We start from the raw sequence: 207,378 nt of genomic DNA on the forward strand, positions 1-207,378 counted from the left end.
AATTTCGGCATTTGTGACTCCAGATGTCTTTACCAATATAAAGTAATACCGTTTGGGATGAAAGGGTCGCCGAGTATATTTCAACGCCTCATGAATATGATCACCTCTGGTCTAGACAATTGTGATGTTTACATCGATGATGTCATCATCTACAACGACTCCTGGAAAGAACATTTGGCAACAATTCGGAAATTCTTTGACAGACTTACAGATACATGTTTGACAATTAATTTATCTAAAAGCGAGTTCTGCCATGCTAGTTTAACTTTTCTAGGACACATCGTGGGACATAGACAAGTTAAACCTATAGATGCTAAGGTCAAGGCTATCTCTAAATTTCCCGTGCCTGTTAATAAAAAGCAACTGATGCGAATTTTAGGTATGGCCGGATACTATCGAAAATTTTGTTCCAATTTTTCTATAATTGCTGAAACCCTGACAAATTTATTGAGTAAGAAAAATATGTTCCTTTGGACTGAAAAATGTCAGGAGGCTTTTGACAAGTTAAAAGCCATACTTAAAAGCGCGCCAGTTTTTATGGCTCCCAATTTCAGCCAATCATTTAAACTGTCTGTTGATGCAAGTGATGTTGGGGTTGGAGCAGTTAAGATTCAAGAAGATGAAAATGATATTGATCATCCAGTGTGCTATTTTTCTAAGAAATTAAATAAGCACCAAATAAATTATTCAACAATCGAGAAGGAATGTTTGGCGTTGATATTGGCATTACAACATTTTTAAGTTTACCTTAGTTCAGCTCCTTCCTAGATTATTGTATTTAGTGACCACAACCCCACTTACTTTCATCGGCAAGATAAAAAATAAAAATCAAAGACTACTAAGGTGCATTTTGTTGTTACAGGAATATAATCTTGACATCAGGCACATCAAGGAAAAGATAAATTTAATAGCAGACGCACTTTCCCGTGTATAACAATGTATTATTTCGTGTACATTGTGTAATCTTTCTTTTTCTTTATGGGGGAAAGTGTTATTTATATTAGATATTATATCTGATTTAATATATATTAATTTCAATTGTTTGTCAGTTTTATTTTTTAATATTTTTCATTACATGTTATTGTAATGTAACTTTATTCACTAGAGATGATACTTACTTTCAGAAAATAGTTTGACCTTGACTGTTAGTTTATAAACACCAGGTGTTGATCTAAATCCTGACCTTGTTTCAGAATTTGTGGCAATCACGTAAATAAGTTCTATCTTTATTTAAAAATGATTGATTGTTTTCAAGGTCATGATGGGAATTTATGCTTAAGATGTAAACAATCTTTCTTATTTTTTATTTCTTAGAGTAAATTGATTGGTTTTCGTCAGGGTCACACTGGGTAAACGTGATCTTTAACAAGTACTTGTCTTCCATACCCTTCGAAAAAATGATCACGTGACCCCTTGTTTACGTTAAGACGATATAACTCACGTTTTGGAGACTTAATTTCAGTAGAGCTGGGTTGTTAAGCTGTTGTATGTTGTGCTGTTCGGAGTTATTTCAAATTACTTTTTTTGGATTTATTTCAAATTACTTGGATTCAAAAGGATTAATTGTTATTTTTCTGGAAAATATGGGTGCTCATGTAACATTGGGGAACAAGGACAGTTTGTATCAAAATTTATTCAGCTATCAGAAACCGGAGTGATAATTCTTGTTTCTACAAGGAACTGTAGACTTCAACACGACTGATTTCACCATACATCATCGTCTTCCATCTTGGATTCTTTGTCAGGATTCGAACGTGAAATCAGTAGAACGTTTTGTTTTTAGGACTGCTAAAATGATTATTCTTGGATTAATGTTGGATTTGATTCTATAAAACCGTAAGTTCATAGTTTTTTCAGTTTTACAGAATTTTTCCAGGGAAATAGATTATTGTATTTTTTCAAAGCTTGTTATTTTAACTTTCTTGTGTTACTATTTATTCAAGCCTAAACACGTGACATAAGAAAGGTAACTTGAAATGAAGGTCACAGTGACCTTCTTTTGTTGTGTGGGTATGGTACTAATAATGATGCGGGTCCAATTTCCCTTTGATATCCACACAAGGGACGCTCTCGAATCAAGGTCAAGGGGCTCGAGTGGGAAAGCAGACGAATGCACCTTGTGCTCAACACTGACACTAGGTTCCAATGGGACAAACTGCTGTCTGGATGTCTCTTGGCCGGGTCTGAAATTTCTTGGCAATGCCCTTCACCGTGGGAAAGCAGCAGTATTTATTCTGAGCACATTAAAGCCTCACCAAATTGGAGAGGATCATGTTGTCCGAAGACCTGGAAGGCTCGTCTGACGGGGCGAGACAATACTACCGTTTCATTCTCTCTTGTTACAGAACGATATGAGTGGCGATCCTTTCCCACTTCTTTCGATAACGAAGCCGAAAGGGCTGGGCTGGGTGGGAGTGGCCCAGGCCCAATGCCTGTCCATGCCAGAGACCAATATGTATGTTGGGGGTGGGGTGAGTAAAAGGAGACATTCCAGACAACAAGCCTCATAGGGATTGAATCGAAACAGGGAAAGAGGCTCTCCATCCGGTTTCGTTCATTACTCCATAGACAGATGATCTGTAACAAGTATTTCCAACTGGTGCCCTGTGATCTTCCCTGTGACTGGTACTATGTGACTGGTAACAGGCATTCATCACATTGCCCAGTGATCAATGCCCACAGAAAGACACTAAGTTATCAATATTCATTGCTGTGCCTTTGCCTGGTGTCTAAACCCACTGCCTTGTTAATGGTGTATACTGACTGATGCCCATGCTGCCAGGTGATAGATGCCTCTTAACCAGTTTTTATCACCCTGCCCAGTGCCTGATTAGTGCATATAGCCAGTGCCAGCTCACTGATCGACAGGTCATGCAATGGAGACTTGCTCAAGTAGTCCCTATCCAGAAAACTCGACATATTTTAATAATATAGATTGCCTTAACTTCGCTGCAGAGCTAAAATGGCTACCAGAATTGTAGGACTCTTGCAGATGCTGATGACTTTCTTGATGCGATAAGTGCTATGGATTCCTCCCGAGATCTGACATCGTTAATCAGAAGAAGAAAAAAAGGTCTTCCTGGCAAAACAGGAGCTTCGGCTTTCTGCCAAATCCTACACCTCATCTGGCCCTATCACACGGAAAGGACATTTACCCATGCAAGTACATGCAAAGTAGGCAAGGTGAGACTCCCAATAAGCCTTTTTGTGGTTGCATTTGCCAACATCTTGCGGAATGCTTAAAGGCCAACTTAAAAGTACAACAAATTTGTATGGGGTAATACCTACGCTAATATAGATACCCACAAGGGGTTAAAAGTTATACAAACAACACTTAGCTTGCAGATGCACAGAAACCTTCAAAATAGCTAAATGGGGTATACATGTAAAAAATACAAGGACTTGGGGGAATGTCCAATGCAGAACGCAGATGGCTTGAAGGGGAAGGAAAATATGCAAAAGACACTAGAAATAACGAAAATCTTAATGTGCCTGGAGACATTTGTCAACCACATAAGCAAAAACGACAGACAGGACTCGGGTATCAGACTGGGTCTATGCTTAATTTTGTTCTAGACCTTCATAACTAACTGGAGGATGGAATTCACCTTATACATGTACTGTTGACTTGTACCAGGAAATTAAAGCAATATAGTAACAGCAGGTAATGTATCACTGCTATCTAAACATTTTTCTTTGGGGTAAAATGACTTGAAATTTTGACATTTTGACTCTAAAACTAAACTAGTTGCAGAAACATCATTTTTTTCACATAAAAAATCTGTCAGTGACCTTGAACTTTGACCTCCAAATTGATAGGCTTTTTCCTTATATCAGGTACAAGTTACTCACAAATTTGGTCCTGGCACATGATGTAGAAAAGTTATTGTATGGAAAACATTTTTTTTATTCAGTGGCTGTGATGTTCAACCTTTCAAAACCATGAATACCATTTAAAACAGACTTCAACACGTTGGATATTATTAGGTGTAATGTGTGGATGTGCAGGATGGTTTTACAATTTTGACACAGCCCCTTGGAATGGCCTTGTTTTGCAAAAAATATAAATAACTCACAAAACTGGAGACTACCAACATTTCAGAAAATTACTATCTCTGACACCAATTCAAGTGTCAACATGTCAGACTGGAGGGTGGTTTTTCATGTGACCCCTGGGTCATGACTTAAAAACTACAGAGTTCCCACCTTATTAATTACTATACTTTTACACATTTTTGAGCAACAGCAAGCATTAAAAGACAAACTAACATATACAGTTGACTTTGGCTCTTTGTTAGCCCTAGTGATCTTACCATAGGGACAGCAATTGTGGTGGGGGGGGGGAGGTAGAGAGAAAAATGTGGGTGTGCAAGTGATGTGTATTTTAAAAATGCCCATGTTCACAAATGAATAAATGTTATTAGGTTTAAACATGCGATCTGCTGATTCACAGTCCTGCACATTACCTACAAAAAATAAAGAAAAGAAACGCTTTGTTTCCCATTTTTATTAGTCATTTATATAGTCACTGTAAATTTTTTCTTCAATCGTTACAATATTATTTTGACCTGATTTACTGTAAGCACAGACCTTGTTACATATACAAGTACAGTTTTCTGTTTTCCATTCAAAATTGTATGTAACAATTTCAAATTTAACCTGTAATTAAAAATAGGTATTTATTTCATGTTTAACCTGTAATTAGAATGAAATTATATTAAATATACATTTGTCCAAAGTATTCATATTTTTGAGACATGTACTGTTATAGTAACTAATACAATGTAAGATAATTTATGGTACAAAAAAGCAGTTCATTTGGAATGAGGTAAAGTTGCTTTGTTTACCTGGATATCAAACAGACCTAACTGTCAGTGCTATAGACCAATGTTTAAAAAGAAAAACTACCTGCATTTAACACTGGATTTGTACATAAAACCTGTACCTAAATTCATGTGCTTAGCTGAATAAGCTGTACCCTTTGGAATCTATTAACCATTTGACACCTGATTTCAACAATGCTGATGTTCTTGCAAATGTGATCCATCTCTGTCTAGTGACTTCACACATGGAGACTGATTCTGTATGGTAATTAATATTCTGTCACTATGGACAATGGGGTTTTTTTTCTATGGTTTTTAGGGCGCAGACTGGTTTCCTGTACATGCAACATCTGTTGGCATTTTGAAAATGTTTGTTCTACATCGAAAAGTATTCAAATTCATGTTTTGTAAAGCATTTTATTTCTTAAGTTCAAGAGACTACATTTGACCCAGTGCATCACATGGCCTCTAAACACCAAATCATATTTATTTAACTCTATTTGACTTCATGATCTCACTAAAGAAGCTGCAACTGGCAACCAAACCGATCCACTGAGCAAGTGAGAATAACAGGAAATTTTTCAGATTACAAACAACCCGCTTTTTAAATATCTTCAAAACAGTATACAAGCAGCAGACATCTTATTAAAGTTACCATGGTTACCAAAATGGTTCAGTGTCAAGGACTGCAAACAAAATTATATGTTCATACCAAAAGCTATGAAGAGAGACCAGAAAAATACAATACATTTACCATGACTTTTTTGAGACTGCCATTATAAAGAATATGTAATTTTACTATCTAACCTATGAAGCTGTCACTGCATCCCTATTAACACAGGACTAAACACTTCTAGTCACCTTAACCTTTAAACCACCCAAGTCTGCTTATAATATGTAACATAGAAAAAAAAAATACATGTATGGCTGCAGAAAACATAGCCTTTTCATAAAGCTCATAACAATTACATGTAATTGCAAAAACTAAACAATTTACAAGTGATCTTGACTTTTAATGCCTAGATCAAGAATCCCCAACAATGCATGGTGTACAATGGTGAATCTGGTTAAAAATCTAATGCCTATATAGAGATACATGATACAAATGCCCCCCCCCCATGGGAAATGTTGACCATTGATGTTTTGACTTCTACACCATATCCGTATTTATATACCAAGGTGAAACAGTTTTACTATGTCTGTACATATCTCCATGACAACAAAAGTACTATCATGACCAAAAATCTTAACCATTAATCACCAACCAAAAATTTAAATAAGTACTCCATATGACCTTGACCTTCCAGTCAATTGACCTTTAATTTCTAGGGACAGCCTTCCCCTCTCATGCATTTGCTGGCAAAGTCTGATGATGCTCCCCTGAATAAAACAAAAGATATTGCCCTAAAAATAAGTTTATGCTGGACAGACTAAAAGATAAATGAACTGCTATAAAGGTCCCTAAGTTTTGTCCCACCTGCAATGAATGTCACAAAAGGGAAGACAATAAGGTCCTGGCTAATAAGCTGTGAGAAAATATTTCTTCATAAAGAAGGAAAGAGTCCAGTGCCCTGGTACGTTACTTCTCACATCTTCTACCCTCACAATTGAAAGGACAAATGTAGAAGGCACAAATAACTTGTAGCTCCTTGCATAAAATGCACATTATCTTGAATAAATGGCTTTAAAATAGTCTCAATATACACCTAGGATACTTACCCTTTCATTTTTACCTGTATCTGAGCTATATAAAACAGATTCAAGCTGTTGTGTATGATAGATGTTACAATTAGGAAGAAGCGTGACAACCATGAAGACTGCATAAACACCATTTTGGAACTCAACTCAGCATTTAGAAATGTACATTTTTCAAGTACTTTTGTCACCCTTAGACCACTAGTCAGTGCATGGTGCTTCCTGAATGTCCAAACATAAAAAACATGGTAAAGTCTCTTATGAGGGAGATTTACAATAGAGTATTTAAGATAATATTTGCATTACAAATGAAACACAAGTAAATGATGCCAGGTTGATGATGATATTGCACCTTTAGAATGTCAACTCATGCAATGTATTAAAACTTGAAGAGTTTAGGGGCAGCCCCAAAACTCATCATGCACTCTTAAGAGTACAGGGTTCCAGCTAGGGAGGGCAGACTCCAGAGTCCTCTTACACTAGGGAAGGAACCACCATGGTGTATGTAAATAAGGGATACATTAATACTAGAAACCAGTATGACAAGAATTTAAAACAATTTAGAGAACTGGAAAATTCTATCTATGATTATAATTAGCCAAGCATATTGTCTATTGTTGTAAAGCTGACCTTTTACATCCGATTTATTATAATGTGCAGTGGCCCCTCACTATAATACACCTTAGTTTATCGAGGATTTGGTCAAGGATTCCATGAAAAACTTTACTTTTGATTATTATATACCTCAGTATATGGTGAACTCTACTACATAACTGTACACTTTATGGCTCCACTAAATGGCTTTATTGTGAGGGATTAGTGTATCAGTATAGACCAAGATATGTTCTTTATTGTGAGGGACCAGTATATCAGAATAAACAAAGATATGTCATGGCATAATGCAATGTTCATTAATAATAATAATAAACAGTGAAGACCCCAATCTGCTACCCTGAACAGTGTTATGACGAGGGATCAATGTAAATGTGTATCGACACATCGAAATATGGCATAATACACTGTTTGCTTGCATTAAACCCTGATATGCTTCCCTGAACATCACTTTAGCAAGGGACCAAATGGACCAATGGACCCATGAAGCAGCATAGTTGTTTCCTTGGTCGGTTGGTTTAAAATGCACTTTGAAAACATGAATGGCTACATCACACCAGGGAAATGGGAACAAAATGACATCTTCAAGGACACAATGTAGCTGCCCCTGGCTGGCCAGGGTAAGTATCAGCATACACCCAGATCTGATATGGCATAATGCACTATTCACTAATAATTCTAAGCATAATGTACAGTGCTGATCCCCAAAACAGAATGTACAGTGCTGTTCCTATAAGCATCATAGAACAGCAATACAATGGGGAAGCAATAAGCATCAGGACAGACTTAGATCTGTCATGATATCAAACACTGTTCAATCTTAATTCTAAGAATAATGAACAGTGAAAATCATGTTCTTATGGTGCTTTATGCCAAGACAGGTTCTTGGTCTTCACTGTTTGCAGATGGGTGCACACTGCTCTTCAACCAAATTAGGTACTGTTTTAAGATGAAACAAAACCGAAACAATTTAACAGAGGTAAATTTAAACCTAACAAATTGCCAGAAATGAGATACCCACATTTACTCATTAGTACAGTACATCCTATTAAAAGTCCTTATCATCCTATGAAAATGTTATCCCTGTTTTAAAGAGACATTTTTTGAATGGTAGTTAAACTTTAAAACAATTTGAATAAATAATAAAGTTATTTCATACAAACTGTAGACATATTGTACAGTAAGTACAAACTGCTCAGGTTTATAACCATAAGGGCAGACAATATAAGCAAAACAGATGTCATTGAATAATGCATAAGACATTACCTGGGACAATACCAGCATAAGCCAATTAGAATATAAAATAAACAACAATAGGATAGGTGAAGTTTGGGGATTCATCAATTCCCTAAATCAATAGCAACTTTTATCTTATGCTTTGAAAGGGACATGATTTGCAATAGATTTATGAAAACAAGTTGTATTATTAGCTTGCAAAACAAAATATTATACAGGTAATTGGAAAAACAAAGTCAGCCTATTTCTTTTTCAGTCATGGGTATCCCAATTATTTTATGTTCAAGAATACATGCATATATTTAACAGAAACCTTTAAATGTTAGAATTTTTTCATAAAAAAGAATTCCTCTCACTTATTTTCTAAACCTCGACATGTTATAGTGATGCTGTGCCATTTGATAATGAGTGGAAGGCACTAAATGTAATGGTACATAAGCAAAAATATTGCATAAAAGCCAAATGCCCAAGAAGTTGACAAAAAGTTTAAGGTCCGTAATTTACTTTTTAAGGAAATTTCTTCCAGTGCTGTTGACTACATACATTATAAAACAATTGTTTCAAGTTTTGTATTTTCATCCATATTTGATGCTAATCAACAGCATTTTACCAACACTGAATTACCTCTATGAAAAGACTTCTTTCAAAGTCTGTCGGAGTTTCATAGGCATTTTTTTGTTTAGAAACAGCTGCGTCTGCTAATAATCCTGAAGGTGGATCACCATCATTTCCATAAACGTGAAACGTCTTTGAGCCAGGATGCCTTCTGTCAAACTCGGTAAAATTCTTTCAAGTAGCCTTTTAGAAGTTATTTAAAAGTATTTTTGTTTTTAGTAGCAGCTGTCATATTAGATGCAGATTGGCATCATTTTTACAAAATTAAAAACCCTTCCTGCCAATATTGTTCTGTCCAATTTGGTCAAATTCGGTGTAGTTTTTCAGAACCAGTTAAGAAACTTCTATTTTAAGTAATGGCAGCCATATTTGAATGCAAAAATTAGCATCATTTCTATAAACTTGAAAGAGCTCAATGCCAAAATGTTTTGTCAAATTTCTGTATAGCAGTTTGTGTGCAGAAAAAAAAAGCAGTATAAAAATTTCTATTTAGTAACAGCAACCATTTCTGATTGTAGATTAGCCTCATTTTGTATAAACACACCAACAATCTATCCCAGGATGCTTTCTGTCAAATCTGGTCCAATTAAGTGGATTTTTTTTAAAGAAGTAATTTAAAAGTTGATCTGTTTTTAGTAAAGGTGGCCATATTTGATGGCTGAAGTCATCATCTGAACCAGACTGTAAGACTTGACTTTATGTCAAACACTGTAAAATTATGAAGAGCAGTTTGAAGAAGTTGTTGAAAGGTTTTTCTATTTTTAGCAAAGGTGGCCATACTGAATAATGCATCAGCATCCATCTCAAAGGGACCTGATGACTGCATGCTCTGTTTTTATTTGCAGACCAGTCAAGCATTTTTTCATAAGTTGTAAATTGCGAATAGATGATGGATGAAGGATCCATTATGGCTAGGTGAGTCAAAATTGACTCCTCAATGAACTTCACGTAAAGAAATTTGGAGATAAAAATTACTGTCATCTACCTGTCTTATCAGTATTAAGTACATTTCATATATATATATATATATATAGAGATATACACACAGTTCGATGGATTTGACCACAGATTATATATATCAATACACAGATATTGATGCCATTTCATCTCATACTTCTTTCAGCTGATGGTATAAGAAAGCTATTAGCTACATATCGTACACTGACAAGTATATAAAAATACAGATTTAGATATATTTCCCCCCCTTAGTCTACTTGTTTTCATGTAAAAGTAGCAAAATCTGTCAAGAAGCTTGCTTTATTAGTATACACATACACATGTAACCCTATCACATCACCATCATCATTACCATCATCATCAATATCAATGAACAATCTTTTCTCATTTGCAGAAGCTTGCATATCTTTTTCCCTCTACTCGACAAGAAAATGTGTGCACCAAATGTCCAGCATGTCTATTAGAGAAATATATAAAATGGAATTGTATAGTGTCTAGATGAAACATGGTGGCTCTATGACATTGTTCCAAACACAGGGTTGTGACGACATATACTAGGTCCATGTTCATCATAGTCTGCTTTTGTATGACATACTTGGTAAAATTCAGGCTGGAATGAAAAATAAATAAGGCTCAAAACAAATGCACCAACTACCATTAAGGTGACTACAGTCAAAAAAAAAACAAAAAAACTAAACTTCATAGATATCTTATTTTAAAACCCTGTATACAGAAATTACTCTAAAATGAAATATCACCTTTCACCTCCAAGACAAGTCACTTTCAAAATTTTTAGACTAGCACCATTTTAATTCTAAATCGAGCAGACATCATTAAAAATCTTTTGGTGAAAATCCCATGTCAATATGACTATCCATGCAGGAGAAGTTGTAATGAAGTATCCAAGATGGGAATCATGGCAGCCATATCAAATGTAAGATTGGCACAAATTTTGTTTAGGACGAACTATATATTGCAAGTCTTTCGGTAAAAATTCCATTTCAATATGAGTATCAATTCAGGTGGAGTAGCGATAACAAGACTTTCAAGATGGTCACCATAGTGGACATAATGTATGTCAGTTTGGCATTATTTTCATTCAGAACCAACTAGACACAGTAAGAAGTCTTCTAGTGAAGGCATATTGACCTTACTAGATGTCAGATCAGCACTATTTTCATTTTGGTGTCCACTATAATCACTATATTGGATGCCAGATCAGCACTATTTTCATTTTGGTGTCCACTATAATCACTATATTGGATGCCAGATTAGTACTATTTTCATTTTGGTGTCCACCATAGTCACTATATTGGATGCCAGATCAGCACTATTTTCATTTTTGGTGTCCACCATAGTCACTATATTGGATGCCAGATCAGCACTATTTTCATTTTGGTGTCCACCATAGTCACTATATTGGATGCCAGATCAGCACTATTTTCATTTTTGGTGTCCACCATAGTCAATATATTGGATGCCAGATTAGTACTATTTTCATTTTGGTGTCCACCATAGTCACTATATTGGATGCCAGATCAGCACTATTTTCATTTTTGGTGTCCACCATAGTCAATATATTGGATGCCAGATTAGTACTATTTTCATTTTGGTGTCCACCATAGTCACTATATTGGATGCCAGATCAGCACTATTTTCATTTTTGGTGTCCACTATAATCACTATATTGGATGCCAGATTAGTACTATTTTCATTTTGGTGTCCACCATAGTCACTATATTGGATGCCAGATCAGCACTATTTTCATTTTTGGTGTCCACTATAATCACTATATTGGATGCCAGATCAGCACTATTTTCATTTTTGGTGTCCACTATAATCACTATATTGGATGCCAGATCAGCACTATTTTCATTTTTGGTGTCCACTATAATCACTATATTGGATGCCAGATCAGCACTATTTTCATTTTTGGTGTCCACTATAATCACTATATTGGATGCCAGATCAGCACTATTTTCATTTTTGGTGTCCACTATAATCACTATATTGGATGCCAGATTAGTACTATTTTCATTTTGGTGTCCACCATAGTCACTATATTGGATGCCAGATCAGCACTATTTTCATTTTGGTGTCCACCATAGTCACTATATTGGATGCCAGATTAGCACTATTTTCATTCTGGTGTCCACCATAGTCAATATATTGGATGCCAGATCAGCACTATTTTCATTTTGGTGTCCACCATAGTCACTATATTGGATGCCAGATCAGCACTATTTTCATTTTGGTGTCCACCATAGTCACTATATTGGATGCCAGATTAGCACTATTTTCATTTTGGTGTCCACCATAGTCAATATATTGGATGCCAGATCAGCACTATTTTCATTTTGGTGTCCGCCATAGTCACTATATTGGATGCCAGATCAGCACTATTTTCATTTTGGTGTCCACCATAGTCAATATATTGGATGCCAGATTAGCACTATTTTCATTCTGGTGTCCACCATAGTCACTATATTGGATGCCAGATCAGCACTATTTTCATTTTGGTGTCCACCATAGTCACTATATTGGATGCCAGATCAGCACTATTTTCATTTTGGTGTCCACCATAGTCAATATATTGGATGCCAGATCAGCACTATTTTCATTTTGGTGTCCACCATAGTCAATATATTGGATGCCAGATCAGCACTATTTTCATTTTGGTGTCCACCATAGTCAATATATTGGATGCCAGATCAGCACTATTTTCATTTTGGTGGCCACCATAGTCACTATATTGGATGTCAGATCAGCATTATTTTCATTTAGTACCAACTAGACACCAGGATAAGTCTTCTGGTGAAAACCTATGACAATGTGACTTTCTGTTTTAGAGGATAATCAACAGAAAGATTTCCATGATGGCATCTATGGTGGACATACCGGATGTCCATAAAAAGTATTTTCATTAAGGACTAACTAAATATCGTAGGACTAACTGAATATCGTAAGCCTATTTGAGTGAAAACCCTATGTCAATATGTCCAACCATCTAAGAGTGGCAATAACAAAATTTTCAAGATCAGCACAATTTTCATTTAGGTCCAAGTAGACATAATAACTAAGTCTCCTGGTGAAAACCTGATGTCAAAATGACTTTGCATTCAGAAGGAGCAAAAATAACTAGATTGTCATGCTGGATGCCTTGGCAGACATATTGGATATCACATCATCACTTTTTTCATTAGGACCAACTAAACATACAAAAGTCATTTAGTGAAAATTCCATGCAGATATCATGATCTATTCAGCTTTACCACAATTTATGCGAAAATGTTTGCTGTCCAAAAGACATTCTTTTCATTTAGGACCAACTAGACCCTGGAGGAAAGTGTGTTTGTAAAGTTTCATGGCAATCCTCCTGCTAGTTTCAGATGAGTAGAAATAACAAACTTGTGCTATAGGATTAATGATCAATGACCAACAGGCCATCCCTTATGATTATTTGATCCATGACCAGTCAAGCTAACAACTGTATTTTATATTAGTCATTTCACAGGTCTCCATTGGTCAAATCTGCTTTCGTCGAGTTGTTTAGGCACTCACTATTGTCTCAGGTGAATAAAACCAGACTTTGGGCCATTAAAACTGACCTTGGACCTATATAGAACATCAATAGGAAAACAAAAATTCATAACAAAATAAAACTTACCGTTGATGCCAGCATGCTGCCTCCAAACCATACTGCATATCTTTGCATGTGATGCGTGACCACCTGCACATCTATAGGCTTGGGCTGTGCAAAAAGAAAAGTAATGCAGTCAATTCACTTATACTGTATCTGTAACAACAGAATATTTATCATGAAGTCGGTAAGCAAAGTCTCCTCAATACTGTGGCTTGAGACCAAGGAAAACTCACTTAACTACAGTGACAATGAATTAACAGTTATCCAATATGATACACTTCAAATCAGTTCTTCATATCATCAATATTTGAATCCATTATACAAATCTGAAAGATAATGCCCCAAGTGGGCCTGATATTGCTCACGTGGCTGATATCTGCCCATTAGCCAAATGGAATACCACTAGACCTAGAAACTTGGGTCAGTTGGAAGCCTTCTGTAGAAATTTCTTCCAATTCTATTGATTGCATATAATGTGAAAAATAATGTTTTAAAGTTACTGACAAACTTCTTCAACCTTTTGTTACGGCGTATCAGGACTTTATTTATAGACCTTACTGCTCTCTTTAAATTTTTAAAAAATCTGTTGAGCAGTTTTTTTTATTATAAAAAGTCCTTTTAAAATGGGGTTTTGCTACTGTACCATAATAACATAATTAGCACAAATCTGAAAATCCATTAAGGTAGAATGTATTTGATAAAATTTTGTCTATTGGCTTTTTTATGTGTGTTTTAGATTTTAATGTAGCTTTACAAATTTTAGTCATGCCACTACAATGTCCGCAGCTTGACAGTTTATAGTGATATCTAGCACTGGGGCATCATGCCGCAGACATGTAGCATGATGTCCTACCCAATCATATTATCCTGACACCAGGCCGACACGTACTAACACTAACCTCTTAACGCTGAGTGCCAAGTGAGGCAGTTGCTATAACCATTTTTAAAAGTCATTAGTATGACTCAGCTGGTGTTCAAACTTGTGACCTCCCACATCTGAGGCAGTCACTTGAACCACTTAGGCCACCAGAGCAGCATTTATCAACTGCTGTCATATTTGACAATGGATCAACATTTGTACAAACCTGAAAGGCCTTCATGCCAGGGTTCTTTAAGTTTAATTTAAACAAATTCTCCACAGAAGTTTTTGAAAAGGCATTTAAAGATTTTGCTACTTCTAGTAACAGTGGCCATTAATCTGGTGGTGGATTGACAATATTTAACGACCTTTATGCTTGGAGGCCTTCGTCAAATTTTGTTAACATCTGTGAGATGAGTAGATGACATTGACATTTTTGAATCCTGGATGCATCTGCCTGTAGTAGGAGTTGGGGTGGGTGGGTGATAGGTCAGAAGCTCACATTTCCTTGTTTTCTGATTGCTATCTACACTCCTGATCAGATAATGCATTATGAAAAGTACAAGTCATAATGACCATGTAGGTGTCCTGTACTGACTATTTCTGCAACAAGTGTCATTTTTGAGAAACTGATTATGTGTCTTACATGGTAATTATTCACCATCATTTGCTCCTTTCTGCTCCTCAAAATCCCTTGAAAGATCATTATAATAATAGCTCAGAGAAATCAACAAATAAATCTTGTGCTGAAAAATGGTGTTAAACTCTACAACAACAACAAACATCTCTCCCACCATGACACACTCAAGTGATATTCAAGAAATGATATTCAATAAACGTAACTGCTGCCTTTTCTACTTTATCTCAACATTCTGAATATTCCTTTTTAAACTTGTGAGCTGATTGTTCAAACTTCGTAAGAGGAATACTGTTTCTTTGTCTCCATCATGTTTTCTTTCACTGGACACCCATTTTACAAAATACTATATAAACAACTGCTTGATCATGCAAGCATTTTGCACGAAAAACATATGAACAATTTAAAATGTCTGTGGTACTACTGTAAATTTAGACTGGTTTCCTGAATAGTTGACTGAATCTCACATGAAAGCCAAATCTAGATCAACAAGCACAAACCTGAATTTGACTGTAACAATCATATTTTCCGAATTTTTTCTATTACTTTTCAATTCCATAATTTAGAGGTAATTTTAGTAAGACTTATGGTCGATTCATATGGGTTGGCAGGTTTGCTTTAGCTGGGGGTAAAATTTAGTTTTCATGCGCACAATGAATTCTGAGGATGACAAGATGACAGCATGAGCATGACATGTTCATCCTTGTAATATCAAAATAATAGAGAATGATCCATGTTTTACAACGATTAATATACAGCAGCAAAGATTTTCCACCATGGGCTGGGAAGTAAGATTGGGGCTAGAGTAAAAAATGGAAAGGCTCATATTTGTAACGACTTCCATCTCTATATTCTTTTAGATAATTAAAGTTTGAACAAAGACATCGTAAACTATAGGTCCTAGCAGTGCAAGGCAACTTTTAGCAGCATCATGCTGAGAAGAGTTACATACCTTGAGTTGCCCTCCACTCAACTCTTCACTGATTTTCAATCTCTGATCTACCATTCGCTTCACATCCCTCTGCAATTTCCTGCCAAAGTCTTTGAACATGGTTGAACCTCCAGACAGCACAATGTTCTGAAACAGACACATTTCATATAGAAATTAGTTTTCTACAAATTTCCCTTCGGCATGCAAGCACATACTCATATAAATAAAAAATAAAATCGGAGCAAAATGACTGAAACCCTTATGTGCACCAGTGAGTTATCCCAAAGCCATCATTGCTGTGGTTTCTTACGGAAATTAAAATAAAAAAGCCCTTAAGTGATATATAAAGCATGTACGTATCTTTACATGCAAACTTCAGGAGTGGACTACGTTAGGGTCGGGATACTACATTTCTGCCAGCCAAGATTCTGATATGTTAACCATATCTACACCTCTGCGAACTGAGCAGATATTACTGTGCTTCAGGTCTGTGAATTTCACTGGATGTTGCAGCAAGCCACCACATCAAATCAAAATTAAGTTGTTCAAATTTGAACATTGTTCCTATATGATCGAGGCAAGGGGAGCACACAACCATAATGGACTCATAAATAAACAATTTTCCACTGCCAGTCCATGTTTGTACAAATGCCTTTCACTCAAATACACCTGTAATGGCTTCTATCTTGTATTTAGTCATACTTTTGATGTTAAACTTACAGAGTATCCTTCTGAAGTAAATTGCCTCCATTTTCAGCTGATGTACAATGCACTGCAGTTACATGCTGTTTTTAGTTGGCATTACATGCTTAAAAAAAATCCAACAGATGTCCCTAGAACAAAGCACTAAAATATCGTCTTGATCTGCCAAAGTATAGATAGGTTAACATATCAGAACCTTGGCTAGCAAAGATGGGGATCCTAAGGAAAAATTTTTGTTCGCATTTTTAAATTTTGTTCTAATTTACTGTAAAAGCAATACCTATGCCCTGAAATGTGCAAAACCTTGTTAAAAAAAAACATTATCACATAAATCAATGCACTCAACTGCCACTGAATTTAAGAATGTACAGATTTGTTTTTGTCAGATTTTTTATGATAATTGGCCAAGTGCCCTAGTAAACAGTGTTGCTTACATATGATTAAATCCAATTAATTGAAACAAAGCATAAACTCCGAGCATATCTCTGCCTTGAGACACTTAAGTGTTTTCTTGGTATGTCCTTTGGAAAGGCATTTAGCTCCCACATCCTTGCAGCAATAATCTGTTAAAACAAAACCCAATAAACAGGAAATTCTTCTGCAAAAATCTCCCAGCCGAAACCTGTGGGTTTGATCAGGTAAACCCTCAAATTCACTTAAAATGGAAAATAATACTTTTAATAACAGAAAACATACATTTATTTCTACTTAAGTGATAAGGTTCGTCATGGCTTGAATGATGCAAGGGCAAATTCCAAGGTTCTCCCATTTATGTCATGTTGGGAAAAGTGACTTCTACTTTTTTTGAAACCTACGCTGGTGTTTGATAGTAAAGTGATTAGGCCTGGTCACATTAGTTTGTAGTCTTTTTCAATTAGACCTCTTGCAAGACAAGAAGGTATTCATAATGATAATCCAAAACTGGTCAGTTTTGGCGGACAAATAACCAGAGATATGACATGAAAAGATTCTCCTGAAAATAACGTTCAACAACATTTCAACAATCAATGTTGTACAAGCAAGTGTAGACTGCTATTCCTTAACTTTTGAATGAAAAAAAAAATCATTTAGTTTCCACAGCCCTAAGCTATTGCTTCTGTTGCTAGAACTATTAATGTCATAGTTTTATTGTTGCATCAATATGGTTATAAAGACATAATAAATAGTAAAAAGAGGGCAGATCATAATGGGCACACAGTATTTTTCAAGGATTCAATGAGAATGGTAGAGGATATTCTGACTGTAATGTAGTTATACCAAAGCACCTTCTGCTGGAAACAGATCTTATGGAAAGAAGGTAATTTACCCTATGCCTGTACAGCAAGAACTCACTGTGGCATGCGAGAGGTATGGATGAACAAGACTAATCAATCTAGGGAGAAAAAAAAATCATCTGTGGAGCTCTCAACAGAACTTCTGTTTAAAAAGCCATGGACTCGAGACTCCCAGAAATCAATAAATAAGGTGGAACTGCATAAAGGTGATTTACCACCAAAAAAGATGAAACCTAGAATTTTAATATTAATAACTGAGAGTGACATTTTAAACATTTGATCATGTGCCATAATCAAGGGTTAACTTAATGACCATCGGACATTTGAGCAATTCAAAATGAGCAGTTGTTGTCTACTTTAAGTTCATTTCCCTTGTAGCTGCTCAAATCCATCCCTCTGAGATAACCCAGTTTACATCCAGTAGCACCTATACAGCGACAGTGATAAAAGAAAAAAAAGTTTTACGCTGAAGCCTAAATTTTAACCATACGCAGGCTTCATCTAAAAAATTAATTTTTTTCTGTAATCATTTTCTGCCTTCCACAGCTTTTATACTTTTGAAGACAATATTTATATATCACCATACACAGACTGGCTCATAAAATAATCAGGTGCCTGTGAATACATAACAGTGCAATTAATTTGCTAATACTGTCTTAATTACCTCTCTTCCTAAATCTGGCCCCGAGTGGCTGAGTGGTCCCAGGTGCTTGTGGGTTCAAGCCTTGGGCTGGACTAACATGGATATGTCAGAAAACTTGCCAGTAGCTTCCTATGGGTTGGTGGTTCTTCCCAGGGTTTTCCTGGGTTCTTCCTCCAACAAATACGCTGGCTGCCATGAATAGCCTATCAATATGCTGAAAATGGTGTTAAACCCATAAAAACAACAACTCTTCCTAAACCACTGGTGAAAATTTGCCAAACGTGGTATCATATATGCTCACTTGTAAAGTAAGCTGAGTCAAACTGCAAAAACCATAATGTTCTGGCAGATTAGGGTCTATGTTGTTTCTTCAACTGACCACTCCTAACAAAATGCATAGACTGAGATCTGCCAGTGTTGAGTGTGTGATTTGGATTTTTAACATAGCTTAAACGTTTTTCAGTCATATTGCTACAATGTCTGCAGTGTGGCAGTTTATAGTGATGTCTAGCACTGGGGCATCATGTCCCACCCAGTCACATTATCCTGACATCAGGTCGACCAGTCCTAACACTAACCTCTTAATGCTGAGTGCCAAGTGAGGCAGCTGCAAGTACCATTTTTTAAATAAGTCTTTGGTATTACTTGGCTGGGGTTCAAACATGCGACCTCCAGCATCCGAGGTGGATGTTCTAGCCACTAAGGCCACCGGAGTGATTACCAAGATCTGACAGCATGTTATGGGATAGCAGATCTGGATCTATGCAGTTAGCAGTTGGCTTTGACAAGAGTATATATGGTAGATACATAAATTACAATTACAGTGTGATTTCTGTCTGAATATTTTCTGGAATAACATACATGCAGTCCAAGCAATGAGAGTGTATAATATATGTAATGGATTTTGAGCTATAGTCCCTGGATTTAATCCTTGATTATGCCATATTATTTGAATTCTCTGTTCCCTTGGGTTTAGAATAATGCAGTTGTAAAGGCTGCAAAAGTTTTGGGGTTTACCTTATAGAGTCCTCTCCTGCAATCAATTGGGGAGTTCTGTATCACAGCATCAACTACATCGGATATTGGTGTTGTGAAGTCCGGGTTGGAGAACTGAAAAGAGTTAAAAAATACATTAGTAATTCACATGATATTAAGAAACAAAATTCAATGGTTGTAACTTTAGCACTACAGAAGAATACAAGTATGGTTGATTCTATTCAGAACTGAAATTATTCTGCATACAAAAATGCACTTTTTAGGTCTTCACTCATTCTTTAAGTTCAGTACAACAAGCAGAGCAGGACTATTATATCCTTAATTAATTAGCAACAAACTGCTGACAATGCATTTTACAAGTACATACACTAAATCATAAACATAGCCCAGGAAATAGTAACAACAAGACTGTCATGGCAGCCATCATGGCAATCATAGACATGTACCATTTTAATTCATGACCAATTAAATATCATCTTAATTCCACCCCCAAGTTGATATACAATCCATTTTGGAGTAAAGATAACAATATTTTCAAGATAGCCACATTGCTGGCCATATTGAGGGCTAGTCTTTTTCATTTGGAAAAGTAGACACCAGATGAACTCCTTCTGATGAAAACCCATGTCAAAATGATTTTTCCATTAAAAAGAGATTTTCAAGCTGGCCACTGTGGCAGTTATATTACACTCCAGATCAGCTCTAGTTTTATTTAGGACCATGTAGACATCTTAAGACTTTTTGTGAAAACCCCATATCAATATGACTTTCTATTCAGGAGTAGCGATAACAAGATTTTCTAGATGGTTACTGTCGTGGCCATACTGGACATCAGATTGGCACCATTTTCATTTAGGAGCAATGGGTTTTAAACTTCATTCGCAAGTGGATGAAATATCGGATTTTTCTTCACCGACAAAGAATCCAAAGCAAAGAAAAAGTAATTCATCAGATTTCATGCCTTGATATAACAGATAAATAAACTGGAGCTATCTGAACCTGGTTCAGGTAGTTCTCATGGTCCTGAAGGTGGCTCAGATCACACCAGGACTCCATCCGCATATTTCGTGAAGACTTAGGGACTGATATTCAGATCCAAAGGGTATGTCTTAAACCAGTATAATGTACATACCTGTGAAATTAATCAACCAACTCATGGAATAGGTTATCAGTTTACTCACAGGATGGCTTATCATTAACATTTTTTGCATCAAAGGAGACTGATTTATTTAGAACATCTAATTAACCGTATCATAATCATATGATAGTTTAGCACATATAATGAAAATATATAACCATTTACCCACTAATCACATAGAAATAAAATAATACCAATGTTAAAAATTTACCTTACAGTAATACAAGTTTTAAAAGCATTAGGAAAACTTCCACACACATACTGGATACAGTTTTACATCTACATAATCATTACTACCATCTGTGGCGATGCTGAATTCCTTTTATAATCTAAAACGTCTGGCTAGCACCAATATTTCCCAGAGAATGGATGATATTAGTTGTTTTGGTTATGGCAGATCCACACTTTCTTGCAATCTGATCATCTGAGAACATTTTTCAGACAAGTGTCCCGGCATGAACTCCATGTTCCACATACATCCTACCATCTTGTTTATGGCATGTCCATGAAAGTTTGCAAGGAAACTATTATTAGATATACATAATGTGTTCTTGGCATTTCAGAGAAACATTCGACACTTGTGTTGCAAAACTAATACATATCAAACACAACCTTTAAGCTTTGTATATACCTCAGGATGGAAGAAAATTTCAGGACCTAGAAATCTCTCATATCCCACATCTACTGTAAAAGGCTGCTTTGTAACAGTGTTTACTCCATCAAACTGCTTCATCCACTTCGAAGGATCTTGGTCATATTTTGCAAATTCTTTTGCAATGTCAGGACACACATAGCTGTATCGTTCCTGTAAGAAAAGATAATTAATTTTTGTATGAAATGATTCCAAATTTACCAAGAAAAAAAATACAACACTTCAACCTTAATTTAAGAATAATCACATAATTTGGATAAGAATGTAAAATATTTAACAAAGGTAAAGCCTTGCTGTACCGAGCTTCAGACTGATAATGCAAATACACTTCCCACATAATTTTTTCATTATGCAAACCTGTCTGTATGGTCTGGAGACCGCTTGGTGCAGAATGGAATCCCACTCATTAAGTTTCAAAGTAAAATCCCTATTTTAACAAAATAACCCAGCACTTTGATGTGTGTGAATTGGATTTTTCACGTAGCTTTAACAATTTTTAAATCATAGTGCTACGAAGTCTGCAGTGTGGCAGTTTATAGTGATGTCTAGCACCTAAGCATCGTGCCACAGACATATAACATCACATACAACCGAGTCACATTATACTGACAGCAGGCTGACCAGTCCTAACACTATCCTCTTAATGCTGAGTGCCTAGTGAGACCGCTGTTAGTACCATTTTTGTAAGACTTTGGTATGACTTGGCCAGGGTTAGAATCCACGAACTCTCGCTTCCGAGGTGGACATTCTAACCACTTGGCCACAGCTGCTGTGGTGAACATACTGGATGTCAACTTGGCGTCATTTTCATTTAGGACGATCAAGGCATTTTAAAAGTCTTCTGATGAAAACCCGATGTTGATATAACTTTCTATACTGGAGGAATGACAATAACATGATTTTAAAGATGGATGCTATGATGGCCATATTTGATATCAGAATGGCAATGTTTCTATTTAATATACACTAGACATCACAATACATGTATATATGACCAGTAAGGCCAGCCATCTAGGAAAAAGTGGTACAAATGTTTTTTTCCCTCTCCATATGGCCATTGTGGCAGTCATTTTAAAAGTCAGATTGGCACCATTTCTATTTACACCCAACTAAACATCATAAAAAGTCTTTCAGTGAAAACCCTATGTTGTTTACAAACATTCATTCAGGACAAATGGTGATAGACATTCAAGATGACCACCATGGCAAGCACATACATGCCAACCCCTGACGAGGAAAAAGTGTAATCCAAGTGGACAAAAAGAATCCAAGCAGAAGAGGAATCCATATATAACATGCTAAAAATTCAAGGAACAATGATTTTTTTTGCCCCTCTTGTCTTTTAACATCCTTTACTGCTTCAAGTTTTCATATGTTGCACTTTTAGCTTTAGAGAGCAACAGATTTTCATGTTTCATTTTAAAACACTTTGTACCAGCTTAGACCATAAATGTTTTGCACACCAGCTGAGCACAAAGTACTGGGTTACTGAGCCTGGATCTGATTTCGCTTTTATGTTTATTAACAATACTGAACAATCTCTCACAGTCAGCATTAGAATGGTCAAGAACCAATATTCCTTTCATAACCTGACAAAGAAGAGGAAATTTATATCTTCCAGTGATTGTGTCTTTTAGCTGGGAAATAAGGTGTCACTGCACACCAACTCTATCTGCATTAAGTATATTGTCAGGTAGAATCCCAACTTTATACTTCAAGAATTCTCCTTTCAAGGTAGACAAGGATGGTAATAGAAAGGGATATCTCTTGACAAAGAATCTAACACTTTTAAAGCTTTTTGACTGTCTCTCATTTACATCAGCAACTGATGCATTTAAAAGCACTTCATCTCCATAGGGGAATTTCTGGAGCATGTAATCACAGGCTGTAGCATAATAATCTCTAACATTATCATAAAACACCTTCACAGCTAGAGTAGAACTGTGTTCTATGAATTCTCTTGCTTCTGCACCAATAGCAAGATCTTCATTATCTTTCTATTAAGAACTTGGTAAAGAACACCTCTTCATTTATATCATTCATGTCCGCACTTTGGTTCTGCTGTAGATAAGAAGTTACCTTAGTATTGGAGTTCGTAAGACAAGCTAATTCGATGCATTTCTTTGTTTTCAAGTGTTTCTCCACATAAAATTTACCAACATGCCCAATATTAAAATCGTTTCCGCACAGACTGCAATGAGCATGATGCTGCCATAGAATATAGGGACTCATATTGTTGCTTAAAACTGACCTGTCATACATGTACTATATAGTCCATGTATGACAGGTCAATTTTAAGCAATGATACGAGCCCCTGTGCCCGAGAATGGAACGCTGTATTATGCCATTCATGTATTCATCTTTGAAGGATTCTGGGTTTTTGTGTGGTCTTTTTCTGATCCACCTGTGAAATTCTTTGAAAAAATATATGTGCTCTAGCACAAACATCGACCAGAATACGTCTGAAGACTTTTAGCGCCAAATAGTAAAATTATTTCCACACGGCCTGCAATAGATGTCACATGATGCTGCCCTCGTGTCCTCATCTTTGGAGGATTCTGTTATTTTTTGTTTTGTTTATTTTTGGCCATTTTCTAATCCATCTGTTAAATTATTTGAAAGGAAATATTTTTGCTCTTGTACACACATCAACTAAAATAAATTATACTTTTTAGCACCAAATACCTATAGACTGGTTCTGTACTAAATATAAATTAGATAAAAGAATCTGCGAATAAAGATAAAAAATTAGAAAACCAGTCTGTTCTCTCCTCACTAAGCCATACAGCTGCTATAAATAGAATACGAGGTCAAAAGTTTGAAAGTAGAACCAGCATGTTTCTGGGTAATAGGATAGTTGCTATAAATAGAAAATAATACTGTTGGAAAAGTGCATGGACAAGTGTACTCTTATACTGTAGTTACGCAGAAGCCGTCTTTTCTAAAATACAGTCTGTGGGATTAATGGAATGTTAATGTTGTTATTGTTGTTGTAGGGTTTAATGCCATTTTTCAGCACACGATAGGCTATACATGGCGGCCAGTATTAATGGGATGTTAATAAAAACGAGAAAACAAACAATTTTTTTTTTTTTTTGGGAAGGTGGATATACCGAAAAAGCATAATCCATATATGTTTACGCATAAGGCATAATTTAGTGTAAAAAGCGTAATGATTACACCAAAAGCGTAATGGTTGGCATGTATGCAAGCATACTTTGACCAACTAAGCATCATATGAAACTGTTTTGTAAAAATCCCCTTACGAGATGACGACCATCCATTCAGGAGGTTGTTGTTGTTGTAGGGTTTAACGCCATTTTTCAGCACACAATAGGCTATGCATGGTGGCCAGTATTAATGATGGAGGAAGAACCCGGGAAAACCCAGGGAAGAACCACTGACCCACCAGAAGCTACTGGCAAGCTTTCTCACATACCCACATTGGCCAAATCCTAGACTCAAACCCACGCAGACAGGTGTGAGATGGCAGTGATCAAAAACGAAGATTGCTTTAGACCATTTGGCCACTCAAAGGCCCCATTCAGGAGGTATAGTGATAACAATGCCTTCAAGATCACCACAGTAGTCATATTGGACACCAGGGAAACATCATTTTCATTTTGGACCATCTACAAATCATAAGAAGTCATCTGTTATTTTTCATTCAGGACTAGCAACAATACTATATTCAAGATATCAGACTGGGCACCATTTCATTTAGAACCAACTAGACATAAGACATCTTCTGGTGAAAACCCCATGTCAATATGGCCATCCATTCAGAAGGTATAGTTATAACAATATTTTCAAGATGGCCACTGAATTAGCCACAATGAATGTCTGAGCAACACCATCTCCATTTAGGACCAACCATTACATGCAAATAGCATTGAGGTGTGCCAACATTCTCTCCACTGTACATGTTGCAAATGCAAACAACTTCTCCTTACACCCATCACTCTCGTCACAAGTATGTTATATCTGTAGAGCACCATTGCTCCTGAAACACTTTATACCATGTTTTCTAAGGCTTAGGCAAAAAAGGTGTGTCCTACTGCACTTGTTTTAAAATTAGGGTAGGCAAGTGTTTTATTTTTTTACCATGGAGGGGTGCATAGGTCAGCAATGAGAAACAGGGACAGTCGGCCAACCAGACACACACATATTTTGTTCTTGCCTTATATACTGGTGTCCCTGTGGTAGAAGAAACTAGAGAATCTAGTGGATACAACTAACCTTGGATGGATAACCACATATGCTGATAAGATACTAGAAATCTGAATTCAACTTGCGACTTGAGAGGTCTCAAACTAAGCACTACAGCTGTGAAGAGAACCCATAACACAAAGCTGAGCTTGGATGGGGGAACAACACACCTTTACACCTGCAGGAACATGGAACTGCTTAAGTCTAAAGCATCTGCCTGAATTACGTGCTTAACAGAAGATCAACATACGGAAGGTTATTTCATGCAGAGGCAACTGGAATAAAGTAGTCTTCACCCGAGATGCATAATGGCTGCTCACTCAGACTGGTCTGCCCATGATTCGAACCCAAACTGCTCTGGTCAAAAGACTGTCATGCTAACCATGACTTTTTAGGTACAAAGCAAGTGTGTTAATGGTGTACTATTTTTGTGTGAAGGGAAATGTATCAAAAAGGTTGCAGATTTACTTTTTATGCTTTGGAATTACATTAGGTAGTGAAGTACTACATCCTGTTCTTTATGCAGCAATATGAAGTTTTTGAAATGTTTAGTGAATAAAGAGTTGGAAACAGTCATGCAAGAATGACATTTTCACTAACATGGTTTGATACTAACCTTTATTGCTTTTGCAGTTTCTAGTGATTGTTCTGGTGGTATTCCTACTTCTCGTTCTCGAAGAAGCTGCTGAATGAAATATGTGATATCTCTTCCGGCAATTGGGATATGTTTTATACAGCTACCAATCACATAACCTTCAGCCTGAAAAAGAAATAATGGGTTTTGGATCAATGTTTATTTGATATAAAAATGCAACAAGTTGAACATCAGGCCTCCAGAGATGCTGCCAAAGGTTTTCTTACATGGGGGGACAGCCCCCACATCTAACTGCTGAGGTGGGAAGACAGTAGGGGTAGCCAGTGAAGGAGAGGTGTAAATGTTGGTGAAATACTTTCTTCTAGTCACTGTTGTTCCTACTGCATACTGAGATGCCAGATAAATTCAGCATAACTGCATCTGATCCTTTTTCTATGTGTCATCATGAGCAGATAATCTTTGCTTTGTCGTCCGTACTTTCCCTAAGTACTCACTTTAACATTCAACAAGGACTCACAGCTATTTACCTTTGGAGTTCAAGAAATATCTTCCATGGTAGATCAATGCATCACTTTGCTATAGACCACTCCAGTGGCCTAGTGGTTAGAGTGTCCACCTCGGATGCGGGAGGTCGTGGTTTGATCCTGGCTGAGTCATACCAAAGACTTACAAAAATATTACTAATAGCTGCCTCGCTGGGCATTCAACATTAAGAGGTTAGTGTTAGGACTGGTCAGCCTGGTGTCAGGATAATGTGACTAGGTGGGACATCATGCTACATGTCTGCTGCATAATGCCCCAGTGCTAGACATCACTATAAACTGCCACATTGCAGACATTGTAGCAACATGACTGAAAAATTGTTAGAGCTACGTTAAAAATCCAAATCATTTCACAACACAACACCTTGCAATACCTTTCTAGGAAGTGATTTGATCAGAAGGTCCTGATAGTTTCTGCATAACCAAATTTTATCTCAATCATATAAGTGCTAACATGTAAACACATCCACCTAATCGACTGAGATCATGGAAAAAGGAGTTAAACAAGAAAATTTCATAAATGATTATTTGTAAAAAAAAAATTAAAAACATTTGCTGCTAGTGTTGTTATTGATGCATCTGCAGCTAGGTTTTTAAAGTTGCATAAAATTCTCAATTGTATCTGTAAGTATCCCACGATCTCATCGTCTGGAAGTATCTCTGTAAGCCAAAAGTTGTTTGGAAAGCGAAAATAATTTATCCACGTGTGAATTTCATACAATTCATGCATGTGAGATTCTATTTAACTCATAACAAACAAGATTTTGCATTACTCTTCAACATTTCTGTTGGAAGCTATTTGATGAATGACAATGTAATAATGCCCAAACCAGAATATCTGCCCATTTAAATTTATAATGGTCCTTAAAAGTCCACAGAATGAATATACAGACATATCATAACTTTTCACTCTTTTCTTCGTTCAGAACATTGTATTCAGCCAAAATTTCATACAGGTGTAATCAAATCAGTTGCAGACAGGAAACGAAAGAAACTATTACCAGTACTTTTTCTGTTATTTTGCTGACCTATAAACAAGAATTCCCGATTTTTTCCATAAAATTAATGTACCTTTATGTCAGTTTGATACATCGCATTTATGAGGTTTTCCAATAAAGAAGAACGTCATTTACTGGATGAACAAAACAAATCCAAGAATTCAGAGTTTCATTATGAAAGGTGTGTGTGATTTGGATTTTTAATGTAGCTTTAACAATTTTTCAGTCATATCGCTATGATGTCTGCAGTGTGGCAGTTTACAGTGATGTCTAGCAATGGGGCATCATGTCTCACACATGTAGCATCATGTCCCACCCAGTCAGTCCAATCCAAATGCCTAACCTCTTGATAATAAGCACCCAATAAGGCAGCTTTTAGTACCATTTTGATAGGTCTTTGGTATGACTTGGCTGGGGTTCGAACCTGTGACCTCCTGCATCCGAGGCAGATGCTCTAACCACCAGGCTGGTCACACAATGAAATAACAGCTGTTTTCTGTCAATTATGCAGAAATGCAAATATTTTGTCATGATGTATACAGTGTACTGATCAAGTAGAACAATACTTGTACAACAGGAAAAGTACAGATTTGAATTTCTGAACTTGACAACTCTTTTCTTGATTGCATAAGCAGAAAAATCAGACACTTCTCTAAAGGCTCAATAATCAATAAAAATCCAGGCAAGTACTAAAATGTTGAACTCAACCTGTCAGGCAATAATGACAAAGTTTTACTCACTATGTCAGTCAAGTTTTATCAAGTTTTAACTCACCCTGTCAGGCAAGTATGATCCAGTTTTACACAACCAATAAAAACTCTTATAAATGAAGTATGAAAGTTGACAGTGTTAATGACCTAAATTTGTCTGCTGGAAAGGTAATTTTCCATAACCAATTCTGTGACCATCTGAACATGGCTGTAAGTATTCACAAACTGAGATCAGTCTGCTCTAATTCAGGTAAATGTTTATTAGTACTAAAGTGTGACACCAAAGTACTTGTATGATCAAACAAATGGGAAACAAACTTCCAGTATAATGAATGGATTTTCAATGAACAAAGCTGGCAAGAATCTCATCTGAACAGCCTTTTCATTAAAGAGAAAAACATTCGTTAGCCTTCAATTGCACTTGAGCTATCAGAGGGAAACACTGGCAAAATTCACTCTACTAGAAAATTTTCACTGGCCATTTTGAGGTTGTCGAGTGAATTTATCCCTCCTGCTATGACATTTCCTTACACCAAGCACAAATAATATTGCGTACTTACCACTGGAATGACATGAGTGACACCATCTCCAGAGTCTATCACAGTTCCAGTAAGAGTTCTCTCCCCTACCTGCTTCGATGTCCAGGAAGCAGCAAGAGCTAGTACAGCCTGAAGAAAACAAAATGCAATTACTACATGGCAAAATATCATAACAACAAGAATGGTGTTTTAGAAAACGCTTGGCATGCACTCTAAAACTATGTCCATACTGCAGCATTGCTAATTATTGCGGGGTATCAATTCTGAGGGATCTTTCTCAGGCCTGAAACATGAATTCAAGGGTGTTCTGGAAAACCACATATGATGAAGTTACCCCATCCACCCATTTTCGTACTGTTTCATTCCTAGAAATCAAAGCAATTTGATAAATAAATGTCATTTATGTAATCTGGTCATATAATATTAACTTTTACATGTTTATTTTAAGCTATCAAAAATAAGAATTAGAAAATTTATACCATTTTAATCTATATGTATCTATACAGTATCAGGTAACAGTAGGTGTCTAAAATGGATAGATATATGGATGAATGGACAATGCAATAACATAATACACCATGCATAAGACAGGCATATAGATTTTTTTTATTAAAAAGAGTCTTTCCTCTTGGCTCTATGGTCCTACCAGGACACATTCCAGGGACAAAGGAATCATTGGAAGAATGGGTAGTGTGGGATCATATAATATTCCACATGATTTAAGTCATTAAATATCATAATAACGGTAAAGGTGTCCTATCTTATGATGTCATGGCCCCATCTAGGGATGTAACCTACATGACAACATAGTATAGGGAGGAAGTGGAATTTGGGATCATAAAAAAATCCAATTCCATCGTTAACTGGATAGAAAGTTTATTAAAATTAAGATAGGGAGTCAACATGTTAATAAGATGGTGTCCTATCTGTTGACCCCATCCAGGAGTAGTAGTAGTAAAATCCATAACACCAGTATTCGATGTTATATTCCAAACAATGGTTATGGAAATATAAATGAAGAAAAAACTTTAACCAAAATGTGACCCCATTATATTCTTGTCCCCAGCAGGTTTTTGACAGGAAGGAAGGAAGACAAAATTGCAAGAAATGCAGATACTGGAAATTATTGAAGTGCAAAATATCAAAATCAAACAAGCAATAGGTATTCTTAAACTGTTTTAACAGAATGAATCTTCTGTCATGTGATATACTAAATCTATTAGTTGTCTTTCTTACGAACTGTTCTGCTGTAGTGTTGTCTAGTGGGGTATGGTGCCTGCAATTTCTAATGCAGACTTTACATCCATCAGATAATAATAAAGTAGAACTGGTCTACACTCCTCTCTGGAGCTGACTTTATTTTCCACCAGATAGTAACATAGGAGAAAAGTTCTCTCCAGTTATGGTGATGGTTTTGGATAATGTACCTGTACTGCAATATACAATCCAGGAACATTGAAGGATTCAAACATAATTTCTGCTGTGTATTCTCTGTTCTCTGGTGTGTTGAGAGGTGGCTCTGTCTGAAAAGGGAAATGAACACCACAATGTTTATTTTACAATGAATGACCAAGATGTATTGATTAAACAATATGCAACAATGCCTAATGATCATGACAAATACACCAATATCTGCAAGTCATTTTCTGAAGGCTAAGTTATACAGATGTAGAACAATCAATTAACAGAATACATACATACATACATACATACATACATACATACATATATATATATATATATATATATATATATATATATATATATATATATATATATATATATATACTTTCTACATTTTTAAATATATAAAAATGAACACTGACTGTAGTGTACAAGTGTAAAGGTTGTTAAAGTTAAATTAAATCTTAAACTTGACAAGTTCAAGTATGTCCAGGATATATAATGCAAAGTGTGTACCTGAAATTCTTTAAAATGGACAAGCAAATAATCATCTGTGAACATGTACTTTTGCTAATAATTTCTGTTCAAATAAAGTCTGACCTGGTACCAGAAAATGTGTTCCATGTGTATGCTCTTTATCTTGGTTACAGATCACTAACACAGGTTAACTGACAGTAGTAACATAAGAAATTTAAATGAAGACAAACATCAACAAGCATGGGTGAACAAGCTTTTCAACAACTTCGGTAGATACAGTTCCACAAGAAATACATCAACAGAGGAACAACATTACTTGCTCATCCATATTAAAACAAACAGTGGCAACTTCAACTGAATCATTGACCAACTGTCACAACCACTCTAAACGACAATGGAATCTACATTCCTTTCAACTTTTATCCATAGAGTCTTTAATGTTTTTTTTAAACCACTACCCACTGGGCCAGCAAACTTTCAAAATGCAATGGCCCAAAATAAATTTCAACGACCCACAGAAAATCAAAATATTAAGCTTACCGTGGTAGTTTCTGATATTAACCTTAAACTGACTTTAACCATACTTATATATATTTTATTAAAAATGAGAAAACGTGGCTCATGAGAACCACTCGTTCTGACATGGTAAAAACTGGTCAGACCAAGTAATACTACATACTTGTCCCTGGGCCAAGCCAATTAAGATCCACACCTTGAGAATAAATCCAAGTGCATTTTCAACCCTTAACAATCGCCTATGTTCAATATTGTTTAACACTTGGCATTTCTCAATTATGAATAACCTTTACCTAATTGACATACTTGATGACAGTCAAGAACCGGTCACAATGGAATGACTTTCCTTGTTTAACCAGATGTAAGTTTGATACTTCAGTGGGTAATTATGATGAACATATATGTTTCAGTTTCACACTAGTCCATTATTTCTTAATGGTGTTTGCATTTTACAGTGACACTTTTCAGTCATTTTGACAAGCTATCAAACATCTTTATGAATTCAACCTCAAGGAAGTTAAGAAATAGAGAATATCAAAATTTGTTTGAGTTTCACCTGGCCAGGCAATGTTACAGTTGTCATGCCAAAGTAAAGATGCTGGCAGATATTACTACAAAAATGTAATTACTTGTCCCCAAAAAAATTGCCAACTTACAAAGTATAATTTTACATGTCTCATTCAATTCCCATGTCTTTACTTTGGCACGACAATGTATTAAAAATGCTGAAGTCTTAAAACAGTTATATCAACTGACAAAGCTGATAATGTGGTAATAGCCGATTGGTAGAAATCCGTTGGGGCAATGACACAGCAATGTTCCAATTCTTTTGGGCAATCAGCAATCTTCCTTTTTATGGCACCCACTGGTAACTCTCTGACTGGAGGTTTTACGCAAATGCTTTTGCGACAGTTGTAATTCTTCATTTAAATGCAAGTTACTGACAGTTTTCTTGTAAAAGGTAATTACATACTTACATAAATATTTGCTTGCATCTTTAATTTGGGGTGGAAATATATTAAAAATATTGCGGCGTGAAAATACTGGTGATGTGAGGGGCAAACATAACAATGTGTAACCAAGAAAATCATAAAATTTTGACATTATCTATCTCTCAACTTCTTCCATATCTAATAAGTAAAGATGTGTGATGGCTTGTTGAAAATATTATGAAACCCATGTTACTGAAAGGTTTCACTTTCAATGCAAAATGGTAAAAGGTATGTAATACATGACTAAATGGTTGAAGCGAGATGCAGAGAACATGCTAGTGACTGTATTAATTGGACAAAAATACTCTACCATGAATAGGGGCCCCCGAGTGGTCTAAAGCACTCACCATTCCAGATCACTGCCATCTGACCTCTGTCTGCGTGGGTTTGAGTCTCAGGCTTGGCTAATGTGGGTATGTGAGAAAGCTTGCCAGTAGCTTCTCGTGGGTTGGTTCTTCCCAGGGTTTTCCAGGGTTCTTCCTCCACCAGTTATACTGGCCGCCATGTATAGCCTATTTTGTGCTGAAAAATGGCGTTAAACCCTACAACAACAACAACTACCACGAATAAATTTATTGTTGTTGGTATCAATTTTTGAAGGTTTGGCAAACTAGTAAAATTCATTGCAGTATTCAGTATTTATATAAATGTCTCTAACAGATATGTCGGCATTTATTGTGAAGATACTTTACATAAGGTATTTAAATGTTTGTAGCAACCACAAAATTTATATAAATTAGTACCCACCAAAAACGTATTTCTTACCAATAAGAAGTAGTGATCTTCTGGTTCTGCCCTGAGGTATTTGAAGATAGCTTGCTCCATGAATCTCTCCATTAGATCCCAGTCTTCTACTATGCCATGGCGGATTGGCCACTGTTATAAACAAGAGAAGTTACAGAATCTACATCACGGCCATGACAAACACTGGATTTTTAAAACCTGTCCTCTGCAACAGCCAAAAAAATGCTGATATTTAAAGAGAAAAGAGTTTTCAAAACCAGATCTTTTGATTGGATTAAACACTGAATTCTTAAACTGCTGTAACACAAAGAAAACTGAATGGACCTGAGGTAGGTTATCTGGCTGACATATGTCTAGCAGCCAAGTGCAAGAGAAGTTTGCCATGTGAATTTTAACCCCTTCATGCCTTGGTGCTTTTACCATATTTGGTGAAATTCTGTTAAGCAGTTTTGAGAGGAAGTCGTTATAGGATTTGCTATTTTTAGAAATGGTATGTACATATTTGGATTTTTAACGTAACTTTAAAAAAATTTCAGTCATATCGCTAAGATGTCTGCAATGTGGCAGTTTATAGTGATGTCTAACACTGGGGCATCATGCCACAGACATGTAGCATGATGTTACACCCAGTCACATTATCCTGACACCAGGCTGACCAGTCCTAACACTAACCTCTTAATGCTGAGCGCCAAGTGAGGCAGCTGTTAGCACCATTTTTGTAAGTCTTTGATATGACTCGGCCGGGGATCGAACCCACAACCTCCTGCATCCAAGGCAGACGCTCTAACCACTAGGCCACCGAAGCATCTGTACTGAATAATCTGTAATCACCGTACAGCGATCAATAAGTTCATTTTTTAAAAAAGGCACTAATGATAAATCTGCCCAATTACCAGTACATGTGCTGCTGATGAAGTAAAACAACGTTCCAATTTTAAATGATTATTCATCAAAGGGTTTTTCTTGCCTTCTATGCTATGGCACACATTTCAAATTTGAGCACAAAGAAATCAAGGACTAATGCCAAGAAATTAAGAAACAAGTAGTTTCCATTTTAACAGGCAACTACATATTTCAATTCCATGCATCAGCGTCGACACAAAATCAGTTGCACTGCGACTTGAAAACCTATCACTGATATTCCCTGAGTTGTGAAATAAATGCTTGAACACCAAGATATTTCTTTGTTATGGAGTTTAATTTGTTGTGTACCATTAGTGCTTTTATTTACACTTGTTCAAACCAAATTAATAACCATGTTTTTGTCTGCTAGGGGACCGATTTGATATAGAGTTTGCTGGTTTCTATATGTAGATGACTGAATGTCATGTGATATAGCCATGCTTTAGTTGAAAGCTTTCACTCACACCAATCCACTAAAATTAAACATTGTAAGCAGCGCATGAGACACTTTAACTATTTATTTTTAAGTGAACTCTGAACCAAAGTTGTCAACTGTGTGTGGATTAAGTTGGTAATTAATAGTGCCGACATTGGAATGGGATTATGGTAGAATTTGTTCCACACAGCATCATGAATTTTATCCTATCTGTAACGGCAAATTTTCAGGTCAGCATCATTAAATGTAGCTAAAAGTAGCTCATTTGTTTCAACTGCTTCATGTGAAATGAATCAAGCACTTTTTGCTACATTTAATGATGCTGACCAAATAATTTACTGAGTTACAGACAGGATAAAATTCCTGATGTTGGGTGTAAAGAACTAGTGTCCCTGTGTTGACTTTTTGTGACACTGTCCATTAAAAATGCAACTCCTTTTAAAGGTCAGAAACACGTTCATTTTTCATTTTCTCAGAGTAAAGTATTCTTTACAACATACTTTTCTCCACTCGAGCAATTATGGTAGAAACTATAATTTGTTCCACACAGCATGGAAAATTTTATCCTATCTGTGGGCCTAATTTGGTAAATTTTCAGGTCAGCATCACTAAATGTAGATATCAGTACCTAATTAGTTTTAAATACTTTGTATGAAACAATTTAGGTACTGTTAGCCACATATAATGACAATGACCTGAGAAACTACTGAGCTACAGAGAGTATAAAATTCGCAATGCTGTGTGGAACAAACTATGACAGAAAACACTGTTGGCACACAGACTATACACATCACTGACTACAAAAACAAAAAATCCGAACTCTCTCAAGAGCTACTGCAAAGACGGCAACAACTAGAAATGTCTGTTCTTCAAACATTGTCTAACACCCCCAAACAGCCCCAGTTGTATCAAACATTGTAAACAAATGAAAATTCCTGTGCTTACTAAACACAGTTGTTCATTCATCAGTCCACATGCTATTCCACAAGATTTTCATTCAAAAGAAATATTATTTTCCAAGAATATCATGAATTAGAAATCTCCTGTCACTGTACAATTAGTCAAAACTGAAAAGCAGTCTATACCCAGTATCATAATATTGCCTACCGTAAAACTTTTTCCAAATGAGAACTGATGAAAGTTAAAAGTCATCCATAAAAAAGATATTAATTACTTATTGTTATTTTCATATCACATCCATAGATTAAATGTGATAATACAGTAATAATATCAAATGGTTTTATGTTTCTATTTTCTCAAGCATAGAACTTGTTTACTTAAGGTCAACAGGTCACACCATTGATCTCATTAACACATTCATATAAATGAGCCATACTGTATTTTGAATAACAACAGCACATGGCTTGAGACACTCGTTGCACAGTATTTCCAACATATAACACAACCTTTTCTTGACTTTTTACTTAGTTTTGAGTCAATACTGCTGAATTGAGAGAGCCCATCCAAAATAGAAAACACATTAATATTAACAAACCCACACAATTAACTGCATCTTCATAAGAGTCTATATGTACTTGTACACAGTCAGAAACAATGAAAGTCTAATGATAAGAAGTGATGAATTGTGAATTTCCTAAAACATTTTGGAGCAAAACAATAACCATAAACATCTGGTTTGACAAGTTATCTCAATCTTTATTTTCTCTTTTTCTCTTCATCTCTATGCCATTTTTCACCTAAAATGCAGTCTAACTGACTGATTTCTTGAAATGGAGATGCTGTTTTTCACATTGAGAAACTACATTCTATGCACCAGTCTATCACACTGGTACTTAAGTATATTTGTCCACATTTTTGTCAAGAAGAAAACTGCTGTTCAAAATTTTATTCCTTAAAATTTGTGTGGAACTTCATCAATATAATTCAGAATGAAGAATTTTCACGAAATCTTCATAATAATTCTGCCAAGTTCAGAATGGTTGGCATCTCTGTACTCTAGGATCTGACCTGCAAAATATTTCTCACAAAACATTCATGATAGCAATGAAGATTATATCACCACTGCCATATTTTAACTTTAAAATTGATACCTATGCCTCACCATGCATATGGCAAGATTTGACTTTTTCCCCTTTTCTTTCTTAACACAATACATGATAAAACGACACAGAATAGATCAGATCTTACAATGGTTCACAACTGACCTTCACAGAATATGAAGTGGCAGTAAGAGCCTCATCGCCAATGTAGAAATCGAGGTCTTCCACTCCCTTACCAAGTCTTCTTATGGACTGATCTCCAACTGATGCCGATTCCTTTATTGCAATACACGATGGAATAATGAACTGGGGCTCGGAGTTGCCTGCATATCCCATTTTTGTATAGCTGTAATAATAAAACAAGGACCTGAATCATAAATATACAATCACGAGTCTTAGTAGCACACATAATACTGACAAGAGAACAAAAAATAATATCGAGCCCACAATCACTCACCTAGATAGCATCTGAATAAAGGTCCAATGCAAGGGCAGTTGGGTCAAGAACCAGGGTCAGTAGAAAGTTTTATGTATAAATTTCTTCTATTGCTGTTGATCACATGTTACAAAAAGAACTATTTTAAGGTTTTCTATTATTCTCTCTATAGCTGATGGAATACCTGCATTAATTGTCCAACAGTAAAAGACCTTTATGCCAGAAAACTTTGTGAGAATTGGTCATATTCTGTTGAGCAGCATTTTGAGATTGGCAGCCATATCTGAAGGTGGATTTACATAACTTTTACACACCACTCTGGTGGCCTAAGTGGTTAGAATGTCTGCCTTGTATGAGGGAGGTCGAAGGTTCGAGCCCCGGCCGAGTTTTATCAAAGACTTATAAAAATTGGTACTGGAAGTTGTCTCACTTGGCACTCAACATTAAGAGGTTAGTGTTAGGACTGGTCAGCCTGTGTCAGGATAATGTGACTGGGTGGGACATGATGCTACAGGTATGCAGCATGATGCCCTAGCACTAGACTTCACTATAAACTGTCACACTGCCAATATTATAACAATAAGGCTAAAATTGTTAAAGCTACGTTAAAAATCCCCAAAACACAAACACAACTTATACACGTACATGTATCAGCTTAAAAGTCATTTATGCCAGAATGCTTCCTATTAAATTTTGTCACATTTTATTGAGTGCTGTTTAAAAAGAAGTTGTAATACAGTGTGTAATTTTCAAAATGGTGGCCACATCTGAATGCAGATATGCACTGTTTATACAAGAATATAAAAGCACCACTGATGCCAAAATGCTCAATGTAAAATCGTGTACAAACTGATTCTGAGAATAAGCTGGCAATAACAATTGTGAATGGACAATGGAGAACACAACATACAAATGACGTAGCCAAGGGGTCACATGGCCTTATGGGACGGTAAGCAAAATATAACCATTATCCAAACTCTATTCAATACAATTAAAAATTCTACCAAAACTACATTATATTGTTTCATTTATAAATATCCAAAAATTATACCTTCCTGCAATTGGGAGTCGGTTGATTGAATATTTAACATTCTACTGGACTAATGACCAATCATGAAAAGCATTATGTTTCAATTTTATAAAATCTTTAAAAATTAATTTTCTTAATCTCATCTCAATGAAATAGACACACCTAAGCAATCTTCACTACACAGCATGAATAAATTAAAAACTTCAGAGTATCTTTTCAAGTTTTTCATTTAATATTTTTCTTATACTGAACTCTATCTGCATGGTTAAAGACAAATCTCTAAGTACCATTTACTTTATAATCATTTTTGAAAATAATTTTACTATTTAATAAACATTTTTCAAGGTACACATGTCAAGAAATTGGGTTTAAGATTGTGAAGATATAGCAGTTCAAAACTGCATGTCATATAAAGATATAGTAAATTAGCCAAGGTGACAAGCCATCCTTTAACAAGGCTTCTTTACAGTCAACCAAGATTAGTAATGTAGATATATAATAAATCACACAACTCATCTTGACAGAGAGATCACTATTTAGTAATGCAGACATTGCATAATACACCATAGCTCCACTTGAGGAATGCTGAGTAAACAAAAACTGTAGTTGGCAGGTGGAGCCTAATGATTTGTAAGTTTTAATATATTTATATCTGAAGTATACTGAAAACATGAATTAATAATACAAAATATCTTAAACTAGGCATGGCTATTTTGATTATGACATGAGGTAATTTATCTTACCAATTTCTGAAAATTACCACTAGTCTAAGGAAGGTCGTTGTGTGTGTGATTTGGATTTTAAATGTAGCTTTAACAATTTTTCAGTCATATCACTACAATGTCTGCAGTGTAAGAGTTTATAGTGATGTCAAGCACTGGGACATCATGCTGCAGACATGTGGCATCATGTCCCACCAAGTCACATTATCCTGACACCAGGCCAACCAGTCCTAACACTAACCTCTTAATGCTGAACGCCCAGCGAGGCAGCTGTTAGTACCATTTTTGTAAGTCTTTGGTATGACTCGGCCGGGGATCAAACCCACTACCTCCTGCATCCAAGGCGGATGCTCTAACCACTAGGCCACCGGAGTGGTTGGAAAGTCAGTGGGATTCTTGTCAGCTAACACTATTAGGTCTACAGATCTACTGGTCCCTCACAAAACACTGAGAAATCTATTTTTACTGCATGGTCAGTAAATATAGCTCCAACATGTTAATGTTAAATTTTCACTTTAATGTCTACTGACAATGATAAAAATGGTTGTCCAAAGTGTGATTTAACAAAAATCTCAGTAAATGACAAAAGGAATGAGACATGCATTTGTTGAGCCTGCCTTTTTTAGGTACAAAGAAATAAACACTGAGCATAATCTAAATACTGTAGCACTACCCTTAATCTATGGAGTCAACAGACATGCACCCTGCATATGTGCATGAATACACATCTTTATAAACAAATATACATGAAATAACTTTATAAACATGTAAAGCAATGTTAAGTTGATGCATTTTGCAAAAACCCTTTGAAAGAAGAGTCAAGATGGAGTAGCCTGGAGTGGTGAAATCTTAAGAAATGTTTTCACCTTTTCTTCCCTTTACTCTTTCCTAAAACTTACAAGAAAACACAAGAAAATGATAACAAATTTAAACCTATGAACGAAAACTCAAAAGGATGCAACATTGTACAAATACTACATATTTTAAAACAAGACACGTCTTTAGAACAAACACTTCCTGAAAGAATACAATTATAACTTACCCAGTGCCATGGTCAATAATTACAGCAGGAGTGTGCCCAGCTAATCGCTGCATGTTAACACGTACTTTTGAAAAAAAGTTTAACAACACAATTTTAAATCTGTTTATCGCTGTGTATATTCCAGCTATTAAAAGTAATAACTGAAACAAGAGGCCATTTCAGTGAACTGTAATGGGCTGGTATACACTCAGCACTAGCACATGTACCTTAACTTCCTGCTCAAGACACTAAAGTATAAGTTATCTGTGGGGCTGAAGAGGGGGTAGATTTAACCCATAGCCATAGGAAATTACATACACAGCAATGAATATCACAGATTTTAAGCTTAAATTGAATACTTCCATTAATAACATGTGGTTTATGACCTACTATTTGCATGACCTAGCATTTAAATAAAACAAAAGTTAAAGAATAATCACACCAATCTGAAAATAAAACTTATTTTACTCTTTATGTTAATCTGCTTGCTTTTTTGTATTATCTACATGTCCTCTTGAATTGCTTTTGCAGAATTCAAAACATTTTTACATGCAAAACATGAATGCATTTATTTTATCCCAGTATGAAAGAAGATACAATAGAACTTCATTTTTGGGGTTAAAATGTGGTAACAAACATTTCCCCTTATAGAGCCTCTGCACACAATACATCAGGAAATTTATCCTTGAATGGTATCAATCTTACACATGAGCAGAAGCATCTACAATTAGGTATGGAATAAACAACAACTGCAGAGAATTACTCGTAATTCTTGTGTTTAGTTCATATGATCTGATTTTAATTAAATTCATTTATATTTTGGGGTAATTTTCTTAGAACTTAGGAGATAATCTTTTATTTAAAAATCTGACTTCTATAATTTTACTGAATAACTTGGCAAAATGTAAGAGTTTCCTGTACATCAAATATCCTGTATGAATGTGAACTGCATAGTCAAAGATAATATGATGATTAAATCCACGTTTTTGTAATACAGTAAATCTGCAAGGCTTTTTAAATATTTTCAACGAATGTTTAAAAATTCTCACAGCAATATGGGTGCCCACAGAATTGGTTTGGGGTCGGGGGAAACATGTGGTGACTATTAAGCTTAATGGATGTAGACCAAACCATATTTTGAGCTGAAATGGGGTGGGGAGCAAATGCACTCCCCACCTTGCTTCTATGTGTGTACACCCATGCACAGCAATGAGGGTAAGCCATGAATGGATCCCAAAATGCAGTCCACACATAACATTTTAATTGTTTTATATGTGGCAGTACTCCTTAAAACCCATGAATACTTTTTTGCAACCCTCACCCCAATTCTGGACTATTCCTAATTTCCTTTTCATTCATTACACGCTGTGGAAATCTTTCTTTAACCTCTATTTGAAAAGTCAGTGGAAACACCAAGTGGTCAATTAATGATAACAAAAAGTGCTGTGAAACTTACACAATGTACAAGATCAAATGACAAAACGTGCTCCAAAGACCTTTTTAGGCTTACTAATTTGCACCCGATTCATAAACGGGTAGACTTTAAGCTGTACCTCACGCGCAGCTTTGTGACTGGTCTTTGCTGTTCCATTTTTATATTTTCGTTCTCCGACTACTAATTATAGCAAAAAGAGAAAACTCGTTTTAATATTGCAATGCTGATTCTGTCGGGGAAATAAAAAACAACAAACCACGAACAAAAAGAATACACCGGTGAGTAACAGACAAACCGGGATGGATGCATCGCTTCCCTTTTCATATATGCTTAAACTGAAAATTATGCAGTCATACCCTGTGCCATTGTCGATTACAACAGCTGGCATTCGCCCAGCCATGGTGACGCTTATTAAATGGAAGACTTATTTGAACTTCCTTTTAATTTCCGAAACCAGGAAATGATTCAGACCCACTTCATGTGCAAGAGTAAGATGGCGCATGGGCGGAGATGACAAAGACTGGTTGTCAAAATGAAATTAGTTTAATAACATTTTCAGAATATATCATATGTAAAAGTATAAACCAGTCTAGACACAACATTACCTGCTACGGTGGTAATTATTAATAAGCATGCCTTCAATTAACTCCTACAACAGCATGATTTTCAAATTGTAACTATATTTTCTCAGTTATAAATCATGCAGATTGCTGGAATATTATCTGTTTAAAAGGAGCCTGTTTCTTCTTCTTTATATTTTTATTTGTAAGAATTCTATAGATTAGTTTGGAGTAACCGTTCATATTATTTTATACCAATACACGGAACTAAACTAAATTCAGTGGCATACGTATCTAGCTCACGTTTATAAGAAATAATAAAATTAAAAGCACTCAAGAGTGATGTGTTACTTAGCGAGCCTCAAATGTCATTCAATACAGACTGTTTTTCGTTAGATGAAGAGATAGTGGTCTCCTTGGTGAGGATCGATTTAATCGGCACGGTGAATGAATCGCTCTTCAACGACATACACACCTCAAGTATGACTGAAATTCAAGTCATTATACCTAAAAATTCTCAACAAGCGTGCTGATTTTTTTTTTTCATTTTTTTTCCCCTTAAGCAAAGTCTTTCAGTGAGATAATTAGGACGTATTCTTATTGCAAAATACGCCGAGGTTAATAAAATACGCCGAGTAATGCAAAGATAACGCCCTAAATTTGATAACTGAAGGATAAAGCCGGAGTTTTTACATCATTTGTACGACGGATTGCTTCAGTAATACCTGGATGCAAAAAAAGTAATATAATTCTGTTTTTAAACTAGATACAGGTAAGAGTGGTACTACTATATTGTGATTGTTGTCAGTCAAATAAAAAAAAAATCTCCAGCACCCCAACGTTTTCTAATTATTTATTATCAGTACAATACTGATGAACTCGTTACGATTAGGCGACGGGGAATTGGGGGATGGGATGTTGAGGATTAGGGGATTGAGAGGTATCGCTTGGAAGAAAATGGTGAATAAAAGAGAAAATAAATATGCAAAAGGTAAATACTGATGTTAAATTAAACATCGAAAAAGTGATTAAAAATAATTTTAAAAAGAGTTTTCATAACGACTGCTTCTTCTGAGACTCTAATTATCTCTGGTGCGGATCCAGGATTCTTTTCTGAAGGAGAACGGTGTGAAGGTGAGGATTGTCAATTCTGACAAGATATGATTCGTTTTGCTTAAACGGATCATGTTTTTGTGATCAAACGTTGACGGAAGCAGGGGTTTGGGGTCTGTCCAAACTTCGTGAATCATGCCAAAAGTCCGCCCCCTGTAGGTCTCCATATTGTCATATATGCAAATAATGCGGTATACACAGCTACTAAACAGGCCCATCTACACGATTAAGACACTTACGACAGTACCATACTGTCTATATGAGTGATCATTTATTTCTTCTAACTGATCGATCATTGATCAGTGAGAGCATACAATGATGATTATACACGTATTTACGACTATATATACTGTATATCACCCTCAGTGTGTGCGCATTACATGTTTTCTAATTATTATAGCGTGTGTTTTAGCTTTAAACTCCTTTAAAGATAAATCGTTATTTTAAATTGTTATTTCTTCCCTATAAAGTCCAAACGTGTTTTTGTAACTGCTTACGCGACTTTTTAAAAGGTTTTTCAGAGTTTGTCATCACTATGATTTATGTCATATGTTTGTGTATCACTGCATGCTTACTAAGTGTAAGGCATATACAAAGTTATCATTAGCGATATAAAAAAAAGGATTCTGTCACAAAACCCAAGTAGACTTCGAACATGAATTCCAGAGAGACGTTTTTATACCTCCTTGTGCAATAAAACTAACGAGAATATGATTTTCAGTACTATACTATGCAGTCAGAACAAAAACAACTACGCTGGAGGTGGGGGGGAGGGAGGTCAAGGCAAAATGCCAAGACCGAATCTAATGACTATTTGTCCCAACAATAGTTGAGTTTTTTTTTGTTTGTTTCTTTTTTAATTTAAAAAAAATTGTTTTTATTAATTGTAATCAAAGTATTTATTAACAGAAGACAAATTATTTTGCAGCGTTTTTGTTGTTTGAAATTTCCAACCAACCCAAGAAAAGTGAGGTTTATTATTTTAATTTGAATTTAAATAAAGGACGAAATAAGTCATTTTGTTCAACGTTTGTTTTAACATAATATTTACCACTTCGCGGAAGTGACAACTCCATAGTTGTTGTTCCGAATGTAAGAATCTTATACATATTTTTATTTTAACGATAAATAACGGAGGTACTGGAATTTATCCGTTGCAAGTTACTTTTTGAAGCAAAATAAAAGAAGGCATTTGAAACCTATAATGATTTTATGATCATTTATTAAAAAAGGTTCACACTGTATAAATGTATGAATTAGATCAACGGAATTTGCTCTGTGTTAGAGCCGGAGCTTTTTCACAATCTTTGAAAACTGTCACAATAAATCTGTTCATGTTTCAAAGAAACAAATAACTACATATATATTTGCTATCAGGATATAAATATATAGATGTTAATGTCATTGTTACAATACTCGTTTGTCTTATTTTTTTAAATATGCAGCCTTACGAAATATTTGTAGGTGATTTCAGACTCAGCTGAACTATACATACAATACAGGAAATGAGATGGCAGCTTTGGTAGTGTTCGACTCGTAACCGGTCGGTCGTAAATTCGAATCTCAATGCCGACAGGCTTTTTCGAGTCTCATTCAGCATGGTACTTTGAATTAGATCTCCTTGTTAAAACTGTTGTTTGTGTAAAAAAAAAAATACTGGATGACAGCTAATTTTATTTGTTGAAATGAAAAGCAACGTTAAATAAAATTCAGCATTGGCGTAATGTATTGGCTAGACTGATATGAGGACCTACAACTCGGACGAATCCTCATTAAACATATGTCATTCTCCTTTAATAAAAAACACCCCACATTTCTAATTATTTTTTTTAAAAGGTGTTTATGCCATGTGCTGGTGAATATTTGTGTATCTCGTTGTCTTTGTATATAATAATTCTGTCCTGGACTGCGGCCTCACGTGCTGTAAGAAACCCCACTGAATTTCTAGAATAATTTAGACAGGAGTAGGAAGACACGATTGAAATTTAAATATTGAGGTTCTCATTCGTAGAATCAATCCAAATTACAAACTTTTCTCTTCTTTTACATGTGGTTATATCAAAGGTGTACAAATTGACCTTGAATAGTAGGTCGCCGGGACCTTAATTTGCTCATGATTAGCTGTACCATCAATGAGATACAATATAGTCCGATGTGTATACGCACCTAAGAATTTCTATCGAAACTGGCCAAAGCAAGTATGGTTTCTTGCTCAAGAAAAGTCCCTAAAATCAATTTGCATTAGTAGAGAAAACGTCCACAAATCTCTGTTTTTGTGTCGACCTCCGACCACGTCCAGTCAAACCAATACAGCGTCCGATGTGCAGGTATTATAAAATCCATGTCTGACTTACGAAGCATGTCCAAGGAAACGATACAAGAGCAATTAATGGAAGAAAATATTTTTTAGTGTTTTAAATCACATAATTTGTTTTACAATTGCCGTTGTACACGATTGCGTATACCTCTACCTCCACCAAACAATGCAAGCACAGGAAGCGGCAAGGAAACATTATATCGTGGTTACAAAAAATTTATTTCCCTGTACATTGTTCTGTTTACATCGTCATGCTGTGTACCGTGTTCTTCTTTTCTTTTGTTTTACCTGAGACAGTTCAATGTTGTCAGGTACATTTTTCTATGTACCATTCTCATAATCAACTCAATATTCCCTGTGAGAATTAGAGCGAGACCGTCAAATAAAGATATATTGTTTTACTCACAGAACCACTAAACAGCTTTCTGTCATTTTCCATGGCGTAAATTTCTAATATATGAGGTATGGATAAGTTATTCAGTAGATTCTTGGTTATTATTTGCAAAGGTGTTATAAATTCAATTTAACAGGTTTCCTTTTAAAACAATAGATCGGGCGATTAGAATGAAAGGTCTTTGGTTTGACAACAAGGATTGCGAAAATGGGGAAAATTCAAGTTATTCTTCCCAAATTTCTCAGATTTTGTCGGGCAAATATTCTGTTGGATGTGATAGAAAAGATCACTATAAAATGACAGGTATTTTAAATAACACTCGACAACGTTTCAGTCATCAATGAACCATACGCACGTTTAATTTTTGATGTTGTTCATGCGACATTTGAATCAAAAACAGTATAGTGAGACGTAATATAACCCACTGTACTACTTGTACATTAAATAAGTCATAACCACCAAATGTGAGGAATTATTCAGATCATATCCTAGCACTCCTGTCGTATGAAAAAGATAGACTCGCCAGCAAATATGGTGGACGTCTCAATAAAGAATAGCTCGTTTGAATTGAAAACCCCAGGCAATAATCAGGTTTGAAACTATAAATTGATGAGTGAAATGGCTAAGTTTTGTACAATGTTTTATATCCTTTATGCTCTTCGTTTTCAAAACCGATATGGGGGCAGTCTGCTGGAAGGGTGGACAAATACTTAAAGTCTTTTGTATAGGGCAAATGCTTCCCGTTTTGCACCAGTGCCAATGTATAGGTGACACTCGGTTTATGCCATAAATGCAGTCTTGAGGTTATGGCATAAATCGAAAGCGGAAGTTATTAAAATGAACGTCGGTGAGCTGCGCGCCAGTCACAGCACATAGCGCCAGCGATGGCGTAAACACGAGTACAGTTGCTCAAATTGAATGTTAATTCTTCATTACCGAAGACGTCAAAATGAAATCACGTAAATCAGATTCGCGAATAGGAACAGCAATGGTATAGAAAAGATTGCAAAAGCGTTGCGAAATAAATTTAGTACGTCACGTTATCGCAGCATACGATTTTCTCCAGGTTGCAATTTACCACCAAATTGACATCACAGGAAGGTAACTCAAAGTGAGAAGTCGACCGAAAAATCATCGGCCTTTTCCGTGAAATCGAAAAAGAAAACGTGGATGTCATTCGTAGCCAGAGAGAACTAGTCTTTTCTCCATTCGTTCACATGGAACGGTATTGAAGCGGAGGGAGAAAACGTTTAGTCAGAATATTGTCGGCATTTGCTGTAGTAACATACTTATTTCGTTATATCACTTATATTTTATTATAACTTATATTTTATTATAACACACTTGCTGGGAGGTTTGAAGACGAACTTAATTATTAAATTGACCATAAATTACTCAGTATTAATCAAGGTGCCTTTTGTACCCTTGTAAAAATTCTTCAATTTATCATTAAAAATGTACCATTCTCTGCAAGAAATCGTTTTTATTTGTGAAGATCGATTATAATTTAATGAAACTTATAGTTTTTATACAAAATTCTGTATATTTTTTCAGTGGCAAATAGCACATAGTTGACCAGGATACACGTTGCTGAGAGAGAGAGAGAGAGAGAGAGAGAGAGAGAAGCATTTATGCAAAGAATGATTTTAAAAAGGAGTTTCAGATTGTTTAATTCCATGAGCATATTTTTTTCTTCACAATCTTCTACAATTCATATCGCACAAAAAGTATAACTATAATAACCATTGCGTACTAATGTTTTACCGATTATCAACTGTCATTTTAAATTAGACTGCCATGAACGATCTAAGTAATTCTTGTTCCGATTTTTCAGCAGTCATTAGGTTTTAAAAGGAATGTATAAACAAATGAACGAACAAAAAGACGCAGGAGTAGAGTGAGAGAACATAGAAGCGAATGAATGAATGAACGAACAAACGACCCAATGAAAGTACACGAAAAGATAACAACAAGATAATTGCGAAATATATGAATGCACAAACAGATGAGAATTATATATATATATATATATATATATATATATATATATATATATATATATATATATATATATATATATATATATATATATATATATATATATATATAAACAACCATGAGTTTGTTTTTGTTTACGGGATTTCTAGCGTAGCGTTAACAATTTCAATAATATCGCTACGATGTCTGCAGTATGGCAGTTTATAGCAGGGGTACACAACCCCCGGTCCGCGGGTCGTGATTCGGACCGCGAACGTGTTCTGTCCGGCTGTAAGGGCAAATTGTTTGCGGCCCTCGAGTGGTCGTAGAAAATGCAATCTGACACTTGACCGAAACAGGTTGTGCACCCCTGGTTTATAGTTATGTCTAGCATTGGGGCATCATGTCGCAGACATGTAACATCATGTCCCGCCCAGTCACGTTATCCTGATACCAGGCTGACCAGTCGTAACACTAATCTGTTAATGCTGAGTGTTAAGCGAGGCAGCTGCTTGTACCATTTTTAATAGCCTCTGGTATGGCTAGGCAAGGGTTTGAACTGGCGACCGCCCGCATCAGAGGCGGATGCTCTAACTACTTAGGCGAACGGAGCGGTCTAAAACAACAGGAGTAAAAGGTAGGATGCAAATGAGTGCCCATATTTTGAAAGTATGTAAAAGTTGACATAGAAAGATATTATTACCTATTTATTTAAGTAGCGGTATTTGCTGAATGAAGAGTCGCACCATGGTATCACACAAAAAATGTCAACTTTACTTGTCTAAACTGAAACTCAGTTATGAACAAGACCTCTCTCGTTCTTGCAGACGGAATCAGACTGTTATGTTCCTTCCGCCATATTTTTGCTGGGCATTGGCATCCACTCAACTATTAAGGTTTCATTGGACGGTGAAAAATAAAAAAAATTCTGCATTAATAATATACAGAAAACTGAAGAGTTTTGCCGAAAGCATGCATTTAAGGTTTTTTTATGAAGGTATTTGAGTTAACATTCCTTGCACAACTGATAGTGTTACCCTGAAACAACACTACTCAAAACACCTCTTTTATATTGTTCATTTCCTATAGTTAGGAGTGGTTATATGAGGCGATTGGGGTGCGTAGGGGAAATAGCATAGGTTTACATGTTGTTTCGGTATGGGTATGTGCGGCGAAATAGTTTTTTTTATAACTGTTCAAGTAGTAAAGTGGAAAATTCACACAACCGTGTATGACATTTTCGAAGTCACGGATCAGCAACGTTTTTACTACACCCCGTCAGACTTTGAGGGATGGGTCTAGGAAGGTCTCTGGCGATCATTGTGGGGGTAGGGGTGACTTTCACCAATACATCAATTATATATGTTAGATGCTATTATAAACCATAAATCCCAAAGGAACTCAGTTATACGCATTGATGCCCTTACGCTGTACAACTTCCTACGGGAAAAAAATGCTTCAGTGCTTACTGCGACGATGACGCCCAGAGATACAGAGAAGGTAGCAAATTCATGACCTTCTGTAAGTATGAAGAAGGCAATCGTTGCCGTCCATCGCATATGCAAACGATGTATAGATGGTCACCAGGTCTACAAGCTGGGATCATAGAACAAAAGGCACGCCGACAGTATAGAAAGGTCCTTAAGCAAACTTGCTGCTCCTGTCGGACGATGAAAATCAACATTAAATATGGATCAAAGACTTTTCCAGGAAGGTGAATAGCAGTAGCATAAAGATAGAAAGCATGTCTATCGATGCCTCTATGTTTTCTCCGGACCCCGCCTTCTCGATAACCAGGTCATAAGACTGCCAGGATGTGGGATCAAAGCCAAAGAGAACCTTTCTACGAGAACTTAAACAGAATAATCTTAACTTTAAGGACTTCTTGTATTAGATGCCAGTACTCGAAGTTATCTATGCTTATCTCGAGGGTCTTAGGGACGAGATTGGTCCAGGCACAGGACACTTATAAGACCTCTAGTCAGCCTCCATCTGGTGTCTGCTAAGTCATTAAGCGATCTGACGTTAGAACCCAAAACCATATAAAGAGGGAAATACTTGGAAGCCCAACTGACCAAAGCCTAGAGAAAGAGACTGTGTACCTCTGAAAGGAATTAGCAACCCTTGCCCTTTGGTGATGACACCCACCAGTACCTCTGGGTTTGAAGCGGCTAATGTCCGTCACATCTTCTAAAATCAACTGGATGATGCCAGGGTAAGAAACCACTGCCACATGACACGACCATACGATGGAGCCGCAAATAATATATGCAACCTCCAGCTACGACTAAGCATAAGTATCTTGATCTTTCCCAACCCGTGGAACGACGCATGACACCTCCTGGTTGCCGTGCTGCGAACAATCTCAAAAGCAAACATTAGTGCCATACATACTAAGAAGACTGTCAGCACGATATACATTTGGCTGCAAGACGACAGGAGACTATGTGCTCCTTCTGGCAGATATCTTTGAAGACCCTCTCCACAACTTTAACACCCTTGGTATGAGCTGGGACGCCCGACTCGAAACCACAGACGCAGAGCTCGAGCTGCAGACAGTGATATGCATCTCTTTGTTAAGCGAGGTCTTCCACTCACCATCACCATGATGAGAAAACAATACGCATAAAGGGCAATAACACCATGTGCCGAGACAGCGTCCCCTTCAAACTGGATCATCTACCTTAAAATATAAAACTTTTCCGGCTTTGACAACATGCAGAGCCTAGCCACGGACGGCCACTACTTAGCAGACCTCGACAATATTGAGTTAAGTAGCATAGCTTCAAAAACTTGTAATGGCTACCTTCTCGAAGTCGACTTGGATTAAGAGTTGGATGACGCTCACACTGACTACCCCATAACTCAGGAATTCATGGCTCTTCCGAAAGAATGGCTATCCTTCTACCAGCACATCCCAGTGAACAATCTTGGAAATAGTTACACCGGATGTATGAAGTTGATACCTAATCTGTTGAAGAACGAGCGTAGAGTCATTAGCTACCGAACTCTCCATCTCTTTAAGTGGCCGAAAAGAGAGACGCTAAGATTTTCCGAGCGCTAGAGTTTGACTAGGGACCGTATGTTACACCTTACCTCCAAAAGAACACGGTCCTGCGTAATAGAGCCACAAACGGAATCGAGCTGGTCGATTAGTTCGTCTTTTTGAAGGCCATGGAAAATCTGAGCAAGCGCATCCGCGATATTTGGTACGGCGTGACAAGCTACGATACCTGATCGATGACCCTGCCTTTCGGACCTTAAGATCTCTGAGATTAATGTAGAAACAAGATGGCTACTATCGCTTAACCGGCTTGAAGCAGCTGTTCCGTTTTTTAGTGCCGTTTTCATGATATTTGTGCTTGTTGCCTGTTTTCATCTACGTTTTTGTGTTCATTATGTATTGGCTGTTTAATTCGTATGTGTTTCTTCATCTCCTTGTTTTGGAAATGAGAAGAATTAGACATTTTCTCAACTGTCTTTCTCCACTGTTTTTGAACAAACTGCCATCACGTGATACTCGCCAGTCAACCCGTTTATGCTATGATGGACCCTCATTAATTGCTTTAAATGATCACTCCTTGGCTCTCCACACAACATTGTGCCCTAGACTAAACGAACTGGGACTACATTTTTCAGTCCTTAACCCCCCACTTTTATCTGCTACTAAGAGAATCCTCCGTATGATAAATAGAACCAAACTAATGCACGACACCCAAGCTAACCTAACAACTTGCTTACCTCCTACCGCAGAACAATTCGATAACTGCCTGCGTTCATTGCTTGACAAACATGCCCCAACTACCAAGTGCAAGTATCAATTCAAAAGTGTTCTCCATGGTATAGCAGTGTTAGGGACCAGCTTCGCACTGCTAAAAGAGACCGCCGTAAAGCTGAGAGGCTTTGGCTTTCCACCAGACTCACCATTCATAGGCAAATCTATGAAGCCGCTAAGAAGAATGTCACAAATATAGTCCATGCAGCGAAATCAGCCCACTACACTACTAAGATCATGGAAAGTTGCAGCTGCAAAGAGCTCTTCGAGATTACTAACCAGCTAATGTCAAGGAAAAAATCTACACCACTTCCAACTACCTTCTCTCCAGTCGACCTTCCGGACATGTTTGCAAATTTCTTCCGTGACAAAGTACAAACCATTAGAGATAAGCTTGACACAACAATTTCAATTGACTCGTCGTCACCATACAGTTGGTATACGGAATTTGAGCGGCAACCATTAGCAGCATTTGAACCTGTCTCTATGGATTTCGTACGTAAAATCCTGATGAAGAGTGCACCAAAGTCATGTGAACTTGATCCAATTCCAACATCACTGCTGCTTGAGTGATTAGATCCAGTAGTGCCTTCACTAACTGATGTTATTAATACCCCTCTCTCATCCGGGGAATTCCCATCATTTTTCAAAACTGCCATTGTAAAGCCTCTGCTGAACAAACCAACACTAGTCCATAACGATTTAAAGAACTACCGCCCAGTTTCTAATCTCCCATTGATATAAAAAATCTTAGAAAAGGTTGTTCTATCCCAGCTTGTATCTCATCCAAATTCAAACAGTCTTTTTAGCAATGTACAATCTACATATCGCCCTTGCCACAGTACTGAAACTACTCTTCTAAAAGTAGTTAATGACATTCTCTCTGCGTTGGAAAGAGGAAAGATTACAGTCTTCACCCTCCTTGATTTGTCTGCAGCATTTGACACAATAGACCATGATATATTACTTCACCGTCTCCAGCATGTATTTGGCATTCATGATACAGCCTTACTGTGGTTCAAGTCCTACTTGGTCAACAGGACACAAATTGTATCTGCAAATGGAATACACTCCAGCCCAGTTGATCTATGTTGCACAGGGGTCTGTTCTTGGACTTGTTCTCTTCATTCTGTACACTCAATCGCTCTCAAGTGTTATAGATCATCATCCAGTGTCTCACCAATTGTACGCTGATGACATCCAAATATACACATCTAGCCACCCAACTGAAGTTGTTGCTACCATCCAAGGTGCATTTCTGATGTGAAATCATGGATGACATGTAACAAGATGCAGATGAATGATGATAAAACTTAGGGTATTCTGATCACAACACAATTACTTTCTCACTCACAGCCTTTACCTCAAACAATAAATATTAGCAACACCAACATTAAATTCGCACAATCAGTACGAAACCTAGGTGTCACTCTGGACAATACTCTCACATTGTAGCAACATGTCATGAACATATGCAAGGCTGCATATCTTGAGCTGAGACGAATCAGCTCAATTCGCAAATAACTTTCAGTTGATGCCACTAAAACACTGGTGTGTTCATTAGTACTTTCAAGACTGGACTATTGTAACTCAATTCTGTCTGGTTCATCTCAATATCTGCTCCAGAAACTTCAAAACGTTCAAAACACAGCTGCTTGGATCATACTTAGAGTAGTACGATCAGAGCACACCTACCCGCTGCTCTATGCCCTATACTGGCTATCAATTCGATCCAGAATCAAACACAAAATCTGTTCTCCGTGCTACGTTTCACTGTCGGACTCTAGTCCAACATACCTTCCGACCTCACCCATGTGTACACACCAGCAAGATACTTGCGCTCCTCTTCTGACAATCGTATACTTATTATTCCCACTATGAAAACAAAGTCTTATGGACAGCTTTCTTGCCCACTGAACTTAGACACAAAGACACAGTGATCACATTCACGAGGGCTCTCAAAACTCACTTATTTCGACTGCAAGAACAAACTTAAAGACCTACTAATGTTTCCTACCTTAAATATTCTCAGCATGTTTTTTAAAAATGTTTTCTAATTTGATGGTGTTTGTTTTTGTAATCATATCATTATCTGTTTTTTATCTTATAGGTATTGTCTAATGTTGTAAAGCGTTTAGAGCTTCTAACGATTAGGCGCTATACAAAGTCCTCATTATTATTATTATTATTATTATTATTAATGTAGTGGAGGTATATTCCACCAAAGCCAGCCGCAGTCTTAACTGCAACATCTACACAGACCAAGCCGTTCTCAATCTATCGAAATCTTGATTACTATAACCACAACTAGGTGTCTTATAATGCCAAGGCCTATCGCCTCTACAACGACACTATCCTACGAGAAGGCAGCGTAGAGTTCCAAAAGGGCAAAGAGTGTAGCGATATAGACAGTTACGGCTGACCTCCAGCATAAGCTATACCTCTGGAGCCTCACGCAAACAAGAGAATTTCACAACACCAACGCATCAGTCGAGCAAAAAAACATCGGATCGGGTATATAGCATGATAAAAACGAGCCTATACGCCCTGGACACGATCAAACGGGTAGGAACACGCCCCAAGCCTATGGTCACGTCCAAAAACATTTTGAGGATGACAAAGAGTTTAAAGATTTTATTAATTCCCTACTATAGACATAAGCATTTGCAGATGAGGTGTCAGAGCCGCAATGAGCAGTAACAAAGATATCGTTGGGGCAAGGTTCTTCTTTATCTTCCTGTGAATGGGAGGCCGGCATATTTGTAGAACGCAGGGTACGATCGTTCTATAGGTTGAAACCACATACTGTGAAGGGAGTCCCGCATCCTGCAGGGTCAGAAATCTCCACAATCTGTTTGTTTACGAAGTATTTGGAAGGCAGGGTCTATTGCGTGAGATCTCCGATTTCACTTAACAAGCTTTTCTCTAGGTGAGAATACTCATTGGAGGTAATTGGGTATCTTCGGGTACGAATTTCAGTAAAGACAGTCAATATTCGAAACTTTTGGAAGATTTCGCAGGTGTTCAGTAAGTACTGACATCGCTGATTTTTCGCCACACTGGGTATTGTAATACCACTGCATAACTAGTCTCTACTGCCTGCACGCGTTCGCGCACTGTTGATCGGTCCCTCAGGCAGTGCCAAGATCTTGCTGTTGCTGCACCTCACGATGAGCTGAATGAAAAATGTACTGCTGCTGTAGGTGGTCGCCCCCACGGCGGACGACCATGTGCGTTACGACGTGTTGTGGCAAATTATCAATGCAGCGGTCTGCGTGAAGGTCACACAGATGTGCGCTGCCAGTGGCGTGCAGCCCTTAAATGACGACTACGTCAATGCCGTATAAGACCGGTAACGTTCTTTTCCGGCATTGACAACGCACAGAGATAGACGATCGAGACCGAGACAAGAACAACGTTATCGTTTACGATGATGTTATGCTGGAGGGATTTACGGCGAGGCTTTTGGCATAGTTACTGTGGAAAAGTTGCAACGCTATTGTACATATTTTCTCTCCAAGAAACCTTAAAAAAATGCAAACCAATAACTGTATTTGAAAAATATGTAATCTTCATGATAGACTTTCGATCACTTAACGTTATTTCGATTTTTGTTTCTGCAAAAGGATGTGGCAGACGGAGGACCACCCTTATGACAGACGTCTTTTTGAAATCACCCATGACTGCGAAGCTGTTGGTATAATTACTATGGGAAAGTTTGAAGGTATGCATACACACATACATACATACATACATACATACATACATACATACATACATACATACATACCTTAGTTTGGTGATTTATGGATAGAAAACTACACTAGGAGTATAGCGAGCCATAGATTATGCCCGAATACCTTCATGTCTGGAATATAGGTTGAGTTCGGGAGTCAGGTGTGGAACAAAGTTTTTAGACGCTACTTACCATGTCTCTTATATAGCATGAAAGACAGAGTCTTGTGTCAGAACGGGTCATACGAGTAATCTGAGGTAATTTGGCACTCGTTATGATTGTTTCCTTCAGGTTATTGCTTTGTTTCAACATTAAGCTCGCGTCTACAACCTGTGTTAGAAGACTTTATCACATGTCTGAATACAGCCTCGGTTCAATCAAAGGTAAATATGCATGCCTGCATACCCATTTAGCATTTTTGTGTGACTGGCACCTTCTGAGCCAATTGTATCGGATGTTCAAAATAAAACAACGCATGCCTCTACCACAACTAATATCATTTGAAACTACTCGCACAATCCATGTTTTCTAAATAGCCGTAGTGGTCCGAATGGCAGCTATCAACATATATTTGAAGTATGATCCGTAGGACTGAATGCAACAAATATAAGACTAATTTAGCCTTGCAATTGCCATTTCGGCAAGCAAGATATGATTTCTCATGTGAATTTTGGAACATTAGCATTAAAATTGCTTAAAAGTAGCAGTGGTGTTTAAGGGCACGAGGGCACAGTAGTGGCTGTATGGTGCATACCAAAGCAAAATGAATTCGAAAATTGAAAAAAATCAATAATTGCACACGAACTAAATGCAAACATGAAGTGAAACAAGACAGAATATAAAGGTAGAAATGTCAAAATTCTGTGAAGGGTATATATAAAATAAAACAGAAAGTTTATATGTAAAATACTTAGAACATGTGGTGAAATTTATTATATAAACCATATTCCCTCAAATATTTCTAGATATCCTAGGCTGTTTACATTATAATATATTGTCGTTATCGAGTTAGCATCAAAATACACGTGTGTCACTGTCAGTGGACACTTGGGTCGAGATTCATTCTTCAGGACGTATACATAAGTCAGGTATGTGTGTCCGATACTGTACTACTTCATCTCTGCGATTTGTTCCATACGAAGGATTCCACTCTCCAATAGTGTGTTTTGATGTTCTGAATTTTCTGCTTGTTGTTATTGTTGTTGTTTTGAGTTTAATTCTATTTCTCTGCGGAAGGTAGGCTTCAGATGGTAGCCATTATAACTGGTGGAGGAAGAACCAAGAAAACCCGGTAAGAACCACCCACCCACGGGCAGCTACTGGAAAGCTTTTTAGCATACCTACATTTGACCGAGCCAGAAGACTCGATTCACGCGGACGGAGGTGAGATGGATGTGATCGGTAAAGGCAAGCACTTCGAGCCACTCGGCCGCCTGGGGCCCCAATTTTTTAATAAAGTTTTAATTCTACATATTTGTCAAGTATGAAGAATATTCTTCTTTTAATTATATTAGCTGTAATGGCTTCAGAAATAATATATTCCACGCATTGAATAGGAGAGGAGCAAAAAGTGATGCATATTCCCATCATGTGATGTTTTGATGTTACTCATCCGTACCTGGATTGTAAGACCTTTTATAATTACATTCATGTAAGTGTATGATCGATGAATATCGTCCTGTTTTCCAGTGTAGAAAACCGGTAAAGAATATATCAAATTTGCATCACGTGGCTATTATATCTCATTACCTGGCTTTCAGATGACAGCACAGAGCACGCCGAATAGCAAAAACACCTTGATTCCCATTGTCACTTAAACATTCTTTCCCAGTAATCAAGATAAAAAGTAACTGGAGTAAGGGACGTTTGCACTGGACGACCTAGCTAATTCAGAACGTCATTTATACGTTTTCGAGCAGAAGAAGCCGTTGTTGTTATTATTGTTATTATTATTATTATTATTATTATTATCAAAATTAATATTTTCATTATTATTTATGAAAGGAAAATCAATTTTAGATCAAATGTTAAACCGAAGACTATATTTATTTTTGTCTGTTTCGTTAAATGTGTCGGTTAGGGATAGACTGTATTTATGTATTGTTGTTGTTGTTGACCTGTTCACTTTTGTATAACTGCGCCAGCTAACTTAGTACACAATTTAAACAGTGTATTGCGATTCCCTAAGCGGTTTCAACCAATGTTCTTCGAACACTGATTGTTTTTAAACAATTTAAAGTAACATAACCTTTCACGCTCAGTCGTAAGGGAAAATACATTTTCAATGAGCGTTTTGCTTCATCTGTATGTACCAATCACCATTTTGACTTCGTTCCGTAACGTGAGAACAGTTATCCTTTATTATGTATTCGTGTCGTATAGGTAAATTCCACCTAAGTATTAGGCTTCTTGCGTCAACCATGAAGCTGATTTTCACTTGAACTATCTAACACAGATGTATATGAAGGATTCTATTAAAACTCGTTGCACAGAGTGCCTGGAAAACAAACCTCTTCAAGGTATCTCAAGGTCGTATGTGCTCAATATATTGTTTGTTTCTGATTCAGTGCCCTCAGAGAACGTGCATAAATCATTGTTTACATTCGTCGTACGTAGAGGCAAATGAAAGTTACTTTTTGGGTCCAAATTTTGCTATGATGCATTTTGTTTTTTTAATTAGTAACAAATTATAACATTATCGGATATAAATATAAAATATCTAGACTTTTGTTTATCGGAATGTCTGTGTGTGTATGTGTGTGTTGGATTTTTAACGTAGCTTTTAATAATTTTTCAGTTATATCGCTACAATGCTGCAGACATGTAGCATGGTGTCCCACCCAGTCGCATTATTGTTACATCTGTTCGATCAGTCCTAACACTAACGTCTTAATGCTGAGCGCCAGTCGAGGCAGATGCTAGTACAATTTTTATGTCTTTATTATGACTCGGCCGGGGTTCGAAACCGCAATCTTCCGGATTGCGAGGCAGTCGTTTTAACCACTTAGGCGACAGTAGAGGTCAATCGGAATGTTAAAAATGTTTATAAATACGTAAAAAGCCCCTTTGTTCGTTTACACAATTACAAAATACACAATATTTGGTAAGGCATGACGTATGTTTATTATAATCTATTGAGATAAAATATTCCTATCTTTTAAAATAAAAATAATTCTCTCCATAAAAAATAATTCTCTCCATTACCTAACTTCAGCTCGTATTAAGTATATATAAAACAAGCGTTATCCTGTCTACGGAGCAATCCGATTGGTCTAACAGTGAAAATACACATACTGTGAAATATGCAAGGAAGGTCTTTGCTGTGCACAGCTAGGACATTACTAAATGTCATCTCATTTAAATAATAAAGTTCCTATGTTAAACGTCAGTTGATGTGGCGATTGTTGGATGTTAGCTTAGCGTGTATTTCACCAACTTTAGGTCACCTGGAGGGGCCCCGAGTGGCCGAGTGGTCTAAAGCGCTGTCCGTTACGGATCACTACCATCTCACCTCTGTCTGTGTGGGTTCGAGTCTCGGATTCAGCCAATGTGGGTATGTGAGAAAGCTTGCCAGTAGCTTCTCGTGGGTCGGTGGTTCTTTCTGGGGTTTTCCTGGGTTATTAATACTGGCCGCCATGTATAGCCTATCGTGTGCTGAAAAATGGCGTTAAAACCAACAAGGTCACCTGGAATGAACATAAAAGTAATTTCTTGTGCAATGACATAACTGCGTGATCTTGAAATATGGATGATGCATACTATTGTATGCAATTTGTATAAGCTGCTACAAGTGCCTATGGGCGATATTTGATTGGTTGCTGCACTAGAAAAATGTGTCACGACATGCATCATGGGTATGCAGTGCTGTCCCGAGGCCAATCATTGTATTTGTATTAATCATAAGGCCATAGCTTGACAGGGACAATATAGTGGTGCAACCACATCCCCACAACCGTGTCATAGACGTATTTGTCATCAATGCATAATCCATCATTTTAACATAACTAGCTACACCAGCTATACCCCTTTTCTGGCAGATGAAAATTTATGGTTTACATGTGGGTATTTCATGATCTTTCCTAAATATTAGCAACTTCTGTTATCAAAATTAAAATTAGAAAATCTTGGGACAAGATTGTCAACACATTATGAGCAATATATATTTAGTTCAAAAACCAAAAACTGCTAATATAGATATACTACAAGAATTTTGTTCATATTACATTCATTATCACTGTAAAAGTCAAAAGATTAACAAATAACAACCGAGAAAATCTCGAAGGAATCAGAGTGCAGATTTTGATTGGTCGAATGCTTTTGTTCAGCATAAAGATTGTGCATGCTTCATGTTCAGTTTGGACATTTTAGTGTTTGGGTTCCTCTGTCTCTCTCACAGACACACACGAACACACTTTGCGATTTTTTGTTTCTTATTATTATCTCTTTATTAAAGTTTGTGATCAAACGCGTATTGGTCGCGAAACACAAATTAAAAAATACATGTGCACGTTTTCCTTGTAAACTCCTAATCCCTTAAAGGGAATACTTGAACCAACAGCCGTAAATATTGAAAATTACGCCATAAAACACGCTGGCTAAGTCATATGTCATGGGTATGCATGGGCTCTCGCACATAGGGCCCAAGGGGTTGGGGTGGAGTCAAGTTTTCACCTCCACATATTTTGGCTGGCTTACATCCGTAAAACTTAATTGCTGACCACTACAGTGTTGCCCCCCCCCCAAAAAAAAAAATTAATAATTCTGCGAGCATCCCTGTGGGTATTTTCTTTTTTTCGTTTTGTTTTGCGAAAGGTTCCTTTACCTCCTTTAAGCGTACAATGCTTTAGCACGAGGCAATCAAATTACAATGGAAGATGTTCCAAATATTTTTGTTGAACAACGATGTCCGGAAGCGGGCGACATTTACACTGCAGAATAACTAAACATTTGTACATGCACATATTTGTCTAAAATGTTTCCGTGACGGTCTACAATCGCAAAGTAATATAAATTTTGTGCATTTACACACGTATACTGAAACGGTTCTCGTTGCCTTCATTTATTACCGTTAGGTAACTACGGCATTTGCCCAGCTTAAGCGAGAGGTATTTAACTCAGTGAGGATTCTCGTATTTGCGGAATGGTGCGGGACAGTTTTATAGTAATGTGATCAGTTAAGTATTCTCAAAGAAACATAATTTTAAAAAAAAAATTGCTTTCTCATTTGAATGTGATCCTCGGTCCAATTAACTTTAGTAGAATAAGTAATATGAAGGGTGAATGCTAGTAGTCCTTCCTCCACCACGGGCATCATTTGAGGAGGGAAGAATGTCTGGATTTCCTATATGGAGTATAAACTGCTCCACTAACAAGAGAGCAGCAAAACCGACGGTCACTTAACCCGTGGCGACAATAATTAATGAATATTTTTCTTAATGACAAAATTTCCTGGCGAATCCATCGAAAGCACATAACCTACGCGCGTGAGGAAGGACGGGCTGCGAAGTTAGATTCCGCAGATCAAACCTCGAGAAGGTTGTTAGACTGTTAATGCCACCCAACATCCTCTGGTTGTTGTTGTTGTTGTTGGGTTTAACGCCATTTTCAGCACACGACAGGCTATGCATGGCGGCCAGTATTAATGGTGGAGGAAGAACCCGGGAAAACCCCGGGAAGAACCACCGACCCACGAGAAGCTACTGACAAGCTTTCTCACAAATCCACATTGGCCACAGCCTCTGGTACAGCTCGGGTCGAAACATTAATTTCGAACGCGAGGATTAAAAAGATCGCTTTTAGCCCAGGAGAAGAAATATTCATGAGGTGATGAGAAAGAGAGAGAGAGAGAACGACCATTCTTGTACTACCAGATGACCGCAACTTATTCTTCGCTATGCACCATGGTTTCGTCATTAGAAGCAAGGAACCATCTGATATTAGCTGAAGATTGTCCGGACCCATTGAATGAGTATGCATCTAATCACACAATGCTGAAGCATGTCTTGTATAATAGCAGAGTCAGCGAGGTACTAGTGACAGGCCTGATCTGATCTGAACCGAACCACGTCAAACCCACGAAAGCCTCCATTTTTGGAAACAGGGTGAGAGATTTGCGGCTAGCCGGTCTGTTAGATATTTCATGGCCAATATCTTCCACGCCATAATACCTGAAAGGGTCAGAAAGCGTGAAGCGGTAGCTTTTGATAGGAATCCATCCTCCTAAAAAATGCCAGAGAAAAAGTCAGTCAAGGAACGATGAAGCTGATCTTGCACAAGCTACTGAAGACATGCATATTGCCCTCGCAATTCTTCAAAATGGAAGGCCGTGTAGCTCGTGAGATTCTCCTGACAACTGGAGGATAAACTTGATTTCGACGCAAGGGTCTTCCGACAAGAAACAAGCGTGAAGAAGAAACCTGTTTAGATAGCGATGCAACAATGTGACCACTGCTCTTCTGAGCAGGTGTGGCCCCGTCAGGATTTTCCTGGTCAATCACTAGACTGAGCAGGTTTGGCCCCGTCAGGATTTTCCTGGTCAATCACTAGACTGAGCAGGTTTGGCCCCGTCAGGATTTTCCTGGTCAATCACTAGACTGAGCAGGTTTGGCCTCGTCAGGATTTTCCGGGGAACGTCAATCACTATATTGAGCATATCGTTCACCTGGGACTTGCCCCACCTGAGAGAAACTGTCAGAAGCACGTTGAATTTCTGACCCATTAATTTTATTATTAATTTCGCTACCAAACCATCTATGGCTCAAGGTTCTGGTTTTGGGACCAAAGAGACAATGTAGCCATTTGTTATTCTACCTTGTCGCAGAATGGTATATCATTGGTAGATCTAACATGAAGATGTTGTGACAATATTATGCACAAGCTTATAGATGGCATACAAAATATTCTTATCTACCTTGTAATAAAGCGGGATCGTCATGTTAACCATCGGAATGTTTCATCTCATTGGTAAATGTGTTCGTTTGTTTCGATACTAGTGTGATCAAAACGTTTCTGGCAGCGGGCCTTCAGAAACACACGGACCTTATCAGACAGAAGGCCTGATAATTTCTTTATCGTCGCTGACTCCAGCAGTAGACGGAAAGAAGGATGTTCGTCGTTATCTTTCAAGTCAACTGAAGCCTTCATCTTATAAGCTTGACTCGCTTTTGGTGGTGGTGGGCTGTCCAAAGTAGGCAATATACAATATATTTCCTTGACACGGCATCAAAGCTAAGCCAAGTCCATTCCATCGGGGGATCGGAGAATGTTAAGTCATCGAGGTTTTCGCATATTCACTCTAGGTGTTGCCCTCATCTACTATCTCAATGTCCACGTAGAACATCCCAAGCGGTACGGGCGATGCGTTGCCACCCTCACTACGTGTCACGACATCTCTCCAAAGGATAATCCGTGCCACAGCTTGTCTTGCCGGAATGTAGAACAGGAGAGTGTGCTGGATGGTCGATTCAGACCTACGCCTGCTTAAATATATGGGGACAACGTCCCATAAGCTCCAAACTATCAATGGACGCTTGCGATGGACTTACGAACAAAAACACTTTAGAAGACAGCAACTGCGTTATCGTCACATGTACCATTAAACGCATCTGCAGTTCTAATGGAGTAGGGGAAGAATATGGGGACGGCAATTCCACAGCCCTTTGTTCCTCCAGGTTTTCAGATGTAATTGTCGCAGTCGGCATCGTTCGTCTACTTTTGGAGGAGGGATTCATTGCCTCCTTACTACATGAACATAACGTCACACTTCACATCTTCTAAGACTTCTCACATCTCTCCTTGCTCTTGATGCTTTTCACCTTCTATCCATACGGCACACACAGATGTTGAGGATGATGAACACTTCGTACAAGATAGAGAGGTCTCGTATATATTAGCTTTCTTTTTCACATACTGTATTTTGTCGCCATTGTTTAACGGACATGTCAAGAATGACATAATTTGGAAAATAGTGTAATTAACATAGGGTATACGCAACTAGTATTTGCATTTCTGTCTCCGCTTATAACTTGAATTATACTTTCCACAAGAGAGACAGGTATCAAGCGTGTATGCGTGTATTTTGGGACATAACGTCGTCATTGTTTAATCTGAAATGATAAGAATGACAAAATGGCGGAAATATCAACCCGAAAGTGTTCCCATAAAGCGCTTACAACAGCGGAAGAACACATTGTGCGGAAAGATATATCAAGTGTGCCTTTGTCGAAGTAAGTTCTTGTACTTAACGCATTTCATCCTTGTTGTTTAATTCAAATAACAATAACGACTAAAAGTCAGAAATGATAATCCGAAAGTGTTCAGATATAGCAATAACCACAGTTATTACTTAAACAAGCGAAATTAAACATTCAGTGCAAGCAAACAAACAAAGACAGGCACGAACAAAACCGTGTTAGAGCACAAGATCAGACATGAAGTCCACAACTGTGAAAATTCCATTAATGTAACAGAACTGTCACCAAAACTGATTGCAAAACATGCTATACATCTTTTAATTTCGAAACTACATTGTCAATAGATGGTCAATAAACCACAAACTATAACTTGACTTTTATTATAGGTACGACAGTTTGCGTAAGAAAAATAACCGTAACCACATCAGGGGGGCTTTACAGTTAGTATGCACTTCTGAGAGAGTGAGATGTGTAAGGTGAAGTTGTCTGCATTGCAACATGTACAATAGAGAGAAGTTTGGCATACCTCTAGGTTACTTTCATGTACTGTGGATGAATTTTCTTTGGATACTGTACTTGTGGAAACTGTACATAATCTAAGCACACAGGTAACCAAGGTTACTGATCCCATGTCCTGAGGTAATCAGCCCGAAATAGTCTAAGTACGCTATCTTTGTCAGTTATAAAGTTTCTTGTACCAATACCTAATATATACACATTTCTTCTTTTTTTTTCTTTTTTTGAAATAGCCGGGATAGCCAGCGAGGAAAACCAGGCAAAATTCTTTTCTTTATAAATCTAACCTTATGCATAATATGAAACTTTGGAGCGCCACCTTAGCTGTAGTAAGGGGACGTAATGGAAAGTTTTGTGATTTCTTCCCTTCGTCTTTATGGTATATAGACTTGAAAGACGAAAGTTTCTGTCTTTCCGCGATTCCTGAATTCAAAAGGCAGCGTAGCTTCTTTCCTAACGTTAATGACATCGGAATATTTATTGAACGGAGAAAACTTTGACCAAAGACATAATATTATCTGATTAATATGTGTGTGTGGAGAAAGAGAGAGAGAGAGAGAGAGAGAGACTACCGTTTATAGAATGCGCCAGTAACATACGAAATTCGTCAGACTAAACTAATTTTCTAACATTTGGGTAATCATAGTCTTTTGCTTTTTCTCGTTGATATCTATCAATTGTTATGGATACACTTAAAAGTGCTGATACCGACGAACCAAACAAATTTAAATCGAAATTGCAAAATGCGCATGATACAGTAGGTGCATATAGTTTAACTAAAAACAGCCTTACAATGTTTAGATTTATCCAGTAAATTTGGTTTTTCAATTTGACTATTTGCCAAAGTGTAGCAAATATACAAGTTGTGTACTTCTTCTGGAGTACACTAACTTGCCAGCAAGGGAATTAATCGTAACCATTCAAAGCAACGAGTCTGTGCCATTTAGCTCCCATGCAATAGTGTTCTTAATTATCGACTTAGTTAGATTCTAGAGTGTCTGTGCAAGGACTAAAAAATGAAGTTTTGTTTGTTTGTATGTTGTAATCAATTGTAGGTTATTGCTACCGGGAACAACACTGCTGAAATGTTCCAAAGAGTTGCATATTCGTCTTCTTCTGGAATAAGTTCCAACATCTATTATAACATACGTGTACATGTCACAAGCCAATGTCAACTCCGTCATCCATGTTCACGGGTGTCTATGTTTGCGACTGCTCTTTTGGGATCCATTTGGGCGTGGAGATATATCCTTTGCTTCGAGATGGATGGTACTTAGAAATGTGCGGCTCTAAACTCTCACACATCACTAGCCGTCAGTATGTTTTGGCACTAAACGTTTCCAAACTCTATTTGTTTGAGGTATAGCTGCAGCAACTAACTTCTCAAGGTCGTCAACCAAAAGTGCCACATCTGCTTGATTGATATGTAAATATAATGTCATATGAACAACTTCCTCCCTGTCGTTTGTAGCCTTCTCTATCATAATTTTTACTCAGATGCTAAATTTTACTCCCTTCTTTCCGATGTATTGTTTTAGGATATTTACCACGTCAGAGGTCATTGCCGGGAGCAGCCTAGATAGGTCGTCTTCAAGAGGATGGCCAGCCAGCATTGTAACATGGTTGTCCACTACAATTTTTTCTGTCGTCGGATTTTCTAATTGGACTCGTCTTTTGTATGAGAGTTGGTGGGTGGGCTTGTATTCTGGAAGATCGTCGTGCTGGGATAGTAGGCGGTGTGGTTTGGCCTCATTAACCATCCTGTCGGATTTACACACTCCCCTCGAATACAGCTCTCTACCCTCTATGTAACCGTCACCCTCCAATACCTCCTCCCACTTCGAGGATTGTTTGGTGGAAGTAACAAGGTGAATCTGAATTTGTGATGCAAGGTGGTGACAAACCACTTGTGGATTTGTCGTCAAACATGGCCTTCTACAATTTACGCGGGGAAAAATGACGCATTGTGTGATCAAATTTTCACTTAATACTACTGATGCAAAAATTCCGATATTTTACACCGGCTGATGTCTCAGCCTCATAACAGTTGGAACTGGTCAATTATGTAAAACAATATTTTAGACTGTGGGACTGAAATTTAATAGTGATATCAATGGGAAATAAAAGTCTATTTTATCACACACACACATACTTAAACAGTTTGCTAAGTCATGTTTTCCGTTTTCTAAATAGTCCATTTGGGTATAAATAGTGAAATAACAACATAAAGCACACTTTTAGGCACAATAAGCAAGTGACGGAACAAATTTTGGGATAGAAGTTTCAAATCCATCGTTGTTATGACGATCCGTCTGAAAAAGTATGCCTCAGGAATTTTTTAAATAAATAATTCGAATATCGTCCTTGTTGCAGGATATATGATGTACATTAAAACTGAGAATAACGAGTCATGGCAGCTTCCGCTAGACGCCAGTCTTATGCGTTAACCATACATACACACCAACCAGACATACACAGCACCCCATTCCTCCTATAATACCACTAATTTTGTTAATTGGAAAATGAGGTCAGAGTTTGGATGGTGCCTGAATGAAACAGGCTTTCATTGATATTTTATTTAATTACTATTAATGAAATGATTTTTTGGGGATTAGGCTCATTTAGGGGAACGGTAGATATGAGTGTTTTGCTGTTTTATTTCATAAGCCCACGTTGGTCAAATTAACAATCCATACGGAAAAATAAGTTATTTATTATTGCAGACATATCATATCCTCGGAAATAATATTAATTTTTTGATAGAAAATAAAATGCAGCGTAATTTCAAATTGACAGTCCAGAACACACGCACGCACGCACGCACACCCCCTCTACACCTCCTTTCATGATTGATAAGCGGATAATTAATTTACAGAGTATATAAATGGCAGAAAAGAGGATTTTCATTTCTAAAATTCTATACATGGACATGTTATGTTGCACCTCATAATCCGATCAAGGATATGCTGCACACGGTCCACAACAAACCTACATAGTAGACAGGAGTTAGGTCAATCAGTCTTTATGTTTATTTGCACCATAACGTCATCAACGTCATTTGCTTCTCAGCGACTCAAAACCCAGAAACGTTGCATAACCATACTGCGTTAAGTTTTGCAATTTGGAGCAGCTCATTGCTATATATGCGCGGGATTATATTTATTCGATCCATTGACTAACACACAATACCACACGTTGAAAATCGGTACGACATATAACAAATTCATATTTTATCTTAAGCTTTACATCCAATCAGAAGCCCCAAACTAAGATGCGCTGGTATGCCTGTATGCACATTTTTACCCCATAATGCATTTAAACACACCAAAAACTTAATCTATTTAGATAAAAAATATGTAAGTGAACCGTTAATAAACAGAAGGATCCTGACTTTGTTCATTATGACTTTGCCAGGTAAAAGGATTGATATTGTCATGATAATTGCCAACTTTACCGCAATTATATAATTCTAGAGAGTATTTGAAACAATTGTCCACTGTAGAATACAATTATGCATTGGATAATACAATGAATGTATTTTATTTATTGTATGCAATCTGAGTATGCAACTGCATTGCAAAACCTACGGTAATGGTAAATTTATGTTACTATGTACACTGTCTTTATAATATGGTTGGGGTGGAATGGTGTTATGTCTAGATTTGAAACATTATCCATTTACTTCAGTACTAAAATTCACAGATTAATTAGTTATTGTTGTTTTTAAAGCAGTAATGATTTTTTATTTTTTAAATTGTAATTTTCTAAATTTTTTGACTATGTCTAAGCATCGACACTTATGACACTCTGAGTCTCACATATTCGATGCATTTCCCAATTGAATTCAACACCATGGCTCCCTAGGAGCGGTAGACATGTATGAAATGTTTCCCTGGATGTCATATTGACTTCAATTACTTAGTTATATCACTTATTTATAGATCCGTTTATGAGTCTAAAACTAAGAATGAAAATTGACTTATGGTAGTTCTCATCTGCTTACGAATACATATATTGTTCAGGCGTTGTTGTACTCTTCTGGAACCATGTATCTATGATATTGTTATGGAACTGTTTCGTATAACAAGTTATGAGTTTTATGTTAATTTCACAACTGTACAGTGAATTATTGCTTTAAGACGATAACTAAATGTGTAGCTACTTGGGGCCTAATCAGAACTATATACACGAATCCACACTGTAATTATGAAAACAAATGATCTTAGCGTTTACTAGCAATCAAACGGATATGAACATCTTTTACAACCTGTAAGAGACTTAACATAAACAGCTACTAAACCGTTTACTGACAACACCTCCGGACCTAGGTCAGGATTTCTGAACTCAAGGAAAAATTCTGCAGTAGACCCTTATGAATTACAAATTGTGACGGCGGTGGGCCCCTGACCGGTGTGGCCCAGGGAAATTTTGTCCTAGTTGTCCTACCCTGTCCGCGACCCAGTAACGGGTCACATTTCTGGCATTTGTCGGAGTTCTTGTTGTTGTTGTGCGGGCTTAACGCCATTTTCAGCACATGATACATGGCATCCGGTATAGCTACTGGGGGAATATTCCAGGGTTTTTCGACCCACGGAAACCTACCGAAAAGCTTTCTCAAATACTCACATACCTAAAACTCGTGCCAAGGCGGACATATGTGAGATGGCAGTAATCGGTGAAGTCGAAAAATTAGGACCACTGGGAGACACGGGGCCCCTGCACGTGAGACCGCAGATAAATAGCTTCTTCCATCTATATTCCTTGCTATGAACTCCGCTATAGATCTAGCAAATCGGGAGATAGAAATTTGAATAGTTAGGCTAATTTTATTGTCTTTTCTTTAGGCCGGGCACCAGCGAAAACGAAACACAGGTGTGCAAAACACAGAAGAGAGTGCCCAGTTTACATTCAGATGCGAAATTCAGTTTGTTTGCAAGGCTATACTTGCGCCATACACGTACGGTTCATTTCATTCCGAGTGCCCTCTGAAATAATATGCATGCTATAAAATTTCAATTCGTTTAAAGTCGAGACAAAACTTGGATACTTTTAAGGTCTTAACAAAAAAATTGTTTGATCTTCTCAGTACCAAATCTTTGAATAGTAGAGCAAGACACTTTAGGTGTATACGGGGGTCCCATACCAAATGGATCAATATATTACAGGCCAGATGGGAATTTAAAATAGGCGCCATCTTGTTTTAAAGTGTGTTTCGTGAAAGGAGAGCATGAAATGATAGTTTGCAGTTAAACGAAAATACCGTATGATGGCATTGGTTGTATGTCTGTTAATGTGTGCGTGTGAAACAGAGAAATAATTTATTTTTTAAAGTACATCAACAGTAGGTTTCAAAATCCAAATAGTTTGCTAAGTTCCCCTTACTTAAATTAGGGTTTTTCCCTTCATTATTCATGTACAAAGGATTACAGATAAACATAATTATAAGGTTGACAACGTTATGGAGTCAGACCAAAATTCTCAAAGATCAGTGAGTGCAGTACCATTTTACCATTGAGCCACACTATATTTCTGGAAATAAAAAAAACATATAGTTCATAATATTTTTCTTTAATTACTATTTGTGCATGATCGTGTTTTCATCTGTACAACACAAGAAAAGGAAAGCTCTAATGGCCCGTTTCGCACTGACTGATCTATCTACGTTATGTACAAAAGTCAGTAGTGACTGAAGTTAAGTGTCCCACAGAACACACCCTTCTGTACTGACTTACCCAGCTACCCTTTTTTTATGAGTTTCTTAAAACAAGGGGACTTAAGACCATATAAAAATCATTATGTTTTCTCCCTCACTTTGAGAACGATATATATATATATATATATATATATATATATATATATATATATATATATATATATATATATATATATATATATATATGGAGAGCGATCAAACTAACATTATTACGTTCTTATGAGAGAGAGAGAGAGAGAAAGAGAGAGAGAGAGAGATGTACTTTAAGACAGTTAACGGCACACCAGAAGCAAAATGGTTGTTCAGCAAACCGATGAATGTCAAATTTATCCTGATCAGACATTCCTGGGGGACAATGTTGATAATACCACTGTACATATTATCGTATACAGCATCATAGGAATGCTGGAGCACTTGAGGACTAATAATGGAAAGGAACTTGTCAACTGCTTGATAATGGTAGTTATTGTAGTGAAAAGATTCAGGATAAAGAGTATGCGAGGGTCTAATATCAGAGATCGGTTATTGATTACCTCAATGCACTGAGCTCAAACTTTGAGTCGTGATTCCAAAAGGATTCTGTGCACATTTAACAGCTGCTGACAGTATCCTTAACCCTGCCTGTATTTTCATTGATCCATCAATAGGCAGTCGGGGAGTAAATGCACCAACAGAACATGGAACACTTTATGTTCGGGAGGCAAGTTTTGTTAAAAGTGAAAGCATGGAGGATAACTTCCCCCAGTTCAAGGTAGTGTTCAAATCACTTGCATGGATGCGTATACAGGAATCATGATTTGCAGCATGCAGGAGATACTCGGACCTGCTTAAAGTCTTTACTGTTTTACTGAAGTCTTACTAGTTTCACCTATAATATCACTGTCTTGTGAGAGAGGATTGCCGTCACATAATCTTGCCAGGATGAAGGACCGCGCAAGAATAAACTTTAACAAAATTTATAAGGGTAATGCAGAAACTTCCAGAACCTAAAGATTTTGACCCTAAATCTGCTGTTTAGAAATCTGTTGAAGTTTGTTTAAGAAATAAGTGACTGTAATGATGAAATGAAAACATTGATTGGAATATAGTTCTGTTTCTTCTGCAGTGTCTTGGCAAATAATGCGACGGTAAAGCCATTAGAGATTGTTATAGTTGAAATGTCACAGACATCACAATTATCAATTGCCTTCTTGCGAACTCGTATGGAGAACCAGGAAAGAGCTCAGGACTGCAACTTCCAAACTTGTATGGAGAACCTTGATAAATTTCATTTTACCGCAGCAAGTGAAAGTGCTCTGAATGCATTTCCCAACATAACAATGGGATGACGCTTTGTTGGAAATCATTCATCTTTTGGGGGAAATCATTCATCGCTTTGTTGGAAATCATTCTTCCTATTAAAGTCTTGAATATCGCTAGAAAAAATTCATCGCAGAAATATTACATGAACAAGCACAATGGATATTGGACAAAGAAGATCCTTGATTTTGCGAAAGAAAATTACCACCTGAAGCCAATGCTCAACTAAATGTGTCAATATGTAAATTTACGAAAACTATTTTATTTAAAGCTACAATAGTTTTTCTTCATATGTTTAGAACTGGCTGAAATCAACATATTCTATTTAACTCGATTGAATCAGTTCTTTCGCAAATAGCCTGTACCACTGGTTAAAAAATACACCAGTTTGAGGCAGGAAATTTTAATATTTCTCTGCTTCTTCTATCTACTCTGGGATGTCCAAATATTCACATAGTCGAACAGAATATTGAAAGACACTCTTCAACACGTTAGTAATAACCATTGGCTGTTTATGACACTAAAGACTTGATTTAAGTTCAAATGTTAGTTTTAGCGTGTTATTTGTTTTCAAGATAGATTTGATGGTGCTGTATGTATACGACGGTGTGTGCGTGTGATTTGAACAAGCAATTTTTCACAGACCTGCCAACCCTTACGATTTTGCCGTAAGTCTTACGAAAATTAACCTTAAAATACGGACTTAAGGCATTAAAGCAAAAACTACGGAAAATGATCATTGCAGAAAAATCCGGAAAATGTATTCATCCGTGTTTGATTTGGATCAGGGTTTCTTATTAGAATTAGTAAAATTAGTCAGGGAACCAGACTAACGTTACAGCAGCACGTCAGACGCGTTAAACTGCACATATTTGTTCATGCGAAGCGTCTGCATGGTCACACTGTTGATTTTATATATATATATATATATATATATATATATATATATATATATATATATATATATATATATATATATATATATATATATATATATATATAAATGGCGTATAGCAAGCGAAGTATGTTGATGTAAGGATGCAAATTTTGTCGATCTATGAAAAGCACATAACTTTGGGCCAGAAAACAATTAATTAAATATATGGGGAGATGTGCTTGTTAAATTGCTATACTGCAATGATTTCTAATGTCTGTGTCGGGAGAGGAAGTGATTCTTAATTAAGCCTTCGTTTACTTAGCCGTTAGAGAACTAGAAAAGGGACGTTTAACTTCGATTTTATATCGGAGCTGTCAGATTTGAAATTTTCTAGATCTGTTGCTTGGAATTCTATAAGTCATGCATAGTTATAAAAGGCGGTAAAAATATTTAACCCTGATTGGTTACGTTAAATAAGGGGCGTTTTCCCCACACGAAATTCATTGGGCTTTAGATATTGCCCCATCGAAAATTCTAGCCAGTCTGCATTTTTCCAGCAAGAGTGAAACTATAAGAAACTCCCAGAGTAAATTTGGAAGAAATTTTCTCGTAAACTAAAACATTTATCAAATGGGTCGGATGTCTGGAAAGTCAACGGACACAGCTCTTGCGGTGTAAGCGAACAAAAGCTTGAAGCACAATGTATTTGCGTTAATTTCATGTAATTTGATGATACCAGTATTATGACTTGCATGAATTTATTTGCTTATATTCATATATCAACTTTCATGATATGAGTATAACTGTTTGAGTTCATCTGAATTCGTACAATAATCCTCTTTATATAAGTTTGACTAATTGGCTGATGTTGTCGTCTTGTTTGTATAGGAATTGAGTATTCTAAGATTTCATGAATTACTTTAGTTGATATGAGTTACCAGAATCCGTTTGTATTCACCGATCTTAGATGATTTCACGTATGATAAAGACTTTAATGTGTGTATTCGCTGAATATAGCTTTGTCAAACATGTAATGAATTTCATTCTTTCATTTGTGTAATTGAGACGAGAACAGAACTGTTATGTCTGTGTACCGTTAATGCGAGTTAGGATCGAATAGCCAATAGGAAGTACATTAATCTTATGAAACTAGGTTTGTTTATGGTCTGTCATGTTTAGCTGACCAGATAGCCTTGTTATCTGTCAGAATTCCGATAGAACGATATCTGACCACAAGGAAAAGGGATTAATGATCGATTCCCAGTACAATAACTGACAGAAAATTTAGGTTGCTTCAATGTTTATTTTAAAAGGGGAAATAGCTTCACTGACGTATACAGTGACGTATCCACGTACCTACTGATAGAAGTATCTATGTATCTACATGCTTATGTATCCACATACCCACACAAAGTTTGAGGGCCGGAAAGAGGCAAGACAGTAGGGATGTTGAAGGGAAAGACACAAAAGAGGAACAACTACCGTGACGTTGGAGTGAACCGGAATGCACAGGTTATGATGTTGTACAAGGCAATGACTTCGAATGTTCACTCAATTCCATGATGAATCAATTCTATCATTTAAACAGATCGGCTATTTATATAAATATATTTGTGTTTGTAATTCTGTGAAAGAATTGGTTAAAAAAGAAGTGTATCTTCCTAATGTAATGTGTTATCACAATTGTTTACGTATTTGATTAAATTGTTGTTTTCATATACAGGGGCTCGTGTCATTCTGTCCAATATATCTGCTCAGATCTCTATTTATTCCACCTATAAATTCCACACTTTATATTAATAGTTACTCAATCCGGGCAATAACACCGAGGGCGATCATCTCCTAGATAACGAGATCAGAATAAAGCGGACATATTGTAAGAACGTACAATTCGCCAATTAACCCAGCCCCACAAGGTGGGCTACAGTTGACGACGAAAGGGAAAATAAGACTCTTGAAAAGTGTTAATAATTAACACAGATGAATATATACTAATATTCAGATTCTTGTGAATAAAAGCTGGAAGCGACATAGTTCGTTCGTTGGACATCACGTGCCAATTTGAGTACAACCGGTGGCGGGAGATATCATTGATTGCCATTGGCACGTGAAATGGAAGAAGAATTTCCAATAATTACGTCAAGTTGAGAGATAGCAACAAGCCATTGAGCTACATCGGGTTTGGAAATAGAGTTTGTTGTTGTTGTTGTTGTTGTAGGGTTTAACGCTATGTTTCAGCACACGATAGGCTATACATGGCGGCCAGTATTAATGGTGGAGGAAGAACCCGGGAAAACCCCGGAAAGAACCACCGAACCTCGAGAAGCTTGTGCAACAGTACTAGTGGTAAATAAAGCCTACGCGTACTTTACAAACTTTTCAGTTGAATATAGTATTTATCTTCGCTGGATGTTTCGAATACCGAACTTTTAATTACGCTTCCAGCTGTACAAATAGCAGTTTATGATATTTGTCTTACACCTTATTGAAAACTGGTCAAACTTACGGAAAAGCAAATCAACTGCCATACCGAGACGGATTAGTCAGGGCTGGCAGGTCTGCAGTCATGTTGCTATAATGTCTGCAGTGTGTCAGTTTATAGTAATGTCTAGCACTGGGGCATCATGCCACTGACATGTAGCATTATGTCCCACCCATTCACATTATCCTGACACCAGGATGACCAGTCTTAACAATAACCTCTAAATGCTGTGCGCATATCGAGAAAACTGTTAGTACACTTTGTATATGCTGGAGATCAGTAAAACATGCAAGACGCTTTGTATGTGGCGGAGATCAGTAAAACACGCAAGACACATAGCGTATGCTCGAGATCAGTCAAACATGCAAGACACTTTGTATGTGGCGGAGATCAGTAAAACATGCAAGACACTGTGTGTGGCGGAGATCAGTAAAACACGCAAGACACTTTGTATATGCTGGAGATCAGTAAAACACGCACGACACATCGTGTATGCTGGAGATCAGTAAAAATGCAAGACACTTTATATATGCTGGAGATAAGTATACATGCAAGACACTTTGTGTATGCTGGAGATCAGTAAAAATGCAAGACACTTTGTATGTGGCGGAGATCAGTAAAACATGCAAGACACTTTGTATATGCTGGAGGTCAGTAAAACATACAAGACACTTCGTCTATGAAGGAGATAAGTAATGCATGCAAGACACTTCCTCTATGAAGGAGATAAGTAATGCATGCAAGACACTTTGTATATGCCGGAGATCAGTAAAACATGACAGAGAAAAAAACACCCAGTAAAACATGAAAGTTGCTTTGTATATGCTGGAAATTCATGCATAACACTTTGACATGAGTTCGATATCTGTAATACATGCAAGACACTTGTATATGCATTTGGTAGAAGTAACAGGTACTTAATGTAAATTTTCGAACTATGCTCTGTATAGTCCTCGAACTAGGCAGAGCTGTCGAAGATATATCGATATTATCACCTGCATAGCTTTCAAACTAGACTGAGCTGTCGCAGATATATCGATATTATCGCCTGCATAGTTTTCAAACTACAGAGAGCTGTCGAAGATATATCGATATTATCGCCTGCATAGCTTTCAAACCAGACAGAGCTGTAGAATATATATCGACATTCGAGTAAAAAGCGAGTATATTAATTCCTCTCGAAACTGTTCAAGTGGACAAAGTTTGTTCGTGGATTTTATGATTTCTTCTTTGCTATGTTTTATGTACACCTTTACATAAGCCATACCTTTACAAGTCCCATACATACGTATATGTGTATATGCGTGCTTATATATAGTACACCATAACAACATATTCACCTCAGAATTTTTATTCACGTTAACTATAAAGTGCATAGTAATAAGCAAAACCTTAAAAGCACGAGTAGATCAGTGAACATCTAAAATATATCTTACCTAAATAAACATTTTTAAGACATCAAAATATACACATTTTCTATGTGGTAAATAAAGCATAACCTTTCGAATTCTCGTAGCCCTATAAAAATTAGTATTCTAGTACATCACTTAGTTATCAAACCTGAACAGTTGATTAATAAATGGACGTATGTATACAGATTTAACGTAGAAAACTGACTAGTCTTGGTTCTGAAATAACAATATCTAAAACGAACATCTAGGTCATTTTAAAACGAGGTAATATGTCAACAGCGCGTGGCAGAGAGCGACCATTTTTCAGGCCCGGCCCTAGGATGTGCTGGGCCCAAGGCAGCAAAAGCGATGAGCGAGGCCCCAAGAATTTTTTATTTATTTATTGCGGAGTTGATTTCCAGAAAGCGAGGGGCCCAAAGCGAATGTTTCGTTCGCCTTGCGCAAGGGCCGGGCCTGACCATTTTTAGCTTCTTGTTTCATTCTCTGGTGACATACAGCTTACTGCATGACTTTTCCTACATAATACTACTTTGGAGACGAAATGAAGAACTTTCCAAATTTCAGGTCAAAAGCAGAGGGCCCATAAATTAATGAGCAGGCAACTCTCCGAGATGTTAATCGGTTCATTAGTCGTAGGTCAAGATTTCATGGGACAGGCACAATGCTGTCTTTAAACTGGCGTAACACGTTTTTGACTGCACTGTCACGTAATATTCACTCAGATGCCATGTGCGGTCGCCTGGCTTCGGGTTTTACAAGTTTCGATGATGAGCAAAGCTTTCTGAAAATTAGTTTAAAAATCCTATAGAATATTCGCGCCACGTAAAGGCAGACAGGACTAATGGGGAAAAGAAATTAGATCTATGATTTGCACTTTTCTTTACAATACCATATTAGACGATCGCTGATGAATAGCTACCGTATATACTCGCTTATAAATCGAGTCCAACTGTAAACAGCACAGACCCCGATTTGCCGTCGCATAATGATCCGACTGACCAGGATCGATTTTTTTTTCTCCTAGGTACTTCAAACAAACTTTAGCCCTCTACGTACCAATAGTCTTCAATGCACGAGTCATAAGGCAGACTGATAACATTCATATATTGATAATGTCACCTTAATAAACCATGGCTATTACGAAATTACGACGCATAAAAAGAAACACCCACAAAACTCGTGTATTATTATCGTTATGAACGGTATCCAAGTAGACCCCAAAGTGTTTCAAACATGTCCGCATCCTTCTCCGCAATTTTTTTTAAGACGATCTGCATTTATAGAAAATTGATAGGGGCCTCTGTAAAAATAACATCCAAAATAAAGAAACTTAAATATTGTTGTTATGTCAGTTTTCCCCCACTAATCACACGGTTTGCAATATTTTCAATTAATACCAAAAATATGGAAAAGAATTTAAGCCGAAAATGTACGTTTGAACAATGCATAAATCTGCACTCATAGTTTGTCAGTCCGATTTTCCGCATCTACAACGCAGAATCAATAAATCCCGCAAAATACGGAAAAATCTGTACATGTGATCAGACTGGATAACAATTTCACATTCACATCAATGTCATGCGGAAGATTTTTGACCTTTGGCAGTGGTGGTATTTATTGTATCATAGACAGTCACAACAATCCATCTAAGTGTTTAAAACATTAGCCGTTCAAGAACGTAAACCAGCTGAGATAAAAGCAGCTACTTCCGTGTCTTAGGCGATTTACATCGATTTCGCGAAATATTATTTACATCAAACTTCGGGGAAAAACTTTCTTCGAATCAGACGACGCAATCTTGAAAAACAGCATGACTTTGGGTTAGTTTCTGCCTGTAATTTTCATGCAGGTTATGTTTTTTGAAAACAATGTATTGCACCAAAGACAATAAATTAGCACCTACTCATCTTTTCTTTTAAATTTAAAAAAAATAATTGTTGCTGTTTTTCTTTTAGAGACGGAGTCTTTGATTTTTATAATATTTCAACCAAGTCTCCAACTAAAGTTTCAATCAACTCAGACATAGCCACCGTCAAGAACACCGAAGTGATCCGTAAAGTTCATAACGTAAAATGGCGGGATTGATAAATATGAATTAAAAACATGGCTGGAAGAGTAGATGTAATGTTAGTCGTAATATCATCTATTGTTTTACAATTAAAACAAAGCTTACCGAATTTTTTTGTTGCTTCAAATACCAGAATATGAACACCCTTAATATGAATAAACATAATTGCATTTCAGATATCATAAGTGACGAAACGTCATTCTGTATATGGAATAAGAAAATTTGTACAAATATCAGGTTCTATCTAATTACAATCACAAATCGGATAACAAACTGTTTGTAATGCACAATCAACAAACTTGTCTGAATTATTATCGTTAGTCATCCATACAGTTAGGTATAACTTGTTTAGTCGCAGGTCGCTTTTTGTGAAGCCCCACCCCACCCCCACCCCGCATAAAACCCAACGCTTACTGCTCGGTTCAAGAGGTATGTGATCATGACAATATTTCGTCATTAAAATGACGGAAGAGAAACTCATCACAAATCAAGGTAGACTATCTACGTTTATTCCAGGCTATATGGGAATTTCCAAAGAATTATTCACAACTTTTCTCATACAGATTCTTTCCATGCACTTCCACTGTCGATCAAGAATTGATAATGTTAAAGATGTATATAAAGTATGCAAATATTTGTCACCAATAAACATCAGTCTTCCAAAATCACCAATATTATCCAGAAAATAAACATACTGCACAGAGAGTAAGTATGCGTTTTTTTTTTAATGGTCCATTCACAAACATTAACTCGATTTGTGTCAAACATAAGTATGATCTAAACTGCAATGGCGATATCCTGGCACAATTGACTAGGAATCAAAGCATTTGAATGAAAATTCACGCCATCTATGAACAATTCCTAATGCCCGCAATCTCCTTGTGCAAACATCCATTTATCATCGGGCCAACTAATAGGAATTCCCACCCCCAGCTCTCCTCATTTTCCTGTTTTTCAGAATTCCTCTCATCATCCACGTCCCAGTGTCCAGGCCATTTTGTTTTTCATTCAGATCGCTCTTTTTGCCGCTGTATTACTACCCACAGTACCATAAAAGTCACTATGCAAACCGTAGTTACAATACTGAAAAGGCTGATTAACACAGAGGCTTTAACTCGGCAGTCCCCTTTCTGTATGAATCCCTCTTTGTACGCCTTCGCAGCCGTCAGCGATAGATACATGGAGACGGCTCCTAGGGGTAAATTGAAACACACTAGCACTAAACACGCAAGTGTAAGATTTGTATCGGTCCCCGAGTAAACGTCCCGTCTGCCATAACCCGCCTTTACTCCAGAACTAGACTGACATATTTTGGAATCCATAATGTTTGAATTTCGTTTTTCTGTCACTTTCGGTGAATTCGTTGTTTCCAAGAGTTGTGAATGCTCAGTACAGGATTCCGGCATGTTTCTGAATCATTGGACTATATTATTTGTTAAGAACTTCTCCTGAAAATGGAAAGAAAATATTGAATTATCGATCTGAGAAAGATGTTATCAATATTACAATGTTATATGATTTACTTCGACTTCATTAATTCGAGACAACTTTACCAACAAACCACTGAAGTCACGAAACATCCTGAGCACATGTTTGTTTGACCTCAGTCTCAAGGCTAAAGAAAACGTGTTTTTAAATTTTGCACGTTGACTCCGACTTTGAAGATAATTTCTGTTTCTGTTAAAATACCTTCAAATTCACAACTATGTAACAGAAATGGAACTTAAGCTCTGTACAATGTTACTAATGTCTTAAAAGATTTTCATACGGGTATTTCGTGACTACGGGTCTGCATTGTTTGGCTGTAGTCTAGATGTACATATTATGCGTGTGTATGAAATGATTAAACATCATGCCACAAGATGTGGTCAACAGAAACGCGCGCGCGCGCGCGCGTGCTTGTGTGTGTGATTTTAAAGTAGCTTTAACAATTTTTCAGTCATATCGCTACGATGTCTGCAGTGTGGCAGTTTATAGTGATGTCTAGCGCTGGGGTATCATGCTGCAGACATGTATAATCGGGTCCCACACAGTCACATTATCCTGACACCGGACCGACCAGTCCTAGCACTAATCTCTTAATGCTGAGCGCCAAGCGAAGCAGATGCTTGTGACATTTTTATAAGTCTTTGGTATGACTCAGGCGGGATTCGAAACCTCGATCTCCCGCATCCAAGGAGGACGCTCTAACCACTTAGGCCACCGAAGCGATACCAAGATAAACATCATTTTGTGTGTTTATATATATATATATATATATATATATATATATATATATATATATATATATATATATATATATACAATCATTGGAAAACGGCACAGAGAAAATAGTAAAATTGACCAGAGGCAATGACTTCAATGGGAACAATATAAAAAAAAAATGCACACACTCACACACGCGAAGAACAAATATATATTTACATTCTGGCACAGGGAATACAAATTATCCAAAATAATGAAGAGGTCTAAACTAAACAAAGGAAGCAAAATCACAAGAAATTATCAGATGTGACGATAGAGAGATCTATTAGCTTTAAAAATAGTCGAACGGGTTCTGAGATTTTGGTTCAAGCTATCGTCAGATTGCTTCCATGGTTACAGAAAAATGGTCAATATGCATATATTCTAAGGCGTGTTTCAGATGAATAGTTATGTGAAACAGCAGATCAAAGCAAAATAATAATAATAATAATAATAATAAGATGATGATGATGAAATTATTCTGAATGGAAGAAAGAGGCATCGCTAACAACCGCTCTCAGTAGTATAATCATCGTAAACATCAACAGTAAGGATTTAACGTTACGTCAGCACAAATGTGGCTTTATGGTGTCTATTAAAAATTAACTTTTAAAATTGCAAGGATAAAAAAAGTCGGAAAATAAAGCCATCCAAACCAACGTAAAGATGTAGCATTAACTGATGCAAATTAAAGATACCGAAGTTCTATTACAGGTGCAAAATATAAAAAGACAATGAATACAAATTAAAAATCCGTAAAAATGTGGGTCAAGGTTTGTTATATAAAGAGCATCCCATCAAAAAGTCCAAGAGTTTATCTTATAGCATCATAAGGATTCTTGACTGAGTTCACATAAAAGAAAACCTTCTGTCTAAAAGTTGATACACTGAACAAGAATATGTATTATATGCACGCCTCCCAGGTTCTGTGCAGGAATCATGTAAACGTGTTCTACATTGGATCAACACAATGCCATCTCTGTGAATTGGTCTGTGTGATTAATGTCTCTCCAACGACGGGTGTTATATTAGTGAAGCTTTAAGGGTTCATTCTACAATTTGCAAAGCATACAGAAGATGGCGACTTGTATAATATGTGAACTCAGCACATTGAATTTTCCATGCCGACATGGGTGACTGCAGGACGGCGTTGTTTTCATTATCTTACCCTTTCGGTACTTTCAGTGCCTACTAGACTAAGAAGCCAACAACGGACATATCCCCCCCCCCACGAGATTATATGAACGAATCATGTTTCTGTAACATTTTACGATATTAACTGCTTGTCAAAGTTAGGGTTTTGAAAGGCTTTCGATGTGGAAAAAGATTTAGAAAAGATAATAAAATTTGTTTCTTGAGAGGTTGCAATGCAGTAAAAAGATTTTAGTATGTGTGGAATTTCTGCAGTAAAAATGGAAACATTGTCTGGTAACCGGCTCGAGATGGCGCCAGTTTCCTCTTTTCGAACCCTCAGTACACAGGGGTGTAAGGTCACTACAGAAGGCTCAGTTTTCACTCAGTTTGCTCTCAAGATACGAAAGGATTAGTTGGGGACTTTTGATTTGGCAAATATGGACTTTTATTAGTTTGATAAATAAGGAAGCGATTGAGAAACACGCAATTTTGGCGGTATTTACAGTGTCAATTTTGCCGCGTCTAAAGGAAAAGGGATTTTTATTACACAAGAAGGAAGAACATTGGTCTCTGCGCATACAAGGTCAGGTATTCGGGTCTCAAGACGACAACAAATGCAGAATTAGATTACTATTGAATATATATTTTGTTACTAAAATACTGAAAAAGCAAATCGTCTGAGATCAAGTGATGTTTCTCCAGCACAAAGGCTGAGTGAAGGTATGTTTTAAAACATAAAGGTTGATCTCCGCGACCCATTCAAAACAGCATGGCGACCCAGTTTTGGGTCCCGACCCACCACTGTTCTAAAAACTCAAAGGCAAAGTCTATGTCGCTCACTGTATCGGATCTAAGGCAGGTAAGATTTGCAAGGTAATCCTCACACAGTCGAACCACAGTAAAGTTTAGATTGTAATAAAAGCTCCTTTAACGTGAATGAAGACCTTCCGGTCTCCTCTCCAATCTGTATTTGCTAGCATTAAACTCGTATTAAATCCATGACTTTCTGACATTTGTGACCATCATCAGTTCTGTATAATCGGCAGAACTGCATACAGACGGTGATATCTTTCGTGATTGTGAGTTCATTTTCTTCTCACCATTTTAGAACTCGATTTAAGCATTCCGTAGTTGACGTTCAACAGAATGCATACTCTCTCATCTATAGAAGGAGATAAAAAAAAGTCGTCAACATACAATAAGCGATCCCATACAGGATTATTTCCACCCGGTGAGACAGATGTATATTTTACATGAACTGCTTGAAGAAACTGTATAGGTCATACCACCCAAGAAAAGTTTGGACTTTTTGAGGGATAACTGTTTACAAAACAAAATTGAATAATGTTTTTATCGGTTTTACATGCATTGCTTTTCTATGTCATATATACATTTTACAGAATTTCAACAGCAACAGGCCGTATATTTTGTCTTTTTGTACTGAATGTTTACATTTGTCTGGAAGAATTTATCTTCCTACACTACAGTATTTAAAAATTTTAACATAAATCTATGACACAAACTACAGGAAATACCATTGAGAGAAAAAAAAAATAAACTTACGAAAACAAAGAACAGTTGTTTAAATGAGGTAAAGCATAACCCTGCTGGATGCCGGAATGCAATATGATTGCTTGGCAAGAAAAGTTAGCTGGAGTAACACATTAATTAATCGACAACATTAATTGGGAGTTTTCTAGTTGCAAAAGGCATTCTCGTGAATTCTGTTATTCTCGTGATATTCTCGTGAATTCGTTTTGTCCTCAGACTCTTTATTTAAGTTTTCTTGGTAAACATTTACTTCGTGAGCCGATTCATTAATGATACGGGGATGGGTTAAATGGTTGTACCCATGTACTAATGGAAAAATTGACTAACTCGTAAACAATGCCAGGTATTAAACTTATATGTTAGTAGATGACATCTTGTATACTTTTTAGAATCATGATACAAAATCAGGTTGGCACAACCCTCACTCTTGACAAAAGTCAAGTACAATATATAAATTAATATTTGTAACATTTAACTTTTTTTTTTATAAAAAAAACTGATCATAAAGTGTAAATAAAATTAAATGAAACGAGATAATGGCAAGAATTTATGTCAAAGATCCATCTCAATCAGTTGGTAAATAATTCATACTTATAGTAACTGTGTTTGAACGGTTCAGAAACAAGCTCAGCTCCAAAAGAATGCCAGCTACATAATTGAATTGTGTTGTTCTTGGCATTGGATGTAATTTTAAACAGCAACGGAAATGCGTTTGGTTAGTCAACGGAAATGTGTTTGGTTAGTCAACGGAAATGCGTTTGGTTAGTCAACGAAAATAGTTTGCATGACATTAAAGATACAAGTTATAAAAAATCTTGGAGTAAAATTTAAAAAATTTTATTCTTTTTTTTAACTGTTCTAATTGAATTAAGATGGCAATGTGCGATTCGTTTAGGGGTCAAATTTCTTTCATCAGCATGCATTGTTGTATCGGTAACAAGTTTGGATGCAGTTTAAAAATATGAATATGTAGTTGGGGAGGTGGAGGTTGGGTGGGGTAATATTGAGTTGCGGAACTAACTCATTGGTAAGTTTGGATGGTAAAACTGAATGTCCGAACTAACTTATACCTACTTACCTACATTTAAATGTACATATACAACCATGACTAAATGTAGAATGAAGGTTCATATAATTTATTGAGGAGGAAGAGAAGATTTGGGTTGTAATTGTTTACGAAAGAACTGACCATTTCCGAAACCCATCTCCCCGTCCCCAGTTCCAATCCCTGTGGAACATTGAGGCTGAACCAACCAATGAGTCGAATTTCATTACAACACAAAAGTCAGCCTTGACGTTGACTTAAATCTCGGACCCAAAGAGCCGACTGGCTGAAATTTAGGCCCTACTTCAAATTGACAAATCAAATGACTGAAGTTTGGATCTAACTTTAAGAGTCGTACGTGTCGAAATTATGGCCTTGAATCAAATCTGTTTCGTGGAAACTACAAGGTTCCAGTAAAAAAATATATATAAAGAACAACTCAGTTTGCAGAAGCAAATTAAAATATGGCTGCTTGAAGGAACGTGGCAAATCAAATTGACAGTTCCTATGATCACACGCACGCACACAGATAGATAGATAGATAGATAGATAGATAGATAGATAGATAGATAGATAGATAGATAGATAGATGGATGGATGGATGGATGGATAGATGCATACATACATACATACATACATACATACATACATACATACATACATACATGGATGTATGACTGCATGTGTGTGTAAACATCGTATTGTGGATTATTTTATTCCAATCTTGATTCTGCAAGTTTTATATTTTGTAACAAATCACCTTCACTGGAAGATCCTAGAAATAACTTGTGGAAACATGACATTGAGACCACTACTAGAACTGTGAAGGAACGCTTTATTTTATTTTTTTTGGTTTTTTGCGGGGGGTAGGTGTTACATTCATAAGACGAGGAGGTCGATCATTGAAGCATATCAAAATGCCCTGGAGTGTACAAATGCGTGAGGGTTTGTTTTCTTTTGCTTGGAAGAAACCGGCCAGAAGAAATTTTACGAAAGAAAATTGTATTATAGGATAGATAATAATTTACAAAGAAATCTGGACCACATATTCTACGGCGACAGTCATTACGGTTCTGTACATTCAACAGTTGTTAGACACTCACATCAGTACCGAATAGGGGGCTGTGGGAGAGGATCGCTCCTAGAGGTACTTCTTTAAAGGCGGCAAAAAAACAAAAACAAAAAATAATTTTAAAAAAATTAAAAATAAAAATAAAGACAGGAGTAGGGTAACATTTTTGAAAATTTTTTTAAGCCACCCTTGAAGTCGCGGCAGTGTTGGTGTGGTTCTTAACGGCTTCACGTATGTTAGCTGTTTTTTAGAGTTCAAGTCACATATATGTTCGGGTGGCCTTAGTGCTAAAATCGAATTCGACATTTATGTTTATTAGAGACGTGGGTAATTTTGGGTGCAGTGATTATTAACATTAAAAATATCTTAACTGTACTAGTTATTTACGAAAATAATTTAATTGGATTATTAGGATACTAACCTTTCGATTTGCGACATTAACCGTATTACAACAGTCAGCACATGAGCTAGCAGCAAAAACTAAGGGGTGAAGAATATAGAAAGCGCGGAGAAAATCGCCAAAAGACAGAGGCAGGTGGCGCTACAGCTATTCGTCGAGATTTTGCTCCGACTACACCTTCAACTGAACCGCTGACAATCAGCCTGACAGTGCTGAACTTAATAACTTTAATGATGATTCTGTTCTGGCTGTTCAGGTTCATTAATTGTCAACAATGATGACATTTGTGATAGCAATATTATTAATGCCAGGAAACAAAGTCAAATTTAAACATTACTAAATGATGTCATTTATGACTTTGCAGCTGTAAAAGCGCGCAAAATTAATTTTGACAATGTGACCTGAACAACACAAAGTCATAAGACATTATATATTTCTGGTCATTTGATATAGATTTGAATTCTAAATTTGAAAATTTCTAATTATAAACTCTTAATTAAAACATTACAGTGACACATTGACATACACGATTACAATATTGTTAATGATTATGTTTTTCAAATAACTTACAAGAGTATAGCTAAATAAAATAAGCGGCAATGGGCGGCATCACAGACACACACACCCCGGGCGGCATTGTATGCCACGATATACAGTAAACATGTTTGCGTCCTCAGACCTTCACCTTAATCCTTACATCGGTACCAGACGGACTAGCTCGCCTTATATAAGGCTTAGCTCGCCTCTGATAATTATCGACTAAACATGGAAAACTATTAACAAGGGACTGCATCCAAAATAGACATCGCAACCTCTGCTTATAGCGTTATATAAAGCGAGAAATTCGACCTTATGTTTAAGGAGTGTTTCCATCTAGTTCTCCTCTCCAATCTATGACAACAAGTCCTATGTGAAGAAAATCTTCCTTTATTTACCATTTGACGTGTTAGTTTTGGAAAGTCAAGGTCAAAAAGAAATAAAACTGAGTTCTTTTAAGTATTTGATATTCACGAGTAATTAAATAAATTACCACAGGATCTAAAACTGTTTTAAATTGATATTACATAAATAAACTAATATAATCTCTAGCCAGTTTGCTCATTTCGATAAATATATGATGTGTAAACTAAACAACACAACACTGGGCTCCATGGTACACACACACACACACACACACACACACACACACACACACACACACACAAAGACAGAGTCTGTATATGGTATATATAAAGAAAAGTCATACAGTCTCAAACTATCGTCAGCTTGTGTTGGCTTGGACAATCCCAAACGAAGGTCAGCTTGTGTTTGATAGGTCAATTCCACACAATGGTCAGGTTGTGTTGGCTAGGACATTTCGTATAGTGTTTTCTAGGTCAATCCCAGACGATGGTAAGGCTGTCTCGGCTAGGACATTCGTATAGTGTTGGCTAGGGCAATCCCACACAGTGGTCAGGATGCCTTGGCTAGGACATTCACATAGTGTTTTCTAGGTCAATCTCTGACGATGGTCAGGCTGTCTTGGTTAGGACAATCATATAGTGTTGACTAGGGCAATCCCACACAGTGGTCAGGCTGTTATGGCTAGGACATTCATATAGTGTTTTCTAGGTCAATCTCAAACGATGGTCAGGTTGTGTTGGTTTGGACATTCATATAAAGTTGGCTAGGGCAATCCCAGACGAAGGTCACGCTGTCTTGGCTAGGACATTCATATAGTGTTGGCTAGGGCAATCCCAGACGAAGGTCAAGTTGTCTTGGCTAGGACATTCATATAAAGTTGGCTAGGTCAATCCCAGACGAAGATCACGCTGTCTTGGCTAGGACGTTCATATAGTGTTTTCTAGGTCAATCCCAGACGAAGGTCATGTTGTCTTGGCTAGGACATTCATATAGTGTTGGCTAGGGCAATCCCAGACGATGTTCAGGCTGTCTTGGCTAGGACATTCATATAGTGTTTTCTAGGTCAATCCCAGACAAAGGTCACGCTGTCTTGGCTAGGACATTCATGTAGTGTTGGCTAGGGCAATCCCAGACAAAGGTCACGCTGTCTTGGCTAGGACATTCATATAGTGTTGGCTAGGGCAATCCCAGACGATGGTCAGGCTGTCTTGGTTAGGACATTCATATAGTGTTGGCTAGGGCAATCCCAGACAAAGGTCACGCTGTCTTGGCTAGGACATTCATATAGTGTTGGCTAGGGCAATCCCAGACGATGTTCAAGCTGTCTTGGCTAGGACATTCATATAGTGTTTTCTAGGTCAATCCCAGACGATGGTCAGGCTGTCTTGGTTAGGACATTCATATAAAGTTGGCTAGGTCAATCCCAGACGAAGGTCACGCTGTCATGGCTAGGACATTCATATAGTGTTGGCTAGGGCAATCCCAGACGATGATCAGGCTGTCTTGGTTAGGACATTCATATAGTGTTGGCTAGGGCAATCCCAGACGATGGTCAGGCTGTCTTGGTTAGGACATTCATATAGTGTTGGCTAGGTCAATCCCAGACGAAGGTCACGCTGTCTTGGCTAGGACATTCATATAGTGTTGGCTAGGGCAATCCCAGACGATGGTCAGGCTGTCTTGGTTAGGACATTCATATAGTGATGGCTAGGGCAATCATACACAACGATCAGATTCTTCCTGTTCACAACCTCTGATCCTTATGGTGAAATGTCATTTTCCCATGAAGATTTAAAAAAAAAAAATCGTCATAAATTTGGTCATTTGAGCTGAACTGTTGTTTGCACAAGGAGAGAAATTATTCTACTCAAAACTTTATTTGAATAGTATTATAGCTATGCAATATTAGAATGTACACACATACACACACACGCGCACACGCATACACACACACACACTTTTCCATTGGTGCTGTCATGCAAGACATGATCCTTGAGATTCATCTTAATATCGACGAGAAATATCAACGCACTTTTAAAATAGTAGCAAAGAACAGATATTTCAATGTTCGACATTAAGAAAATAAATAAAAAAATAATTGTATATAAATCACTGTAACAGAGAACACCATGATAAAACAACTAAAGAATATCAGACAACGAAAAGCTAAGAAAATCCAAACTTGGACCCTTGGCATTCTCAATGAGATGTGATGTTCATGTACAAATCTGACGTGATGTTAATGTACAAAAATGATATATAATACAAATAATAATCGTGCCTAGCAGACACACTCTGAGATATTTTTCTGACCTGTATGATAGTATTTAGTCCGATAAATCAACCCCACAAATCTGTGTTGATACTGATGGATGATAGTGTGGGTCTGATGTCACCTGTTCATTAAAATATGCAATTTTTCTGCGTGCAAATCATTCCGGAACAACCCCGCGTACATTTTAGACACATACTGGTAATTGGTAACAGCCATATCAAGCGCGAAATTCAAAATGGCCACAGGACAGATGATTGTGCTATTCCAGGTGGATTTGCAAGTCACCAAACACATGATTTGCTCAGGATATATAATCTACATGTCACCAAAAGAAACCTTCAGCCGACGGTAGCTGCACAGCCACGAGAAATACTGGTAAGTGTATAAATATATATCGATGTGTGCAGCCAAATTTGATGCAGATAATTGCAGCTTTTAATGAATAGGTGTGATATCACCCCCTCACAGGAAAATCAGTATCATCACTTGTGAAGGGCTGATTTATCGGCCTAGATAGTATTATTTGTATTAAATATTAACTCTGCCTAATAGTATCAAGCATTCCCCTAGAGAATCTAGGGATATCACTTTCCGTTCTGTCTGGTGTGTATTTATAATTCTCTCTCTCTCTCTCTCTCTCTCTCTCTCTCTCTCTCTCTCTCTCTCTCTCTCTCTCTCTCTCTCTCTCTCTCTCTCTCTCTCTCTCTCTCTATATATATATATATATATATATATATATATATATATATATATATATATATATATATATATATATATATATATATATATACACTTATCGACCTTCAAACTGTCTCTCAGCATTGTGATTGAGTAATCTAAAAGATAGAGGCAGCATTAGCGTTTAACAATGAAGTAATCATCAAGGGATACTTTAACGTTGATCTCGTTTCCAGTATTAACACCAAATGATGTCAGTTGATACAATTACACGACATTACGCAGGTAATTAATGTTTTACAAAGAGTAATAGCCCATTCTGCTATCCTGGTCAATCAAATTTACGTCTCCCATTATGGCATCTGCTTCGAGATTAACGCACTCTGTTTCTCTTCTAGTGATCATTATTTCACTTGTAAAACTCTAAACTTTCAGAGCGCAACGAAAACCGATTCATATTTGTATACGCAATAATGATGCTTAAAAGCTGCATTAAAATGAATTTGACCGAGTTGATGATCCGTCTGCATGGAACCACTGTTTTCTTTTTTTTTGAAAAAATACTATCCACAATAATCACTCTTCAATACAAGTTATATTAGGGAAAAACAACAATGTTTTACTGGTGAACTGGCCATGGCGCAGTAGAGACAATAATATTATCACAAGCGTAAAGCCTTACCAGTCAGCCTTCTTTTTAAAGCAAAGTAAAATTTCTTGTTGTAAAGCATAAACGCTCTTTTTTCAAAGTAGCTATTGCCTCAAACGCTGATAACAGATTCATCTGGAATCATCTAAATGCACGTGAAATTAGAGATAATAGCAGTGTTGTTGTTGTTGTTCGTCCTTCTAGTTAAAAGATGACAATGACATCGCTAACTGGTTTGGTTTGTTTGATTACAGGTGTAAATGACCAGGCCAATTTGTGCCCTGAACTGTCTGTGACACACTTGGCAGTTGATGCCGCTTGGAATTGCTTGATGAATAGCGAACGCGCTGCAGTTCTGAGATTTACTTTTCAGGCGCTTCTGCACTGCCTCTGTAAATGTTGTCTGTTCAAAGTCTCCAATATTGCTGAGACTGAGGCATGAGAGATCCTGTGCGGGATCATCCCACACTCGGGGTCAATACTGAAGTGTTTGAAGGACAGCAACACAATGGTTTTATAGACCATCAGTCTTGTTCGTAGGCGGATGCCTCTGCATTCACACACATTTGCACGTAGTTTTCCAAAGGCCACACTTTATTTAGCAATTCTTCCATTGGTTTCATCGTCGATGTGGACTGCACATGACAGTGTGCTACCAAGATATGTGAACTAGTTCACTGCCCGGAGGACTCTACCATTTACTGTGATGATAGGCTCTACGTAAGGCTTTCTTGGTGAATGTTGGTGCATCAACTCAGTCTTGCTACTGACTGTAAGACCAAAATTGCCTGAAGTTGAAGAGGAAATGTCCATTATTTGTTGCATGTCTGTCAAAGATTGGAATTCTGGAAAGAATTGTTAGCAAATAGGCGATCACAAACAGTCACTTCCTAAAACTTCGTCTTCGCCTGTATTCTCGTCAGATTAAAGAGCTTACCAACAGTACGGTATCTGATGTCGATCTCAGTGTCATAGTCACGGAATTATGGCAAAGAACGACATTACACGGTCTTATTAGACTCAATTGGTGACGGGAAACGGATCATGATTCGCCGTCGTCCACGACACGAGTGAGCATGACATTATAGAATTCCAGAACCATCATGAGTAACTTTTCTGGGCAATCAATGTTTACCATGATGTTCCAAAGGCTTCCACAAATGACTGTGTCAAAGGCTTTTGTCAGGTCGATGAATGTCATGTACAAATAGGAGTTCTGTTTCTGGCATTTCTTCTGGAGTTTATGAGCTGCCAACACCATGTCTGTTGTACCTCGTCATTTCTTCAAACCAACCAGCCTCTCAGACAGGAACCCTTGATCAGTGTGATGCACACGGTGATTCAGCATAATTATGATGAGGATTTTGCCAGCTATTGGCAGTAAGAAGATGCTCCGATGGTCGTCCCAAGGTTATCTGATACATTTATCCTGTACGAGTTTACGACTGACACATCCTTCTACTCTTGGGGTATAGTCCCTTGAGTCAACATTGACTGGAATGGTTCCGTACGTTTCTGTGCTATGTGTGAGTCTCCGGCTTAGTACACGTCTGCTGGTGCTTTGTCATTTGACACCAGGCCAGCTTCTTTCACAGTTTCAGTCATTGTTGGAGGATCAGCCAGAGATATGTTGATTTCCACTTATGGCAGTCGATCTATTGCCTCCTTACTGATAGATGACTGTTGATTGAGGATATGGTTGAAGTGTTCAGCATATCTTTGAAGTATGTTTTCTTTGTCGGTGATAAGAGTGGCACTGTCATCACTCATTATGATGGACGTTCTTCATGTTATTCATGTCTTCGTAGAACTGAATCTTCTCTGCCTTATTACTCAGTCTTGAGTCTTGCAATTCTCTGCGTTTACATTGGACAGTCCTCTTGATGACGTAAGCCGTCGTCATGGATAATGAAGTGCTGTTTGTTAAACAGTATCCAATGATTCTCATTCAGAAGTCTCTGTATGGCAGCTTCGTTCTCATCAACCCAATATTGATATTTACTTGTAGCTGGACAAAGGGTACGGATGCAGTTGAGTACACAGAGTTTCTGAATGATACCAAGTTTTCCTCTACATTTTCGGAGTTTATATCGATCGTATCTACTAGGCTTCTAAGTTTTTCGACAAATGCTTCTTTCACATTCCTTGTTCCAATTTTGACAACATTACGCTTTTGGGGCACGTTTTGCAGTTTTGGTCATCTGCTAGGTTGAATCTAGATACTGAGCTTAGAGAAAGTGAGCATACAGTCTGTCTAATATTCTGTATTTCTCATGGTCTTCGTTATGTTATGACCAGGGGATGCGCTATGTTATGACCAGGGTAATGGTGACACTGGCAACGTTTAGTATACCTTTTTAGCCCCTTTCTCATTCTACGGAGATGAGCAGTGTGATCATAAAAAGGGCTGCTTAGTCACACAGGGGGCTGCCGAGTTCCACTATTGCTTCGATCCAGTGAAAAGTGACCTTATGCCCTGAATCGCCTGTGTGCAGGTCCGCAACGGCAGCTTCCAGTGTATCCACACCTGCCGATTTGCTGCTCGCTCATCACCACATAACTTGAATGCATATTGTTGGGGAGGAGAGCAATGTCCTACGCTTGAGTTGGATTCAACAACTTATTTGTTTCGCGGAACAAGGCAATAATTATCACCAACGTGCAAATGTAGTCAAAGAATTCGTTACTTAAAGATACTGTCGAAATTTCTACCTCTCCAATCTCTTACCTTTATTTGTCTTGGTATTTACTATCAATGACAGACTAGGGTTGTACCACATGGGGAAATACATTAAATCGTTATTTATCTAGTACTGATAAATTCCAGAAAAAGGCATGGTAAATAATTCCGAAACTTCTTATTTCGATCCCCTCTGATATTTTGTCGTCACGTCTGAAATAACTACTAATACAAAAACGAAATCTTTATTTTTAAGGTAATCATGACATATAAGTCTCTAAACAACCTTTCTCCAGATTATATATCTGATCTAATCGATCTAGAAGATCCAGTACTGTGCATACTCTCAAATATACCACTATAGTATGCATATCTATATTGTATTTAATATTTTTGTCCATGATTATAGATTGTAATAGTCATTTTATAAACAACATATTACATAGCTATTTTTGTCTATAGGTTGTAGGTTATATTTTAAGATAAATAATACTTGTACGTGTAGATAAAAATATTTCCTTCAATCTGCGTTTATGACATTAGTTTTCCCCCTTGGAGATTCCTGACCTTGTTAACAACTGAAATTGTTCTTGAAATGAACTTTTGACCCTCGTCCTGGTCCTCTTATTGTGTCTTATGTTTTTATATTAAGGTCGTTGAGGTGGAATCAGTCATTTAGTTGTCTACAGTTTCAATTTGAGACGATTAATTAAATTATTATTTGGAATTACAAAGTTCTCATTGATATTTTCGGACTAAATCACCACTTCGGGATTATTTTAAATTCATTTAGATTTTTTGGATTAGATCGTTGTGATACATCAATAATGTTACTACATAATCACATTCAAGATTGAAATTCATTCGGAACACCACTGAAATTCATTTGGAACACTTTATACTTTTGGACTTGTGGTAGAACGTTTAGGAATATTTGGGATTTTATTCCCACTAATGTAAGTTCTCTTTTTAAAGTTTCACTTTGTATTCTAGGGAAATATAATATTTCTTAATCCTACTAAATATATTGGTTTTCTCTTTTTTATGTTACTTCTTTTAAGACCAAAGAGTCATAATAACTAATGATAAACTCAATATTCCTCGGTCGATAGCCAACCATTTGGAAAGCTATTTTACTTTATCAGCACGTAGCTCTGTTATTCCTTTACCATGTCGATGCATAATTCAGCTTCCCCTGCTTCATTTAAAACCATATTAATGAATTAATTTCTTGACTAACTGGAAGGAAATATTAAAGCCTTCCAGTGCAGACATTTGAAATTGTAACCAGTGATTATGCTTATTTTTTAAAAATATTTTTAGGTATGTGTGTTTGTTTGCGTTTTATTATGTATGTTTGTATGATTTCTGACTGACTGAAATCTGTGCACCTGTACAAAATATACATTCATACATGCACCTGTTTACTGCTAGTTTTATACATTAACCATTTTCAATCAGTGTGTGATTGAAAATGGTTAATTTATAACAAAACAAATAGTGGTAAACAGATGCATGTATGAAAGTGGTAATTTCGTTGTAATTTGAAACGGTTACGGCACTTTTATAATAATGTGGGAAATACATTAATTTAGGTAAAAGCGATAAACATTTATGATTCGACAAAACTAACTACCTCAAGTGTAGCCATGTCGTTAGCAGAAATACTTGCAGAGCTTTCTCCAGGACGTTACGATCTGGTCGTGCCAGACTTGCAGGTGCTTGTCCTGTTTTTGTTTTATTTTGTCACCATGTTCTATTTTCTAGCAGTTATACCTCAGTCTTACAGAATGAATATCGAAATAGTAATAATTTCGACGGTTATACGAGCTGGATTATTATCATCAGTTTTCTTTTCACAAAATCGCTTAAAGTTTTTATTAGTGGATCATGGACTTAATTACTCCTAAATCTGTTTTAGACCGACAAATCTGTGGATTTAATTGCAAAATGGACAAGTTTACCTTTAGTTTATATAGCTGAACGGATTGTGGAGGATTATCTCCGTGCTTGGGAAAATGGGAAAACCTTAATATTATTAAGGTCATTTTTTTCTCTACAAATCAGAACAAGATAATTTTTTCAAGCTTTGTGGGGATCGGAAATCCCGCGCCCCTCCTCATTAAATGGTCGGTTTCTTATCAGTTAGCATCGACGACCATAGCATTCGTTATCATTATAGCGTCCGTTAGCTGCATTCATCAGAAATTTATCTTGACCAGTATCGTTATATTGCTGAACACAAATTTAGCATTTCATTCTTCACATTTGCTGAGATATTCACCGGACACACACACACACACACACACACACACACACACACAGAGTACTCATTTATACTTTTAATGTAACAGTAGTTTTTATATTTAACATTGATTAAACCTCCATTTGCATGCATTTAAAGTTCTTTCCATACTTAGGAAACATGCTGAAGAAGACAAAACGATATCTCGCTATAATAATACAAATTCTGATTTTGTTTCTCAGTCTGCAGTATGATATAGAAGTACATGTTGCACAGTTTTGAAACGAACGACAAACCATAGGGCTGAGTTAATAATTCCATCCTTCATTTTATATCTTGACTGACTGGATTAAATGTTCAGCGATTTGAAAAATTAGTCTTGAAATTTATAACGTGTTCATTTAATTTGACATGACTGACACGTGCATCGAATACTAACGTCAGCAAGGACTTCGTTAATAGATGAAATACCGGTTATATAACTCCAACAAATTGGATTAGTCTCTCTCGACAAATCGTGACGACAGCGAGTGAGAGGATGCAGGTCATGTATTTCCTGATAAAATTCGATTCCTGTAATTCGAAGAAGTTCTCCATTGGTTCAATGTTTTAGGAAGACATGGTAATAACACTTAACCGATAAGAAATCGCAAATAGACCCACGTGTTTGAGAAATGTCAGAATTGCTACAAGTTGCAAAGATAAATACATGCATTTAAATATGATCAAAATGTTACATCAATATGGGAGCGGTTATGAAAAAGTGAACGACGCAATATGTCAGCCAAAACTGTATAGTGTCACAGCTGTTGGGATGTTAAAATACATCCATTAATAAACAAAGCTGAAACATGGGGTCTGCATCATCAATTTGTTACTCTCAGACGAAATCAATCGGATAAGAAGTTTTTAATGGTAAAATTTAATTAAAAATAAAAATCACCAGAACGTGGAAAAGTTCCAAAAATATTTCCTGAAAGTAGAATTAAAAACAAGATTTATTGCTATATAAATCAATATTCTTGTTGGTATAATACAGAAATCGTTCCAGTTAATAGTTTTAATAATATACAGACAATTTTGTCCAACATGTCCAGTGACAAACTGTAGACAGACAGATTGACGGACACACACACACACACACACACATATATATATATATATATATATATATATATATATATATATATATATATATATATATATATATATATATATATATATATATATATATATATATATATGTTTACACACAAGCTGACAGACATACTGAATAATATGCAGATTGATAGATGGTTGTTTAGGTAACTTAGGGACGTTGTAGGCAAACAGATCATCAAATGAAAACAAATCTTAATACAATGGGTCCGTAAATGCATCCCTTATGATATGTTTTGTTGTCTGCAAGACAACCCGTCCCTACTTGTTCATGTTATCCTGATAGTCGTAGACACGTTATTAAACCGATGTTCAAGTTGTTGTGTCCAGTAGTATATTTGAATTTACACACAAATCAATTGGAGGCATTATATGCATAAGTAGATTTAAAAAATGAATTTCTTAAGAAGACACTGCAAAAATGGAGATAAAATAAATTCTGTATGTTTATGATCGATTTCTACAGTGTATTATCTTGCATTAAAAGTGCACTATTGCATAAAGTTTCAAAAAATTTACATTGTTTTCGTTAATTCTTTTAGATTCAAAATGCTGAAAAATATTCAAAATTAGCCTTAGTTTTCGATCTAAAAGGCTGAAAATCGTGTTTAAAGGTGGTCAAACTTCGAAGTACGTATGGCTTTCCTCGTTTCAAATTAAATCTTGTTGGCAAGTAATATGGTCAAGTAAAAAAACTGGTGATTTAACGGGCAAATAGCTTGGGTGGATGTTTATGCGTTCACATTAATTTATGTGATGATATAAGAGTACATACTGCTCTCGCCCATGGGATGAAAGAGTTTAAATACGTAGTAACGTATTCTACCATAACTAAAGCACTTTTTATACGCGGTTATCGAGGAGTGGTGGATAGGCTTTAAAATCTTCGTGTGATTGGATCGTGAGTGTCATCTCAAAGTGTTTCTGATTGTAAGTTTACGTTATCACATCTCTCTCTCTCTCTCTCTAAAATAATAAATGGACAAGTTATCTGTCTATTTATCTAAATAGTGAATACATGCTAATCCCAAGTTCACCCGTAGTGAAAGTTTTATGTTAATAAGTAAAGTTGTGTAAGAGTTTCAGCATGGACATTAACGACAGATTAACCAACACACATACAGGGACAAAGTAAATCCCAGTTTATTGACATGAAAATATAAAAAGAACTGTTTTGAACAGGTCGCAACTGTTGACCACTTTTAAGAAATCTAGTTAATTTTATTGGGGTTAATGAAACTTATCTTGAATGAATCAATTATGACCCTTAAAATGACAAACACCAATTTAGATCTTTGCCAACAAGATTTTAAATCTTTTTATTTTAAGAAACATTAACTATTCCCAGAAACTGGCCCCATTACAACAGCTATAATGAAATTTTAAAAACATTATGTGTATCTAAAGACTACTAGAGGTGATATAACAAAATTTCAAGTTTATGTCTTTAATAGTGTAAGAGATAAATTGCATTACTAATTGAGGGACGGACATGAATACATAATCCACACCTTTATTAAAGTTGCCTGGGGATAACAGTCATGCTATATTTTTATATATACTTATTTAAATTTTACGACTATCAATGATAATTATGAAAAAGTTTCAAATACTTTCAATACTTAAAGAACAATCCTTATTTACAAACCTTCTATGAAACAGCTTTTCAAGAAATGAGAAACATAAAACAAATTTAAACATCTTTGAACTTAATGACATAACTAATAACTACACGCATTAATTATGCTGACAAGACTTATTTTAATGTTCAATGCTAATTATGCTCCGATGGCCTAAGTGGTTAGAGCCTCCGCCTCGGATGCTGCAGGTCTCGGGTTAAAACCCCGGCCGAGTCATACCAATGACTTATAAAACTAATACTAGCAGCTTGCTCGTTAGGCGTTCAGCATGAAGAGGTTAGTGTTGGACTGGACGGCCTGTTGTTATGATAATGTGACTGGGTGGGACCTGATGCCACATGTCTGCAGTATGATGTCCCATCGTAGCGATATGACTGAAAAATTAAAGCTACGCTAAAAAGTCCAAATTACACACACACACACACACACACACACACACACACACACACTACAACTATAGACAAAATACATTCTAGCTGAATTTATGTAAAACTATCACTGTGATTTTAAATTTGCTGGAAACATCAATTCTAAATCATGGTATGAACTAGTCATTAATAATCGAGCGTAATAGTTAATTGTTTTGAGACGCGATGCTTTTCAAAATCTGAAAGTCTGACTTCGCTTTTCCATATATACCCAAATGTTAAACAATACTTTACGGGCCAGAAATCGTGTTTTTACAATGGCTACAATCCCCTAAATATGTCTATATTGTGTAATTTTTCACATTATGCAGTAGTGTTCATTTAACCGTTGCCTCCAGACATTTTTAATGCACACATCGATTGCAATAAGACATGTTGCAGTTTTATACCAATTATCCCAGGCTTGACTGATTTCCAATATACTGTCAGGTGTCATCATTTTAATTATACTTAGTACTACGTGTCTGCAAATAGAGAAATTAAATCCCAGAGAAATCAATTAATGTACAGGTGCATAAAGATTAATTTGTTTCCGCTAAAATACGTTCTTTGTAAACAGCATCTCCTGCTGTAGGAGATTCTCGTATTACGTTACAAGGCTTCATTCTCTTTTACTGGATGATACAATAATGAGTTGTTCTGCTCATTGTTTAGCTATATTTAACGGCACCCACTCTCCCAAATTAAGATATATGTATGCTATGTGATTAAATCCAAATATAGGATTAAAAATCTTTGTTTTACAATGTCTTTTTATGTAGATCTTAGGAACAGATTCCTTCCAGAAATTTGTAATTTAAAATATTTATAATAAAAAAAAACACTCATGTGAAGAAATTTTATTATGTTCGCTGATGAAGTGCGAAAAAAGGTCTAACAAAAGCAACTGGTTTTATTACAATACGCGAATCTATTTCGTATGCGCCAAGTTTTGGTATATACGTTTTCGAAAACTTTTGAAAGAAAAGAAAATTAATTTGCAGTGAATCAAATTCGTAATTATCTTGACTTGCGAAATCCTACGTCTTCTTACATCTCTTTCCATGGCGATTGATGAACGGAACAGTTTCAGTCTACGGCAGTCACACCTTGTACTGCATATTTCACATGCAAAACACACGCATATCTATTAGTAATTTTACTCAGAAGATGGAAACGTAATTGTCAGAGATTTTGTTAAGAAATGAAAAGACAAAGACTGTCACGTTTAATTGTTTATGTAATCCTATTTGCTTTGAAGAATGTCAGTTTTGAAGTTTACAAAGCTTAAAAATATCTTTTGAATCGTTGCATCTTGATGAATTTGATTCGTTGTTTGACAATACATCCATGTATGGGCTATCTGGAATGAGGTGACACATATCATTTGCATGTAATTAAAAAACATGATTTTGGTGTTTTGAGGGTTATATTGAGATGATTAGGATTTTATTGTTTTGATTATATACTGACAGCCTTATCATTGCTTTCTAGATTTTTTTTTAAAGTGTGTGCTGTTTTGCAATAAATGCAAACGTGTAAGAACTGGAAACTATATACAAAATGTTGTGTATGTATTTCCTCTGTTTTATATCTAAGTTTTAAATTATGAGGTAGACAGCGTGGTGGCCAGGTAGTTGTTAAGTGTGATTGGTTTCCATATTGGTTTCTCTTCGTGATAGAATCCAGCTTAACTTCAGATGAAAGATAGGAACTTCATACTATGTCATAATAAATCATATTTCAGGTGTTGTCTGGAGTATATTGAAATCGATAATCTAATTTGATTTGGTCAGATAAACAAGTTTACGATGGATTTCTCAACAGCAGATAGAGCGATATACTAGTGTAGACCAACGAATGATATTACTCATTTACTGTGCTTTCTGTCTTTAATGTCGTTGCACAAATTCAGCATGGAACAGAAATCATGTCTACATTAAATTATTGACAGTTACTATTTAGGTCTCAGTCATACCGTATACGTGCTTACCAATGCTGTCATTAAGGTGCTTTCTGAAAATAAAACTGGAAATCAATCAGTCAAAACAAATCAGTTTATTAAGACAGATATATCTCAATATATCGATACACACACACACACACACACACACACACACACACACACGTACGTACGTACATTATTACATACATACATACATACTTGCAATGCCAAATTCTATTTGCAATCAACAACCGTTAGTTCATATTATCCGTGCGCTTCATATAGTTGTATTAGCATGTTCGGAAATTAGTTTGAGATCATTTCGGAGCTGTAACAGTATAAAAATGTTATTTTTCGTATCTGTCCACAATAATCGACATTAAAATTAGTCGATAAACTTATATACAAAAGATAATTAAATTAGACAAAAGACTTATATACACAGGAGAGTTACAATTAAATTACAAGAAATTACGCATAATATTTTCTTTTCTTTCGTGGGTCATTATCGGTGTTCAAAGGTATAATTTAGAGCAACAACATATAAAAAAACATATAAAAACATTACAAAAACATTTAAAAAACATAAAAAACATATAAAAACATATAAAAACATTATATTATATCCATTACATTAGCAGAAAAACAAAATTATCTTAAGGTTAAAAAACACAAATATCCCAGCTCAAAATAAATAATTTCAGCATCCGAAAATAAAATGGATAGTCACTAACCGTCGTACACTCGAAAATGTTGCATGAAATTTTTGAATTTTAGAAGCTTACGTGATACGTGTATCATTGTGTAATTAGGTTGTTATGTGTTATGATTCTTCATAACAATCTCCCAATTTAAATGTAACAAGGGTTCTGATTGGATTTGCTGTGTTGTTGTGGGTTTTATTTGGGCTGCATCCAATAAAAAAGCGAAGCAGTATATACCGTTTGCGCTAGTTACGGATGCCAGCGTGGATAAACGACCCTTGTCTAGCAAAGATTATTGAAGGGTTCTTAAAAGAGGTAATACCTCAAATAATTTTTCTCTAATCAACCAACGACCACATATTTCTTCAATATATAAATAACGGCTGAGAAATTAACGTCCTAGAAACATCTTTCACTGTGTATCAAATATTACGACTCTTTGGTTTCAAACTTAGTAACAGACAAGAATGAAGACCATCAGGTTTTGTCAAATTCAAAATATATTTTATTCCCCTAAATTAGAAAGTGACAAATTTAAAAATAATTTTCAGTGTGGAGAATGAAATCCTAGACAGTCGCAAACATTATATCACAAGTCCAAAAGTATCGAGCAAGTCATATATATATATATATATATATATATATATATATATATATATATATATATATATATATATATATATATATATATATATATATATATATATATTTATATATATCGAAAAATACTTGTTTCCAGAAACGTGTGGCTTAACCCGCTGCGCATATGTGCTTATGTTTCTTCCTGTCGATTTGCCCAGCCTCAACCTCCTCTAGTGACACCAATTTATTTTTATTAATAATTTTTTTTATCAATATTTCTTTATTATCACGACTTAACCATTAATATTTTATCTTTATGTTTAGATTTTGTAGGGTTTTGTTTATAAAGTCTCTTGCAATTTTTGTATACATGCATTATTGCCTTAAATTTTGTAGTAGTTAGTGTTTCAGCTTGGTTGGAAGAGTATATTATTTTACCGCATTGCATTGACATTTTCAGACCTTTACCTTTGATCAGCACCATATACCCATTAATGTGCTGAGATGTTGTTCGAAGGGTTTATCTTCCCAGGTTTTCATGGGGTGGAATTTTTATCTTCCAAGATTTATCTTTATTCCAATTTGTTTACTTACGTTTTTTTTACACTTTAACTTTAATTGGCGCCATGTAACCAATATTTTGCCGACGTGCCGGTGGAACGGTAATATATGCATACATATTTTGCACAGTTTTACCTTGTAATATAAATACTTTATTTTTCTATCTCCTTGTGGCAATCAGCCGGGATATAAAACTAGAAGAAAATAATACACAGCAATATGAAACAATATCGCCATATGAAACAACCGATTTGCATCATCGTTACTAAGTGAGTGCCTCTGCCATCATTCGACTTAATATCCATAATAAATATTATCCCTGAGACACACAGATTGTAAGAGTCTTACAAAATAGTTTCAAACACTTGGCCTTATTACGTATATGTTTGTGATAATTTGCTGAAGTTAACAGTATATATCATAATTGTAATTTGAACTAAATTAAATTTCTCGTAAACGTTTAATTAAAATATATGTTGACAAAACATACAAATTTGTGCATACTCATTGGAGCACTTCCGTTGTCAAATTTTCTGTTTAGGAGGTGTTTAGTTTTGCACGTTGTCAAGCTCTTCAATTTCGGAACTCAGTAAATATTGCAATGAAAGTGATCGGTCTTGAAAAGCACCGGAACATAAGAAGCTGTATGAAACACGATATCCCGGTCATTGCGTAGGTAACTAATTCACACCAAACAATTTACTACTGTTGAGCTAATAAATTGCATAAAATCTCGTTTTCCTTTTTCTTAAATACTTGATCCCATCATGAAGTTATTTGCAGTTGTTTTGTTCTTTTTCTTTCGATTAGTTATTTTTATTAGCTTTCACAGATTTATTATTCTACGCGTGTTACATTTTTGCCCGTGTTTGCGTCTGTATTTTATTGTCACCTGAGAAAGACCTTCCTGTATAAGCCTGTTTATGTGCCAGATGTGTTGGTCTTTTGTCGCAATCGATCATAATTATATACATGATAATATTTGCCGGCATTTTATACGTTTTAAGGTCGCTTCAGTCAAGCTATTACGTTTTTGTCGGCTATATTCTTTTACCGTTCCCAATATGTCACTGTGCTGTCATATTTCAGCGAACGTGAAAATCCTTTATTGCCTTTTTCTTTTGGTTCATACAAGGATGTATCAGCCCCAGAAATGTGATATTCCCTGAGACCTCTGTTACATAAGACGTTAGGAAATGGAGATGGCAGAGCTAAATTTTACCAAATAAAATACATATAATTCTCCCATGGGTGTGCTACTAGATGAAGCTTTTGAATTTGCTGAGAGCAGTGATGATAGTGAATGATTTTTATCTAGCAGTAATGATTTTTATCTTTCATATCGACCCCATCAAGCAGTAATGATAGACAGTGTAAAGATTTTTATTTTTTATATAGACCCCATCAAGCAGTAATGATAGACAGTGTAAAGATTTTAATTTTTCATATAGACCCCATTAATAAATAATGATAGACAGTGTAAAGATTTTTATTTTTCATATAGACCCCATTAATAAATAATGATAGACAGTGTAAAGATTTTTATTTTTCATATAGACCCCATTAATAAATGATGATAGACTGTGTAAAGATTTTTATTTTTCATACAGACCCCATTAATAAATAATGATAGACAGTGTAAAGATTTTTATTTTTCATATAGACCCCATCAAGCAGTAATGATAGACAGTGTAACGATTTTTATCTTTCATATAGACCCCATCAAGCAGTAATGATAGACAGTGTAAAGATTTTTATTTTTCATATAGACTCATTAATAAAAAATGACAGTGTAAAAATATTTATCTTTCATATAGACCCCATTAATAAAAAATGACAGACAGTGTAATGATTTTTATCTTTTATATAAACCCCATTAATAAAAAATGACAGACAGTGTAATGATTTTTATCTTTCATATCGACCCTATTAATAAAAAATGACAGACAGTGTAATGATTTTTATCTTTCATATAGACCCCATTAATAAAAAATGACAGACAGTGTAAAGATTTTTATCTTTCATATAGACCCCATTAATACAAAATGACAGTGTAATGATTTTTATCTTTCATATCGACCCCATCAAGCAAAAATGATAGTGTAACGATTTTTATCTTTTGTATCGACCCCATCAAGCAAAAATGATAGTGTAACGATTTTTATCTTTCGTATCGACCCCATCAACCAGTATTGATATCGACCCCATTCAGCAGTAACGATAGGTAGTGTAATGATTTGTTCTTGTGGGGTTTAACGCCATTTTTCAGCACACGATGGGCTGGCTATACATGGCGGCCAGTATTAATGGTGGAGGAAGAACCCGGGAAAACCCCGGGAAGAACCACCGACCCACGAGAAGCTACTGGCAAGCTTTCTCACATACCCACATTGGCCGAATCCTAGACTCGATCCCACACAGACAGAGGTGAGATGGCAGTGATCTGTAACGGAGAGCGCTTTAGACCACTCGGCCACTCGGGGCGCCCGTAATCATTTGTATCAGTCATATCGACACCATTAAACTGTAATGATAGTGTAATGGTTTGTATTACACAGTAGGCATAGTTTTCCTATGTTATGTGCAGTTTCATATTTTGCATATTACCACAAACTGAAATATCACTTAATGTGATTCTGACTGGTTCAACTAAGTCCATGAAATGATTCTCTTTAATGATTGGCTGCGATTGTAGGAAAACTTTTTTAACCCCGCCTTCTGGAATGTTTTATTTTCAATGATCATTTCTGGCCGCCATTTTTAGAATCGACTAACGAAAAGGAATTGGGGAAAAATGGTCTCGTCTGCTTCAGTATGGCTAATTTACCTCCACAGGGGTTTGTTATCTCATGTATAACTATCATAACATGAAAACTGGCTAAAATCACAAGACAAAAGCAATAACAGCAACAAGTAAAACTATGGGTATTGTTTTTGTGAGGTGAGGGTTTAGTATGAGGCGGTATATCTGTAGCATGGAATCCACACTATATACTAACGTGGTTTAAATATTAATTAAATTAATATTTAAACCACACTTGTGAATAAACTCACCTCTGTTCACAGAGGAATGTGGACATAAACCGGTCTCTATACTGACAGAAGTTTATCCAACCACTGCATATTTACGCGGTAAATATGTGATGCAATTCTGAGACGAAATGAAATTTGTTTGCATATTCTGTGTCTACTGTTCCAAGTCAAGCACTGCAAATATCCTGTCACAAATGCATTACCGTAAATATGTGAATTTCTGCATCCAGTAAACCTTCTTTCACATGAACATCGCAATATAGTTGTGAAAGTGGCACTTTAAGGTATGTAAGCATCGATCGTCAACAGTACAGGTAGTGCATCAAACAATGCGACATCAAGCACATCTGACATTCTGCGCTGAAAACTGATTTTGTCTGTAAAATGTTCTGTTTATTCGGAAGGATACTTGTTCTTTGGCTTATAGTTGTAAGAACAGTATAATCTACTTTTAAACGTCAAATAGTTCAACTTTGGTTGGGCATTTCTTTTACGCACAACAAATGAACGGTGCATCGTCTGTCAGTTTTATAAATTCAATGTTAAATCATTACCTTTTTGAATTCCTCTGTTATTAATGGATATGAAAGATTCTGTCCAGTGAATGGAGCGTTATGAATCTTATACTAATTTTTTTAATAATAATAATAATAATAATAATAAACAAAATTATCATTATTATATTATTATTAATATTGATAACGTTGTTGTTGGAGCGAGTATTTTTCAACGTCTAATTCATATTTGACAGTACTCATATAAAATATGACTGATATTTATTCAATCAGCAGGACACTCTTAATTAATGGATGGGGAAGAATGTAAGTGTGTGTGTGTGTGTCTGGTTTGGATTTTTAACGTAGCTTTAACAATTTTTCAGTCATATCGCTACGATGTCTGCAGTGTGACAGTTTTTATAGTGATGTCTAGCACTGGGGCATCATGCCGCAGACAATGTAGTATGATGTCTCACCCAGTCACATTATCCTGACCCCAGGCCAACCAGTCCTAACACTAACCTCTTAATGCTGAGCGCCGAGCGAGGCAGCTGTTAGTACCATTTTTGTAAGTCCTTGGTATGACTCGGCCGGGGATCGAACCCAGGATCTCCCGCATCTGAGGCGGACACTCTAACCATTAGGCCACCGGAGCGGTAAAGGATGTAAATACATACTACGCTATTGGTGCAACTCTACAGAATGAGGATTCGTGTATTACACGTGGATGATACAGATTAGGTGTTGTTTGTTGTCATGAGTGTCTTTTTTATAGCTGTAATGGTGTGATATGTTCCGACAAACAATATAATTGAAAACCACATGATGTCAATGACTGTTGAACCGCGGCAATCGTTAAATTTGTTTAATTATAGTGTCTTAATAAGTCTAGAAGACAGTTAGCTTTGTCGCCTCTGTTGACTTGTGTTTTTGGCTGTAGATTGATTAAAATTAAATGGTGAAAAGACACTAAAATACAAACTATTGCCACTTAGAGACTATTTAAAAATCTTTTAATGACATATATTCTAAGTAATGAAAATTTGAAAAGTAGATTTAGATTCATTGATATACGGTCTGAGGAATTTATATGTGTAACCGAGTCATCATCATCATCATCATCATCATCATCATCATCATCATCAAACCCTTAACCCAAGAGGTGGTTGGGGCACCACAGTTGACTTGAAAACCAATTCTCTCCATCTTTCCATGTTCTCCGCTGCCTTTTTGGGAATCTCTAAATCCCATTCATGTCGACTCATTAATGTTGTCTTCCCACCTCTTTTTCTGTCTACCTCTTCTTCTGTACCCTCGCACTGTGTCTTGAGAGATTGTTTTTGCCAGTCCAGATGATCTTCAGACATTTTCGTACCACTTCAGTTTACGCTTTTTTACAGTGTCAAGAGGGCTTCATATGATCTGAGGCTCGTTGGATCCTGTTTTGGACTTCTTCGTTGATTACATGGTCAATATATGAGATGTCCAATATGTCCAATATCTTGCGGTAGCATTTCATTTCGAAGGTTTGAATCCTTCTTTTAGATCTGATGTCAGCGGCCATGTTTTACAAGTATACAGAAAGAAGGATATGACAATCGAGCGCATCAGCCTGATTTTGGAACCAAAAGCAATCCTAGTATCTTTCCATATTGGTCTCAACCTTGTTATTGCTGATGTTGTCTGGGCAATCATGCAAAGTAGTTCTAATCAGGAGCCCTCATCTGTGATAATTGATCCCAATTATTTGAAGCTTGTGACTCTTTCCAGCTTCTGTTCAATCACCTTTATTTCTGCACTGATGCCGTTGGTGTCGTTTATCATCATTTTTTTTTCCGGCGTTAATCTCAATACCATAAGATATGTTGTGTCGATGTGCTCAACCAAATCAGCCAGACCTTTTCTCCTCTCCTGCTAAACCGTCAATATCATCTGAGAAGCGAAGGTTGGTGATTATTCTTCCTCCAATGCTGACAGTGCCCTTGTGGTCACAGAAGGCATCCTCCATGATCCTTTCCAGAAAAATGTTGAAGAGTATAGGTGACAGTATACATTCCTGTCTGACTCCACCTGTTGTTCGAAACCAATCTCCTCTACTGCCGTTGATGAGGACAGCACTGGTGGCTTTGTCATAGAGATGCTCAACAACCTGCACAAGGTTTGAGCTGACTTTGCACTTCCTCATAGTTGTCCATAAGGCCGCATGTCATACCCTATAAAAGGCCTTTTTAAAATCTATAAAGACGTGGTATAGATTCTGCTGATGTTGAACGTATTTTTCGCAAAGGAGTCTGAGATTGGAGATTTGTTCTGTGGTGCTCCTTCCTGCTCTGCAGCAATAATTTTCTTTGCTTGAGGCTTTAGTCTGTTGAGAATTATTTTCAGCATGACTATGCGCGGATGATTGATCAGATGATCAGACTGATGGTTCTGTAGTTTTGGCATAGCTGTAGGTTTCCTTTCTTGGGGAGCACGATGACCAAGGACTGAGTCCATGTGGTGGGCCATTATTCTGTCTGCCATATCTTGTTGCAGATTATTTTCAGGACTGTGACTATCTCTTCTCCTCCTGCTTGAATGAACTGTGCTGGTATGTTGTCAACGCCGCTGACTTTCCTTTCTTTAGTGACCTAACTGCAATTTCTACTTCTTCATGAAGAATGGGGTTATCATCGATTTCTTTTGCCTGATGGCAATTTAGTACTGCGGGATTTCATTGGGTCTTATGATTGTACTGAGTACTGCAAGGCAAATGTTTATCATCGCTTTTATTTACTGTATTTTTGGAAGTGGAATTTTACCCACCCAAATTTGTTAAAAAATTGTTTTTGATTCTTTTGCAGATTGAATATAAATCTATTTTGAAATAAAAGAGGGTTTACAAAATGGTCTTGATACTCTTGTTACTGTTGTGACGAATTACGCCTAAAAGTAAGTACAAGACACAATAGTATGTGATTTCGAGGAAGAGAAAAGAATCTTGATTCTAGTAAATTCTTCTATGATGGGATTGAAGTATGAATAGCCAATACATTTGCTTTCCTTGTCATGGTTGTCACCTCAGGAAGTGAATGTAACGCAGAACTAGAAACCTTTTCTGGATAGGCTTCTAAAAATGTTTCTCCATACGTGTATAAACTTGCTGACATGCCTCTGTAAATTATTTGATGTTTTAGCGTGTGTGTGTGTGTGTGTGTGTGTGTGTGTGTGTGATTTGGATTTTTAACGTAGCTTTAACAATGTTTCAGTCATATCGCTAGGATGTCTGCAATGTGGCTGTTTATAGTGATGCCTAGCACTGAGGCATCATGCTGCAGACATGTAGCATGATGTCCCACCCAGTCACATTATCCTGACACCAGGCCGACCAGACCTAACACTAACCTCTTAATGCTGAGCGCCAAGCGAGACAGCTGTTAGTACCATTTTTGTTTTAGTTGTCCTGCTTTTGAATTATGGCACCGAAGTTGTACATGCTTTCGAGAGAGAGAGAGAGAGAGAGAGAGAGAGAGAGTTTGCTTTTGTGCCAAAGCATTAGGAGCGAGGAATGGTACATCAAATGAGATCGTTGATGGTGATTTGCCTATTTGGACAAATAGGTACTTCCGTATTTGTAAGTATTGGATAATAGTAAATTGTGTTAAGAATGGGAAATGTATTTATGCTGTCCACAGTTCAGTGTTGTATAGTACAGAACGGTAGCCTGTTAAACAAAATCGGATATTAACTGTAAAACGATTTCTAATATTATCGTTGATTTTGTGTTGCGTCAAGTATGTACACTGAATTATTACATTTTTAGCGTAGTCATGATATCATATCGACTGGAAATACCGTATTCAGAACACTATCGACATATCTGATTTAATAAAGGCTAGGCAATATAACTGTAGATGTCAATATTGAATTCTAAATAATCATATCATAATGTTGAATGATATCAGACAAGTATTATCAACACAGCCGTATGCATAACTAAAAATAATTGCATATTGATAATACAAGTGTAGATCTGTAACTAATATATATATATATGCATGTATATGTGTGTGTGTTGCACCAAAAATTATACATTTCTACGACACAATCGATTACTACGTGTATCATAATGTTTGGACCATTGTTTTAATTGCATTAAGCTTCATCGTGGTGTATGGTTTCCAATTCGGATTTTATATATATATATATATATATATATATATATATATATATATATATATATATATATATATATATATATATATATATACATACATAGAGAGAGAGAGAGAGAACATACATTTATGAGTGAAATAGTAAGCATAAATTAACTGATGGTAGGAGGTTGCCCTGGTGTATGGATACGTTTCAAGTTTACCATATCTGATACCAGACAAACGTAACTTGTTATGGTTGGTCATTTCAAATTGATTTATATATCGTATTTTGGTTTTCATTTATTCCTTTGACTGCCTTAGTTTGTCTTGAATAAAAATAACAAACCACGGATATATCTCATATTTGTAGAATCACTACATATATTAAAAAATAACTAAAATGTATACAAAAGCATATAGTAAAAATAACAGAGGCCAGATACTTATTAGTTAACTCACTATTTTTGTTTCTCTAACTCGCCATGCACATTTTTCCATTACCGGAAACACCAGAGGGATGTAACATGACAAAGTACCCGAGTCCATGCTTAAGTTATTTCGCTTCTGGATAGTGTGCGCATAAAAATGTCAAATACAGGATTTTTTTTTAATATAGAGCTAACAGGAAACAACTCTATGCCGTAATACATGAGCATTCTTGACAAATTGTAGCATTTTATTGGGTTCCGCAAAAGCAATGTTCCTGTTAAATTAAATATATCTAAATCATGTTCTTCTGAATTACAAATTGTTAAAAATTTTAAATTAACAATGGTTCTTCACAGAAACTTCAACAAGATGGGAACTATTGAAGTTATCTTAAATTCTGCCTCTCATTAATTCTAAAATTCTACATAAATAAAATTATCGTAAATCAAAGCACGGCAGGTTTTTTCTAAACTAAAATTCAATTACAAACTTTATACCATGTTTTGCCACTCTGCCAGCTCGTTCATACATGGAACTGTGAATTATAAACCCCTAGTGAATTTACATAATATTTTATTTAAAAGTTTTTGTTCTTATTTATAAACAGTCATGCTGGAACAAATGAAGAGAAAACCGCAACCCCAAGTAAAAGAAATGGGCATGTTACTAGACACATTTATACTTAAACAAGTGCTTGCATTGTTTTCGGATAGGAGGGTACTTTGAACTTTGAGAATGATAACCATGTTTTCACAAGGCTGTATTCCCCCACCGCGAAATATTTTAAAAGCATTTTGGCATAAACTTAAACCACCGATTTTAAGGTAAAAAAATTAAATTTTGGGAAATGTGGATAAAGACTAGGTCCATATGTAGCAAAGTGGCAAATTCCATGAAATAATTAAGAAAAGGATTTTATAAAATTGTATCATTCATTTCCAAACGATAACTTCAGGTTTGTGCTGAATCATACGATAAGCACCCTACGTTGATATCGAATTGTTTGAACGAACAGAACGTTCTTACACAAGAATATTGCACTTTTACAATAAAATTCTACATAAATCAATTGACTCCATCTTATCTACTACAATGTGCCGATGTAATTGCAAGCTATTTGTAATGAAGAAATAATTACATGTGGAACATCATAAGTATCAATTCTAGATCCACTCATACGTTTCCATTTCATAAAATCCCCGACCTGAACAAATAATAATAATAATAATAATAATAATAATAATAATAATAATTATTATTATTATTATTATTATTATTATTATTATTATTATTATTATTAAAATAATTAGTATAAGATTATAAAGCTCCATTCACAGGACGTAAACTTTCATATCCATAAGCAAGGCCGGTTTTATAAATTACTAACTTTTTCAGTGTATCTAATCCTATTTTGTCAAATAACATCTAAACACCAGTCTCAAGAGTCTCCAGTCGGGTTCTTACCTTTGCAAAAAAAAGAACGTATTAGTACTGAGCTTACAATAAAGTATCTAGATCTCCTACTTTTGTCTTATCATAGTGGTAAAGTTTTGGTTTAACTTAATCAGTAAATATAATGATGCTGCAGACCAGGCACATTCTCGATGTTTGCAAATATATGCGAGATCGCACTAACAGTTACCTCCTTTTCCGTTTTTCGTTTTCTAACCAATGTGTAGGATCAATAATAATCATTCGTGCCACTTTTCATGCTCTGTCCAAAGGATTATTACTATGATACAGAATGAATAGCAGTCCTGAATCTATAAATAATTAACGAAGTCTGATTGTTGTTTGAAGTCTAGGCCGTGGCTTCCCTTTTCGAGTGTAATTTATCGACACTTAAAATTGCCGAATTTACTTGCTGTCGAATATTGCTACGTTTGGCGCTGATTGTCAACATTTCTTTCATCTCGATGCAATTGACTCGTATGGCAAAGAAATGCGCCATGATGATCTGAAGTCCAGACTGAGACCTGCGCCATTACGAAATTGCGCAACTTTTGTAAGAGGACTGGGCTAATGATGCTGATCTTTGATGTTCTGTTATCATGCATACAAATATCCCTCATAAAGAACAGAAATTGCAGACCAGTCTGGTACCGATACTAACAAATTCAAGACGCGTAGGCGGAATTGGCAACTTTGAGACAAAAATTGTGGGAAACGCAAGCAGAAAGGAATGATTGACGTCTTAACGAGGCAGAGAAAAAACGTCTACAGTTTCAAAGGCCGAAATTCAAAAAGAATTAGAGAAAGCAAGGAAGGAATAAAATGGACTGATATTTACTCTAAGTCCTGATGACCATTTTATTGAAATTATTTCTTTAAGGCAAGTGACTGCCTTCACAGACATGGCCATGAAAAAATTAAAACCTTTAGGCCTGAAGAATCCAGGTGAGTCTGCTGATAATTCTGATGTACCTGCAATACGTTTAGATGTATGTTTCAATAAAGTGACTTTCACAAATCATGTTTTGGCAATAAAATCATCAGGAAAAATGTTTGTTTCAATAGAAATGGCAGCACTAAGCTTTGTACTATATGTTAACGCAAGACGTTTAATTATTTGTGGCATATGAGCTGTAGTCTTCAGATAATTTGCCTAATCGGATCCAGACAGGATAGGACAAGCCGGATCCAGACGGGATTGGACTAGTCGGATCCAGTCAAGATAGGACGAGTAGAAGCAAATTTCTGGAGAAGATTGTGTATTACTCCAGAGTTTATCAAAATAAAGTTTTATAGTCATATTATGATGCTCACCTGAGAAAAACTGAATTGCTTGAGAAGAGTCATGGAGTGATGACCCTCACAGCATGGACGTTCCTGTTATATATATATATATATATATATATATATATATATATATATATATATATATATATATATATATATATATATATATCAACGAATGTAACAATTAGACAAAGCTTTTAGCTGGAAATGTATGTTCAGTTAAAACAGATGAGTTTGCATGAAATGATCACGTATTAGGAATTCAACAAAGGAAACAAAGTAGAAAAACAAAATGTACATCCTTCGAGAATTCACATAATGTAAATGTAGCTTAATTAGAAATACTCTTTAGGGAGACAAAAATACCTATATGTTGTTTGCATTAATTCAACAATAGTAAATTGATTAGGGCAGTTGAATTTGATAACATAATAGTGGAATCACTAAAAATTTCAGTTACCACAAGAATGAATATATCTTATCTTAAACCCCCTTTGTACGATTGTAAAGGAAAAAGTCTGCGAAATTTTTTTAAATATGGGTTCCAATTCCTTAAAGACAATCTTCTGAGTTAGCGCTGACGCATGATGCTAGCTTTAAGTTTGTCAAAATCATTAGCGGGCTTTAAGGAATCCTATAGTCCTGAAAAATTCATTAAAGGAATTTAATCATTCTGGAATAAGTCAACCTTTAAATCCAATCTCTTTAACTCTGAATTTAAAATGTCTCCTTTAAAGTCAGCTCCTGCGAATCTGATAAGAAAGAATTAATTTAGAATCGAGTTTCTCTCAGGGGTTTTCAGTCAATGATGATACTTCAAAGGATGCATATTTGGGAAGATTTCCAGTTTATTATACAACAAAGATAATGATTCATGGTACAAGCAAAACAAACAAAAGGATAAATATTGTTTTCCTTCTAAACAGATATCAATAGAGAATATCGACAAATAACATAGTCTACAATACGTATCCAATTTTTTTTCTTCTTTTTTACTGTCTTCTACATGAGTTGATAAAGTTCAGGATCTAGCTGTCGACATGTAACAACTGCTATATCTTACATAGATGGCACTAGAATGTCCTGAATATTACGTGCTAAAATAACCGACATATGTTTATCCAGCGTACCGGTAAAAAAAAAAAAAACTACTGGAGAAAAGTTTCTATTCCATATTTGACAGTTTCTTTCATAATTCACCTCTTTATCTGATGGTGTTTTAAAGGTCAACAAACGTTAATTGCTGATTCATGTATTTCTGCATGTCCAATTAACGCATTTAATCCATTAGATTAATTTCACATCCTAGAAAATACATTACACCAACAAATGACTACCCCTATAGGTTTTAACGGCACTTGTAAACACATTGTAGGTATCATGTTATGAAATTCGGAGAAAAATGTCTTTACCGATATTAGACCATGCAGTAGACCTGGCATGGCGTGGGCACCAACAGAACCTGTTAACTTTGGATCACGAGTCCGAGATTAAACCAACTAATCTACCGCGGCCCCATCTAAACACACACACACACTATATATATATATATATGAAGCTGCGGAAAAGGCTTGCAGATTCCCCAGCAAAGGGGCTGCCATAAAAACACTTTTGCTAGAATTGATTTTGGCTGTTCTTCATAACTTGGCATCAAGACAATCTTTTTTGGATGGCGCAAACAATGGATTGGCAGATTAATATCGGAATAGTCAATCAGTTACCACAGTGGCAATATGTTACATGATTTGACTTGTGGCATGATGCCCCAGTGCTAGACATCACTATAAACTACCATACTGCAGACATAGTAGCAATATGACTGAAAAATTCTAAAGCTACTTTAAAAATCCAAAAACACACACTAAACTTAAAGATTCAATGAGAAGGAAGTGTTTATCAAGCCCTTTTCAAGTACCAATACTATTAAGGCTATTGCCGTTAGTTTTAAGACTATATGCTAAATTTAGCTCTCGGAACTCGGTTGATGGCATACGTAACAATTTAACAGGTTTGAATACTTTGTGCCAATCTGAGTGTTAATGAACAAGATTTGAATTTATGTTTTCAGTAGTTAGCAAGATTGAACGCATCATTACACAAATCGTAGTTTTAGAAGGAGTGCTGTTTGGTTGTTAAAGCAGACGTTCAATCAGAACTAACAGAGCTTCATGGAGACTGGATGAGCAATGTCCAAAAAGAGATATGTTTTACATTTTTCTTGAATGACACATTCCTAGCCTGTCATAAAATTAAACGATTCCTTCAATTTCACGGTCTCTAATTACTTGTCCTATGTAGGATCATTGGCGACTATGTTCCGAATTCACGATTTATGGTGTACCGATAGTTTACAAAATCAGAGAATCTCATTCCAGATATACAAAGTTGGTTGCTGTGTCTTGATGAAAGTGACCATCTACAAAAAGATAAATCAACCTCAAGTCATTGCTGGACAGCTGATGATCAGATCTGGGGTAAATATTTCAATACATACATATCTTTAAGAACGTTTTTGTCCAAATGTATGCATTCAATTTAATGATAATTGCAGTCCATTTATCCACATAGGAAAAATTAATAAAAGATACTAATTTACTGTAAAAGATGAGTCAGGGAACTGCATATGAACATATGAACTGTTGAATATTAAATTCATCATGCATTTCTTTAAAGATTGATATCATATATATATATATATATATATATATATATATATATATATATATATATATATATATATATATATATATATATATATATACATATATAAAGTTTCGCACCAGCCAGAGCGATTTCCACTCTGAGTCTTTTTCAAAGGCAGACACAAAATAGCCAATACAAACAATACATTTATTGGTTGTCATGTCTCTGTTTTGTGTCTGCCCTTAAAAAAGACTCAATTAGAGATGAAAGCGCTCAGGCCATTGAGAAACTAGTTTTGCACTGTTCATTGTGAGTTTACTGCATTTATCTTAATCAATCCTTAAAGGAGACCAGAAACCAATGGAAATATAGAATAATAATAAAAGTACTATAGCAGAAAACCTTATTCTGAAGTATCATCTGCGACTGTAATGCCAATATTTAAATATTGGCCTATCTTCCAGGAGCTGAATTTCCGTGACCTCGTATGCAAAATTTCCGCGCCTATTCGGTTACTTTCGGGATGTGACGTCATAGTAGCGACTCTAGCAACCCAAGTGGGAGTTGCCAGAGTAAAAGACAATACCGTTTTGCGTTGCTTACGGGTGTAATAGAACATTAATAAAAGCCTGTGAACATATTTTTTTCTTTACCGAAAGATAAAGGCATCATGAAAGAATGGGTACATTATTACGAAAGAGTCGATTTCAAAGCAACACCATACAGCACTATGTGCACGTTACATTTCTCAAAGGAATGTTACGAGATGGATCATGAAAAAATAGCAGCTCAAAGATACGCAAATGCTAGGCCTAGACTAAAAGTTGGCGCTGTTCCAGACATACCTTTGAACATTTTAAATCCTGGGAAAAGAGTTAAACGTGTGAGTTACGAAAATAGGCAGAAGGACGAGTAAGTGACGACAAAATGCAACAATCAATCCACATATCTTTTATCTAAAACAGCAGTGCTAAAAACAAATCTGAGAGCCCGACACCCTGGGCCCCTTCTGGTTTTAGTTCCGGCCCATCCTGTATTCAAAGTGAGCTGCCCGTCAGGCTTGTCGAAACAAAAAGTGTTTGCCTGAGGAAACTTTGATCGCGCTGGTGAAATGAGTAAATGTATTTTCAAGATGTTGACATACGTGCCGTGTTAACACGGCACAATCTAAATCAAATCACCACTGTCGTAGGTGAAATTTAGATTTGATTTTAATCAAATCGAAGCTTTGCTAAAAATAAGATTCTAAACCTGTCGTGTTTCAAGAAAACACAATTTTCAGTAATCTTATAAAAATTAAATTTAAAAAAAAATGCATTGTATACATGTAGTATGCATAAACGGTAATCTGTATTAATTGGAACTGATATAAAACTATTCCTTGGGCAGTTTAAAAAGGAGCGATTAAAAAAAAAGGTCAAAGTTTCACATTAACTGTCTGACAATAGAACGGGGGAGGGACTACTGACCCCCCCCCCTTGCCCCAATGTGCGACCGCCCATTTGACGTGCCTTTTCTCGCTGTGATGCGCCTTATTATTCCCCCATGACAAGCCCCTTTTGCATGCTCTGGTCAGTTCTGGCTAAATTGCAAAATAGCTAAAGTTTTGATTTAAGTACGCAAACAATAAAGCCTGTGTGACTAATGAACAGAATCCTTATCCATACATTGATCTTGTGAAAAGGACTGCCCTTCGGACATACTTCCAAGAAACCATGTTCGACAGTGTGTGTATGTAAAAGCACCAGCAATTGATTACCAAATAAACGATGCCTATTTTGTTGTTACTTACGATGCCATGGACTTCATTTTAACAGTTCAAATCTGCAGTCACAAGTTACCGTACATCTGGCAACTGTTTTTCTCAAGTTTTATGCCCCACCTTATTTTCTTAGGTTTAAGTCTTAATGCATGTAACACTGTTTGCTGATTAAAATATTTATTCAGAATTAGTTCTTTAGGGCCACATATACTGCATGGTATATTTTGTTTTATTCCTTGTAATTTAATCATGGTAATTAAACTTTTCATATACGGTAGAGGAATGTCAGGTGTTAACTGGCCGAGTTTCTTTGGCGGAAATGGAGATGCGATTTTGTTTGCAGAGAAAATTTCAACGTGATCATTCATTTAAGCTAATTGGTGACAATTTTATTCTTTTAATTATTTTTCTTTTACTATAGTACTGTTGTAGTTGTTTAAAAAATCTGAAATTTACTTGAATAATGTTTAATCTTCACGTTCTTTTTACTGAAGAAGAAAAAAAGAAGAAAAAAACTGTTGTATGATATTAATTATTTCGTCCAGTGCCGGGTTTAGACGTGTGTGCGTGTGATTTGAATTTTTAACGTAGCTTTAACAATTTTTCAGTCATATCGCTACGATGTCAGCAGTGTGGCAGTTTAGACTGTGGATTGCATACGTTATATTTAAAAATGGTTTGGGGTTGGGTTTTTTCTTCTGACAAATGAAAATTGACAGACATAATGTAATAATCGGGACTTCGCTGCGCGAAATTGAGAGATATTACGAGATCGGGAGGTAGATGAGGAAATACCCCCAAAATCGGGAGGTTTTTCTCCCGGCTTGAGAGTTGACTGGTATGAACTGTCCGGGCTTGTGGAATTTCATTCAGGACTTTAGTTTATTTAAGTCACCAGCCCGGGGCCTGTGCCTAACAAATTTCTTTTAGTACTTATCAGTACAGTACATAAACTATTATATCAGACTGCAGATTCAACTTTTGAATGTGCAACCCAAATGTGGTCTCCTGTCTGCCTCGCTCGCCAATGTTTATGTTTGTATTCGAGGACTCGCTGGTATAGCGTCACGGTACCACGTGATCTGTCGTCTAATTAAAACTCGGAAAAACTCGGCAATTTACGGAATCGTGGTATCTTCCACGCAATATAATCACTACACGCTTACGATATTTCATTTATAAACATTGCAGTCGAATTAAAATCTGTAGAGAATTACATACGTAAAAGGAAAATTTTGATTTCTAGTCTCCTTTAACACACACGATCTCTTTGCTGGATTACGTGCACTTAAAATGACTCTTATTCACCATATGGTGTGTGTGTGTGTGTGTGTGTGTGTGTTCATGCATCATAAAACGTTTTTTCATAATTTCACTATATCATCTACTTTTATTTTAAATTGCATGTGAACACGTTTAAAGGAAGATAATTCAAATAAATTTATTAATGGAAATATTTTTAAATATGTGAAGACTATTGATATTAATCGAACTTAATGAAGTTAGACTCAGCGTTGATGATCTTAATTGTTGTTGTAGGGTTTAACGCCATTTTTCAGCACACCATAGGCTATACATGGCGGCCAGTATTAATGGTGGAGGAAGAACCCAGGAAATCCCCGGAAAGAACCACCGACCCTCGAGAAGCTACTGGCAAGCTTTCTCACATACCCACATTGGCCGAATCCAAGACTCGAACCCACGCAGACAGAGATGAGATGGCAGTGGTCCGTAATGGAGAACGCTTTAGACCACTCGGCCACTCGGGGCCCCCGATGAGCTTAAGAAGCAAATATATATCAATGGCACTATGTACTGGATATATGTGTGAATGCGTGCAGATGTACGTGTTGTATATATCGTGTAGCTGGCTGATGTTTGAAATGTTAATTCAAACACAGAATACACGTTGTGTAGTACCCTCCTCACCTCACTGTAATGGGCAGGCTATATCCAGCCTTTTTTTAAAAAGTATATATCTGAATCCAGAAATGGACAAGTGGACTAAAACTGCAGTGGAAAATCAATATTAGTATCGGGAATGTCTTCAAATTTAAATCGTGATAAGTGGTTCACCAAAACCGATAAACTATCGATTATAACGAGTTGGAGATATTTTTGAACTTCGTCATGGACAATTCAAATTTTTGCATACTTGGTGATGATTAGGTTTCTTGTATTCCGTAAAGCAAAATGGTTCACCTGCGCATTTGTTGCTTTAATAATCAGTCTCACGTGATCTCATTTGTATATGGATACATAATTCCTATTCGAAGAAAGATTATATATTGAATAATATTATATGATAAATCAATCATCTTTTATTAATATTTTGAATCATTAAAGTCTTGCTGATTAGGTCCGAAATTGACTATGATGGAAGTTAATGTGGATAAAGGTTTATATTACCAACACCAGTGAACCGCACAGTGTTTGCCTAATTCACGATGTGCATTGGGTGTGACAAATCTCTGCATCTCTCTAAGCGGATGACACACATATTCAAGAGTAATATATTTTCTGCTGCTGCATCTTTCTGATAAAACACTTCAAAAACAAATAAAAAGGTACTTAATTGTTTACAATAGTTTTAGCAGTTCTTAAAGTAACTTTCTTGCTCTTCTCCCTTCTCCTCAACTGTCCTGAACACGTGCAATGATCCATCACGTGACAAACTTCGTAGCGCTCCAATGGTTAAATTTTTTTCTCTGCTTTCGTAATGAGTTCTCCGCAAAGAATATTTCACTTAATGCTAGACATCATAAGGAGCTAAATCTGGGCTGTACACTGGGTGATGTAGTGTTTCAACGCCAAGATTTTTGTAAGGTCGGCTTTACAGACTTGCATGTGTCTACGGGATCGATATCCCAGTGCGAAATGAAGCTACCCCTCTATAGGTCTGTACAACATTTGCACATGGCCTCACGTAATTTCTATATTATTACTGTGGCAAATAAATGTCCATTCATCGTGATGTTTTCTGGAACCTTAGGGTTTAAAATTATCCCAGAACATAATGCACATAATCTTTGTAGATGAGTTGAAATGTCACGCATGTATAGGAGATGGGGAACTTGTGTCATTCAATACATTGTTTTGTCTTTTACTCTCGGATTGAAAGTGATGTATGCAAGTGTCATGCCATGTATTTGTCTTAGGGAAGACATTACAGCCTTCTACTTTGTAGTTGAATAATAATTCGCCGCATATCTAAACCCTTATATGATACACGGCACTGATGATAAGGAAAAATGGGAACCATCCTAGAAATGGGTGAACATAAAATAAAGTATATATGGTTTGGCTGACCAGGATTTGTTAATAATGTAAGTTATGTTTTAGGAAAAAGAATCTTTTGAGAGCTTATCCTAGTTGTAAGTGAAAAAAAAATAGAGTCATTGTTTTATTGATGGAATTTCAGTCTAACAGTCTTGAGTTTGGTACACTCATTACTAAAATTAGCACCCGATTCTTTGGTGCGGAATTGAAAGCATATGTTTCAAGCGCATGCAGGTCCAAAAATGCCGCAGCTCATATCCTTTTCTCAACACAGAAGCTGACATCCAGGTTTCATCTATACTGATAAATATAGGTTTGATCATAAGCACTCAAATTTTTTTAGTTATTGAATTTTTAATATGTTGTTTGCATAGGTTTACTATGGGAACCAAAATTAGTACCGTGAGTCCCATAGACAGCCACAGCAATACACAGTGACTCCACATATGCAAGTGCAATTAACTTTACTGTAAATGTAATCATATGGTTCTCTTTGTGGATATCATGCAAAATTGATACCTTTTGTAAACCACAGAGTGACTTTCAGTGGGATGTTAAACGCATATTCAGATATATCAACTTTTGCCAAGAAGGGGGAGGGGATCAGTGTGTAGATGGAGTGTTTAGCACTTTGGTTTATATCTAAGCGATGCATATATAAAATTTATACAATTTACCATTTATAGAGTAATTACAGTAAGCAATATGGTATTTCCATGTTGTGTTTTGAAACATAATGCTTCAGATATGATCACTTAGGTCTCCTCCACCATGCTTAATGGTGATGACTTTTCATCCAACTAAATTCTTTCACTGAATGTTTTGAAAGTTCATATTTTGCATTTTAATGGACTGATGTCTACTTTACTTTAGTTTTAAACTATATGTCTTCTGGGGGGAATTTTAAGTAATTTTTGTCATTTAAATCTCTTTTTCTGTAATAATACATGTACATATAGATGGTCACCTTGATCTTTTACTCATTAATTACATAATATGACAAGGCTGGTAATATATTTCAGCATTAAATTGAAGAGAGATAAATGGTGATATTAAAAAAGAAGATTCTTATTAGACAGCTTTATTTTAATATTTTTTCTTACTTTCTTAAATAAAGCTCAAATATTTAAATGTTGCCTGAAACGTACCATTGGTCTTTAGGTGAAGATGAACTTGCAGTATAATGTAATATTCACTAATGTATTCTTTGACAAGCAGAACTATGCACATTGCTTATTTATGTATGAATTACTATTCCTAGGGCTGTCAAGAAAATCAAGGATGAATATAGGACACACGGTACTAATGATATGGAAAAGTTGGAACCAGCCTGGAAATGGGTGAACATAAAATAGAGTATATATGGGTTTGGCTGACCAGGATTGGTTAAATAATATAAGTTATGTTTTAGAAAAAAATTCTTTTGAGAGCTTATCCTAGTCGTAAGTGAAAAAAAATCGAGACATTGTTTTATTGACGGAATTTCAGTCCTTTAACAGTCTTGAATTTGGAACACTCATTACTAAAATTAGCACCTGACTCTTTGGTGCGGAATGTAAAGCATATGTTTCAAACACATGCAGGTCCAGAAAATGCCTCAGCTCATATTCTTTCCTCCACACAGAAGCTGACATCCAGGTTTCATCTATACTGATAAATATAGGTTGGATCATGAGCAGTAAAAATTTTTAAGTTATTGAATTCTTAATATCATGGTGTTTGCATATGTTAACTATGGAAACTGAATTAGTACCTTGAGTGATATACCCATTTGTTCTTTATTTACCAATTTGGACACGTAACGAGCACAATCCGTGTGTACTCCTGATTCCTTGGTCATAATTATCTCTCCACTTCCGTATGAAATATCAAAATTTTCTGCTACCCCTCAGACAGTAACCCTGTCCGTTTACCTTCTCATCTTACACGATAAAATCATCCATGTCATTTAAATGACATGCATATGGCCTACATGTTCTCATATCGTGTTTAACAGTCTCCTAACTGCCACCAATACGTTTCATTCATCTACTGATTCCGTAATTAGCAAGGCCTTTTGGTTCATGAATAACGCATGTCTGTTATTTTCTGTACGAAGAAATTCTTAATCCGGCATAAACTTGTATAATCACCCTCTGGTGGTCATCGACCATTTTGTTACCGAGTATACTCGGGAATTATTGTAAAGTTAGAAAAGTGTTTTGTATACAATCATTCGGATTATTTGAGTAAATAATTCAGTTTCTTAATGTTATAGACTGGTACGAATAATACTGGCACGTCGTGGCCTTAGAACTGAACTCAGTTATAATAACAACGAAATAAAAAATCATATCGCCATAGTCACTCCAATGACTGATAAAATACATTGTGATATGTGTTGTGAAGATTACAGAAAGGAAAGAAAAATATCCGTGCTGACTTGAGCTTCTTTAGTTTATCACAAGAAACCATTACAACAAATGTTTGTAGTATGGGGGGGGGGGTAATCGTGTCACACAGAATTTAAATAACAACAATTTGTGATCATTTTGCACTGAGATCGGAGATAACCCGTTTTAACCGTTATGCATTTTCATATACTGTCAACCTCCTTTCCACAGGTGGAAATGACGAAGATCCACGACGTATAATTACGGCTTTCTTGGGTTCAGATCTTTTAAATGCTACCCGTCTATCAGAATCCAGTCCTAAGGAGTCAAAGCCAGGAATTCTAGCATTAATAATTCTGTATACCTAAACAGATCTTTTAAATGCTACCCGTCTATCAGAATTCAATCCTCAGGAGTCAAAGCCAGGAATTCTAGCATTAATAATTCTGTATACCTAAACAGAACTGTATAACTAAACGTGCAATCCAGCTTGCTTAGCATCGGCCTTTTAATAACTGTATAGTCGAGAATGAGGAAAAAGGATATATATATGCCAAGAGTATTCTAACTGGCACAAGCATCTTTATCTTGGAAACACCGTCAAAATGAAGATTCTGGAAAATGGTGCCAAAAAGCACCGTAAAAAGGAAGATGTGGATATGGTACCAATGACATTGTACAAGGGATGATTGCAAAATAGCACCATAATCACTGCAAAAAGGAAGGTCTGAAAATGGTGCCAAAATGATCTGTACAAAGGAAGACATGACAATGGCGCCAACAGCAACTGGAAAGAACAAGGTGTCAGAATGATACCCTAAGCTCTTTGCAAGCAAAGATTTAAAAAACGATACAATAAACACTGTAAAAAGGAAGATTTGCAAATGATGCAAAAAGTCCTGTATTTTGCAAAAGGTGCCAAAAGTCTTGTAATTTGAAAATAGTGCCAAACGTTCTGTAATTTGAAAATAGTGCCAAAAGAACCGTAAAATGATTTGAAACTGATACCATAAACACGATAAAAATGAAGATTTTCAAACTGGTGCCAAAAGCTCTGTAAAATCGAAAATTTGAAAAATCAGGCCAAAACTGTGCATGAAAAAGAAAGATTCGAAATGGTGCAAAAATTAGTGTACAAACTAAGATTTGAAAATCATGCCAAGAAATTCTCTAAAAAGACAGAATTTAATGTGGGATCAAAAGTATACTGTAAAAACGAAGATTTTAAACTGAATCCAAAAACTGCACTTTCAACTGAAAGCTTTGTTTATGGTGTCAAAACAGCACTGTCAAAACAAATATTTGAAAATGGAGCCAAAACGTACTCAGAACGTAACATGTGAAAATAGTACAAAAAGCACTGTCACAAACAAAATTTTGAAAATGGAGCAAGAAAGAAATCAAATCAAAGGCTTGCGACATGCGTGTTGGTTATTAATAAAATGAATTTGTATTCCACAAAGAAGCGAAATATTATGTATGAGACTGTTTGCTCACATTTTCGCTTAAATGTGTTCTAAATGTATAGTATTTACTTTGGTTTCACAAATGGTAGTCTATCACTGCACAGGGTAAAATGTCTCGTGGAGCCATTAACATTGAATTCAACGTAAGTAATTCAAATATCTGTCTCAAACTCTTGCAGAGAAGACGCAAGTAGTCAGTCCATAATTTGAATATAATGATGGACGTTCATTTTCAGGCTAGTAAAGAAAACAAACATTTGGTTTCCTCAGTACTAATCCTCAGTCCACTATTAAACTATTGTACCTCAGAAATTCAAAATCAATTAAAATAAATTGGACAAAATTGCAAAACACATGTAATGATGACCTTCATTACACTGATTACTCAACAAGCAAAAACCTGTGCTTTTTTTAAAAAAAAATATACATATCTTTACAAGTAAGGGAGTCATTGGAATCGGTACTAAGTTAACCATCTCTATCAAGTAATGGGAATCAATACTAGGTTAACCATGTCTACAAAGTCATGGGAATCAATACTAAGTTAACCATGTCTACAAAGTGATGGGAATCAATACTAAGTAATCCATGTCTACAACGTCACAGGAATCCATACTTTGTTAACAATCTCTACGAAGTCAAGTGAATCGATAGTAAGTTTACCATCTCTAAAATGAATGAATACCGACTTCTTGATAAGCTTATTAAGCAAAGAATTATAGAAAGGAAATACAATGCCAGATAGTAGGCGTCTTACCTGTTATAAATGTCTTTGCTTTAAGCTTTGCAGGGTTAGAATGTACAGTTTATGCCTCTGGCATCAACATGCTAAAAAAACACAGCTTTTTCATACTCCAGATACGTACAGAAATAATTAGTGTAAGAAGAGATGATGAAAACGTGCATCCTCAATTATTACATAAACCAATGTTTGCGCACTACAAACTTGAGCGCGGTGATGACCATTCAGTTGTTTTATCGCCCTGATTGTCCATTTGTCATAACCAATCTCAGACGATAAATAAAAAAATGCAATTTTAATCATTGCATTGTTTTACACCAAGCTGTTTCAAATTTGCTTGCTTATAGATACCTACTGATTTGGATTTTTAACGTAGCTTTAACAATTTTTCTGTCATATCGGTACCATGTCTGTAGTGAGGCAGTTAATAGTGATGTCTAGCACTGGGGCATCATGCCACAGACATGTATCATGATGTCTAACCCAGTCACATTATCTTGGCACTAGGCCGACCAGTCCTAAAACTAACATCTTAATGCTGAGCGCCAAGCGAGGCACCTGTTAGTACCATTTTCATGCATTTGGTATGACTCGAGGATAAGAGGAGACGATGAAAACGTGCATCCTCAATTATTACCCAAACCAATGTTTGCGCACTACACACTTGAGCGAGGTGATGACCATTTGGTTGTTTTATCGCCCTGATTGTCTATTTGTCATAACCAATCTCAGATTATTCTGGCACTAGGCCGACCAGTCCTAACACTAACATCTTATGCTGAGCGCCAAGCGAGGGACCTGTTAGTACCATTTTCATACCTTTGGTATGACTCGACCGGGGATCGAACCCATGACCTCCTGCATCCGAGGCTGACGCTCTAACCAGTGGGCCGCCGGAGCGGTCGTATAGAGAACTGCTTTACATCAGTGATATGGACAACATTGTGAAATTCGATAGTTTCAAATATACAATGAATGTTTCAAAGCTAAAGCGAATCAGCTAGTCTGTGTGTATGGAGATCAAATTTTGCGAACACAAAAAATGTAAAACAACCGAAAACTGAGACCTAATATTCTGACTGCATTGCCTTAAGTTCTACTGCGTTTTTTTTTTTTCTTCAGTGCATGAACAAATACTGTAGCTAAAACTCGGAAATTCTCATTTAAGCTACGAGTTTACACTCGTCTGTGTGCGTGCGCTCACGTGTGCACGTGTCTATAAGACCCGCACTATGTGTTGCTTTTTTCTCTCAAATAATTCATCGTGATAATAGGAAGAACATAGATGAAAGAAGAAGCAGAAAAAAACCCAACTTGACTCGTATCTTGAACAGATAAGGTCAAAGGTTAAAAGGTTTGAATGAATCCATCTGCATTTTACGAGTCAAACATGGAGAAGTTTGCTTAACAGACCATATTAATGAGTCTTGTATTGATTTGCTGTAAATTGTAAGTCGATCTGAGTATAACAGAGAAACTGGGAAAATAATAAATCAAGAGAAAATCCGCCCAAGTTTACATTTTCCAGATATACTAGACATTGATGAACAAGTGCATTATTACTTGCGAATGGGGAATACTGTTTATTCACTGTATGTACTTCATTATGGAGAAAGGTTCCGACCACTGGCAGAAAAATCGAACATACATCAAATTAGGCTCTGTGTAGTTATAATGTACTGCCTCAAACAACATATCGTTTTAAAATCAATGTGAAATATACAAAAGCGCCTACATCATTTCCTGTAAATAATTACTTTTCACTGGTACGAGTCCTGTTTGAAGCAACAACTTGCAGTAGATGAACTACATCAAATCATATCACATATTGATCTAGCCACCGAATCACATATATTTTAAAACTAATATTAAAACATGTATTCTATTTTAATTCAGTTATACTGAAGCCCTTTGATCATTTGAACACTGAAAATAAAAACGTTTTTCTTCAATTTTTAAACAAGGAAAGTAATAATCTCTTGCCTGAAACAAAAGCTAGGAAGTAAATACATACATTATGATTGCACTATCTGTAATTGATTAAGGAATTAAGAAGTACTTGGCGTTTTTATATGATCTAAACTCAACAAAACATTTAATCGCGTTTTATTTTCAATTTTTTATACATTTGTGCAACTTCATAACAATTTTATCGATAACGAATATCAGTTTATATTTTAGACTCAAATGAAAAGTTCCAAGCAACATCGTTACTATGAACATTTAAGACAATTCTTTAACACAAAGAACGGGAAGTCAGTGAGTTCAAAATTCTTCATGGCGATTTTTCATTTACTAGTGTATCACGAGCCTTGTCAGATTAAATACTGACTGACTGACTTTTAATATAGACAAGTCTCGAGAATGTAAAAGCTGACATACGACCATACAGCAACACACTCTGTCAAAATTTAACAAGAGAAAGTAGAAACAAACCTCTAATTTATTCTTGGTCAGTTGTGTTAAATGCAATTAAATTTCAATTATGGTAACAGTTTTCTAGAAGTTCTAAGGTTTACTCAAAAGAAAATGAGTTAAGCAAAGTATTCGATTATTGTTCTGTTTTAGTCTGTACGTATACCTACGTAAATTCTAAATGGCATAATGCATACGTACAGAAAAAGTTGCTGGAAAAATATATTTAGGGTGAATACAATTTCACCACTAAAAAAGGCGAGAACTTTGGTCCATCTAAAGGCAGATCTCTACAAAAGTACAACTCTGCAACTATACCAGACATGTTTCTTTTCTTCACAGATGAACCACAAGCATATACATGGCTCAAAAAGGTATGAAACAAATACTCAAGGAAGACACAATAACATCACGGGCAAAAGGTTTGTTTGGTTGCTGTGTGAGACGCTTTAATGTAGACCACATTATATATTCAAACATTATTTTCAGTTTATACTTAATGAACAGCATCCGGCGCTATTAGTTTTAAAATATTGAAAATTACTACATGTATGTAAAATATTTCATTTGACAAGCGATGCATTGCGTCGGTGTAGCTACATATACGTGAGACTGTATGAACGCTGAGACTTTCAATGGCTTTGAATGATAGGAGCTGAAAACTTACCTCCTGTCTAAACGGACTGATTCCAACTCGAAACACTTAACCGGAAACTTTCCTACAGAACAAGAGTCAAAATGTGCACGATTTAAGAGAAACAGCGTAGGTGAACAATTTCTGCAATCTCACTGAGTTACGTCTATAAATATTGGCGCTCAGTGTAAGGACCGTGAAACATGCAACTTAGCTGTGAAGGACTGATCACTGTGGTATATTTTAAATATTTTTATAACCTTATCAACATTAAATTTAATATTTATTACAGCTCCCCAAAAGAGCTGGTTCTTTGGTTCCAAACCAATCAGAACCTTAATAAAATCCGAAAATAATAACGAGGAAGAAAGTGTAAAATGTTATTCCAGTCAGGCGATTTCTTTTTTAAGGATATCGTGTTTACACTACTGTATTCTATACAAAGCAAGAGTTCACAAATTTTTTTAAAATAATTTTGTTTCGTGTCACGAAAGATTTACTGCTCATTTGCCTATTACTGGAGTTGCAGATTAAAGCAGGCCTACACTCGTTAAGTTCCTTATATATTCCTTTCATTGCCCTACATTTATATAAATTACATTGAATCTCGTCTAGGCTCTAAATTAGATTCAACACACACAAAATAATCCATCATTGGTTGTACTACATTCTCTGGAAATAGATGCATTTGAACAAACTTAACGTATAAACTCTCTTATAAGTCGTGTCAAACTGCAAAGAAGAAGAAGAAGAAGAAAAAAAAACAACAACAACAATGATCCTGATCTGCCGTAGCACGATGCGCACGCTGACCAGTGCGACACCATTTGTCTTATTCATTTGACTCTGTACTTACAAATGACTACTTCTTGCTGACTTTTATCTCTCCACGGTGAAGTTTTTTTGCTATAATAGTTTTCTTTTAGCAGCCTTTACCCCAATATTTTCTTTGCTTGATCTCTTTTTTGTGTGTGTTTATTCCCTTACAAATGTGCTTAGCGTGATTTTTTTCAGTCAAAAGCAAATGCGTGCAAAGCTGATCTACTAGACGGAAGGTTAACTTTAAGAAAACATTAGCTCTAAAACAAAATGGAAGTTGTTATGTAACTGTGACCTAAATGTAAAGATGATCTATTCTTGAGTCAGAACTAAATTCATTACTTACGGCAAGTCATACAATTAACTCACCATCCCTCTTGTATATTTTCAAGAATTTTCTCAAAAAATAAAACCAAACATTGAATTGAAATTCAAGATCACCCATCAATCATGACCTCGAGTATTTAATCAACGAACGAGAATAAATTCATTCCTATCGATTCCCAATATCTAAGAAGACTTGCAAATACAGTTACATAACTCGAAGTCAGCCTGTCCATATACTGGCGTAATCGATAATCAGTTTTGACAGGCAGCATCTCTTTGAGTAGGAGCAAATTTTAAAAAATTATATTCAATCACATCAATAAAGCAATTATTCCGGCACTGTAGAATACTAATGCATTTGAATGACGCGGACGTTATGTCCTTTGTCAGAACGGAAAAGTTAGATAATACATCGTATGAAGGCCTTACGTGGTTCCAGCTAGAGCAAGAACTAAATGCCATGGACTTAGTGTTTTTGACACATCATGGAAAATTTTGCGATCAAAAATATGGATGTTATATTTGAACAAAGTTTATTATAAGCGACTGCAGAAAGGATTTTTTTTGCGCTGTCACTTTGAGACCGCTAAATCGAGATAGTTTCTCCGCCGCTAAAAAATACCCACTATACATTTCTATATTTGGTCCTCATCTTTATTAAATACAACACATGCGTTTGAGCTGGTGAGGAGGGGGATACTTATAATTAAATATAACACATATTTGAGTAGGAGAAGAGTGGATATTTATAGTTAAATAGAACACGTTTGAATGGGAGAGAAATGGATACGTATAATTAAATAGGACACACATTTGTGTGGGAGAGGAGGGATACAGATCATTAAACAAAGCACGTGTTTGAATGGGAGAGGAGGGGTTTCATATAATTAAATAGAACACACCTTTGTATGGGGGAGGATGGATTCTTATAATTAAATACAACACATGTTTGATTGGGAGCGGAGTGGCTAAATATAATGAAATAGAGCACATGCCTGAATGGGAGAGGAGTGGATACATATAATTAAATAAAACATCTTTGAATGGGAGAGGATGGGATACATATTATTAAATACAATATATAATTGAATAGGAGAGGAGGGGATACTTAAAATTAATTAGAACGCACTTTCGAATGGGAGAGGAGGGGATACATATAATTAACAAGAACACACCTTTGTATGGGAGAGGATAGATACTTATAGTTAAATAAAACACATGTTTAATTGGGAGCGGAGTGGATAATTATAATTAAATAGAACACATGTCGGAATGGGAGAGGAGTGGATACATATAATTAAATAAAACATGTTTGAATGGGTGAGGATGGGATACTGTTGTTGTTCTAGGGTTTAACGCCATTTTTCAGCACAGGATAGGCTATACATGGCGGCCAGTATAACTGGTGGAGGAAGAACCTTGGAAAACAATGGGAAGAACCACCGACCCACGAGAAGCTACTGGCAGGCTTTCCCACGTACCTACGCTAGCCGAGCCTTGGACTCGAACCCATGCAGACAGAGGTGAGATGGTAGTGATCCGGAACGGTGAGCGCTTTAGACCACTCGGGGCCCCAGAGGATGGGATACATATCATTATATACAACACATATTTGAATAGGAGAGGAGGGGATACTTATAATTAATTAGAACGCAGGTTTGAATGGGAGAGGAGGGGATACTTAAAATTAAATGGAACACATGTGTGGATAGGAAAGGAGAAAATATTTATAATTATCTTCATACCACAACAGAACTGTTCGTGCAATATCGTATACCTATCAAATTTTAGCCAACATATGGTGAGTAAATGCTAAATAAAATCTGAATGTTTTTGTTTTGATTGCGTGTTTTAGCTTAGTCATAAACATATCATCATTTTTATGTTGCTGAAATTAGTCTGACTATGTCACGGGTAGGTGCCACCTCATTTTTTTGTTGAAAGTAGTCTGACCATGGCACGGGTAGAGGCCACCTCCGCTCTTGTCCCTTAAGGATCATACTCAGGTCGGAATGTAATTAAAAGCAATTGCATTGTGCTGTGATACGTTCAGGGATTATTACAAAGCTATCATAAATACAAATTCCATAGCAAAGAGTTTGAATGAATCACGAAATATAGCTTAGTGACAAGCTTAATTGTAATGAACCATAATTTATCTATTTATGCTCTATTTTGCACTTTAAGTGAGAGAAAAAAATGGTCAATGTTAAGTGAGTGTATTTCCCCTCTATTCAAATTTGACATGATTATTTTTATTTTTTTGAAAGTTATAACCTAATAGGTAAGTAATTGCCAGAAGATAAGCAATATTAGGTCAAAGGGTCTTTAAAATATGTCATGAATACAACGAGGGGCTTACTGATGTTACTACGCTTCGTTAAAGTGACGGTGTCAGTGATTGGAGCATATAATGTCACGTGTTAAGGAACAAATATCGTGTTCCTCTCACACGATGGTGTTTCCGTCTTATTTGATTCTATATAATAAACCAATAATTGCCTTTGTTTGGGGAAAGCAATAAAGATGTGTTCACTCATGGCAAGTCATGTTCCTTAATGTCTTTGGTGAACACATCTTTATATTTACCTCTAATAAGGGTTATAATGTATAATAGTTGGTGGCCAGGAGCAATATCTGAGGCATAAGTGTTTCCTATGAATCATGCAAAAATTATGAATTGACAAAATGAAACTGTATTGTAATTCATACCCTCCAAATCGCATTTTGAAAAGGGAACTACATTCTGTTTGTTGATATTTCAAGATTAGTGGTGGCGACAAAAATCAAACAAAGTAATCATATGCAGGCACGTCTTTTGACGTGTAATAAGGAGTTCATATCCGACTGTAAATGAAAAAAAAATGACACCATTTATAATTCACATAGGTATGACACGAATGTTATTCCCTACCCATGTTAAACCTATGGACTAAAGGCGTAATTTTAAATACCTTTAAGTCATATAAAGGCTCACGTATCTTAATCCTATGGAGCAAAGGCATAATTTTAAATACCTTTAGGTCCTATACAGGCTCATGTAAATTAAACCTACGGACTAAGGGCGTACTTTTAAATACCTTTAAGTCATATAAAGGCTCACATATCTTAATCCTATGGAGCAAGGGCGTACTATTAAATACCTTTAGGTCCTATATAGGCTTACGTATCTTGAACCTATAGGGTAAGGGCGTAATATTAAATATCTTAGGTCCTATACAGGCTCACGTATCTTAATCCCATGGAATAAGGACGGAATTTAGGAAATACCTTTAGGTGCTATACAAGCTCACGTATCTTAATCCTATGGACTAACGGCGTAATTTTAGATAACTTTAGGTCCTTTACAGGCTCACGTATCTTAAATAAATGGACTAAGGGCGTAATTTTAAATACCTTCAGGTCCTTTACAGGCTCACGTATCTTAAATAAATGGACTAACGGCGTAATTTTAGATACCTTTAGGTCCTTTACCGGCTCACGTATCTTAAATAAATGGACTAAGGGCGTAATTTTAAATACATTTAGGTCCTGTACAGGCTCACGTATCTTAAACCTATGGACTAACTGCGTAATTTTAAATACCTTTAGGTCCTTTACCGGCTCACGTATCTTAAATAAATGGACTAAGGGCGTAATTTTAAATACATTTAGGTCCTGTACAGGCTCACGTATCTTAAACCTATGGACTAACTGCGTAATTTTAAATACCTTTAGGTCCTTTACCGGCTCACGTATCTTAAATAAATGGACTAAGGGCGTAATTTTAAATACATTTAGGTCCTGTACAGGCTCACGTATCTTAAACCTATGGACTAACTGTGTAATTTTAAATACCTTTAGGTGCTATACAGGCTCACATATATTAATCCTATGGACTAAAGGCGCAATGTTGAATACCCGTTGGCCACAATACAGACCAACATATACGTTTTTTGTTGTTTTGTGGTTCGGTTGAATTTTGTGGGTTTGGTGTGGGTGTGCAGTAATGCTATATATATGGCTACTTTTATTGAGTTCGTTACAGAAAATCTCTCTCTCTCTCTCTCTCTCTCTCTCTCTCTCTCTCTGTGCGAGCCACACGTCAGGTACCGGTTTACCCCCACCTACCTACCTACTTACTTACCTTCCTCCCATCCTCTTATATTCCATTATATGCATACCTACCTGCCTATCCTACACTCATTGTAAGGACATCTTAGTTAATATAGGGCAGATTTAACATTTCGTTACCGCTGGAAGACAGATAACCTCGATAAGTTAAATTTGCGCTATAGGTCCCACCATGTTAAATTCTCATTACAGGTAATTGAGCCCCATTATGCTAAATTCCCGTCAGAGGCGAAAGTGTCCGGTTGTAACTCTCTCTCTCTCTCTCTCTCAGGTAACCACAAAATTCTATCCAAAGTGCACGATGCTCAGCTTCGATGGTCTTTCATGCCAATATATTGATCAAGGAAAACAGATATTGCCAGCTATTCTAGTAAATGAATTAAAATTTATGACTGCAAAAAAGACAAGAAAAACAGTTAAGAATGTAATCTTAGTAACCGTTTTTAGTTCATATGTTGGTGGCATTTTTTAGTTTACAGTATAAATGGTGAATTGTTTTAGATTTCCGATAGTCTAATTCTGTTCAAAATTTAATTACAAAATTTATAACATTTGTCTCCCTCCCCTCACAAAAATCTGGCTGAATAAAATGCTTAAGAATTGCCAGAAATCTTCAAATCATCATCAAATAATTTCGCCAACACACTCTCTGCCCAGATATATAATATAAAATAAATTCTTCATATGTAAACTGTTGAACATGTGTACTGGACCATTTTTATCCAAGATCAGCGTCCTTAGGATGACTTTTCTTCAATTTGTATAAAAACTTATAAATATTTAATCTGACATTGGATTATTTTCACTTGCAAAAACACAATTCGATGAGAGTAAGACTGGTAGATTTTGCTGGGGGGGGGGGGCGGACTTACTGTTTGTAACGTATGTAGCATTTATAGTGAGAATATTACATTTTATTTAAGGTCTAAAGAGAACCGACATGTTACTTTTGCCGCCAAACATACCCAAAGTGTTTTATTTTTCGCCTGAAAGGTCCAACATGTTATAATTTTACATTTCCAGCCAAACCGATCCCTCGTGTGAAAGATATGTACAATTCATCGTGTAAAAAATATGTACACATTCTTAACATAACATCTTGCATATATCAATTTTAGCATGGCGGCCTAATGTTAAATTTGCCTAGTCGCTATAATTATTTTACCCTTATCTTAGGATGTCCCCTTATCACCACATTGTACCACTGTCGAAGGTTAAGTTGGTGAAATTTAATATTGGATTGCTTGGGTGCAATCAAGATACAATCCAGTTTCGAGTTTTGTTACTGATAAATTCGACACGACAGCATCACAAGCATTCAACCATTCAAACACCGCTATCTAACTCATTCGAGTAAGTAATTGACTCAGTTTTGATCCTTTTAAACGTATGTCTTTGATAGCGAAGAAAATCCTTTTAGCCTGCAATTCTTTTTTTATAAAAAAAAAAACCACTAAATATTTATAACCAATAACATGTTGAATTGTATTCACATGATTTTTCAAGATTCATTCTGAGAAAATATATGATGACGAAATTAATCATCTGTAAGGCAAGATGAAGAATAAGACTCGAATCGACTACATGTCTCCCCAACCGGAACCGGGCATCAAGCCCGATGTATGTCGCAATTATCAATTGAAGAACAGTGGCTATATTTTGTTGCCGTTGTTCAACTAATACACAATAATTGTTAATAATATTTTTATATTTCTACTATCATTTCTAACATAGGAGTTCAATATTGACACACTGGTTTCTTCAAACGTTTGGAGAGCACTGGGCAAATGATCAACAAAGAAATAGAAGACTCTGAAAAAAAGGGAGAAGTGGTTGACCGAATGACAGATGGACTTACCTAAATAAGAAGAAAAAAAATCAAGGAGCAAACATAAAGGCAATCAATTATTGGGGGGAAAAACATGCAACAAAAAACAAAATCAAAAGCCGAACAAAGTAAGCAATCATCCAACGAATAAATACCAACCAACAAATCAACAATTCTGTCAAAAACACTATTGCTCATCAAATCAATCAGCCACTGACCGTTTAATTATCAGGCTTTTTATATCCGCACTTTTGCTAATATATTGACAGACAAGTAGAATGGCTCTCGACTCACGACTACCTATGTACGGAGAACACACACAAAAGAGATAAATTGTGACAGGCATGTTCGTCCTTACTTCTTCCGTCGAGTCCATCCCTGTTTAACTTATAAACTGAATTCCATCTACATGATTGAAGGAGACCGATCATTGTCATTTTGATGTTTTATTGGGATTAGTACATGACAACAGTGCTTTCAGCTCATGGAAGCAGCGCCTAGAGGAGAAAGTGTGGGGTGTAAACTGATGAAAACTAGGTCTCGACTGTCCTACCTGAAGATATGACAACAACCGCTTAAGGATCGTGTTCTGGCGACTTTTGAATTAGCCCATGGAAATGCAGCTTTCAGAAATCTGAAAAGTGAATCAAATCGTTCGGCAGACGGCGATGCTTTTCAACTATGCTGCCCAGTCTCTTAAATGCGAAGATATAATGCTTCATCTGATTGGCTGATAAAATTAGCGATTATGGTAATAACATAGGTCACCAGAACATGGCCCTTACATGGTCACTGTCAGATATTCACGTAGGACAGTGGAAGTCTAATTTTAATCAGACTGGGTGGGGTGAAAAGTCATATTTTCATACCTAATTTGGACTCTTCCTTGCAGGCACTTTAAGAGAGCGCGAAAACATTTGTCACGATGATAGTGAGAATCATCGGATGACAACAAAGGTTTCGAATCCTGAATGCTGCAAGGGGAAATAGGGTGGATATGTTTTTGGCTAAAGGATACGTGTGAGCAGAAGAAAAAAGTGCGGATATTTTTGTGTGATAACTTCCACTTTTAGTCTAATAAATAGAACGGTCTAGGTTCGTGGATGCAAATCATGACCAAAACATGGTACTTTGTGGCGTGCATTAATCCTACAGGAGTGTCTCTTCTGTGTGGGTGGGGGCACGACGGATCAATATTCAGAATAAAACTGCAGTATGTCAGAGATAATAATAGTGTGTTATATCGCAAGATGTAGAAATTGTATTTATTATTATGGTTTATGGTGAGAAAAGATGGCGTCTTGGAAATACGTATTGAAGAATCACAATATCCGATCTCAAAGCAATTATAATATACGGGAAATCAAAGAGTAAATCGTCTATATAATTTTATTTTGCAGTCATAACATAAAAGAATATTATTCAAGAACGGGATCAATTTTGTTCCATCCCAAATTTCATTAACTGATAAACAGTGGCTGAAAATGATTTCCACTGGACTATTGTGTGAATTTTTCTTAAGTTAATGGGTTTGTTTTCTTTTACAGAGTAAAATTTTATCTATGAGTTACCGATCCAGATTTTCGGGGTCTCTGTCGTGTTTAGAATCAGGATGGAAGAGTGTTCTGAGCCGTCTTGAATGATTAGAACCAGTCTAACTTTGATTTTTCTATATACGGGCCTGAACTGGAAGTGATGTTTCATGTATTTACATTCCCTGGAAATAGGAATGTGTCTGTGCAAAAGAACTCTGTACAATGAACATCTTTCTTTTTGCACAGATACAAGAGGATATTTCTTAGACTACGTTAGCTTAATCATGCAAATGAATGTGCATGATAGCTTTTTTTAACGGCATAGTTGTTATATTGTGCGAACGAAGAGTAATGTTGCAAAAAATAGAAAAATGTGGTGCGCAGAAATCGAGGAAGACAATCCTGTCTAAACAAATGCTTACATCAAGTACAACACGATAAACCATTAAACACTAAGGATGTCAAATTTCTGTAAAGTAAATGGGGGAAAAAATGCAGGCAAGAAATATAATATCCTTGACACATATGGTAATCAAGAGTGATATAAGGCGCTCTCGTTTATAGATCAGTCTCATTTCCGCTTGTGTTCAGGTCTTGACTCGACCAATGTCATTATGTACGAAAGCTTTCCAGCAGCTTCCCGTGGGTCAGTGCTTCTTCCTAGGGTCTTTCCAAGCTCTTCTTCCACGAAACATGCTGTCCACTATATATGACCTATCATGTGCAAAAAACGGCGTTCGATCCCAATCATAAATCACTTGTACAAGATCGTTTGTCTAGATTATTTTATTGTATTTTATTGCATTTTCGTATCATTATCTTCTACTGAAAGTATTTTGTCAATGAAATTATATGTATTCAGAAAAATAAAGTACGTCGAATGTACTTTGTATTGGGGATAAAAACACATGCTAAACCAATATAACACATTAATAAAATGGTACCAACATATGCAAGTATTATACGTGATTTTTAACCCACTAGTTTAAAAGCAGTGCCTACATCACAAAATTGAACCAAAACCGAGCATGAAATGAATAGGTGAAAATATTTTGCTTACTCATGTCTTACCCTTCATCTCGCCTTGCGATGGTTTAATTTCGTCATCACAGAATTTCTCAGAATGAATCTTGGAAAATCTTGGGAATGCATTTCAACCTGTTATTGGTTATAACTATTTAGTTTTAAAACAAAAATAGCAGGTAAGGAGGATGTTCTTCGCCTTCGAAGAGAAAGGTCTAATAAAAGGAAAGAAAAAAACAGCAATCAGTCACCTTTTCGAATGAGTCAGATTGTGGTGTTTATTGGTTGAATGCAAGTGATGACGTACATTTCAGCTGGCTGGAATGCGATGGAAGCAGGGAATGCTGACATTGAATAAATGGGTGATACGTATCTTGAACATGCCGAATAAAAAAAATACTAATATTGAGCAAAGTCTTTAGAGAACTTCGTTTGAAGGATGAACAGGAAAGACGGGTTTAATAATATGTGCTTAGCATAATTCGTTGACAGTAGCTTAATAGTGTTATGTACAATCGTTATCATAGTTTGTAAGGGTCATTTACTAAATAATAGTTTAAATACTAATTAACCCCTTTGATTATAAGTTCTCACTTTAAGATAAGTCATTATTGTAAATAGTTCGTTAATTTATTAATAAAGTTCCAAGGTTGTGATGTACTCAAAGATTTGATCACATTGGTACTGAAATCCCTGGTTTATACCCAGCTTGTGTAATTACTAGTCTTCGGCAAAGAAAGCTCTTAAGAATGAAGCCTTTGAGAATGATGCTGATCAGAAAGTTACTCCTTTAGCTGAAAGTTATTGGCCAGTATCTTAATGAGGTCACATTTGCTCCATGTATGCAGTACGCACCAAAAAAAAAGTGGTACTGATCACATTCATATTCTTTTTACTACTTATTCTGTTTATTCTAATCAGGGTGATCAAAGAAAAATAACGAGTTGTCTCACAGGAACAAGATCACGAGATCCCCTGTTTGTTTCAGAGTTATATTAGCCATATAAGTAATAACTTGTTATTTTGTAATTAAAAAAATGGGTTTCTGATGAAGAAACGGGTGCCATCTGAGGCACCCGCTGGAGAAGAGTGGTCGGTAAGCTATCACAGTTGTTATTCCTAAGTCGTATCGACATGATATTCTTAGTCTAGCCCATGAAATTCTCCGGACTAGAAATTTAGGAGTCAGTAAAACTTATCACAAGATCTTAAATCATTTTTACTGGACGAAAATTAAAATTGATATTTTTAAATATTGTAGACCTGTGAAGTTGTAGAAAAACACAATTAAAAGATGCCTAAGTGTAAGGCGCTTGTGTCACGCTTAATTTGGTTTTCGTTATCTAGAGGTTGACCGCCCTCGATATTATTGCCCGGTTCGAGTAAACATAAGTGGTGAAACTTATAGGTGGAATAGATAGAGATCTGAGCAGATATACAGAACAAACCAACACGAGCCCCCGTACATGTAAATAAACAATTTAATCAATTACATAAAACAACTGTGAAAATTCACTGCATCATCAATATACACTGCTTTTAGATATACAGCTTTGACGGAATTACAACAACAAAAAAAAAACAACCCCACAAATATGTTTAAATAAAGTAGCCGATCTGCTTTACTGATAGATTTAGTTCATCATAGGATCGAGTGAACAATCCAAGTCAATGCCTTTTACAATTGCATAACCTGTTTCTTCCTTCACTCCACTTCCACTGTAGCTGGTCCTTCGACTTTCGTCGGACTTGCCTCTTTCGGTCCTCACTCTGTTCGTAGCACGTAGATTCACAGATAAGTCACCAGGATTCGTCTCAGAATACGTCTCAGAATTAATACGTCGACCATACGTCGTGTAATTAATACGTCACAGCGTACGTCGCAGGAGCTATTTTCTCCTTTTAAGCTTTCAGTGTTCCTCGCTTCTACCGCAAATTCTTTCGTCAGTTTTTTTCGACAACAGTTTTACGAGAGAATTTCTCTCCAAATTCTCTCGGTGTCTTATTGACTTATTTTCTAATGCAGAAAAGCTTAGACTGATTAAAATTTTCTGTGTCGATATTAAAACTAGGAAATTTAGCGTGGGAAACACGCCGCATTATTTAGCGTAACCAATCAGGATTAAATATATTTTGTCGCCTTTTTACAGAGACGCAAAATCTGGGATCAATTTGACCTTCTACGTTGCGACTGCTGGTCACTGGAAATTCTCAATTTGTGACGGTTTTACCATGAAATTAAAGTTTACCGTGTCCCTAATAGTCTGTCTGGCTGCTGTACAAACAAATGGTTAATTAAAAATGAAATTCTCCCCTCGAAAAGACATTACCGATCATGACAGTATGGCTATTTAATACGCGCCTGTCCCCGTATATCAAATTAATTGTTCTCTGGTCTCATACTAATGTGTTCTTCATAGATCGCCAGAAATTTGCCCCTTCACACTAAGGAACATCTGCATCCTACTCCTGCATTTGAAAAACCATCGAGGAGAATAATGTTAGATTATGTTGGTTCATTACCTTAGACCAAGTCAGGCAAACCAGTGCTTGTTGACAATAACATGTACGTCCACAATGTTTCGAAAAATGTAAAAACCAAGACCATAGTAACAGCACTGGTAACGTTTGTCATGCTTTTTGGCTTTCTATCCAGTCTGATCAAGGGTCAACATTTTCCAGGAAGTAATGCATGAATTAGGCATCCAACGGTTTCAAACTTCTGCCTATCATTCTTAGAGTTAAGAGGCTTTGTAAAGATTTCATCAAACTTTGAAGGCTATAATTAGGTCATATCGCCCTGACATAGGGATGAGAGCGCTTATTTGTTGTTGTTTGTTGTTAGGGAATTAGTTCAAGATCTCATTCAGGTTAGGTAGTATGGTCCTTTTTAAGATAGAACGATAGTAATGACTTAAATTACATTATTAACATTCCTGAGAGGCAAAATAGAAAACATTTTGTCATGCTAATTTGTAAATTATTCAATAAATTTAGTAGAACCTGTCCCACACAGTGAGAATTTAAAAGAGGCTGTGAAATCCGATTATAGTGACTGGTGTAACGAATCTTCGAAATTGGGACATTTTTGACAGCTATCAGGTGAATATAAGAACATCTTTCCAGATATTCCAATACGAACAAATATAATCTACCATGACGTTGAAATTGTAAATTCTACACCTGTAAAATAACGTCCTTGCTAGACGAATCCTATATAAAAAAGACAAGAAGAAAAAAGTACAATATTTACTGGAGAATGACATCATTGAACCAAGTAAAAGTAACTGAAGTCAACCATGTATTCTAGTGCCGAAACCAAATAATAGACATACTTTCCATATGTGCACTAATTAAGGAAAGTTAAAGAGTGTTACCAAGAGAGATTCGTTTCCAATTCCTGGAATCGATGACTGTATTGACAGAATTAGAAATGCAAAATATGTCACGAATTTTGACTTTTTGAAGGTATTCTGGCAAATTCCATTTATAGAAAGAGCAACATAAATTTCAGCATTGGTAACTCCCTATGGACTTTACCATTCTAATATTAAGTTTATCCTTGTATTTTCCAACGTCTGATGAACATGATAACATCTGATATATGTAACTGTGACGCTTATATCGATGACGTCATAACCTAGAACAACCCCATGAAAGAGCCAAATTTAAGAACTAATTTAAGTAAAATTGACGTTTGTTGTGCTTTGTGTGTCGCATTTGTAGGACACTGCGGAACATAGTTAATTTAAACCTATAGTAGGTAAGGTCGAGGCTATCCCACACTTTCCACTGTCTATCGTTTCGTTGAGCTTCATATTTTAGTCATTCATTCAAAGTGTCTGTTGACGCACTTTCACGTGTATATAAGTATTTTATTACATTATTCAGAATGTATGTTGTATTATTCAGGAATTATATTCCTGTGTAATATTAATTATATGTCTGACTAATATGCAAAGTGTTATTGCATACATGTCTTTTTCTTTATGAGAGGAAGGGTTATGTAGATATACAATCTGTATAATCATTCATGGTCCTAGTATGTAAAGTTCATTAGTTAATAATAATTTAAATTCTAATTTTCCCCACTGATCGTAAGTTCGCATTTTAAGATGAGTCATTCTTGCAAATAGTGTGTTAATTCATTCATAAAGATCAAAGGTTGAGATATCATTTAAATCAAGTAAACTTCACGTGATCTTATATCAGAACATGAGTTCTGAAAGGCCAAGCTTGCCTTAATTTGTGATTAGCTAGTGTACGAGCGAATAATTATGTGGAACTAGGCATTTCTAGTATTATTACCAATCTTGGAAGATATTCATTTATACTAAGGGAATTCATTTATTTAGTTATCATTCATTGGAATTTCAGTGCTCTAACATTCATTTAAAGACATTCGGACTTATAAAATGGACGAGTCATACTATGATTAATAATATGTATCTCACCAAATGCCCGGTGCTTAATGACAACATCCGGAGACCTAGGTGCAAGAGAGTTCTTATGTGATCAAGAATGCGGGCCAGTCTATTCTACAGGTTTTGTATAGGTAATAATACATTAATAGCAATTAATTTAACCCGAATTTATTTATAAAAAATAACTAAACCACTTGCTGATGTATCGGAATCATATGTTGACATTCATTATAATCGTATAAGTGTGAAACATCCAAAGCACACTTGCTTAGTTTTACAACAGGAGAGAAGCGACGTGTGTAGCATGCAAATTTAAAAACTGTCTTAGATAAAAAGAACACTAGTAAAATACATGACAGAATCTCCAGCTCCTGTGCGATTCCATGTATAGTTCTCAGTACAGATCAGTACGGAACACAAGATTTTAAAAGGGCCAGAACTGAGGCTGATAATAAAATGCTTTTCCATTTTCAAACGTGATGGTTTGAGCTGATAACTAACGCATTTTGCTTTGAGTACAGATTAAGGTATGTAATTCGTATTGGACTTATCCGTGCCTTGAGTAATGCTGAAGAATTTTGAACATATATGTAAAAGAGAAAACTGATAATAATTTTGATCCCTACATGTGGAGATTTGCTAATATAACGGAACCAGTGATCTGAGTTTGATATTTTTACAGTTATTGGAATGCATACATACATATAATTCGACAGTATCTAAATATGTCCGCCAGGTTTGTTTGTTTTTTTTAAATTTAAAATTGTTTTGCTGCGTTTTTCTGTCTGGTATGTACCTGAACCAACAATAATGTTTCGATGCACACACAAAAAAAAAATAATGCATTCATAACGTTTACTTTTCCCTTTATATTATTTCTGATAATAGTATGCAACCTTTTTTTTTTTGGGGGGGGGGGGCTGCACATTGTCACTAACACCGGCATTATGTGAACTTGATATTTCTCCATGAATATACTGTTCGTTAGAATAAACTGAATTTAAAGCAATTATGTCAAAGCTACAGCGGCGAGTATAAAGATATCACCTGAAAGGAGTTTTCTGAAAGTTAATCGTTCGATGTGGACATGCTTGGTGAACAGCTATAACGGTGTTTATGTCTTTTGTATAGCCTAATGCGCTCTAATATCTCAAATCCAAGGCGTTTCTTTTTTTAAAAAAATTGTCAGAAAAGCAAAATTAAAAAGAGTTCTACTCTATCAATAGCACAGAAGAAAATTGGTTTTCAACTTTATGTTTAGAGAGACAATGGAAACGTATATACAGAAATATAACAGCTCTTTATGTTCAACAACATAACACGGTAAACTAATAAATACTAACGGCTGACAGCCGATAAAATGACATGACGTGAATAACTTGTTTAACTTAAAGATGTTCTCTATTTTTGTGCAGTTTAAACATATTCTGAAATTCAGGGAGCGGCAAAGATTAATAGCTAGTATTGTAATTACTGTCGTAGAAACAACATCACGAACACCTTTAAATTGATTCGAAAATTACCTCATGACTCAACATGCAACACAATTTGCTCTACAGCAGTTCATATTCATTTTGAAGCGTCATTAAATACGACAGGAACAGTGAAAAAGCGAGTGTAAAGTAGGACTCCATTCAGGTGTTTTATTTGCAAAGATAACGTCCTTTACACTCCTTACGCCGATACGTGCATGAAAGCTTCTTATTCATTTCCTTGTCACGAAAAGTTTACCGATTTATGAACCTGTCCATGAAATTTATAATTTAGCGTGATAGTCAAAATCATTTGTGAATTTAATGTTATTGTCTTAAAAGTCTGTAAGACCTTTTTTCTTTCTCTTTAAAAAAATTTTTTTTTTTAACCCACAAGATTATTTTGATGCTACAAAATGCATCAAGCATCCTTGAAGGTTTACCTTTTTCATTTGTCTTTATGTAAACAAAACTTCAAAATGAACGTACGCAGTTGAATCGTGTACGTCCTTGATATATTTTATGCGGATCAAATTTAAAACTGCTGTTGTAAATACTATCTCAATGTTTCTCGTGTTTCTGAGCAAACAGCCTTTACATAATCGACATCGGGGATGAATTAGCAGAAATATCTGAATCCAAACGAAAACAATTTCACCGATTTCTTCTGGAATCGTATAGCAACAGGATGGCAAAAATTACTTGTAGCGTGAAAAGTTCCCTTTTCGTTGTTTTAAAAAAAAAAGTTTGTGGGGAAAAAAAGATACACTTCCACAGTTTGATAAAATAATCTATCACAGTCTGCAGTGTTTACTGGTCGGTGTGCTATAAGTTTCTGAGAAGATTCGAAATTCTTAAATTGACCGGTGCATGTAGTTATATTACCCACGGATAGAATATTGATCTTCGCGATATCCTAATCCAAGGGTCACGGGTTCGATACACATCCAGGCCAACCCAGGTCGACCTCAACGGTGTGTAATTGGGAAAGGCATTCAACTCCCATTTCCTCGACACGATGTATTTAACAATTTGTTAAAAGTGCCGTTACAAACCAAATTTAAAAAATACTTACCGAGATAGAAAGCTCGCCGTGAAACATACATACTATCGCAGCATATCTCGCCCATTACTTGTCCATATAATGAATATTATGCCACTTGAGAATTTATTGTATAAGACAGAAGCCCGCCGATTGTCAATTTTTCAATATGTAGTTTATATCTCTGGAGTTGAAAACCTAATTAAATATATAAGGATAATAAGGCTGATAGGCTCCAAGCTTACTTATCTCTATTCTATGATAACGCATATGGGTATCCATATTTATCATAATGTATGGTTTAAATCAAGCGTATATATATATATATATATATATATATATATATATATATATATATATATATATATATATATATATATATCATACAATGTTTAAAATCATAATGGACTTGTCGTAAAACAAAATAACGTAAGGATAATACGTAACTACGTAAATGTTCGTACACCATATCACCCCATTGTCAAAAAGCCATTGTGATCGATTCCGTTACAACTCCATGAGATGAATGGGGCGTTAACGGAATCGATCATATGTGAGCTTCTGACGATACTTCTACCCAAGCAATGCAATTTTTACTTTTGTTTACTTTAATAGTTTGAACAGGCTTGGCTTGTTCCAGTTATTTATCTAACTGACCTTAAACGACACCCAAATCCAATGTTCTTGTATTGTTTCAGAACCAGTCACTTCCATTTAGGTCCTAACGGATTGCGAAATACGCTGCCAGATGTATGTACCTCTGAAATTCAAGAGCTTCTCAACATGCAAAAATTACGCACATCAGAAACTGCAGATTTTGTAAGGGAACTGCTGCAATGAGCACGTTCAATTTTACCTTTCAAAGAATCATAAGTACGTCCATTTTTCCAGAGTATTTCTACATAATTCAAGTTCCAATCAAGACACATTAAAATCACGTTAGCAAGTCATCACAACAGAACAAAGTAACGCAGCCACGTATTAGGAACTATTTTGTTAGACTCTTAATATATATTCAACCAAACCGGTCGGCGTAGGGATAAATAGTAAATCACAAGATAGCTGAAGTGCATACTTAAGTAAACGGCAGTGGCAAAGAGTGAGACAATACTAACGAAACCTCGTTTTCGTTTCACTTAGTTTATCTTACCCCAGAACCTAGCTTGGTTTCAATTGTACAGCAACGAATGCCGAAGCGCCTGGTTGACCCATGCTATAAGAAATTCGAACTTTCAAACATGAATTAGGTTTGTTCAAATCACTATTCTCCAGTCACGCAACACTGTCTACATACTGCTTTAAACTCGGTCTTAAGCTTGGAATTAACGAATAATTATTTTTCACACACTGAAATGTACATCAGTGTAAAAAACAGAAAAGGGTATTTCTTACATCGTACTATCGCCTGTCTTCTGAAGCGGTTAAGAACAAGGCGCTGCAACAAAATCGTCAGTAGCACGTGATTTATACATATTACATCAGAAGTGGACCAGCAACGCTCACTCGCTCGGCTATATTTCGTATTTAAATGTTATCATTCTAGCGCGAGCCACGATGAAAGACGTATTTTATCGTATATATCTATGCTTCCATGTAAACATTGCTTGCTTTAGAGGAAACATGCCCTTTTTAATGTAGTTACATCGAGAAATAAATCTGAAACTTTCGAGTTCCCGTCATCAATTGCTGTTGGTTATATTTAAAACTGGCTTTTTTATCAGATATAAGTGAATTTCAAAAACAAAACTATCAAGTACTATCCAGATAATACCAAGATTTTGCAGAATAACTGTTAATGTTTGTTTCAGACAACTATGTGCTTGCATTGAATTAGAGATCTATGTAGGGGGGGGGGTGCGTGTTTATTTCATTAATATATTTGTTTTGATTTCCTATTGTTTACACGTGAATATTCAACTTTTAAAGAACTTGCTACAACCTGGTGCAAGTTCAGAAGTAAACAAACTGAAACTTGTCAAGAAAAGTACGAAATGGTCGACAATAAAAACAAGGAGAAAAATCACGTTAGAAGAATCTCTCTGAGTGCCAAGAAATAACATATAAACCATGCAATCAGTGAATACGCCGACACTAACCACATATGATAACTTTAAAATCGACCTTTATACATGTTTTGTAGCATATGTTCTGGTTTGTTGAATTGAATTCTGAGTTGTATTTAGTGCAGACACTGTTTGTACAAAAAAAATCGAACTGGAATATATCTTTAGTGCGGTATGACGTGTATGAAATGATCTTGGAGCATATTTAGTGCGCGATATGGCGTGTATGAAATACTATTGGAGTATATTTATTGCTATATGTCGTGTACGAAATAGCACTTGGGTATCTCATGTATCAGCCCTGGATATAAAATCGAATTATACACCACACAGATCACAAACAATAGAACTGTATTTTAAATTTGTTTCTGCATGGTTAAATACAAATCGTATCCGTAATATTATAGTATAGGGTGAGAATAGTTGAGGTCTGAGAACTAAACACAGACGAAAATCAAAACGAACACCAAATTATGACTAGATGAGAAGCACATGTGGTTTTCAAATAACAAAATTTTATCACCGTAATATTGTCAGTGGCATGTGATGTAGTAAATAGTCAGGAGTTTGAGATGGTAGTATTTCCAATAGTATGCAAGGCCATAAATAATCAGTCAGTTTACTTAATAAACATCCTTTCATGTCAAAGGTTTATGCTACTGCATTTGTGCGTTTGTTTTTTGGGTTTTTTGGGGGGTTTTTTTTGTTTGTTTCTTTCATCAAGTTTAATATTATGCTTTTTATAATTGTGAGTTTTAAAATTTGATGCATACGCTTATCTAAATATTACATAAACAAACGAAAACATCACGTCAAGTTGTGCTTTTACGCAGCAAGTACCGTATATACATTACGTCAAGTCATGCTTTTACGCAGCAAGTACCGTATATACATCACGTCAAGTTATGCTTTTGCACAGCAAGTACCGTTAATACTCACTTATATGTCGAGTCCAACTACAAACTAAGCAGAATCAGATCAACTGTGGTTCTAGGTCTGTTATGAGTAGACAGTAAAACATACAGCACATAGACTTCTAATTTGACGGCACATTATGCAACGGTAGATGAAAGTCTCTGTTGTTTGCAGTTCGTCAAATCTATACCGTGTCACATTACAATTTAAACTTTATTATGACGTTTACTATCAACTTACAGGACACACTCTCTTCCCATCATAAAACACTTCCCCAACACACATTTAATTCATACAGCAGGGCATGTCGGTAAACGTTCGTATTGTAGGAATGATTAGGACAACATTATTTTTTTAATTTTACATTTTTTGATTTACTTTTTCTGCGCAATAAATTAAAACAACCTACAAAATACAATATCTTCTCTTAGCAAAAAAAAAAACACCCTCCCCTATGACAAATTTGAACTCCGTAAGGTATGGCGGAAAAGTTCAGGTAAACGAACAGGTAGAACAAAATTAATATCGGGTTGTGCCCCGCAACTGTCAATTATAGCTCCTTGTTTTTTTTTTTTCTTCTGCAGGCCCAGCTGAATGAAGAAACTCTTTTCTCCGTACAACTTGAACGAAACTTTACTAGTTGCATTGTAACGCATATATATATAGTTCACTCTCAGTGCCTTAATCGGATTCAAGCTGTTAGTATTGACAGTTGGCCAGAACAGTAATCCCAGCATTCTGAATATTTGATATCAGAGACTGTCAACAGATTCGGTTCTGTTGTTTATCTTCCCATGGCTAACTGAGCCTCGACCAGTTCATGAGCTTAGATAAAGCACAAATGTTAAATGTATTAAAATCACTTATCTAACCCATATTAAAACAACAGTAGGGATGGGAGAGCAGGCAGTTATATAGCTGGGTTTGGTACCGTAAGCAACACTGGTTCGGGTTTTTGTGAAGATTTTCGCGTTATTTTACATAAATTTGTATGACCCTTACTGTTGTTCGTATGTCCTTTGAACCCGAATGTGTGTGTGTGTGTGTGTGTGTGTGTGTGTGTAATAAACTGACTACGACTTACATTTGTCTTAATCAATCCCTGACAAACGTGATCCCTTCTTTATTTCCTTCCGTACCGGATCATATGGTATGAAAATTAAGTATAATAAGTTACTTAATTACAATAATAAAAGCTGCACTAAAGAACGCAAAAATTAAATAATAAACAGACAACCACAAACAAACACTAGTATATACAAATAATGAAAGATGTATGCAAAGAATACAGCCTTGACTCAAACGAAGAAAGTCAATATTAAGCCGTGGAAGCGACATCAATAATTTGGTGCATACAAAAAACAAATGCAAGGATATGCATGGTACGACTAACATAACACAGTTCGTATGTATTATAAAATATACTCGAATGCTTAGAGAATAGTATATATATTCTTCGTTCAATTTCGCTTCATCTGCAGAAGTTGTAACTTACAAAACATCTCTAATTTTCTTTGTCAATTACACCCGCTGGTAACCTTTTACCTAGACGATATTCCAGTGGCAACACATGTGCATCAGATAACTTAATATACAAGCGCAGTGGAAAGCTTTCTTGTCAAAACATACTTCTGGCGTTCACAAAAGAGTATGAACAATATGTTCCGTTTCCATAGTGGAAGCAGAAAACAGCTATCAGACGCAAAGGAAACGTACAACATAGATATCAACACCCAGATTAGTTTACGAAGAACATTCTCGCATGACAGTTAACACGTTCCACGTCGTTTTCAAGTATGCTCCTATAACGTACCTACAGATGTAAAAGGACAGAGCTATCTTGTTTTCTGTCAGAAGTCATGTAAACAGCGTAAATCATTCACCGATGAAGCTGTTAAACTTGCCTAATCAGTAATCTATTAGCGGAGGAAGGGAAGGGGGAATAATGTGACGTTTAAAAAGTGGACCAAAACAGGAAGGAAAAATGATTTTATCTCTCCCAAGTATTCTTAGAAAAACACTATTGACGTAGATAAGAGAGGTGTACATTCCTTTATGTTTCGCTCGTTTTAAGCTCTATGAATCTGTGACTTAAATTAGAACAGGCGATTCATAACTCTCTGATAGCTTGAGTTACGGATGATCCGTGCCGAAATGTCGGAGTGTCCAAATGTTTGAAAACGGATACTATCTTATACCATTATTATCCAAACAATGAATATGCACCACACGTGGACAACTGTTTAAGCCACACTAAGTTAAATATAAAAGCAGACAATTTACAGAAAACAATGGAAAAGGGTATTTTCTCACCTAAGGTCCATGAATAAACTTTGATCAAATACTCAGAATTTCATCTAAATTGTACTGGTTAAGTATGGTTAAATATCACTGATCTCTCTCTCTCTCTCTCTCTCTCTCTCTCTCTTCGTTGCATTTATTAGGGTCGATTCCGAATTTTGACGGACATGTTTGCAATGGCGATTAATCACAAATCATAAATCGCTCACGTGTAGAACAACTTCCGCTGACTTAACTATTCCACTTATGTAATACACAGAATTTATACTTGTTTTTTTTTCAGTCGACGGAAAGAACGCGTTTGCTGTGGACACGTCCAGATCATCAACCCGTTAATGCTGTTTTCACTGCAAGTTGTTATTTCATCGATACGATAAAGCCAGTTTAATCGGTACCTGTGACAAAATTTTTAAACCCGTTACCTACCGTCAATATAGTTGGTTGTATTTTTAATTGGAGTAAACATGTATTGTGTCATTTTGGAAGTTGTAGAATAAATCTTGTTGACGAATTATACGTGAATCAAGTTCAGGCCGTGGGTCCTTAGAAAAACTGGTGACAACATTTCTGATCGGTTTGCTGCTATGGGACCTGACCTTGCTGACAAGTAGAATATTCTGGAAATTATTATTCGATGTTCTTTCTGGTTCTGAAATTGAGTCTAAAAATTTCATATAAGGGATGTTTCGCTGAGAATTAGTTATTCCTTTCTTAAACATCAGTCTTTATTTTTTAAAGATATCCAAGTACAAAAACGGCGATATGGCAGATGGGCTAGTCATTATCAAATGTGTTTTCCTTGTTAAAGGAAGTTTAGTATTATTACTATTGTTTATTATTGTTATTATTATTATTATTGGTAGTAGTAGTATCTTAGTGGAGTCATTGTGTTGTGTTCAGTTGAGATTATTTTATTTATTTACTTCAATTATTAATTGGAATTACAAGTTGCTCGTAAACTTTATATTAAATAACTATTTTGGAATTACTGTGAATTCCTTTAAAGAATTTTGGGATTATATCATTGTCATACATCAAGACTGTTAGCATATCAAACTATTCCAGAGTATGACGAATCAGCACAGTATATTGGACTTCATTTGGAACACCACTGGAACTCATTTGGAATAGTCGACACTTTTTAACTTTTAGACTTTTTAAGATTTAAAACACCATACTTTACGTTATTTTTTTATTTTTCACTTTGTATTCTTGGGAAAGAAATGATCATTTTAATTTTACAAATCTTTTCATTTTCCCCTACTCTTTGCTGTTACCTAGTTTAAGACCATTGTTATGGGGGCCCCGCGTGGCCGAGTGGTCTAAAGCGCTGTCCGTTACGGATCACTGCCATCTCACCTCTGTCTGGGTGGGTTCGAGTCTCGGATTCAGCCAATGTGGGTATGTGAAAAAGCTTGCCAGTAGCTTCTCGTGGGTCGGTGGTTCTTTCTGGGGTTTCCCCGTGTTCTTCCTCCACCATTAATACTGGCCGCCATGTATAGCCTATCGTGTGCTGCAAAATGGCGTTAAACCCTACAACAACAACAACCATTGTTATGTATATTTACTTTGTATTTGTTATTTTTTTCTCCATGATTATATGTGATGTATAATTTTATTTTGGACGTGTCCAAAATCAAATACATGTTAAACCGGACTAGTACATCCCTAATATTTTTCCCATGATTGTGGATTGAGTATTCAGATTATCAATAACGTAAACATGTTTATCTCAGTTTAAGTCTGGAACACTGGAATTTCCTCTTAGAATAAACTGGTCTACCTGACGTTTGCCACATTCTTTACTATAATTTTAGTAAAATATTTTATTTTATTAACGACTTAGAATATTCTAGCATGGGAAATTCCATTAAGTTGCAGAATATTTCCAGAAAATGGTAGATGCGACATAGGTCAAGTAGAGGGGTTTATAATCTTGTTTACATGAAAACCTATTCATTCTGCGATAACACCAAAAGCAGAATCATTTGTATTGTTATATTCAGTTTTTTATTTAAGTGGTATTATTTATACAATTTATTGTTATCTGGAATTATAAATTGCTCAATAATATTGTTGGACAAAAACATTAATTTGAAATTTTAGTGAGTTCAGATAAAGACATCTTGGATTATATTATTGAGATTAATCAGAAGAATGTTAGCATATCATCACACTTAAGGCCACTGGTATATCTTGTATATTGATATATACAAGACCGCAGACACATCAACACCTTCACTGCTGCATCTTATTTCGAACACCAATGGAATTTAAATAGAACTTTATTTATTAAGAATTGCTAGCTGAAATTGTATCCGCAATACCGTAAGTTCTTTTGAAAATTACACTTTGAATTCTAGGGAAATACATTATTTGTTGAATTTTACAAAACCTGCTGGTTTTCGCTCTTTTCTGTTACTTAGTTTAAGACCAAGGAGACGTAATACTATATGGCAGAAAGACAGTAAAACCAACATTAACATCACGCTCACAAATCCTTAAACGCATGGTTTTCATCGTCTTTTGTTGCAGTAGCGGCCTTAACGAGGTGCGCTCGAATCAAATTATGGAGTTTGTTTAAAACAGATTATAATTAAAGCATATTGTCTGAAAAAAATTGATTTGGAAATCAAAACCTGTGTTTATTTAATGAATATTTCACAGAATTTCTTCAGTGATATAGAGATTAGATTTTGGGGACCCATTGTCCTCATTTCGCACCTGGCCCGCACAGCCTTAAAACCGACGCTGTTTTATGACATTCTTTTGCGTTATATTTAGTATAAGTTACTCATACAATATTTTCTCTATGGGTTTCTTTGTGTGTAACATGTATAAAAACACATCATGACGTCATATATTATGCAATGGCGTCATGCGAGGCAACTGTTTAACATAAATAGTTTTTATTTTTGTCATGTAATACATACAATCTTACATTTGCACAAATTTTAAATAAAATTAATCAAACGAATAAAATAAGATTCTATATCTTACTCCAAAGCGATAAAAAAAAATTCAACTCGTTTAAAGTTTATATTTAACCGAAGACATACGAAAGATCATCTCTCTATCAAACTTTTCAAAATGATGCGCATAAGTGGCCGAAAATACAATTCTATCACTTATTATATGCTCATTTTCTTCTCCGTTAACTGTACATTTTCAGAATCGTTCAGTATTTTACGATATTGCACACCTTCATATTACACTCACGCGCAGGACACGTGTGCCCAATAGTGTATTAGGAACTATTTTGTAAACAAATCATGTACTCTCGTGTAGCAGACGCTTCGTGGACTACCACATACCAGGTGCTTAGCTACGTTCCGCGTTAACTTTTTTGACACAATCTTTAGGATTTTGGTGATATACGCCAGATTTCATAAAACTGACTGGTACCTACAAAAAAAAATGCAAGTTATAAAGGCATAAACTGTCTCGTTTAGCTGGTAATATGAATGGCAAAATATATACTTACAGTTTTACATTCTGAATTTCCTCAAAATGTACTTTCTTAGTTCTGCAAATCCGAATTACACCAGCCATGCCATGAGTTCTCAAGCTTGATTATACATTGATAACAAGATGGCCGCTATCGCTTAACCAGCCTGAAGCAGCTGTTCCGTTTTTTAGTGCCGTTTTCATGATATCTGTGCTTGTTGCCTGTCTTCATCTACGTTATTGTGTTCATTATGTATTGGCTGTTCAATTCGTATATGTTTCTTCATCTCCTTGTTTTGAAAATGAGAACAATTAGACTTTTTCTCAGCTGTCTTGCTCCACTGTTTTTAAACAAACCGCCATTACGTGATACTCGCCAGTCAACCCGTTTATGATATGATGGACCCTCATTATTTGCTTTAGATGATCACTCCTTGGCTCTCCATACTATATTGTGCTCTAGACTAAACGAACTGGGACTAAATTCATCGTTACCTAAATGTAAACAGAAGCGAAAAAAGAAACGTTGTTTCAAAGCTGGCCGGCGTAGAACAGGAAGAAGAATTCCAGTTATCTCGCTTATTTCGGCTCAACAATTTAAAAAATAATAGACCGTTAATTTCGATAACCTAATTCAAATCCCTATTAATTCGTCAACCTTTGTGTCAACTATCCAAGAGATACCTCTGATTATTGCATCATTCAATGCCCAGTCAGTAGTACCAACGGAAAAGCGCACAGAAATAGATAATTTTATCAACGGCCAGAATATTGACGTCTTTTTCCTGACATAAACATGACTAAAAACATCAGGCGATGTGCCAAAGTGTGCGGATCTAACTCCCACTGGCTACTCCATCAAGTCGTTCCCCCGGAATTCTCGCGGAGGTGGAATTGCTGTCATCACAAAGAACTCCATGATAAAACGTATTTACCATACCACAACATTCAATTTCGACCACACATCGTTTGAACTAGTCCAAACCACACTCACAATGGAGCAAAGGTCAGTCCATTTTTTTCTGCCTATACCGCCCTCCTCCTAGTAGAAAAAAACAAGCTGACTGAATCTCTCTTTTTGGAGCAGTTTGCGAATCTCCTGGAGTATGGAAATTCGATAGGTGGTAACCTGATTATTCTTGGAGATTTCAACTTTCACTATGACTGTCACGGAAACCCAAATACATCAAAACTCATAGATTCCATTAATGTTTTCAACCTCAGACAGTCATTTAACCAACCCACCAATAAACATGGTCACATTTTAGACTGGATTCTTCATAGACCTGATGATAATATTATACGGTCCTCCCTGATATCCCATGACCGTGCATCAGATCACCGCTGCATTATATGCCATCTTGACGTATCAGTCCCTAACCTTCCACCTTTATCTGCTATTAAGAGAAACCTCCGTATGATAACTAGAACTAAACTAATGCGTGACATCCAAGCAAACCGAACAACTTGCTTACCTCCTACAGCAGAACAACTCGATAACTGTCTGCGTTCATTGCTCGACAAACTTGCCCCAGCTACCAAGTCCAGAATATCAAACCAAAAGTGTTCTCCATGGTATAGCAGTGTTAGGGACCAGCTTCGCACTGCTAAAAGAGACCGCCGTAAAGCTGAGAGGCTCTGGCTTTCGATCAGACTCACTATTCATAAGCAAATATATGAAGCCGCTAAGAAGAATGTCACAAATATAGTCCATGCAACGAAATCAGCCCACTACATTACTAAGATCATAGAAAGTTTCAGCTGCAAAGAGCTCTTCGAGATTACTAACAAGCTAATGTCAAGGAACAAATCTACACCAGTTCTAGCTACCTACTCTCCAGTCGACCTTCCGGACATGTTTGCAAATTTCTTCCGTGACAAAGTACAAACCATTAGAGATAAGCTTGACAACACAATTTCAATTGACTCGTCGTCACCATACAGTTGGAATACAGAATTTGAGCGGCAACCATTAGTAACATTTGAACCTGTCTCTATGGATTTCGTACGTACAATGCTGATGAAGAGTGCACCAAAGTCATGTGAACTTGATCCAATTCCAACATTACTGCTGCCTGAGTGCTTAGATCCAGTATTGCCTTCACTAACTGATGTTATTAATACCTCTCTCTCCTCCGGGGAATTCCAATCATTTTTCAAAACTTCCATTGTAAAGCCTCTGCTGAAGAAACCAACACTAGACCATAACGATTTAAAGAACTACCGCCCAGTTTCTAATCTCCCATTCATATAAAAAATCTTAGAAAAGGTTGTTCTATCCCAGCTTTTATCTCATCTAAATTCAAACAGTCTTTTTAGCAATGTACAATCTGCATATCGCCCTTGCCACAGTATTGAAACTACTCTTCTAACAGTAGTTAATAACATTCTCTCTGCGTTGGATAGCGGACATATTACAGTCCTCACCCTCGATTTGTTTGCAGCATTTGACACAATAGACCATGATATATTACTTCACCGTCTCCAGCATGTATTTGACATTCATGATACAGCCTTACTGTGGTTCAAGTCCTACTTGGTCAACAGGAAACAAATTGTATCTGCAAATGGAATACACTCCAGCCCAGGGGTCTGTTCTTGGACCTGTTCTCTTCATTCTGTACACTCAGTCGCTCTCAAGTGTCACAGATCATAATCCAGTGTCTCACCAATTGTACGCTGATGACACCCAAATATACAAATCTAGCCACCCAACTGAAGATGATGCTACCATCCAAGTTGTAGAGAGGCGCATTTCTGTTGTGAAATCATGGATGACATGTAAAAAGATGCAGATGAATGATGATAAAACTGATGCCATTCTGATCACAACACAAAGACTTTCTCATTCACATCCTTTACCTCAAACGATAAATATCAGCAACACCAACATTAAATTCACACAATCAGTACGAAACCTAGGTGTTACTCTGGACAGTACTCTCACATTGGACCAAAATGTCATGAACATATACAAGGCTGCATATCTTGAGCTGAGACGCATCAGCTCAATTCGCAAATATCTTACAGTTGATGTCACTAAAACACTTGTGTGTTCATTAGTACTTTCAAGACTGGACTATTGTAACTCAATTCTGTCTGGTTCATCTCAATATCTGCTCCAAAACTTTCAAAAAGTTCAAAACACAGCTGCTCGGATCATACTTAGAGTACCACGATCAGAGCACACCTCCCCGCTGCTCTGTACCCTACACTGGCTATCCATTCGATCCAGAATCAAACACAAAATTTGATCTCTGTGCTACGTTTCACTGTCAGACTCTAGTCCAACATACTTATTCGACCTCACCCATGTGTACACGCCAGCAAGATACTTACGTTCCTCTTCTGACAATCGTATACTCATTATTCCCACTATGAAAACAAAGTCATATTGACAGCGTTCTTTTTGCATACCAGGGCCAAGCAACGTGGAATGAATTGCCCACTGAACTTAGACACAAAGACACAGTGATCCCATTCAAGAGTACTCTCAAAACTCACTTATTTCGACTGCAAGAACAAATTTAAAGACCTAATGTTTCCTACCTTAAATATTTTCAGCATGTTTTTTTTTAAAAAATGTTTTCTTATTTCATGGTGTTTGTTTTTGTACTCATATCATTATATGTTTTTTTTAAAAATCTTATAAATGTTGTCTAATGTTGTAAAGCGCTTAGAGCTTCTAAAGATTAGGCGTTATACAAAGTCCTCATTATTATTATTATTATTATTATGTCGAAACTGTACTGTAATTTCGACTATATTCCAAGTGCAATTGCATCCTCCTTACTGCATTCAAAATGAAATAAACATTAAATTCAATAGCGTATTTTTGATAATTGCAATTGAAACACTTCATATTTTCCCCACATTATGATTTCAAATAGTCAATGACAGAACAAACACACTTGCAGATGTAAGCACGCTTCTCCCGCTCTGTTTCAATCCGATGTATTTCATATACAATTTGCACAGATGAATCCGGTCCATAATCACGAAATTTCGTAGAATCGACAAAAAATACCAAAATCTATTCATTCCAGATCAAATGGAAAACTTGCTGCAATGCGTATTCATACACAATATGACTCCAAATTTCAATTTTAAGTAGACAAAAGGGACATTTTCTTTCGAAATTATGTCTAGCGCGCGACAAGTTCAAATTTATCTGGCCGGAGTTGCGTGCGCATGATTATTTTTGTTGTGTAATGATGAATCTTCACTTGTGTATTTAGTTTGGAATGCGGCATACATTCATTTACGTTGTTTCTTGTAGTGTATTTTATTTATATGATTAAGCCTTAGGTAGAATAAGAAAATGAGCATATAATAAAAACGTCACTGCATTTGTATGGGAAAATATGAACTCGTTTTGTCGGATGAATATACTTCACTCCCATGGTCGTGCAGTATTCCATCCAAGAAAAACTCGTTCATATTTTCCCATACAAATGCAGTAACCTATAATTATTCCAAAACGAGTGAAAATATTCAGCTCGTTAATTTGTTTAACTTTGAACTGAACACTTATGAACGATTTTCTCTCAATCACACTTTTGAAAATGATGTGGATAAGTGACCTATTCACGACACTACAATGACGTCAAAATTTTGACAATTTTTCGGAGACTTTGCTGCTTCAACTTATCAAGTTACATTCGAACGTGCGTTAAAATCTGTTGTTTTTTTTTTTTTTAAATTATTTTGTAGGATTTCTAGATGAAATCAAACGGAAAGATTGCTACGTAAACACTACATAACTATTAACTACATGTCCGTAACCATGAAAAATGTGATCGGTGGGATCGGGAAGCTCCATCTACTATCACACTAATCATGTTCACTGACGCCAATAGTACTAATTTTTACATTAGTGCGCGTTCTATTATAACCACTATTATTGCTACTACTGCCAAACTTTCCTTACCTACAGTGAACCAAACACCGTCGATATACTCTTTTTATTGAAGTTTTGCGATCAATTACTTGAGAAATGTCAGAACTAATTATATACATGACGCACGTTTGTTTGTTGATCTGGCAGCACTGTCATGGATAATGAAGCTACTGAATACTCATAATACATCTGTGGTATTCAAACAGGGCGCTTCTAATAAGATAAAGACGTCGAGAGTAAGTAATTCTTTATAGATTGCAAGAAATTACACAGGCTTAGAAGAAATAATCCTTTATGAGAAGGTGAAACAAGTATGACTGGTATATTACTGTTTTTTGCGAAAGGAAAACTTGCCCGTACAACCATTCTAATGATAACTTAGTTCACATTTAGATGCTCAGGTCCGGGCTAGATCCCCAAATTATTATTATTATTATTGTTATTATTGAATAAGTTGAGTAAGAGAGTCAATAATGTCGATTTGTTAACGCGAAAAGTCTTGATTTTTCTTCCTTTCTTTTACATCAATACATACACATATCGGGAATATTACTTAAGCTGAATTCCAATTTGGACGTTTATTTTTGCCATTACTTCCGATATTATTCCAGATTTTAAAATTTATATCCTTTGAAACATGTAAATCTCTTAGAAATTGTACCATATATTTATTATTTTTACTCACAATATGATTTTTTTAAAAAATGAAATGTCTACTTTGTCAGGTTTAGTTTTGATTGCACACGAAATTAAAATTAATTTAACCCATTCTATTTTCAGTTCTCAAACTGCTATATTGATCAGCAAGACGACTGTTACTTTAAGTCGATCCATTGAAACTGCCTTATACATAGTACGGAAACAGTCTTGTATGTAAATAAAATATATGAATGCACTTAACACTCTCCATATTTGCTAGTTGTGTCCTTATTGCATGCATTATATATTTACATCGTGATAACAAGTTTTTGTTACGGAGCGATGGAGATTTAAATTAAATTAAATTTAAATTTTTAGAAATCTTATTGCACAATTCCGTCGGGACAACGTGATACTTCACAACACATAAAGGACACGCGCAACGGCTTATTTAGGTATGTGCGGGCCAGGTGCGAAACGAGGACAATGGGCCCCCAAAACTAATTTCTATATCACTGAAGAAATTCCATGAAATATTCATAGATAAATACAGGTATGTTTTCAAAATCAAATTTATTTTTAAATAATCTGCTTTAATTATAATCTGTTTTAGACAAACCCCAAACTTCTTGCCCCCCCCCCCCCCCGCTTGCTGGCTCGGTACGGTAAGCACCTTTCCAGCTCGCTGAGGCCACGACTGACACATGATATGCATCATAGTATGATTCAATGCAGTTTCTGCGATTATTGCAGATGTGATGTGATTCAGCAAATAGACCTTACGTGCGGAATGCTTTCCTTGTACACTACACTGTTTATGTATTCCTGGTACCCATGCTGTGGTCATTCATATTACGCTAGGTTTGCTCAAGAACTGGTAGCAAACGTATTGCCATTATCTTGGCGTCATGTTCGTTTTTTTTTTTTTGTGTGTGTAATTTCTTCTGGGTTGTCTGTGTGGGAAAACTTGAGTCATGTATGAAGTATTTTAAAAAAAATAACCTCACTGATATCTATCCAGTTAAAGGACTACGAGCATACTATTTACAGTTATCTTAAAATGTCGTTATCCAGTCAAGTGAAGTGGGGGAAAAAATGCAATTTAAATAAGGAAACAGAAAAATGGTCATATAAGGCCAACAAAATCTGGTCTTTGCGACTGGAGAGTAAGCAATACGTGTACGGTATGTTTTGTAGCTGGTAATAGGAAAATGAAAGATTCCAAATAAAAATCTTAATTAGGCAAAGTGCCAGATGTTTGGTTTGCATTTATTTTGTACTGCTGCCATCTAAAAAACGGAGCCTGGTGCTGATAGAAGCTGCGGTTTTTCTTTATCATTACTGGATATGCAATTAATAAACTACAGGCATGTAAACGAAGACATGCCGAAGAAAATATAACATTCGCCAAATAAATACTTTAATCTCCTTTTCTTTGCAGAATGATTGAATTTTAAATGGATAAATAAAGTTGAGTCAAACAAATGCATCAGTCATCAATAATGTTTCCACTGGTTATATATTAACAATTGAAATAAATAACTATAAAATAATCTCTTATAAATTCATCAGAAAAAATTTCTGTGATATATTCATTGTATTATACGCTGAAAATAATTATAACGAGAAATGTGTGACTACAATGAAAAAGTACCATACACAAAAAGATACTTTAATGTATTATATATTTCATAGCGAAATAACGAAACATATCAATCGGAGAAAAGTGATATCACCACAGTGAAAATACCGTATTATTGCCACAGTGACGATATCGCTTTTGGAACACTATCTTTAACCATGTAAAACGTATATCAGTCCTCAAGTGTGGCAGTCTGGCTTGCATTTTCACATTCATCTCTCTCTCTCTCTCTCTCTCTCTCTCTCTCTCTCTCTCTCTCAGGATGAATAGTTCTTATAATTTGTCAAGACTGTTAACCCGCTAGTATACATTTATGTAATCAATGAAAAAGGCGCTATCCAGTAATGTATAAAAATGAACTCCAGACAGCAGAAAGCAGGCTTCAAGTATTAACTTTTATATAATTCATTTTCCACATGGATTATGCAAATTATAGTGACTGACTTACAGGACCTGTGACAATTCGCAGTTCTGCGACACCCATACTATATGTATGTATAAAGGTAATTTTTAAAAAATTATAAATTAAACTTTACAAGTAACATTTTCCGAACCCAGTTATATTGCTTGTTACATGGCCCACACATACAACTGCTGTATGATACTGTTTTGACAATACTAACGTAATTATAACTTTTTAAGTTTCCGTAAAATCATATGCTGACGGAATAGAACAGAGTATACATCTTTTTAAAATTCTTCAAACACAAAATATATTAAAGTATTGGTTTCGTAAGAATTTCTAAAACTATGCGACCCTTTGTAGTAACTTTATTAATTTTAAATCCAGGCTTGTAAAGACTTATTTAAGGAACAACACAAATTTTGGAATTTTTTTCTTATATGGTAAATTGTTGTTATGCTGCATGATGTATATCGCTTTCCGTTACGAAGACCTAACAACGCTAAGGTCACAAAAATGGCGTAATATTTTTCACAATATTCAATTGAATAGTCAGGTAACAATCCAACAATGTAGAATGTTATGCGTTCAGTGGGCATAAATAAAGCAGTTTCATTGTCAATATACACAATATATATGTGTTTTACAAAACCACTGATGCGTCCGCCGGAGGGAGAGTTTTGATGGCACACTCTAAAGACCTTCAATACTCTCCCTTCTGATGAACCTTCCTCCGAAAATTAAGATTTCTTACCTTATCTGCTTCTTGGGTTGTTTTCTTCAGATACTCAGGGATACTCAAGGAAATTGAAAGATCAGAATTACGAGCGTCTGAAGGTACTATGAGACGGTTCAAAATAAACGAATAGCATTTCCGAATGAAATTACAGCTATCGGTGGACAAAGTATTTCACTGGATCAACTAGGACGAGTTCATTCAAAAGAGGCCTCAAAGACAATCAACAACTGGCTTAATAACAATACAATCAACAACTGGCTTAATAACAATAAATCAACAACTGGCTTAATAACAATACAATCAACAACTGTTTCAATAACATGGGTTTATCCAAAGTTACAGTGGCAGATCCACAAATATCGTTTAACGCAGAGCGTAAACAAGCAGGCGAGCGATCTGTGAGGCGGAGCCACTGGCGGGGGCCTAAGGGTGAAGCCCCCGGAAGTTCCTGCACTTCAATCCTTTCAAGGGCATAATTTTAATCGTGCAACTGCAAAGAAAACTTACTCTAGGAAATATTCCAGTTGTTTTGAGCCAAAAAAAAAAAATGTGGCCCCCAATCTACATTAAGAAAGGGGAGGGGATCATTTAAAAAATAAGAAAAATAAATAAGAAAAAGAAAATGCTTGAATTCGACGAGCTTAGATGCAAAACTATTTAGAGTGACAAATCTCCCCAAAGCAGAATTCAGTATTGTACATTCATTTTTCTTCAGAGACGCTGGCGCGCTGTTTGTTCCTGGCAAAATTCCAAGTAGTGAAGTGCAACATCTGCCATGCTGATTAGATGCAAAACAGAATTTTCTGCCTGTTTTCTATCAACACTAACGATGATTTATCGCATTATGTTCTGTGTAAGCGTCTCATCCAAAATGGTGGAGGGGACAGATCAATCTTCGCATTCCGCCTACAAACAGTTGACTATATACGGTAATATGAAATTAGATCGTTTATCTGCAACATAACTATTGTAGATTCACAAATACGAGAATAACATGTTGTGGGAGTTTCTTCGTGACTTTAATTCTGACGTTATAATTCCTCGTGGGTCCATTTTCCTTGCTGCCTATTTATAACTAGCTGGAGCAAATCGTTGAACATAAAACTTCACTGTCAAAAACACTGAAGATAACACAGTATATGACGTTCTTTGTACGTCTTATCATGTACTACTGTGCTCAACAGTCTTAATATAGACATCCTTCACAACACAACGTCAGACAGGGCTGGATTAAGGTCAGGGGGTAGAGGGGCACCTAGCCCCGCCCCGCCCCTACCCGGTCATTGCCTCCCCCGTATACTAATTAGCCTAGTATAGATATAATAAATATATACATATAAAAGACAGTTTAAGCTCAGCTTTTTTTTGGTGTATTTGTAGATCTACGTATTAACACATATAATGCGTTCACATAGGTTTTTAAGACATATGCAAAACAGGTGTGTTAAGGCACAACTATTTCTTTAAAGGCTTATAAATTTTACATATCATAAGGAAATATTTCATATAATCACTATCTTCTATATCACTGTCTCCGATATTAGCAACAATAAATAAAATATATGACTACCAGCAAAATATATGACTATCAGCATACTAAATTTGTTCGCGAGTCAAAAAGCAATTTTAATTTAGATTTATTTTTGACACAATAACACAAACACACACACACACACACACACACACACACACACATATATATATATATATATATATATATATATATATATATATATATATATATATATATATATATATATATATATATATATATATATATATATATATATATATATATATGTTTCTTTTTTTCTAGCTCACTTGTAAAACTGTACCGCTGGTTAGAGCGTCCGCCTTCAATGCGGGAGGTCATTGGTTCAAATCCGGCCGACTCATAACAAAGACTTATAAAAATGGTACTAACAGTTGCCTCGCTAGGCGCTCAGCATTAAGAGGTTAGTGTAACGACTAGTCGGCCCGGTGTCAGTGCTAGACATTACTATAAACTGCCTCACTGCAGATATCGTAGCAATATGACTGAATTGTTTTTATAGCTACATTAAAAATCCAAATCACAAACATACTCACTCGTTCGACTGTTGCTTTATTTTTCATCGAAACCTACTATATTATGTTCCATGTTGGACATTTAAGTTTGTTCTTGCATACTGAATTGAGATTTCCTCGTTTGTACCTATTGTTGTGTTGATGTGTGTGCGTGTGTGCCTATGTCTTCTCTCTGACACTCTCGATTCCCTTTTTCACTTTATCTTCCAACCCTACAGAGGAACCAAGTGTGATAAGTAACAGCACAGAAAGCTTGTTAAGCCATAAATGTAAAGCTTTTTGATCTCAGTCGCTCGAGTTTATGTGTGAAAATATGTTTATACGATATGATATGGTTCTTATTTGTGAAATAATCTATAAAACTAGATAGATACAGTCATAGAGGGTAGACAGACATGTATGTAAAGTGTGTGCCCATGCAACAAAGCAGACAACAACAAAATGAAACTAAAGAGGATTGCCTCACGCTGAAACCGGCACATTCTATAAGCTGTACGTATCTTAAATTCTATTTTAAAAATCAATGTACATTTTTAGGGTTAACTATTGTAAAACATAAACTAAAATACACACATGTGCATATTTTGCAACTAGTTCACATGCGATATTTACATCTCGTACAAAATTTACATATGTGCAAATTTTGCACTATCTTTCATAGATGGTTGAAATTTAATAATCAGACAAGCAAATCTGCATACATGAACAAATTTCTTCACCTAACAAAAGTTCTATACACATGTACATGTAACCTGGTTCATAAGAAAATTGCATATCAGTTTATCTTTTGAATTGAATATTTATCACACTGCAAGATTTTTTTTATTATTTAACAATTCTGTATTTGGCATCCTTGATTGTTCGGAACAGTTAAAAATTTCTCATCAAATATATCGTGTGTAACCCTAAACTTACCGATAAATAAAACCTGATAAACGACCTAAAACATCAACAGTTTATATAAAAAAATTTATTTTTGGAATTTTGCGGTTTCGATGCACATTCTCAAAGGTATTCAGACGCTCTTAATAAACTATACTTGTCACCTTCAGCGTTTGTGCCGAAATAATGGAACATCTGCGTGTCGAGATGATTGTAGGACATCTTGTGCTCATTGTTGTAAATGTTCAATACTAGAGCACTGCTTGCGATTTTCTTATAGTAATATTCAATTTTAGTCGATAGTAAGTTATGCTTGAACAACTTAAATCAAGGGCAAAAGATGGCTTAATGATGGTGTGCGGCGGGTTTGCAGATAGCAGACAATGGAACGGAGACACCCCCCCCCCCTTGTCACTTGCTTACAACTAAGGAATAATAGTGTACCATAGCGATGCGAAATGTACGATTTCGACAGTGCCTAGGACAACAAGGCTTATATTGATGTCTTGTAACGTGAACCGCACAAAGCCACATCGTAAAATTCGAAACTTGAATACCCCATACTATACCTAACAATTCCAAACAAAATGGAAAAAAAAGTTCTGTAGAAATGGGTGAGTACATGTGCGTAGTGTCCACCTACACCAATATATATATATATATATATATATATATATATATATATATATATATATATATATATATATATATATATATATATATATATATATATATAGTGTGTGTGTGTGTGTGTTCATATGTGCGTACAGCCCTAACATTCTGATCAATTATATCAGCCGTCTGACTCCACAAATAGGACTAGGCGTTGATGGACAGAGTTGAAGAATGAATAAAGAATTTGTAGATGTAATTACACCGCCGCCATTACCCATTATACACTGACTGCTCCCTCCCTCAAACACTATGACATTAAACCCATTTGAGCTTCTACATTGACTGCTCCCTCCCTCACAAACTATTAAACTAAACCCAGTAGAGCTTTACGAAAGCCATGCACTTGATCATCAATACTTGATTCTAGCTATTAAAGACTGGACCTTTTCGTTAACTATTTAGCTATGTTTTTTATTTAGCGCGGAAATATTCTGAACATCTAATGATTTACGTCTTTCCGAACCCATTTATATCCGTTTCAATATGATTACCAAGATAAGCGTGTCTTATGGGGCTTGTCTGACAGAGAGCTGGAGAGTGTTGTAAAACACAATGTAGTCATACTTGTGCCTTCTTGACAGGTCGATAGGTCTCTGTCTTTATGTTTGTTCTGCGTGCAAGGACACGTATTGTTGAAGTTTATTGAAAATATCCTGGCGTTCATCACAGCAACGCCAATTACTTAAATACATATAAGATAGTCTGCCCCGACGGAGTAGGTGAACGATAGAGGGGACTGAACTTTTAAGGCTCCATCTAGGTTTTAAATGTGGACACAATTTAATCTTATCGAGTAAACAACAGTTAAAGTTATCTAGTCGATGGCAAATAACGTGATTCTCAATGTTTTCTTATGTATCGCCTTGGATCATTAATCATATATTTGGTTTAAGGCGGGGGGAGGTAACCGTCTACTGGACTGGTGGTCAAGCGAGTGTGTGATGCTTGAGAACTTATACAAGAACGCACCGGGGCCCCGAGTGGCCGAGTGGTCTAAAGCGCTCTCCGTTACGGATCACTGCCATCTCACCTCTGTCTGCATGGGTTCGAGTCTCGGATTCGGCCAATGTGGATATGTGAGAAAGCTTGCCAGTAGCTTCTCGAGGGTCGGTGGTTCTTTCCGGGGATTTCCCGGGTTCTTCCTCCACCATTAATACTGGCCGCCATGTATAGCCTATCGTGTGCTGAAAAATGGCGTTCAACCCTACAACAACAACAACAACAAGAACGCACCATGATAGCCATCTATGGCTGATTTGTGAAAAGAATTTGAACCTGCATTCATTCACTCGCAAGACCAGCATGCTAAACACTGACCATACACCGTTAATCGCTGAGTCAGTGTGGCTTCTGTCTCCAATATTCACCTTTTACGACATGTAGATGGGTAAACTTAACCTCCACGATCCTGCAAAAAACTATATTGACTCCTTTACATGAAATGGAGGGATAAAGGATGTGCGAGACCGTCTGATCAGTTCCAGTTTACAAGCCCGTAACCCTTTCTAGTTCGCAATTACTTTTCTCACAATGGATTTCCTGCATACGTGTATATATGTGATTGTAACCCGTGTGGGGACAGTAAGGATCAGCACGATGAAGATTTTCACCAAGCGAGACGCGTTCGCGTGAAACACCTTCTTGTCCGGAACCTAGCTACGATGTCGTTACCTCAACTTGATTTGTTGTGGTTGAAACTACGAACTGATCCCACATCATATAATGGAGCAAAAAAAAAATCATCACTAAAGTCAGAAACACAAACAGTGTAGAAATGTACTACATAAGTATAATCATGTTGTGAAAGACGTTTGACTTATTTTGAATTTATTAAGCCCTTACACGATAAAATAAACTGGCATGGTTACACTAACCTCACTGTCTCCACCACGACAGATAACGCGAGACTCTCGCCGTGACCTCTTTTCTACGTAAGGCTTGCCAGACCATATTTGGATATTTTACGCTATGTTATTATCAATCAAGTCGCGAATAATCGCTTTTTGGTGGAATTTCAAAGTTGTCGATAAACCGTATTTACTTTTAATGCACAGAATTTCTGACTCAGACCGCACCAAATTTTTGCTACGATTTGTTTACGTTTCCAAATTTAGGCCCCAATGTCCTTACATGGCACACAAACAAACGAGGCTGAGAACGGAAGTAATCATTATTTGAACTAATATGGCGGACGATCTAAACGAAAATATCGGATAAAAAAGGTAAACGAGATTTTACAAGTATTTCTAGAATGATTTTCGATATTTCCGGTATTAAATAAGAGGACTATTCAATTTATTGGATTATATACAAGGAATATGTTCAAATTGTTATTATTGGGTTAAAAGAGCGCCGGGTGTGAATCACACCCGGCTTGCTCCATTGACACGTATATGCTCATGTTAGTACCCTGTCCACGAGGTAGGAGTAAGGGTACTAATATTAGTACTAGTCCGGAACCCAGCTATTTGATTGTGAGCTTGTATACTTATAGCAACAAACTGATATACAACTGTTTGCTCGATTTTTGTGTGTGCATTTGAATCATTTACCTGTTTTGGGGGCGCTAGTACTACAATTTCATATCTGTACGTGGAGGCGTCGTTGGTTTTCCATTCCAACCCACGCTATTTGGAACTCCTCCATGGTAATAATTTTTTTTTATCCGATAGCCGCCTACTTGGTACTGTTTGGCAATTACATTGAGTCTGCTTTGGTCTCCTCGACAACTTTTGAATATACACATAGTCGCGAATATGAGCGTGATGAAATTGTTTTCTGGTGCCGCCAGTCACACCGGCTACGATTAATATGGTTTCAAGTATACTTCCGATTGGTGTACCTATGGTAGCTATTTTTAGGGTGGTTTCATCTCGCAGATGATGTTCAGCTTCAATTATTTTTTCACGTAGGTAGCTTTGAAGGTCAAATAGTAGTGCTTCTATTAATATTGTCATCGTGAAGTATAAATGCTCGACAAGCTGGCCTTGTTCTAGTGCAACACGTGCACGTACTTCTATCCAATTACCGTTTGTCAATGGTACAACTAGATGAAATCGTATAAACAATCTTCCTAGGAAATATGTATGTCCCCGGCGATTGTATGTTGCATGGGGGAGGGGCTGAGTTTATCATCACGTTCATCTAGAACTACACTGAGTAAGCCCCTGCTTTGTGTCTTTAACGAGGCATTTCGTTTTTGTCCAGGAACCGTTACACGGCCACGAGTGTCCTTGTTGAATAACATTGGAGATCTTTATCTTCTTAGTTGAGTCAATGTAGGTTCAACATAACAGATGGAGAACGAAATCGCGATAGATGTCTTTGAATTCCACGTTAACGATGCAGAAATAATTCCTGCCTATTTTTAAGCCAGGTGGAGTAGCGTTCGACCGATCGTTTATGCGCGCTAATTTAATAATTCCAAACTGACTTAAAGGCGATATTGACACACCATGGTTGTTCCAACTGTCGATTTCTATTTAGCCCATGACAAAATTATATTTTGAGTGTATATAAGGGCATCCAACGTCGTGTTCACGCATATATTAGTATACATCATGTATTATTTAGCCATAACTTCAACAGTATCAAAGTAGTCATTGATTAAAGGCAACCGACACACCAGAGTCAAATTATCTGGCTCTCAGTGATTTCAGCCAGGTTTTCAATGATAGGACCGGCTTCAAAACGAAACCAATGATGTCCTCGTTGCAGTTTTCCAGTTCGATGTTGAAAACTCACAAGCTCGTTTTGGTCTACACCAACAACAAATCCGCTGCTCAACTCTATCAAACCGAGATTGCTTGCAAACTTGGTCAGATCCACGTCTGCGTCTTGTGGGGTCTCAGCGCATGAACGTCCGTAAAAATCAACAAGGCATTTAGTTTATGTCGCAGGTGTAGTTTCTAACTGATAATGTGAACTCAACAAGGGCTTGTGGGGTCGAGCCGGAGGAAAGTTTGCTTCCCGCAAATGCTTTAATGGCAATATATCCGTATATTGGGCCATCTGTTCGAATATGCAACGGAAGCGTTGAATAAAACAGTTGATGTCTTCGACGGGCACTAACGGCCAGGGAAAAGTCGTCAGGTAAATAATCAACGGCTACACGTGGTGATGCAAGACCGCACGAGTCAAGATCTGAAAGATGTCGCGGTTAACATGTATGCAACCCAGTGAGTTCCATGCCGTGTTATCGAATCCAGGTTAACATTTCCGTAGATTTCCCACGTGCGGGGGTTCATTGCCACAAGTTCATCCCGCACATAAATACCCCGGAAAATGTTTACTGACGTTGTCAACGCGAGCAAATCAAAACTGGTCAAAAGACGCCTGTCAGCAGTCAACGAAGAGGGCATAACTGAAGACCACCTCCGTTTGTGAGCCTGGATAATCCAAAGCTATTCTTTTTTCTAAACTTTATACGGTTTCCCTCGGCCTTGTTTTAGAGGCATCTCGAGTGCGATTTAGACAGCCCCTAATGCAACGAATTGGAACCGCGGCAGCCGTAGCCGGCAACAGCGCTGGAATCACCACGAGATACTGAACTATTCCACTGCACTTTTGCATTTGCACCATTACTTTGATACCTTTAATATTAATGAGCTGTTGTTTGTTAAGTTATATTTGTGTTAACCATAAGACATATCCATTTAATATTAAGAGAGAAATCCTCAATATACGCCCGTAATAGTTTTTATTACACGTTTTATTTTCGCAAGCTGGGTTTTGCTATGACCACCCTTAACTTCGTTATATGGCATTATTTTAAGTATTGCTGTTGAATTACGAGTTTGTGAAAACCACAACGGATTTCTCATAGGCGCATCAATGACCTTCATTCAGTCATCTGTGCCCTCCAATAATATATTTTACTCGGACAGGATCACAATAATGATCCTGTCGTTTACACCAGGCCCACATATACGTGCATCAAAGTACATGCCGACCACGGACTGCTCTAAATGTTCGAATGAAATGAAATAAATCGAGCACAACGGAGCGAAGTCTTTTTAGGAAATCTGCATACTAGTGAAAATGTTTTGATCCCACAGTATGCACGACCATAGCGTGTGTTACGTGCGACTTGATTGGCTTCCAAGCTAAGCAAAACGTCTTTGGTGAATTCATGATGACCGTTTAACTGCAGAGAAACTTCCGACACTCCTAGCTGATCAAATATCATTACACTACGGGCTTGTCCGTCCTCCACTCCATTAATATTTTAACACGTGTTTTGGTACGCTGAGCCCAGTTGGGTACTTACTGAGCACGTAAACTGCCCTTGAACGGCTTCTTGTGTCGAGTCTGTTGTGGTGAGCTCGAGAAACAAGCGCATTGACGCATCTTCAGACTGCATAAACGACAAAGAGTGATGTTGTGGTAAATGCTGGCTAACAGGCATCCACAAGGTTAACGCCTACAACTCAACTTTGCCATCAGTGACACTATCACCATGCCAAACTGTATCGTTGGTGTTGACATTCGGGAATGACACAACTGAGTGTTTGGATCTTGACTATGACTGTTGTTGTTGTTGTTGTAGGGTTGAACGCCATTTTTCAGCACACGATAGGCTATACATGTCGGCCAGTATTAATGGTGGAGGAAGAACCCGGGAAAACCCCGGAAAGAACCACCGACCCACAAGAAGCTACTGGCAAGCTTTCTCACATATGATGATGCGCCTCTAATCTTTAGAAATAAAGGTTTACAGCGCGACATGTATTGATGTTTTTCTTACATCAGTGATTGGCAGTGTTTCCCTTTGCCCTCATTTGCGCTTCGGAGACCCCCCCCCCACAAAGTTTTTTTAATAATTTAACCCCCAAGTTTGATACCAAAGTTTTTATTTTTTACTTTGTATGCCCCCCCCCCCCAATTATTGACACCAAGGATATTTTTTTAATTATCAATCTTGCACCTGTACGGGATACACTGGATTGGGAAGGTGCCAAATCATAACAAATGTACAGGCATACTTATCGTTTGCCTGAAGAGTCGCAGTGACCTAGATGTGTTACACAGTGCATGTGACATACATAATACAATAACACTGGCGTTGTGACGAAAATGGGGATGGGTTTCATCTTGTAAGTGAAAGTGATTTATCTCACACGTTTGATAAAATGCAAGTGATTTATCACACACCTTTGCTAAAATACAAATGGCCTCTTCATACTGCTCCTTGCAGAATATCATGCTCCTCCTTAAAAATTAAAACAAAATCCTAATAAAAATGCCAGAGCGCTAATTCCTGCTTTGTTATGAAATACTCGAGAATTACTGCAAAAGAAGTTGCTACATACACAGGAATAAGAATTTCTGCTCGGATCTTCATGTCATACTACTTTCGAAGAGTAATCAAATGTTGCACACAAATACAACGGACAATTTGATTTAAAGTTCCTAAATTGTCGTCTTTGATTAATATCTCTTGATAAGAATCCTAAATTTTTCCACATTGTCCCATATTGTCCGGTTCCATCAACATATAAGAGAGTAATTTTGTTTCTTAGGCAACCATTATGATAAATAACTTATCTTCGATCACTAGGTTGCTATGGGAATATTCCTCTGCATCATCGAACAGAATTAGAATTGCACGTAAATCATTTTTTAAAATAAAACATTCGTCACGAGGCACGCTACGCCCTTAGTAGTGGAACCGATATTTAAGAAATTAAAAATAAGAATTAACTAGCAGTTTAAATATGCTTATTTTGACAAAATTTACGTCAATTTATCAGTATTGAAATCACCCATATACTATCCCAAATGACATGTGACTATTGCGTACACAAATTACAGCAGCGTAGACTCGTATCCTCCATAATATAGTGGGCCGACAGATTCGAGTCAACACAGTTACTTCTTATGTTGTGCTAACAGTGTAGATTGATATGTGAGCGAAATATGTGACTGCAAATATGGATCTATATTGTTCGCAATTAGGTGCGCGTTAAACGCAATTTATTTTACGTCAGACAGTGAATTACCGAATTTTCTGATGGAAATAATCTCGATATTTAACTGCACTGAAAAATATATTTTTTTCCACTGGCGATCAATAGACACCAATAACATTACAACCAGGAAATTATACGCTATTCTTTGACTTTTACGTTGTCGAGCGGTAGCTATATCGGCCTCCAGTTAAATACGACTATAATTCAAATCCAAAAAAGCTCCAATTCCGTTTTCCTTAATGCGGTATTTTACTTTGAATTAGGAAGGTTGTTTTGTGTTTAACGCCATTTTCAGCACATGATAGGCTATACGTGGCGACCAGTATAACTGGTGGAGGAAGAACCCTGGCTAAGTGCGGTATGAACCACCGACCCACCGGAAGCTACTGGCAAGCTTTCTTACATACCCACATTGACCGAGACCGAGACTCGAACCCACGCAGACAGAGGTGAGATGACAGTGATAGGTAAATATATTTTATGTGCAAATAATCACAAAACAATTCAGAATATAAATGGTAAACCGCTGACATCGCGAGTCTTCCAAATACATTTGAGCAATAAATAAAAAGAAAATTTACTTGCTGCGTGAATAACGAATATATTTCATCTCGAGAGTGAAAAACTTCGCCACTCGATGACATATATCCGTTCTTCACTGTTTCAAGCAAATACCCCATATATCTAAATGACGACCACACACACCTTTCTCTCTCATTATGCTGGTTCGTCAGGCAGAAGGCTAATTGACCAAAAGAGAAACACAGGAAAGACCCCAAAAATGTATTAATCTTATAGTAAGTCCCCCCCCTCCCCGCTTCTCTCTCTCTCTCTCTCTCTCTCTCTCTCTCTCTCTCTCTCATCGTGGCAAACTATGAGAGAAACTCCGTGAAAAACTAGAACTGTGTCTAGGATTTTCGCCGGTGTCATGCGAATGCGTCTCTGGACCTATGAGGCTATGAATGATTGTAAAATTTACAAACAAACCGACCAAAATGGAAAGATGAAAGTCAGAGATGGAGGATAAAAACAGTCACATGGTCGGTAGCAATGTTAATTAAAGTATAGTAATGTTTGAGTTATCTCTTGTTGGTTCGTCATTTTGCTTGCCGGTAGTTGATATTCCCATGTCATTTCAATATTCTCGCCGATGACTCAGTGGGTGCGAGTTCAGCACGGAAGAAGCTAACTATGCTGTGTTTGCAGTACTCTACTTTTTCATTTAAAGCAACGCTCATGCTTAAATCAGAAGTGTCTTTTAATAACTAATCAGTATGAATACAAATTGAGTTAAAAAAAATTCAGACGGATCAATTAAATATATATCGCAAACATAAGTGGGTCACAATTTCTGTTAATCTTGGCATTTCAAGGTAAGAAAAGATGTAGTAATTAATCTGTGAATATTCGTAAAACTAATGTTACAATCAATTATCCTTCAAATGCTTATTTTAATTTCATTCACGTACAGTGAGTGTATGTAAAATATAAAAGACCTTAACAAGATTGTTATGATCAGTTATAATTAAATGCATGTATCGGAAAACAAATAAAGAAGTACTCTAAACTATATACAACAAAAAAGTACGCAAATTGTTAAATTAAGTAAAACACCTGAAAAACTACATTCACTTAATCAACAAACAGGCACAGACGCTAGTCATGGTCATGAAGCTTAAGGGTTTGTTCGTTTTTGTTTACTATTAAACGATGCAATCAATTATTTAAAGTAACATGAACTTGAAAATAGATGCAAATTATTATAGGTTTCAGATCTAGGATGAGTCGGGGGGGGGGGAGCGATATGAGAGAAACAAAATGGCAGATCGATAAATCGATAGATTTATACTGGGCAATAATATTATTTGTAATACTCCCTTGCAACCCTTTGAGTCAAGATGAGCCTGATGCGGTTCTGAGAGCTACCATAGCTGTTAAAGGACCTCTTTTTAAAGGTAGGTTTTCAATGAATAATTAAAAACTCAAAATAATCAGCCTAGTATGAACTCCACAATGAACTGCAACCAATTATTGTAGATTTAAAATTACGGTTTTTCGTTTATTTTTCTTTAAGCTTTCAAAGTCAAATTCATACGTCAAATAAGTACTTGGCTGACATGTATTCAGCAATTTAATTCTGATGTTTACAACATAAGATGTTTATTGTGGATATAATGGGTGCCCAGAAAAATCTATTGTAATGAAAACTTTGCTAATCTCGAAATTACAGCAAATATGTGTTGCAATACAAGTTATTTTATATTTGATCAGTTTTTATATCAATGCAGAGCAAGGAAGATAACATTCGCGACTAACTGACATATCGCCATGACATAAATAACAATGTCCACTCATTAGTAGCATAGACAATTAAGCAAATTATATTGACACTTTCCCCTTGTGAATTAGTTTTAATGTTTGTTTTTTTTTAGTGTAGACTGAAAATGTTTGAAAATGTAGTCATGGCGACTGGGATCTGTATATGATATATAGTGGCAATCGGCAAGGTAAGTTATAGTAGGCCTCAATGTTTGATAAGCTTCCAGTACTTCTACACATTACGTGTTGCTACCTCACACCCTTGCCACATGTGTCATTTTCTTGCACGAATGATGAGAGCCGCTGTAGCTGTTGGTCGCGTCGGACTCGTAATACAAGGGTGGCGGGTTCAATACCTTCCCAAAACAGCTTGGATCTGTTACCTCGGCAAGTCCTTGAGAGTGACATTTACCTCATATTCTTTGATGAAGTTGTAAAGTGCTGAATTTTGAATTGTATTGAACCTAAACGATGAATGCATTGAGCATTACAATTTTATCACATTTAAGCCATAAGAGTCTTTGTGAACAGTCACTTCGACCTTTCTTCTTTCTCCCCCCACCCCCAATCAGTGTTAAAACTTGAAAGGCTAGCATCTATGACTCACTGAGATTTGACTAGAGCATTGCAACGCTGTCCTGACAAAGTCAACACTTGATCTACCAACCATAACTGCTTGCTAGGAACCCCATATCAAATTATCATTTTCAAAGGGAAATTGATATGCAACGTAGTTCACAGATTCTGTGCCATCTAAATTCTGAAGAAAGAAATGATTATCCTGGGATAATTTAGGAACCGCTGCTTACGATTGGCCAGAGTAAATTAAGACGTACACTTTGAAAGTAATGTGAATTTAAAGTGACGACCTTGGTCGAAATTCTTTAGTCTGAAATCCTGAGAGAGAAAGTAGTCTGACTTCGAGGAAGCCTAAAAAGAATAGAGCTTTCCTTGTTAAACAAGAAAAGGAGATCAGATCTTGTACGAAAAGTCAGGGTTTAGTGCTAGGACGCACAATTTATGAAAGAGAACGGCATTAAGGTACGCAATGTTAATTTCTACGTAATCATCTATTTTTGATTGTTTGTTTAGTGCAAATGTCTTTGATATGACTAGGATCCATATTATGTATCGTTTATTCAATTTCATGGAAATCTGTGGATGGTAGAGTTGTTATGCAATTTATCTTTAATTTTACAGTTACTAGTTCATTGACAGAATTCACGATTGCGTGCTATCCAATTTTCTTATGTATAGGATTTCATAGGGTTCTATGAAATAATCGCATATTTATATCTGATTTTGTAATGTTTAAATAATCTTGTGAGTTAGGAATTGCTGTGAGCTAGAATTTTGTGAATTTTCTGCAATAGTAATCGAGCATGTGGTAGAGTAAATAGAGAGATATGGTGCTAGATGTACCGCTCATGTGTTAATTTATGGCAGGTCGCTGTGAAGCGAGGGTGATGTTCTATCGGATTATTTCAGAATGTATGCAGTGTTCGAATAGTTATTTATGCTTCTGAATAACGTAAGTGAGGTAATTTTTTCAACATGTATTAAATGGTACATACAGAGATTTAGGGGTAATTTTGTTCTTTAAGGAACAGTTTTCTGGGGAGAGACGGGACAGTCCGTAGACGGAAGTCCGAAAAAAGGAAGTGACGAGTTCAGAATAAAGGACTAGGAAGTCCAGGAAGGGGTGAAGGGTAGATAATAGGAAGGCTCGAGGAAATAGGAAGACCTTGATACATGGTCAAGGGAAGAAGTTGATGCAATTAGTCGCGGACATTGTGCTCTTTCCACCACTCGTTATTATGAGGAAGTAAATCCAAATTAGACACTGTTATTAACTTCTGCTGACATAACCTAGATTGAATTGCAATCGCTGCAATTAATTGCTATTGATTAAGATTTTTTTTTTTTCTTGTCTAAGGGGGCTCGTATTACATTATTTCTTCCCAATGGTCTTACTCAGGTCTCTGTTGAAATTCTATCTTTCCACTCCCACCGGGCTATAATATCAAGGGAGGTCATCATCTAGATAATGCAGCCAAATCCAATTAACCACCCCACTTACTAAGAGGGTGACGTTACAGAAGTATATGTTTTCAGGCTTTTCCGTATCTACTGATGGTTAAAGTTAAAGACGTGTACACAATAATTTGGATGTCGATCAATAAAAATGTTTCTTACATCCATCTAGTCAGATCGACGGTTACATAGATGCATCATCAACTTCATCACACTCGGTTCATGTCCCATTTTCTGCGATCTTTTTACTACACTTTCTTTCGTGCAGAACATGCACATTTTACCTCATACGTAAAGTCTTAGGAATTCTTTATTTGCCGAGACTTTACAAAGTAGCACGCGACCGACGTCACATTATACTGATAACTGCACACTTAAGGGCATCTAAACCGCCTTACATTGTCTGTTTGCTTATACCTCGTTTTTCTTTGCATTTCAGTCCATGATAATTGATTTTAAAAGGTAGGATCACATCAACATATCGTATATTATTGCGCAAAGACGATCCACAATGATTTACATAACCCTGAGGTCAAAACAGCCTTCATGCAGCGAGATGTTTCGAAAAACTATGATCTGTAAGGAGCGCGAATGACTAATTACGAGCTGATCCCTTGAGCAAGTGTTGATACTATAATTATAACTTCATGATGTACACGAGATTTAAAAACATGACGAAGGGATAAAATACAGCTAATTTTATTTTACAACATTCTTGCTGACCTTTGTTTGTATTAACGGTGCACATTTGCATGCTTTGCTTCGTTATTCTTATAATTTGCCTTAAACAAAATTCAGAGCGTCATCTATCGTCCAAAATGTTAGGGCGCCTAGTTTTCATTTCACATCGATTTTATTCCCGTGCTCTTGTTGCCATTTCCACTGCATAAAGATGACATCCGAAAAGGCTGGTTGTACAGGCCACGTATCAGATAGGCGGTACACTCAATGTTTGTTAGCTTCCTCCAACTTAAAGACATATCTCAACATGTCGTCTTAAGCATAGTTTTTTTTAGAAGTTGCTTAACATTCGACTTTAAACTTATTTCACATGTTCCATCATCCTGCAGTTCTGCAGAAGGATTAGCAATGGTGTATATACCAGCATTTTGGTCGGTGTACTTACTCACTAATACATAAAGGTGTCTAAAAAAATTATTTTAAACAATCTTCCGGCATATGCGCCTTTAGTGGCACACTTTTTAAGTTATCAAGGCATACTGTGATCTAATTATAAATAGCCTTAATTTGTGTTCGCATTTAGAGAAGTCGTAATTCGGAATTCGCCAATCCCAACCCCCCCCCAAAAAAAATCAACCAACCCCCCAAAAAAACTGCAACAACAAAACATCCTCCTACTCTTCAGCAATGACTGGCACTCCAATTATTAACGACAGTGATCTTTCAAGACAAGGCCAAATTACATCTGTCAGTTCTGTCATCGTGCACAAAGGCCGTGTGCCTGAATTCAATAAACTCTTGTTCATTCAAATTTAGGGGATTGCTGTGACCTTTTAGTGAAAATAAGTAATTTTTTGCACAGTAAAGCACGTATCTTGGAAGAATCATGGATAAAAAACAGTAAAGAATAATGGGAATTATTGTCGTGTACAACATAGAAATCGATCATCAGATCAGTTCTGCGATGCTTAGCGGACATAGGGTCTAACTCTTTATGACCAAAAATTTAAATTTTTACTGTACTTATCATCTAAGCTCTATTTTCACTAATACATTTTGTTTCAAAACCCACCCAATCTTGTAATATTCAAACATGTTTCTCATGCTTTTTTTCTGCTCAAGTGGGTGGAAATAACGCTGTAGTCATCAAATATCGTACATTACTTCATTAGTAGATGCAGAGTAAATTGTATTGTTCAAAGACACAACATATATAATGGACAATAAATACGAAGACAACGGTTGCGGAGAAAAGCATAACACTAACACGGCGTCCATATTTGCATGGACGTTTCTGTTTTTCACACAACATGAGTGTTGATGTTCAAATTTTTCCTAAGCTATGGATAATTCTGTAAACTTAGGTTGAGATGTAAGGACATATTCCCCAATCCCTCCCCTTTTTGTTTTCAAGTATTTGAGTTAGAAATTATAGATTAATTAATGAAATGAAGAAGCATCAAATATGGTAGAGGGTTACAAACGGGGGTGGGGTAAGCAGAAGCTATAGATGAATTTATTTCTGTATGTCATGATTTATAATTCTTGTGAAGAAAGAAAAAAAAAATATATAAAAAAAATGATGCACATAATTATCTTACGCTAGGCGGTAAATTACTGGATTTTCCAAGATAAATAACTTTGATACTTCACTGGAGTGAAATACAAAATATATTTTTCGCTGCCGCATCGACAACATGACCAAGAAATTCTGAACTATTTTTAAACGTTTGCCTAATCTAATGGTCAGTATGGCTGCTTTGTATGCAGACAACCAAATTCAAACTCATCTAGGTGCATATAGTATTTCAATTTTTTTTAATGTTTTGCTTTTCCTTGCATTAGGAAGGAACACTGTTACTACTAATATTTTCTGTGCGAATATACACGAAGCACAGCAGAGCATGAACGGTTAAAAGATGATATTATCGCGCGGCATACAGTAAGAAATCTGCTACTTTAGTCTGTTAAATGTATTACTGACGAATACACCTGAGCATAAAATACAAAACAATTGTCTTGTTTCAGTGAATAACGGATACATTTCATCTCGTAGGCGTCGTGGGTTTACCTCTTGTAAACTTACCAAGTTTTTCACCGACTCGAATAAAATATATGGTATTCTCTCAATTCAAGTACATATTCTCGTTTTATTGAAGTGAAACGCCGGTACTGGATTATTTATAATTAACCATAGACATATGATTCTCGCCGATGGGTGAGACTATGAGCCAGGTAGAATGGTTAAGGATGATCGCTGAAGGATGAAAACCTTGAGTATTGAACATTTCGAAAAGTTTACATTTGTAGAAAACTCATTGTTCCAACAATTCAAAATAACTTAAAATTGTATAGATTGATGTCCGATGTATTGCGTTACTATTGCATAAATATCTATATTCAGGTTAGCGGCATTACAAAGAAAAGTTTCGCCCACAAAGTATCCAGTCACTAATTGTCCATACAATAATAATTGAATCAGTATTTTAAAAACTTCATCGAATTTGCACAGGTGATGTTGTTGTTGAGTTTAATTATAGTGGCGTGCGCACAACTGTGCATGTGCCACAGGTGATGATCACAGACTTCTCTAAGCAAATTTGCCAAGCGAAATGCCTGTTGATGATTGCGACTTTTGGTCTCTTTACAATACAATGAGTGAAGATCACAACATTTTTCCGCACACGAAAGATTTTCTATATGTAATCGCCAAATAGTTCACAAGGTCTAGTAAAATTATCTTTGAGTGTACTTTGTGTTCCAGGAAAAGATATTGCGACTGATAAAAATTGTCTAATTATTTTTAAAAAATCTTTTTAATTATTTATTCAGAGACAGAACTCTCAACCACGCTGTTTCAACGTCCAATCTCGTCCAGAGTTCATAGCATTGCGACATAGTTATGTAATGATATAACAACAACATAATGATGGAATAATCAGTAGATTTTGAACAGTAAGGGTTGATTTTACTTGCTTAGTACAGGTCTGACCTGACAAGTCAATATCATAGTCTAGTAATTAGTTCAGCTAGTATCCAGCCTAAAGTCGAAATCCAAAATCACAAGTCGGTAAATAGTGAGCAATGTCTCCCGATTGGCTAGACATCGTACAAACAAACTGAAAAATGTATTCCCATAACAGCTAGTTTGGCAATTTCTCCATCAGCTGCAGTGATTGATTGGTAGCTTCACACCTTCGATGTGCATCAAGGAAAAAACAAAGATATTTCGGACTTTCACAAGGATAGTGAATGCTAGTTATCGCACAGGTGCTCGACGCGAGCTTGAGTTAAAAACAAATAATGTGAAGAAGAAATAAATCACACAGACTGTCAAAAATACCTTAAATTACCCCCATAACCCGTTCTGACATAAGACCCTCTCTATCATAACATATGAGAGAAGGTACGTAACTTCCAAATACTTCGTTCCATCCATGACCATCGATTTTCTTCTTATATTTTCGTCTTTAAATGCACACGACCATACTCTATGGCTTGTTTTACTCCTGAGATATTTTTCTATTCACCAAGCCATCATTGACTTTTCTGCGTTGTAACAAACTGAAGTTACGGGCTCCGAATCGTGCGATTTTCGCGAATTTTGTCTCTTGGGACAAGTGCGAGCACATGTGACAACCGGTGAAAAGAGTTACATGGACCATGTTTGCGACTCTACGAGACATCCCTTCTTTAATTACAGAACAGTGGTAGATGCAAAAGTAAGTTTTTACTTACCATTAACTCGATTCAACTTTAGGAATCTTGTTCCATGTAAGATTTATACAGTGTCTTCTTCACTGTACATAAATCGTATACATGCGACTCTATTTTCAAAATAGGCAAAAATATGCAGCACACACGTCAACCCCAAAATATGATTGGCTCAAAAGGTTATGCTTATTGTACGTGAGCATTACCATAAACCTATTATTGTAAAGCTGGAAAACGTAATTAAAAGTTCGGTATTCGGAACGTGCAGCTACGATAAACATTATGTTCAAATGAAAAGTTTGTAAAGTACGCGTAGACTTTACCCTACATAGCTCAAAGGCTTGGAAAATCTTTTTTCCATTCCACATGACGACGGCAATCACGGTGCATAGAAACACCGGAACGCACCGAAACGCCGGAACACACCGAAACGCAATAGAAACACCGAAACGCAATATCGTATATACCATAGCTGGAAATTGTGAAACGCCGACTCGGAAATTATGAATAAAGGTGTGCAGATTATTATTATTAATGTTTGCGTTTATAATGCACTAGAAATGAAAATCGTTGAATTATTTACATTATTCATTAAGTTTTGATTATGAAATTCATAGTTACCATATAGCAATCAACACATTTTCCTAATAAACGCAATTAATGACCATTTGGTATTCGTAAGCACAAAAGGCCAAAATGATTAAGGCCTGCTGAACCATGGTCTTTATAATTTTATAACAGAAATATTATTAATTCGCTTTACTTTGCTACGTAATGTAGCATACTGTCCAGTAGACTCAAGAATGGCAACATCTGTGTTGATTAAACCGTCCACGCACGTGACCCGCTTTATATAAGATGGTTGACGTTTTAATGTTGTGCAGTTCCCGTCAAATTTCTTTAACAGTTAATTTTGCAAAAAAAGTTGTACAAAAAAATGTATAATGCAAAAACGATGTATAATTTCAATTCGCTACTTTATTACATCATAACGAACACCAATTTCTTTACATAAATGTATAGATGCATGCAAATATATACAAAAATTTTTAAAAAATATACAGACTTTGTCTAACTTTTCGCTGTTTAGTAAGACCGACATGCAACTGACGCTATGTATCTACAACAGGGAAAGTATCCGATTTATATTCATCAATTACTGAATAAAAACCATTCCACCAAAGATATATTTAATGGGTATATTTTGAGTATATTCGAGTGTGTTTGAGTAAAAAGACCCGCAATACAAGTCCAACATGATTAGCTGATTAAATACGTATGATAGTGTATTGAACTCCAATGGCTACTGGTTAAATAATCTTTATTTCAATGCAGGAACGCAAGAATTAATGCTGGCTGATTTGTAAAGGTTGAATTTCCGCGATTAGTGGACGAAAGCGAAAATAATATAGGAATACAGTCATTTCTTGTACCACGCGGAAGAAACGCTTTTCGATATGTAGGTTTTGTTGGTCACTAATAGTGTTTAATAAAATATTCATGATAAAGATACATTCTCATATATCTAACAAAGCATTTTCATTCTCCAACTAATATTATTAATTTTATATATAACTAATATTAAATGTCAGAGATATGAATTATACATTTACAACCAATATACACTATGGTATATACGATATAAATGAAGTGCGTTTCGGTGTTTCTATTGCGTTCCGGCGTTTCTATGCACCCCGGCAATCATATTTCCCGCCATGAGTCATACTTAAATTGGCACGTGATGTCCAATAAACATAACTGTGTCCCTTTAAGCTTATATTCACAAGAATCTGAATATTCCTTTTTATTTTTCTCTGTTGATTATTAATACTTTTCAAGAAGCTTATTTCCATTTTTGGGGGCCGACTGGTCTAAAGCGCTCCCCGTTACGGATCACTGCCATCTCACCTGTTGGGATCGAGTCTAGGATTCGGCCAATGTGGGTATGTGAGAAAGCTTGACAGTAGCTTCTCGTGGATCGGTGGTTCTTCCCGGGGTTTTCCCCGGGTTCTTCTTCCACCATTAATACTGGCCGTCATGCATAGCCTATCGTGTGCTGAAAAATGGCGTTAAACCCCATAAAAACAACAACAACAACAACAACAACTTTCTACTGGACGCCATTTTTAAATTTTTTTATATGATCAACAGTTTGATCATGCAGACGCTTTGCATAAACAAATAGGTGCACTTTAAAGCGTCTGATATGCTGCTGTAAAGTTAGTCTGGTTCCCTGACCAATTCCACTACTTCTAATATGAAACCAGGATCCAAATCAACCAAGGATGAACAAATTTTCCGGATTTTTCGGCAATGATCGTTTTTCCGTAGTTTGTGCTTGTATGCCGTAAGTCCGTATTTTTAAGGGCAACTTTCGTAAGACTTACGGCAAAATCGTTAAAATTTGCATGTCTGCCCCCCCCCCCCCAAGAAAAGTGAACTATTTTGAAAAAGCACATTACATTTTGTCAACTTAACAACCAATGTTAGGCTGAAAGACAGGAACGTGAAACTTGCCAGAATTATTCCTGAGATGTCACCAACACATTTTACAGTTTGAAAAAGGATCGAACAGATGCGGTTCATGAAGGTCAAAGGTCAAAGGTTAAAATAGTTGCTTACTGTTTAATATGGAAGAAAGCGAATTTGCTTGATCATCATTTATTTTTTTAATTTCATTGCAAATAAATGAAAAGAAACATTTTCACTATATATTTCATTCACTTAATGTAACAGTTTTAAATTTTAAAACTTTATTCCGATATTCTAAGATTTCTAATTTTCCCGTAATTTATGTTACTACTCACACAATACTGCCTCAGGGCATATTATGTAAGCAAGAGCCAAATAAGCATAATTAGCTTATTTTTTTTAATAGAATCAATGTCAGTGTACCATTTTGTTCAGAATATCGTACACAATGATATGAAATAAGAAAAATAATTGCATAAATTGTAAAATTTTGTATTAAGGTGGTGCTCTACAGTTTCGAATTTTGCAGAGGAGTTAGAATTTTAAAGAGATAGAATTTCCCAGGGTTTCCTCATTGGTTTTATTGGCTATTTGCAAAAGACCTTGTATATCTTAGGTATTAGTCAAAGAACCTTATTTTGGTGTATGACTAATTGGATATAATGTGGGATATGGAGTATACAGCTTGGCCTTACTCCAGATGTTCATCTTTCAAAAACTGCTAGCTACGCTTGGTCAATTTCACTTCCTGGACTCTTCTTTTTTTTTAAAAGCCGATAACTATTTTTATACATTTTTTATATGTATCAATTCATTCATTGCACTTTCAGAAGCTGGTATTGTCTAGTTGGGAAAAATTCATTTTCCCTATTTTAATAGGTGCTAAAGATAGTGTACTTTAGACTAATTCGGGCTGATTCATTTAGCACAAGGGAGCAGTCATTTTAGCTAGCAGCGTGTTTAGATTATGTACAATTTCTATAAGAAATACAATTTCCAAAGAAATGTCAGTCACATTACATCAAAATAGCATAGATGTATGCCAACATCATCTCCGCTGTGAATTTTACAAATTCAAACATGTTCACAATACATACATCACTCTCTCAAAAGTACATAGTAACTGGTGAGCGCCCCATGTGCTGCAAAATGTCAGCTTTATTCACGCATGCCTCTTAAATATTCCTGCACTGCAAAGAAAAGTGCCTTCGGAGAATTCATTAGCTTTGTGATAAGATTATTAGAGTATCAGATCTCATGAACAAGATTCGTGCTAGGCGATTATAGATCACACAAATCAGACAGAATGTACATTGCTTCTGAATTATCAACTTGGCATGATCGGAGTTGTGTAATGTGTACATGAATGTTTAAGTTCAGGTCGATACAGTTAGCCCCAGGGTGTTAGAGAGCAATCATGAGCTCTGGGGTAAGAGCCACTCGAGCATTTCCTAGTTGCTGTTCAAACAAACTTTTCTTCAAGAAAATTAAAAAGTGTTGTTCGGCCGGGGCCCCCTTACGAGCCCGTGCCTCGGGGATATATCCCTTTATCGGCCCTTATTAGTCCCACCTCAGGCGTTCTAAATTTATGACACCCCTCCCCCCACAAACACAAAAAAACAACAACCGCCACCCCAAACAAAACAACAATTTTTTTAAAATATCCAAAGAAATGTCAGCCAACGTTGGAAATTCATTAAATATCCGCATTTCAAGTGTTTTGCAGACATTTAAATATAAAACATTGACAACAGAGAATTAGGGGTCAAAAATGTTAAACTGACCGTATGAAAATGTTTGACAATAAAGGTGTAGAAGTCGGAGATAGTCACACTCAGTCAATATTGAGAATCCGTATTGCGTATGTTCCCGTTTATAATGAGAGTAGAAATACCCATTAACCGATAAATTACTAATGTTATGCCCCATCCATTTTGTTCCCGAAACCGTGGGACAACACAACCATTATATGATATTTTCCACTCGATATTAATCTGATATTCATTTTTTTTTAAAAGGAACAAAAAGGCCAAGTTCGATAATCACTGTTTCTGAGGTTTACGACGGATCTTGATTTGGATCTCAATAGATAAACAATGTTATATCATCACATCAACAAACGAACTCGTGTTTGTTCAATTCTGTATCTCTGTTTAGATCACCATATATTACATCTATTAATTTCATTTTTGTAATATTCGCTAGATCCGGGCTATAACACCGTGGTCGATCATCCTCTAGACATCGATAATCACCATCAAAAAGAAATAACCCATCATAATGTACTTCACAAATTTGCGTCTAGGTCAAAGCTGAGTACCATCACAGTAAGGTGTAAAGATTGATTCGATCGATGGACTTTAGCATACACCAGTAACTGTGTTAGTGTAACCTGACAGTAGTCTATCATACATTTTTCGGTCACCCACCCTCATGTCTCCTATTTTTAACATAAAGACCTTGGTCTTTCTACCCTCCAATCCTTCATTTATTTTTGCTGGTAAAATACCACCGTGTCCGCCAATTCTGCGCAACGATACGACATTTCTGTAAACATTTTAGCACGTGTTGTTAATGGTCGAATATTCAATTTGTTTCAAGAAAGAGCGATCATCCATTTATTAAGGAAGTGATATTCATAAAGTGTACAAAAATATCCCACATTTCCACCACAATTGCACATGAAAATGTGATTTCTAAATGTTAACATGATGACCCAATTCATGACCTTCTTGAACTTGTAACCCAGAAAATCCTGTTTACTATCTATCTTTTAGAATCATACAAATAAATACATTACATAAAAGATGGAAATGTATACCTTAAAACAATACTGCATTTTAATCAAAGTTTCCGATTTTGCAGGAAGCTGTCCCACACGTACAAAATCGTCTGATATCGAAATTGTGAACTTGCCGCTAGAACAGGATTCTCAAGAAATTTTCTGGCACATAAATTAACATATAACTCGAAAACTGGCTACAACAGAAGGAAACGACTTGACATCAAGCGTTTCTAAGCACAGACTGTGAGATCTCTCTAAACATCACTAATAAAACTAAGTAATGCGCAATTTTGGACATGCCTATTTGCGAAATAGAGGATCACGTGATCATGTTTACATATTAAAAAAATCACATAGGCCCAGTATGACCTTGATAAAAACCAATAATTTTACTCCGAAAAAAAATTTGATTACTTTACTAAAACTATTTACAAGCCGAGGGTCACGTATTCAATACAGCCTCGATCTCACACTTATTATTCCCACACAAAAATGATTTAAAAATAACTTGTTCACATGACTGTTACTAATTTTGAATTAAAGTCGGGAACCAGGCCAGCCTTATGTCTTTACCAAATAAACTGTCACGGTCAAACTATTTTCTGGAAAAAAATGTCTAAATCAAATAAACAATATTATATTATAATAGCATGGGATAGAATAAAAAAAAGTTAAAAGCTGACAAACAAACAATACAATTTAAATAAATATAATTAAATCAGATATACGTAACAATTTTCTTATGCAATTAAGGTAGAAATGTAAAATATTTTTGCACACTTTATGAATACTTCTTTTCTTAATACATATTGGATTTTCGACCAAAAACAACACGTGGTCCAATGTTTTGTCGTTTCGTTGCAAGAATTACCCTACGCGCAGAATTGGCCGACATGGTGGTATAAGTTACATTCGTCAACTCCGATTATCTGTTCCATATAAAAACTCCCAGACATGACGATGGTGAGATATAAATAAGATGAATGTTTCAGCACTTTAAGCAAATTAGTCCAAACTCCACTAAATGTTTTACATAAAAATTTTGTTTATCTTTTTCTTTCCTCTGTATCTTTTGACAATATCTTCTCTCTTGTAATCTTGTAACTGAAATTATGTATAACATTGTGCAAGTCTACATATTGCATATATTACAAACATTCTGTGTTAGGGAAGACAAGATGTATATATAACACCACTCTCTAACAATAAATCGTACAACTGATAAATAGTGAACTGTTATATAACCATTTCGTTCCAAATCATCTTAACAGTCTTACCTCCGATAGTTTAATCCAGTGATTATGCGCTATGCAACAGAATTTCTAAATTTTAAGATGCAATCAGAGAATCGAATTCCGCCATATATGTTGAAGTTCCAATTCCTTTTGTTGAATTTGAATATCGTTTCCTCTGCAGAACTGCAAAACGTTCTCCTATCCATATTATGCAAGAATTCATAGGTAGCAGACGATCTGAGGGCGCGTGCTTCACTTAAAGCACATTTGTTTCTTTGACGTCATTCTATAGGCCATGGCAGCACAGCGCCTATAAAATAGCCAATATTCAACCAACTCACAAATAATAACTCATATCTGTTTCTTGTTTAGCGCAACACGTGGAGCCTGCATAGAAAAACACTATGGACCATTTCCATTTCCAACTCTCGTAATAAAGTTTATACGTTCCATCATAGACATGTCTTGTTTTGCACGGTAGTGCCTGACACACGGCGAAAGATCTTCAATAAACACACACACACACACACACACACACACACACACACACACACGTCTTTAACATTTAATCTACTTCCATCAGTATTTATAACAATTCGAACTGAATGGACTGCGTCACACAAAATGATTGATTATACGACACTATTTAGCAGTAGAATATGGCAGCGGAAGTTCAGCAGTTAATTGTTTAGTGATATATTTTTCAGGGAACTTTAGAAAACGAGAGCTATTAAAAATAATTTGATAAGTAAAGAAATGGTGATGATCTGTTCGAAAACTGAATATATTACTTACATAACGTTATACCTTCCTTAAATAGCACCTAGTGAAGGCAAAGCCATGCACAAAGTGACAAGACTGAATGACTGGGTTATCGAGAGTCTTGACAGTAACCCTACGCGAATCTGATGTAAAAAAAAACCTTGCCTTAGCGGACAACTTCATGTAATGGACATTTACTCATTTGGGTCGAGGTTTATCAATCTCTTCGCCTGTACTGGAAGGACTAGTGTCTAGAAAGAACAAAATTATGTCATTACAAAGGATTACTATACATGGACGTCCTTCAAAGAATTATTCGTGTACATCTGTCTATTCTAAGAGAAAGTTTTATTGCTGTACAGACAATCAGTGATGCCATATTTGTGATGTCTAACGTGGGAGCAAAGTTCTAACATTTACCTAAAAATTCGTTGAAAGTCCCAGTGGTATTTTTTTCCACAAAATGTGGTTTCCGTTCATGAAATTACAGCCCCTACTATCTAGATAGGTCTAAGTGGTATCAAAGCTGCCAGGTATATGTAGAACCAACTAGCATTACATATATTTTGTTCTGAGAAAATCATGATTTCAAATTTCAAATCGCGCAGCAATATAAATGTTATTGTTGAGTTGCATGTATACGGTACATATGATCAGGGTCGATGTAACTCTGAAGACATTTCGAACTTTAATTTGTGCTGAAATAGCAGTTCTCACATTGTTACTGCGCTTTAGTGTACAAAACCTGGATGCATAAACTGTTATGTTAAAAAAAAATATAAAAAAATAGGGCTATCATCTTTCCATATTTCCTTGGCGTTTTACAGGCATTAAGATTGCAGTTAAAAACGAATCAACCGTTTTCTCTCATACCTACCTGTACCTGCTTATGTTTATGTACAGATTCTAAACATTTGCTAATGGACAGGCCATTCATCTTCACGTGCTGTTTGTTATTGGTGTTCTTCAGAAACACACATTCCCTTGGGCCGAGCCCGTTTTAAAGAGCGATGCCGTGACGTCATTGAGCATGGTCACGTGAGGTGGTCCTGGTCTGGTTGGCCAAAAGACAATAAACTTGCTCAATATTTGACGACTAACTGCGCTGTGGTCGAAATAATTATATCTCTCTTTCTGTAACTAACATTCAGTCCGACTCCATATTTTCGTTTCAAGTCGATAAAACTGGTTCTGAAACTGACGATGAGGTTTATTTTGGAGTCTTCTATGTTTCTATATCAGATTCAGTGTTTTTATACCAAAGATTAAGTGGATACGTATGGATCCTAAATTACTATCACGTGTGCGTCAGACAAACTTGTATTTTAACTGGAGACTTTAATTCCAAAACTTACAAAATGGAATATCATTGACTGTTCAATTATTTCTAGCAACTCTCAAAAATATAATAATAATTTCTGTAAGCATGAATTTGACCGACTTTTTACAGTTGGTCACTCCTTGTAAATTTACTAATTTTAGTTTCCACGACAAAACTAAACAAATTTTACCTGTTGATAACATTTCATTATAACAAAACCGACGTGGTTTAGACAATAACAAGGCAATTTTTTTTAGAAATAGTGATGCCGATAAAGTAGTAGAATATTAATGAAGAATATGGATGTATATAATCGTATATAATCCACATATTTGAATATTATCTCTATCGTCATTATTTAATGACACTGCTTCACTGCTTCAGAATGTTTTGTAATAAGTAATAGGAATCCTATTTGTAATAATGATAATAATACTATGATTTAAAACTAACTTCCAAAAGGCACTCAGAAAACAACACTATCAGTAGTGAATGGGGATACTTTAGTCTCAACGGGATTTTAGTGTTAAATTTGGGTGTTTGTACTTTAACATCAAAAGGAATTAACATGGGGAAATTTAACATGGGTGGAACTATAGCGGCTCAAGGGATTGGGACTGTCTATGCTCAGTACAAGCGATTTAGACTCATTGAGACGTTTGTTTAAAATAGGTGGTTGTACCATGGCGACAAGGGAAATTCAACATTGGTGATTTTAACATGGGTGGGGCTAGCGAAAAGGGAAAATGGAACATAGCGACATGGATCGGGACTGCATAGCGACAAGGGAAAATGGAACATAACGACAAGGGATCGTGCCTGTCTAGACTCAAGGGGAATTGAACATAGGAAATGTAGAGCGACAATAGATTAGGTCTGTCTAGGCTCAATATAGGCGATATAGCCTCGTGTAGACATCTATGTTAAAAAGTGGCCGGCACAAAAGCCTCAAGATTTATGGCCTCACGTAGACTTCTATGTTAAAATAGGGTCCCGACACTTTGGACTCATAACAGGAATTTAACATGGAACAGATTGGGCATGTCTAGACTTAAGCGGAATGGAACATAGGGAATGGGCCTGTCTAGGCCCAAGGGGAATTGGAAAGAGGTGACGTCATGGTACTGGACATTGGCAACAATATTGCAAGTGGCTGACCTCAATCGGGCAAAACAGTGACAGCGGAAAAAAATCTATAACGCCTGGCGGGGGCGGGATATATAACGTTATAGACATATAATCACCTACCAAACAATCCATAGTGATGAGAGTGCTAATCTAAAATAAAGTTTTATACAAAACAACACACTCATACTAACAAAATACACGTTATTTACTATCAATACATTGTGATAAAGGAAATTATCTATCTACAAAACACGCCATTACCTTACAATCACCTCAACAAAAGAGTCAATGGTTATACTCACACTACTCCACATTCACACAAAACAACCACAATGAGCAGGGTCAAGGGTTTTTGTTAATGAAAAACAAACACGTACAAACGTACGCGCGCACACAAAATACAAACACAAACGAACGCGTACGTACAAAAACACATACAAACTCACTATTTTTGTTTAGGGACAAGTGTTTTTTGTTAAGGAAAAACAAACACATACAAACGAACGCGCGCACACATAAACACAAAATCTAACACATACACACACACACACACGCTATTTTTGTGTGTGTAGGAACTAGTGTTTTTGTTAAGAAAAAACAAACATAGACACACACCAACGTATGCGCGCACACAAACACACACACACAAACAAGCACACAGACAAATACTCCAAGCTTAAGCTGAACCGAGCAGGAGATATCGTAGTTAACTATACATAAGTTATTTAAAGATTTGAGTTGTCAGCTGAGCTAGTCTACGTGATCCGTTATGCTTTAGAATAGTTGTATATTTAGGGACACATCAATAGGTACGTATAGCTATGCGGATTAAACTTGTTGCATAGCATTAATGTCCGTACAATGTCCCTAAACGTGTTTCTATAATGTCCATTTTCTATGTCCCTATTTTTTTGTTTGTACAGTGTCGCTAAGGTGTCGGTAAGTAAGACGAAGAGATCTGTTTAAGAGGCTCCGAGATTTAGTTGAACCGAGCATGAGATCTCGTAGTTATTTATAGATGGGTTATTTATAAATTTGATTAGTTAGCTACATTTTATATCAGTTGGATCTGTGTGTCTATTTTTTTGTCTCTACAGTGTCTCTAAGTGTCGCTAAGTATGTTAATTGTACGTCCCTATTTCTACGTCCCTATTTTTGTATTTCATGGTCAATTTTTACTAGAGACTACGTGGCTGACTTGAATACGCGCTACTGTAGGTGGTAGGTAAAATGAATTTGATAGGGACAAAGGTAGTTTTATAGGGACAAACAAAGACCAATGCACGCACACACACACACACACACACGCGCGCGCTCTCACACACAAACCCACACACACACACACACACACACCAGACGTTATATGTTAGCTTCGAATGCAAACGAAGATGAAATTTCACTAAATAGACTATCCCTTACACCACAAAAACATATCATACCCACTATTTAAAATGCTGTGTGTTCGCTTAGAATGTAAGAGAAGGAGCTGAAATCTCACAAAATATCTGTCCCTTCCACCACAAAATAATATCCATTACACCCACTATACCATCTATTAAATCATAATCACTATCCAAACGCCCTGTGTTAGCTTCAAATGTAAGACAAGGAGATAAAATCTCACAAAATAGACTACCTCTTACACTACCAAAAATACTATGTGGAAAAACGCAAGTGTCTATTTATAGTCACAACTTGTTGGAAATTCCTATGTAAAACCCCAATATATATTTATAGCCTCAACTTGTGTGACGACCCTGTTTAAAATCCCTAGTATCTATGTATAGCTACAACCTGTGTAAAGTCCTATGGAAAAACACAAGTCTTAGACTTAAAATGTCTAGCTTCAGTGACGTCACTGTACTGGACACTAGGGGGGAAAATGGAAACGTGTTGCAAGTGGCTGACCTGAATACGTAGGTAGGTAGGTACGTGAACTGAATTTGATAGGAACAAAGGGAGTTTTATAGGTACAAACAAAAACCCAAACACACACACACACACACACACACACACACACTCCAAATGGCCTGTGTTAGCTTAGAATGCAAATGAATAAGATGAAATTTCACAAAATAGAATATCCCTCACACCACAAAGATACTCTCCATTACATCCACTATACCATCCATTATATCATACTCATTATCCAAACGCCCTCTTAAAGCTTAAAATGTAAGAGAAGGAGATAAAATCTCACAAATTATACTATCCCTTACATTATAAAATATAATATTCATCACAAATCTATGTCAGTGATTCCGAAGACGACATGAGTGAACCCGCATCGATGTCGTCTACTTCTGTAAAAAAATTTTAAAAAAAAACACGAGAGTTCTGTCCTGATTTAACCCCAAAGAAATTCGTTCGTCCCCCTAAAATTATTGCCACATTTGAGTGACCCAATAACGCACTTACAGAAAACTGAAAACGAAGACTTACACCTATACTGTGAAATGTAAAGAGTGGAAAACTTGGTCAAATTAAAGTTTATAATCAAGATGAAACGATGACACCTTTTCAAGGAGAAATCCGACATCAAGAGACAGTAGCATTCCGTGTCCAAATGTGTTAGTAGAAGTTTGTGCTAGCGATCTCGAAGAGGATATGAATACCTCATATTCAACACCATCTACATCCACTACAGAGAGAGAGAGAAAAAAAAAAAAACGGTGGTAAATCGGATATGATAACAAAATCAACAAGACCAGTGAAGAAAGAAATTCGTTTAGTACCTCATGAAGATTATGTTTTACAACCTAGCAGCCCAAAAGTGACTTGCATAAAAAAATTGAGAACGATGACATACACCTACACGGAGAAATTAAACGGTTTAAGTCCGTGGTTACTATGTCTTTGCATGTAATGTTCATATGAAATTTAGGTACAAACGAAAGCTAACACACACACACACACACACACACATACACACGCGCGCGCGCATACACACGTATTACTGCATTGGATGAGAGTAGAATGGAGACTACATTATGTGACAGTAGAACGGGGACTAGTGTTTTTAGAGATGGACAGACAGACTTAATGTTACATTGCAGAGAGAAAGAAAGAATGAAAAAAAAACGGAAATGTATGACACCACTTTTGGGTATTGTTTTTCTTTAAAGGTATTAGAGGACGATGATAATTAAGACGATATATTTGAAAATTAAACGATTCTAGATTATGACTGGCGTAAGTTGGAAATTAGCAGACGCAATTCAGATAAACTAGCAGGGTTAGAACTACATGTTAGATCCGCCATCCCTTTATTCAAGGACGGATACTCCTAATTTTCATTGTAACGAACCCCTGTGACCTGAGTAGCCTCTGTTTTGCTTACGATAGTTTAATATAGTAGTTGTTCTTGGTCCTATTTAGCAATATTAAAATGACTGGTGCATAAGGTACGTTCTACCTCAAATATTTTTGCACATTGTGGGTCTGAAACCTGGTATTGTTACTTTATTTCAATTAAAAGGTGGCACGGCAAGGTTACGCGCACATCATTTCATTCGGAACTTCCATTAGAAACTGCATCTGCTATTTTTGCGAGACAAAATTATGCCATAAATTTCCCAGCCAAAAGAAGTTATTCGGATCACATCGGCAATTTCAACGATTACATTGACTGTAAGGTTAAGGAGTTTTACGAATGAAAAAAAAATAATGTCGCAACTTTCAGGACAATCCTACGGATCATGCCTAGAAGTATGGGGGCGCTCTACAGATATTATGACTTTCTATGAGAGTGCCAGGTGTAAGGTGAAGTTGTTTGCACACGTAACATGCACAATGGAGAGAATGTTGGTATAAATCTATGTTACATTCATGTGCTGTGGCTAGAATTTCATTGGATATAGTACTTTTGGAAAATGACTGCTCCTATGTGCTCAAAGAATATCAGTTAAAATTAGTCTAAAATACACAATCTTCAGCAGTTACTAAAGTAGGGAAAATAAATTTTGCCAGACTAGACAGTAACAGCTTCTGAAAGTGCATTGAATGAAATATGAAATGTACAAAAATCGTTTTTGTTTAATAATGTTTACTCTGAAGTCAAGAAAGTGAAAATGACCTAGCAGAGGTAGCAGTCTTTTGAAAGGTACACATCTGAACAAAAATCAATGTGTATAATCCATAACCGATATTACACACAACAACCATATACCAAAATAGGGGCAATTACAAGTTCTTCGAACAATTCCTAAGATATACAAGGTCTTTTTTAACAGCCATTATAAACCGTGAGGAAAACCGGGTCAGTTCTTTTCTTCAAAAATAAAAACTATGCAAAATTGTACACAAATATTAACAGCAATAATGTTGTCACCAAGGGAGATCATAGTATAGGCCTGATACACAAGTATGAACAATGAATGTTTCATCCACAAGCAGGATGTATGACTCATTTTCACAACTGAATTATCAATTTCACTCAGTTATACTGAATAATACTGATTCGGATATGGATAATATGCATCTCTTAACGTCCAGTTGACGAATACGATGCATTTCTGGTTTAGGTCTCTTAGTCAGGTGGCGCTCATCAGTTTCGTATTTTGCACAGGGTTAGAATTTTAAAGAAAGAAAATTTCCCCTGGTTTCCTCACTGTTCAAATAACCTTTAAATCCCTTTATTTTCGTGTATGATTGATGGGTGCAATATGGGTTATAGAATATACAGCTTGGCCTTACTTCAAATGTGCACTCCCCAAAAAATGGTAGTTCCGCTTGGTCATTTTCACTTCATGGAATTCAGAGGTTAATTGTAAAAAAAATAATATAAAAAAGAACAGCCGATAACTTTTTTTTTACATTTTATATATTTGGCAATTCATTCACAGCATTTTCAGAAGCTGGAATTGTCTAGTCTGGCAAAATTCATTTTTCTTATTTTAATGACTGCTAAAAATAGTGTAATTTAGACAAATTCAGGCAGATATTTTTTCAGCACAAGGGAGCAGTATTATTAGTTGGTTGCATGCTTGGATCATTTATAATTTCCGTAAGTACAATATCCTATGAAATTTCAGCCACAGTACATGAAAGTAACATAGAGCTATACAATATTCTCACAAATATGCATGTTGCAACAACTTCATCTTACACATACCACTCTCACAGAAGTTCAGCACATCTGTAGAGCGCCTCCTCAAGAAGCCACCTCACATGACCTGTCCTTCCCAATCTGCTGAAAGATCCCTTAAGAGCCTCTATTCCACAGAGACCCGTTGGTCATAAAGCTTTGGTTTTAAGAAAAAGAATTTCACCGGGTTTCCTCATTGGATATACTGGCTATTAAAAAAAGAAAGACACTGTATATCTAAGGTATTGTTCAAATAACCTTTCATTCCCTTTATTTTGGTGCACGGACATCAGAGGTTAATTGTAATTAAAAAAAACACACACACAAAAAAACAAAAAAAAAACAGCCAATAACTTTTTCTTTTACATTTTATATATATTTGGCAATTCATCAATTGCGCTTTCGGAAGCTATTATTGTCTGGTATGGCAAAATTCATTTTCCCTATTTTAATAGGTGCTAAAGATAGTGTACTTTAGACTAATTCAAGCTGACTGATTCAGCACAAGGGAGCAGTCATTTTAGTTAGCAGTAGTGTTTAGATTAAATTTCCATAAGTTCAATATCCAAAGAAATGTCAGCCACATTACATCAAAGTAGCATAGACTTATGCCAACATTCTCTCCAGTGTGCATGTTTCCTATGCAAACAACTTCACCTTACATACGTCAATCTCTCAAAAAGTACACAACAACTGGCGAGCGCCCCCATAAGACTCCATTACGTAAGAGGACAATAATATACATCACGCATGCGCTCACGTGAATTTGATTCATTACACATTAAATTATTCAAACTACTTTACGAGATTATTATACATAAATTATGTAGCAACTAAATTTAGTGGCTGTAACTCAAAGGAAATTAGGCATCCACCATTTAGCGTAAGAATATGGGAGAAAAGCGATCGTATTAAGTCATTTCAATATGTTTTGTGGCTGTCTTTCCTCTTTAGATAAGACTGACTGAAAGTATTGGACTTAATAATAATAATAATAATAATAATGAGGACTTTGTATAGCGCCTAATCTTTAGACGCTCTAAGCGCTTTACAACATTAGACAACACCTAAAAGATAAAAAACATATAATATTATTACAAAAACAAACACCATGAAATTAGAAAAACATTAAAAAATAAAAACATGCTGAGAATATTTCAGGTAGGAAACATTATGAGGTCTTTAAGTTTGTTCTTGCAGTCGAAATAAGTGAGTTAATACTACCTACCGGATTTAATAAGGATAATACTTTTTCTGTTACGTGTTTCACAAGTCGTCAAACATAAGATTTTATCGAGAAATATTATGTACAGGCCTATATATTGTCAATAAGACCTTTCAACCTACTGCTGCTCAAGAGAGTCGAGAAATACGGATAAGTGTCTAAAAACGTACACCGACATCTTGCGGACAAACATATCTGCAAACGATTCCTTGATTTCATGAATAGGTGATATTAGACACACAGTATCAACACTTTAAAAAAAAAATTGTTTTTGGTGGTGGGTGTGAGTGTGGGGGCTAATTTATCAGAATATACTGAAATAACTAATTTGCAGGTACTCATTTTCGTGGTTGATACTAGTAGATGGAATTTCATCCGACTTCAAGTTCGTTTTTTTAATTTTGTTTGGTCATTTATGTGGCAAGTGAAATACTTACAAGTTGGCACATACATGGCCAAACAGTAAACAACCAATTTTAAGACAGACGAAACTCTGCCAACGTTGCAACATAAAAAAAAATAACAAAAAAAAATAATAATAAAAAACCTCACAATTTTTGAATCCACGTGGAATATAACAACACTGTCCTGTGGCAAATTTGAATTTCGTGGCAACACATGACTGTTAACAAATACGGGCAAGTGTCTTAACTGTACACGTGTGTGTTCTGGGCATATTTGTCTGCAGCAAAATTGCACATTTGAATGAAGCGGTAACATCAGATCCCAAATATTCCGTCAGTATCAACACAGATTTCTTCTTTGAGTGTCTGTGTGGCGGGGAGGGGGCTGATTTCGCTGATTAAATTGAATAATGCTTGTCCTTAACAATATTTTCTTTGCGTTTCGAGAAAATAATTTATTTCTAATTTGTAACGACTATTGTTGAATTTTATCCAAATCGATTGGAGATATTTGAAGTATGGACGACCTGAATTTGTATGATATATGGTGACAATCACATAGATGTAGTACCATCAGACAGCAATGCCCCGACAATCTATCGACTTTGTCAATGTGTACTTTGCCAGGGGAACTTACTGATGAATATACAACTGGAAATTGTCTTGTATTACAGTTTGAAAGGGGTGGGTAAGTTGTTGATTGGACTAACACTGTTACACCATAATGCGAATGTCTGCATTTACTATTTGTCAACTGTTACGGTAAAACTCAGAAAGTTTCCTTTGGACCTAGACATCACGCAAAGAAAAATTAACTCGATTTAATAATTGATTTTGTTAACTTTTATTAACTGAATAGCCCCCCCCCCCCCCCCATGGAATATCCCATTTCCACAAGTGACTTCACAATGTTTTCACCGTTTTATATATGTGATTTTGCGATCCTTGGATTACCAGTGATATGCTCTACCAACTCTTCCCAAAATGAAAGGTCGCAGTTATAAATTAAATCTAATTTATTGCTGCATGCTAGCTAAGATTTTGTCATATCATTTAATGTGTGTGTGTGTGTGTGTGTGTGTGTGTGTGCGAGAGAGAGAGAGAGAGAAAGAGAGAGAGAGAATGTAATACTGTATGTATGTATGCATGTATGTACCGGTATGTATGTACAGTGTATCCCCTAGGGGTGCAAGACTGAGAGTCAAAACTTTCCTTGGTGTCAAAACTGGGGGTCAGACTAAATAAAAATGAGGGTAAAGGGAAACACTGTATGTATGTATGTATGTATGTATGTATGTATGTATGTATGTATGTGTATGCATGCAAGAGAGAGAGAGAGAGAGAGAGAGAGAGAGAGAGAGAGAGAGAGGGAGGGAGAAAAATGGGATGAGGTATCTAGCAAAGAAGAAAAATAATTTTCTATTTTTAGAACACAAATTTAAAAAGAAGAAAAACAATTTTCTATTTCAAGAACACAAATTTATTACAGCTACTTATTTACAAAACAAGACAGTACAACTTGTATTATTTGTCCTCTTGCTTTGGTCCTGACAGCTGCCTATCAACCCATTGGTCCAGTATCTTATCTTCGGCTGACTTCACCGCCGTCACAGTAAGGTGTGGACGGGTCACTTTGGTAGGCCAAGCATGGAAGGCAACAGAAACATCCGAGACTAGGCTTCCATCTGCTTGAACCTGTTGCGTGATGGACATAGGGGTTCTGTATCCTTTTGCTGCCTTGGGACGAAGTCGTCGATCTCGGGTGTTGACAGGAGAGCTTTCAAACTGGGCAGTCTCATCTCTGTTGGACAGTGAGAGGCGGCAACCTTTTGCAGCTTTTGGGCGATTCCTTCTGTCAGGAGGTTTTGGTGGAGCTCGGATGACATTGTCAGTTGCTGGGCTCCTAACGTTCTCATCCATATATCGGCTCCAACCCGCAATGGCAGTATCAACATCACTTTTCTTTATGTCTATTTCATTACTTGTTTGACTCGCCGCCTTTCTTGATCCCTTCATCGAATTCGGTCTCGACCTTTTGACTTTGGTTTCAAACAATGGATTATGTGTTTTTCTATCAGAATTCGAAGAACATTTGCTATTCACAGTCTCTTTGTCCTCTGTTTTGGCAAAATATTCAGTCTTGTCATCCACAGAACTGTCGCCCATGACTTCACGTTTGTTGCAAATTTTCTGTAACTCTTCATTTTCCTCCTCTTCTCTCTGGGGCAGTTGCTGATACTCTTCTATGCTCTCAACAACAACAATGCCTTCATCCTGGTTTTTACTCTTCCCCTCAGCCTTTCTGAACCATTTTGGAATACAATGAGATAACTTTGAACCCATTTTGATTCTTTCTCTCTATCTACGTTGTTTGCTCTAGGAGTGTAGTTGTCAGTGTGACATTAACAATTGCGTGACGTCATTAAAGTGACTTCATAGAGAGGCTCTGATCTTTACGTCATGGATTTTTATTTATGTCAATTTTTATAAATGATTGTTAATTAATAATATATTATCAAATATTTATATACAATATAGATATATCCTAGCGGCCACACTGTTTGGTGTAATTTTGTTAAAAACAAACGAAATCTGATCTGACATCACTATAATAGGAGAAGATAAAACTGGACTGGACCACGCGACTTCTCTAACTCAATTTATTTGCTCCAGTAAATAGTCTTTACATATCGATATACCAAATTTATTCACTCTCCCCAACTTTTTGTTGTTGTTAATATTAGGCTTTGATTTGATGCATGTTATATTGCCTGGAGAAATGTTTCAAATCATCCACCATTACCTATTTATGTTGGGCATCATCTGTACGAAACCTTGTTATATTTTTTTTCTTGTTTTCCACAGTTAGAAACGTCTTGTCCACATAAGGTTACGCCCAATAGTTTATCAAATTTTACATCCACGTGCATAAGTCGGCTGCATGCTGTTCAATCGTCGCTATGAAAATGATAATTTTTGGACCATTTTTCAACCCTTATGATCACAAAAAATTCCTATTTGTCTAGATTATGATATCATTACTTTGTAATGTCAAAATTATTCCGCATCCTTTTTAATCCAGCTTCTTAACTAGCACAAATGCTTTAAAATAAGCCTAAAGGTTCTAGTTCTGCCCTGTCCATTCAATGTTTTTTTTTTTCTTCTGCAACCATACACATGTCAATTTAAGAACTGAATTGGGATGTCTCTGACCAAAATTTGAAGAAGAAAAAAAAAAAATAACTGTCTCAAATTTTGTGACTTTACGTCACACGTTACAGGACAGAGGTGAGAAAAAAAATATATTAAAAAAAACACAAACAAATTCCAAAACAACGAACAAACAAAAAGAATCACAAAGAAATAAAAACAGTCTAATATTATTATCACCCCCACTGAAAATTATATATATATATATATATATATATATATATATATATATATATATATACATATATATATATGTGTGTGTGTGTGTGTGTGTGTGTGTGCGCGCGCACGTGTGTGTGAATAATTTTAATCGATTTCAAAATGAAATATTGTCAGCTGGGATGTATTAATTATTCTTTCAGAGAAAACGAAGCATGCATACAAACACACGTCTTTTTCCAACTGTATTATGACTGAACACAAGAAGCTGCGAATTGTCCGAGGGAGTTAACTCTTCACAGTACGTACAAGTTTGACCGTTACATGAAGAAGTTATGCAACTATTCCCAATCTTTGCTTTTTTACGGGTGTTTCTTTTTAAAATAATAAAAAAAAATCTCTATAAATAAACGAGACGCCCGAAGATTTTAACTTAAAAGTTGTTTAATGTAAACAAAGTGCAAACACTGTCTGGCTACTGTATCGTTCCTACAAGTGAAATCGTATTAATATTCTATCGCGCGATCCTCAGAAAGTACTTAAAAACGAGAGGGAAATAAGAGGAAATGAAATGACGAATTAACAGAAGGTAACATTTCAATTTATTTGTAGCGGATCCAAGTCACTGTTATGCTTTGAAATACCAGTGATACTCACCGTCAAATACGATGATTATTTGCAATCAGATGAATGTCTCCCTTGCTCCATCTATCGCTTTGTCTTCGCTGATCGGTTAAATAGTCACCAAAACGCACGCCTTTTGGAATTTTAAAAATTTGTATTGGTCTGTTCGAGAACCTTGTTGCTTGTGTGTGTGTGTGTGTGTGGGGAGGGGTTTGGAGGGGATTTCCACGAAATTATGTCAGTTGTTTTATTCATTTAGAATATGTTACATAAAATGGTGAATACCGATATGTTTCTGGTTATTTTCCGCCTTAATTTTTGACTGTTAACTTGAAATTCATCAGTGTGTTTGGAGAATTATATCGAAATGATCTACCGTTGAAATCCCATCATTTTATACTTCATTTACAGATCAAAATTTGATGTACCCACAGTATTAGTATATCAAATTGTTTTACAGAAACACTTCTAAATTGAACTTCCACTTTGACTCTTCTGGAAATCCATTTACACATTAAAAAAAATTAAGGTGGCCCGGGCCGAGCAACATTTTTTTAATTTTATAAAAGAAAAATTCTGTTTGAACAGAACTATGAGAGGCCCGAGTGTTTCTTAACCGAGATTCCGTGATCGTTCTCTATGGCCCTGAACACAGGGGTTCGTTACAAAGAAAATTATGAGTATCCGTCAATTAATCAAGAGAGGGGGGTCTATATTGTCACAGGTTAGACCCCACCCCCACATCCTTTGGTTTATTGACGGATACCACCATGTCAGCTAAGTCTGCGCGTCGGGTAATTCTGCGCAACGATACGTCATTTCTGTAAACACTGAATCACGTCTTATTTTTGTTCAAAAATCCATTTTTTTATCAAATAAAGAACGATTAAGTGAAGTGATATTCATAAAGTGTACAAAAGTATCCCGCATTTCGGCTCGAAATGCATATGAAAATGTATATATATATATATATATATATATATAAGATGGAAATGTATACCTTAAAACAATACTGCATTTTAATCCAAAATTCGAATTTTGCAATTTGTTGTCCCACACGTACAAAATCGTCTGCTACCCAAAGTGTCAACTTGCCGCTAGAATATAAATTCTCAAGAAATTCCTAAGCGCATAATCTGTTTCTAAGTTCTTTAGTAATTTTCCTCCATCAACAAGACTTTGTGAACACATTACAACCTAATCATTGTTGGTTCTTTTCCACTTAACAGCTTTTTTTAAAAAATAAAAATGTTGAATTTTATTTTTTTTTGCAAGATCGGTTTAGTTTGCTTAATATCTCTTGCCATTTACTGGCATTTTTACGTTGAATTTTGTCAAACTAGCTAAAAACCTGAATAATCTGGTGACAATTGCCTCTTTTCAAATCGCTGGATATTATTTTCGTCAATTGGTCGAATTCGGTATGCGTTTTGCTTTAATATTGGTGAACGGAAACCTTTTTTTTTTTTTAGGTGCGTAGAAATGCCCGACAGCATTGTACTGCTAATTTTCTTTGTAACGAACCCCTGTTGGCCTGAGCACAGACAAACAGTTGCAATACCTCTACAGCTGACCCCAGTACCAGAGAATAGGCATTCTGGGACTGACGATGTTTAGTATTGCTCTTTATACGATAGATATATTAGCTCTCATCCAAAATAAAATTTTGATTTAAAAAAATCTAGTGTAGCACCACCAAATTAAATTTAAAAAAAAAATTAACAGATCTACATCAACATACTTAAAATTGAGAGAGAGAGAGAGAGAGAGAGAGATTGATCGCATCTCATACTCACCGTGTATACAATGTATCAAACAGCTTGTTCTGTTTCCAGTAAACGGTGCACTTTCATTCACTCTGAATAATATTGTTTTATCTCGAACTAGGAATCTCGCGAAATACAGCGGCTTCAAAATGAATACCATTCCGTATTTTAGGGTATTATCAAAGACAGAAGAGACGCAATACCCTGACGACGTTGGTGGGATTTCGAGTAGAATCACGAATCACTCTGTGAGGTAAACAGCAGTTACAACAGGATTCAAAGCCGGAGTCCCAGCAAATAAAATCATGAAGATCACAGGACACAAAAATATTTCATCCATCACGGCATACGACTCTAAACTAAGCGTAATGGAGCAGAAGGAATATTCTTCAATCCTGACGCACGCTGCTGTTCCAAATCTACCCTCCACAAGTACTTCTTCGGCCATGACAGCTTCATCCAGATACGACTCAGACGCCCACATTCGCGGATTTTTTTCTTCTACTATCGCATCTTTCATAATTGTACCTTCAGTTATCATTAATGTATTGAGTCATTTTTACTCGTGCAAGTATTTATTTCCTCGTATCAATATTTCGTTATTCTTATTTGGCTTGATAATATTCCATTATTCAAGTCGGGTTTTGTTCGTTGGTGATGCGCGCTTTCATAGTAAAATAGTGTATATTAATGCGCTTAAATCAGGTTTCATTCATAAATTGAACATGTAAACTATGAAATAAAACAAAATAATTATATTGTTTCAGCTGTATTATTCCTCAAATATAACAGAGCGATTAATATGTTTGGCATTAAGTATATAATAAAAAGCTATTGACTGAGTGATGAAAAATATTGGGCCCTAGTTCATGTGGTGTAGGATGCGGGTATCCTTGGTCACATGAACACGGGACCAATAATTTTCATCACTCAGTCAATAACACACACACAAACTGAAGTTACAACGATACGTCGTCATTTCTGTAAACATTAGATCACGTGCTATTTGCGGTCAAAAATCCATTCATTATCAAGAAAGAACGATCGTACTTTAATTATGAAAAGTGATATGCATAAAGTGTACACAAAATATCCCACATTTCTCCTCGAAATGCATAAGAAAATGTGATTTCTAAATGTCAACATTAAGACCCACTCCGAGACCTTCTTTAACCGGTAACTTAGAAAATCATAGTTACTATGTATCTTTTACAATCATAAAAATAAATCTATTATTTAAAAGATGGAAATGTATACCTTAAAAATATTCTGCATCTTAATCCAAGTTTCCAATTTTGCAAGAAATCGTCCCACATGTACAAAATTGTCTGCTACCCTCCATGCCAACTTGTCGCTAGAACATAAATTTTCAAGAAATTCCCCTGCGTATAGTTTGTTTCTAAATTACTTTAGTAATTTTTCGCCATCAACAAGACGTTGTAAACACATTACGTTCTATTCATTGTTCGTTCTCTTCCATACAATAGCTTTTTTTAATTATAAAATGTTAAACTTTACTAATTTGTTTTTACAAAATCGGTTTAGTTTGCTTAATATCTCTTGCCATTTATTGGCATTGTTACGTTGAATTTTGTAAAACTAACTATAAACCTGGCCTAATTTACTCGACTGAAATGCTGACAGAAACAGTCCAAAGTAATGCATTTTATTTTTATAGCCCGATGGATAAACATGACATCTTTTCAAAGCTGTGCGCAGAATAGACCGACATATCGCGAGTCATGAAAACACGGGGGTGGTATCCCGTGTGTCCAAAATCAATATTATTTTGAACAGAATATTCTGGTGATAATTGCCCATTTTCATATGGTAAGCATTGCAGTATTTTATTTTCGTCAATCGATCGAATTCCGTATGCGTTTTGTTTCAATGTTGGAGATGGCAACCTTAGGTGGGCCGAAGTGCATATATATATATATATATATATATATATATATATATATATATATGAGAATATATGAGAATATATTTATGCACTTCGGCCCACCTAAGAGAGAGAGAGAGAGAGAGAGAGAGAGAACTTGTGAAGTGGAAATATTAATATCATGTTTTGTCACGCGTGTTTCGCTACTTCTGACAAAACAGTGTTTCCATTTCAAGAGTTAAATATTTCTTATATCTTCTCAAAAGCTTATACATATATATATATATATATATATATATATATATATATATATATATATATATATATATATATATTTATATGGTATCAACGATCTCAAATATCATGTTAATCCACCGACAGTCCAGGTAATTAAAGATTAATTTTATGTCACCAGGCTTTCTCTTTAATGGAGAAATCAATTGCTGAAAGTCAACATTTGCATATGTCGCCAAGAAAACTTCTCGTCTTGTTTACGGTTTAGGTTTTGAAAATGCAAGTTCGCTCAGAATTTAATGTGAACTGAATTTATTTATTTATATTTTTTTTTTCTGTGCTATCTTTCTCTTTGCTTCTATATTGCCTGAGACCAGATAACACAAATCTGTGTTGATACTGATAGACGATTCTGTCAGTATCATTACAGGTTTTTGTTTGATTTATCAGCCGAAAGATGTGTCTGCTGAGATGAACTACGTATGTCCTTGGTTTCCTTAACCCCACCTGGGCTTTTTTTATTATTACTATCGATAACTATTACCTCTGAACCGTGCCCGAAATAAAATATTAGTATTTGTTTTTGTGGTTTATATTGCATGTCCGGTTCACCTTAAATGTAGAGGTAACTGAGTCTTATTCGGACCACCGGGATAAGTCTGTCCACTTCCATCATCATAATATCAAAGGTATAAAATATCCGATGCATATTGACAAATACCAAAAAATAAAAGCATCTCTGTAACCTGGAGTGATTACCCTAATGGCACCAAATATCGCGAGGTCGTGCTAATGAAAAACTATGTCAGGTGCTATTCCGGTAAAGTGTTACCAGCGGGAAATTTCAAGTTTCATCAAGTAAGATTTGGGATTGCACAATTCACATGCCAGGTTTGTATTATCATATTATAAATGTATGTCATTGATTTTTCTTTGCACTGAGTTTATATTTGCAATTTAAACTTAACTATATATCCAATTATATCTTCACAATATTTCCAAAGAAATAAATTGGTCGGAATTATTCATGATATTTTCCTGTGCCAGGGGTAAATCCGACCAGTCTTGCATGTGATATCATTCGATTGTATCAAGTTTTATGCATACATCAGTAAACTGACACTCAGAGCAATGAATAAACTTTGATCAATGAATTAAATGCTTGATTACTAGATATTTAAAAGACTTATTGATAAACAGTATTAAGATGTGGCTGCATTTTTTTAATCATGTATCACACTGTGTTCATATTATTTAAACTTTCTCCCCAAATATTCAAAATCAGTTTGTATGTATGTATGTATGTATGTATGTATGTGTCTATTTTTGTCTATCTATATATAAGCTTAAACTCTTGCAGGATGCCAAAGACAAAGCAGATGAAGAAAAATAATATGCAGTATGCATATAAACATTTAGAAGCCGCTCTATGAGCAATAAGAGCTGGGTTGGGCTATATGAAAACCAGCTCGAAATATGGTATCCCCAAAACGACCTTAGTGGGCCATGTAACTGGTCGTTACCTGTCACGTTACAAACCATGACGACCTCAGGTTATACCGGCAAAGGTTGAAGAAGGCATTATTGCGAAGTCACTGGAAGCATTGTCAAAATGATTTGGGATTACCAAGATGCAGCTGTTGATGAAGACCACCACATTATGTAAAAGGATGAAAATAAGTACACCATTTAAAAATGGGATACCAGGAGAAGATTGGTAGAAAGGTCTGAAGGCTCGATATTCTGAACTGGCACACAGTAAACCTGAGAAGTTGTCAACATCACGTAACAGCATGACGACCCCCACAGTTATTAATACTTTCTTCCAAGATCTTCAAGAAATATTTACAAATTTAAATCTACATGGCAGTCCTCCTTTTTAGTACGGAATTGTGACGAGACATGCAAACAGTTTGAACACACTCCAACAACTGTGTTTGCCAGAAAAAGGGTCTAGAAGTGTAATTGGTAGAACATCTGACTCAAGAAAAAATGTCATAATGTTGCAGCAGGAACAGCAATGGCATTGCCAGGGAAAAGATCAAGAAGTGTTTGCAGTCATTTAAGTACGTGGATGCCCCATCTGGATGTATAATATTTTAGGTGAAGAATGGTAATGGATAGTTTTCTTGAAGAATTGTGGCACTGAGCGACCACGGCTTTTGATCATCGATTCTCATGGGTCGCATGAAGTCACTGGATTGCTAAAAGAAGCAACAACAACAACAAAAAAGAGAATATCCATATTTTAGCATTACCGCCATATACCACCCACTATTTAATGCATGTAACACAATCTCTGTCACAAATATCCCGTTAGCCTCAATGACATTTCAGGATTCCAATGATACCGAAACGACACCGCGTAAAGAAGTTATATTTGTAGAGGTAACCAGCGAGGCAGTTGAAAACCTTCAGCATTCTCCATACATCATTGGCTCAGACGTGCTTTTGGCTAGTGCAACCAATGACGAGCGTGATGTCAGCACACTGCTCATCGATCTGGCAAATGAAACATCACTGCTTAAAGGCGG

At 36.2% G+C, this 207,378-nt stretch overlaps 1 protein-coding gene and 1 long non-coding RNA gene across 3 annotated transcripts; both read right to left on the reverse strand.

Annotated features, from left to right (window-relative positions):
* Positions 1-4,492: 4,492 nt before the first annotated feature.
* LOC149776438 (actin-related protein 3) lies at positions 4,493-41,631 on the reverse strand. 2 transcript variants are annotated; one of them, XM_089940851.1, is made up of 11 exons: positions 41,479-41,631; positions 36,644-36,824; positions 33,161-33,271; positions 30,434-30,529; positions 29,028-29,135; positions 26,239-26,382; positions 21,393-21,566; positions 19,645-19,737; positions 16,030-16,155; positions 13,606-13,689; positions 4,493-10,548 (listed from the first exon to the last, which is right to left on the reverse strand). In XM_089940851.1, exons 1-11 carry the CDS (start codon positions 41,520-41,522, stop codon positions 10,453-10,455), a joined length of 1,257 nt encoding a protein of 418 aa, XP_089796977.1. In that variant the 5' UTR covers positions 41,523-41,631; the 3' UTR covers positions 4,493-10,452. The 2 variants fall into 2 exon arrangements, with proteins under 2 accessions (XP_089796977.1, XP_089796976.1); XM_089940850.1 differs by lacking the exon at positions 41,479-41,631 and adding an exon at positions 39,709-39,912.
* Positions 41,632-75,408: 33,777 nt separating this feature from the next.
* Positions 75,409-187,664, reverse strand: LOC149776439 (uncharacterized). The gene is made up of 2 exons (XR_016416044.1): positions 187,083-187,664; positions 75,409-79,001 (listed from the first exon to the last, which is right to left on the reverse strand). It is a non-coding gene; the product is annotated as an uncharacterized LOC149776439 (long non-coding RNA).
* Positions 187,665-207,378: the final 19,714 nt, after the last annotated feature.

The sequence above is a fragment of the Sinohyriopsis cumingii genome, chromosome 18 (genome assembly GCF_028554795.1).
Source record: "Sinohyriopsis cumingii isolate HCF-2022 chromosome 18, ASM2855479v2, whole genome shotgun sequence".
NCBI lineage: Eukaryota > Metazoa > Mollusca > Bivalvia > Unionida > Unionidae > Sinohyriopsis > Sinohyriopsis cumingii.

Bases quoted from the DNA above. Each gene is read 5' to 3' on its own strand.
- LOC149776438 (XM_089940850.1), bottom strand. From the start codon at position 39,761: ATGCAGCGATTAGCTGGGCACACTCCTGCTGTAATTATTGACCATGGC. The intron at 33,272-36,643 runs GTCAGTTGTGAA...TGTTTATAACAG, and splicing joins CCACTTCATATTCTGTGAAG to TGGCCAATCCGCCATGGCAT. The intron at 13,690-16,029 runs GTATGTAACTCT...CTTTTTGCACAG, and splicing joins TGAGTGGAGGGCAACTCAAG to CCCAAGCCTATAGATGTGCA.